The following is a 288,358-nucleotide window of genomic DNA, read 5'->3' as shown; positions in this document are numbered from 1 at the left end:
ATAATTAGACCAAACAGCTGAACAATCTTATGGATGTCTTTTTGAACAACCTTCTGGATGAAGCCAGAGCTGAGAGGGCTGGCCGGAGCTGCAAGGACCAAGCCCCTTACATGAATTTTGTGCATTGGGCCTCTAGTATTCAATAAATTACATGAGATATTCAACACTTTCTTATTAAATAGGTTCTGTGATAGATTATTTTGTCCAACTATAGGCTAATATAATTGTTCTGAGCATGTTTAAGGTAGGTTAGCTTAAACTATGATGTTCAGTAGGCTGGGAGAGTATTCAAGTTGCATTTTCAACTGACAATGGGCTGATTGGGACACAATAACTCGAGGAGCAACTATATTTTTGCCTGACTCAGAAATGCTTAACCATATCAGAGAAATGCTTTTCTATATGATGTCTAGTTCCCATGGCTGGCTAACCCTCCCCTTTTCCCCAGGGTCATATGAGAATAAACTTTGTAGAGTTGAAATGTTTTTTATCATTTACAGGACTGTCACTTCCAAGGATGTCCATCAAGTTCTCCCAGGTAGAGAGTGAGTGCTGGAACCCTACTCAGAGGGATGTAACTATGAAGATGTGATATTGGATCCTGGTTTGGCCAATTAACAATATTTTACCTCATTGATAATCTTCCTGCTGAAAGTATTTTCCTTTATTATGAATCTCTCAAGAGTCTTTCAAGAACTGATTGGACATTTGTATAACTGGAAACGAAGAACTGCATTTTGTTATTACTGTGAACCCTGAGGAGGGTAAAAAGACCTACTAAGAAGGGATGGTGGTGGCTAACTGGGCTCTATATATATGCTTTTTATTGATTTTTTTAGAAAGGGAGGAAGGGAGAGAGAAACATCAATGTGAGTGAGAAATATCAGTGGTTGCTTTCTATATGCACCCCAACTAGACTGAACCCACAGCCTAGGTATGTACCCTGACTGGGAATCAAAACCACAATCTTTTAGTGTACAGGCTGATGCTCCAACCAGCTGAACTAAACCACAACCTTTTTGGTATACAGGATGACACTCCAACCGAGTCACCTGTCCAGACCTTGGCTCAAATTTTTTAAAACAGAGCCTAGCAGCCATTTCTGCACAGGGCCTCTCATGCAAACTGCACTTCATAGAGAAACTTCTGCACTAAACTGCCTACACCTGCTGTTGGACTGTCTGCTTGCACAGTGTTTCTGCCATCTGAGCTAACTTTTAGAAAGGAGTTCCTGGAGTCCTATTTCAAACAATAGGACAGAGGGTTTCCACATCCAATCAAGTTGCGCTGCTCCTATCAATTAGAGTGGTTCTATTCTGACCAATTAGTACAGTGCCTTTGGACCAGTCAAACTGTGAAATTTGTAGTCCTCATTTGCATGAGGACAGACCAACAGGGACTTCTGCCCAGCTAGCTTCTCTCTGAATGAATGAAGACTGAATTCCCCTGGCTGAGCTGAGTCACCAAAGATGTCTCACTAGAACAAAGTGGAGCAGAATGAAGCAGACCATCATGAATGAAGCAGACCATCATGAACGGAGCAGACCAGTATAGCAGATTGTCATGGAGCAGAGCTGAGCAGACCATGGAGGAGCAGAGCTAAGCTGGCCCCAGAGCTGTTCTACAGCTGTGCTGTTTGCACAGCCATACTATATCACAATTAAGCTGCTTTGCACTGAATAAAGTTTCCTTCTTTGTCACACCCCTTGTTGACTTTGAATTAGTGCCAATATTTTGACATTACTGAGGCTTCTTTTGCTTGACACCTAAGGTGACCTGGTCTTCCTCTGGCTCTTTTATTCCTCTTCCGCGATAGACATCATCACAGCAGAGCCCAGTCCCATTTATTTTGCTGACCCTCTTGGATCAGGGACACAATCCAAGGTCCTTCTGCAAAGCACCATTCATGCTAATAATAGAAAGAGACCAAGTTCAATAAAGCAGAGAAAAAACGTTTTTCTTTGGTTAAGGAATGGAGCAGAATGAGCTCATGTTGGAAAAGTATCTTCTCTATGGTAAAGGTAGAAGCGGGTTGGTTAGGCAGTACAAGGAGAGGTAGGCTATGTGTCCCTTATACAATGGACTGATTGTGCCTAGCAATGTCCATTTCTTCTCCCTGGGTGTGATTTTTAATATGCATATGAGGACAAGTTCACTGGAGGTCAGTGGAGCTTGTGGGGCTAGCAGGTTCTGAACACCATCTTCATTGATCTGGATCTGGCTGGCTCTGGGTCTGAGCTGTTTGTAGGTGTTGTGGTTAACTATCAGAAGTTCACCTGTAAGCAAGCACAGCTTACGATATATAGTTTCAATATTCAGAAAGAGCAGGGTTTTCTAAAAGTTAGCCGGGTGACAATTTCTTCTATATACAGGAGTTTATATCTCTAAGTCATGTGATTTCCTCATTGCAGGAGACAGCTCTGAATAGTGGCAAGAGCAATGACTAATCAAGCTCCAAGAAGAGGAAAGCCATTGCAATTCAGCTGGTATGGAGAGTCAAAAGATGTTTATGCAGCTTTCTTCCCAGAGACTAGAATAGAGAACTGAGATCCCTTGAGCCTGAATTCCCAAAAACTGGTCTCCATTCTGAACAGAATCATCTGAAAATGGAATCAGCGGTGTCAATGGGCCCTAAATTGGACTCAGACATCATTAGAAAAGTCAGGTTCAGACACATCTACACCCAGATGAGGTTTGGACTTTTGTGCTTGCCATAAAAGCTCATCCTGGAACTCGCCTCCCTATCATGCAGAGGCTTACCTCAGAGTCTCACACAGTGACCTGATCAATCCTTTTTGAACTAGTCATCATATCCAGCTAAATAGCCAATAGGAAAAATTGGTTTTTGCCTTTATAAACTCAGGCTTTCTCTTTTTCAGGTCTTCCCCTGAAGCTGGGTAGTTTAAAACAATAGATTTTTTAAAAATAATTTTTTTAAAATATATATTTTATTGATTTTTTACAGAGAGGAAGGAGAGGGATAGAGAGTTAGAAACATGAGAGAGAAACATCGATCAGCTGCCTCTTGCACACCCCCTACTGAGGATGTGCCCGCAACCAAGGTACATGCCCTTGACCGGAATCAAACCTGGGACCTTTCAGTCCGCAGACCAATGCTCTACCACTGAGCCAAACCGGTTTTGGCTAAAATAAATTTTTATTGTTCATATTTTTACAAATGTTCCTTCCCCCCACCACCACCATTGCTCTCCTCCACCAGATTCACACCCCACCCTCTGCCCTTTCCCCACTCCCCATTGTCCTCATCCATAGTTGCACAGTTTATGTTCAGTCTCTTCCCACATCCCCCTCTCTCCTTTTCCCCAAGAATCATCAGTTCACTCCCCTTCCATACCTCTGATTCTATTATATTCAACAGTTAATATTGTTAATCAGATTTTTTTTTTAATTTCCTTGGTTTTTAGATTCACTTGTTGACAGTTACGTATTTGTTGTTCATAATTTTTATCTTTATTTACTTTCTCTTCTGAAAGAACCCCCTTCAGCAATTCATTTAATTCTGGTTTGGTGTTGATGAACTCCTTTAGCTTTTTTTTATTAGTGAAGCTCTTTATCTGACCTTCGATTCTGAGTGATAGCTTTGCTGGATAGATTATCTTTGGCTGTAGGTTCTTACTATTCATCACCTTGAATATTTTTTGCCATTCCCATCTGGCCTGCATGGTTTCTGTTGAGAAATCAGCTGACAATCGTATAGGTGCTCCTTTATAGGTAAATACTTTCTTTTCTCTTACTGCTTTTAATATTCTTTCTTTGTCTTTTGCTCTTGGAATTTTAATTATGATTTGTCTTGGTGTGGCCCTCTTTGGATTCCTTTTGTTTGGAGTTCTGTGCGCTTCCTGAACTTGTAAGTCTAATTCTTTCACCAGGTGGGGGAAGTTTTCTGTCACTCCTTCAGTATGTTTTCAGTATCTTGCTCTCTCTCATCTTCTGGGACCCCCATAATTCTGATGTTGGTTCGCTTGAAGTTGTCCCAGAGGTTTCTTACATTATCTTCAATTTTCTGGATTCTCTTGCCTTCTAGCTTCTGTGGAGGAGTGTCTTCTGGCTCTTTATGTTCCAAATCTTTGACTTGATTCTTGTGATCTTCCATTCTGTTTTTAGGAATCTGTATAATATTTTTTATTTCAGACAACGTATTCTTTATTTCTTGTTGATCCCTTATCATTTCTTGTTGATCCCTTATCATTTCTTGTTGATTCCTTATTAATTCTAGTTGATCTCTTTTCATATCCTCATAGGTCTTATCGATCTTTTCTAAGAAATTCTTGAAAAACCTTATAAGCATAGATTTGAACTCTATATCCAGTCGCTTTTTGTCCTCCATTTCTTTCGTTTGTGATCTATTTCGTTGTCGCATTTCGCAGCTACAGATGGGGCAGGGTTTCAGGGTGGAGCCTACAGCCTTGGCTTCCGTCAGCCCTGCCCTATGCGGTTCCTGGGTCTCAGGGTCCTTCAGTACTCGCTGCAAGCGCCTCTGAGAAAAAGGTGCCCTCGATTTTCACCTGTTACCAAACAGTCTAGGCTTTCCCTCAATGAGCCCAGTATTGGGGTTCAGTTCAGTTGGAAGTGGAGTTGGAGGTGGCGTTCAGAGCAGCCTGGAGCCCCTGTCTCCTTCCTGCCAGGGCAATTCCGCGGCACAGCCAACCGTCCCTTCTCTGCACGCAATGTGCGCGCTGCTGGGACCTCTGTTCACCGCTTCCCCAGGGTTCTGCCTTACAGCCCAGCTCCCTATGGATGAGCCTGGGTCCCCGGGGTCTGGCCTAGAACTGGGGTTCAGAGCAGTCAGAACTGGGGCCCAACACAGTCAGAGCTTTTATCTCCTTCCTTCTAGGGAACGCCAGCCAGGCACTCAGCCGCCCTCCTCTCCGGCTCCGTCCTCTCTGAGTGTGCCGCGTGTCTCCATACCTTAGGCTTTTACAGTTCCTCTGATTTTCCTTCTGGTTTTCTCCTTGCTTCTCGTTGTAGAATTTCCAGTCAGTCAACTTTCTTGTAGTTCTGGGTAATGTCCATTTTATATTTTAGTTGTATTTTATTGAAATTGTTGTGTGCGGCTGCGGCTAGGTGTTTACCTGGGCAGCCATCTTGGATTCTCCTAAAACAATAGATATTTATTATCTCTTCAGTTCTGGGGCCAGCAGTCCAAAATCAAGATGTCAGCAGGATAAAATAAAATAAAATAAATAAATAAAATAATAATAAAAAAAAAAGAAAAGAAAAACAACAGGAAATAACAAGTGTTTGTAAGAATGTAGAGAAATTGGAACCCTTATGCACTGTTAGTGAGATTGTAAAATTTGCAGCTGCTATGGCCAACAATATAGAGGATCTCAAGAAATTTAATAAAAGAATTACCATATGATCCAGCAAAAAAAAAAAAAAAAAAAAAAAAAAAAAAAAAAGATGTCAGCAGGGCCTCATTCCCTTGAGAGACTCTAGGGGAGAATCTCTTCCAGCTCCTCATATTCCTTGACCTGTGGCCCCATAATTCCAATGTTTTTAAATCATGTTTTAGCATAGAAGTTAACCTTTTTAAAAAAAAAATTTGAAGCTTAGAGAGAGAAAGAGGAAGAGAGACAAAGACATCAATTTGTTCCACCCTCTCATGCATACATTGGTTGATAATTGTATGTGCCCTGATCAAGGATCGAACCCACAACCTTAGTGAAATAGGACAATGCTCTAACCCAGTGGTCAGCAAATTGCGGCTCATGAGCCACATGCAGCTCGCAAGCTGTAATTTGCCATTCCATTGACTGAGTTTGCCAACCACTGACCTAGATTCTCGATTCCAATAATTATAGGTTGGTATTCCTTGTGATTAAGCCCCTATCCCAGTGGTAGGCAAACTTATTAATAAACAGAGTGGCAAACCACAGCTCGTGAGCCACAGTTTGCCAACCACTGCTCTAACCAACTGAACTACCTGGCCAGGGCCCATAACTCCAATTTCAGCCTCCATGATCACATTGCTTCTTTTTGTCAAATCTCTCTCTGCCTCACTCTTACAAGGACACCTGTCATTGGATTTAGGTCCACCCAGTCAATCCAGGTTGAATTCCTCACCTCAGGATCCTTAAGTACATTCATAGAGACCATTTTCTCAAATAAAGTACCATTCACAAGTTCCAGCAATTAGGATATGGACATATCTTTTTTGAAGTTGCCGTTCTGCCCTTTATACCATCTTACCAACAGAATGTTTTAATTTTTAATTAATTTTAATGTTCAACTTTTTAATTTTTGACATTGTAATAAGTATAAACAGTTTCAGGATCATATTAATATACATTTCTCTTTTCATACATTTTAAGGGCCACTTTTATATATTATTTTGTGAATTGCCTTTTATCCATTTTTTTCTGTCGAGGTTTTTTTGTTTGTTTGTTTTTTATCTTTCCATCAATTTTAAGAGGATTTTTTATTTTAATCCTACCTAATAAAAGAGCAATATGCAAATTAACCAACACTCTGCTACACCCCAAGCCACACCCACCAGCCAATCAGAGTGAATGTCCAAATAAACCCAACCAAGATGGCTACAGCCACAGAGAGTAGGAGGGAGGCTTGAGTTTCCCAGACAACGGAAGAAGCAAAGCTTTCTGCACACCCTGGCTGGCCTAAGCCTCCACTCAAGGCTACAAAGTTTCAATTATAGAAGGTAAACAAATTCAAACAGAAATGGCTGCTAGCCACACAGCAAGCAGGAGGCTTGGCTCCGCTCCAGGCTACAAAGTTTCAATTGTGGAAGGTAAATAAATTCCAGATACCAGGGCCTCAGCTTGGATCACCAGGGGGCGTGGCTGGCCTGCAAACCACCACAGACCCCTCCTTCAGGTTGCCCCACACCCCAAGGAAACCCCCATCCTTATCAGGGACACCTTCAGGGCAAACCAGCTGGCCCCCACCCGTGCACCAAGCTTTTATCCTATCTAATAAAAGAGTGGTATGCAGATTGACCATCACTCCACACACAATATAGCTGCCCCCATGTGGACACAAGATGGCCACCACAAGATGGCCAGCAGGGGAGGGCAGCTAGGAGGGACCAGGCCTGCAAGGAAGGGCAGTTGGAGACGATCAACCCTGCAGGGGAGGGCAGTTAGGGGTGACCAGGTGGCAGAGGAGGGAATTTGGGGGCAAATGGGCTAGCAGGGGAGCAGTTAGACATCAGTCAGGCTGGCATGGGAGTGGTTAGGGAGTGATCAGGCAGGCAGACAGAAGTGGTTAGGGGCAATCAGAAAGGCAGGCAGGCGAGCAGTTGGGAGCCAATAGTCCTGGATTGTGAGAGGGATGTCCAACTGCCAGTTTAACGGGCAGTCAGACATCTCTGGAGGGGTCCCAGATTGGAGAGAGTGCAGGCTGGGCTGAGAGACAACCCCCCCAGCCCCATGCATGAATTTCTTCACTGGGCCTCTAGTTGAGGTATAATTGACATGACATTATATTAGTTTCATATGTACGACATAATGATTCAATATTTGTATATATGGTGAAACAAAGAGGTTCTTTTGATATTAGAAATTTGATGTACTAAATTATGTCCCCCACTTTCCAAGTTCATATGTTGAGGCTCTAATCTCAGTACCTTAGATTGACTATACCTAGAGATAAGGCCTTTTGAGGGGTAATGAAGTTAAAATGAGGTTGTTAGGGAAAGCCTTTTCCAATCTAAGTATTGTCTTTCTAAGAGGAGATTAGGACATACAGGGAGAGATACACCCGGGATTCCTTTAAATAATAAAAAGCCATATGAGGACACAGAAAACAGCTATTTCAAGTAAAGGAGATAAGACCTCAGGAGATGCCAAACCTATCGATGCCTTCATCTTGGACTTCCAGCCTCTGAGACTTAAGAAAATTAATTTCTGTTGTTTAAACCACCTAGTCTATGTTATTTTTGTTATGGCAGCCCTAGGAAACTAATACTGAAATATTAGCCCTTTATCTATGATATATTTAACAAATATTTTCTCCCAATATGTAACTTATCTTTTGACTTTAGTTTATCAATGTAGTAAAACTTTTGAATATTTCAGATTTTTCAATATTCTCTTTTATGGTGTCCATTTTTTGGGTCATAGTTAGGGAGTTCTAACTATGTTAAACTGAAGTTAAAACAGAAATTCACCCATGATTTCCTATATGATTTCATTTTTTATGTTTATATACCTGATCTATTTGGAATTTATTCTTTTAGTGTGATGTGAGTTCTGGATTTAATTTTATATTTTTCCAAATGCCAAACCACTTTTTCAATTTTTCTGCTTATATTTTAACTTCTTATTTTGATATCATTGTAAATCTATATGCCGTTGAAAGAAATAATATAGAGCCCTGGCCAGCTTGCTCAGTGGTTAGAGCATCGGCTTGTAGACCAAAAGGTTGCAGGTTCAATTCCCAATCAAGGGTACGTACTTTGTTTGCAGGTTCGACACCTGGCATGCAGGAGGCAACAAATCAATGTTTCTCTCTCCCTTTCTTGCAAACACGCTCTCGCTCTCCCCTTCCTCCCTCCCTTCTATTCTCTATAAAAATTAATGGAAAAAATATCCTTGTGTGAGAATTTTTTTAATTGAATAAAAAAGGAATAATCTAGAGAGTCCCACATCACCTTCATCCACTTTCCTTCATGCTAATTTCTTGTAAAACTATAGTACAATGTCATAATCCAAGACAGTGATATTGATACAATCTACAGACCTTATTCACATTTTCCCAGTTTTACATGCACCCATTTTTGTATGTCTGTGTATATTTAATTTTATGCAGTTTTATTACATGTGTAGAATCACATGACCACCTCCATCACTTCAGAGCATGATTCACAAGGATCCCTTGTGCTACCCTTTTATAGTCATACCATCTCCTCTTCATTCCCGTTCTCCATCTCTGTATTTTTGTCATATTAAGAACATAATATAAATGAAATCATTAAGTTTGTAATTTTATGAGATTTGCTTTCTTACACAGCATAATTCACTTGATATCCATTTAAGTTGTGGTTCAATGGCTCACCCCTTTTTACTGATGAGTGTTTTTCCATGGTATAAATATGCCCTACTTCATTTAACCAGTTACCTATTAAAGGATACTTGGGTTGTTTCCAGTTTTTTGGTTATTATAAATAAAGCTGCTATGAACACTCATTTATAGGCATTTCTAGAAACACAAGTTTTCACTTCTCTGGGATAAACTGCCAAGACTGCACTTGCTGGGTTACATGTGAAATGTCACTTATTTCCATTTTGTTCATTCCAGCTCTGTGGCTAAAATAATTATTCAATGCCGAAACCGGTTTGGCTCAGTGGATAGAGCTTCAGCCTGCGGACTGATAGGTCCCAGGATCGCTTCCTGTCAAGGGCATGTACCTTGGTTGCAGGCACATCCCCAGTAGGGGGTGTGGAAGAGGCAGCTGATCGATGTTTTTCTCTCATCGATGTTTCTGGCTCTCTATCCCTCTCCTTTCCTCTCTGTAAAAAATCAATACAATATATTTTTTAAAAATTCAAAAGACTGATAATAATAATGCCAATTATGTGGAACAACTGGAATTCTCATATATTGGAATTCCTGGAGTATCTATCCCTGTATGTCCCACATTGTAGGTCGGAATATAAAATGGAACAATTACCTTCAAATACTAATAGTATCTATTAAAGATAAATATATGTGTACTCTCCACCAAGAAATTCTGATTTCATATGTATACCAAAAGACTGGTACAAGAATGCTCATAGCAGCTTTCCTCACATTGGCCAAAAACTGAAAACACCCAAATATCCCATCAACAGGAGAATGGATATAGTATATTCAGACAAAGATATACTATATAACGATGTCAAACTATAAACTTCTGCTAAGTACAGCAATATGGATGACTCTTATAGGTGGGACTTAGGACTGATGTGGATATGCAGAAATTCAGACCATTCCCTTGGTCGCAGGCAGGAAAGAAAGTTGAAAAAGTAATATGAAGGATTGGGATGGTGACATCCTATATAATAAAAGGGTAATATGCAAATTTACCCTAATGGCACAATAACCAGAACGACCACTTACCAGTCACTATGAGGCACACTGACTATCTCTCAGTTCCTTTCCCTGGCTGGCAGGCTCTCATCGTCCGAATGGGGAACCAGAGGTGGGTGGCAGGGGCCATGTTCAGTGGCAGGCCAAGGCTCCTATTGTGGGTCACCCTCTTTGTGTGGGACCAGTGAGTGGGTGGGAACAGCCAACCTCTTGGTTCCTCCCCTCAGCCAGCAGGCTCCGATTGCCCAAAAGCAAATGGGGAACTAGAGGTGGGTGGCTGTGGGTGGTGGGGCCAGTTACCAGCAGCCAGGGAAGATGATCCTGATGGCAGGCCAGGCCTAGGGACCGTACCCATGCACAAATTTCGTGCACCAGGCTTCTAGTTTAGAAATAACACAGTAGAGATGCTCATTTCCACCTCTGGGAATTTTAAACCAATCCTTCAGAAAGTTACCTAAGCATTCTAAAGAGTTGCATTCTCCAATGAGTCCAGTAAAGAAAGTAAGATGCCTCCAGAATGCAGATTTTGAGTTGGAAAAGGAAAAAGTTATTGTAATCAGGGAGACCCAATTGATCAGTTAAAAAAATGTGCATAGGTCCTATATCACACGACATTGAACAAATTCCTTTGAGTGGGTAAGTCATCTAATATTCCACTCAGCAGAAGTCAATGCCACACTCTGAAGTCTACAGACCCCTATAATGACAGGAACCCATCACACACGCACACACACACACACACACACACCCAGTAACGTCCTGGAAGAAAATGTAAAGTTTGGTGAAGACATTGGAGCTGAACAACAAAGAGGAAGAGTTGCCCACGAAAGTTATTGGTTAAATAAATTATAAAATAACTTTGTAATATGCAAATGCAAAGTTGTAGAAAATAATGAAGGATATAGAATATTTTAAAAATACAATATCTGCAAAAAAGTCACTTTACAAAACAGGTTGACCAATATAATTATATCAATATAAGGTGATTTAAAAAAGACTACAGAGTTAAACACCTATTTCAGTTACCTATTGCTGTGTAACCACCGCAAAAGTTTGTGGATGCAAACAAAGAGACATTGATTACCTCATTATTCTGGGAGAAGTGGGAGAAAAGGAAGCAGCAGGAAACCCGGAAGTGCAGATCCTAACGAAGGACAGAAGCTAAAATTGGCCCCTGGTAGGGACACTCCATTCTCTCTCTCTCTTGTCCCTCTCTCTCTCTCTCTCTCTCTCTCTCTCTCTCTCTCTCTCTCTCTCTCTCTCTCACACACACACACACACACACACACACACACACACACACCCTCCCTCCACATTTTCAGGGGCAGATATACTCTCAGAGATGTTAACGGGGGGGGGGGGGGGGGGACACGACACACATTGAAACCTGTAAAGGATTTTGTGAGTTTATTTGAGCCAAACTGTCGACATATGCCAGGAAGCAGAACCTCAGTGAACTCAGATAATGCTCTGAAGAATGGCGGGTTACATTTCTATTTATACATTGCCATCAAAGGAGGGACATAGGTGGGTTACATGAAATTCATTGGTGATGGATTAAGGAGGCGGGAGAAAGCAAACGGTGGGAAACCCCTGGGATTGGATAAAAAGTAAAATGATGGATACATACTTAGGTGGCTACAGGAACAATCAACATGATAATGAAGAAATTTGGGGGATCTGTCCTGGCACCCACCACATCTGGTTGTGCCAAAAAGGCTCCAGAAAAAGGGAAGTTACAAGTTAAGCAGACATCTCACAGATATGTTATCTTAGAGGCGAAAAGGCAAATGGGCTCAGGAAAGATCTAAGTTGATCTTTGTCAGGGAAAATATCAGCCTAGAACATGACTATCCATTATAACCTGTTTGTAGTTAAATATTTAATTTACAGACAATCTTTTGTGGTTATTTTAGGTCTCTGAGTTTGCAAGACTGCCACCCAGGCCTCCCCTGAGCTTGTCAGGCTAGCACACATGTGTCAAACACAAGGCCCGCGGGACAAATCCAGCCCGCCAGGCCTTGCAATGTGGCCCGCACCGCGCTGTCATCACTGCACTCCGCTGTCAGTTTATGACATTGTCAGTTTATGACTGTTCAGTAAACCATTCGGCCCGCGATTTAGGCTGGATTTTAGATTTTGGCCCCTTCTCTGATTGAGTTCGACACCCCTAGGCTAGCATGTGGCTCATTTCCTCCACAGAGAGATCTTCAGCAGAACTTCTCAGTCCCAACTGTTAAAGCCAGAAGTGCAGGAATGAAGCTCCATTCCGGTGACAGAAGCGAAATGAACGGATCAAGGTCAAAAGCCTCTCGCAGGACACGAAGTAAGGGCAGCCCTGTCTTATGATAAATGGTCTCAAACCCCACCTTGCCACATACTCCACATGACAGCCAACTACGGCCATCCCAAAAGTCCCGCTTTTTGGGGGGCGGGGGGGGAGAGAAGGGGGAGACAGACACAAAGACACAAACCAATCCCGCACCCTTCCCGACCCTCGTACTGCGCGCGCACACCGTGAGCGTCTGGAGGGTCAGATTCCTAGGTTACCACTAGGAGAAGGAGGGATTTGAGGACTCCTGGAGGGACACCAGTATTGAACCGAGATCAAAGTTCTTTTCCAAAGCATCCTGCGGGGCCGGTGGGAAATGTAGTTCAAAGCTGTAAAGGCCCCACGGGGCAGGAGGCGCGCTGAGGCGGGAGCGCGCCGCTCCGCAGGGCGCTAGGGGGCAGAGTGCGCAGGCGCAGACTGGCGGTCGGAGGTGACGGCGGCGCCCGCGGGCCGGAGGCGGCGGGTGGTGGCTGGCACGGTAACGCCAGGAGGGGGGTGGGAACCTGGGCTGGGGAAAGCGGGAAAGGAAAAGGGAACCTAGGTTAAGAAAGCCGGGAAGGAAAGCGCGAGTCCTGGCCCTTGAGAGAGCGAGAGTGGAAGCGAGAATCTAGGCAGAGGAAGGAACCGGGAGCCCAGGCCAGGAACGCCGAGGAGGGAACCGGGAGCCCGCCCGGCCGCGGTCCAGGCGGGAGAGGGCCGAAGAGGGAACTGGAAGCCCAGGCGGGTCTGAGCTCAGCGTGGGCGGGAACCGTGTTTGTCCGTCACCCCCCACGCCTCACCCGGGTCTGAGGAAACCCCAGAGAGCGCGCGGCCCGGCACACGCGGGGGTTCCGTTTGTGTAGTTTTTTGTTCCCGTCCGTGTGTGTATTTGGGCAAGTGTTACTTCGGTGACGTTGTGACACCGATTGGTTGCGAAAGTGAGAGGTTCTCTAATTTTTAAAATAGGTGCGAGTCGATTTGTGTTTTAAGACTGTATGCGATTTTGGAGAGACGACAGTAAAGGGCTTGTGAGATTTTGCTACTTTGTGAATAACCCTGAGATTATGCATGACGTGTCTGTGATATTGTAGTGAGTGCTATAACTGTAAGTATGTCTACTTTTTGAAGTATTTTGTGTGCACAGATCGCGGCTAATATGAATGTGGCTTATAGTGTAACTAGATGGAACGCTTGAGAATTGGGTGCATGATTATAGTTAAATATGTATTGTTTAGATTATCCGAATATTGGTTATTTTATATGCCTGTAGACTTTGACTCTGGAATTTAAACAAGTGAAAAAAAATAGAGATTTTTTAAATGGAGAGATGAGATAAAATTAAAATAATTTTCAGATGGCAGGATAGTATATTGGGAAACCCTGTATTGACTGATGACTAATATGTTGAAACCAGAGGCTGGTTACACCAATTAGTGCACCAGTGGGGTCCCTGGGCCTGGCCTGCACCCTCTCACAATCCCGAATTCCACCACCCCTCCTCATCATCTGGGGAGTAAGGACCAGGGAGTGTCTGGCTGAGTCCCAATCCTCAGGACCCCAGCAGCAAGCTAACTTACCCTTCCCAGCCTCTACCCCCTAGTGGTCAGTGTGCGCCATAGCTACCGATGGAGATGTAGCTTGGTGGCTTAGACTTTTATATATGTAGATAGATGAGTAGACCCAGAACTGACACTCTCAGAATTTCCATTTGGGTGTTTTTTGTTTTTTTTTTCCCCTTCCTGCTGTTGCTGCTGCTGGATGAATTCCTGGGAAGATTTAATAATTTCTTCAGTCATTCTGAAGACAATAAAAAATCTGTTTAAGCATCAGTCCCATCTTACAATAGTCATTTAGCTAAGTAAAACATTCATTGCAGAAATTAATACTTCAAAACTTGTTTTAAAAGCAGAAAACTGTCCCTCCTGCTGGAAACCTGCAATCTTCTCTAATTCCTCAACCTCTATTTTGTCTCCTCTTTACTCCTTCTAGGTGGTTAGTCTCCAGTTAGAATGGATTGGAAGCTGGAAAAGGGAAGCGAAGTCAGAAGTAGGGACAGGAAGAAGCTGGTACCTGTTATGCTATACTGTATTTTCCGGTGTATAAGATGACACTGTGTTCTAGTAAAAAGCCTGCTCAGATTGGCCAGAGTCAGAGAGGCAGTCTATTAAAAAAAAGAACTGGTGTTGCCTCGGAAGTGGGGGGTAGTCTTATACAGCGAATATAGGCCTAAACCTATGTTTTAACTGTAAAATTAGGGGGTCGTCTTATACGCTGGAAAATACGGTAATTTAGTGTAAGTCATCTCTTACCTTCTGGGAGAACCCACTGCTGGGAACTTCCAGATATACTTTTATTCTCATGTGCACAGCCACTTCTTCAGCTGCCTCCCCATTACTCTCCTCTGGATATGCAGTGGCCCATCTGCTCTGGTGGGGCTTGTCTCTCCAGTCAGTCCTCTTGGATACGAGGATCCAAACCAACACAGGCAGGCTCATGCATGGGTTCCTTACCTAGAGCTCAGGTGAGAATTAGCTACGTAAGTCACTTTGCCCTCCTAAATCCTGGAAACATGAACAAGTTCCCTGCACATTTTCTCATCACTTTGGTTCCCAGTAGCATCAGGATGTGAGAGGCCCCTTTGTATGTTATCAGGAAGGGAGAAACACCCACTTTTCTTACCCCTGGAAAACTGTTCTAAAAATAATTTACTCCCTTATCCCAGCTTTTCCAGCCAGTTGAAGTCGGGTTAAATTAATGGTAGAAAAACTATAGTCAGCTGCTTTACAAGACAGTATTTTAGAATGAGGGATACTTGTTTCACTCACCATCTTGGGGGCATCCGCTGAAACTGAGGAAGAAGATTTCTGAGTTACCATCCTGTTAAAAATTAACACTGACAACAATTAGAAAACTCGGAGGCTTACTGTGGGGAAGAAACATTAGCAAGGCATAGATGTGTGTGTGTGTGTGTGTGTGTGTGTGTGTGTGCGCGCGCGCACGCGCGTGTAGCTGCATAGACATATAATAGATATAGATATATCTGAAAACATGAAAGTGACAAGTGGCTATCAAAAATATGAGATATAAAGGATTGCATGAGGTGTTCAAATTTTTAAAAAATATTCCTAAGAGACTTAAAAATAAGACAAGTAAAAGCACAGGAAGACACATATGATAAAATGTCCAAACTCCCAAACATTTCATGCAGCTCCATTAAAATTTCAGTAAAATTTTGAACTTTCTAAACAAGCCAGAAATTCTAAAAGAGAAAAATAATGAAGAGGGAAGTATTTAAATGTGTTTTAAAATTGTAATAACTGCAAAGTGATCTTGGCAATTATGAACACATCAGTGGAACTAAATATAAACTCCAGATCTAGTCACATACATAAAAGCAATAAAGTATATGATAAAGATAGCAGTTTTCAGTGAGTGGAGGAAATACAGGTTATTATATAACCAGATGGTCCATAGTCTTTTTTTTTTTTTTAAGTTATTTTTGTGTGGGGAAAACACAAAGTCGAGTGAGAAAGTATAAAAAATTACTTTAATTGCAGGATTAATTTCCATCTTTTAAAAGAGATCTAATATCAATCTAGAAAATAAAAATGACCTAATAGAAAAGTGAAAGAATTTTAAGAAAGAAGAAACTAAAGATGGTTTTAAACTTATGAAAAGAATTTTAACCTTCTCTCATAGTAAGAAAAATAAAAACTAGAAGCACAATTTATATCTGTTAGATAGGCAAGCATTAAGAAGTTTGTATCAGCAGTATTTATCAGGAGTAACATATTCTCATATATTGCTGGTGACAGTAAATGGTAGAGCCTTAATGGAGAGCAGCTTGGAAGTAGTTAATATACAGTAGGCTACTTAGGCAAGAAAAGAAGGTGCTGGAGGGGAGGGGAGCTTTCCCAAAATTTAGCCTATTGCCCCAATAGCCTGTATCTCTGACTTTGGGGGTAAAATAAGAGTTGTCTAGCTCATCTCTCCGCCCCCATACTGTTTATGTGGGATGTTCTCAGTTGACAAGGGCCAAACAAGGGAAATGGAGGCAATTTTAATTTAGCTGTAAGTATGTATGTGGTGAAATATGGCATCTTTTCATCTTGGCTTTGCCTTCTTAGGAACCACCCCTTTTCCAAAGAGGATCCCAAAGGAAGACAGGTTTCTCTTGCAAATCTGAAAACCATGGCTCAGGTGAGATGATGGTTTCTCTCTGAAGTAGTTTTTTTTGTTTTGTGTTTGAAGGATATTTGAGCCTTTGTGGGATTTTTTGTTTGTTTTGTTTTAAATCCTTCTGCCTGTTTCTCCCTTAAGAGAAGTGTTTCTCATTTCTTTCCATATTGGCCAGATAAACATTTATCTTCTACAAGTGCTTCTTCTAATTTTAACCAGTGATTATACATTAAGAGGGTATATCATTCAACATCTTTCTCAGTCTTCACCCAGAAGCATTGCTGGGATTAAAATGCAATTCCTCAAATTAAATGAGAATAACCCTTGCAGGGGTTGCTAAATGGATAGAGTATTGCCCACATGCCAAAGGGTCATGTGTTTGATTCCTGGTCAAGGACACATATCTGGGTTGTAGGTTCTATCCAGGCCCAGGTCAGAGAGCACCTGGGCTAGAGAGCATGCAGAAGGCAGCCAATCTGTATATCTCACATTGATGTTTCTCTCTCCCTCTCCCGCTCCCTCTCCCTATCTCCCTTCCTCTCTTCCTCTTTTCCTCCCACCCTTCCATTCTCTCTAAAAAGCAATGGACAAAATATACTTGGGTATATTATACTCAGACAGAGGGGGGCACATGGAGGCCTGAGGGCTCAGAGGTCAACTGGGACCTGCCCTTCCATGCCAGACACTCCCGCTTCGATTGCCATCCAGGCCTAGGGACTGCACCCATACATGAATTTTATGCACTGGGCCTTCAGTAAATAAATAAATGAGAATATATTACTGCACAACCTGTCTTGCTTAGATAAGACAGTCAAGATGGATATGGAATTGATTGTGATTATTAAATGACAGGAAATCCTATCTTGAGGCTTTGAGAATCTGTGCTTGACAAATTATACACAGAATTGAGATTCCTGTATTTCTGCTCTTTGATCCTTGAAGTTTGCTTATGGGTGCTAACAATTCCTAAAATGTGTGGCCTGCCAAAAATACTCCCCAGGATGTTAATGATGTTATAGATTTATTTCTATTTTAAAATTTCTTCTATTTCTATATGCAGATGAAGGAGAGGTAATTGTATGTGATTAGGTCACCTACTGAACTGGAATTGTAACTCTTGACATATTCTGCCCTTAATTTCAAAGAGAATAGTCTTGTTGTTTTCTTTCAGAACATTTATCTTTTTATGTGGATCTAGTAAATACTGGTGTTGCCCAGATTCTGTATTGGTTCGCTTTTCTTTACAGTTCTCTGTCCCTAGTCACAATCCACTACTGTTACTCTAATGATGCTTAATTAATTTCAATTGAAAACTGCTATTCTGAGTGTCAAAACTATATTCAATCTCCAAATAGATATCACCATTACCTGCATGTGCCACATATACTTTAGGCACATACCCAAGATTTATTTATTAACTCCTGCCCATTCTATTTTGTTTCTCGCCTAGTCTGCTTATGGCACCAGCCCACCTACTAATACAGCTAACTTGAATTAGATGTATCACTTCTACTGCAAAACCATTTAATGTTGAATCTTATTCCTTCACTAGAGGCCCGGTGCACGAATTCATGCACCAATGGGGTCCCTTATCCTGGCCTGCAGGATCAGGCTGAAACCAGCTCTCTCACATCCTCTGAGGGCTCCTGGATTGCGAGAGGGCACAGGCCAGGCCAAGGGACCCCACCGGTGCATGGTGCATAATTGGACCCAGGGAGGGATGCAGGAGGTTGGCCAGCTGGGGAGGGGCAGAGGGTTGGTTCCAGGGCATGTCCAGCCCATCTCACTCAGTCCTGATTGGCTGGACCCTAGCAGCAAGCTAACCTACAGGTCAGAGCATCTGCCCCCTGGTGGTCAGGGCACATAATAGCGACTGGTTGATGGGTCAGCTGTCTGCCCCCTGGTGGTCAATGCACATCACAGCAAGTGGTTGAGCAGCCTTAGCATATCATTAGCATAGTATGCTTTGATTGGTTGAACTGGACAACTGGACACTTAGCATATTTGGCTTTTATTATATAGGATAGGATTACCATTGATGTATATTTATTTGGGTGCCTCTTTCATAGCAGTCACTTGTCTTTCCATTTAACACCTTTGCTCCTTCTCCAGTCTTTTAAGCTCTCATTACAGTACTCACAAATCTTTGTGTTTAACTTTTTTTTTCATTGTGACAAACCATAAAATTACCATTTTAAATGTATAACTCAGTGCCATTAATTCACATTGATGTATAGCCAGCACCACTATATCCAGAACTTTTTAAAATTTTTATTTTATTAATTACAATTGATGTTCAATATTATTTTATATTAGTTTTAGGTGTACAGCATAATGCTTAGGAAATTATATAATTTTGAGTTCATTCTTAATATTGTGTAAGAAGGTGATATTTCTTTTTTTTTGCAGGTATTTGTCCAATTTCCCAAAACTGATTACTAAAGAGACTGTCTTTATTACCCCATTGTATAGTCTAGACTTCTTTGTCATAGCTTAACCGACTATATACATATGGATTTATTTCTGAGCTCTTTATTCTTTCCATTGATCTATTTATCTGGTTTTATAGCAGTACCATGCCATTTTGATTACTATAGTCTTGTAGAATAGTTTATATTAGGTAGCCTGATATACCCAAATTTGTTCTTCTTTCTTAAGATTACTGAGGTGTCATTTTTGGTTCCATATGAATTTGTTCTAGTTCTTTAAAAAATGCATTGGCATTTTTATAGTCTTTGCATTGAATGTATAGATTGCTTTGGATAATATGGACATTTAACCCATGTTACTTTTTCTTTCCATGAGCAGAGTAGATGTATATCTTCAGTTTCTTCCTTCAATGTCTTATAATTTTATGCATATAGGTCTTTTATCGCCTTGGTTAAATGTATTGCTAGGTATTTTATGTTTTGATGCAATTGTAAATGGAATTGTTTTTCATTTTTCTTTTTGATAGTTTATTATTGGCATATAAAATTCAACTGATTTCTGAATAATAATTTTGTATCCTGCTACTTTACTGAATTCATTTATCAGTTCTAGTAGTTTTATAGTGGAATCCTTAAGATCCTCTCTCTATAGTATCTTATTGGCAAATAATGACCTTTATGTCTTTCTTTCTCATTTGATGCCTTTTATTTATTTTTTCTGGCCTGATTGCTGTGGCTAGGATTTCTAACACTATGTTGAATAACAGTGGTAAACTGGACATTCCTGTCTTGTTCTTGATCTTAAGGAAAATACTTTTAGCTTTTCCCTGTTGAGAATAATGTTAGCTGTGGATTTGTCATATGTGGCATTTATTATGTTGAGCTACATTCCCTCTATTCCCCCTTTGCTGAGAGTTTTTATCCAGAAATGGATGCTGGATTTTGTCTAATGCTTTTTCTGCATCTATTCATATTAATATGATTTTTGTTTATGTGTTTTATTATGTTAACTGAGTTTGTTTATGTGGCTAATCACGTTGACTGATTTGCAGATTTTGAACCATCCCTGCATCCCCAGAATATATCCCACTTAATCATGCTGTATTATCTTCTTAATGTATTGTTAATATTTTGTTGAAGATTTTTGCATCTATGTTCATCAGTATATTGGCCTATAACTTTCTTTTTTTTGTAATGTCTTTGTCTGGTTTTAGAATCAGGGTGATGCTAGCCTCATAAAATGAGTTTAGGTGCCTTTTCTCCTCTTGAATTTTTTTGATTACCTTGGGAACAATAGGTGTTAATTATTCTTTGAATGTTTGGTAAAAGCCAATCCAGGGCTTTGTTTGTTGAGACTTTTTTTTTATTGCTAATTTGATTTTGTTGGTCATAATCAGTCTGTTCAGATTTTCTGTTTCTTCAGTCTTAAAAGATTCTATGTTTCTAGGAACTTATTCATAGCTTCCAGATTGTCCAGTTTGTTGGCATATAATTATGTTGGCTAGGATTTTCTTATAATCCTTTGTATTCCTGTGTTTTAAGCTGTCACTTTTCTTTCATTTCTGACTATATGTATTGGGATCCTCTTCTTTTTGTTTTGATGAGTCTAGTTAAAGGTTTATTAGTCTTGTGGATCTTTTCAAACTGGAATTGTTAACTCTTGAAATATGTTTTCAAAGAACCAGCTCTTGGTTTCTTTGATCTTTGTATTGTTTGTTTTTTAAACTACATGCTTCATTTTATTTCCATTCTGATCTTTATTATTTCCTTCTTTCTACTCACTTTGAGCCTTATTTGTTACAGTTTTTTCCTAGTTCTTTTAGGTGTAAGGTTAGATTATTTACTTGAGATGTTTCTTGTTTCTTGAGGTAGGCCTGACTTACTAGGAAATTCCCTCTTAGGATTGCTTTTGCTGTGTCCCAGAGATTTGGGGTTTTTGTGTTTTCATTTCACTTGTCTAAAGGTATCTTTTAATTTCTTCCAGGATCTCATTGTTATTTGTTGCTTAGTAGCATGTTATTTAACCATCACGTGTTTGTGTGTGTGTGTGTGTTGTTGTTGTTGTTGTTGTTGTTTTCCTGAAATTAATTTCTAGTTTCATACCATTGTCATCATAAAAGATGCTTTAGCCCTGACTAGTTTGGCTCAGTGGATAGAGCATCAGCCTGCAGACTGAAGAGTCCCAGGTTCGATTCCAGTCAGGGATATGTACCTTGGTTGTGGGCATATCCCCAATAGGGGGTGTGTAAGAGGCAGCTGATTGATGTTTCTAACTCTTTATCCCTCTCTCTGTAAAGAATCAATAAGATATATATATATATATATATATATATATATATATATATATATATACACATATACATATATATATATATATATATTAAAGATGCTTTATATTATTTCAGTCTTCTTAAATTTGTTGAATCTTGTTTTGTGGCATAGTATGTTCCAAGTGCACTTAAAAAGAATGTATATTTTGCTGCTTTGGGGTGAAATATTTAAATATCAATTAAATCTACCTGGTCTAACGTGTCATTTAAGGCAGCTTGTTGGTAGTCTGTCTGGAAGATCTATTTATTGATGTTGATATGGTGTTAAAGTTTTTCATTTTTTAACTTGGAGTTTGAGTTTATCTTCAATAACAGTCAAATAAGAGCTATTTTGTGCTTCTCCGAGCAGACCTGGAAACCAACCCTTATTTTTTTATTCAACTTTATTGAGATATAATTTACATACAATGAAAATCACCATTTTAAGTGTAGAGTTCGTGAACTTAGAAAAATATATAGATCAATATAATCACTACAACAGTCAAGATTACAACATTCCCATTACTCCAAAAAGTTCCCTCATGCACCAATACATCCAGTTGCTCCACTGCCACTCCAAGGCTTCAGTAATCCTATATCTGCTTCTGCCATAAATTAGTTTTGTCTCTTCTCAAATTTCATATAATTGGAATAATAGATTATGTGCTTTTCGAGGGATTGACCTATTTAACTCAACATAATGTTTTTCAAATTCATTCATTTGTTGTGTATATGAGAATATTCCTTGTATTGCTGAATTCCAGTATATGAATGAATAATATACCACAATTTGTTTATTCCACTCACTTTTTTTTTTTTTTTTTTTTTTATTGATTTTGTACAGAGAGGAAGGGAGAGAGATAGAGAGTTAGAAACATCGATGAGAGAGAGTCATCGATCGGCTGCCTCTTGCACACCCCCCACTGGGGATATGCCCGAAACCAAGGTACATGCCCTTGACCGGAATCGAACCCGGGTCCCTTCAGTCCCCAAGCTGACGCTCTATCCATTGAGCCAAACCGGTTTCGGCTCCACTCACTTTTTGGTAGACATATTTTCCCCACTTTTTTACTATAATGAATGACACTTCTATGAACATTTCCAAAGATATTCTTTGCATGGACTATATTTCCATTTCTTTTGGGTAAATACCTAGTTGTGGAATTAGTGAGTTGTATGACAAATGTATGCTTATCTTTATAAGAAACTGTTAAATTGTTATGCAAGGTTGTGATACTTCACATTCCCACCAGTGTTGTATGAGATTTACAGTAGCTTCATAGCCTCACCAACACATGGCATGGCCACTTCATAACTTTATTAGTCATCCTTGTAAATGTGTAATGGTGTTTCATTATTGTTTTAATTTTCATTTCCCTGATATGAAAATGGTGAGCATTTTTCTGTTATTTATATAATCTGAGTTCAGAACTTTTGCAACTTTTGAGTGGATTGGTTGTTTTCTTATTCTTCTGTTTTCAGAGTTCTTTATACAAGTCTTTTGTCTGATAAAAGAACTCTGAATATCTTTTCTTAGTCTATGATTTGATTTTTTATTTTCTTAGTGGTGTCTTTCAGAGCTGAAGTTTTTAATTTTAACGAAGCCCAGTGTAACAGGTGTTTTTGTTTTTGTTTTTAATTTTATGATTCATGCTTTTAGATTTTTCTTTTAAGTGTATAATCTATTTCAACTTAATCCTTTTGGGCCGAAACCGGTTTGGCTCAATGGATAGAGCAGTGATTCCCAAAGTGGTCTATATCGACCCCCAGGGGTCTATGACAACCTGCAAGGGGTCTACGTCAGCGAAAAAAAAATTTGGGGGTCCATGAAATGAAAATGGGGGTCCACGATAGTGGATCTCAACATACACTGATAGTACCTATTTACTTACATCATATTATCTTATAATATAAAAACATATAAATTATTTATAAAAGTACCTATGAAGTAAAAAATTTATTATATATGTTTATAAAATTGTGTAAGTTCTAGGATAAAAACCTGCACATAATGATATACCAGTATCATCTTGTTACAAGCATACGCGCAGTAAACATTCTTGCCAATTTTTGTCTCAAAGCTTCGCGAACTTGCACCGACTTGTTCAATTCGTCACTCTATAAATATGAATGTGAGCAAAATACGTTCATTCGTTTCCTGAATCTTGAATAGGAAAGTGCTAAGAAAATATTTAAAAAAATATAAACTGGTAGTTTATCATACAAATTATAGTGAATCAGTGTTATTTTGTTTGAGAATGCCGGAGAAAAGTAGGTACATTATTTTTTATTAAATTTTAACACTAAACTTCACTACAGTTAGAAATTTACAAAAAAATCAATATCAGGTAAGTAGGGGGTCTACCCAAAACTGAAAAACATGGCAAGGGGTCTACGGCACAAACAAGTTTGGGAACCTCTGGGATAGAGCATCGGCTTGGGGACTGAAAGGTCCCAGGTTCGATTCCGGTCAAGGGCATGTACCTTGGTTGTGGTCATGTACCTTGGTTGTGGGCATATCCCCAGTAGGGAGTGTGCAAGAGGCAGCTGATCGATGATTCTCTCATCGATGTTTCTAACTCTCTTTCTCTCTCCCTTTACAAAATCAATAAAATATATTAAAAAAAAACTCAACTTAATCCTTTTGTATGCTTGTAAGGTAGAATTGAAGTTCCTCATTTTTAATGTATTTTTTAATTAATTTCAGAGAGAAAGGGACAGGGACAGGGAGAGAATCATTGATCAGCTGTCTCCTGCACACCTCACACTGTGGATCAAGCCCACAACCTGGGAATATGCTGAGACCAGAAATCGAGCTGTGACCTCCCACAGAGCCATGCTGGTGGTCTGATTTATCTAGTTACTAGAGGCCCGGTGCACAAAATTCATACATGGGGGGGTGTCCCTCAGCCTAGCCTGCACCCTCTCCAATCTGGGACCCCTCGAGGGATGTCCGACTAAACTGGCTGTTGGACATCCCTCTCACAATCCAGGACTGCTGGCTCCCAACTGCTCGCCTGACTGCTTTCCTGATTGCCCCTAACCGCTTCTGCCTGCCAGCCTGATCATCCCCTAACCACTCCCCTACCAGCCTGATTGATGCATAACTGCTCCCCTGCCTGCCTGTTTGCCCCTAATTGCCCTCCCCTGCAGGCCTGGTCACCCCTAACTGCCCTCCCCTGCAGGCCTGATCGCCCACAACTGCCCTCCCTTACAGGCCTAGTCCCTCCCAACTGCCCTCTCCTGCTGGCCATCTTGTGGTGGCCAGTTTGTGTCCACATGGGAGCAGGATCTTTGACCACATGGGGGCAGCCATATTGTGTGTTGGAGTGATGGTCAATCTGCATATTACTCTTTTATTAAATAGGATAGGATAGAGGCCTGGTGCACAGGTGGGGACCAATTGGTTTTCCCTGAAGGGTGTCCTGGATCAGATTGGGGGTTCCCTTGGGGAATGGGGTGGCCTGGGCAAGAGGCCTGTGGTGGTGCAGGCCAGCAATGCCCCCTATTGACCCAAGCAGAGGCCCTGGTATCTGGGGTTTATTTATCTTCTACAATTGAAACTTTGTAGCCTGGAGCGGAGCCAAGCCTTCTGCTTGCTCCGTGGCGGCAGCCATTTCTATTGGGACTTATGTGCCTTCTATAATTGAAACTTTGTAGTCTTGAGTGGACACCTAGGCCAGCAAGGGCAGGCGGAAAGCTTGGCTCCTCTGTTGCCAGGGAAACGCCTCCCTCATGCTTTCTGTGGCTGTAGCCATTTTGGTTGGGTTTATTTGCATACTTGCTCTGATTGGTTGGTGGGTGTGGTTGGTGGGCCTGACTTGTGGAGCAGAGTGATGGCTAATTTACATATTACTCTTTTATAATGTAGAATACTTATTTATTGCCATTTTTATCATTAAAAAATTTTTTTATTGATTTCAGAGAGGAAGGAAAAGAGAGAGAGAGAGACAAACATCAGTGATGAAAGAGAGTCATTGACTGGCTGTCTCCTGCATACCCTCTACTGGAGATCAAGCCTGAGACTCCAACATGTGCCCTGACTGATAATTGAACTGTGACCTCTGTTATGCCTAGATTTCAAGATCCCCAAGGACCACCGGGGAGCAGAGTCCGATGTAAAAACAAAAGAGCCTTTATTCAAACTCAAGTCTGGTCTCCCTGTCTCTACCGACGCAGCGGCACAATGCAAAGAGCCCCGGGCTCTGAAAGTGTGGTCTTTTTATAGGTTTTAGGGTTGGGTGGTGGGGTGATGTTTGGACCACTGAGTTGGCTAGTTCTGATTGGTGGGGTGAGGGCCAGGGTCCAGTTACACTGGGTTACTTCCCTCTGTATTTCTATTGGCTGATTTAAGGGTGGTTTGGGTAATTGATACATTTTGTGGTCTTTCTCAGAAAGGGGTTATGTCAGAGACATAGTTATACCAGACAATTATACAGTACAAAACGGAGTCAGTCCTGCTCTGCCCTTGAAAGAAGGCCTACCTGCTGGGAAGGGGCCATGAGAGTGTATCTCAAGGCCTGGACTGGTAACTCTATATAGTCCATGGCCTCTCTGGAAGCATGCTCCAACATTCTCACTCTCTTACAACCTCCTGGTTCATAGGTTGACACTCAACCACTGAGCCACGCTGGCTGAGTGCCATTTTTATTCTTTGTGCCTATGTTTCTATATATATTCTTCTTTCCGAAGTCCCTTTAACATTTCTTAGAATGCTGGTTTGGTGGTACATGACTACTTTAGTCCCTATTTTGGTCTTGGAAGCTCTTTATTTCACCTATTTTTAATGATAGCCTTGCTAACCTTTACCATGTTGGGGACATTTTCTGCCATTATTTCTTCAAATAGGTTTTGTCACTTTCTTATCCTTCTGGTTTTCCTATGATACAGATTTTGTTATATTTGGTATTGTCCCAAAGTTCCCGTACATTGTGGTCCAGCTTTTTAATTATTTATTTCACTTTGCTTCTCTGATTGAGTGAATTTTCTATACACTTTCTTTTAATTCATTGATTTGATTTTCAATTTCCTCTACTGTTTAATCTTCTCAGTGTATTCTTTATTTCTGCTATGTCATTCTTCATTTCCAACTGGTTGGATTTCATAGTTTCTATGTCTTCTTTCATGGTGTTGAGCATCCTTATAACCATTACTGTTAATTCTATATCTGTTAAAATGCTTATCTCCCTTTCATTTAACTTTTCTTCTGAAGAATTCTCTTGCTCTTTCATATAGGGCCTATTTCTTTGTCTCCCCTTTTTGGTTGCCTTTTCATGCCTTTTTTTTTTTTTTTTTTTCTATTTATTAAGCAGGTTATCTATGACTTGCACTACTGTTAGTGTGGTCTTCTGTAGTGGGTGTCTTGGGTGTTAGTTTCCTTGATCTTCTGAGCTGGGTGCTCTAGAAATATCCCTTCTGCTGAAACTGGTTTGGCTCAGTGGAGAGAGCGTCGGCCTGCGGACTGAGGGGTCCTGGGTTCGATTCCGGTCAAGGGCATATACATTGGTTGCGGGCACATTCCCAGTGGTGGGTGTGCAGGAGGCAGCTGGTCGATGTTTCTCTCTCATCGATGTTTCTAGCTTTCTATCCCTCTCCCTTCCTCTCTGTAAAAAATCAATAAAATACCGGATCCAGCTGGCATCACAGGTCCTGGAGGTAGGGCTAGGAGGTTTTAAGAGAAATAAAGACAAAGAGAAAGCGGGACTTCAGGAGGACTGCTAGTCCATGATGAGACTGCAGTAACTATATTAGTTGCAAGCGTACATTTATGAGGCTTTTCTGGGCATTTCTCCAAGTGCCCCTTTCCCAGGACAAGGCCGCTCATCAGCCTCTCAAGACATTCTTGGAAAAGATACATAGAGCAAGTGTCTGGTTAGATATTATTGAGAACAGCCTAGCTGAGAACATCCAGATAAGTCTTGCATCACGCACACTCTCTAACAATGGGGCTATGGTCTGCCCTGTCCTTGGTTGATCCTGAAGGCTTAGGGGAGAGCAGGTAGGTGTCCCTACCCTGCGCTCAATCCCCTGTAGGAGAGCAGGTAGGCGTCCCTACCCTATGCTCCATCCTTGCCCTCGGACCCCACGGAACACGGCTTCCCACAGCTCCCCCTTTTTAATTTATTACAACTCAAGCGGGATGCTGTCCTTCTCTCGATGCAGCTGAAGCAGGCGGATGTCCATGGCTAACTTGTACATTTGCTTACAGATTAATCTTATACAGAAAGGCAACAACATGCATAAAAGTATCAGGAAACTTGCTACTGCAATTATTGCAGGCGAGGCTGGTTATTCCAGTTTCATTATCTAGGCTAATACTAAAATTACCCAGTAACAAAGCATAAGGTTCAGGTACACATGCAGACACGCTCACATTCCAACTGCTCCCCGAGCCACTAATGACTCCCCTTTGTGGCTGCACTGTCACATTCTCCTTCCCGACAGTGATATAGTCCATGGCAGCCACCATTTTCCACAAATCTCTTTGGTAAGTAATATTGTCCATTGTCCAAAGTCCAGTCACCAGGTTCTGGGGGCGAAAGTTGTTATCAGTGTCCGCCCAGTCGCACAGCTTTCCCTGGTACACTGTCACATTACTGTGGCAGGTCCGCTACATTAGTCCCATTTCATTTCTAGATGGCACCAGCCGCAGGCGGTCCAGTTGATCCCTCAGCTGACTTCTAGGCATGGCGCACACACCGCTCGGGTAGCCACCGAGGATTCTCGTCTCCTGTTGGGAAAACACAAACACAGCCTCTCCCCCACATTAGTACTGGATCTGGCCCATGCAATTCCCTCGTCAGTGGATCACTCCAGTATACATCTGGAAAGCGTTTTGGTGTGGGCTCCCAAAACTGCTGAGCCGCTGTCTGGCCATCTTTGTCCATTTGCAAAAAGTTTAAAATAAAGATTATATGATTAAGTAAATTCCTGGGGGTGTGGGTATAATACTCCCCCTTTTTAATTTTAAAAAGCTGATTTTTGAGTTCTTGATGAGCTCGCTCCACAATGCCTTGCCCCTGTGGGTTGTAAGGAATGCCATGTTTAAGGGAGATTCTAAAAGTTGTGCAAAACTGCTGAAATTTTTACTGCAGTAGGTAGGTGCATTATCAGTCTTAATCTGCTGTGGAATACCCAAAATGGAAAAGCAATATAATAAATGATCTATACAATGTTTGGCTCCCTCACCTGTCTGAGGTGATGCTAGGATAAAGTGAGAGAAGGTATCTTTAATTTTAAAAAAATGGCAAAGAAACTTATTCAGTAAAACTTATAGGTTTGATACTTTATCGGTCTGATCTAAAAGCATGGCTTTTGGGAGGAGGTAAGATGGCGGAAGAATAGATGGGCGGATTCTGAGCCCTCTCCCGAAGCAGAAAGAGAGAGCAACTGAGGGTCTTGTGCTGTGAGTGTTTATTGGCAAGCTGGGAGACAGCGAACACCAGAAGAAACTGCTGGGGGGCTGCTGACAGAGGTGCCCCTCACAGGGAAGCACCCACGCGGGCTGTGTCCCTGCCCGGAGCTACCTACTGGCTTGGACGGGGAAACCTCGCCATCTTGAGAGGAAGATAGGATCGTGTCAGAGGCCTGAATATCCACAGCCGCAGCGACCACCAAGCATCTGTGACCCCCAGAACGCGGATCCCAAGCGGCGCGAACACTTGCCCTCACAGGATTGCCCCACTGCTCAGCGAAAAGGTCAGATTTCGCGGGGAGAGGGTGGAGAGCGCTCGCGGCGAAAACAAAAAGCCTGTGCGCACAGAGCGCGCTCCCGGAAGCTGGAGGACAGGGGTGGTGATTACAAGTAGAAGCCCCCGCTGTTGGGCGGTTGTCACCCTTGAAAGTGGACGGGGCTCCTAACAGGGGAGATATCTAAAGAGCAACACATTTGGATCCGGCTCGGAGGGATATCGGAGAGTTGCGGGAGATTGCAGTTGCTCGGACCTGCCCCCTCCCCCCCTCCATAGTTCCAGCTTCAGAGAGGACGGAAAAAAAAAAAAAGCTGGAGAGGCTTTAGAGTCTGGGAAGTCAACCTAGAAACACTGCCCCCAGAGGCTAATTCACAAATTGACTCTAGTGTAATAAAAACAAAGCAAAACCTGCCTAAAAATCAGGACTGGATCATAACAATAGAGGAAGCGAATGACCTTCATTACTGCTAATTTTAATTAAATTTTTAAAATTTTATTATTATTTTTTTTTAATTTTTAAATTTTTGTTTTTTACTTTTGTTTTCATTATTTGCAACGTTTACTCAAGAAACTATTTTTTTTCTTTTTCCTCACTTGATTTTATCTTGATAATTATTACATTGTATATGTAATCAACATTATTACTACTACTAATTTACCTTTTTCATCTTATTTTCTTTTGTTTATTTTTATTATTTTTATTCCATTTGATTATATATATATATATATATATATATATATATATATATTCTTTTTTTAATTTCAGGATTACTGTTCTACAGTCTTTATCTATCCTTCTTTCTCCAACGCTTTATTCTATCTCAACCCTACCTTTATGCCCTCACCCTCTTTCCAATCTTTTCCTTTGATACCCTGTTTATCTTAACCCTTTCCTGCTCTAGATTTCCCCCATTCCATCTGTCTACCCCCTCCTAAAATTTCACCCTACTTGTATATATCTAATTTCCAACTACCTGCTCCAAACCCATTCACACCTCCCTCGCAGTTGTCCTAAAAACAAAAAAACAAAACAAACAAAAAAAAACAGTCTTACTCTCTAACTCTGAAGTTGTATGTTGAATGTTAACTTTACTGAAGTTGTATGCTTTTCTTTTATAAGATTGATTTGCCTATGCTTTTTGTTTGATTGCATGTTTTTGTTAGCTGGGTTCTAGTCACCCTTATTGGTGGTTATTAATATCGCAAACACATTTCGATTCAGTGCCTTGTGTGTTGTACCTGGTTGTGTTGTATTTTGTGCCTTTAAATCAAAGCAGGAGAGAGAGAACTACACAACCAGACATCATAGATCATGGGGAGACCAAAAAACAGCCCGCATATGAAAGAAAAGCAGGCTTCACCAGAAAAGGAAGTAAACGATATAGAGGCAAGCAACCTACCAGAGCAAGAATTCAGAGTAACGATCTTAAGATGGCTAAAAAGAATGGAAGACAAATTTGACAATTTGAGTAAGACCCAAGAGGAAATGAAAAAAACCCAAGAGGAAATGAAGATGACTCAAGATGAAATGAAAAATGACATCGCTACTATGAAGAACTCAATAGATAGCATCAAGAGCAGACTAGAAGAAGCAGAGGATCGCATCAGTGAGCTAGAAGACAAGATGGAAAAAAATACCCAATTAGAGCAGCTTCTAGAAAAAAAAATTAAAAAGCAGGAGGAGAGCCTACGGGAGCTTTGGGACAATGCAAAACAAAACAATATTCGAATAATAGGGGTTCCGGAAGGAAATAAAACCGAGGTAGACATGGAAAATGTATTTCAAGAAATAATGACAGAAAATTTTCCTGAGATAGAGAAGAAAAAACCCACACAAATCCAAGATGCTCGCAGAGTCCCAAGCAAAATGGATCCCAGAAGACCGACGCCAAGACATATTATAATTAAATTGGCAAACACCAATGACAAAGTTAGAATCTTAAAAGCAGCCAGAGAGAGACAGAAAGTTACATATAAAGGAACCCCCATCAGACTAACAACTGATTTCTCAACAGAAACTTATCAGGCCAGAAGGGAATGGGATGAAATATACAAAGTCATGCAAAGAAAGGGTCTGAATCCAAGAATACTGTACCCAGCAAGACTATCAATCAAAATTGAAGGGGAAATCAGGAGCTTCACAGACAAAAAAAAGACTAAAGGAATTTATCTCCACCAAACCAGCAATGCAAGAAATGCTCAAAGGTCTACTGTAAAAATAAATAAATAGGAAGCGAAGAAGGAACACAGGGGTATAGAATAAAAATGGCATCAAATGAGTACCTATCATTAATAACATTAAATGTAAATGGTTTAAATGCTCCAATCAAAAGACATAGGGTAACAGATTGGATAAGAAAACAAGACCCATACATCTGCTGTCTACAAGAAACCCACCTCAGAAAAAGAGATGCACACAGACTGAGGGTGAAGGGATGGAAAAAGGTTTTCCAGGCAAATGGAAATGAAAAGAAAGCTGGGGTAGCAATACTTATATCTGACAAATTAGATCTCAGAGTGAAGGACATAACAAGAGACAATGAAGGCCACTTCATAATACTAAAGGGAGCAATCAAACAAGAAGAAATAACCCTGGTAAATATATATGCACCCAATACGGGAGCACCCAAATACATAAAAAAACTGCTGGAGGACATTAAGGGAGAGATTAACAGCAATACAATCATAGTAGGAGATTTTAATACCCCACTGTCACCCTTCGACAAATCATCCAAACAAAAAATCAGCAAAGAAATATCAATCCTAAATGACTCACTAGACCAGATGGAATTAATTGACATCTTCAGAACATTCCACCCCAAAGCCACAGAATATACATTCTTCTCAAATGCACATGGGACATTCTCAAAGATAGACCACATGTTGGGACATAGGCAAAGTCTCTTCAAATTCAAGAAGATAGAAATCATATCAAGCATCTTCTCAGACCATAATGGCATAAAACTGGAAATTAACTACAATAAAAATAATCCAAAGAAATCAAACACATGGAGACTAAACAGCATGCTATTAAACAAGGACTGGGTTACCAGAGAAATCAAGGAAGAAATTAAAAACATCCTGGAAACAAATGACAATGAAAACACAACAATCCAAAATCTATGGGACACAGCAAAAGCAGTTTTGAGAGGGAAGTTCATATCCTTACAAGCCTATTGCAAAAAACTAGAAAAAAGTGTAACAAATGATCTAACACTACAACTCAAAGAGTTAGAAAAAGAGCAACAAGAAAAGCCCAGTGTAAGTAGAAGGAAGGAAATAACAAAAATCAGAGCACAGATAAACGACATAGAGACCAAAGAAACAATACATAAGATCAACAAAACCAAGAGCTGGTTCTTTGAAAGGATAAACAAGATAGATGGACCTCTAGCCAGACTAACCAAGAAACAAAGAGAGAGGACCCAAATAAACAAAATCAGAAATGAAAGAGGTGAAATAACAACAGACCCCACCGAAATACAACGGATTGTTACAAAATACTATGAACAACTCTACTCCAACAAACTGAACAACCTGGAGGAAATGGACATATTCCTAGAAAAATATAATCTTCCAAAACTCAATCAGGAAGAATCTAAAAATCTCAATAAACCAGTGACTTGGGAAGAAATTGAAACAGTCATCAAAAAGCTTCCAGCAAACAAAAGCCCAGGGCCAGATGGCTTCACAGGCGAGTTTTACCAAACATTCAAGGAAGAACTAAAAACTATCCTCCTCAGACTATTCCAAAAAATCCAAGAGGAAGGAACACTTCCAAATTCCTTCTATGAAGCCAGCATCACCCTAATACCAAAACCAGATAAAGACAACTCAATGAAAGAGAATTACAGACCAATATCCCTCATGAACATAGATGCTAAAATCCTCAACAAAATTCTAGCAAATCGACTCCAGAAGAGCATCACAAAGATCATACACCACGACCAAGTAGGATTTATTCCAGGAATGCAAGGATGGTACAATATCCGCAAATCAATAAACGTGATACATCACATAAACAAATTGAAAGATAAAAATCATATAGTCATATCAATTGATGCAGAAAAAGCATTCGATAAAATCCAACACCCTTTTCTGATAAAAACTCTTAACAAGGTGGGAGTACAAGGATCATACCTCAACATAATAAAAGCTATATATGATAAACCCACAGCCAACATTATACTCAATGGGCAAAAACTAAAACCATTCCCTCTAAGAACAGGAACAAGACAGGGATGCCCACTCTCGCCACTCCTGTTTGACATAGTACTGGAAGTACTAGCCATTGCAATTAGACAAGAGGAGGAAATAAAAGGCATCCAAATTGGAAAAGAAGAAGTAAAGTTATCCTTATTTGCCGATGACATGATATTGTACATAAAAAACCCAAAAGACTCCATTAAAAAACTAATTGACTTAATAAATGAATTTGGTAATGTAGCAGGATACAAAATTAATGCCAAGAAATCCATGGCTTTTCTATACACCAACAGAGAAACTGCAGAAACAGAGACTAAAAAAGCAATTCCATTTACCATCGCACCAAAAAAATTAAGATACCTAGGAATAACTTTAACTAAGGAAGTAAAGGACCTATATGGGGAAAACTACACGACACTGAAAAAAGAGATAGAGGAAGATGTAAGGAGATGGAAGAACATACCATGTTCATGGATTGGTAGGATCAACATCATCAAAATGTCCATACTTCCTAAAGCAATCTATAGGTTCAATGCACTCCCCATTAAAATACCAACGACATATTTCACCGACCTAGAAAGAACTCTCCAAAAGTTCATTTGGAACAATAAAAGACCCCGAATAGCCACAGCAATCCTGAGAAAGAAGAGTAAAGTAGGAGGGATCTCAATACCAGACTTCAAACTATATTACAAAGCCACTGTTCTCAAAACAGCCTGGTACTGGCACAAGAACAGACATATAGATCAATGGAATCGAATTGAGAACCCAGATATCAACCCAAATCACTATGCTCAACTAATATTTGACAAAGGAGGCACGAATATACAATGGAGTCAAGACAGTTTCTTCAATAAATGGTGTTGGGAAAATTGGACAGACACATGCAAAAGAATGAAACTAGATCACCAACTTACACCATTCACAAAAATAAACTCAAAATGGATACAGGACTTAAACATCAGACGGGAAACCATAAAAATACTAGAAGCATCCACAGGCAGCAAAATCTCAGACGTATGCCAAAAGAACTTCTTCACTGATACTACCCCTAGGGCAATGGAAGCTAAAGAGAAAATAAACAAATGGGACTACATCAAAATAAAAAGCTTTTTTACAGCAAAAGAAACCATCAACAAAACAACAAGAAAGCCCACAGTGTGGGAGAACATATTTGCAAATGATACCACTGATAAAGGTTTAATCTCCAACATCTACAAACAGCTTATACAACTAAATAAAAGGAAGATAAATAATCCAATTAAAAAATGGGCAATGGACCTAAATAGAACATTTTCAAAAGAAGACAGAAGGAAGGCCAAAAGGCACATGAAAACATGCTCAAAGTCACTAATTGTCCGAGAGATGCAAATCAAAACAACAATGCGGTACCATCTCACACCTGTCAGAATGGCCAACATCAACAAATCAACAAACGACAAGTGTTGGCGAGGTTGCGGAGAAAAAGGAACCCTCGTGCACTGCTGGTGGGAATGTAGACTGGTGCAACCACTGTGGAGAACAGTGTGGAGTTTCCTCAAAAAACTGAAAATGGAACTCCCATTTGACCCAGTAATCCCACTTCTAGGAATATATCCCAAGAAACTAGAAACACCAATCAGAAAGGATATATGCACCCCTATGTTCATAGCAGCACAATCTACAATAGCCAGAATTTGGAAACAGCCTAAGTGTCCATCAGCAGATGATTGGATCCAAAAACTTTGGTACATCTACACAATGGAATACTATGCGGCCATAAAAAATAAGGAATTCTCATCATTTGCAGCAAACTGGATGGAACTGGAGAACATCATGCTGAGTGAAATAGGCCAATCAATGAAGGAGAAACACCACATGACCTCACTCATTTGTGGATAACGAAGAGCATTATAAACTGATGAACCAAAAGATAGATATAGAGACAGTAAATCAACAAGTAGACTGTCAAATTACAGCGGGGAGGGGAGGAAGATCTGGGGGAGATAATAGATCAACCGAAGGACTTTTATACATGCATATAAGTATAACCAATGGACACAAAACTCTGGGGAGGGAGGGGATGTGTGGGAGGGAGGGTGGGGGGCAAAAAAAAAATCAATAAAATATATTAAAAAAAAAATAAAAAAAATAAAAAAATAAAAGCATGGCTTTTGTCTTTCTTGAAATTCTACTGCTGTTGAAAATTTTGGCTATATTTAAGAAATATATTGTTTTTGCCTTTCTTACAGGTGAAAACTTTTATAATATTTAATATATACCTTTTAATTTTTATTTGATAAGGCTTTCCATGCAATTTCAAGTATATTAGATCTGTTTTAAAAAGTTTTCCTATAAGAAGAGAGAATAAATTTCTTGTATTACTCCGGAGCTTTCCAAGAATCATCTCTGTTAATGCCTTGAAATTTTAACATGGAAAAAACCATCAAATAAATATCTATATATGATTTAAATACTTTAATATTTGTTATTATTATCTATTACTATCTTAAGATATCAATTAGATTTAGACTAGTTTTTGTATAGAAAATTTTTGGCTGAGTTCATAGAATTAATCCTCTTTTTAATTAGATCAATAATAAGTAACTTATTTTGAATTCCTAATTATTAGAGGAAATGTAACATTTTATTTTCTTAAAAATAAGTTTTTATGCTTTAAGTATTTAATTACTACAACTCTATAATTTCTCCTAATTTAATTTGTACTTTGAACTTTTAAAGCTGGCAAGTTAAATATATTTAGCAGTTCTTAGATTAATAACACTTTATATTTCTAAGAAAAATACAAGACATAATCAATTGATAGATTCAATTCTGTCCTCTAGGTTTTTTATGAGGCAAATTTAAACTTTAATTTTTATTTGCCAGTGGCTCTGGGAAACTAGGTTTTGTTTATTCGACTATAAATTATCACATTCTTTAAGATGGCTACTGGCAGGACACTATATTAACTGTCTGCTGGGGGAAGGGCCTCTACCCTTTCCTCCCTCAACAAAGGATGTAGCCAGTTACCTGGACTACTTAGATCTTTAGTATTAATGCATTATTTATTCATCTATATTTTAATAATTTCTTTGAGATTCTAGAATCAATTATAATTATTTTAAAGTATTTACTTTGGATAAATTCTATGACAGAGACAAATTTATTTATTTTCTTGAAGGCCTTAAAAGTTAACTTTTCAATAAGGTTCACTAGCATTTTGAAAACTACTCTTTATTATGGAAATGCAAATCTTGTTGCTGGAATCAGCTTGAATTTCTTTCAAGAAGATTTTTTTGCTGTTTTTCTCAGGAAAAAGAATCAGTTCTGGGTTTTTCATTTCTGTAGCTCTTGTAAAGAGTTAAGGCTAGTTCAAGACTTATCTAATATCCGAAATCGGACGTGCGCGCATTCTGTCTTATACTAGCTTTCTCTTTACACGTGTACAGATATCCCAGACGCATTTCTAAATTTTTAAAACTTTTTTATGGCGAGAAAGGAAACTTTTAATTTATTATACTAGGAGAGTAGCTTCTATATTGGATCGCCTCATGTCTCTCCCTTCCCCCACATCATGCTTACTTCAGGGGAAGCATCAGTAATAGATCTGGCTGAATTTCTTTTCATGCTTAAAAGATAGACAGATCTCAATTTTTTTTCTCTTCCTTTTTGGCTTTCTGAAATAATAACTAATACCCAATTTGGCCAAGATTTGCATTTCCCTGTGAGTTCTCTTATAATTTTTAAACAAGGCATTAAGCAGTCTTATTGCAAGTAATCTTAATGTGGGAGAGCAGATAGCCCCACCCTTTCCAGCTGCCTTTGAATTTATCCACATCAGAGGCAGTTTCAGCAGTGGAGTTCCACTTATTACAGATTTTAAATTCCATACATATACTAAGATTCTAATTTCAACAATAAACAACATTATTTTGTGATCACATAGACTTCAACATTCACTCTAAAGAGCACTTTTACTTTGTCCCATCCTCAGGGAACCACTGACAAACTGTATGTACAAACTGTATAAATTTTACTAGCTGAGACTTCTCTACTCGCTCTCCGCGAGACACAAGCATGCTGTGCAGGACTTGTATAAAAAGATCCCTGCTCTGTACTTGCCCCATTTTATTACTCCTGAATGTAAAAAAAAACTCAATCCGCCGTTACTCACTGTTTCGTCGCGACCTTTACCAACGGCGACCTTCCTACTTCTACCCAGTGTCTCCAGGTCCCTGTTCACGGGCGCCAGTTACCTGATCCAGCCGGCATCACAGGTCCTGGAGGTAGGGCTAGGAGGTTTTAAGAGAAATAAAGACAAAGAGAAAGCGGGACTTCAGGAGGACTGCTAGTCCATGATGAGACTGCAGTAACTATATTAGTTGCAAGCGTACATTTATGAGGCTTTTCTGGGCATTTCTCCAAGTGCCCCTTTCCCAGGACAAGGCCGCTCATCAGCCTCTCAAGACATTCTTGGAAAAGATACATAGAGCAAGCGTCTGGTTAGATATTATTGAGAACAGCCTAGCTGAGAACATCCAGATAAGTCGTGCATCACGCACACTCTCTAACAATGGGGCTATGGTCTGCCCTGTCCCTAGTTGACCCTGAAGGCTTAGGGGAGAGCAGGTAGGCGTCCCTACCCTGCGCTCAATCCCCTGTAGGAGAGCAGGTAGGCGTCCCTACCCTATGCTCCATCCTTGCCCTCAGACCCCACGGAACACGGCTTCCCACAATAAAATATATTTTTAAAAAAAGAAATATCCCTTCTGTGGGTTATGTGGACCCTTCTATTATAATTGGCTCTTGATTGCCGTTGTCCCTTTCATGGGTGGACTTGCTGGCTGACTGAGGCTCAATCACAATCACGTCATGGCAGCTGATATACAGGTGTTGACAGAACAAAGTGAAAAGAACACATATACAGCCTTGGCTGACATTGCTTAGTGGTTAGAATGTCAGCCTGCATACTCCCTTCCACTCTCTCAATAAAAATCAATAAAAACTGATAACAAGAACAAAAACAACCTCTCCAACTACAAGAAATAAGAAAAGAGAAGGGGGGAAGGAATACTATAATACAAGAGACCAGAAGAATTAGCATAAAAAAATGAAAGAAGTGAATGTGAAAGGAAAGAAGATGAAGAAAAAGAAAGGGAAAAAAGAATACAAAAGAGAAAGCAAAATATACATATGTATATGGACTAATAATAAAGAAATGTAATAAAAGTGAATAAAAGAATACAGGAAATAGGAAGAGAAAAAAACAAGAAAAAAATTAAAGAAAAAAACTAGATAGAGAAAAGGAAAGAGAAATAGGGATATAAGAGAGAGAGAAAGAGAAGCAAAAACAAGTGAAAAATAAAAAATACAAAGAAGATTATATAAAAAACAATAAAGAAAAAAAAGTGGAGTTCAGCTTCCCAGATTTCAGTGCCTACTGTTTATTGCATTCATTCTTTGGATCAGCTATTTGTGGAGCTTGCTGAATGTTTCTCTGCTGTGGTCCAAGACTGGCCCCTTGGTGTGTCTGTCACAGGCTCCTGGTAGGGTCTGTGATTAAATCAATGTGAATCACTATCTCTGCCTGGTTTTCGGCCAACAGTCTGACACTTGTCAAGGCAGAGCCCCAACAGTCCTGTGGATGGGTCCTCTGATGCCCAGAGACTGGATCTGCCTATGTCTTGCTCCTTGAATGTTGCTGCTCTGAGTTGCTCTCCCTTCCCCCATGGATTTTTGCTCTGTGAGACTGTCAGGAGTTGGCCCTAGTGGTTTCAACAGATTAATGTTGGAGGTAGTGCTTATAATCTGTAGTGGGGAGGGTGGGCATTTCCTCTTTCATAGGGCTGGGCTGGCTGTACTCTCATGGGGGCTTGGATCTCCTTCCCTGTAATGCTGCTGACTGGCCCAGCACATGCCTCTCTGTCTCCCAGACAGAAATCCACTGGGCAGACACTGTTGGTTCCACCTGGTTCCATGGCACTCCCTTGATGCCATTCAAAGTAGGGGAGGATAGCTGAAACCGGTTTGGCTCAGTGGATAGAATGTCAGCCTGCAGATTGAAAGGTCCCGGGTTCGAGTCCGGTCAAGGGCAACCTTGGTTGTGGGCACATCCCCAGTAGGGGGTGTACAAGAGGCAGCTGATTGATGATTCTCTCTCATTGATGTTTCTAACTCTCTATCCCTCTCTCTTCCTCTCTGTAAAAAATCAATAAAAAAAAAAAAAAAATATATATATATATATATATATTTATATATATATTTATATATATATTTATATATATATATATATATATATATATATATATATATATATATTTTTTTTTTTTTTAAACAAAACAAAACAACAACAACAAAAAAAGGTAGGGGAGGATAAAAAGCAAACAAATAAAAATCAGCCCTTCTTGGCACTTCAGTCTTTCTGCACTGCTGGCAGTCCTTGGGCAGAGCCTCTACCTGCGATCCAACCGGTGAAATGTCCATGTCCCTTGTATTGTCAGACTAAGCCCTACACTGTTTCTAGCTCTGCACTGTTTCCTTTGGCTCAGATCACAGCAAAACATAGCATATTTACCAAATTCCCAGTTATGGGCAGGATGCTGTCAGTGCACTTGCAGTTGAAGTGAATTTCTCTCTAGGCACATAGATCAGCCCTCTGACTCTATTCCCAATATTCTATGAGGAGATGGAGGTCCTCAGAGTCACTGCCGAGTGTACGTCACAGACAAGTTCTGCATGTGGAGCTTTTTAGCATGTCCCCTACCTCATTCCAGGTCAAATGGATTATCCCTAAAGCTACAACAAAGGGAATGCTCTTTACCTGGATGTTGTGGTTTGAACTTCCAAAGAGTACTAAATCTCCACTGCTTCCTTCCACCCAGGTCAACACCAATTCCCCTTCCCTTCTCTATTTTTCTGAATTAGTAATCTGGGTGGTGCTGAGACCCAGCATTACCAGGCAGGCAGGGCCTCCGCTGCCACAATCTCTCTCCGTTTTCCCACCTGCCCACCTGTGCGAGTTGACTGATCTTCGCATCTGAGTCTTTTCTCTGCATTCCCTCTTCATAGTATTTCAGATCAGCTTTACCTGAAATGATTTTTCATACCTCTTTCTCTGAACTTCAGCCACATATCCATCAGTGTTGGGAGTAAGCAGTTGGAGATTCCTTTTATTCTGCAGTCATCTTGGCCCCCTATACCACAGTATTTTTATCAACTCATCTACTGATAGGGAATTTGTGCTCTTTCCAGATCTTCACTGTTGTAAATAACTCTTCTATGAACATAGGGGTACATATATTCTCTCTGATTGGTGTTCAGGACTCTAAGACAGTGTGAGAAATGCTCACATGTCTGAATTCAAATAACAGACTCAGAGACAAAAGTATGGCAAAAATGAGACTTTTTAAAAGGTATATTTTATTGATTTTTTACAGAGAGGAAGACATAGGGATAGAGAGTTAGAAACATTGATGAGAGAGAAACATTCATCAGCTGCCTTCTGCACACCTCCTACTGGGAATGTGCCTGCAACCCAGGTACATGCCCTTGACCAGAATCAAACCTGGGACCTTTCAGTCCGCAGGCCAACGCTTTATCCACTGAGCTAAACCAGATAGGGTGAAAACAAGACTTTTTAAACATCTTTGAGAGTGGGTGTCCAACTGGTTGTGCAGGCATAACGTGGGGCAGCGAACACAGTCCATTTATTCAGTCCTCCCTCTGGTTCATCATTGGCTGAGTACTGTTTCCTCATACGTCACCTAAGTCTTATTGTCTTCCATAGGGCTATTTTAAAAAGTTAGACTAAGTCCTTTTCTAGTTGCCTCCACCTCCCGCAGTCTAGTTGAGACAGGCACCTCAGATGTTTTCACCATGATGCTAGCCCACACCCACACCTCATTGCTCTTACATTTTCTTCCTTCCTCCCTACATTCTGTTTCCATAATGTCAGGAAATTAGAAAACAACCATTTCCATTAAAAGTTGACTATGCTGGTTCTGGGGGAGAAACCAAGATGGAGGCATAGGTAAATGCCTAACTGCAGCCTCACATAAAAATTTCAAAAAAATACAACTAAAATACAAAATGGACATTATCCAGAACTACAGGAAAGTTGACTGACTGGAAATTCTACACCTAGAAGGAAATTGAAAACCAGAAGGAAAATCAAAGGAGCTGTAAAAGCCTAAGGTACGGAGACAAGGTGCGTGCTCGAGGAGAAGATGGAGCCGGAGAGGAGGGGGAGGCTGAGTGCCTGGCTGGTGTTCCCTAGGGGGAAGGAGGTAAAAGCTCCGGGCTGTGCTGAACCCCAGTTCTGACAGCACTGAACCCCAGTTCTGGGTGAGACCCTGGGGACCCAGGTCCATATGGAGGGAGTCTGGGCTGTAAGGTGGAAACTCAGGGGAGCAGCAAAAGGCAGTCCCGGAGGCGCACACATTACACGTGGAGGACAGACTGTTGACTCTGCTGCTGGATTGCCCTAGTGGGAAGGAGACAAAAGCTCTGTACTGTGCTGAGCTCCAGTTCCAACTGCACTGAACCCCAGTTCTAGGCCAGCCCCTGGGGACCCAGGCTCATATAGAGGGAATCTGGGCTAAAAGGCAGAGCGGTGAAAAGCAGTCCCAGAGGCGTGTTCGCTAGGGGGAAGGAGACAAAAGCTCCAGACTGCTCTGAACCCCACTTTCAACCCCACTTCAAACTGCACTGAACCCCAGTTCTGGGCTCATTGGGGGAGAGCCTAGACTGTTTGGTAGGGGGCGAAACTCGAGGGCACCTTTCTCTCAGAGGTGCTTGCAGCGAGTACCAAAGGACACTGAGGAACACTGATACTCAGGAACCTCATAGGGCGGGGCTGACGGAAGCCAAGGCTGTAGGCTCCACCCGGAAATTCCACCCTATCATAGCTGAGCACAGAGGCTTTTGCAAATTTCCAAGTCTAGTCAAATAAGGCTGTCTCCTGGCATAGACACAGCTGATCCTCACAGCCAATTGGCCTGGAGGTCAGTTCCTCCCAGTGATACCAACAACAATCAAGACTTAACTACAACAGGCTGTACACACAATCCACAAAAGGGGGCACCAAGAGTGTCCACCTCAGGTAACTGGGAGGATGACCCACTCAACCATATAGGACACCTTAGCACACAAAGCCACCCTACCAACTCAGGGAAGCTGCGAAATGCCGAGACAAGGAAACAGATCACAAACAAAAGAAATGGAGGACAAAAAGTGACTGGATATATTATAGAGTTCAAAACCACGGTTATAAGGTTTTTCAAGAATATCCTAGAAAAGGCCAATAAAATAAACAAGACCTATGAGGATATGAAAGAGGATCAACTAGAAATAAAAAGGGATCAACTAGAAATAAAGAATACATTGTCTGAAATAAAAAATATTATACAGAGTCCTAAAAACAGAATGGAAGATCATAAGAATCAAGTCAAAGATTTGGAACATAAAGTGCCAGAAGACACTCCGCAGAAGCAAGAAGACAAGAGAATCCAGAAAGTTGAAGATAATGTAAAAAACCTCTGGGACAACTTCAAGTGAACCAACATCAGAATTATGGGGGTCCCAGAAGAAGAGAGAGAGCAAGATACCAAAAACATACTGGAAGAAATAGTGACAGAAAACTTCCCCCACCTGGTGAAAGAATTAGACTTACAAGTCCAGGAAGCACACAGAACCCCAAACAAAAGGAATCCAAAGAGGACCACATTAAGACACATCATAATTAAAATGCCAAGAGCAAAAGAAAGAGAGAATATTAAAAGCAGCAAGAAAAAAGCAGGTAGTTACCTATAAAGGAGCACCCATACAATTGTCAGCTGATTTCTCAACAGAAACCATGCAGTCCAGACGGGAATAACAAGAAATATTCAAGGTGATGAATAGCAAGAACCTATAGCCAAAAATACTCTACCCAGCAAAGCTATCACTCAGAATCGAAGGCCAGATAAAGAGCTTCACTAATAAAAAAAAAAAAAAAAAGCTAAAGGAGTTTATTACCGCCAAACCAGAATTATATGAATTGCTGAAGGGGGTTCTTTAGGAAGAGGAAGAAAATAAAAATTATGAACAACAAATACGTAACTAACAACAAGTGAATCTAAAAACCAAGGGAATTAAAAAATCTGGTGAACAATATTAACTGGTGAATATAATAGAATCAGAGGTATGGAAGGGGAGTGAACTGACGATTCTCAGGGAAAAGGGGAAGGGGGGTGCGTGGGAAGAACCTGAACATAACTGTGCACCTATGGATGAGGACAATGGGAGGTGGGGAAAGGGCAGAGGGTGGGGTGGGAACCTGGTGGACGGGAGCAATGGGGGTTAGGGGGGAATGAGGAACATTTGTAATAATATGAACAATAAAGATTTTTTTTTAAGTTGACTATGCTGAAGTTGTATCACAGAGGCCTATTTCCTACAGACTATACCCAGAAGTAGGATCACTGGGTCAAAAGACAGTTCCATTTTTAATGTTTTGAGGAAACTCCACAGTGTATACCACAGTAGCTTCTTCAGTCTCTATTCCCATCAAAAGTACAGTTCCATTTTCTACACATCTTCGCCATCACTTGTTGTTTATTGATTTATTGGTAGTTATTCTGACAGATGTGAGGTGATATATCATTTTAGTTTTAATTTGCATTTCCCTGATGACTAAGGTCCTTGAGTATTTTTTTTTATATGTCTATTTGCTATATGTCCTCCTTGGAGAAGTGTTTATTCAAGTCCTTTGTCCATTTTTTAATTGGATTGTTTGCCTTTCTGGTTTTTATTTGTATAATTTCTTTATATTTATATATTTGAAAATTAACCTCTTTACAGATGAATCATTGGCAAATATGTTCTCCCATAAGTTGGGTTCCTTTTTGTTTGTTGATGGTTTCTTTTGCTTTTTAGTTTGGTATAGTACCATTTCTTTATTTTTTTCTGTGTTTCCCTCACCCTCAGAGACATATTGGCAAAAATATGTCTAAGATTTTACTGCCGAAGTTTTCTTTTAGGATTCTTATGGTTTCATTACTTACATTTAAGTCTTTTTTTTATTCTTATATATGGTGCAAATTGGTGGTCTAGTTTCATTTTTTTGCATGTACCTGTCCAATTTCCCAACACCATTTGTTGAGACTGTCTTTACTCCATTGTATGTTGTTGCCTCCTTTGTCAAATATCAATTGACCATAAAGGCATGAGTTCACTTATGGGCTCTTTGTATTGTTCCATTGATCTATCCACCTGTTCTTGTGCCAGTATCAGGCTATTTTAATTACAGTGGCATTGTAGTATAGTTTTATATCAGGTATTGTGATCCCTCCAATTTTGTTCTTCTTTCTTAAAATTACTGCAGCTACTTGAGATCATTTTTGTTTTCATATAAATTTTTGTTATAGGCCTTTGAAATATGCCATTAGTATTGTACTAGGGATTTCATTCAATCTATAGATTGCTTTTGGTAGTATGGACATTTTAATTATGCTAATTCCTCCAACCCCTTGAACATGGTATATTCTTCCACATGTTTGTATCTTCCTCTCATTCTTCAGTGTCGTATCGTTTTCTGAAGTACAGGCCATTTATCTCCTTGATTATGTAAATGTCTATTACCTTATTTTTGTTGTTGTTGCAATTTTAAAATGTGATCCTTTTCTTAGTTTCTCTTTCTTAAGAGTTTATTATTGGTGTATAAAAATGCCATTAATTTCTATGTGTTGATTTTTGTATCCTAATTTGTCAGATTCGTTTTTTAAATCTAGTAGTTTTTTGGTGGACTCTTAGGGTTTTCTATGTTCAATATGTTATCTGCAAATATTGGAAGTTTTACTTGTCTTTCCAATTTGGAAGTCTTTTATTCTCATCTGATTACTGTGGCTAGGACTTCCACTGCTATGTTGAATAAGAATGCTGTAAGTGGATATCCTTCTCTTATTTATTCTGATCTTCAGGAATATGTTTTTAGTTTTAGCCCATTGAGTATGATGTTGACTCTAGGTTTGTTATATATGGCCTTCATTATGTTGAGGTATGGTTCTTCTATTTCCACTTTGCTGAGAGGTTTTATCATAAATGGGTGCTGGATTTTATTGAATGCTTTTTCTGCATGTATTGATGATTATATAATTTTTATCTTTCATTTTGTTTATGGATCTATTTAATTTTTTGATTTGCAAATATTACACTATCTTTGCATTCCTAGCATACATCCTATTTTGTAATGGTGTATGATGTTTTTAATGTAATGCTGGTTTCGATTTACTAACATTTTGTTGAGGGTGCTAGCATCTATGTTCACTAGGGATATTGTCCTATAATTTTCTTTGTTTGTAGTGTCTTCATCTGGTTTTGGAAATAGAATAATGCTGGCTTTGTACAAACAACTTGGAAGGCATCTGTCCAATTGAAAATTTTGCAGTAGTTTTGAGGATAGGTATTCGTTTTTCTTTGAATGTTAGTTTTTCTTGGAATGTTTGGTAAATTTCATTAGTGGTTATCTGTTTATTCGTGTCTTCCTGATTCTGTTTTAGAAGATGTTTCTAGGAATTTTTTCATTTCTCCCAGGTTGTCCAATTTGTTGGCACAATAGTTGTTCATAATATTTTCTTATAATCCTTTTGTATTTCTGTCATATAAGTTTTTACTTCATCTTTTCACTTCTGATTTTATGATTTGGATGTTCTTTCTTTGTTTTTCAATAAGTTTTGTTAAATATTCATCAATCTTATATATCTTTTCAAAGAACCAGCTCTTGGTTTTATTCATTTTTGTATTTTTTTCTGTCATTTATTAAATTTCTTATCTTTATTATTTAATTGCTTCTATTTACCCTGGCCTCATATTGCCTTTTCTTTCCTAGGTGTTTTTTCTAATGTGTAGTGTTAGAATACTTACTTTATTTTTATTTTTCTTCTTGTGGTAGGCTTATATGATAATTCCCTCTCATAACTGCCTTCGCTGTATGTACAGATTTGGGGTTATTGTGTGTTCATTTTCATTTGTTTCCAGGTTATTTTTTTGTTATTTTTAAAAATAGATTTTATTTTATTGATTTTTTACAGAGAGGAGGGGAGACAGAGTTAGAAACATCAAAGAGAGAGAAACATCCATCAGCTGCCTCCTGCATACTCCCAACTGGGGATGTGCCCACAACCAAGGTACATACTCCTGACCGGAATTGAACAAGGGACCCTTCAGTCTGCAGGCCAATGCTCTATCCACTGAGCCAAACTGGTTAGGGCTAGGTTATTTTTTCTTTCTTTCTTGATCTTATTAGTAACCTATTATTGTTTAACTAGAGGCCTGGTGCATGAAATTCATGCACAGGATAAGGTCCTCAGCCTGGCTGGCAATCAGGGCTAATTGGGGCCTTCCAGCTTCCAGCTTCCAGCTGCCAGCTGGGGCCTTCCTTCCTTGGCTGCTGGCTGGGGCCTGCCTTTGTTCTGTGCCACCCCCTGGTGGTCAGCATACATCATAATGAGCGATCGAATTTCTGGTTTCCCAGTCGAACTCCCGAGGGGGCACTTTGCATGTTAGCCTTTTATATATATAGATAACATGCTACTTAGGTTTCATGTGTTTGAATGTTATTATGTCTATTTTAGTTGTTTTCTAATTTCATACCATTATGTTTAGAGAATTTGCTTGATAGATTTTTTTTTTTTTTTTTTTTTTAACTTAAGGCATTTTAGTAATTATCTTAACATCTGTTTACCATGCTAAAATCAGCCCAAGTAAGTCTGGAGTCCTGTCCCAAAATTTAAATATATGGAGTGTGAGCTAAAGGAGATTCCATTTCTAATGTAATGTTACATTGTACAGACTACCAATGTATGTCCACTCTATATAATTCTCGTTTGAGATATATTTGTTTAAATTTTATTGGTGATATTAAAATAGCTGTTGCATTAAATAAATTTCCATAAAAGATTAAAGAAAAAAAACCAACAGGTAATTCATGTGTCTGTTAAACACACATTACATGACTTTATGCTTTTTAATCCTTTAGATTAGTCAAATAAGTTAACAATGATAGTAATCTAGCATTATTTTATAACGTTTGAGTATGAAGAGGTTATAAATTATTGTACTGTTTAATACTTTTACAACAGCAAGTTTATGTGCATCCAAACATTTGAAGACATTTAAATAGTTGTACTTTGAAATTATGAAAATGGAGAATAATTATTCAACATTGTTTTCCTGGTTACACTTTATATGATTGACATTTAAAATCATTATTCAGCCTTATGTACTTTAAACATCCTTCCCCCAGTGCTTTAAATTTTCTGGGTGTGTTTTTGTTGCATTAAAAACTGCAGAAACTGCCGGGACCGGTTTGGCTCAATGGATAGAGCATCGGCTTGGGGACTGAAGGGTCCCGGGTTCGATTCTGGTCAAGGGCATGTAGCTTGGTTGCGGGCAGATCCCCAGTAGGAGGTGTGCAAGAGGCAGCTGATCGATGACTCTCTCTCATCGATGTTTCTAACTCTCTATCTCTCTCCCTCCCTCTCTGTACAAAATCAATAAAATATATATTTAAAAAAAAAAAAAAAAAAAAAACTGCAGAAACAGATCTTAATAGCATGTGGCCAGAGCAAGAGGGTGTCACTATATATGCTGTTTGAAAAACGAACTTGAAGCTACGTTAGAAATGATTTTATCCCTCTGTGTGATTCTTCTTGAGGTAATTGGGGCATTGAAGTTACATAACGTAAAAGTTTGCCCTTAAATGGTAAAGTCAAGACTAAAATTTGGTCCAAGTTCTGGAGCATCATTTCTTCTCTAGCATTCTGTCTTAATGAGATAAGTCGTTACAATACAAACACACCATTTAATCTGTGGGAGATCATTTTATCCCCTACGAGATGCATGTCTAAACCTCAGTACTCTAGTCACTCATATCTAAGGAAACAGCAATACTCAGTGAGTCATATTCAGTTTATTTTCTACTCCATGTTCCCTACACAAGATAATATTTTATCTACTTTACTGGACTCAAGCCAATGTTTTCTTTTCTACCTTAAAAGCTTTAGAATAACAACATGCACTTCTTTTTACGTGTATCAGAGACTCTGCTGGGTATCCAGATGCATTATTTCACTTACTCTTCACATCATTAGGAAGAAGGTGAAGTTCAGAGAATTTAGGTGACTTTCTCAAAGTCGCACAGCAGTTGAGAAGCAGAGCCAGGATTCTGATCTAGTTCTTTTGAACTCCAACATGATAATCTATCCTCAGCATGAAAGGAGCAGTTGAATCAGTAAGGAATTTAAGGTTTTTCTTCCTTTTTAAAAAGTTTTATTTTGCATTTTATTTCCTTTTATTTTCTTCTTCATCTGAAAAGTATTAAGGAATGCTGGTCTAGATTTTCATAGTGTAATGGAGAGAAAGTCACCTGGAACAGAAATAGAACTTCTATAATATTAGTTCTGAAACTGCTGTCACGAATGTGTTCAGTAGGATGTTAGCCTCTATATATGTACATACTGGTTCATTTCCTTTTTTTTTTTTCATTTTCATTTTTTATTAAGGTATTATATGTGCCGAAACCGGTTTGGCTCAGTGGAGAGAGCATCGGCCTGTGGACTGAAGGGTCCCAGGTTCGATTCCAGTCAAGGGCATGTACGTTGGTTGTGGGCATATCCCTTGTGGGGGTTATGCAGGAGGCAGCTAGTCGATGTATCTCTCTCATCGATGTTTCTAGCTCTCTGTCCCTCTGCTTTCCTCTCTGTAAAAGATCAATTATATATATATATATATATATATATATATATATATATATATATAGAGAGAGAGAGAGAGAGAGAGAGAGAGAGAGGAGAGAGAGAGAGAGAGAGAGAAGGTACTATATGTGTACATATCTTACCATTGCCCCCCCTCCACTCCCATACATGCCCTCATCCCCCAGAATTTTGTGTCCATTGGTTATATTTTTTTAATAAATTTTTATTGTTCATATTATTACAAATGTTCCTCATTCCCCCCCACCCCTCCATTGCTTCCCTCCACCAGGTTTCCACCCCACCCTCTGCCCTTTCCACATACCCCATTATCCTCATCCATAGGTGCACAGTTTTTGTTCAGGCTCTTCTCGCATCCCCCCACTCCCCTTTTCCCCCGAGAATCGTCAGTTAACTCCCCTTCCATACCTCTAATTCTATTATATTCCCCGTTAATATTGTTCATCAGGTTTTTTAATTCCCTTGGCTTTTAGTTTCACTTGTTGATAGTTATGTATTTGTTGATCATAATTTTTATCTATATCTTCTTCCTCTTCCTAAAGAACCCCTTTCAGCAATTCATATAATTCTGGTTTGGTGGTGATGAACTCCTTTAGCTTTTTTTTATTTGTGAAGCTCTTTATCTGGCCTTCGATTCTGAGTTATAGCTTTGCTGGGTAGAGTATTTTTGGCTGTAGGTTCTTGCTATTCATCACCTTGAATATTTCTTGCCATTCCCATCTGGCCTGCATGGTTTCTGTTGAGAAATTGTCTGACAATCATATGGGTGTTCCTTCATAGGTAACTACCTGCTTTTTTCTTGCTGCTTTTAATATTCTCTCTTTGTCTTTTGCTCTTGGAATTTTAATTATGATGTGTCTTGATGTGGTCCTCTTTGGATTCCTTTTGTTTGGGGTTCTGTGCACTTCCTGGACTTGTAAGTCTAATTCTTTCACCAGGTGGGGGAAGTTTTCTGTAACAATTTCATTTTCTTTTTCTTTTTTTAAATATATTTTATTGATTTTGTACAGAGAGGAAGGGAGAGAGATACAGAGTTAGAAACATCGATGAGAGAGAGTCATCGATCAGCTACCTCTTGTACACCACCTACTGGTGATATGCCCGCAACCAAGGTATGCCCTTGACCAGAATCGAACCCGGGACTCTTCAGTCCCCAAGCTGACATTCTATCCATTGAGCCAAACCGGTTTTGGCTGTAACTATTTCTTCCAGTATTCTTTTGGTATCTTGCTCTCTCTCTTCCTCTGGGGCCCCCATTATTCTGATGTTGGTTCGTTTGAAATTGTCCCAGAGGTTTCTTACACTATCTTCAACTTTCTGGATTCTCTTGTCTTCTTGCTTCTGTGGAGGAGTGTCCTCTGGCTCTTTGTGTTCCAAATCTTTGATTTGATTCTTGCGATCTTCCATTTTGTTTTCAGGACTCTGTATAATATTTTTTATTTCAGACAATGTATTCTTTATTTCTAGTTGATCCCTTTTCATATCCTCATAAGTCTCATTTATTTTATCGGCCTTTTCTAGGAAACTCTTGAAAAACGTTATAAGTGTGGTTTTGAACTCTATATCCAGTCGCTTCTTGTCCTCCATTTCTTTTGTTTGTGATTTGTTTCCTTGTCTCAGCATTTTCACAGCTTCCCTGAGTTGGTAGGGTGGCTTTCTGTGCTATGGTGTCCTATATGGTTGAGTGGGTCAGCCTCCCAGTTACCTGAGGTGGACAGTCTTGGTGTAGCCTTTTCTGGGTTGTGTGTGCAGTCTTGTTGTTAAGCCTTGCTTGTTGTTGGTATCACTGGGAAGCGTTGATCGCCAAGCCAATTGGCCATGAGGATCAGAAGTGTCTCAGCTAGGAGGGTTTCTGTATTCCACTTGGATGGGGTGGAGTCTCGGGGTGGCACAGCCAAGCTTTGGTGAATCCCGAAGATTGGTTGCAGGCACGCAGACCTCTTTGGTATAGGCACAGACAAGCTTTAGATTCCTGTCTGCCTCTCCCTAGGAGAGTCCTATTCCCGTGAACGAGAAAGCTAGCCACTGGAAGGGCTTCTATGCTTCGCTTGGATGGGGTGGAGTCTCGGGGTGGTGCAGACAAGCTTTAGTCAGCTTCTCCCTACGAGGGTCTGGTTTTTGAGTCCTGCAGTAATGGCCACTGGCTTCACATACCTCTGAGAGATCTCTGCCCACTACCTGACAGTCTGGCCTCTCCCTGTCTGGGGCCATCTATCAGAGCAATAGCGTGGTTCTGTTTTCCTCCCGCACAAGAAAGCCAGCTTTGCATTAGCTGTCCGCCCTCTCCGCGTGCAGGGAGTAAGCCAGCAGTGAATTCAGCCCGCCCTCTCCACACTCTGCAAGCAAGCCAACAGCAAAGTCTGGCAGCCGCCTTTTAGTGGGCACAGTTCTCCGCACCTTCACAGTTCCTGAGGTTCAGCGTGCCTTCTCTCTCCTTTCCAGATGTTAGAGCCTCCTCTCGGCCAGCCATCCAGCACTTCAGGGCGATGTTTCCCCTGTTTTCCAGTTCTAAATTCAAATTTGTTGTGATAGGCTGCATTTAGGTGTCTACCTTATGTAGCCATCTTGGTTTCTCCCATTGGTTATGCTTATATGCATGCATACAAGTCCTTCGGTTGATCTCTTATCTCCCCCACCTCTCCCTAACCTTCCCTCTGTAATTTGACAATCTGTTTGATGCTTTACTGTCTTTGTACCTATCATTTTGTTCAGCAGTTCATAATTTTCTTTATTATCCATAAATGAGTGAGATCATGTGGTATTTTTCTTTCATTGACTGGCTTATTTTACTCAGCATGATGCTCTCCAATTCCATCCAGGTTGCTGCAAATGGTGAGAATTCCTTCTTTTTTATGGCAACATAGTATTCCATTGTGTAGATGTACCATAGTTTTCTGATCCAGTCATCTGCTGATGGACACCTAGGCTGTTTCCAAATGTTGGCTATTATAAATTGTGCTGCTATGAACATAGGGGTGCATATATCCTTTCTTATTGGTGTTTCTAGTTTCTTAGGATATATTCCTAGGAGTGAGATTACTAGGTCAAATGGGAGTTCCATTATCAGTTTTTTGAGGAAACTCCATACTGTTCTCCACAATGGCTGCACCAGTCTAAATTTCCACCAGCAGTGCACACTCCTTTTTCTTCGCATCCTCGCCAACACTTGTCGTTTGTTGATTTGTTGATGATAGCCATTCTGGCCGATGTGAGATGATACTGCATTGTGGTTTTGATTTGCATCTCTCAGATAATTAGTGATAATTGAGCATGTTTTCATGTGCCTTTTGGCCTTCCTTCTGTCTTCTTTTGAAAAGATTCTATTTAGGTCTGTTACCCATTTCTTTATTGGATCATTTATCTTCTTTTAACTTAGTTGCATAAGCTGCCTGTACATGTTTGGGATTAAACCTTTATCATTGTTAACATTACAATATGTTCTCCCATACAGTGGGAATTCTTGTTGTTTTGTTGATAGTTTCTTTTGCTGTGAAAAAGTTTTTTACTTTGATGTAGTCCCATTTGTTTATTTTCTCTTTAGCTTTCATTGCCCTAGGGGCAGTATCAGTGAAGAAGTATTTAAGTCCTGTATCCATTTTGAGTTTATTTTTGTGTATGGTGTAAGTTGGTGATCTAGTTTCATTGTTTTGTATGTATCTATCCAATTTTTCCAACACCATTTATTGAAGAGACTGTCTTGAATCCATTGTATGTTCATGCCTCCTTTGTCAAATATTAATTGAGCATAGTGATTTGGGTTGATATTTGGATTCTCTATTCTATTCCATTGATCTATATGTCTGTTCTTGTGCAGGTACCATGCTGTTTTGAGGACAGTTGTTTTGTAATACAGATTGAAGTCTGTTATTGAGATCCCTCCTACTTTGTTCTTTCTCAGGATTGCTGTGGTTATTCGGGGTCTTTTTTTATTCCAGATGAATTTTTAGAGAGTTCTTTCTAGGTCTGTGAAGTATGCCATTGGTATTTTTATGGGGAGTGCTTTGAATCTATATATTGTTTTGGATACTATGGACATTTTAATGACATTGATTCTACCAAACCACGAACATGGTATATTCTTCATCTTTTTACGTCATCTTCTATCTCTTTTTTCAGTGTCCTGTAGTTTTCTGCATATAGGTCTTTTACCTCCTTAGTTAAGTTTATTCCTAGGTATCTTAATTTTTTTTGGTGCAATGGTAAATGAGATTGCTTTTTTAGTCTCTCTTTTTGTAAGTTCACAATTGGTGCATAGAAAGGCTATAGATTTATTGGCCTTAATTTTGTATCCTGCTACATTGCTGAATTCATTTTTTTAAATATATTTTATTGATTTTTTACAGAGAGGAAGAGAGAGGGATAGAGAGTTAGAAACATCAATGAGAGAATCATCGATCAGCTGCCTCTTGCACACCCCCTACTGGGGATGTGCCCGCAACTAAGGTACATGCCCTTAACTGGAATTGAACCTGGGACCTTTCATTTCGCAGGCCGAAGCTCTATCCACTGAGCCAAACCGGTTTCGACCCAAATTCGTTTATTAAGTCTATTAGTTTTTTGATGGAGTCTTTTTGTTTTTTTTTATGTATAATATCATGTCATCTGCAAATAAGGACAGTTTTACTTTTTTTCCAATTTGGATGCCTTTTATTTCTTCTTCTTGTCCAATTGCAATGGCTAATACTTCCAGTACTATGTCAAACAGGAGTGGTAAGAGTGGGCATCCCTGTCTTGTTTCAGTTTTTAGGGGAAATGGTTTTAGTTTTTGCCCATTGAGTATGATGTTTGCTGTGGGTTTATCATATGTACCTTTTATTATGTTGAGGTATGTTCCTTCCATTCCCACCTTGTTGAGAGGTTTTATCAAGAAGGGGTGTTGGATTTTGTCAACTGCTTTTTCTGCATCAATTGATATGACTATTTGGTTTTTATCTCTGTTTATGTGATGTATCATGTTTATTGATTTGCAGATATTGTACCATCCTTGCATTCCTGGGATAAATCCTACTTGATCATGATGTTTGATCTTTCTGATGTACTGCTGGAGCCCATTTGGTAGAATTTTGTTGATGATTTTGGCATTTATATTCATGAGGGATATTGGCCTGTAATTCTCTTTCATTGTGTTGTCTTTATCTGGTTTTGATATTAGGGTGATGCTAGCTTCAGAGAAGGAGCTTGGAAGTGTTCCTTTCTCGTCAATTTTCTGGAATGGTCTGAGGAGGATAGGTTTTAGTTCTTCCTTGAATGTTTGGTAAAACTCGCCTGTGAAGCCATCTGTCCCCGGGCTTTTGTTTGCCGGAAGCTTTTTGATGACTGCTTCAATCTCTTCCATAGTTACTAGCCTATTGAGCTGTTTGGATTCTTCCTTATTGAGTTTTGGAAGGTTATATTTTTCTAGGAATCTATCCATTTCCTCCAGGTTGTTCAGTTTGTTGGAATAGAGTTGTTCATAGTATTTTGTAACAATCCTTTGTATTTCAGCAGGGTCTGTTGTTATTTCACCTCTTTCATTTCTGATTTTATTTAGTTGGGTCCTCTTTGCTTCTTGGTGAGCCTGGCTAGAGGTTCATCAATCTTATTTATCCTTTCAAAGAACCAGCTCTTGGTTTTGTTGATCTTTTGTATTGTTTCTTTGTTTGTTTTTTTTTTTTTAATATATTTTATTGATTTTGTACAGAGAGGAAGGGAGAGAGATACAGAGTTTGAAACATCAATGAGAGAGTCATCGATCAACTGCCTCTTGCACACCCCCTACTAGGGATATACCCGCAACCAAGGTACATGCCCTTGACCGGAATCGAACCTGGGACCTTTCAGTCCCCAAGCCAACGCTCTATCCATTGAGCCAAACCAGTTTCGGCTGTATTGTTTCTTTGGTCTCTATCTCCTTTATTTCTGCTCTGGTCTTAATTATTTCCTTCTGTTTACACTGGGCTTTTCTTGTTGCTCTCTTTCTAACTCTTTGGTTGTAGGGTTAGGTAATTTATTACCATTGTTTCTTGTTTTTTGCAGTAGGCTTCTAGAGCTATGAACTTCTCTCTGAAGATTCCTTTGCTGTGTCCCATAGATTTTGGATTGTTGTGTTTTCATTGTTATTTGTTTCCATGATGTTTTTTATTTCTTCCTTGATCTCTATGGTAACCCAGTCATTGTTTAATAGCATGCTATTTAGTGTCCATGTGTTTGATTTCTTTGGATTGTTTTTATTGTAGTTGATTTCCAGTTTTATGCTACTTTGATCTGAGAAGATGCTTGATATGATTTCTATCTTCTTAAATTTGAAGAGAGTTTGCCTGTCCCAACATGTGGTTTATCTTTGAAAATGACCCATGTGCACTTGAGAAGAATGTATATTCTGTGGCTTTGGTGTGAAATGTTCTGAAGATGTCAATTAATTCTATCTGATCTAGTGAGTCATTTAGGATTGATGTTTCTTTGCTGATTTTTTGTTTAGAGGATTTGTCCTTTGATGATAGTGGGGTATTAAAGTCTCCTATTATGATTATATTGCTGCTAATCTCTCCCTTGATATCCTCCAGGAGTTTTTTTGTTTTGTTTTGTTTTCTTTTTTTTTTTTTTTTTATGTATTTGGATGCTCCTGTATTGGGTGCATATATGTTTACCAGAGTTATTTCTTCTTGTTGGATTGCTTCCTTTAGTATTATGGAGTGGTCTTCCTTATCTCTTGTTATGTCCTTCACTTTGATATCTAATTTGTCAGATATAAGTATTGCCACCCCAGCTTTTTTTTTTTTTTTTTTTCATTGTCATTTGCCTGGGAAACCATTTTCCATTTCTTCACCCTCAGTCTGTGTGCGTCTTTTTTTCTGAGATGGGTTTCTTGTAGACAGCAGATATATGGGTCTTGTTTTCTTATCCAATCTGTTAACCTGTGTCTTTTGATTGGGGCATTTAATCCATTTACATTTAAAATTATTATTATTATTTTAAATATATTTCATTCATTTTTCATAGAGAGGAAGAGAGAGGGATAGAGTGTCAGAAACATTGATGAGAGAGAATCATCAATCAGCTGCCTCTTGCACACCCCCTACTGGGGATGTGACCACAGCCAAGGTACATGCCCTTGACCGGAATCAAACCTGGGGCCCTTCAGTCTGCAGGCTGCCGCTCTATCCACTGAGCCAAACCGGTTTCAGCTTAAAATTATTATTGATGCCGTGTTTCCCCGAAAATAAGATATCGTCCAAAAATAAGACCTACTTACAGGTTTCCTTCTGAGTGAAATATAAGGCATCCCCCCAAAAATAAGGCCCCTCTAGGCTAAACATGAGAGATTTGGTCCACTGATTCTGAAAGAAATGGAGTCACAAGAAATTCACCAGGAAATTCAGGAATTGGATTGTTATGATGATGTTCCAGAAGATTATGACATGATTGTCATTGAATAAATGAGTAAATTCTTGATACTGTAGGATTCACAGTTTGTCTGGTTTGTGTTGACAACTATCATACTTCCGTACCGTATACAGGTAATAAATTTCTTTTATTTTCATTTAACAATAAATGTGTACCATATTCTTCTTCATGGAAAAATAAGACATCCCCTGAAAATAAGGCCTAGCACATCTTTGGGAGCAAAAATTAATAAAAGACACTGTCTTGTTTTCGGGGAAACAGGGTAGGTACTTATTTTGGCCATTTTTACTCTATAACCCTGTGTTCCTTTTTTGCTTCCTATTTCTTTTTCTTTTTTTCTTTTTTTTCCTTTTTTTTTTTTAATTTATAGCAGACTTTTTAGCATTTCTTGCATTGCTGGTTTGGTGGTGATAAATTAATTCCCTTAGTCCTTTTTTGTCTGAGAAGCTCCTAATTTCACCTTTAGTTTTGAATGATTTTTTTCCATTGATGGTGACTTGATCTCGAAGCCCGGGCATGTGGCCGCCACCAGGGGTCGAACTGGTGACCCGCTGGTACATGGGACGGAAGCCAACCCGCGGTGCCACACCGGCCCAGGCAGAGCGCTCCCTCACCTTTAATTTTGATTGATAGCCTTGTTGGTTACAGAATTCTTGGATTCAGACCCTTCTTTTGCATGAATTTGTATATTTCATTCCATTCCCTCTGGTCTGATGAGTTTCTGTTGAGAAATCAGTTGCTAGTCTGATGGGGGTTCCTTTGTATGTAACTTTCTGTCTCGCTCTGGCTGCTTTTAAGATTCTTACTTCGTCGTTGGTTTTTGCCAATTTAATTATAATGTGCCTTGGTGTCAGTCTTTTGGGATTCATTATGCTTGGAACCCTATGAGCTTCTTAAATTTGTGTGGGGTTTTTCTTCCCTAAGTCAGGAAAGTTTTCTGTCATTATTTCTTGAAACAGGTTTTCTATCCCTTAGTTTTCTTTCCTTCTGGAACCTCTATTATGCAGATGTTATTTTGTTTTGTGTTGTCCCAAAGTTCCCATAGTCTCTCCTCTGTTTTTTTATTTTTTTCTAGAAGCTGCTCTATTTGGGTATTTTTTCCCATCTTGTCTTCTAGCTCACTGATGTGGTCCTTATTTTAGTCTACTCTTGATGTTTTCTATTGAATTCTTTACAGCAGTGATGTCATTTTTCATTTCTTCTTGGCTCTTGCTCATTTCCTTTTGGTTCTTACTCATATTGTCAAATTTGTCTTCCATTCTTTTTAGCCATGTTATGATCATTACTCTGAATTCAAGCTCTGGTAGGTTGCTTGCTTCTAACTCGTATACTTCTTTTTCTGGTGATGCCTGCTTTTCTTTCATATTTAGGCTGTTTCTTTGTCTCCCCATGATCTCTCTTTTCAGGATGTCTGGTTATGTAGTTCTCTCTCTCCTGCATTGATTTAAAGGCACAAAATACAACACAACCAGGTACAACACACAAGGCACTGAACAGAAATGTGTTTGCAATATTAATGACCTCCAATAAAGGTAACGATTTGAGAAAGGCAAATCGGGGGGTAGGAGAGATAGGAGAGAAAAAGAAACAAACAAACAAAAAAAAGAGTGGCAAAATGAAATTGGGAGAAGGAGAAAGAAAAAAAGAGAGAGAGAGAGAGAAACTAGAACGATACTAAGAGAGAAACGAGGAACTAACTATATATATGGGAAGGAAACTCCAATAGAACAACCCTTAATCACAACAAATGCCAGCAACAAGTATCTGGAGATTAATACAACTTACAACACCAACTAATATCAAGCGAGTAAAGGGAAAGCAGAAGGAAAAACTAACTAAAACACAGCTAACAAAAACATACAAACAAAAAGAATAAGGAAAACAATCTCACCAAAAAAAGCATAAAACTTCAATATAGTTAACATTCAACAAACAACTTCAGAAGGTCAGAGAAAACCTTTTTTTTTTTTTTTTTAGGACAGCAAAAAGGGAGGTGTGGAGCAGGGGGTTGGAAGTTAGATATATATAAGTAGGGTGAAATTTTAGCAGGGAGTAAACCAAAAGAATACAGAAAATCTAGAGCAGGAAAGGTTAAGATAAACAGGACACCAAAAGGGAAAAGGTTAGGAAGAGAGTGATGGCATAAAGGTAGAGTTGAGGTAGAATAAAGCAATGGTGAAGGAAAGGTGAAAATAGACTGTAGAACACTAATCCCAAAGTAAAATAAAGAGCAACTTATATGACACTTTAAAATAATAATAATGAAAAAAACAAAAGAAATAAAATAAAAAAGATAAAATGGAAGTAGTGATAATGCTGATTACAAATAAAAATGTAATAATTAAAAAGGTAAAATCAAGTGAGGAAAATGAAAAAAAAGTGTCTTGAGTAAATGATGCAAATAATGAAAATAAAAAAAAATTTAAATTTAAAAAAAGTAAAATAAAATGTGCAGTAGTAAAGATCATCCACTTCCTCTATTGTTCTGTTTGGCACGCCTGTTTCCCAGTCCAGACAGTATTATAGTTCCCTGCGTTTCACTGGTCCTCAGTGTTGTAATCCAGTCCTGATTTTTAAGCAGGCGTTGCCTTAATTTCTGGTGTTCTTTTATTTTTTATTACATTAGGGTCAATTTGTGATTCAGCCTCTGGGTGGCAGTGTTTCTGGGTTGACTTCCAGGGCTCTAAGGCCTCTCTAGCTTTTTTTTTCTTTGTGACACTCAACTGGTTTGTGGAGGCTGGTGGACAAGTCCAAACAAACTGCACTCCCCTGAAACTCGCCGGCTATCCCTCCACATCAGATAAAAACGGGTTGCTCTGTAGAGATTCCCCCTATTAGGAGCCCCTTTCACAATCATGGGTCACACCAGCCCAATAGCTCGGGGCTTCTCCTTGTAAACAAACACCTCCCCGCTCCTCCAGCTTCTGTGCGCCCTGCACACGCTTCTATCTTCCGCCAGGACTCACCCTATCCCCGTGAAATCTGACCTTTCCGTGGTGCAGTGGAGAGCTCCTTTGAGTCCAAGCGTTCGCACCACCTGGGACCAGCATTATGGGACTCACAGCTGCTCAGTTTCCAACTCATGGTGTTGCCATGAGGGCCAAATACTCTAGCAGTTCTTGACACAAGGCCACCCATTTGAGGGAGGTGCTGGGGGACCCCCACCAGTTCTGATCACCCTATTTCTCCCTTTCCCGGACAAGGTGGGCAGCAGGGCTAAACCCATACAAGTGGAACAGGCTGGTGGTGATGCTTGGGATCCATCTCCCTTCCCTCCCGCCCATCTCCCTTCCCTCCCTGCTAGGGATGGCTGCCCTGGGACCTACCTTGCTTGTCTCCTGTGAGTACCACACTTTGATGTTTCCTTGCTTGAGACACTGGATGGTTTCAAGGATGCCGTCCTGGAGCCTTCGGACCAGTGGAGTGCTCTCCTTGGTCTCCTGAGCTGAGTTCTCTAGGAATGTCCCTTTTGTGGATTATGTGGGCTCTCCTGGTATAATTGGGTCTTGACTACTATTGACCCATTCATAAGTGGGAACAATAGTCGGGCTTAACTTTGACCATGTATACAGGCTGCTGTGCCACTGCAATCTCAAGATGTCTTATTGGTCTCTGTGGCATCATCTTCCAGACGACCTGAGCACTGTACTCCAGCAATGTTTCTTGTGAGTTATGTGTACCCCCTGTTTAGTTGAGGCTTGATTGCTATTAACCTTTTTGTGGTTGGAGTTAACCTTTCAGAGGCTGGGTGAATATAAGGGTAAACAAATCATCGTGTAGCCGAAACCGGTTTGGCTCAGTGAATAGAGCGTTGGCCTGTGAACTGAAAGGTCCCAGGTTCGATTCCGGCCAATGGCATGTACCTTGGTTGGGGGCACATCTCCAGTGGGGAGTGTGCAGGAGGCAGCTGATCGATGTTTCTCTTTCATCGATGTTTCTAACTCTCTATCCTTCTCCCTTCCTCTCTGTAAAAAATCAATAAAATATATTTATATTTTTTAAAAATAAATAAATAAACCACCGTGTATGAGATGCTATACAGGGGTTGCCCCCTGAAGCAGGTTTGTTTCCAGCAGGGTCTGATACCTATCAGGATCCCCTTTAGAGTGTGCCACTCATGTAGATAGTTGGATTTAGCTCTTGGGTGGGCTTCAGGTGCGGGTTGCTGTCAGACGTGCTGTGTAACTGGCCTTGGGCTGCCTGTCTCTATCACACTGTTCATTGTGTCTGCATCTACTATATCTGCATTTACATGGGTGGGGTCAATCTGTGTAAACGGGTCAGTTTCTTCCAGCTTGTGGCAGATTTTGACAGGATTGAGGCTCACTGAGGGCCTTCTCCACCTGTTAGCTACTCCACCTCACCCATGAGTTTCCTGGTCTTCCTCCAAAGCCTTCCAACAAGGAAGTGTAAAATGAAGTAAGGTTATCCACATATAGGTAGTGGGCATCTTACTTGGGGATCATGCATTCAGGCACTCAATGAGGGGAAAGTAGTCTCCAACTATAATCCGCCTTTGGAAGGATCACTGCAGTTTAGGGTTGTGTATAGCCAACATTCTCTGCAGGAGCAAGTTCAGCCACCCTGGGCTAAATCAAAAGTCTCCTGTTGGGGATGTTGCTGGCCCAGCCCACAGGAAGGGGCAGTCACTTTCCTCAGATCTGAAACAATAGCCACGGAGAGTCTCACACTTCACTCTGAGCCATTTTCCCATTCCCCCACTGAACTGTACCCAGTGGAGTATCTGGTATTGGCAGGGCTCATCCAAACAGTCAACCTTTGGGGATGGTTATGTATGCCAGATAGAAGGGTTATGGCACTCCTTCTTCCCATGCTGGCATGGGCTAAACTCACAGGAGAATCTGAACTTGCCCTCCTCCCAACAAAGCAGCCTCAGAGGCCACCACTTACCTATCTGACTCCTAGGCAGAAGCTTCCTCATGAGACACAGTCTGAAAATCCCAGCTCTGGTATCACTCTCCTGCACCCCATGCTCTTAGGAAGCGGAAGCTATGTAACAGTGATATATCCCTTCAGCTTTTCAGCTCCCCCTGCACCTGCATGAGGGCAAACTCCCCTTCCCCATCTCTGTCCTTTTTAACAGTTTCTATGGCTTTTTCTGTACTCCTTTGTTATAATATTCCAGATCAGCTATACTTTAAGTGGTTTTTCAAGTTAATTGTAATTTAGCTATAAATCTGATTTGGGGCTGGGAGCAAGTGGATGCCATTTCCAGACTCTCTGCAACCATCTTGGAATCTCATTTGGGACTTTTTAAAGTCTCATTTTACTTTGCCAATTTTTATTTCATGTATTTTGAAACTGCACTCATACGTATACATTTGTAATTGTTATATTTTACTACATAATGGTTTATTTACTTTTATCATGGACTTTTTGCTTTTACTATAGCCAAATCAATTTTTCCATGGTTATTGTTTATATGTTTTCCATCCTTTTTCTCATAGTTTATTTGTGACTATGTTATTTAAAATGTCTCTTATAGACTGAACCTATTTGGATGTTGATTTTTAAACATTCTAATAATTTTTGCCTTTTCATTGCAATGTTTAGTCCATTTATATTTAACACACTTAAAAGTATTGTTGGATTTTGGGCTGCCATTTTGGTATTTGTTTTCTGTGTGCCTAATCTGTTGAGGTTTTTTTAAAATTTAATAGGCTTTATATTATAGGGGAGTTTTAGGTTCACAGTACAAATGAGGAGAGAGTCGCAATTTACCCCCTACTCCACACATGCATAATATCTCCCACTATTAACATCTTCCACCAAAGTGATACCTTTGTTACAGTCAAGAAACCCACACTGATACATCATTATCTCCCAAAGTTCATAGTTTACATTAGTGTTCATTCTTGCTGTTGTGTGTTCTATACATATTGAAAAGTGTATGATGGCATACATCCACCGTTATTATCCACCAATATAGTATTATACAGAACAGTTTTACTGCCCTAAAAATCTTCTATACGTACTCATCACTTCCTCTCCTCTAATCTCGGGCATCCTCTAATCTTTTTACTGTCTCAATAAATTTGCTTTTGCCTTGTATAGTTGAAATGATAAAGTATGTAGCCTTTGATTGATGTCTTACACTTCATAATATTCATTAAGGTTCCTTCTAACATGTTTTTGTTCATCTTTTTCTAATTCTCTTTTATTTTGTGTCAAATACATTTTAATAATATATTTTTATTTATCTATTGGCATTTTAGTTACCGCTGCATTATTTTGTTATTACTTTAAGGAATACAAAATGCATCTTTTTTTTTAAAAAAAAAAAAAATTTATTTCAGAGAGGAAAGGAGAGAGAAAGATAGAAACATCAGTGATGAGAGAGAATCATTGATTAGCTGCCTCTTGCACATCCCTTGCTGGAGATTGAGCCCACAACCCAATGGTTCATAGATCGATGCTCACCCACTTAGCCACACCGGCCAGGCACAGCATGCATCTTTAACTCATTATGATTTACTTAGAGATAATACTGAATTACTAAAGGAATATAAATCAATCTTATAACATTATAGATATGTTCCCTGACATCCCCATCTTTTGTTTTTGGGGTTTGTTTTGGTCTTGGTTTTGCCATGTATGGAATATTTATGTTTGTAAAATAAATAAAAAAATTCGAAAAAAATAAGTTTCGAATGCTTATTTTAAATCGAAGACCTACAACCCACAAGCCAAATACAAACTGATATCTGCCTTTGTACAAACTGTAAGTTAGGAATGGTTTTTATAGTTCACAAATGTTTGAAAAGTGCAAAAGTAAAATATTTCTGTACTATGAAAGTTTTATGAAATTCAGATTTAGTGTCCATACATGAAATTTTATTGAAACACAACTTTGCTCATTCATTTTATATACTGTTATGGTTGCCTTTATACTAAAAGAACAGAAAATGTTCACCAACACCTGCTTAACATAGTCATATCTTTTAAAGAAGGAAAGAAATTTTAATATTTATAGCTCTCTTTCTCCGCCATCGAGGTGCGCGCTCGCCTCTCCCTCACCATGTCTTTCCACAAGACTTTCAGGATCAAGAGCTTCCTGGCCAAGAAACAAAAGCAGAATCGGCCCATTCCCCAATGGATTCGGATGAAAACTGGTAATAAAATCAGGTACAACTCGAAGAGGAGACATTGGAGAAGAACCAAACTGGGCCTATGAGAACTCACTAATGACAGATGACTCACATATTTATGCTATATCCAGGTTGCCTACACCTTTAAATGATTGAAAAGATGCTACCATCTGAACAGTTGGAGCATTTTAATTGGAGAATTAATGGACTTGTGATTTTGCTCTATTGATTTTTTTCCCCCTTCTGTTCAGTAATAAATGTGTGAGATCTTTTAAAAGATATAAAATAAAAAAAATTAATATTTATAGTCTTGCTTATATAAATTTTTTTATCCTCTTCATTCCTTCCTAAAGATCTTAGTTAACATTGGGTGACATTTTTTATCTTTAATCTGAAAAACTTCCTTTACGTGGTTCAGTAATGTTATTGATGAATTCTCTCAGAATTTATTTGACAAGAGCTTTATGTTGTCTTTTTTTTAATAGATAATTTTGCTGAAAATATCATTGGTTGACGTTATCTTTGACTTTTAACAATTTGATTAGGGTTTTCCAGGGTGTGGTTTTTTATTTTTGTCCTTTTGAGATTCATTATGCTTTACTGGTACGCAAGCTAAAGTTTTTGCTAACAATGAATGTGCTAGGCATTATTACTTAAATTTTTTTCAAGCTCTTTTTTTTTTTCTCTCTCTCTCTCATTGTGGCACACTAATTACATCTGTGTTGGGTTATTTTGAAATTGACTCACAGATCTCTGATTCTATTAATTTTTCCTTATTCTTTGTTATTTCTATTCAGATTGCTTACTTTCTATTGACCTGTTTACAAAGTTGCTGATTCTTTTTTTCTATTTCTGACCTGCTATTGAATCTATGTGGTGAATTTTTCATATGAGTTATTATACTTTTAATTCTAGTATTTTATTTGGTACTTTTTTAATAGTTTATATTCTGGCACTCCATGCCAATTTTTCCATTATTTCTTTGAAACATTTCGGACAAATACGAAGTCTTTTTGGGCAAAATACCACATAATAGCACACTAATGACTTAGTCACTCTGACTGTCTTTTTCTGAATATGGGTCATTTTCTTCCTTCTTTATTTTTGTTTTGTTTTCTTTGTATGTCCAGTAATTTTTGCTAAAAACTTCAGCTTTGTGAATATTTATAGTAATTAAAAATCAGTTATATCTATTATTCTAATGATTATTGTGTGTTTTTTCTAGCAGACGATTCACTTAGTTAGATTCAAGCTTCATATTCTGCCCTACTGTGCCCCCCGACCCCCACCCTCAATTTCCACTTCAAATATGAAGCAGTTTATATATTAGCTTAGTTTTTTAAACTCCAGCTACTGCTTTTTACCCTGGCCCCCTAAGGAGAGGTAGGTTCTCCTTCTTCTCATGTTTTTTTAGCTCTCAGGCAATGAATTGATGAGTGCTTCTACATAGATTTGGGGGCTTACTTTCTACTATTTTCTTTTTCCCAGGGATTTACCCTTTATACTATCCTACTGTTTTGTCAGCCTCAATTTGTAAAACCTGAGCCTGTAAGAATTACTTTTTCTTCTCTTTGAGCTATCAACAAGTTGTGAAATTCTGATATAAAAAATACAGAAATCTCAATCTCATTAGGAACACTTTATTTTTTAAAACTCTTTTCTGATATCTTTATGTCTGCTATTCCTAAGCCCTCTGTGATCTATACAACAATTGCTTAGTTTAACTCAATCTGGAATTCTGGCAGGATTTAGACTCAGATTTTAGTTCTCATCTGTTCTACAGTTCTCTTACTTTCAGAATTTATCCCTAATCTCCAGCTCGTTTGCCATCCAGTTCTATTCTGTACAACCTTTGAAGAAGTACTCTTGGATTTTCTACCTTAAGAGAAGGCCAGGGAGGGACCTCAGGAGGTTGGCTGGCTGGGGAGGGACCGCAGGAGGGCTCCAGGGCATGTCCAGCCTGTCTCCCCCAATCCCAATTGGCTGGACCCCAGCAGCAAGCTGACCTACTGGCCGGGCCATCTGCCCCCAGGTAGTCAATGCGCATCATAGCAAATGGTTGAACAAACAGTCTTTTATTATATAATACCTGAGAGATTGTTTTCCTGCCCATTTCACTTATCCCTTCATGCCAGAAGTCACTCCCATACATTTCAAAACTGTATTTTTCTTGCTCATTATAGTAATCTTGAAGGGTGGAGAATTAACCTCTTCATTGAAGGCTGAGAAATTTTCTGCTGTTATGACATATTGTGTCTTATACATACTTTTGTTGTACTATTTGTAATACCTTGCAGGTTTCTGTTTACATATACTTTTTTGAAGGTATATATTACAAGTTTTGAGACTGTAACATCTTGTAAGCAGGGACAGTGTTTTGTATGTCTTCTTTTTAGTATGTTCTTATTGATTTTTAGAGAGAGATGAAAGGAAAGAGATAGATAGAAATATTAGTAAGAGAGAAACATCATCAATTGGGGGGAAAGCCCACAACCTAGGCATGTTCCCTGACCAGGAATCGAAACAGTGTCCTATTGGTTCATGGGTCAATGCTCAACCACTGAGCCATACTGGCTGAGCTGTTTTGTATGTCTTAGCATCCCAGTGAGCAAATGTATCCCAGTGAAGTACAAAGTAACTTCACAGTAAATAGTTTAAAATTAGTTATTAAATAAATTTGGTGGCAGGTACTTATACTTTGATTTTGTTTTCTTCACAATAGGCTTTCTTACAAGTTTTCTTATGAATGCCACAAAGAGAAACAGGATCAAAACTGGTACCTAATATCTAGTCAACTTGTGATAACAGTTTCTATCCATTGCAGGAATTAGTATCATTCAATGATGTGACTGTGGACTTCACACAGGAGGAATGGCAGCACCTGGATCCTGCTCAGAAGATGCTATACATGGATGTGATGTTGGAAAACTATTGCCACCTCATTTCTGTGGGTAAGAAAACCTTTCTGACACTTTAAGTAGCATGTGTTTTCTTTCAAAGTGCCTAAAGTATGTGTGATCTTGAATTTCAGAGATAACAGATGATGATTCCTTTGTGGTCAATAGAAAGGATGATTGTATCTTTCACTTGCACAGTACAAGGTGTTAAGTTTACTGTTACACAAAGGTGTATCTTAATATGCAGTATTAAAAAAAAAAAAAAAAAGAAAGAAAACACCTTACTAGTTTTTCCAAGTATATTGAACCTTGAGCAACTTAATCCAAATCTTTCCTTATCAGGGTGTCACATAACCAAGCCTGATGTGATCCTGAAGTTGGAACAAGGAGAAGAGCCATGGACATCGTTGACAGGTCAGACCTACTTAGGTGAATTTCTGACTCTCAGGCAGATGAAACTAGTGGAAAAGAAATGTTTAATGGTTATGAAGTTAGTGACAAGATATCTATCACTTGTTATTATTTGTTTTTTATATGAAATTGAAATTCTTAATTATTCAAGGACTAACATAATAAGTCTTAATCTGTTCTTTTCAAATTTATTTCTCTCTTGGAAACTCTTTCTAATTTCCACTTATTCCAGTCTATTAACTTTTTTCCAACAATGTAGGATTTGTCATATCTGTGTTTTTCATTGTATTCTCACTTTCACAAACTGTGTATCTTATGGTTCAGTCATGAGATTTCTTCTCCATGAATTATTGCTTGACCACTCCTCATATCCACTGTTGTGTTTTTTTTCAGTGAATTCCCTTGCTACTTAAGAATTATGACATATATAGTAGTTGTATATGATTATATAGTGTAATATCTGATTGTACTTGGTTGATGCTTAAGAATTCTTTCCCTCAAAGATAAGATCCCTTGTTTCAGAATTTGCTGTAGTATATAACATGTTAGGTATTTAGTATTTGCCTCATGAACTGTTTGTGGAGCTGTACAGGGGAGATATCTTGTTTCCCTCATTCAGAAAGCATGTACATTAGGCCCTCGGGTTATTCAGATCTGTTCCTACAGTGCAACCTAACGCGATTTTTGTTGTAAGTTGGAACCTAACTACATAAGCACCTGTGTCATTCACATGGAGCACATACATAGCAGTAATGAACTGAAACAGTAAAAAATTTTAAAGAAAGATAACAATTCCTGACCTTTACTTGTGGTAAATAAATAATAAAAAACATAAAGCACACATGTATATACATCAAAATGATGGAACTTTCTCTTTTTTATAAATAAATAGGAGATGGCTATGTAACCATGAAACAACGTACATTGAGTCCGACATAACCTGAGGACTACTTGTACTTATAAGTTCCTTTCAGGATATACCTGTTTAGGCCATGGCAGTATACATTCTAACTGAAATGTTTTATTTTTACTAAACACTACCTATGACACATAAAATCAATGTAAACTTTTTATGGCTGAGATTTGTCAGATATAGGAACAACTCTTAAAATTTGAATATAAAGAGTGATTATAGGGATGTAAAGTTTTATTTATAGAAAAATTCCTTGTATGTTAGTATTGATGGTAATGGACTCAAGGCAGAAAAATATTTTTGAGCCTAGGTTTAGCATTGCCCCACTAGATTTGGATGATAGCAAAGTAGCAGAAGTCAAATATAGCTCTAACCTTATAAAAGAAATGAAGGTAAAAATTAAAGAACAAACTAGAATCAGAATAAACAATCTCATCTGGAGTTGGGAATGTTACTGTAAATTGGAGAAAGACTTGAACACTTTCTTTACATCTGAAAAAGTAAGTCGGCTATTAAAAAAGGATTTTTTTTTATAATTTATGGTTATGAGAGGGTTTTTTTTATTATTGTACAGCAATCTGAATACACCAGTGAGTATAACCCTAGTCTGTTTTAAATTTCCTGTTGTATTCTCTTAATTTTGTTTTGTTTTGTTTTTTTGTTTGTTTGTTTGTTTAAATATATTTTATTGATTTTTCACAAAAAGGAAGAGAGAGATAAAGAGTTAGAAACATCAATGAGAGAGAATCATCCATCAGCTGCCTCTTGCACACCTCCTACTGGGGATGTGCCCGCAACCAAGGTACATGCCCTTGCCCGGATTTGAGCCCGGGACCTTTCAGTCCGCAGGCCGACGCTCTATCCACTGAGCCAAACCGGTCCCGGCTTAATTTTGTTTTGTTTTGTTTTGTTTTGTTTTGTGTGTGTGTGTGTGTGTGTGTGTGTGTGTGTGTTTCAGAAAAGAATATGATTCTCAGCTATATGGAGAATTAGACCTAGATTATAGGCTAGTTTTTCTAAACACTAGGAAATTAATTGATGCTTAGAATTCTTAATTATTGATGGCTACAAGGACAGGAGTGGTAGAACAACTGGAAGTGTTTTACCTTGCAATCCAAAAGTGATAAATAAAAGTATAGCCTCTGATCTGAGTCCTCCCGAAGTAATCCTTTTTCTAATAGTTTCCCTAAATAAGCTTTTCTACTAATCTTGTCCATCCTACTAAAAGCTCAATGCCCTTGATAGTTTCACTTTGTTGCCTATGAACCTACCTATCAAAACATCAATTCCTCTTCCGCCATTTTTGTTTCCTCTTCACTGCTTCTTTTGTTTGGTCAACAATGTATGATGTTCTAGTGAAAATGGGAAGAGTTTTTGGCATTCACTGCTTATTTTTTTTATTCTTTTTCACACTGAAGCAGATGTTTTATTTAGCTTTTGTGTCCCATGCAGTGAGTAATTTGTCTGAGGTATTCTTTTGCCTTACATAATAGACCCTAGTTCAATTCCTTTTCATAGCAAATGTGTGAATATTCACAAGTTATTATTAATTATATTCTTTTCTAGAAAAAAACTGGAAAGCTGAAGACATTTTAGTGAAATTCAAGAAACACCAACAGAAGTATTCTAGATCAGCTGTATTCATCAGTCATAAAAAACTGATTAAGGAGAACAATAATGCATATGACAACACAGTTACATTAAGCAAAAACACTATAGATTCAAAAAATCTAATTCCTGAATATAACCATCATGGAAATATTTTTAAAAATGTATCAGAATTAGTCATCAGTAATATAAGTCCTGCAAGAAAGAGGCATAGTGAGTATGATGGATATGAGAAGTCACTCTTTAGTGCTAAATCAGAGACAGCTCACTATGGAGTCAAATCTCATAATCAAAATGGTAGGGCTGTCAGTCATAATGAAGTTTGTATGCAATATCATAAGATGGAAACTCCAGCTCAGTCATTTGGATATAATGACTGCGAGAAATTATTGCTTAAAAAGGAAAGCTTACTTACATATCAGAGAACATACATAAGAGAAAACACATCTGAATATAATAAAAGGAGAAGAGCAACTAATATTGAAAAAGAACATATTTGCACTGAATGTGGAAAGTCCTTCTGCAGGAAGTCAGTATTGATTCTGCATCAGGGAATTCACACAGAGGAAAAACCCTATCAATGTCATCAGTGTGGAAGTTCATTTAGAAGAAAGTCATATCTCACTGATCATCAGAGAACACACACAGGAGAGAAACCCTTTGTTTGTAATGAATGTGGTAAGTCCTTTCGTTTAAAGACAGCTCTCACTGATCATCAAAGAACACATACAGGGGAGAAATCATATGAGTGTCTACAGTGTAGGAATGCCTTCAGATTGAAGTCACATCTCATCCGTCATCAGAGAACTCATACAGGAGAGAAACCATATGAGTGTAATGACTGTGGGAAGTCTTTCCGCCAGAAGACAACCCTCTCTCTACATCAGAGAATTCATACAGGTGAGAAGCCTTATATTTGTGTTGAATGTGGGAAGTCATTTCACCAGAAGGCAAACCTTTCTGTACATCAGAGAACTCATACAGGGGAAAAGCCTTATATTTGTAATGAATGTGGGAAATCCTTTTCCCAGAAGACAACTCTTGCTCTTCATGAGAAAACTCATAATAAGGAGAAACCCTATATTTGTAATGAATGTGAAAAGTCCTTCCGCCAGAAGACAACCCTTGTATTACATCAGAGAACTCATACTGGGGAAAAATCTTATGAATGCCCTCACTGTGGGAAGGCCTTTAGAATGAAGTCATACCTCATTGATCATCACAGAACTCATACAGGAGAGAAACCATTTGAATGTAATGAATGTGGTAAATCCTTCAGTCAGAAGACAAATCTCAATCTACATCAGAGAATCCATACAGGGGAAAAACCCTATGTTTGTAATGAATGTGGGAAGTCCTTTCGCCAGAAAGCAACCCTCACTGTACATCACAAAATACATACAGGTCAGAAATCATATGAATGTTCTCAGTGTGGGAAAGCCTTTAGCAGGAAGTCATATCTCGTTCATCATCAAAGAACTCATACAGGAGAGAAACCATACAAGTGCAATGAATGTGAAAAGTGCTTTCGCCAAAAGACAAATCTCATTGTACATCAGAGAACTCACTCAGGGGAGAAACCCTATATTTGTAATGAGTGTGGTAAGTCCTTTAGTTATAAGAGAAACCTCATTGTCCACCAGAGAACTCACAAGGGAGAAAAAATGGACATGCAATAAAATGTTATTTCTTTGGGAAGCCTTCCCAAGTTATTGTAAAACTTTAGTTTTTAAAATCATGCTAATGTCATTTTAATCACATGTGTTTAATTTCAAGTATCATACAGCATAACTTTTGTACTGTTTAGTAGCATAAAAATAGGTATGATCATTGTTACTGAACTCTATCAGCAGTAAATCTAATTTTTGTTTTCAAGTTCTGACTCAATTTACTTTTTAAAAACTTATACATGGAGGGCAAGGTTTTTAAATGGCTATAAGCATTAGTCTCCATAAGAGAAATGAAATATGAACTATATTTCTCATTGCATTTGGTGGAAAAAGAAAACCATAGTTATTACTTCCCCAAAGATTATCACTTCCCTGGCTTATAACATCATGAAATAGTTTTTGCATGTCTTTACCTAATTTTATCATGCATCACGAATTCTTTTGTGTCTTTTTTCACTCAACATTCTGAAGATTCATACATTATTGTATGTGGCAGAAGTGTTTTCATATTCATTTTGTATAGTATTCCACTTTAAGAATATCCTGCTGTTTATCCTTTTGATGGTTATTTGTATTTTTTATAATTTTGTGTTATAATAAAGATGCTATAATAAGTATTATTGTATATTTCTTTGTGCATGTGTGTAGGTATTTCTGTTGGTTTTATATTAAGACTGGAATTACTCCATCCAAAGGGAGATGTAAGCTTTTTCAATTTATGATAGACATTGTCAAATATCTCAGACCTTTCTCAACATGAAATGATGCACTTTGAAAAGTAGCAGCTCTGATTGTAATCAATGTGGAGGAAGGTCTTTATCAATCATTCAACTGGAGAATTCCTATTAAATCAAATTCTTATGTCATAATTGTGAGAACATTAGTCATGCATATATGAATATCATTAATGTAGAAAGATCTTTAGTTGTGTCTGAAACCTTACACAATGTTTTTGGAGGGAATCCTATAATTGTCATGATTAAAAGAGTAATTTTAGGCATAGTTTACACCTAATCCAACATCAGAGAATTCATACAAGAGACAGAAAGGTTAAGAAGGAACATAGGTGAGTAAAATTTGGGAGTATAGTTATTACAGAAGACATAGTTACAGTAAATATGTATAAGTAATGCTATATATAATTCCTATCCTATCTAATAAAAGAGTAATATGCAAATTGACCATCACTCAAATATAAGATGGCTGTCCCCATGTGGACACAACGTGGCCAGCAGAGGAGAACAGTTGGGAGGGACCAGGCCTGCAAGGGAGGTCAGTTGAGGGCAATCAAGCCTGCAGGGGAGGGCAGTTAGGGGTGATCAGGATGGCAGAGGAGGGAAGTTGGGGGCAACCAGGCCTGCAGGGAAGGGCAGCTGGGAGGAGGGGGAGGAACCAGGCCTGCAGGGGAGGGCAGATGCAATCAGGCTGGCAGGGGAGCAGTTAAGTATTAATCACACTGGAGTGGTTAGAGATTGATCAGGCTAGCAGGCAGAAGCAGTTATGGGCAATCAGGCAGGCAGGCCAACAGGCCAATATCCCTCATGAACATAAGTGCCAAAATCCTCAACAAAATTCTAGCAAATCAGATCCAGCAGCACATCAGAAAGATCATACACCATGACCAAGTAGGATTTATCCCAGGGATGCAAGAATGGTACAATATCTTCAAATCAAAAAACGTGATACATCATATAAACAAATTGAGAAATAAACATCACAGTCATTACCAAAACCAATTTGGATCAATGGATAGAGCCTCGGCCTGCAGACTGAAAGGTCCCAGGTTCGATTCCAGTCAAGGGCATGTACCTTGATTGCAGGAACATCCCCTGATTGATTCTCTCTCATCAATTTTTCTAACTTTCTATCCCTCTCTCTCTCTCTCTGTAAAAAAAAATTAATAAAATATATTTTTAAAGAAATCACAGTCATATCAATTGATGCATAAAATGCTTCTGAAAAAAAATCCATTACTCTTTCTTGATAAAAACTCTCAGCAAGGTGGGAATAGAAGGATCATACCTCAACATAATAAAAGTCATATATGACAAATCCACAGCCAACATCATACTTAATGGGTAAAAACTAAAACAATTTATCCTAACAACAGGATGAAGACAGGGATGCCCACTCTCACCACTCATGTTCAACATAGTGCTGAAAGTACTAACCATTGCAATCAGACAAGAAGAAGAAATAAAAGGCATCCAAATTGGAAAAGAAGTAAAACTGTCCTTATTCACATATGACATGATATTGTACATTAAAAAAAAAACCTAAAAATTCCATCAAAAAACTATTAGACTTAATAAATGAATTTAGCAATGTAGAAGAATACAAAATTGACACCAAGAAATCTATGACATTTCTATACATCAATAGTGAACTTACAGAAAGAGAGACCTAGAAATTAAGATACTTAGAAATAGAATTAACTAAGTAGGTAAAAGACCTACCTATTCATGGAAAAATACAGGACACTGAAAAAAAAAATGGGGGAAGATGTAAACAAATGGAAGAACATACCATGTTCATGGATTGGTAGAATCAACATCATTAAAATGTCCATACTACCCAAAGCAATCTATAGATTCAACACAATCCCCATTAAAATACCAATGACATATTTCATAGACCTAGAAATAACTCTCCAAAAATTCATATGGGGAAGGGAAAAAAAAAAAGACCCCCCAATAGCCAAAGCAATCTTGAGAAAGAAGTATAAAATAGGTGGGTCTCAATACCAGATTTCAAGCTGTATTACAAAGCCACTCTTCTCAAACAACCTGGTACTGGCACAAGAACAGACATAGAGACCAATGGAATAGAATAGAGAACCCAGATAACAACCCAAACCACTATGTTCAATTGATATTTGACAAAGGAGGCATGAACATACAATGGAGTCAAGACATTCTCTTCAATAAATGGTGTTGGGAAAATTGGACAGATACATGCAAAAAAAAAAATGGAACTAGACCACCAACTTACACTATACCCAAAAATAAACACAAAATGGATAAAGAACTTAAACATAAGACGGGAAACCATAAAAATACTAGAGGAATCCACAAGCAGCAAAATCTCAGACATACGTCAAAGCAATTTCTTCACCTATACCGCTCCTAGGGCAATGGAAACTAAAGAGAAAAGTAACAAATGGGACTACATTAAAACAAAAAGCTTTTTCACAGCAAAAGAAACCATCAACAAAACAACAAGAAAACCCACTGAATGGGAGAACATATTTGCCAGTATTATCACTGATAAATCTTTAACATTTACAGGGAACTCATATAACTTAATAAAAGAAAGATAAATGTCCTATAAAAAGGGGGGGGGGGGCACAGACCTTTTTTTAAATAGGTACTTTTCAAAATAAGACAGATGGAAGGCCAAGAGACATATGAAAACATGCTCAAAGTCACTAGTTATCCAAGAGATGCAAATCAAAATGACACTTCTCACACCTCTCAGAGTGGCTATCATCAACAAATCAAACAACAAGGGCTGGAGAGGATGCGGAGAAGGAACCCTTGTGCACTGCTGCTGGTAATGCAGACTGGTGCAGCTACTGTGGAGAACAGTATGGAATTTCCTCAAAATTTTAAAAATGGAACTCCCATTTTACCCAGTAATCCCACTTCTAGGAATATATCCCAAGAAAACTAAAAACACCAATCAGAAAGGATATATGTACCCCTATGTTCATAGCAGCACAATTCACTATAGCTAGGATTTGGAAACAGCCTATGATTGGATTAGAGAACTATGGTACATCTATACAATGGAATATTATGCTGCTATAAAAAAGAAAGAATTCTTACCATTTGCAGCAGCATAAATTGAACTGGAGAATATTTAGTGAAATAAGCTAGGCAATGAAAGAAAAATACCACATGGTCTCACTCATTTATGGAAAATGAAGAACATTATAACCTCATTAACAAAAAGATAGATACAAATGCAGTAAAGCATTGAACAGACTGTAAAATTACAGCAGAAAGGCTGGGGAGGGGAAGAGATCAACCAAAGGACTTGTATGCATGCATATAAGTGCAACCAATGGACACAGACACTGGGGGTGGGGGTGAGGAAGATATGCGACAGGCTTGAGGAAAGTCAAAGGGGAAAAATAAATTAACAAATATAATAAATAAAAGTAACCACAATGGATATTCTGAAATTAAACTTTAACTGAAAGCTATTATGGTGAGTAGTTACATCCTAGGCCTGTATCTTCACTGACAAGGGCTTTTTTTTTAAATTATGTTGCTGAATCCAGTGGCATTGGCAGAGCCATGTCCTGGAAATACACTTTGCCAGCTTCAGACCAGGTACCACCAGGGAGTGGGTTTCATTATCTAAATCCATCCAAGCACCAGGAATGAATACAACTTGGGCCTACCGAAGAATGCACATAATCTCCTTTGACTTGACCTTTAGTAAAATTTCCTGGGTTTTGCTGTATAAAATAAACACGGTGCATTGGGTCTGGGTCCCTGTCACTCCTTCAGAGAACAGTGGTCCCACCTGACCCCATCTTTTTCCTTCCATCTCTGTAGCTGTCTTTTTTCTTTCATTTTCTCAATCCCCAGCCTCCCCTATCCAGGAACCAGTCCAATCTCTAACTGCACTGGATGTGGAAAAGAGATATTTACAGTCAACCTTTACCTTAACTGAGCGTATCTGTTTTTTTGCATCTATGATAACACTAGAGGCCTGGTGCATGAAATTCCTGCACTCAGGGTGGGTCCCTCAGCCCAGTCTATGCCCTTCCACAGTACAGGAGCCCTCAGGGGATGTACAAGTCCTGTAGAGTGGGCCTTATCCGGTAGTCGAACATCCTTAGGGCTGCAGAGGCAGGAGAGGCTCCCACCACTGCCTCTATGCTCACCAGCCATGAGCTTGGCTTCTGGATGAGCAGCACTCCCCCTGTGGGAGTGCACTGACCATCAGGGGGCAGCTCCTCCATTGAGTATCAGCCTGCTGGTGGTCAGTACTCATCATAGTAAACTGTTGTCCTGCCATTTACTTGATTTTCATATTAGGCTTCTATTTTTTTTTAATCAATCTTTATTGTTCATATTATTACAAAAGTTCTTCATTTCTTCCCCCCTCCACTAGGTTCCCACCCCACCCTCTGCCCTTTCCCCACCTCCCATTGTCCTCATCCATAGTTGCACAGTTTATGTTCAGTCTCTTCCCACATCCACCACTCCTCTTTTCGCCGAGAATTGTCAGTCCACTCTCCTCCCTTATCTCTGATTCCATTATATTCAACAGTTAATATTGTTCATCAGTTTTTTTAATTTCCTTGTTTTTTGTTTTTGTTTTTGTTTTGTGTGTGAGTGTTTTTTAATTAATAAACTTTTATATTTCCAAGAACAAACCCTGAAATCTAATAATTTTAAACCTTGTTTTTTCTGCCCTGGGAACTAAGAAACAAACTTGTTTACATGTAAACTTGCCCTCAGGCTATCAAAAGGCGTAGCCATTCAAATGTAAATGAACACATTGTTTAAAGATAGCTGCTGGCTAGAATTGGATTACCTGTTCTGGGTGGGAAGGGCTTGTCCTCCCCTTCATTAAAATTAAGGTGTTAGCTTTAAAACCTCTTTTTGGCAAGAGACCTTAAACTTTAAGAACTTTAAATTTTTCAGATAGTAAATCAGTTACTTAGCATTTTCTCAAATCAATAATACCTCCACATGCCCAAGGATACACTTCACACAAAAGACACTTCCAAATAGATCAACCAACCTCATCCAGACCCCACACAAGGCACCCACAGATCAACACCCCAGCACCACAACAACTCAACACATCCAGATCTAAGCCTTCATCACCCGATCCAGCAGACCCTCCAGTTCCCCCAAAAGTTTCCAGCCATGTCCAAGAAGCAGCCCTGGGGCATGGGCAGGCGAGGAGTGAGCTGTTCCGGGCTCGGCTGCTCCGGGCCTGGCCTCTGTTGCTCTGGTCTGCACCATAACCAGCTGCTCCGGGTCTGGATGCTGCTGCTCCTGGCCTGGACGCTCCCGGCCTGGCTGCTTTGGGCCTGGCCGCTGCTGCTCCAAGCCCGGCTGCTCCGAGCCCGGCTGCTCTGGGCCCAGCTGTTGCCACTCTGGGCCTGGCTGCTACTGCTCCGGGCCTGGCTGCTCCCAGCCTGGCTGCTCTGGGCCTGGCTGCTGCTGCTCTGCACCTGGCTGCTCCCGACCCAGCTGCTCTGGGCCCGGCCGCTCCAGGCCCGGCCGCTCAGGGCCTGGCTGCTGCTGCTCCGGGCCTGGCTGCTGCTGCTCTGGGCCTGGTGTCTCCCAACCCAGCTGTTCTGGGCCCGGCTGCTCCAGTCTGGCCACTCCCTGCCTGGCTGCTCATATTAGGCTTCTATTATATAGGATATCCTTGAAATGTCTGGGTAACTTGTAATTTCCCTTTTTCTGGACCCCTGGGATCCTTCATTATTATTGTTATCATGTAAATTGTTGACTATCCTGCATCCACCTATGTGTCTATCATTTTACTTTTTATCCAATCCCCCTTTGCTTTCTTCTGCCTATCTAATCTATCACCAGTGGATTTCATGTAACCCACCTACATCTGCCTGAGTGATGGATGAACAGATTGCTCTAACACACATTTCTGTGAAAGAGAGGGCTAAAGCACTACTTGGCTAGCATCACCAAGTAGCCCTGTTCACCTTCCTCCTTTGGCCTTTATTGGTCAACAACTTGAGCTAAATTTAACTATTAGATACTATTAGCAGGGTAAGCATTCTTGAGAAAATGCATGCATCCTTTAAGCAAGAATGGGTTTTTAAAGACTAAACATAGAGATTCTAGCTAAACACCCCGGGGGATTGCAATTGTTTGGAAAAGTCAAGGTAGGAGCTACTGCCTTCGACAAGGTCTCCTCAGACACCCCCAGCTTTTCAGAGAATCCTCCCTACAAACATTCCAAGCAAGTCCTGTACTTTCCCACATACATTCCCTCCTTTGATCGTCATGCATAAAAATAGATGAGAAACTGTGTGCCATTCTCTGGAGTACTATTCCAATCTGTTGAGATACTGCTTCCCAGCAATTGTTGACAGTTTTGCTTACATAAACTCACAAAAATTCTTTAGAGATTTCAGTGTTTTTACATCAACACTGTGAAGGATTTTTAATAGTTTTTTAGTGGTGATTATATATGCCTATACATAGATTTCAAAGTCTTTGGTGACTTAAAAAATTGAAGCATTGCTGGGTTAAATAATAAAACTTATTGAACATTTAAATATTTTAAAATAAAACACTAATTGTTATATAACTTTAAGTTCACCTGCTTTTTATTACAAAAAGTCTATAAAGTGGATTTGTAACTTTTGATGTAATGTCTTGTGCTTTATTTAAGGTGTATTTTATTGAAAGTAAGAGTGTGTTTAAAATCTACACTAATAAAAGAGAAACATGCAAATTTACCATACCTCTGCTCTGCCCACCAGCCAATCAGGAGCAAGTATGCAAATTCACCCAACCAAGATGGTTGAAGTCACAGAGCCAGCAGGAGGCTTGGGTTTCCCTGGCAATGGAGGAAGCAATCTGGCCCGCCCTGGCTGGCTCTGGCCTCCCCTCAAAGCTACAAAATTTCAATTATAGAGGATAAATAAATCCCAACAAAAATGACAGAAGCCACAGTGCTGGAGAGAGAGGAGGCTAGGGTTGCCTCTGGTGATGGAGGAAGCCAAGCTCCCACAGCCCTGGCCTGCCTTGGTCTCCACTCAAGGCTACAAAGTTTCAATTATAGATTATAAATAAATCCCAGATACCAGGGCCTCTGCTTGTGTCGCTGGGTGGTGTGACCAGCCTGCAAACTACCACAGGCCACTCACCCAGGCTGCCACATGCCCCAAGGGAACCCCAACCCTGATCCGAGGCACCCTTCAAGGAAAACCAGCCGGAGCCCACCTGTGCACCAGGCCTCTATCTTATCTAATAAAAGAGTAATATGCAAACTGATCATCACTCCAACACACAGGATGGCTTCCCCGATGCAGTCAAAGATGGCTGCCCCAATGTGGACATAAGACAGCCACCACAAGATGACCAACAGGGAGGGCAGTTAGGGGTGACCAGGTTGGCAAAGGAGGGGTGTTGGGTGTGACCAGGCCTGCAGGGAAGGGTAGTTGGGGGGACCCAGGCCTTCAGGGAAAAGCAATTGGGGGTGACCAGGCCTGCAGGGATGGCAGTTAGGGGCAATCAGGTTGGCAGGGGAGCAATTAAGCATCAATTAGGCTGACATGGAAGTGGTTAGGGAGTGATCAGGCTGACAGGCAGCAGTGGTTAAGGGCAAGCAGGAAGGCAAGCAGGTGACTAGTTGGGAGCTAGCAGTCCTGGATTGTGAGGGGGATGTCCCAGATTGGAGAGGATGCAGGCTGGGCTGAGGGACACACACACACACACACACACGCACAAATTTCATGCACTGGACCTCTAGTCCTGTATAATAAAAGGCTAATATGCAAATAGACTGAACGGTGGAACTGAACAACCAAACAACCAGTCGCTATGACATATGTAGAGACATCAGGGGGTGCACGTGGAACATGGCAGGTGTTCAGTCATGGTAGTATGGTGGAGCAGGTGAGTAGGGGCACCAGACCAAGGTGGAGCACCAGTTGTCATCAGGGCTAGCCTCTGGTGGTTACTGAAAATTATTTTCTCTCATGAGCCATGGTCCCACCCAGTACTTGCACCTGCTGCCAACACTGGCCCCGCTCACACCCGCTGCCAGTGCCCAGCCCCAGTCACCCCTCAGTGCTTCACCTTCCCCTGCTCCTGAGGAGTGATTGGGGCCAGCAGCCACCTCTTGCACCTGCTTCCAGTGACAGCCCCATTAGCACCTACTGCTGGCACAGGAGTCACCACTTGCACCCACAGCCAGTGCTGGAGCCCAGTGCTTTTAAGATTCTCTCTTTGGCTTTAACCTTGGCATTTTAATTATGATGTGCCTTGGTGTGAGACTCTTTGTGTTCCTCTTGTTTGGGACTCTACACTTCTTGTACTTGTAAGTCTATTTGTTTCACCAATAGGGGAGGCTTTCTGTCATTATTTCTTCAAATAGGTTTTCAATATCTTGTTCTCTCTCTTGAGCAAGGTACCCTTGAAGTTGTCCCAGAGGCTCCTTACACTATATTCATGTTTTTGTTTTTTTTATTCATTTTGCTCTTCTAATTGTGTTTTGCTTCCTCATATTCATTCCAAATCCTCTACTCTACCATTGAATCCCTGTAAATTATTCTTTATTTCAATTAGTGTATGCTTAATTTCTGACTGGTCCTTTTTCATGTCTTTGGCATTCTCACTATGATCCTTGAAAGTCTCATGAAGACCCTTGAGTAACTTATAACCATGGTTTTGAACTCTGTATCCACTAGTTTGCTTGCTTCCATTCCTTTCATTTGTGGCAGGTTTCTTTGTCTCTGCAATTTGGATGATCTCTGTGTTTGTTTCTATGTATTGGGTAGAGCTTCTATGTCTCCTGGAATTGGTAGAGTGGCCTTGTGTAGTAGGTGTCCTATAGGGCCCAGTGATTCAGCCTCTCCAATCTCTAGATGTGCCCCTGTGTGTACAGCCTTGTTGAAATTGAGCCTTAATTGCTGTTGGCATCACTTGGAGGAGTTGACCTCACAACCAATTAGCTGTGAGGACTAGCTGAAACTACAGTGGGAGAGTTCCTATGTAGGAAACACCTCTATAGAGCAGTATTTGTTTCAGTGGGGTTTTCATGCTCACTGAAGTCTGCCTCTTAAGTAGATTGTTTGTGGATGTGTAGAGTTGTAATCTGTTATGGCCTGAAGCTTTTCACTGGATGCTCTGGCTCTAGGGCCTCTAGAAAGGTACAATGTCAGACACTGCCTGTGGCCACCCACAGGAGATACAGAGAGATCTGCAGATGACTATTGTTGCTATTTGTTTTGGGCTTGGAGGTCTCAGGTGAGACCCAGCTGTGAAGGAAAAAGCCTGGTGCTAGTGCTGATCTTGGGCCTTTTATTCATAGACTGGAGGCCTCGTACATGAAATTCGAGGGGGGGGGAGGGGTGTCCTCAGCCTGGCCGTGCCCTCTCCCTGTCCAGGAGCCCTCAGAGCGAGCCTAAGCCGGTGGTCTGACATCCTTAGCAGTGCTGTGGAGGCGAGAGAGGTTCCTGCCACTGCCGCTGCACTTCCCAGTCATGAGCCCAGCTTCTGGCTGAGAGGTGTTTCCCCTATGGGAGCACACTGACCACGAGGGGTCAGCTCCTGTGTTGGGTGTCTACTCCCTGGTGGTCAGTGTGCATCATAGCAACCAATTGTTCTGCGTTGGGCCAAAAGCGGTTCTCCGACATCTCACGAGGGAACCCAGATTGTGAGAGCATGCAGGCCAGCCCAAGGGACCCCACCAGTGCACAATCAGGGACAGGGAGAGACATTGCAGATTGGCCAGCCAGGGAGGGACACAGGAGGGTTTTAGGGCATGTCCAGTTCCTCTCATTCAGTCCCAATCAGCCAGACCCCAGCAGCAAGCTAGCCACCAGTCAGAGTGTCTGTCCCCTGGTGGCCATTTCATGTCATAGTGAGCAGTTGAGTGGCCTTAGCATATCACTATCATAATTCGCTTTGATTGGTTGGATGACCAACTGGACACTGAGTATATTGAGCTTTTATTATATAGGATTTGGGGCATGCTGTCATGAGCTTCAGCTTGTTTGAGAGATTTTAGCAAAGTTTGAAGCATGAGCCAGAACAAGCCATTCATATGGAAAAGCTGCTGCAAACTGCTTGGGTGGGGCTGCAAATTGGATCTCAGGGACTCTCCAGGGTGGGGCAAACAGTGTGCTTCAGGCTGATGGAAAGTCAGATATGGCTGCCAGTCAGGTCTGGAATGTGGGAGGTCCCAACACAGGAACAAGACCCCTAAGAACACCCCCCTCTGGAAGAAAGCCACCCCTGAGTTCCAGCCTCTATGCCAAACAATCACGTTCTTTAAGTATGTGTCTGGTTCCCCAAAGCAACCTGGTGCTGGGAGCCCAAGTTAATACATATGTTGGCCCATTAGATGAAAGACCTGGGTCTCCAGCAGCCTCCATATCACTCAGCCATAATCCCCACTGGTTTTTACAGTCTGTAGTTGCAAGGACTTCTCTTCCCAACTCTGGAATCCTGGACTGGGGGGTCTGGTGTGAGACTGGGATCCCTTGCTCCTCATTGGTGGCCTCCACAAAAACAATCTTCTTCCAAATTAAAAAAAAAACAAACAAAAAAACACAGCCCTAACTGGTTTGACTCAGTGGATAGAGCATCAGCCTGTGGACTAAGAAGTCCCAGGTTTGATTCCTGTCAAGGGCATGTACCTTGGTTGCAGGTACATTCCTGGTGGGAGGTGTGTGGGAGGCAGCTGGTCGATGTTTCTCTCTCATTGATATTTCTGACTATCTCCATTCCTCTCTGTAAAAAAAAATCAATAAAATATTTTTTTAAAAAAAGATTAAAAAAACAAACAAACAGCACACATTGGTATAAGACCATCCCATTCCACCCCTCTACCTCTTCTACCAGTCTCAGTGTGCTTTCTTCTTTACTTGTCTTGTCATAGGACTTTCATTCAGACAGCTTTCAGGAAGTTCTGGGTTGAAATGTTTTATAAATGAAAATTAAATCCATCTAATCCAGCGTGTTTTTAAATTCACTGTTTCCTTGTTGATTATTTGTCTCACTACCATAACTGTATTGCTGTCAATCTCTCCATGAAAGTCATCTAGAAGTTTTTACATATTTAGGTACTCCTATTTTGGGTGTTTATATGTTTAATAGGTTTATATCCTCTTGTTGGCTTCCTCCATTTAGTATTGTGTAGTGGCCTTTGTTGTCTCTTGTGATGGCCTTCATTATAAAGTGCATTTTGTCACATGAGTATTTCTACTCCAGCTTTTTTGTTTGTTTCCATTTGCATAGAAAACTTTTTCCCATCCCTTCACTATTTTCCTATGTGAGTCTTTTGTTCATAGATTTGTTTCTTTTTTTTAATCATTTGTCTCTTTTTTTATATATGTATTTTATTGATTTTTCACAGAGAGGAAGGAAGAGAAATAGATAGTTAGAAACATCGATGAGAGAGAATCATCGACCAGCTGCCTCCTGCACACCCCCTACTGGGGATGTGCCCGCAACCAATGTACATGCCCTTGACCAGAATCAAACCTGGGACCTTTCTGACGCTCTATTCACTGAGCCAAACCAGTTTGGCTGAGATTTGTTTCTTGTAGACAGCATGTAATTGGGTCATGTTAATCTATTTAGGTATCTGTGTCTTTTGATTGGAGAATTTAATCCATTTACATTTAATGTTATTATTGATAGGTACTTATTTTTGCCATTTTAGGTCTTTTTTTTTTTTCTTTTTCATTTTTTTTTTTCATTTTAGGTCTTTATGCCTATGTTTCTATTTCTTTTCCTTGCAGCAATCCCTCTAGCATTTCTTGTAATGCTGTTTTGGTGGTGATAAACAGCTTTAGCCCTTTTTTGTCTGGGAAGATCTATTTTACCATTTTGAATGCTAACCTTATTGGATATAGTAAACTTGGTTTTAAAACCTTACTTTTTATTACCATGAATATTTCATACTTTTTTTCTACCTTGTCTTATCATTCACTTATGCAATCCTCAGCTTCCCCTAATCTGCTGTGTATTCTGTATTCCTTCCAATGTGTTCTTTACTTGTGCTGTCATTCTTTATTTCTGTTTTCATTATTATTATATCTTTTCTCATGCTGTTGAGAATCTTTACCATCATTATTCTAAACTCAATATTACATAAATTTCTTATATCCATTTCATTTATCTCTTCTTCTGGATAATTCTCTTGTTCTTTCATTTTGGGGTTGGTTTTTTGTCTCCCCATTTTGGCTGCCTGTTTGAGTTTGTGCCTACCGTGTTTCCCTGAAAATAACACATCCTCCGAAAATAAGACCTAGCATATGGAAAGATGAGACATCCCCTGAAAATAAGACCTAGCGCAACTTTGGGAGAAAAAATTAATATAAGACACTGTCTTATTTTCGGGGAAGCAGGGTATGTATTAAGTAACTCTGCTACACCTCTCAATCTCTAGTGCAGGACAGTGACAAACACTTTTTTACTAATTAGATCAGAGAAGTACTCAGAGTCTCCAAAGACCACCTCAACCTGCAGACTGGTTGGGTTCAGTCTTGAATAGTCCTCAGACAACCAACAAGGTGTGATGAGAGTTTTTCAACAGGGTGGGGCCATTGCCTTTGCCAAAGGCTGTTATTCCCAGTCTCTCTCTCTCTCTCTCTCTCTCTCTCTCTCTCTCTCTCTCTCTCTCTCTCTCTCTCTCTCTCTCTCTCTTTTTAATAAATCTTTATTGTTCATTATTACAAATTTTTCTCATTTTTTCCCTCCATTGCTCCCCTCCATTAGATTCCCACCACACCCTCTGCCCTTTCCCCACCCCCCATTGACCTTATCCATAGGTGCACAGCTTATGTTCAGTCTCTTCCCCCACTCCCCACTCCCCTTTTCCCCGAGAATCGTCAGTTCACTCCCCTTCCATACCTCTGATTCTATTATATTCACCAGTTAATATTGTTCATCAGGTTTTTTAATTCCCTTGGTTTTTAGATTCATTTGTTGATAGTTATGTATTTGTTGTTCATAATTTTTATTTTATCTTCTTCCTCTTCCTAAAGAACCCCCTTCAGCAATTCATATAATTCTGGTTTGGCGGTGATGAATTCCTTTAGCTTTTTTTTTTATTAGTGAAGCTCTTTATCTGGCCTTCGATTCTGAGTGATAGCTTTGCTAGGTAGAGTATTTTTGGCTGTGGGTTCTTGCTATTCATCACCTTGAATATTTCTTGCCATTCCCGTCTGGCCTGCATGGTTTCTGTTGAGAAATCAGCTGACAATCCTATGGGTGCTCCTTTATAGGTAACTACCTGCTTTTCGCTTGCTGCTTTTAATACTCTCTTTGTCTTTTGCTCTTGGAATTTTAATTATGATGTGTCTTAATGTGGTCCTCTTTGGATTCCTTTTGTTTGGGGTTCTGTGCACTTCCTGGACTTCCAAGTCTATTTCTTTTACCAGGTGGGGAATGTTTTCCATCACTATTTCTTTCAATATATTTTCGGTATCTTGCTCTCTCTCTTCTTCTGGGACCCCCATAATTCTGATGTTGGTTAGCTTGAAGTTGTCCCAGAGGTTTCTTACACTATCTTCAACTTTCTGGATTCTCTTGCCTTCTTGCTTCTGTGGAGGGGTGTCGTCTGGCTCTTTGTGTTCCAAATCTTTGACTTGATTCTTGTGATCTACCATTCTGTTTTTAGGACTCTGTATAATATTTTTTATTTCAGACAATGTATTTTTTATTTCTAGTTGATCCCTTTTCATATACTCATAGGTCTCATTTATTTTATCAGCCTTTTCTAGGAAATTCTTGAAAAACCTTGTAACCGTGGTTTTGAATTCTATATCCAGTCTCTCTTTGTCCTCCATTTCTTTTGTTTGTAATCTGTTTCCTTGTCTCAGCATTTTCACAGCTTCCCTGAGTTGGTAGGGTGGCTTTGTGTGTTAAGATATCCTATATGGTTCAATGGGTCAGCCTCCCAGTTTCCTGAGGTGGGCACTCTTGGTGCACCCCTTTGTGGACTGTGTACAGCCTTATTGTAGTTAAGTCTTGATTATTGTTGGTATCACTGGGAGGAACTGACCTCCAGGCCAAGTGGTTGTATGGATCAGCTGTGTCTATGCTGGGAGAAAGCCTTATTCCACTAGACTTAGAAGATTGCAAAAGCCTCTGTGTTCAGCTTGGATGGGGCAGAGTTTCAGGGTGGAGCCTACAGCCTTGGCTTCCTGTCAGCCCCGTCCAATGAGGTTCCTGTGTCTCAGGGTTTTTCAGTGTCCTTCGGTACTCACTGCTTTGGTACTCACTGCAAGCACCTCTGAGAGAAAGGAGCCCTCGATTTTCACCTGCTACCAGACAGTCTAGTCTTTCCCCCAGTGAGCCCGGAACTGGGGTTCAGTGCAGTTGTAAGTGGGGTTGGAAGTGGAGTTCAGTGCAGTCTGGAGCTTTTGTCTTCTTCTTGCTAGGGAAATCCAGCGGCACAGTCTACAGTCCATCCTCTGGATGCAACGTGTGCAACTCCGGGGCTGTGCCTTTCACCGCTCTCCTGAGTTTCCACCTTATAGCCCAGATTCCCTCTGTATGAGCCTGGGTCCCCAGGGTCTCGCCCAGAACTGGGGTTCAGTGCAGTCGGAACTGAGGTTCAGCTCAGTTTGGAGCTTTTATCTCCTTCCCACTAGGGAACGCCAGCCAGGCACTCAGCTGCCCCCTCCTCTCCAGCTCCATCCTCTCCCCATGGGTGCACCTTGTCTCCGTACCTTAGGCTTTTACAGCTTCTCTGATTTCCCTTCTGGTTTTCTCTTTTCTTCTCGTTGTAGAATTTCCAGACAGTCAACTTTCCTGTAGTTCTAGATAATGTCCATTTTGTAATTATTTGTATTTTTTTTAACTTGTTGTGCAAGGCTGTGGTTAGACGTTTACCTATGCCACCATCTTGGTTTCTCTCCTCAATAATCCTTTTTTTTTTTTTTCATTTTAAAAGTTTTATGTTTATTTTCTATAAACATCCAGAATTTGTATTTAGCATGAGTTTGAGAGGGCAGGACCAGGCGAGGCTAACTCCTGACTCCATTTTGTACTGTGGGGCAGGGCGGAGCTATCCTCCATTTTGTAACTGGACCCTAGCCCTCAGCCAACCAATCAGGATCAGCCAAAGTAGTGACATCACCACCCCTATAAAACCTTTTGACCTGTTGAAGCTTGTCCTCTCTTCTGCCATGCTGTCGGTGAGATTGGGACAGAGCCCATGCTAGCATGGAATTCAGGCTTTCTGCTATTGCATTGAACTCGGCTCCCCGGTGGGCCTTAGGGATCACAAATCTGGGTGTAACATTTGGGGGTTCGTCTGGGATCCCCAAGACCCTGAGGGACCCCGATCCGGAGAGCATGACTGGCCGCGGTAAGTGTGTGTGTGTCTGTGTGCTTGTGTGAGAGCTCTGTAGGGATGAGGAAACACCTCGTGTCGGTAGATGGGCGCATTGCTGGAAGACCATGGGCCGGAGGGTTCAGAAGACGTTCCGACCTTCTAGGACAAGGCAAGCGGCATGAGGCCGAAGTCTCACCGGCAGGAGAGGGGTGGAAACCTCTCCCAGGTCTAGTTTTGAGTTGGGGCGTTGATGTTGGGCGCCCTTTTCTTGTTGGTTGTTGTGTTAGTGTGAAGGTCCAGAAAAGCCAATGGCAGACTTGTTGTTCTAGTGAGTGGCCAGCTTTCACTGTCAGAGGGCCACCGGTAGGCATGAGGCTGTCGTAAAACTGTTCTTAGGGGCCCTCAGTCTGTTTGTGTTCCCTGTTTATATGTTTGTATAAGTAAGAGTTTGAGTTTGCTTTTGTTTGTAATTTGCTGACTCTTTCCCCCAGAGCAGGTAGGAGGTGGGGAAGGGGAGAAGAGGCCTCATACTCACCATCTTTTAGGCATCGGGGATTTCTGTACTCATGTAAGGCAGAAAGGCCGGTTCAAAACAAGTGTGCATAGTTTTGGGCTGGGCTTAACTCTTCTGTATACAGAATGAGCTTTAAGGATGGTGGAGATGAACTGGGAGATAAATTAAAGCTAGTTTCCAAAGAAGTTCTTTAGAAATTGCCCGCCCTGACGCAAGTAACCAGCAGGAAGTAGATAGAAGGTTTATTGAAGTGTTGATCTACCCTGTTTCCCCAAAAAATAAGACAGTGTCTTATATAAATTTTTGCTCCCAAAGATGCACTAGGTCTTATTTTCAGGGAATGACTTATTTTTCCATGAAGAAGAATATGGTACACATTTATTGTTAAATGAAAATCAAGGAAATTTATTACCTGTATATGGTACAGTAGTACGGTAGTTGTCAACATAAACCAGACAAACTGTGAATCCTACAGTATCAAGAATTTACTCATTTATTCAATAACAATCGTGTCATCATTTGGAACATCATCATAACAATCCTGGTGAATTTCGTGTGACTCCATTTCTTTCAGAATCAGTGGATCAAATCTCTCATGTTTAGCCTAGGGGGGCCTTATTTTTGGGGGGATGCCTTATATTTCACTCAGAAGGAAACCTGTAAGTAGGTCTTATTTTCGGAGGATGTCTTATTTTTGGGGAAACATAGTAAGTATGCCTTGCATGAAGTCTAGAAAATTGCTTTAAAAATGTAAAAGTACTAAATGCTAAGTTATTTGATTTGCTACCTGAAAAATTTAAAGTTCTGAAAGTTTAAGGTCTCTTGCCATGAAGAGGTTTTAAAGCTACACCTTATTTTTAATGAAGGAAGGGGTGTACACGCCCTTCCTCCCAGAACAGGTAATCCAATTCCAGCCAGCAGCTATCTTTAAAGAATGTATTCAGGGGAGAAACCAAGATGGCGGCATAGGTAAAGGCCTAATTTGCAGCCTCACATAACAATTTCAAAAACTGCAACTAAAATACAAATTGGACATTATCCAGAACTACAGGAAAGTTGACTGACTGGAAAATCTACACCTATAATAGAAGGAAAGAGAAAATCAGAAGGAAAATCAGAGAAGCTGTAAAAGCCCAAGGTAAAGAGATACAGTGCGCACGTAGGGAGAGGATGGAGTTAGAGAGGAGGGGCGGCTGAATGCCTGGCTGGGAAGGAGATAAAAGCTCCGAACTGAGCTGAACCTCAATTCTGACTGCACTGAACCCCAGTTCTGGGCGAGACCCTGGGGACCCAGGCTCATACAGAGGGAATCTGGGCTATAAGGTAGAAACAGTGGGAGCAGGGTTGCTGACAGGGCACCGGGGGCGCAGAGGAATGGCTGAGATTCACCCAACCCTGGGCCCACTGCAACCTCATATCCCAGTTTAAGGTGCATGAATTCATGCGCTGGGCTGACTATAACTTTCCCACCCTATTCTACCCATGCCTCTTGGCACTCCTGAATTGAGACACGGTTCTCTAAAAAGGTGTGAACCTTCCAACTTACACATAGCCCTATGAGGCCAGCCTGGTTATTCATAACTGTTGAAAGAAAAGATCTAGGTCAAGCCGAGACCGGTTTGGCGCAATGGATAGAGCGTCGGCTTGGGGACTGAAGGAACCCGGGTTCGATTCCGGTCAAGGGCATGCACCTTGGTTGCGGGCACATCCCCAGTAGGGGGTGTGCAAGAGGCAGATGATCAATGACTCTCTCTCATCGATGTTTCTAGCTCTGTATCTCTCTCCCTTCCTCTCTGTACAAAATCAATAAAATATATTAAAAAAAAAAAAAAAAAAAAAAAAGATCTAGGTCAAGACCATGAAAAAATTTGGGAGTCAGTTCTCATCTATCAAGAACTCCATCTCCCATCTTTTTAGGCATCCAAGTATAAGAAATTTTAAAATGATAGGAATTTATTTAGAATTGTCTTTGCTCGTTTTAAAATATTGGAAAATTTGTTTTTATTCTTTGCTATGTGAATATCCTCAGGCTATATTATTTAGGAACATACAAGACCAGTCATTACTTCTTCCTGGTGAATTAAAATTTTTACCATTCTCTAGAGACTTTAACAGCATATTTGCATTAAAAACTATTTTGTTTGGTATTTAAATACAACAGCTTTTTCTTAGATACTATTTGCCTTGTACATCTTCTGTATTTTGTCACGAGTCATTATTATTTACTTATTTCATAGAGGGATAGAAACATCGATGAGATAATCATTGATTGGCTGCCTTCTGCATGCCTCACACTCCAGGAATGTACCCTAGACTGGAATCAAACCCAGGACCTTTTGGTCTGCAGGCCAACTTCTATCCACTGGGCCAAACCGACTAGAACCATATCTTTTTAGATATATCCCTTATAAATACCTTATAGGTACTTTAAAAATAAAACTTCTATTTCACAATCTTTAATTTGAACTGAATAGTTGAGTCCATTTCCATGTTTTAGGATTACTTATATAGATTTATATTATGTTGTTTCTACTTATGTTTTTCTTAACTCACTTTTCTGCCTTTCTTGGTTTTTCTCTCCATCCTTTTCCTTTAGTTTGAAAGTTCTACCTGCCACCAATCCTTCCCATCCTCTTAGTGGCTGCCCTGGTTATTTTAACATGCAATGTACACTTAAGTCAAGTCTGACAACCATCTGAAAGAAAAGAACCTTAGAATGCTTTATCCAGCAATTTTAAAATATATATATATTTTATTGATTTTTCACAGAGGGAGAGGGATAGCTAGAAACATAGATGAGAGAGAAACATCGACCTGCTACCTCCTGCACGGCCTCTACTGGGGACATGCCCACAACCAATGTACATGCCCTTTGACCGGAATCAAACCTGGGACCTTCCAGTCCGCAGACCGACGCTCTATCCCCTGCCAGCCTGATAGACACTTAACCCTCCCCTGCTGGCCCGATTGCATCCAACTGCCCTCCCCTGCCGGCCCAGTCACCCCCAACTGCCCTCCCTTGTGACCATATGAGTACAGCCATCTTTTGCAAGAGTATGACAGTCAATTTGCATATTACTTCTTTATTATATAGGATTCTATCCATTAGGATGGAGTAAGACAGATGTACTTAAAAGGGTTCAGCTCATCTGCCTCCTGACATGCTGAGTAAAAATGATTCTGAGAGAAGAAACCAAGATGGCAGCGTAGGTGAGCAACTGGTCTGCCACTCCCACAATTATTTAAAAATTAAAACTAATATAAAGGACATCTATCATCCAAAACCACGGGAAGGTTGGCTGAAAGAGAAAGGAGCGCAAGCGCTGAAAAGCTGAGTAGCCTAGGTACGGAGGCACGTGAATCGGGCTGGTGGCGGGCGACTAGGCGTGTGGCTTTTCTTTTCAACCCGAAAGGAAACAAGCTCCTGATCACTTTGAAATCAAGTTTCTGGGGTTTCGTGGGGGATCCAGACACCTACGGGGAGAAGCTGGTCTGTTGGCCATCGGTCCGAAGTGAGGGTGACTCTTACAGAGGTGCGCACAGCAATCAGTTTACTGCGCTGGATTGCAGGGAAGCAGAGACTTGGAAACGCAGGGGGCTGGGACAGCCATTGCTGTAAGCCCCGCCCCAACCTAGTGATGTCCAAGACCCCACCCCACCCTGAGGCCCCACCCCTCCCTAAGACCCTGCCCGCAGATTCTACAGACCCGCCCAGGCACCACACAGCTGCTTTTGCATATAAATGGCTGGTATTGTGGCAGCTTAACTAAATAAACTGCAGCTCCAGGGACAAAACCGGCAAGTCCCAAGCAAATGAACTGATGATCCAGAAGCCAGTGTTCCTAGTGGTCAGTTTCAACCCCTCACACCCATAAGTGACACATTCAGGAGACGGCTCAGTGAGCACCAAAGCCGCACTGAAACAAACCGTGTCTCCAGTGCAGCAGTTCTTCCTTTATAGACACAGCAGGTCCTCATAGACAATTGGCCTGGAGATCAATTCATCCCAGTGTACCAACAGCAATCAAGGCTAAATTACACCAAGACTTTGCACTCAGCCCACAAAGGGATATACCAAAAGCGACCACCTCAGGTGATTGGGGAAGCTGAATTACTGGACCCTATAGGTCACCTACCACACAAAGCACCTCCATCAGCCAAAATGAGGAGACACAGAAACATGTCACGAATGGGAAAGATGAAGGAAAATAAACTACTGGACGACACAGAGTTCAGAATCACATTTATAAGATTACTCAAGAATCTTCTAAAAACCTTTGAGAAACTTGATGAGACCTCCAAGAAGCTTGGTGAGACCTTCAAGGACCTTAAAGAGAATACCAAAAAAAATGGAAAAGGACCAGCCAGAAATTAAGCATACAATGTCTGAAATAAAGAATATACAGAAACTCAACTATAGATCAACGTACCCCAAGAATCAAACCAAAGATCTGGAATATAAGGAAGAAAAAATCACCCGACCAGAGAGGCAGAAAGAAAGAATCCAAAAGTGTGAGGACAGTGTAAGGAGCCTCCTGGACGGCTTAAAGCGTACCAACATCTGGATTTTTGGGGTGCAAGAGGAGAGCGAGCAGGATATTGAAGGCTTATTGGAAGAAATAATGATAGAAAACCTTCCCTACCTGGTAAAAGAAATAGACTTACAAGTTCAGGAAGCATACAGAGCCCCAAACAAGAGAAATCCAAGGACTCATCAAGAAACGTCATAATTAAAATGCCAAGGGCAAAAGACAAAGAGAATCTTATAAGCAGGAAGAGAAAAACAGCTAGTTATCTACAAGGGAGTACCCATACTACTGTTAGCTGATTTCTCAATATAAACTATGCAGGCCAGAAGGGATTGGCAAGAAATATTCAAAATGATGAACAACAAGAACCAACAACCAAGATTACTCTACCTAGCAAAGCTATCATTCAGAATTGAAGGGCAGATAAAGAGCTTCACAGACAAGAAAAAGTTAAAGGAGTTCATCAACACTAAACCGAATTACATGAAATGCTGAAGGGTATACTTTAATGAAATATAGTGGCAACCATACTTTGGTAAAAACTGCTGTTTGAATTTTAGCCTTGCTATCTGACTTCGGCCTTTGATTACTTGCTGAGGAGTGGAAAATTACTGACCTTGCATGGAGGGTAGAAAGTTACTCCTCCCTCCCCCTCCTGGACCTGAAGGCCAAATCAACAGTCTGGGTTAGTCAAGGCTAAAAGAACAGAATGAACCAAGAAGGGAGATTAGGCCATCTGGCCGATACATACAACCGCAAGGTTAAGCAATATAGAAACCAGTCAGCTCCAGCCCCGTGGACCTCCACCCCCCTTTTTTTGAAATGTATATAAAAAGCTGGATTTGTAACTGCTGGCTGCTGTTTGTCGCCTGCTCCATCCTGGCGGCGGCAGCCCAGATTCGAATCTGTAATAAAATTTGTTATTTGACTCCGCAATTGGCTAGTTGGAGTTGTTTCCCGGGTAGGGGTCTCTGCCTCTTGGGTGGTCTCTTCTCCATTCAACATTTAAGGAGAGGGAAGAAGAAAAAAGTTAAAAATTATGATAAAAAAAGACATAAAATACATACCTACCAATAAGCGAACCTAAAAATCAAGTCAATAAAAAATCTGAAGAACAAAATGGACCAGTGAATATAATAGAATCAGGGACATAGAAAGGGATTGGACTAACAATTCTCAGGGGATGAAGGAAGAGATTGGACAAGTCTTACACCTATGGATGAAGACAGGTGCAGGGAGTAAGGGCATGGGGTGGAGTTGGGGATCAGGTGGAGGTGAGCTATGGGGGAAGAGGGGGAAAGATGAACACCTGTAATAATCTGAACAATAAATATTTATTATAAAAAAATGATTCTGAATTTCAGATTCAACTTTCCTCTATAGGTCAACACAACCAGTCTTGCTAGGACAGCAGCCCTAGGCCATGGCCCATAAATACATTATTAAGGTATTCCCTGGTTTTGTCTTTGGTCATGATTTGTTCTGTTGACTACAAAGTTACAATAACACATGAGCAGAGTTCAGAGCTAAGTGAAGCACAAGAGATTAAGGAGAGAAAAATCATAGGAAAACCTATCTTTTGGCTAAAATCTTTGTTTTTCCTTCTTTGGGTGACAAATGCAGGCGATTTTTAAATGGTGCACAAATATCTGGTTCAATTTCTTAGTTTTAGTATAAAACATTCTTTTTAAAAAGGTAGTAGAGGGGCTCAATATTAGAAAGGACTAAGTTTCATTTAGATAATTAAGTATATAATTCATGGTCATTCCTCCATAAAAGCTTAACAACAACAACAACAAAATACACAGTAATGAGGTGGTATTAAGATGTGTAAAAGCTTTTTTAAAAGCAGCTTTTGAAATCAAGCTTAAAATGCTGTATTGCTGATGGTCACCATTATGTAAGAAAACTTAATAATATTTACATCAAATTATACTATAAATATAGACCAAAGAAAAAACATTTTCAGGAAGGATTGGTTTACATAATAGAATTCTATTCAGGGTGTGGACAGCTTTTCTCATATACATCCTATCCTCTACAAACAGTAACTTGATGGGGAGGGACTGTTGGGGGCATTCCCTTCACAATGCCTAGGTATATAAAATCATCACATTATACACTTTAAATATCTTACAACTTTATTTGTTGATTACTATTACATCTCAATAAAGCTGGATGGGGGTCAGATGGACCCAAAAGGATGTATTTGTCTAAGTACTGGGAGGAATGAAAGTCTGAAGGTTGTAACCGAGATCCAGGTGTTAGCATTTAACTCAAACTGTGGAAGTTGTGGGAAGTTAAATGCATTTCTTTTTAAAATAAAACAATCACAAACTTATTTTTAATGCACACACTGTTCCCATGATAATTTACAGGACAGGAAATATGACATTCCAAAAAGTTAATCTAAAAAGACAAGTTACACAAAGGCTGTGTAAATTTTAACTAAAAGTTATCAAAATTTTCTAAGCTCAAAGGATGTTGTAAAATGTGTAGACAAACATATACACTGACATGTAAAAATAAATTAAACAGATTTGGATTATGCTATCATTTTTAATTTTAATAAAATAGATACTTTCATACTACATAGAGAACAAGTCCATCTACTCATCAATGATAAAATTTTAGAAATATTTTCTATAAAAAGTTTACATTTGATTGGGAATAAATCCATTGGAACATGATTTCTATAGGTATTGATCCCATCCTCACCCTCATGATTTTGAGAAACTTTAAAAATACAGAAAAAGTACAAAAAAATAAGACAAGGTATCCATATTCCACAATCCAGAACTATCCAGTATTTATATATATTTATCCGCAGTCTCTTCTGCTTTTTAGAGAAGTGGATGTTTACATACAAAAAAAATGAAGTCCTCTTTAACCAGTTTCCCACTCTACCCCTCCTACACTCATCCTCTTCCTTTTTCAACTCTTCACAGACAGCCACTATCATGAGTTTGATCTTTATCCTTGCAATCCATTTAAAAAACATACATACATATATGTATCTGTTACCAATATATAGTACTGAATTTTTGTAAGGGAAGTTTTAAACATATTTTATTATTTTTTTACAGGGAGGAAGAGAGAGGAACAGAGTTAGAAACATCGATGAGAGAGAATTATCGATCAGCTGCCTCTTGCACACCCCCTACTGGGCATGTGCCCATAACCAAGGTACATGTCCTTGACCGGAATCGAACCCGGGACCTTTTAGTCCGCAAGCTGACGCTCTATCCACTGAGCCAAACCGGTTTCGGCGTAAGGGAAGTTTTAATTCAAATTTACAAAAATGTCGTGGTATCAAAATTGTCATTCTGTGTCTTCATTTTCCTCAACGTTTTTGATACAATTCTCTGTAATACATATAGATCTCATTTGTTACATATCCCATAATAAGTACTTTCTACTTTTTTACTGACGGGCATTTGTTTCCAACTTATTGGCTACCACAAATCGTGCCACAGTAAATAGCCTGGTACATATTTCCTGAGCATACAAACTCAAGAGTAGAAAAGCTACATACTTTTAATTCATTATAAGGAATGTTTTCCTACTCCTAGGGTCATAATCATTTCAGTATGCAGCTTTTCAACAGTCCTGTTTGCTTGTTTTTTAAGTGTGTTTTTATTGATTTCAGAGAGCGAGAGAAACATCAAAACTGACTGTCTTCTGCACACTCCCTATTGGGGATCAAGCCTGCAACCCAGGTATGTGCCCTGAGTGGGAATGGAATAATTGACCTCTTGGTTCATGGTTTGAGGCTCACCCACTGAGCAACATTTGCTGGGCCATAGTCCTCTTTTTAATCTCCACGGATTTTATCTTTATGTATAGTTCATGATTTTTTCTTCCTTGGAGAATCAACCACCTCCAAATCATTTTTTAAACAGTCCCATTATCTTCTCCAATTTTAAATTCTAATAAATGCATAGGGTATTTCAGAATCTCTTCTCTTCTGTTAAAATAATAAAGTATTTGCCTTTCTAACACGTATAACTTATTGTTATTACTATGGTGAAGATCTCCAGATCAAGGCAGATAAGACAGTAATAAACATGTTTTCCCATTCCCAATTTTAGCAGAAAAGTGTCTTAAGTTTCATCATTATTTTACCTGTAGGTTTTTTTTTTTTGCTGGGCATAGAATTTTTATGACTTTATCTTCAGTATGAATTTTATGGTATTCCATATGGTTTTAGTTTTTGCTTATTTGTGACACTTTTCTTCAGAATGATTACTTTGACGTGCTTGCCACAAGCTGTAAATTCCTGATGAATTACTTTCCAATTTTTAAGATATTTACAGAGGTTTTAATGAGTATGAATTTTCTGGTGTCTAATGTGGTGTGACTTTTGGCTGAAAGCTTTCCCACACTCACTACATTGATAAGGTTTCTTACCTGTGTGAATTCTCAAATGCAGAGCAAGGGTTGAGAATTGAGAGAAAGCTTTCCCACATTCATTACATCCATAGGGCTTCTCACCTGTATGGCTTCTCGCATGCACAGTAAGAGATGAACTTTGAGAGAAAGCTTTCCCACATACATTGCATTCATAAGGCTTATCACCTGAATGAATTCTCACATGTACAATAAGTGATGTTCGTTGAGAGAAGGCTTTTCCACATTCATTACATTCATAAGGTTTTTCTCCAGTGTGAATGTTTTGGTGCTTTATGAGATACTTCTTTTGCCCAAAAGCTGTTCCACATTCACTGCATTTAAAGGGTTTCTCACCAATATGAATTTTCTCATGCTCAGTAAGGTTTGATTTGCCACTGAAGGTTTTCCCACATTCCTTACATACAAAGGGCTTCTCTCCTGTGTGAGTTCTCTGGTGTCTGATGAGGTTTGACTTCTGAATGAAAGCTTTCCCACAATCTTTACACTCAAAAGGTTTCTCACCAGTGTGAATTTTCTGATGGGTAAGAAGGTTTTCCTTCTGGCTGAACGATTTTCCACATTCATTACATTCAAAAAGCTTCTCTCCAGTATGGGTGTTCTGATGTTTAATAACATACTGCTTTTGGCTGAAGGCTTTTCCACATTCATTACATTCAAAAGGTTTCTCTCTATTATGAAAATGTTCATGCTCAGTGAGATTTGATTTGTGGCTGAAGACTTTCCCACATACCTTACAAGCAAAGGGGTTTTCCCCACTACAAATTCTCTGCTGACTGTGCTGTGACATCTGAAAAGAAGCTTTCCAACATTCACAAGTTCTCTTTCCTGTATGAATTTTTTGATAAATGAGGATTTACTTTTGGCTGAAGGTATTTCCACATTTCTTACATTAGTAGATATTCTCTGTGTGTGACTTTCAAAGTAAAGGATAGATGTGAGATAAAACTTTATTGTACCGAGTTCAAAGCTTTCTCTCAAAGAATAAATATTCTAATACTCAGTGAATTGCTATATTTAGTGGTTTCTCTTCAGTATCAATTTTTTTTCTGCTCAGTGAAATGTCATCTCCCTAAAGACTTTTCAATATTCCTTAGAAGCGCAAGGTTTTTCTCCAGCCTGAATTCTAAAATTCATAAGGTGTGACACAAGTGAAAGTATTCTCACATTCAGTAAGTTCACAGGGTATGAATCTAGTACGAATGTTCTGGTATCTGATGAGGTTCAATCTTTTTAACTGATTTACATTTAAACAGGGTTATTACCATAAGGAGAAAAGTGTGGCAAGATTTTCAAATCAATAAAATTGACGATTTGTTCCTACACAATGCCCTCATGATTAAGTCTAATTGTGTTTCAAATTTTTTCTATGTAAGAAAGAATGTTGCCTTTAAAAGATAAAAGGTCTGAAATCAGAGGAAGTATTTTTCCAATTTTCTTATATTTCCCTCAGTCTGTACTTTACTGAAGACGGATGCAACGTGACCAAAGTCTTGCTGCCCCTCTAGCTGCTCTTCATCTTCTCAGGCTTTTTCTAAAATGAAATACAAAAGAAACATCATTAAAGTGCTTAGAACTGCAGGTGGCACCAGGTAAGCACTCAATAAATGTTAGCATTATGTTATCATTATTTATGAATTTACCATTACTAGTAATAAGATTTCAGATTATACTTTTTGTGATTAACTCTGCTAGCCCATTTCAAAATATTAAAGAAGCCTCATGTCTAATGTCTTCAACTAAGTTTTGAGAAGGAAACCATTGGGAAGGATATCTAGGTAGAAAATTAATATTCAATGGTTCACAAAATTTAGATAACTCTTGCAAAACATTTCTCATTTCATAATTCAAGCAGTGAATGTAACAAACAATGAAGAATTAAACTGAGAAAGTCTAGCTATGATATCAAAGAAAGGGGAAGGATTATTCCCTAATAATTTCATTAAATGACAAAAGGCAAAATGGTTCAAACTCAAGAAAAAAGGATATATAATATGACAAAAGACATCAACATACACAGATATTAGCAATTTTAAAAATATATTTTTTATTGATTTTAGAGAAGAAGGGAGTGGGAGAGATAGAAACATCAATGATGAGAAGAATTGTTGCTCGGCTACCTACTACATACCCCTTACTAGGGATTGAGCCCACAATCCTGGCATGTGCCCTTGATTGGAATCAAACCTGGGATCCTTCAGTCCGCAGGCAAACCCTCTACCCATTGAGCAAAACCAGCTAGGGCTTAGCAATTTTTTAATAGCATAAATCAAATGAAAGATTTTCAACACATAGATCTCAGCAAGTCAAAATAACAAAGATATTGCAGAAGAGGATGCCAAGGTCAGCAAGCCAATATGTACCACAAATTATCAAAGACTCAAAAATTGGAGGGAAATCAAGTACCTCGAATAAGAAATAAAGGATGGTGGATGAAAAAAAATGTTGTAGGAGGAGCAGTTGGACCGCTACACTCCCAGTGAGAACACAGGAACAATCCTTTATATGAAATGAAAGTTATACTCTGCATAAATTTAATCAGAGAAGCTTCAGACTCAGGGGACACTCAATAAATGGAATGTCATGGAAGAGGTGCTACACTGAAACCAATGTGATTACATCTGTATATACAATAATATGGAGAGACCATCACCATCTTTCTGGAAATGATGCAAAAATAAATGTTGGCAACTAGGTATATGTAAATATGTGAGCAGAACGTGAAAAGATCTTTCTCTGAACAAACTGAAAGTGCCATGAAAAGCCTCAGGAGAATGCCCCTCTAAGACAATAACTGTTGAATGTATTCATTTCTTTTGCTAAAACAAAGGATCTGGCTAAACCTAAGTTCTTGAGAATAAAAACAGTATAATTCTTCTTGAAGGAGACCCTGGATCCATAAGGCATTTTTCTTTCCATCTATTGAAACCTACCAGAGGATTAGAAGCACCCAGGCATAAGAGTTTACCTATTAGTGAATAATTCTTAAATATGACGGTATAGCCAATATTCCACAGACATTTGAGGAATACCACTAACATGAAAGATCAACATCAAGAGAAAAAAAAAATCCTCTAAGGAAATAAAAGGCTAAATAAACAACAGAAACTTAAAACCAATCACTGCTATCCTACAATATATAATAACACCTAATATGCTAAGTATCAACCATTCAACCAATCAAAGCATAACATGTTAATGACTAGAGGCCCAGTGCACAAAATTTATGCATGGGGGGTGTGTCCCTCAGTCCAGCACTCTCTCTAATCTGGGACACTTCGAGGGATGTCCGACTAAACGGAGAGTCGGACATCCCTCTCACAATTGAGGACTAATGCTTGCCTGCCTGCCTGATCACCCCCTAAACACTCCCCTGCCTGATCAATGCCTAACTGCTCTCTTGCAGGCCTGCCCTCCCCCCAACTGTCCTCCCCTGCTAGTCTAGTTACCCCTAACTGCCCTCCCCTGCTGGAGTGATCACCCACAACTGCCCTCCCCTACCGGCAGTCTTGTGTCCACATGGGGGTGGCCATGTTGTGTGTTGGAGTGATGGTCAATTTGCATATTGCTCTTTTATTAGATAGGATATGCTAAAGCTGATCAACTGTTCACTATGATGTGCACTGATCAACAGGGTGCAGTTGACTGGTCGACAGTCGCTATGACGTGCACTGACTGACCACCAGGGGCAGATCCTACAACTGGTAGGTTAGCTTGCTGCTGGGGTCCGACCATTTGGCACTGAGTGAGATGGGCCAGAGTTGCCCTGGGGCCCTTCCATTGTCTCTCCCCAGCTAGCCAATTTCCCACGTCCCTCCCGGCACCAATTGTGCACTGGTGGGGTCCCTTGGCCTGGTCTGTGCTCTCTTGCAATCTGGACCCCCTCGGAGGATGCTGGAAAGCTGGTTTCGGCCCAATCCCACAGGCCAGGTCAAGCAACCCCACTGTTGCACGAATTCATGCACCAGGCCTCTAGTAAAAATATATTTCATCAGTGAAACAAACAGAATTTTGTAAGCAAGAAACATAAAGAAAAAATACCTTAGAAATTAAAGTGGAGAGAGAAGGGGAAATTGAGGTAAACAGTATTACCATCCTATTCTATATAATAAGAGGCTAATATGCAAATAGACTGAACATGAACAACCGGTCGCTATGACATATGCTGACCACCGGTGTGTGTGTGTGTGTGTGTGTGTGTGTGTGTGTGTGTGTGTGAGAGGAACATGGTGGGCATTGGCCACGGTGGGATGGTGGATCAGGTGAGCAGGGGTGATAGACCAAGATGGGGTGACAGACCAAGATGGGGCAGCAGCCCCACTTGCATCTGCTGCCAGTGTCAGAGCTGCTGCTCACACCTGCTGCCAGGACTACGCCATCAGCAAGTGCAAGCAGCAGTTATAGGCCCCAATCACCCCTCAGGGCTTCTCCACCTTCCCCGGCTCCTGATGTGCCATCAGGGCAGCAGCCACCATTTACACCTGCTGACAGTGCCAGCCCCAATCACTCCACTTCATCAGCCGGGCCGGCACTGTCAGCACATGGGAGTGGCAGCAGCGGGAGCAGGGATGCTGTCACACAGGGGACCAGGGGCCGCGGCGGGAGGGGCAGGGCATGGAGATGGGCTAAGACCCGCCTCTGTGCCCACTGCTACCTTGCAGCCCAAAGTTCCTTACAAGGTGCACAAATTAGTGCACTGGATCCCTAGTTCATTAATAACAGGATCTCCTAAATGAAGAATTACAATGAAGAACTCAGACATGGCAGGTACCTTGTTTGGCCAATGAAATATAAATGTAAGTGATAAGTATTTCCTAGTAGAAGTTTTAAGAAGACAAATTCAGAGGATAAACCAAGGTAATATATAGAAAAACTGAGTAAATATCTAAGATAACTAGAGTCCCGATCGAACTCCCTTGCTCCCTCAGCATCCTGCTGGTCTCCTGCCATGTTATACACCACCCCCTGATGGTCAGTGGATGTCACAGCGAGTGATAGAACTCCTGGTCTCCTAGTGGAACTCCCAAGGGGACACTTTGCATATTAGCCTTTTATTATATAGGACTAGAGGCCCAGTAAATGAAATTTGTGCACGCAGGGAGAATTGGTCCTCAACCCAGCCTACACCCTCTCCAATATGGGACCCCTTGAGGGCTATCTCACTGCCCACTGGGATCGGGCCTAAATGGGCAGTCAGACATCCCTCTCACAATTCAAGACTGCTGGCTCCCAACTGCTGGCCTGCCTGCCTTCCTGATTGCCCCTAACTGCTTCTGCCTGTCAGCCTGATCACCCCCTAACCATTCCCCTGCCAGACTGATTGAGGTCCAACTGCTCCCCTGCCAGCCTGTTTGCCCCTAACTGCTGCCCCCTGCAGGCCTGGTCACTCCTAACTGCCCTCCCCTGCAGGCCTGGTCGCCCCCAACAGCTCTCCACTGCAGGCCTGGGTCCCCCCAACAGCCCTTCCCTGCAGGCCCCATCACCCCCAACTTCCCTCCTCTGCTGGCCTAGTCACCCCTAACTGCCCTCACTTACAGACCTGGTCCCTCTCAACTGCCATCCTTTGCTGGCCATCTTGTGGTGGCCATCTCGTGTCCACATGGAGGCAGCCATCTTGTGTATTGGAGTGACGGTCAATCTGCATATTACTTTTATTAGCTAGGATAGAGGCCTAGTGCACAGGTGGGGGCCAGCTAGTTTGCCCTGAAGGATGTCCTGGATCATTGTGGGGGTTCCCTTAGGAGGTAGGGTGGCCTGGGCGAGGGGCCTGTGGTTTGCAGGCTGGCCATGCCCCCTGGAGACCCAAGTGGAGGTCCTGGTATCTGGGATTTATCTATCTTCCACAATTGAAACTTAGCTTGGAGTGGAGCCAAGCTCCCTGCTTGCTCCATGGTGGCAGCCATTTCTATTGGAATTTATGTATCTTCTATAATTGAAACTTTGTAGCCTGGAGTGGAGGCCAAGGCAGGCTAGGGCTTCAGAAGCTTGGCTTCCTTCATCACCGGGGGAAACCCTAGCCTCCTGCTCTTTCCAGCTCTGTGGCTGCTGCCATTTTTATTTGGATTTATTTATCTTCAATCATTGAAACTTTGTAGCCTTGAGTGGAGGCCAGAGCCAGCCAGGGCAGGCCAGACGGCTTTCTCCATTGCCTCCTGCTGGCTCTGTGACTTCAACCATCTTGGTTGGGTGAATTTGCATACTCACTCCCGATTGGCTGGTGGGCATAGCAGAGGTATGGTAATTATATGCATATACACATACCGTTTTTTCCGGCGTATAAGATGACTTTTGAAACGAAAAAATGTCAACCGAGAATCGGGGGCAAAAGACCAAAATTACACAAAAATTACCTGCAGATCTTGACGGCAAAGTAAGTCTTTTCTTTGAAGTGGGGGGTAGTCTTATACAGTGAATATAGGCCTAAACCTATGTTTTAACTGTAAAACTAGGGGGTCGTCTTATACACCGGAAAATAAGGTACTTCTGTTGTACACCCGGGAAAATCATTTAGTTTTAAGCTAAAGTAGCAACTTTTTCACAGATACCATTAATTGACTTAAATAAATTAATGAGTGCCTTAAAAGCTATAATTATTCAGATTTGGGTATGGTTTATTAGGTACTATCTTCAGGAAAAACAAAATAAGACAATCCTTTAAAGGAAAAAACTGACAATATACATATATGTTGCCAATGATAAAATTTGAGTTTTCAAGAAAAAAAATTAGAATTTTGGAAAATTGGTATCCTCCACAAGACTGATAGCTTCCAAATTCTTAAAAGACTTTTATAATGAGATTGGTGGTGATGCTAATAAAATGTGATGTTTTGATGCCATATAATGAGATACATCTATATTTAAAAGATTGGCATAATTCAATTAACCAATACATGATGTTACATGCACTCCAAGTTTAAGATAGATCACAAGTTTAAGACATGGATTTCTTGTAAAAGGATGAAGAAATCTGTTATAATTTCAAATTCCACATTGAGACTAATCTTGCCAAGTGTTGATGGAATACAAAAAAATTCCACAAATTATTTGAAAAGGCTATTTTAAAATACTTCTCCCGGAATGAAGTCAGAGGAATGGCAGCATGGGAGAACCCCTTGGCCTCCCCTTCTGAAATTTCAATAAGTTAACCAATTATAATTCAACAAAAAAATTCCCTGCTAAATAAAGAGGCACACACGAGAGACCAAGGCATTGAAACATCTAAAAGTGGGCAACCAGGAATAAACAGAGAGACAAGAAGGGTTTAGAAAAGCACAGATGCCCAAAGACACAACCCTGAAGCTGGGATTTCCTGGCTTGGTCTGGAGAGGAGGAAGTTGGTGATAATAGACGCTTCATTTGGTCAGGAGAAAAGAGAGCTGGGAGGGATTGGGGGAGAGCAGGCCAGCAGGACAAGCAGCAAAAGGAGTGAACCTTATCGAAAAAGTCAGCAGATGGAAAACAGTCTAAAAAATTAAATTAGGAATACAGCTTCCATATGACCCATCAATCCCTTTCCTGAATATATACCCAAAATCTCAAAATCATCTATTAGCAAAAATACATGCACTATTATGTTCATGGTGGCCAAGACATGGAAACAACCGAAGTATCCTGCAATAGAGGATTGGATAAAGACGTTGTGGTAGCCCAGCCTGTGGCTCAGTGGTGGAACATCATCCTATGAACCTGGAGGCCTTAGTTTGATTCCTGGTCAGGGCACATGCCCAGTAAGGAACATGCAGGAGATAGGCCGAGCAATGATTTTCTCTCATCACTGATGTTTCAATCTCTCTCCCTCTCCTTTTCTCATAAAATAAATAAAATAAAATAAAATAAAATAAAATAAAAGATGTAGAATATACATACAATGGAATACTACCGAGCCAAAAGATAAAATACTACCATTTACAACATGGATGGACCTTGAGAATATTATGCTAAGTGAAATAAGTCAGTCAGAAAAACTCATGAACACAAAACAGCAATGTGGTGGTTCCCAGAGGGAAGGAGGTGGGGGGAGAAGATAGTCCTAATATATGGTGACAAGAGAACATGTGATTTTTTTTTTGGTGGGTAGGGAGGTGTGCATGGTGTAATACACAGATCTTATAACAAAGAAACCCACACCTGAAACCTGTATGATCATGTTGACCAAAGTCACCTCAATAAATTTAATTTAAAAAAACTCAACTTAAAAATAAATAATACTTCTCCCACCCAGCTGATGTGACTCAATGATTGAGTGTCAACAATTTTGATTCCTGGCCAGGACCATGTGCAGTTGCGGGCTTGATCCCCTGTGAAGGCTGCTGATCAATGTTTCTCTCTCATTGATGTTTTAATCTCTCTCCCTTCCCTTCTTCTCTAAAATCAATGGAAACATATTAAAATATATACACATACGCACATATATACTTATCCCTTTTCTAACTATATCTGTATGAAGCCACAATTTTTAAAAATACTTCAACTAAAACAGGTTATAATAGAAGAAATGAGGTAACAACAGTCTTCTATTACAGTGTTTTTCAACCTTTTTTGGGCAAAGGCACACTTGTTTCATGAAAAAAAATCACGAAGCACACCACCATTAGAAAATGTTAAAAAATTTAACTCTGTGCCTATAGTGACTATATATAAAGTAATTCTCTTGAATAGGAATCAAATAAACACAAAGAAAGTATTTTATAATTACTTTATTATGAAATATTAAGTAAACAAAATAGTGAAAAATTATAAAATTCTTGTCTTGTCTGCACCTACGGCACACCAGGCAACATCTCGCGGCACACTAGTGTGCCGCGGAACAGCGGTTGAAAAACGCTGTACTAGAGGTCCAGTGCATGAAATTTGTGCATGGGGGATCATGATGGTGGTGGTGTATGTCCCTCAGCCGAGTCTGCACCCTCTCTAACCTGGGATCTCTTCACAATCCCGGACGGCTGGCTCCCAACTGCTTGCTTGCCTGCCTTCCTGATTACCCTTAAATACTTCTGCCTGCCAGCCTGATTACCCCTAACTACTCCCCTGCCAGCCTGATTATTGCCTACCTGTTCCCCTGCCAACCTGAATGCCCCTAAGTGCCCTTCCCTGCCGACCTGGTCACCCCTAATTTCCTCCCCTGCAGGCCTGGTTGCCCCCAACTACCTTCCCCTGCTGGCCAAGTAACCCCTAAATGCCCTACCCTGCAGGCCTGGTTGCCTCCAACTGCCCTCCCCTACTGACCATCTTATGGTGGCCATCTTGTCCATATGGGGGTGGCCATCTTTGACCACATAGTGGCGGGCTTCTTGTGTGTAGTGATGGTCAATTTGCATATTCATTCTTTATTATATAGGATTATGTATAACAGGATATTATAAAAATTAAGTTGTAAAAGACATTTCTTACACCATTATATTGGCTGGGCAGCAAAAATATTCATTGTGGTCTACATGTGGCTCGTGGGTTGTGAGTTTGACATGCTTGCTCTACAAATTCAAGAAAATTGAAGTTATATTAAGCATTTTCTCAGATTACAATGGAATGAAATTAGAAATCTAAACTATAATAAAAACACTAAAAAAAACATTCAAATACATAAGAGACTATTAAAGAATGAGTTACCAATGAGATCAAGAAAGAAACAAACATCCTGGAAACAAATGAAAATGAACACAAAACAATGCAAAATCTCTGGAACAGTAAAAGCAGCGCTGAGAAGTAAGTTAATAGCAATACTGGCTTACCTCAAAAAGTAAGAAAATCCTATCTAATAAAGAGTAATATGCAAATCAACCATCACTCTGCTATACCCACAAGCCACACCCACCAGCCAATCATAGTGAGTATGCAAATTAACCCAAATCAAGATGGCTGCAGCCACAGAGAGGAGGGATGCTTGGGTTTCCCTGGCAATGGAGGAAGCCAAGCTTTCTGCACACCCTGGCAAGCCCAGGCCTCCACTCATGGGTACAAGTTTCAATGATAGAAGATAAATAAATTCCAACAGAAATGGCAACAGCCACAGAGCTGAAAAAGCAGGAGGCTAAGGTTGCCCAGGGTGATGGAGGAAGCCAAGCTTCTGAAGCCCTGGCCGGCTCAGGGCTTCACTCCAGGCTACAAAGTTTCAATTATAAAAGATACATAGATTCTAATAGAAATAGCTGCCACCACAGAGCTAGCAGGAGGCTTGGCTCTGCTCCAGGCTACAAAGTTTCAATTGTAGAAGATAAATATATTCCAGATACTAGGGCCTCCACTCAGGTCGCCAGGGGGCATGGCTGGCCTGCAAACCACCACAGGCCCCTTGCCCAGTCCACCCCACGCCCCAAGGGAACCCCCATCCTGATCTGAAACACCCTTCAGGGCAAACCAGCTGGCTCCCACCCATGCACCAGGCCTCTATCCTATCTAATAAAAGGGTAACACGCAGATTGTCCATCACTCCAACACACAAGATGGCTGCCTCCATGTGGTCAAAGATCCTCCCCCGATGTGGACACAAGATAGCCATCATAAGATGGCCAGCAGGGTAGGGACAGTTGGGAGGCACCAAGCCTGCAAGGGAGGGCAGTTGAAAGGAAGCAGGCCTGCAAGGGAGGGCAATTGGGGGCGATCAACCCTGCAGGGGAGGGCAGTTAGGGGTGACTAGGCCAGCAGAGGAGAGAAGTTGGGGGCAAACAGGCTGGAGGGGAGCAGTTAGATATTTATCAGGCTGGCAGGGGAGTGGTTAGGGATGGTCAGGCTGGCAGGCAGAAGTGATTAGGAGCAATCAGGAAGGCAGGCAGGCAAGCAGTTGGGAGCCAGCAGTCCTGGATTGTGAGAGGGATGTCCAACTGCCCATTTAGGCCCAATCCCACCAGACATCCCTTTAGGGGTTCCAGATTGGAGAGGGTGCAGGCTGGGCTGAGGGACACATCCCCCCTCCCATGCATGAATTTCGTGCACCGGGCCTCTAATAACAAACTTCTTAACCATAACTTAAAAACAAGAAAAGCCCAAAGTAGAATGAAAAAAGTAATAAAGACTAAAGCCAAAATTAATGACATAGAGGGTAAAAACAACAACAAAGTCAATGAAACCAATCTGGTTCTTTGAAAATAGAGACTAAATTGATGAACCATTAGTCAGATTCATGAAGAAAAAAAGAGAAAGGACCCAAATGAATAAAAAGAATCAGTGTAGTAATAATGACACCACAGAAATACAAAGGATTGTAAGAAAATACTACGAACAACTATGTGCCAATAAGCTGGACCATGAGGATGAAATGGCCAAATGACTAGATAAATACAATCATCTAAAAGTCAATAGGAAGAATCAGAAAACCTGATAGGCCAAAGACATAGAGGCAGTAATCAAGAAACTCCGAGCAGAAAAAAGCCCCGATCCAGATGGCTTCACAGGGGAGTTTTACCAAACCTTCAAAAACACAACTAACACCTATCCTCCTCAAACTATTCCAAAAAATTCAAGAGGAAGGAACACTTCCAAGCTCTTTTTATGAAGCCAGCATTATTCTAATTCGAAAACCAGATAAAGACACCACAATTACAGGCCAATATCCCTGATGAACACAGATGCTAATATCCTAGAAAATATTAGCAAATCAGGTCCAGCGGCATTTTAAAAAGATCATACACCATGACAAAGTAGGATCAATTCCAGGGATGCAAGGCTGGCACAATATTTGAAAATCAATAAATGTGATATATCACATAAACAAATTGAAAGACAAAAATCCTATGATCACATCATAGACCCAGAAAAAACACTCAACAAAATTCAACACCATTTTTGATAAAAACTCTCAGCAAAGTGGAAATAGAGGGACCATATTTTAACATAATTAAGACCATATATGATAGACCAACAGACAATATCATACTCAATAGGCAAAAACTAAAACCATTTCCCCTAAGAACAGGAACAAATCTCATCACTTTTATTCAACACTAGAGGCCCAGTGCACAAAATTCGTCCCTCAGCCCAGCCTGCACCCTCTCCAATCTGGGACCCCCTAAAGGGATGTCTGGTGGGATCGGGCCTAAACGGGCAGTTGGACATCCCTCTCACAATCTAGGACTATTGGCTCCCAACTGCTTGCCTGCCTGCCTTCCTGATTGCCCCTAACCGCTTCTGCCTGCCAGCCTGATCACCCCCTAACCACTCCCCTGCCAGCCTGATTGATATTCCTATTAAAATAACAACAGCATATTTCACTCCAACAATTTATATGGAATTTAAAAAGACCCAAATAGCCACAGCAATCTTGAGAACAACAATGTTGGAGGAATCACAATACCAAATTTCAAGGTATACTACAAACCCATGTAATCAAAACAGCCTGGTACTGGCACAAGAACAGGCATATAAATCAATGGAACAGAACAGAGACCCCAGAAATCAATCCAAGGCATTATACTGAATTAATATTTGACAAAGGAGGAAACAGCATGCCCTAGCCCGTTTGGCTAAATGGCTAGAGCATCAGCCTGGGGACTGAAAGGTCCTGGTTTGGTTCCAGTCAAGGGCACATGCCCGGGTTGTGGGCTTGATACCCAGTAGGGGGCATACAGTAGGCAGCCAATCAACGATTTTCTCTTATGACTAATGTTTCTATCTCTCTCTCCCTTTCTCTCTGAAATCAATAAAAAATATCTTACCTAATAATAGAGAAACATGTAAACTGACTGTACCTTCACTATGCCCACAGACACCTGGGTCCAGGGAAACTCCCAGCCAGGTCACTCAGCATCCAGGTCACTCCCAGCCAGCCATCAGGCAGAGGCTTAGGCTAGGGAAGGAGCTGAGCCTTCGATCAGAGGTTGTGTGTATGTGTGTAAACGGGACAACCCTTCCCAAGCCTAAACCTGGGCAGAGGCTTTATGCTTGGGAGAGGGGCTGAGCCTGCGATCAGACCTGGCGGGGGGGGTGAGGGGGGAGACACGACGACACCCCTTCTCAAGCTTAAACCTGGAGTTTACTAAAAAGTATTAAATATGGAACTGCCATTTGACCCAGTGGTCCCATTTCTAGGAATATATCCTAAGAAACCCCAAACACCAATCTGAAAGAATGTATGCAATCCTATGTTCATAGCAGGACAATTGTAAATTGTCCTGGAAACAGTCCAAGTGCCCATCAGTAGATGGGTGAATAAAAAGAGCTGTGGTACAGTTATACCATAGAATACCATGCAGCAGTTAAAAAAAAAAAAGATCTCTTACCCTTTGTGACAAAGGGGTCCTGGAGAGTTATTATGCTAAGCAAAATAACTCAGAGAAAGATAAGCATCACATGATCACAATGAACAAAATAAACTGATGAACAGAGTGGATACAGAGACACAGAAACAAGGCACAGACTGTGGAATCTCAGAGGGAAGGTGGACACAGGGGGGGTATGTAGGAAGAGATCAGCCTAGACCTTGTATGCATATATGCACAACCCATGAACAAAGTCTCAGGTGGGTCACAGGGGCAGATTATAAGGGATCAATAGGGGAATAGGGGGAACATAGTAATACTTTCAACAATAAAGAATTCATTAAAAAAAGAAAATTATCACTTTCCAATCCCTAAAGAAAGTACTCTATAAGACAAATTATTTGTTACTAGAAACCAGGTGCATAGATTTGTGCACCGGTGGGGTCCCTCAGACTGGCCTGCACCTTTTCACAATCTGGAACCCCTCATGGGATGTCAGACTTCCAGTTTTGGCCCAATCTGAAGTCTGACATCCCTGAGGGGTGTAGTACTGTGCAAAGCAGTAGGCGGCCAGGGCACCACTCCTACTCATTGCAGCCCTGCTGTGCCTACTGCCACTCGGTAGCACTGCCATGGAGGCGGAAGAGGCTCACATTGCCACAGCTGTGCTTGCCAGCCGTCAGTTGGCTGAGCCACCAGGGGGCAGCTCCTGCATTGAGTGTCTAACCCCTGGTGGGTCAGTGTCATAGCTACCTGCCAGTCATTTGGTCAACTGGTCATTTAGGCTTTTATATATACACCAGAGGCCCATTGAACAAAGATTCGTGCAATAGACCTTTCCCTGGCTGCCGGCACAGGTTTTCCACCGGCATGAAGGACCCAGGCCTTTGCTTTAGCGGCCACCTTCAGTCTTCGCTCCAGCCAGAGCAGCTCCTGTAGCACCCTCTGCCCCCTGCCCTTACCCTCAAAGCAGGCGTCCTGCCCTGTGCGCCTCCCATGTGTGCTGTCCAGAGGCCCAGAGCAGCTGAGAGGCAGGGCCACAACCATCTTTGTTGGGTTAATTTGCATGATTGATTTGCAGCCACTCATGATTGGCTGGTGGGCGACACAAAGTGACAATCAATTTGCATGTTTCTTTTATTAGTATGGACTAGAGGCCTGATGTACAAAGTTTGTGCACTGGGAAGAGGGCCCTCATAGCACGCCCCCAGCCCAGCAGTCTTGCATTGTGTCCCCAGCCCTCCCTGCCTGATCCTACCCTGGCACTATGGGCGCTGTCATCTTTTTGTGGAATGACAGTTAATTTGCATATTACCCTTTTATTAGATTAGATATATACACCAGAAGCCCAGTGCACAAAATTCGTGCATGGAGTGGGGGGGTTGCTCAGCCAAACCTGCACCCTCTTCAATCTGGGACCCCATAGGGGATGTCCAACTCACAATCCAGGACCACTGGCTCCTAACCACTCGCCTGATTGCCCCTAACTGCTTCTGCCTGCCAGCCTGATTGCCCTTTAACTGCTCCCCTGCCGGCCTGATTGACCACAACTCCCCTCTTCTGCTTTGAGTTGCCTCTTCTGCCAGGCCCCGCCTCCACTGTGCAAGTGGCCATCTGTGACAGCCATCTTGTGACAACCTTAGGGCATGATGATCCCCTAGGCAATTATTAGACAGATTTATTAGTGTTAAAAGCATTCATTGAATGATGGGAAATTGACAACTGGATGGTAATAAAGTAAAACCACACATTATACTCTTGTCAAAAAGGGAAAAATATAATCATTAATGATGGCTCTGTTATATTATGCAATTTGAAGATCATCACCTACTTATTCTGGCTCAGAAGTGTCACAATTGAAATTCTTTTTTTTTTTCTTTTTTTTAAATATGGATGTTATTTATTTATTTATTTATTTATTTAAATATATTTTATTGATTTTGTACAGAGAGGAAGGGAGAGAGATAGAGAGTTAGAAACATCGATGAGAGAGTGTCATCGATCAGCTGCCTCTTGCACACCCCCTGCTGGGGATATGCCCGCAACCAAGGTACATGCCCTTGACCGGAATCGAACCCAGGACCCTTCAGTCCCCAAGCCAACGCTCTATCCATTGAGCCAAACCGGTCTTGGCCACAATTGAAATTCTTAAAAAATATCAGAGGTTCTGAATTAGGACCATGAGAAAGTAACCGCCATAGAAATCAAAGAACAAAGTTCCTAAAGGTGGTGGTGATGAATTTCTAAGACAAATGTAATTTAAACACAGTTATAAATTCCTCATTTCAGTTATAAAAAGAGATGCCCCCATCCAAAAAATGTTTACAGGTGGAAATAAGAAAGCAGCATGTACACATCTGAATCTTTCAGAAATTTCTACCAGAAATAGTACAAATAACTATACTATTTCTGAGGAAGTATTATTTTGCACATAGTAATTAACAGTACTATTTAACATTTATCCAGTACTTACTATATCAGGAACTATTCTACAGAATTCAGAACTTCATAATCTATATAACCACCCTGTGAATCAAATACTATTATTTTCTCTATATTACTAGATGAGTAATTGAGGCACAAGGTTTAAGTACTACTTAAGATATCAAGGTGCAAAGTGGCAAGAGGAGTTAACAGAAGTAGTCTGACTCCATGACCTGTTTCCTCCTTTAAAAACAAACACTTTAACTTTTGAATATGTACTAAATTCATAGTTAGAATATCTACTAAATTCATAGCTAGAAACATAAGAAGGTATTTGCCTTTGCCCCATCTATCCTTGTTCCACAACCCCCAACAGAAATAGCCACTTTTAACAGTGTCTTATGTATCTTGAGTTTTTTAATGGAAACAAATATATATATTTCTCCAGCTTCTTACCCCAGATGAAGCATATCATACATTCTGCATCTTGCTTTCACTTAATTTATTTTTTGAGTTATTTCATACAGAAAGCTTCCTTTTCATTCTTTTGTACAGCTGCATATTATTCTGTTCTGTAGATATACCATAATTTTATTCAACCAGTCTCCAAATGATGGGCAAGAATTGTTTCTAATCTTTCCCTATGCCAAACATAAATGAAATGAACCTCTTACCTGTATAATTCAATGCAAATGCAGGTACCTTTCTAGGAGTAATTTCCAGATATGAAACAGCTGGCTAAAAAAACAAAAGAAAAATATTTGCAATTATAAATATTGCTGAATTATCTTTCCCAGGCCAGCTCATACTAATACTATTTAAATTTCCAAGAATTTATATTTTCAAATATGTTACCAGTGGGTTCTCACATCCCCATGCAATTGCTTTTCTTTTTGTTTTATTGGCTATTTTAGCTTGTCTATTTTTCCATATGAAGTGTAGAATCAGCTTATCTAGTTACAAAGGGGCAGGGACTATAGATAATTTTATTAGGATCACTTTAAATTAATAAACTTAATTAAGTTTGCACACACTTCCTTATATATCCCTATTGAAAAACATGGTATATCTATTTGTTCACATCTAATGTTATAACCCTTGCTATTTTAAAATTCTTTTCTCAAGTTTACTCTTCAATCTTTGATTGCTCTTATAAATAGTGGTTTTCTTCTGTTATGTCCTCTAACTACTGTTGTTTGTCTATTTTAATTTAGTGCCCAGTAACTTTAATTCTCGTTACTAAAAATTATGTAAGAGATAACTGTGGGTGGATTCCTTACAAAAAGCATCTTTACAAGTAAAAGTAATTTTCTTCATTACTTCACAAAATCTATACAATCTAATAACATCTCAACTCATTTAGGAGTTAGGTCACTAGAATCTAGTCCAGACTCACAGATAAAGACTGCAACTAAATTGTCTTCAAAGAAGGAAGTAGTAACTGTCTAACCTAGGACCGCAAAACCTTGACTCCCTAATTCTGGGCTTTCTGCGCTGTACGGCACTGCTTCTCAAAGTGCAACTATTTAAAAGCAGCTCTATTTAAGTACCCCCAAACCAGTGGAATCTGATACCGTCTGAAGCAGGCGCTATAAAACTAAAAATTCCTTTGACACATTCTTGGTTGCTTAACATATTAAGCGCCCAGTCAGTCACCTGACACTATACTTTCCATCCGGGAGACAAAACAGGCTGGGCGCTTAACCTGTTAAAAACAAACAAACAAGACAAAAAAATAGTGAGTTGCATTCTACCCCAATTAAAAAGAAATTCGGTTTTGTGTAAAAATCAAATCTACCTATAAAGTATTTACCACTTGGCTCCTGCCCCCCTTCAAATCGTCAAGGAAAACTGATGCTACAGGAAGATGGCACCGTTACCATCAGCACTTTCGACAAAGGGAAGTGCTTCTCAAATGTTATTACCTCAATGCTAGTTTCCCATAGCTCCCTCTCAAACTCATCCATATACAATTCTGCAACCAGTTTCTCACTCAACAACCTCAATCATCCGGTCAAACTGAGTTCACACACGCTCGAATCCGCCTCAGAGCCCCCCACCCCCACCCCCACCCCACAGGCAGGCCAGAAGTTCTTAAATCCACTCTCTCTGCCCCGCGCCGTACCCCAATACACCCGAAATCTCCCCTTTAACCTCCCGGACCCGACCGGCCCAAGACCCCCACATCCCACCTCCTACTTTCACGCCACGTGGACCCAGGGGCCGGCTGACCAAAAGACAAAGACCAAAATGTCCACTCGGTGCGCCGCGCCTGCGCATCCGAGGGGAGGGGATAGGGGAGGGGTTTACGGAGCACTCCCACAATTCTCCGCGAAGCAGCACGCACAGTTACCACAGCCAGGCCCAGGGTGGTATCAGATTACCTTCTAACAGCAATGCCGCTTTTCCAGCTTTGGACTACATTTCCCTTAAGGCTTTGCTGGTCGACACTCTGCCTCTGTCCTGTGGGAACTTGACTGCCTCTTTCTATCGTTATGGCGCTCTCGAGGTGAGTAGACTTGCCTTGGAAGAAGATCAGCTCAATCCTGGTGTTAGGTTTGGATCAGGGACTCCCTCTTTGAAGTCTCCCGAGTGCTGTGTCTAATGAGCCAAAGTCAAACTCAAATTCTGAAATACGAGGACTCCATCTTGTTTGGCTGGTCTGGACCTGGACTACATTTCCCAGAGACCTCAGCGGCCCGACGTTAAGTCTCTCAACGGGGTGGCCAGATCGTTCAGATAAGTTAGTTCCGCTCGGACCCGGACGCTACCAAGGGGAGGCCGAAGGTGAGGGGTCTGGGAATCCGGGGCGGGATGGGGCGTGTCCAGAGTTTCAGGTCTTTGCGCGCTGGCAGTAGTGGGCTGAGAATGCCAGATTCGGAGTGAGTGAATGTAGCTGTGTTTGGCTGACTGTGAGGGTCCGGTTGTGTTCACTTGTCTAGTTGTGTTTTTGTAACCAAGTGTGATGCTGTGTTGGAGTGTGGTTTGGTCCTTGTGACTGTGTCCCCGTTGGGTACGTAGGACCGCACGCCTTGTTCTTGGAGGTCTGAGTGTGATGCGTTCGAGTATCTGGGTTATGATTGCATGTCTCCAAGGTGGATGTATGGTTGCGTGATGTTGTGACCATGTGTGATAGCATGTGTAATTGTATTTCTGTGACACTGTGATCACACTGTATCCCTTGGATACACTTCCAGCTGTATCCCTTGGGGTGTAGTGTGCGGGTGTGGTTTATCTTTACCTGTGTAAGTGTGACTGTGTCTCCAGAGTAAATGTTGGATTGTGACTGGTTAACATGGTGTTAGACTGAGTAGAGTGCCAGTAATTGTCTGTATCCCCTAAGTGGGTATGTCCTTGTGGCTGCTGGGAATTTGTGGGTTTTGGTTTAGGAAGTCTGTGTCTATATGAGAGTGACTGTGTGTCATGGTGATTAGATTGTGTGACTTTGTGTCTTCTTAGTAGGTGTGAGATTATGACTGTGTCTATGATTGTGTGGTTGTGTCCTGTGTGTCTCAAGAGTGGATATGTGGTTATGTTTTTGTTTCACTGACAATTTATGCAGCACCAAGTGTATGGGAGTGAGGTGCCTGTGACTCCAGTGCTCTGATCACTGCAGAACCTGCGAAGTTAGGGCAGACTGTGGCCATAGAGAGTGAGAACCTTAGCCACAACTGCAACACTGCATGCGATTGGGCAGGATGGCAAGTCTTCCCTGATTTCCTTCCCTAGTGTGGGAGAATAGGGAGATGACCCTTCAAAAATGTCTTGCTCTCTCATGATTCCTTTTTCTTGACTCTTCTCTAAGAGAGATGTTGAGAGGAGGAGAATTGCTACTGATTATAGATTTCCCATATACTCTTAACCCAGCTTCTTTTTATGTTAACATTTTACATAATCACAGTACCTGATCAAAACCAGATTAACAATGAGACACTATTAATAGCTAATCTACATACCATATTCAAATTTTATCAATGTCCCTCAGTGTCTTTTTCTGGACAAGGATCCAATCCATGGTCATATATTGCAGTTAGTTGGAAAGTCTCCTTAGTCTTCTTCATCTGGCACAATTCCTCATTCTTTGTCTTTCGTGACCTTAACACTTGAAGAGAACTGGCCATTTATTTTGTAAAGTATGCAATATAGAATGTTCCTCAAATTGAGGTAGTCTGCTGCTTCCTCATTATTAAATTTAAATTATGTATTTGAGGAAAGAATATCCCAAAAGTGTTAGGTTCTCAGTGCATTTCATCAAGAGACCCATGAAGTCAATTTGTTTCATTACTAGTGGTGTAAACTTTAATCACTTGATTACAGTGGTGTCCCCACAATTTTTCCCATTATAATTAAAGTGTCTAATGGAGAAAAACTTTATATAAATATCCTGTTTCTCACCCCTACTTTCACCTACTAATCTTTTTTTTAATATATTTTATTGATTTTTTACAGAGAGGAAGAGAGAGGGATATAGAGTTAGAAACATCAATGAGAGAGAATCATTGATCAGCTGCCTCTTGCACACCCCCTACTGGGGATGTGCCTGCAACCAAGGTACATGCTCTTAACCGGAATTGAACCTTGGACCTTTCAGTCTGCAGGCCGAAGCTCTATCCACTGAGCCAAACCAGTTTCGGCATCGCCTACTAATCTTAATCCATTGATAATTCTTACCTGAATATGTTATTGCCAGCTATTTGCCAAATGGTGATTTTTGTTTTGTTTTGTTTCCATCATTCCTTATTAACTAGAGGCTCAGTGCACAAAATTTGTGCGTGGGGGTGTGTGTCCCTCAGATCAGCGTGCACCCTCTCCAATCTGGGACCCCTCAAGGGATGTCCAACTGCCCATTTAGGCCCAATAAATAGAAAGTTGGGCATGTCTCTCACAGTCCAGGACTGTTGGCTGCCAACTGCTTGCCTGCCTGCCTTCCTGATTGCCCCTAACTGCTTCTGCCTGCCAGCCTGATCACCCCCTAACCACTCCCCTGCCAGCCTGATTGATGCCTAACTGCTCCCCTGCCGGCCCAATAGCTTCTAACTGCCCTCCCCTGCTGGCCTTGTCAACCCTAAATGCCCTCCCCTGCCTGCCAAGTTGGCCCTAACTGTCCTCCCCTTCAGGCCTGGTTGCTCCCAACTGTCCTCCCCTGTAGGCCCGGTCCCCCTCAGTTGCCCTCCCCTGCAGGCCTGGTCCCCCCAACTGCCTTTCTCTGCTTGGCATGGTCACCCTTAATTGCCCTCCCCTGCATGATTGGTCCCTCCCAAATGACCCCCCCTGCTGGCCATCTTTTGGTGGCCATCTTGTGTCCACATCAGGGAGGCCATCTTTGACCACCTATGGGCAGCCATCTTGTGTGTTGGAGTGATGATCAATTTGCATATTACCCTTTTATTATATAGGATTGGAATCCTACTGTTAGAGGTTTTCCTTCTCTCCCATTTACTATCTTCCTAATAGAAAAGTAACATGCTAATTGACTGTACCTTCACAATGCCCACTAGCCAATTAGGAGTGAGTATGTAAATTAGCCCAACAAAGATGGTGGGTTAATTTGCATATGCAGTCACTGAGCGGCCAGGGGCTGGGCAGGACTCTTCATCATCACCATGGTGATGACTCAGGCCTTTTGCAGTACCCCAGCCACTCCGGGCCTCTGGGCAGCTTGGGAAGGCAGAAAGGCTGCTCCCGGCTGGAGCAGAAAGGTGGCTCTGGCCCAAGCAAAGGCAGTGCCGGCAGCCAGGTGAAGGATGGCCCATTCTTGCATGAATCTTGTGCATCGGGCCTCTAGTATTATATAAATATATACTGGTTAATTGTTATTCTATAGGTTATAATCCATTACTATCACTATTTTGTTGCTCAAATTATTCCAAATGTGGCCACTGGGAGCCCCTTTGAGTTGGCTCCTGTGTCATTTCAATGTGTTCTCCTTTCTCTTTCCCTTTCTCTCTCCTTCTCTCACCTCTCTCTTGATTTTTTTAGTACTTATTTTCATGCACCACAATATATGTTCCAAGCTGATACGTACTGTACTTTCTCAGCCCCAGCCCTGGAATCAGATTCCCAAGGAGCACTAGCTCCTTTAATCAGAAAACTAGAGGCCTAGGTGCTCTGCCCTCGTAGCCACAATGGCTTGCCTCACCCTTGCAACCCTAGCTTTGTAGGGAAGGACATCCAAAAGGTCATTTGGCTGTCCAGTCTAATTAGCACATTACACTTTTATTATTATAGACTAGAGGTGCATGAATTCGTGCAGCAGTGGAGTACCTTGACCTGGCCGCAGGATCGGGCTGAAACCAGCTCTATAACATCCCCTGAGGGGTCCTGGATTGCTAGAGGATGCAAGCCAGGCTGAGGGACCTCACTAGTGCATGATTGGGGCTAGGAGGGATGCAAGAGGTTGGCCAGCTGGGGAGGGAGCACAGGAGGACTCCAGGGCATGTCTGGTCCATCTTGCTCAGTCCCAATTGGCCAGACCCCAGTTGAAGCTAATCTACCGTTTGGAGTATCTATCCCCTGGTGGTCAGTGCAGATCATAGCAAACAGTTGAGCGGCCTTAGCATATAATTAGCATATTATGCTTTGATTGGTTGAACAACCAACCAATTGACCAGACACTTAGCATATTAGGTTTTTATTATGTAAGATAATGTGCTTAAATAAAACTTATTAGAGACTTCCAATAATTGTTATGTAACTTAACATATAATGCAAAAATATTACAACTGGATACTTCCATTTCCATTTTTGTTACAGTCATATATTTTATTTCTAAATATGTTTAAACCACTCCCTGCCAGCCTGCTCGCCCCCCTGCTGGCCTGTTTATCCCCTACTGCTCCCCACCAGCCTGATTGCCCCCAACTGACCCCCACTGATGGCCTACTCTCCCCTAAGTGGCTCCACCTGCCAGTCTGCTCACCCCTAACTGCCCCCCCTCCGCCGGCCTGACTGTCCCCAACAGCCAACCCTACCAGCCTGATCACCCACAACTGCTGTCCCATCCTGGGTTGATCCCCCACAACTTCACTCCCCTCTTGGCCACTAACTGCCTCTACCTCAGCCCTGCCATCATGGCTTTGTCCAGAAGAACATCCAGAAGGTCTCCTGGAAGGTCTCCCAGTCTAATTAGCATATTACCCTTTATTAGTATAGATAGAGGCCTGATGCATGGGTGGGGGTCGGCTGGTTTGCTCTGAAGGGTGTCCCAGATTAGGGTGGGGGTTCCCTTGGGGGGTGGGGCAGCCTGGGAAAGGGGCCTGTGGTGGTTTGCAGGCTGGCCACACCCCCATTGGGGTGGAGGTCCCCACAGGGGACAGTGCCAGCCTGGGCAAGGGGCTGGGGAGTTTGCAGGCCAGCCACACCCCCATGGGGTTAGGATCCCCGCTGGGGGGCATAGCCATCCTGGGTGAGGAGATAAGGGCTGTTTTCAGGCTGGTCACACCACCTTCAGGATGGAGGGTTCCCCGCTGGGGTGCCTGTCCAGCCTGGATGAGGGGCTAATGGCCGTTTGCTGGCTGACCCTGCCCCCCCAGTGAGGACCCTCACCCCATGGGGACATGGCCAGCCTGGGTGAGGGGCTGAGGGTCATTTACAGGCCCCTCCCTCAGCGGCTGGCCTGGGTAAACCAAGCCTCCTGTGCGCTCAGGCCAGTTGCGTGACCACCTTCCACAGGCCCTTCCTTCAGCCATCGGCCCAGGTGGGCAGAAAGCATAGCTTCCTCCATCGCCAGGGATAACCCAAGCCTCCCGCCCGCTCTGGCTGGCTCTGTGGCAGCCTCCATCTTTGTCCCACTAATTGGCATATTCCCTCCTGATTGGCTGTAGGCATCACAGTGTTCCCAGCACCACTTATTAAAAACTTTGTCTTTGCCCCAGCGATTTGAGAAGCAACCATCTCTATGATCATAAACTAAATTTCCATATATAGTTGGTTGATTTCCAAGCCTTTTGTTTTATTCCATTGGTTGTTTATCTATGTACTACTACCACACATATTTGTCCCACGTTCCGCGGCGTTTAAAAAGAATTCTTTCCAAAAATCGGGACTTTTTAATAAGGCTGCAGGATGCGGGACAGATTGTTAAAAATCGGGACTGTCCCGCCAAAAGTGGAATGTCTGGTAACCTTAACACAGTTTAATTATAGAATCTTTACAGTATATTTTAATGTTTGGTACAACCAAGGTCCTAAAATTCATTTTTTGTCAAATTGTGCAGTTTATTATTATCACTATTTCTGCAGCCAAGAGTTTTAATGGCGTAGATCTACATCTTTTGGAGAGTTGTGATTTGTTGATTTATAAACACTGGCCCCTGCATAATTGTTTTTAGATAGCCTGGGTCATTATAGCACTCATTATTGATATCTCTAATTTTCACCGTATGGTTTAACAAAAAAGGTCTTCTGCTATTCCTATCTTTTAGGAGAAAGAATGTGAGGACCTATTACAGAAGTCTGGATTCACAAATCTGGGATAAAAGTTTGTCTCAGTGACCAGATCGAAAGATGCGGGTTGGGCCAGGATCACATATAATGGACTCAAGGCTCAGTGTAATCAAAATGATATTTATTCATGTCACCTGGGTGTAGGTTGTCTGACTCGAGAAAGAGCCAGTGATAAATTGGGGAGGGAGCAGGCTTTTTATGCTCTCAGGGAGAGCTGCAGACCAGGCTTTGGCTTGACATATGTATCAGTGAAGCATAGTAATCCCTCCTTTGGAAAACTGCTGTTTGAACTACTCTGTTATTCTTAGTCTCTTATTCTGTAGGTCAATTCTGTTCATTTTAGACTGTAAAATAACTTTGTTTTTGCTTAACTAGAAAAGATAAACTTAACTGTCTGACCTTGCAAGCTAGCCATCTAACATAAGGGACCGATGTGCTGATATTGATGCCAGGTGCCTATATAGATATGATACTCAAGGTTATAGGTGTCTGTATAACTATGATATGATACTCAGGGTTACAAGTTGTCTGTATAGATATGGCAGGTGTTTGCTAGATATGATATGTATTCAAGGTTATAAGCTGTCTATAAAAATAACTTACACAAGGACCTAAAAAAGATGCAAAAAGAATGCTTCCTCCTTTGGGTGTTTAGAATTTGACAAAGGTAATATGCTCTGAATCTGTGCGTAATAAAGATGACTCGTAACTAATTGGCTCATTAAGACGTCTTGTCCAGCTTGCTGATTTGTGATGCAACATCAGGACCGCAGTTTTACAGCCTTGCCCTTTGTCCTTTTGCTGGCGCCAGACGCCCTTCTTCCTGGGGGCTGTGCAGGAGTTATGGTCTTCGGGCATTTCTGTAAAATGCCTAAAGGGGAGCAAGTTTGTGCAAGGTTTAGGCTGCAGAACGAGCTTTCCCTTTGACATTTGTTAGATTTTGTAAGGCTCAAGCCTTGTGTTCTCCAGTTAACCCAATCACAGATCTAATTTGATTTTGGTCATTTTGATTTTGGAATAGTTTTAATTTCAGGCCAAATTCCTTGTTTTTCTTTTGATAACTTAAATGAAAATAGATGAATGTAGTCGTAGTACTTGGTTACAACAGGTTTTAAAGAATGTCTTGATTTCCTTTAATTTTAGGGTGTGGCAAATTCTATGAAATTTTATACACAGTTTTTGCATACATTTATTCATTTTATTTTTTCTTAAAAGAAGGTTCATGATTTCATAAGATTTTATTTCTTTCTTTTTAAATTGGCTTTTTCTTTTTTTTTTTTAAATATATTTTATTGATTTTATACAGAGAGGAAGGGAGAGAGATAGAGAGTTAGAAACATCAATGAGAGAGAGTCATCGATCAGCTGCCTCTTGCACACCCCCCACTGGGGATATGCCCGCAACCAAGGTACATGCCCTTGACCGGAATCGAACCCGGGACCTTTCAGTCCCCAAGCCGACGCTCTATCCATTGAGCCAAACCGGTCCCGGCTAAACTGGCTTTTTCTTTAAGCCAATTATTTTTCTTCTTTAAAAAAAATGTTACTGATTGATTGATTTTAGGGAGAAAGAGAAAAAACACATTAATTTGTTCTTCTACCTATTCATGCCCTCATTGGTTTATTCCCATATGTGCCCTGACTGGGGATTGAACTTGTAACCTTCGTATATTGGGAGGATACTCCAACCATCAGAGCTACCCAAGCAAGAACTTCATAAGATTTTCAAGGAGACTCCTGACCCATGAAAATTTAGAACCAAAGATGCAAAATCAAAGACAGTAAGGCTTTTAAAATGTCCAAAATTTGTGCCTAACAATAAGGAAACAGAAGAGGAGTGTTTTACATTTATATGATGGAATATTATATAGCTAATAAAAAACATGCTTTAAAGAATTAACCAGAACAATGAAATTGCTATAATGATACAGCATTTCAAATAATTAATAAAATGGTGTTAAAATTGTACAAAGATTTCATCCAAAATTTTTTTTAAAAAAAATATATTTTTATTGATATTTTACAGAGAGGAGGAATGGAGAGAGATAGAGAGCTAGAAACGTCGATGAGACAGAAACATCGACCAGCTGCCTCTTGCACACCCCCTATTGGGGATGTGCCCGCAACCAATGTACATGCCCTTGACCGGAATCGAACCTGGGACCCCTCAGTCCGCAGACCGACGCTCTACCACTGAGCCAAACCGGTTTTGGCCATCCAAAATTTTTTAAATTAATAATTGAATGAATAAGTAACTTACCATGTATCTGAAATCATGCTTTTTGCTTTGTATACACTTTTATTTAATCTGGAAATAGTCCTTTCTTGGACATTGGTCATTCACAAAATGAAGCTATCTCATGTACCAGAGGACATGAGTCAACATTTAAAGGACTGTTAAAGAACTTGTTATTTGTTTGAATCACACTAATTTCCTTTTTTTTTTTTTAATCAATCTTTATTGTTCATATTATTACATGAATCTTTATTGTTCATGCCCTCATTTCTTCCCCCCTCCACCAGGTTCCCACCCCACCCTCCGCCCCCTCCCCATCCCCCATTGTCCTCATCCATAGGTGCAGTTTATGTTCAGTCTCTTCCTCCCTCCCTTTCCCCAATAGTAAATCCCTTTTCAGATAGTAAATCAGTTACTTAGCATTTTCTCATATCAATAATACCTCCACATGCCCAATGATACATTTCACACAAAAGACATTTCCAAATGGGTCAGCCAGCCTCATCCAGGCCCCACCCAAGGCACTCCCAGATCAACACCCCAGCCCTATACTAACTCAACACATCCAGATCTAAGCCTTCATCACTTGATTCAGCAGACCCTCAAGTTCCCACAAAAGTTTCCAGCCATGTCTGAGAGGCAGCCGTGGGGTAGGGGCAAGCGAGGAGTGAGCTGTTCCGGGCCTGGCTGCTCCGGGCCTGGCCTCTGTTGCTCTGGTTCGTTCGACAACCAGCTGCTCCGGGTCTGGACACTGCCGCTCCCGACCTAGCTGCTCTGGACTTGGCTGCTGCTGTTCCGGGCCTGGCCGCACCCGACCCGGCTGCTCTGGGCCCGGCTGCCCCGAGTCTGGCCGCTCCCAGCCTGGATGCTCCGGGCTTGGCTACTGCTGTTCTGGGCCTGGCTGCTCCCAACCCGGCTGCTGGTTCTGGGCCTGGCTGCTCCCAACCCGGCTGCTCTGGGTGTTCCTGGACTGGCCACCCTGGGCTTGGCTGCCTCCGCCTCAGGCCTGGCTGCCACTGCCCCAGGTCTGGCTGCTCCAGTGTTGTTGCTCTGGTTCTGGCTACTGCTGCTCTGGGGCCTGGCCGTTGCTGCTCCGGGCCCGGTTGCCACTGCCTTGTGCCTGGGCACTCTAGGCCTGGCCGCCGCTGTTCCAACATTCTGTCCTTTTTTCTTTTTTTTTTCTTTTTAAACGCATATATGTTGCAATGTTGGCTGGTGAGTTGAGTTCTGACTTAGTCTTTGATTTTTCAAGATCTTCTTTGTATTCTTTCTTAAGTAATTTTACTATCTTTTGCTCTCACTTGATTTCTTCACATTGAGAACTTCTTTGGTTTCTTCCTCCTTGTCCTAGGAGCTCAGCAGGTTGTCCTGTGGCACCCCTTTGTTCTCCGCGGGCTCCCGCGCTGCTCCAGCCTGTTGCCGGGGTCGGCTCCACCCAGGAAGCAGCCCCCGGCTTTGGCTCCGTTGCCCACACTCAGAGGTCGAAGGCTCAGGGGCACCCCCACCCCCTGGGGGCCCCGTCGCCCCACTCCCTGCCGGCGCCTGGCTGGCCGGTGTCCGGCAGGGGCTCCTGCTCCCTGTCGCATTCCTCCAGTCTGGAGCTTTTTTTTCTCCTTCCCGCTAGAGGAGTCTAGGATCAGAGTCAACAGACTGTCCTCTGCGTGCAGTGCGCGCGACTCTGGGTGCTCCGCTTTTCGCCACTCCCCTGGGATTCCGCCTCACAGCCTCGTCTCCCCCTGCTCGAGCCTGGGTCCCTAGGGATTGGCACAGAACCGGGGGTCAGAGCAGTCCGGACTGAGGCTCAGCGCCGCCGGAGGCCCTGTTCCTTCCGGCTAGGGTAATCCAGCATCAGAGTCAACATTCAGTCCTCTGCGCGCAATGTGCGCGCGACTCCGGGGGGACCCTGCTTTTCGCTGCTTGCCTTGGATTCCGCCTCACAGCCCCGTCTCCCCCTGCTGGAGCCTGGGTCCCCAGGGTCTGGCCCATAACTGGGGCTCAGCGCTGCCGGTTCGGGGGTTCAGGCCAGGCTGGGGGTTTTATTTCCTTCCTGCTAGGGAACACCAGGCAGCACCCAGCCCTCTCCTCCTCTCCGGCTGCAACCTCTCCGCGCACGTGCGTGCCAGCGCGCAGCATGTCTCCGTACCTTAGGCTTTTTTTTCAGCTCCTCTGATTTTCCTTCTGGTTTTCTCTTTCCTTCTTGTTGTAGAATTTTCAGTCAGTCAACTACCTGTAGCTCTGGGCGATGTCCACTCTACATTTTAGTTGTATTCCATTGAAATTGTTGTGTGCTGCTGCAGTTAGGTGTCTACCCGAGCAGCCATCTTGGATCCCGTCTCTAATTTCCTTTTTTGTCCCCATTCTTGGAATAGACATTGGCTCAATTGCTCTTAATAAATACAGCTACAACTCTGGTTATTCATTTTTGTATAAATGGCAGTAATGTTATAACCTACACTAATAAAAAAGAAACATTCAAATCACACTACTCCGCTATGCACAACAACCAATCAGAGTGAGTATGCAAATTGACCAAAAACATGGCGGCAGCCCCGCCCCACAGCCGCTCCCAGCCTATGGGAGTCAGAGACGTCAGGTGCCAGCGCCTGAGGCTGGCTACAGCCGCAGAGACCAAGAAGCTGCCTGCCCCGTGATTCCAGGCCACAGCCAGCCTCAGAAGCCTCACGGCCTCCTGCCCCACTTCCTGGGGAAGACTCAGAAACCCGGCCCCAGTGCCTGAGGCTAGAGAAGATGAAGCCGCCTGCCCTGTGATCCCAGGCCACAGCCAGCAGCAGAAACCTCAGGTCCGCCTGCCACAGCCAGCAGCAGAAACCTCAGGTCCGCCTGCCCCGCGTCCTGGGGGAGACAGAGAAACCGGGCCCCAGCTCCTGAGGCTGGATGCGACCTAGGAGACGAAGAAGCTGCCTGCCCATGATCCCAGGCCACAGCCAGCGGGAGAAATCGCCCACCTCACATCCTGGGGGACACAAGAAACCCGCTGCCAGTGCCTGAGGCTGACAGCAGCGCCGGAGATGAAGAAGCCACCTGCCCTGTGATCCCAGGCCACAGCCAGCCGGAGAAGTTGCCCCCACTGCATCAGAGGGAAGATGGAGAAGCAGATGCGGAGAAGCCGACGCCTGCAGTCCAGGAGCCAGCACCTGCAGTTGGCTACAGCTGCTACAAGGAGAAGCCGCCCACCCCACAGTCCTGGGCACCAGCACCTGCGCCTGGCCGTGACCTGGGAGATGGAGAAGCTGCCCACCCTGCGTCCCGGGTGCCAGCACTTGCAGCTGCAGCATAGGCAAAGCCACCTGCCCACCATCCTCTAAGTCTGCAGCCAGCCTGGGCGCCTATGGCTGACCAAAGGGAGGGAAGCCCGTATCCCTGGTGCCTGTGGTTGGCTGGAGGAGGAATCCTGGGTTCCAGGTGCAGGGCCGAGGTAGAGGTGATTAGGGGCAGTCAAGTCAGCAGGGTACCAGTTAGAGATGATCAGGTTGGCAGGCAGAAGTAGTTAGGGGCAATCAAGCAGGCAGGGGAGCGGTTAGGAGCCAGCAGTTCTGAATTGTGAGAGGGATATCTGACTGCCAGTTATCTGAGGGGTCCCAGATTGGAGAGGGTGCAGGCCAGGGACACCCTCCCCCCCACAACCCCCCCCTCCCCCCCCGTGCATGAATTTCATGCACCAGGCCTCTAGTTTTATTATAAAATGTATAAGCTTAATGCAAAAATCTAAAAAAATTGCTAAAAATGTAATTCCTTAATTTAGTGATATTATTGGGATGTATATTTAAATATTTTTCTTTGGGATTTTATAGAATGGTACCACTTTTTAAATTTTATTAAATTCATTGGAGTTAACATTGTCCAATAAGATTATATGTTTAAATTGCACAATTCTAAAATATATCATCTGGCCGAAACCAGTTTGGCTCAGTGGATAGAGTATTGCCTGCAGACTGAAGGGTCCCAGGTTCAATTCCGGTCAAGGGCATGTACCTTGGTTTCAGGCATATCCCCAGTGGGAGGTGTGCAGGAAGCAGCTGATCGTTTCTAACTCTATTCCTCTCCCTTCCTCTCTGTAAGAAATCATTAAAATATATTTTTAAAAATAAAATAAAATACATCATCTGTATATTGCATTGTGTACTCATCAACAAAGTCAAGTCTCCTTGCATTATTATAAATTTGACCCCTTTACTCTCTTCAATACCCACCCCCCCTTCTCCACTACGGTAACCACCATACTATTGCCTGTGTCTATGAATTTGTCTTATATGTAGGTTTCTTGGTTTCTGTTTAATATCCCACATATGAGTAAGATTATATGGTTTTCATACTTTTTTGTCTGACTTATTTTGCCTAACATGATATTCTCAAAATCCATCCATGTTGTCACAAATGGCAGCATTTCATCTTTTCTTATGGCTTAGAGTAGCAGTCTGTTATGAAAATGTACCACATCTCTATCCAATCATCCATTGAAGAATACTTAGATTGTTTCTATGTCTTGGCCACCATGAATAAAACATAAGAGTACATATATATTTACAAATAAATGTTTTTAAAGTTTTTGGGTAGAGACCCAGAAGGGAGAATACTAGGTCATATGGTAGCTCTATTATTAATTTTTTTAGGAACATCCATACCATTTTCCAATGAGGCTGTACCAATTTGCATTCCCACCAATAGTGTATAAGGGTTCCTTTTTCTCCATGACCTCCACAAAACTTGTTATATCTTGTTTTGTTGATAATAGCCATTCTAACAGGTCTGAGGATTGTGGTTTTGATTTGCATTTCCCTTGTGAAGTTGAGCATATTTTCATATATTTGTAGGGAATTTGTATGTCTTTTTGGAAGAAATGTCTTTTTAAGTCCTCTCTTCATTTTTTAATTGGATTGTTTGTTTTTTGTTGTTGAGTTGTATGAGTTCTTTGTATATTTGGATATTAGCCCCTTAGCAGAGGTATTGTTTGCAAATATCTTCTCTCATTTGGTTGGTTGCCTTTTTGTTTTGTTAATAGTTTCTTTTGCTGTGCAAAAAACTTTCAGGCCTAGCTGGTTTGGTTCAGTGGATACAGCGTTGGCCTGCAGACTGAAAGGTCCCAGGTTCAATTCCAGTTTGGGGCACACAGGTTCTGGGCTCAATCTCCAGGGGGGAGCATGCAGGAGGCGGCCAATCAATGATTCTCTTTCATCATTGATGTTTCTATCTTTCTTTTCCTCTCTGAAAAAAGCTTTTTAGTTTGATATAACCCCATTCATTTATTTTTGCTTTTACTTCCCTTTACTTTGGGGTCAAATTCATAAAATCATCTCTGAGACCGTGTTTTCTTCTATGTATTTTACTGTTTCATATCTTATATTTAGATCTTTATTCCATTTTGATTTAATTTTTATATACGGCAACAAATACGGTAGTCTCTAATTTCATTCTTTTGTATGTGGCTTTCCAATTTTTCCAACACCATTTATTGAAAAGGCTTTTTTTCCCCTCCATTATGTTTTGGGTTTCTTTATAAAAAATCATTTGCCATATATGTGGATTTATTTCTGGGCTCTCAATTCTATTAGTCTTGGTGTATTTTTCTGCCAAAACTATGCAGTTTTGATTGTAGCTTTGTAGTACAATTTTTTTTTTTATCCTCACCCAAGGATATTTTTTCCATTGATTTTTAGAGAGAGTAGAAGGAAGAGGAAAAGACAGAGAGAAATATCAATGTGAGAGAAACACATCAATTGGTTGTCTCCTGCACAGGCCCTGACCCAGGCTGGGGAGGAGCCTGCAACTGGTTACGTGCCCTTGACAAGATTCCAACCCAGGACCCTTTGGTCCACAGGCCAATACTCTATCCATTAAGCCACATTTGCTAGGGTTATAGTATAATTTGAAGACAGGCAGTAATATTTGCCTTTGTTCTTTTTCCTTAGGATTGTTTGGCTATTCAGGATCTTTTGTGATTCCATACACATTTAATTTTTTTCTTGTATTTCTTTTAAAAATGTCATTGGGCTTGGCCAGCATGGCTCAATGGTTGAGCATGGACCTATGAACCAGGAGGTCATAGTTCAGTTCCTGGTCAGGACACAATGCCAGGGTTGTGGGTATTTAGGAGACAGCCGATCAATAATTCTCATCACTGATGTTTCTATCTCTCTCTGCCTTTTCCTTCCTCTCTGAAATATATTTTTTTAATGTCTTTGGGATTTTAACAGGGATTGCTTTAAATCTATATATTGCTTTGGGTAATATGGCCCTTTTAATTATATTGATTCTTCCAATCCATGAAATAGAATATCTTCAATTTCTTTAATTTTTTAAAAATAATGTAGTTTTCAGTGTATAGGTCCTTCATATTCTTTGTTAAGTTTATTCCTAAGTATTTTATTATTTTTGTTGCAATTGTAAATAGAATTGTTTTCTATTTCTTTTTTTTTTTAATTTCATTGTTAATATATATTAGCACAATGGATTTTTATACACTAATTTTGCATTCTGCAACTCTACTGTATTTCTTTATTGTTTCTAGTAATTTTTTGGTGGAATCTTTTGGGTTTTCTACATAAAGAATCATGTCATCTGCAAAAAAAAACCACCTTTTTACTTCTTCATTCCCAGTTTGTATACCTTTTATTTATTTATCTCGCCTGATTGCTCTGGCTAGAATTTTCAGTACTCTGTTGAATAAGAGTAATGAGAGTGGGCATCCATTCTTATTTCTGATTTTAGAGGAAATGCTTTCAGTTTTTCACCACTGAACGTGATATTTACTGAGGATTTGTCATATATGATCTTTATTATGTTCAGATACCTTCCTTCTATACCTATTTTATTGAGCATTTTAATCATAAATGGATCTTGTATCTTGTCCAAAGCTTTTGCTGCATATGAAGTTTATAATTTATTTTGTTAAGGTTGTGTATCACATTGATCAATTAGCATATATTGAACCATTCTTGCCCTTCTGGAACGTATCCCACCTGGTTCTTTTTAATGTATTGTTATAGTCCAGTGGTTGGCAAACTCATTAGTCAACAGAGCCAAATATCAACAGTATAACAATTGAAATTTCTTTTAAGAGCCAAATTTTTTAAACTTAAACTTCTTCTAACACCACTTCTTCAAAATAGACTTGCCCGGACTATGGTCGTTTGTGAAAGAGCCACACTTAAGGGGACAAAGAGCCGCATGTGGCTTGCAAGCTGCAGTTTGCCGACCACAGTTATAGTCAGTTTGCTAGTATTATGTTTAGGATTTTTGCATCTATATTAATCAGAGGCTTGGTCTGTAATGTGGGTGTGTGTGTGTGGGTGTGTGTGTGTGTTGCCAGGTTTTGGTGTTATGGTAATGTCCTCAAAAAATAAATTAGATAGTATTGCTTCTTCTTCATTTTTTGGTAGAGTTTAAGAAAGATGTGTATTAAGTCCTCTTTGAATGTTAGGTAGAATTCACTAGTGAAGTCCTGGACTTTTACTTTGGGAGGTTTCTTTATTGTTTCAATATTCTTACTGTTGGATTTTCCAATTCTTCATGATTCAGTCTAGAAAGGCTATATATTTCTAAACATTTGTCCATTTCTTCCAGGTTATTGAATTTGGTGGTGTATACTATCATATGCTATTTTACAGTCCTTTGTATTTCTGTGGTGTCTGTTGTAACGTCTCCACTTTCATTTCTGATTTTGTTTGAGTATTTTCTTGTGTTTTTTTGCTTTTTCTAGCCAGTGGTTGCCATGGTTCTTATTCTGGCATTAAGAAGGGTTCAGCAGCTCTGATCAGTTTGGCTCAGTGGATAGAGTGTCTGCCTGTGGACTCAAGGGTTCCAGGTTCGATTCCGGTCAAGGGCATGTACCTTGGTTGCGGGCACGTCCCCGGGGGGGCGGGTGCAGGAGGCAGCTTATCAATGTTTCTCTCTCACTGATGTTTCTAATTCTCTATCCCTTTCTCTTCCACTCTGTTAAAAACACAATAAAATAAAAATTTTTAAAAAAAAGAAGAAGAAGAAGAAGAAGGGTTCAGTGATCTTGAGAAAGGCTGTGTATAACTGAAGTAAGAGTCCAGAGATGAAAGATAATTTTGAAAGGCATTGGTAGTCAGAGGAGCCTAGCTAAAGAAACTAAGTTCTCCTTGTCTCAGGACCCCTTGCTTTTTATTAACACAAATTGTCCTAAGGGTAGGGTTTCCTACAGAAGCATTGTCAGATTGGGGAATAGCCTAGAACTGTTCAGGTGTTTGTCCAGTAGGAGGCAACAACATATTAAGAAGACCTGAGCTGTCTTTCAGCAAATAATCATCCTTTTCAGGTTTAGGGAAAATGCCTTTAGCCATTACAGCAGGTGACAACAAATGTGACAGCCCTTGTTTAGTCCCCAAGTTCCATCAACTTTTTGATGAAACTCTTACAATTATGATATGCTGGAATTGGCTTCTGGTAGAGGTTTGTTAATGTTGTCAAACTTTTTAAAAAGCAAGCTTTGTTGTGTTAATTTTTTCTATTGTCTTGTTCTCTACTTTGTTTAATTCTTATCTGATTTCTATTATTTCCTTCCTTCTACTGACCTTAGGCTTTGTTCTTAAAGGTAAATGTTACATTGTTTATTTAAGATTTTTCTTGTTTCTTTTTTTTAAAAATATATTTTACTGATTTTTTACAGAGAGGAAGAGAGAGGGATAGAAAGTTAGAAACATCGATGAGAGAGAAACATCGATCAGCTGCCTCTTGCATACCCCCTACTGGGGATGTGCCTGCAACCAAGGTACATGTCCTTGACCAGAATCGAACCTGGGACCTTTCAGTCTGCAGGCTGACGCTCTATCCACTGAGCCAAACCGGTTTCAGCTTTTTTTGTTTCTTGAGGCATGCCTACAGTGCTATAAACTTTCCTCTTATTACTGCTTTTGTTATATCCCCAAAATTTTGATATGTCATATTGTCATTCTCATTTGTCTCTGTGTATCTTTTTATCTATTTTCTTCTTTTATGACCCTGCTATTGTTTAATAGCATATTATTTAATCTTCACATATTTGTGAGTTTTCCTGCTTTCTTTTTGCAGTTGATTTTCAATTTTGAAGCACAGGGACTAGATAATATGCTTGGTATGATTTCAGTTTAAATTTATTAAGGCTAGTTGTATTTACCAACATATGGTCTATCCTTGGGAATATTCCAGGTGCATTAGAGAAGAATATATAATCTGGTGTTCTGGGATACAAAGCTCTGTAAATATCAATTATGTCTATTTAGTTTAATGTGTCATTTAAGCATGATATTGTCTTATTGATTTTTGTTTGGATGATCTTTCCATAGCTGCCAATGGGGTATTTAGGTCCCTTACTATGATTGTTTTTGTCAGTTTCTCCCTTTAGTTCTGTTAGTAATTGCTTTATATATACTGTATATATTGGTGCTCCCAGGTTGGGTGCATATCCTATATAATAAAGCCTAATATGCTAAGTGTCTGGTTGTCCAGTCAGTCATTCAATGAATCAAAGCATAATAGGCTAATGAGTGCTAGAGCCACTCAACTGCTCACTATGATGTGTATTAACCACCAGGGAACAGACACTCCAACTGGTAGGTTAGCTTGCTGCTGGGGTCCGGCCAATCGGGACTGAGTGAGATGGGCTGGACACACCCTGGAGCCCTCCCGTGGGCCCTCTCTGGCGGGACAACCTCCCACATCCCATCCCTGCCCTGATCATGCATGTGTGGGGTCCCTTGGCCTAGCCTGCACCCTCTTGCAGTCCAGGCTGAGGATCTCTCCCAAGTGTATGAATTTCATGTACCAAGCCTCTAGTGTAGTAATAAGTATTATGTCTTTTTTATGTATTTTCCCTGTTATCGTTATAAAATATCCATCTTTCCCCTGGCCAGTATTGCCCTGTGGCTAGAGTGTCTGCCTGTGCACTGTGGGGTTTAGGGTTTGGTTCCTTGACAAGGGCAAATGCCTGGGTTGCAGGTTCAATCCCTGGACCCAGTCGGGGTGCATGCAGGAGGCAAACAATCAAGGTGACTCTCTCACTTTGATGTTTCTCTCTCCTTCTCTCCCTCACCCCATCCTTTCCACTCACTAAAAATGAATGGGAAAATATTCTCTAATGAGGATTAAATTCACACACACACATACACACACACACAGAGAGCTTTGTCTCTTGTTACCTTTTTTATCTTGAAATCTATTTTGTCTGATATAAGTAAATGGTTACACCCACATTGCCCTGGTTATTATTTGCTTGGAATATCATTCCAACCCTTTTACTTTTTTTGTCTTTGTAACTGAGGTGTATCTCCTGAAGGGAGCATATAGTTTTCCTGTTGTTGTTTTATTTATCAGGTACTCTGTGCCTTTTTATTGGTGAGCTCAGTCCATTTACATTTAGGGTGATTACAGATATGCCAGAGGCCAGATGCATGGATTTGTGCACATTGAAAGGAAATTAATTAGGAGGTGGCCAGTGGGGCAGGACTGGGTAAGACAGGCCAGACACGCCCTGGAGCCAACCTCGTTCCACCATAATGGTCACTTAGGCTTTTATTATACAGACTAGGGACTCATTGCATGAATTCGTGCACCTTGAAAGGAACTGTTGGCTGCAAAGCTGTAGTGGGCACAGGGGCAGGTCTTGGCCCATCCTCTGCATGCCCTCCAGGCCTCTCCTGCCATGGCTCCCAGTCTCCTGTCTGCCAGCAGCCAAGCTCCTGCCTCTACCACTCCCACACGCTGACAGTGCCAGCCATGCTTGCACCCACTGGTGGCACTGAGTAATTGGGACCAGTGCCAGCAGTGGGTACAAGCAGCGGATCTAGCAACAGCAGCAGGTGTGAGCAGGACCATCACTGGCAGTGGGTGAGAGAGCTGGCTGTTGACCCCGATTGCCCCTCAGGAGCAGGGGAGGTGGAGAAGCCCTGAAGGGTAATCAGGGCTGGCAGCCACCACTCACACCTGCTGACAACACCAAGTGATTGGGGCCAGCACCAAGTGCTGGCAGTGGGTGTGAGCGGCAACTCTAGTGCCGGCAACAGATGCAAGTGCCCATTGGGACTGCGGCATGTGAGAGCAAATAATTTTCAGTAACCACCAGAGGCTAGCCTTGATGACAGGAACCAGCCCCCTACTTTCTTCTTGTGCCCTCTCTCACCTGCTCCACCACCCTGAAGTGGCCAATGCCCACCATGTTCTGCCCTCTACCACCTGCTGCCAATGTCTTCCATGTTATGTGCGCTCCCCCTCATGGTCAGCACACATCATAGCAACCAGTAGTTCGGTTGTTCGGCTGTTTGGTCTATTTGCATATTAGGGTTTTATATAGATAGATAGATAGATAGATAGATAGATAGATCCTATTCTGAACAAGAGTTGCAATTTTCTACTTCCTTCTGTCTGCTGGTCATCTTATTCATAGTTTTATATCCATTTGTCTTTTTTATCTCAGGTTGAAGTACACCCTTCAGTGTTTTCTATAATTTAGGTCTTGTGGTAAATTTTCTCAGCCTCTGGATGTCTGGAAAGCCTTTATTTCTCCTTTATATTTGAAGGATAACTTTGCTGGACAAATAAATCTTGGCTGAGGAAAACTAAGATGGTAGCGTAGGTGAGCAACTAGTCTGCCATCTCGCACAACAATTTCAAAACTACAACTAAAAGACAAAACGTCTATTTTCCAAAACCATGGGAAAGCTGGCTGAAAGAGAAAGGAGCACAAACGCCGAAAAGCTGAAAAGCCTAGGTACAGAGGCATGCAAAGCGGGCTAGTGACGGGTGACAGGGCGCATGGCTTTTTTTTTTTTTTTAATTGATTTTTTACAGAAAGAAAGGAAGAGGGATAGAGTGTTAGAAACATCTATGGGAGAGAAACATTGATCAGCTGCCTCCTGCACACCACCCCCCACTGGGCATGTACCCGCAACCAAGGTACATGCCCTTGACTGAAATCGAACTCAGGACCTTTCAGTCTGCAGGCCGACACTCTATCCACTGAGCCAAACCAATTAGGTCTGCTTGGCTTTTTTTTCAACCTGAAAGGAAACAAGCTTCTGATCACTTTGAAATCCAGTTTCTGGGGTTATGTAGGGAACCCAGACTCCTACAGGGAGAAGCTGGTCTGTCGGCCATCGGTCCAAAAGTGAGGGTGACTTTTTTGCAGAGGTGTGAGCAGCAATCATTGTTTACTGCACTGGAGTATGGAAACTTGGAAATGTTGAAAGGCAGAGACGGCTGACGGCAGCCATCACTGTTTGCCACGCCTCAGCCTAGTGACATCCTGAGATCCTGCCCTGCCCTGAGGCCACGCCCCACCCTGAGGCCCCACCTTGCACATTCTAGAAACCCACCCACACTCCACACAGCTGCTTTTGCATAAGCAGCAAAAATGCCAAGAAAAGGAAGGAGATCTCAACAAAAGAAATGGAGAACAAAAGACTGAATATAGAGTTCAAAACCACGGGTATAAGGTTTTTTAAGAATTTCCTAGAAAAGGCCGATAAATTTAACGAGATCCTTGAGGATATGAAAAAGAAATTAAACCAACTAGAAATTAAACATACATTGACTGAAATAAAAAATATTATACAGAGACCCAACAGCAGACTAGAAGAACTCAAGAATCAAGTCAAAGATTTGGAATACAAAGAGGCAAAGAACACTCCTCCGGAGAAGCAAGAAGAGAAGAGAATCCAGAAAGTTGAAGATAGTGTAAGGAGCCTCTGGGACAACTTCAGGTGTACCAACATCAGAATTATGGGAGTGCCAGAAGAAAAAAGAGAGCAAGACACTGAAAACCTATTTGAAGAAATAACGACCAAAAGCTTCCCCCACCTGGTGAAAGAAATAGACTTACAAGTCCAGGAGGTGCAGAGAACCCCAAATAAAAAGAATCCAAAGAGGACCATATCAAGACACATCATAATTAAAATGCCAAGAGCAAAAGACAGAGAATATTAAAAGCAGCAAGAGAAAAACAGTTAGTTATTTACAAGGGAGAACCAATACTGATTTCTCAACAGAAACTATGCAGGCCAGAAGGGAGTGGCAAGAAATATTCAAAGTGATGAATAGCAATAATCTACAACCAAGATTACTCTACCCAGCAAAGTTATCATTCAGAATTAAAGGGCCGATAAAGAGCTTCACAGATCAAAAAAGCTAAAGGAGTGCATCACCACCAAACCAGTATTATATGAAATGCTAACAGGTGTTCTTTAAAAATAGGAAAAAGAAGAAAAAAGTAAAGATAAAAATCATGAACAACAAATATTGATACATATCTATCAACAAGTGAATCTAAAAGTCAAGTGAAGGAGAAACCAAAATGGCAGCATAGGGTAGACACCCGAATGCAGCCTACCACAACAAATTTAAATTTAGAACTGGAAAACGGGAGGCATTGTCCTGAAGCACCGGATGGCTAGCTAAGAGGAGGCTCTGCCATCTGGGAAGGAGAGAGAAGGCACGCTGAACCTCAGGAACTGTGAAGGTTCGGAGAACTGTGCACGCGAAAGGCGCTGCCTTACTCCCGGCGTGCGGAGAGGGCGGACCAGCCCGAGTTCACTACTGGCTTACTCCTGGCGCAGAGGGCAGATAGCTAACACGTGGCTGGATTTCTTGTTTGAGAAGCAAACAGAATCACCCTATTGCTCTGATAGATGGCCCCAGACAGGGAGAGGCCAGACTGTCAGGCAGCGGGCAGAGATCTCGGAGGTGTGTGAAGCCACAGGCCATTACTGTGGGACTTGGGGAGGAGCTGAAGGGAAAACAAAGCTTGTCTGCACCAACCCGAGACTCCGCCCCATCCAAGCTGAGCACAGAAGCTCTCCCAGAGGCTGGCTTTCTCTAAGGAGGGACTGGCCGGAATCGAAAGCTTGTCTGCGCCTTTACCAAAGAGGTGCGCACACCTGCAACCAACCTTCCGAAACTCACTGTGAACAGGACTTTTCTAAAGCGACACTGACAGGGAACCAAAGATTGTCTGTGCCACCCTGAGACCCCGCCCCTTCCAAGTGGAGTACAGAAGCCCTCCTAGCTGAGATACTGCTGATCCTCACAGCCAATTGGCTTGGAGATCAACGCTTCCCAGTGATACCAACAATAAGCAAGGCTTAACAACAAGACTGCACACACAGCCCACAAAGGGCTACACCAAGACTGTCCACCACAGGTAACTGGGAAGGCTGTGCTACTGGGCTCTACCAGAACACCTAGCACACAAAACTATTCCATCAAGTCAGGGAAACAACTAAAATGCAGACAAGAGGAAGGACACAAAGGAAGGAGATGGAGGAAAAGAAAAGATTGGACATTGAGTTCAAAACTACAGTTATAAGGTTATTCAAGAATATCCTAAAAAAGGCTGATAAAATAAATGAGACCTGTGAGGATATGAAAAGGGATCAACTAGAAATGAAGAAAACATTGTCTGAAATAAAAAATATTACACAGTGCCGGGACTGGTTTGGCTCAGTGGATAGAGCGTCGGCCTGCGGACTGAAAGGTCCCTGGTTCGATTCCAGTCAAGGGCATGTACCTTGGTTGCGGGCACATCCCCTGTGGGGGGTGTGCAAGAGGCGGCTGGTCGATGTTTCTCTCTCATTGACATTTCTAACTCTCTGTCCCTTTCAATTCCTCTCTGGGTAAAATCAATAAAATATATTTTTTTAAAAATATTACACAGAGTCCTAAAAATAGACTGGAAGATCGCAAGAATCGAGACTAAGATTTAGAATACAAAGAGCCAGAGGATACTCCTCCACAGAAGCAAGACGACAAGAGAATCCAGAAAGTTGAAGATAGTGTAAGAAACCTCTGGGACAACTTCAAACGATCCAACATCAGAATTATGGGTATGCCAGAAGAAGAGAGAGAGCAAGATACAGAAAGAATACTGGAAGAAATAGTGACAGAAAACTTTCCCCACCTGGGGAAAGAAATAGACTTACAAGTCCAGGAAGCTCGCAGAACCTCAAACAAAAGGAATCCAAGGAGGACCACACCAAGACAAATCATAATTAAAATGCCAAGAGCAAAAGACAAAGAGAGAATATTAAAAGCAGCTAGAGAAAAGCAGGTAGTTACCTATAAAGGAGCACCCATACAATTGTCAGCTGATTTCTCAACAGAAACCATGCAGGCCAGACGGGAATGGCAAGAAATATTCAAGGTGATGAACAGCAAGAACCTACAGCCAAAAATACTCTACCCAGCAAAGCTATCACTCAGAATCAAAGGCCAGATAAAGAGCTTCACAAATAAAAAAAAGCTAAAAGAGTTCATCACCACCAAACCAGAATTATATGAATTGCTGAAGGGGGTTATTTAAGAAGAGAAAGAAGATAAAGATAAAAATTATGAACAACAAATACGTAACTATCAACAAGTGAAACTAAAAGCCAAGGGAATTTAAAAACCTGATGAACAATATTAACTGGTGAATATAATAGAATCAGAGGTATGGAAGGGGAGTGAACTGAAGATTCTCAGGGAAAAGGGGAGTGGGGGGTGCGGGAAGAGCCTGAACAAAAACTGTGCACCTATGGATGAGGGCAATGGGGAATGAGGAAAGGACAGATGGTATGGTGGGAACCTGGTGGAGGGGAGCAATTTGAAGGGGGGGAGGGGAGAGGAACACATTTGTGATAATCTGAACAATAAAGATTTATTAAAAAATAAAAGAAAACTATGGTACATCTACATAATGGAATACTGTGCTGCCTTAAAAAAGAAGGAATTCTTAACATTTGCAGCAACCTGGATGGAACTGGAGAACATTATGCTAAGTGAAATAAGCCAGTCAATGAAAGAAAAAATTCCACATGATCTCACTCATTTATGGATAATAAAGAACATTATAAACTGAGGAACAAAAAGATAGGTACAGAGGCAGTAAAGCATCAGACTATCAAATTACAGCGTGAACGTTAGGGAGAGGTGAGGGAGATAAGATATCAACCGAAGGACTTGTATGTATGCATATAAGCATAACCAATGGACACAAAACACTGGGGGGGGTGAGGGCATGTATGGAAGTATGGTGGGAGGCAATGTTAAGATATGTACACACATCATACCTTAATTTGAAAAATGGAAAAAAATAAAATAGCATGAAAAAAATAAAAGTCAAGTGAATTAAAAATCCGAGGAACATAATAAACTGGTAAATATAATAAAATCGGGGCATAGAATGGGAAGGAATTGATAATTCTCAGGGGTGTCTGTGTGGGGGGTACAGGAAGAGACAAAAATCATATACCTATGAATGAGAATAGCGGGGGGTGGGGCGGAGGGGAGGTAAGGGCAGAGGGTGGAGTGGGGACCAGGTGGAGGGGAGCTATGGGGGAGGGCACAATTGTAATAATCTGAACAATAAAGATTTATTTTAAAAATTAAAAATAAATAAATCTTGGCTGGTGACTTCTGTCTTTCAGTAATTTGAATATTTAAATCTCTAATTTTTGTAGAGTTTCTGCAGGAAAACCCTATAATGATCTAATGGCATTTCCTCCTTAGGTTACCATCTTATTCCCCCTGGCTGCCTTGATTATTCTTCCTTTGTCATTAATTTTTTATGGTTTTAATACAATATGCCTTGGAGAAATTTGGATTGAGATGCTTGGGTGTTCTGTTAGCCTCTTGGTTTCAAGAATCTAGTTCTTGCCCTACCTGGTTTGGTTCAGTGGATAGTGCATCAGCCTGCAGACTGAAGGGTCCCAGGTTTGATTCCAGCCAAGGGCACAGCTGTACGCAGAGGCTTTTGCATATAAATAGCCTCATCCTTTGAAATTTAAACTTACCTAACAAACTGCAACTGAGTCAGAGAGACCCAGAACATCTAAAAGAAGGCTCAAGGCCCCACAGCAGGAACATTGCTTTACAGCTAGGCTTCATCTGGGTACCTCCAAAACCCAATCAAAGAAAAGAAATCTGCATATTTCTCCATACAGGCTGAGGCTAAATTAGCACCTCCTTGGAGATCCAAGAGCCAGTGTACCCAGTGGTCAGAGAGAGATCATCCAGATTACAACTCCTCATATCCATAAGGGACACACTAAGAGCAGACACAGTGAGCACCAAAGCCCCTCTGAAGCAAGTCTTGCCTCGTAAGGGTGTTTCCAGCACAGAAGTTCTCCCATCGAAGATACAGCTGATCCTCACAGCCAGTTGGCCTATAGGTAAATTCCTCCCACTGATACCAACAACAATCAAGGCTTAACTACAGTAAGACTGTGCACACAGCAAACAAAGGGGTGCACAAAGAGTGTCCACCTCAGGTAACTGGGGAAGCTGAGCCACTGGGCCCTATAGGACACCTAGCACACAAAGCCACTCTATCAATTCAGGGAAGCAGCCAAACTGCAGAGACAAAGAAACAGGTCACAAATGAAAGAAATGAAAGAAAGTAAACCACTGGATATAGAGGATTTGAAATACAAAGAAACAAAAAACACCCATCCAAAAATTTGGAGATAGTGTAAGGAACCTCCGGGACAACTTCAAGGTACCAACATCCGAATTGTGAGGGTGACAGAAAAAGAGAGAGAGTAAGATGCTGAAAATCTATTTGAAGAAATAGTAACAGAAAACTTCCCCACTTGGTGAAAGAAATAGTCTTACAAGTACGGAAACCACACAGAACCCCAAACAAAAGGAATCCAAAGAGGACCACACCAAGACATATCATAATTAAAATGCCAAGAGCTGCAGAAGCAGAGTGGTGCAGCAGAAGCGTGCTAGGCCCATAAAATGCTAAGAGCAAAAGACAAAGAGAGACTATTAAAAGCAGCAAGAGAAAAACAGTTACCTACAAGGGAGCTCCCATATAATTGTCAGCTGATTTCTCAACAGAAACTATGCAGAACAGAAAGGAGTGGCAAGAAATATTCAAATGATGAATAGCAAGAACCTACAACCAAGATTATTCTCCCCAGCAAAGCTATCATTTAGAATTGAAGGTCAGATAAAGAGCTTCACAGACAAGAAAAAGCTAAAGGAGTTCATCACCACCAAACCAGTATTATATGAAATGCTGAAAGGTATTCTTGAAGAAGAGGAAAAAGAGGCCGAAACTGGTTTGGCTCAGTGGATAGAGCGTCGGTCTGCGGACTGAAGGGTCCCAGGTTCGATTCCGGTCTGGGGCATGTATATTGGTTGCGGGCATATCCCTGGTGGGGGGTGTGCAGGGGGTGGCTGGTCGATGTTTCTCTCTCATCGACGCTTCTAGCTCTCTATCCCTCTTCCTTCCTCTCTGTGGAAAATCAATAAATCAATCAATCAATAAATAAATAAATACATAAATAAATAAAGAAGAGGAACAAGAAGCCAAAACTGGTTTGACTCAGTGGATAGAGTGTCAGCCTGCAGACTGAAAGGTCTCGGGTTCTATTTCAGTCAAGGGCATGGCATGTACCTTGGTTGCGGGCACGTCCCCAGTGCTGCGCGTGCAGGAGGCAGCTGATCAATGATTCTCTCATCATGGATGTTTCCATCTCTCTCTCTCCCTCTCCCTTCCTCTCTAACATCAATAAAGATACTATATAAAGAAGAGGAAGAAGCCGAAACCAGTTTGGCTTAGTGGTAGAGCGTCGGTCTGTGGACTGAAGGGTTCGGGGTTTGATTTCGGTCAAGGGCATGTACCTTGGTTGCAGGCACATCCCCAGTAGGAGGCGTGCAAGAGGCAGCTGATCAATGATCCTCTCTTATCGATGTTTCTGACTCTCTATCCCTCTCTCTTCCTCTCTGTAAAAAAATCAATAAAATATATTAATAAAAAAAAAGAAGAGGAATAAGAAAACGTTAAAGATTAAAATTATGAACAACAAATACATATCTATCAACAAGTGAATATAAAAACCAAGCATATAAAAAATCTGATGGCCGAAACCAGTTTGGCTCAGTGGATAGAGAGTTGGCCTGCAGACTGAAAGGTCCCGGGTTCGATTCTGGTCAAGGGCATATACCTTGGTTGCAGGCACATCCCCAGTAGGGGGTGTGCAAGAGGCAGCTGATCGATGATTCTCTCTCATCGATGTTTCTAACTCTCTTTCCCTCTCTCTTCCTCTCTGTGAAAAATCAATAAAATATATTTTTACAAAAATAAAAATAAAATAAAAAATCTGATGAACAGAATCAACTGGTGAATATAGTAGAATCAGGGGCATAGAAAGGAGTGGACTGACTATCTTCCGGGGGAAAGGGGTGTGAGGGGTGCGGGAAGAGACTGGACAAAAATCATATACCTATGGATGAGACAGTGGGGAATATAAGGGCATGGGTTGGGGTGGGAACCAAGTGGAATGGAACTATGGGGGTGGGGGTGGGAGACGAGGGACAACTGTAATAATCTGAAAAATAAAGATTAAAAAAGCTGTGGTTCATTTACACCATGGAATGCTATGCAGCTGTAAAAAAGAGAGAATCATTGATCAGCTGCCTCCTGCAAGCCACCACTGGGGATTGAGCCCACAACCCAGGCATGTGCCGTTGGTGGGAATTGAACCAGGGACTCTTGAGCCAAATTGGCTAGGGCTGCTCTGTTTCTGAAGCCTTCCTAGTTCATTCTTCATCTCTTTTATTGAGCTCTTTCAGCTCTAGAATTTTTATTTATTTATTTTTATTTTTTTTGGAAATAAAGTACTCATTCTTTTTGTTGATTTTATTTCTGAGTTCATTAAAAGGTCTTTCTGAATTTTCTTGTATCACATGGAGTTTTTTCATAAACTTCAGTCTCAAATTGTCATTTAAATTACATTTCATGTCTTTAAGCTTATTTTTCTGGAGATTACTCATGGTATCTGATGAATTATGTCTCTGCTTTTATGGGAATGAAACTGCTTTTTTTTTTAATGTATTTGACACTACTATTTTAAGAGATGGGTAAGTAAGTTTCTTTTGTTTTTTAGTAGAGGGTGCAAGTTTTTATTTTTCTCTTGCTTGCACTGCTGGGGCTTCCTGGATCTTTTAGGATGGTGTTTCCTCCACTGTGGAAAATTCCCTTTATTCCCTGGGGAGATGGGCATCCCCTCTGTCACCTTAGTCTCAGGGCTCTACCCTGGTGAGGAAATGTGGTGGGTGATGGGACCTCTGAGATCCCAGTACTGCCTACAACAGATGCTGCCAGTAATGCTGTACTATCTGAGGTGTCCCAGCTGCCTCCACTGGGCTCCACTGCTATGGATGGGGGCAGGTTGGGCTTATTCTTACATTTGTGGCCTTGTACTCCTTCCAATAATGGTGGCTGCCGAACTTCAGTTGGCACACCTCTATGTCTTGACCCCTGTTCATGCGTTTAGCAGCACTATGCATCTGCTGCTCAGGGAGAAATATTTCTTCTCTCTGGTCCTCAGGGCTGTCAAGAGTGTGTGCTGTAATCCGACACTGAGCAGTTACAAGGTCTGTTGGGGCTACTTACTTCTCTGGGAGATGAAGGCAGGCAGTTACTTGTCTGGGACTTGGTTTTCTGCATGGTAATGACGGCTGCTAGACCACAGCTGCCATGCCTTTATGTTCCTCTCTATTTCTGTCACTGGGTTCAGCTGCAGAATGTGCTGACTACTCAGGCAGGAATGTCCATTAGGCCTGCCTTATTTAATAATGCATTGACTATGGCATTGTTACATTTTAAAATCATTGTATATATTTCATTATTGAGATGCACCTTAATGTATTCCTTTTACTGCCTACTAAAGATTATTTATACTTATATATTTTAATTGTGAAATAGCCCCAAAAATATTCCTATGATTACAACTTCTTGTGTTTTTATAATGAACTAGTAGCCCTGCGCTCCAATCTGTGTGCCAGTAGCTCTCTGCTGCCCTCCAGTGTCTCTCCATCCGCTGTCCCGCCCACCTTTAGCTCTCCCAACCCCTTCCCATAGCTAGCTTCCCTGCCCCCTCCTGTAGCTCTCCACCGCCCTCTTGTAGCTCGCTGCCCCATCCTCCTGTTGATCCATGATCCCATCGTTACAAGGTCGGTCATACGCTTCATGGTGTAACGACTGTTTGCATATTACATCTTTATTATATAGGATTTCATGGGGTTAGGCATTAAATATTTATTAAGAATTTGCAAATATGCAGAATCTACTAGAATTCAAGGAGAAAAAAATACTTTTAAAAAGTTACAGTCACTTTTAAAATTGCAAATGATTTTGTAAGGGAGATACTGTATACAAAAGAGATTTATATAAACTTGCATACAAATATCCAAAGTAAAGGTTGATAAACAGCACTAGCTTAGCCTGGTAATATGCTGTGAGATTTAATAAGAGGGAGATATTTGTATAACCAGAGTAGCTATTTTCATGTCATATTATATCTAAGTTGACTGACCCCATAAGAATTTTGTGGAGATACATCCATTTTCTTGAATTGCCTATATTCCCTGCAGTTTTCATTCACATTACCAGAAATCCAAAGTATGACCAGTGGATGGAGCATGATGATTCTGTGGCTGTTTGGAGAACACTGCAGGACATAAGAAACATAATAAACCCATCTGTCAGGAAGGGCTGAAAAGAAGCATCATTTATACAGAGGACATATCTATGTGACTTTTAGTCCTTTTCCAGGTAAGACTTTGGTACACATGAATATAGTTACCAAATCAAGTTTTCAACTATTGGAAACTGACTAAGCAAAAATACAACTGTGTGTGTGGTGTTTTTTTGTGGGTTTTTTTTTGTTTGTTTTTTTGGTTTTTTGTTTTTTTTTAGAATAGTATCCTGAGCTATTGTTTGTTTAAGAAGCTTATTAAAAAAAAAAAAAAAAAAAAAAAAAAAAAAGTAAATATTTTCTTGTTCCTCTGCTATAATATTTGGGAATAAGCCTACATTTACAGAATTTAAAAATACACATTTAGCTCTGGCTGGTATGGTTCAGAGACCTATGTATCAGTAGGTTACTGGTTTGATTCCTAGTCAGAGCGAACGCCCGGATTATGGGCTCAATCCCCGGTAAGGGCTGATCCATATTCCTCTCTCTCTGTCTCTCTCTCTCTCTCTCTCTCTCTCTCTCTCCCCCTTCTTCTCTCTCTAAAATCAATAAAAACATTTTTAAAAAATTTTAATAAGAAAGTACACATTTTAAAATTATACATTGTTCGCAGCAAAGGGTTTGGTTTTGTATGTTTCTCCTCTCCAGAAGAAGCCACTAAATCAGTTACAGAAATGAATGGTAGAATTGTGGCTATCAAACTATTGTATGTAGCTTTAGCTCAGCGCAAAGAAGAGCGCCAGGCTCACCTCACTAACCAGTATATGCAGAGAATGGCAAGTGTGAGAGCTGTGCCCAACCCCATAATCAACCCCTACCAGCCAGCACCTCCTTCAGGTTACTTCATGGCAGCTATCCCGCAGACTCAGAACTGTGCTGCATACTATCCTCTTAGCCAAATTGCTCAACTAAGACCAGGTTCTCGCTGGATTACTCAGGGTGCCAGACCTCATCCATTCCAAAATATGCCCGGAGCTATCCGCCCAGCTGCTCCTAGACCACCATTTAGTACTATGAGACCAGCTTCTTCACAGGTTCCACGAGTCATGTCCACACAACGTGTTGCTAACACGTCAACTCAGACAATGGGTCCTCGTCCTGCAGCGGCTGCTGCTGCAGCTAATCCTGCTGTCCGCACCATTCTATAGTATAAATATGCTGCAGGAGTTCGCAATCCTCAACAACATCTTAATGCACAGTCACAAGTCACCATGCAGCAGCCTGCTGTTCATGTACAAGGTCAGGAGCCTTTGACTGCTTCCATGTTGGCATCTGCCCCTCCTCAAGAGCAAAAGCAAATGTTAGGTGAACAGCTGTTTCCTCTCATTCAAGCCATGCACCCTACTCTTGCTGGTAAAATCACTGGCATGCTGTTGGAGATCGATAATTCAGAACTTCTTCATATGCTTGAGTCTCCAGAATCTCTTCGTTCTAAAGTTGAAGTTGTAGTTGTACTGCAAGCCAACCAAGCTAAAGAGGCTGCCCAGAAAGCAGTTAACAGTGCCACCAGAGTTCCAACTGTTTAAAATTGATCAGGGACACGAAAAGAAACTCATGCTTCACCGAAGAAAAATATCTAAACATCGAAAAACAATATTACAGAAAAAAAAAAAAAAACATTGCAAAAATATAAAATAAATAAAAAAAGGAAAGGAAACTTTGGACCTTATGTACCATGCAAATGCCAGATCTAGCAAAAATAATGCTAGTCCTAGATTACTTATTGATTTAAAACAAACAAAAAAAAAACACCAAAAAATCGTAAAATATAAAAACATTAATGTTTTATAGACCCTGGGAAAAAGAATTTTCAGTAAAGTACAAAAATTTAAAACATTCCTTTCTTTAATTTTGTAATTCTTTACTGTGGAATAGCTCAGAATGTCACTTCTGTTTTAAATAATTTGGATTATAAAATTCTTTGCTTTAATAAAAATTCCTTAAACAGTAAGTAAGTAAATAAATAAATAATTATACATTGTTATTGAAAAAATATGCTCTTAAGTAAATTGAAGATCATAAAACTTCCCAGACATGCCTGGCCAGTGTCGCTCAGTGATCGAGCATTGGCCTGGTCAGGGCACATGCCCAGTTTCCGGGCTCACTTCCCAGTAGTGGACATGTGGGAGGCAGCAGATCAATGTTCCCTCTCTCTCTCTCTCTCTCTCTCTCTCTCTCTTTCTTTTTTCCCCCAACTCCTTCCTCACTCTAAAATCAATAAACCTATACTTGGTTGAGGATTTAAGAAAAAAGAAAGAAAATACAGAAAAAAAAAAACCACAAAGATGCCCCATAATTATACACTTAGAGACAAAAGTTGTGAAAATTTGATTGAAAAGCCTTTCAGTCCATCTTCAATACATACACATATGCGTATATAGTATATATACATATGTATATTTTTTCTCTTTTAAAAAAATATATTTTATTTAATTTTTACAGAGAGGAAGGAAGAGGATTAAAACATTGATGAGAGGGAAACATCGATCAGCTGCCTCTTACACATACTGGGGATGTGACCAAACCAAGGCACATGCCCCTGACCAGAATCAAACCTGGGACCCTTCAGTCCATAGGCCGACACTCTATCCACCGAGCCAAGCTGGCCAGAGCATGAAACACAGAGTTTTATTACCTACCTTATTCACCCGACATTGTTTAACATCTTAGCATGAGCAAAGATATGTATCATTGAGAAAGGGAGAAAGAAAACATCAATGGGAGAGAGAACATCTATTGGTTGCCTTTTGTACACGCCCTGACTGGGGATTGAACCCGTGCCCTGATCAGAAATCGAACTCACAACCTTTAGGTATATGCTCCAACCAACTGAGCCACACTGGCCAAGGCTAATGAGTCTTTTTTTGTAGGACATGAAAGCTCTCTCCGGATTGTTTCCATTTTTAACAGGATCTTCATCATACATCTTTAGATAGTCTCATATATGAAATTGCTTCATCAAAGCACATTGGAGGTTTAATTTCTGCTGACATTGCTTTGTTGGAAGTATATATTAGCCTGTGTGTCCATTTTTTTTTTATGTTATGCTATTGTGGAGTCTCATCAATTTCTTATTTTATTATTTTTTATTAGTTTTTTTCATCACCATTTACCCACTCTATGCCCTCTTTCACCTCTACCCACTCCCCCTCAGCAATCTTTTAAATTTTTGCCAAATTGATAACTATAAAATGACATTTTCTTGTTACTGTATGCACTCCCTTCGTTACTAAAGTTTAAAAACTTTTGATAGGTGGTGCCATTTTATTATTTAGTGAATTGCCCATGCATAACCTTTGCTCATTTGCCTAAAATCACTGCTTTTTTTTCTGAACATTTAATTTTAAAAGTATGAAGGGTTTTTGTTGTTTTTCATTTGCCTTTTCATTTTGACTTTAGTACTTGGGGGTAGAACTTTTTAATCTTTTCAAGAATATGTCGGGGGGGGGGGTCTGCCTTTATGTCATGGGTTCATAAAACCTATACATAGAGGTAATATGCTAATTTGTCCGTGATGATGTCCCCAGTAACTACCTATTTGCATATTGATGCGCATGCAGCAGGGGGCGGGGTCTGAGGAGTCTGCCTGACAGGAGCCCAGACTGCAAAGAAGGAAGAGGAAGCGGCCACAGGGAGCTCTTCCAAACCCCCTCCATGGACACTTTACCCCAGCCCCCACACCCCCGGGGAGGGGGGGGGGGCGGGAAGGGAAAGACAAATACCCTATCCCAGCCCCCGCACCCACGGGGGCACGGGGAGGCTGATCGGAAGGACAGAAGACCCAGCCTCGGGGGGAGGGGGGTAGCTGCAGCCCTCACCTCCAACTCCCAGTTTCTTCCCCCGCACCCCTGCTTGGGGTGCCCACGGCCCTGACCACCCATCAGCGCCCCCAGGCCTGCAGCCCGCCACTGCTGGGCACGCCTCTCCTCCCTACAACTCCAGACCTGGGTGGAGGCAGGCCTGAGCGGCCCCCCAGGGTCAAACCCTTCCCCCTGACAGCTGCAGTGCCAGCTCCACAGCTGAAGCGCAGCTAAACCCGCCCACCTGGCCCGGCCCCCACTCCGCTCCAGGAGCCTGGAGCCCCGCCCTGAGCACGCACAGCTGCGGTACAGCCCTGCACAATTTAACGCCGAGCGGGAGGTTTGACAGTTACTCCCCCTCGGGCCTCGCCGCCCCACTAGCGACCCCCACCCCCAGCGCCTCCAGGGAGGACGGTCGCTACTGGGCTGCTGGCCAGACCCCGGCCCTCCGAGGCCTGCAGAACTCTCTGCAAAGCTTCCATAGCTGCAGTCTTGGGGGAGGGGGGGGGGGGGGGGGAATCACGCCCTCCTCCCCTAATCAGCACCTGCTACCTGTGAGGGTACCTGTGAGCTTAAAAATAACAATCCCTTCCCGTTTAGACATCACTTACTTGATGAAACATTTCTAGGTTTATTAGCTGAGAACCTCCTCATGACAACCCAGTGAGGTAGGCGGGGGAGAGCTTACAATTCCCATGGTATATGCGTATGTATTCAGAAAGAAGCTCAGAGAGCAAAAGTGTCAAGCCCAGTGGTTCCCAAGGTGCAGCACATGCCCCACAGGGGGGCAATTCGAGAATGAGTTAACAGTGAATTTTTGCATTATGGTTCTAGGGGGCCTCATATACAGTGTATCCTACATAATAAAAGGCTAATATGCAAATGACCAAATGGTGGCATGACCGGTCACTATGATGCGCGCTGACCACCAGGAGACAGACACTCAACACAGGAGCTGCCCCCTGGTGGTCAGTGTGCTCCCATAGGGGGAGCTCCACTCAGCGAGAAGCAGGGCTTACAGCTGGCGAGCAAGGCAGTAGTAGTGGGAACCTCTCCCGCCTGCATGGCAATGCTAGGGATGTCCGACTGACTGCTTAGGCCTACTAAGTGGTCAGTCAGACATCTCCCCAGGGCTCCAGGACTGTAAGAAGGCACAGGCCAGGCTGAGGGACACTTCACCCCCCCCCCCCCCCAAGTGCATGAATTTCATGCACTGGGCCTCTAGTATATTATATTTATCTTAAATTTTTTATTTTATTTTTTAAAATATATTTTATTGATTTTTTACAGTAAGGAAGAGAGAGGAATAGAGAGTTAGAAACATTGATGAGAGAGAATCATCGATCATCTGCCTCCTGCACACCCCCTACTGGGGATGTGCCCCCAACCAAGGTACATGTCCTTGACCGGAATCGAACCTGGGACCCTTCAGTCTGCAGGCTGACGCTCTATCCACTGAGCCAAACCGATTTCAGCTATCTTAAATATTTTTAAAGTATTTAATTTTGTACAGTAAATATTTTATCAAACTAGAACTTCTTTTTGGCTGACAAAAGATAGGCTGAGAAATTTCTACTTTGATAAATGTTTAAGGTTTTCATTGTGATCTTATGCATTCATTGCACTGCTTGAGTGTCTCCCATGCAGTATGTCTTGACGAATTAATAATGAACCAAACCAACAAGATCCCTGCATTTTAGTTTAGTGGAGGAGTCAAATAATTGACAGGCAAATATATAATACAATATTTAGTAGCACTGAGAGCTATAAAAAAAATAAAGCAGAGAAGGATAGAGAGAATGGCAATGGGTAATACTTCCATAGTTTGATTGCAGAGGTAAAGTTTAAGCAGAAACCTTCTCGAAGAGGAAATGTAAGCTCTATGACTGTCTAGTGGAAGAGGATTCCAGAAAGAGCATACAAAGCTTCCAAGGGAACATGCCTGGTGAGTTCTAAATAGTTCATGGGCATTTAAGATTAATAAATATCCTAATGGTAGGTACAATTTTAGAATTTTACCAGGATGCAGCTAGATGTGGCTGGCTGTTTATGAATTTTGATAAGCTCTCAAAAATTCTTTTTAAAGATTCAAGTATTTCATTTCCTCCAGAAAATATTTTATTTATTATTTCTCCAGCTGTTCTATTAGTCACTTTTATTCTATTTTAGGTCTGGATTTCTCTCTTCCATATCTCTGATCTTTATTTTCAGAATTCATTCTTCTGTGTATTTTTCCTCTGAATTCTGAGATGTTCTCTTAGGCTCCCAATCATCTCCACTATCCCAATTTCTAACACATCTGGTACCTTCTCTAATAATTCTTAGAAGAAACTATTGTCACAAAACCACTGTCTTCTGTGGCAAAGCACTTACAGAGGTTCTAGTTTCCTTCTCCTATTAACCCCTAACTCTTTCAGTTGCCCCTTTCTACTCTGGGATTTATTGTTTATTATTAATGGCAGTAATCACAGGGAACCAATTCACTCTGATAGAAACTTACATTAGGCAGTAAAATTAAGATGGATTTTTATCCATCTCAGATTTTACTAGCACTGGCTTTGGGTGAATCTCATAACCTCTCAGGCATTCTAGCTTATCTTCTGTATAATGTGGAAAATACAATCAACTTTAACTCACAAGGTGGTTGTAAAAATAAGAGCAATTGAAAAGTATATATGAGTGGCACCAAATCACCTCGCCCTGGAATCCTGGGAATCATTTCTATAACTATGTATTCTACCTTCCCCATGGATAAACTATATGTGATCTGTAATTCAATCCCCAACACTTGAGTGCTAGTTCCCATCCTACTCAAGATCATTGCTCTAGCAGTTGTCTCCTATATTCCTGTCATATCAATTTCTCTCTATATATTATTCCCATTACTATAAAACATGCTGGAATTTCTCCCACATTCAAAACAAAGAATTCTGCCTGGACCCCATATCCACTGCTACCTCTGTTTTCCTGTTCTTTTCAGCACAGATCCTTGAAAAAGATGGCTCTTCTTCCTGTCCTTCCATTATCTCTTGAACCCTGCTCCAGCCAAGCTTTTGTGTCCTCCACTCCAGAGAATCAGCTTTTCTCAAGACTTCTAATGATCTCCATAATGCCAAGTGGACAGTTCTCATTTTTCATTTGGCCACTGTTCTTACCTTCCCTTAAAAAAAAAAAAAAAAAATACATTTTATTGAGAGGAAGGGAGAGGGATATTGAGTAAGAAACATCAATGAAAGAGAAACATCAATCAGCTGCCTCCTGCACACCCCCTACTGGGGATGTGCCCGCAACCAATGTACATGCCCTTGACTGGAATCAAACACGGAACCCTTGAGTCTGCAGGCTGAGGTTCTATCCACTGAGCCAAATGGGTTAGGGCTCTCATCTGTACATCAGTAATTTCCAATTTTATATTTCTACATTTGGACTCTATCCTGAACTCCAGAACCAAATGTCTAATGGACACTTGACATTTCCACTTGGTATGTAATAATCATCTCAAGTATTAAGATCTAAAACAGAACTCATAATGGTTTCACCAAACCTGCTCCTCTCACAGTCCTTTGTGTTAAAAAGTAGCAAAACCACACTCTAATTTCTCAAGCCAAAAATCTTAGTGTCATCTTGCCTTTATTTTCTTAAATACCTAAAATTAGCTAATCCTGTCAGCTCTGCCTTCAGAGAATATGTAGAATCTGATTTGATCAGTTCTCATCAGTTCTCATCACCTCCACCACCCTAATGCAAATCACACTCTCCACTTGCCTGGATTACTACAGTGGCCTCACTGGTGTCCTTGCTTCCCCCACCCCTTTATCCTTTTTAGTTCATTCTCCGTGAGTAAGTCTTTCAAGTGTAAATCAGATTATGCCATTCCTTGGCTTAAAAACATCTCAGTATCTTCCTGTTTTACTCAAGAGTAAAAACCTAAATTCTTATAATCTACTTCTCTGACCCTCTTTTTCTCATATACTTTTTCATTACAGCCACTCTAGTCTCCTCTGTTGATCAAAGAAAGCCTGCTCCTGCCTTGAGGCCTTTGCAATTGCAGTACCCTTGCTAGGAATGTACCTCTCATAGTTATCTGAATTGCTCTCTCACTTCATTCTTATATGTCACCTTCTCAATAAAAAGTCTCAGGCCCAAACTCCCTGTCAACTTCCTCTATTTTTCTCCATAAAACTTTGGCCACTAGGCATATAAAAAGAAACATTCGTATATTTGCTACTTCCTCTTTCAATTAGAATGTAATAGATTTACTGAAACAGTAAATCTCACATTTTTTTAATTTTCATCGCAGATAAGAAAATGCCAGTTGAGGTAAGAACTTAGTAAATAAGAGAGAATTCCTGACTTTTATTTTCTCTCTGCCAGCATGTCCAATTAGATGCCAGAGCCTATTAATTTTACTTCTTTTCTTTTTTAAAAAATACGTTCTTATTGATTTTAGAGAGAGAAAAACATCAAACATCTATTAATTGCCTTCCATATGCACCCCAACAAGGGTCTGAACCCAAAATTGGGCATATGCCCTGACCAAGAAACAAACCAGCAACCTTTTGGGGTGCATGAGATGACATGCAATCAACTGAGCCATACTGGCCAGGGCTGATTTTACTTCTTCTCTATACCCTTCAAGAATGTATTCCCTTCCTTCTTGTTCCCACTAACTACTCTAGGACAGATTCTTAGTTTGTTTGGGAAAGTACAAGCACCTTTCAGTTGATATTCCTAACATTAGTTTTACTCCTCTCCAATAAAATCTGGTCATATTGTCCTTATCACTTCCTTCTTTAAATTCTTCACTGGCCTTCTATTTATTAATGAATGAAAACCAAACTTATATATATTCAATCAGTGTTCATTGGTCACCCGTAGCCTTCAGACACAATGGCAAGTGCCAGTCACAGTAATGATGAGACCTGGTTCTTGCTCTTATAGTTCTTTTATTTCATTCATACACCTTCATTTTCCAACCCCTAGATGTCATCTCCAGCATTGTCATCCTCTAAGTTCTAGAGCTCATTGAGTTTAAATTTGGATTCATTTAAATGAAGGAGGGAGAATCCAAGATGGCTGCTCGGGTAGGCACCTAGCCGCAGCCGCACGCAACAATTTCAATAAAATACAACTAAAATATAAAATGGACATTACCCAGAACTACAGGAAAGTCAACTGACTGGAAATTCTACAACGAGAAGCAAGGAGAAAACCAGAAGGAAGCGCGGAGGAGCTGTAAAAGCCCAAGGTACGGAGACACGCGGCGCGCGGAGAGTACAGAGCCGGAGAGGAGGGAGGCCGAGTGCCTGGCTGGCGTTCCCTAGCGGGAAGGAGATAAACACTCCAACTGTGCTGGGCCCCCAACTGCTCTGAACCCCCGTTCTAGGCCAGACCCTGGGGACCCAGGCTCATCCAGAGGGAGCTGGGCTGTAAGGCGGTACCCGGGGAAGCAGCGAAAGGAGGTCCCAGAGGCGCGCACACAGCGCGCAGAGAAGGGCCGGCCGGCTGTGCCGTAGGACTGCCCTGGCGGGAAGGAGACAGGCTCCAGACTGCTCTGAACGCCACCTCCAACTCCACTTCCAACTGAACTGAACCCCAGTTTCGGGCCCATTGCGGGAGAGCTTACACTGTTTGGTAGCAGGCGAAAATCGAGGGCACCTTTCTCTCAGAGGCGCTTGCAACAAGTACTGAAGGACCCTGAGTCTCAGGAGTCGCATAGGGCGGGGCTGACGGAAGCCAAGGCTGTAGGCTCCACCCTGAAACTCCGCCCCCATCAGGAAAGCTGCCTGCGAAAATGCCTAAACCAAATAGATCACAAACGAAAGAAATGGAGGACAAAAAGCGACTGGATATAGAGTTCAAAACCACACTTATAGGGTTTTTCAAGAGACTCCTAGAAAAGGCCGATAAAATAAATGAGACCTATGAGGATATGAAAAGGGATCAACAAGAAATGCTAAGGGATCAACTAGAAATAAAGAATACATTGTCTGAAATAAAAAATATTCTACAGGGTCCTAAAAACAGAATAGAAGATCGCAAGAATCAAGTCAAAGATTTGGAACATAAAGAGCCAGAAGACACTCCTCTGCAGAAGCTAGAAGGCAAGAGGATCCAGAAAATTGAAGATAATGTAAGAAACCTCTGGGACAACTTCAAACGATCCAACATCAGAATTATGGGGGTCCCAGAAGATGAGAGAGAGCAAGATATCGAAAACATACTGAAAGAAATAGTGACAGAAAACTTCCCCCACCTGGGGAAAGAATTGGACTTACAAGTCCAGGAAGCACACAGAACTCCAAATAAGAGGAATCCAAAGAGGACCACACCAAGACAAATCATAATTAAGATTCCAAGAGCAAAGGACAAAGAGAGAATATTAAAAGCAGCAAGAGCTAAGCAGGTGGTTACCTATAAAGGAGCACCTATACGATTGTCAGCTGATTTCTCAACAGAAACCATGCAGGCCAGACGGGAATGGCAAGAAATATTCAAGGTGATGAATAGCAAGAACCTACAGCCAAAAATACTCTACCCAGCAAAGCTATCACTCAGAATCGAAGGTCAGATAAAGAGCTTCACTAATAAAAAAAAAGCTAAAAGAGTTCATCACCACCAAACCAGAATTATATGAATTGCTGAAGGGGGTTCTTTCAGAAGAGAATGTAAATAAAGATAAAAATTATGAACAACAAATACGTAACTATCAACAAGTGAATCTAAAAACCAAGGAAATTAAAAAGAAAAATCTGATGAACAATATTAACTGTTGAATATAATAGAATCAGAGGTATGGAAGGGGAGTGAACTGATGATTCTTGGGGAAAAGGAAAGAGGGGAATGTGGGAAGAGACTGAACATAAACTGTGCACCTATGGATGAGGACAATGGGGAATGGGGAAAGGGCAGAGGGTGGGGTGGGAAGGGGGGGGGGGAAGGAACACTTGTAATAATATGAACAATAAAAATTTATTAAAAATAAATAAAATAAAAAAATAAGAACAAGAAAAAAAAAATGAAGGAAAAATTTTAGTTATTCATTCATATTAGCTACATGGGGCTAATGGCTACATTATTGACGATACAGATTTCCATCATCACAGAAAGTTTGTTGGACAGCACACACTGATCTAGACCTTTTCCAAACTATATACATCATTCCAAATGCTCCTCAAAAAACACCATATAGTTGGTCCACCGTTTTACCACTGCTTTCCACTCTGCTCATAATGCTCTTCTGTGCCTTTCCTAGCTATTAAATTTTCTGATTTTTAGGTCCCAAATCATGTTCTGTATCTTACAGGAAATTTTCCTCAACACCACCCCCATTGGTTACATGAGTCTTCCTTCTGACACCCCACCATGCTTCTTACTCCTCTAATTAAAACCAACCTTGCTACCTTCCTTAAAACCCCTGAGATCTCATTACTTGGGGGCACAGGCCATTCTCCACAGAACTTCAGCTGTGGTAACTGCTAGTCAGGGAGGAAGCCATGTTCTGAAGGAAAGCGATGGGGAGGGTTTAAATGGAAAATAAGTGCTGGGCCAAGAGGCTGCTACAAATTGAATTGCCACTCAGGTCAGCTTGTAAGATGCCTGTATTACTGTGGTTTTCCTGCTCCTGTCCAGCTGGGATGGAGTCTTTGATGAAGTCTCTGGTGGTATAAACAGCATGGCACCCTTTTGGACTTTGAAAGAAAAAGTAAACCAAGGAGGTACCCAAAAAATTCTGCCTATAGAGCCTACAGAAGTTGGAAGACATTGTCTAAGAATTTTATTTTTTTTTCACAAGATGGTACTGTCCTCAGCTTTAGAGGGTAAAGTGCCTATGAATTATGATCTTCCTTGCTGTAGCTGCAAAGTAAGATCTGCTTGATCCAGGTTGGGAGCTATCTAGGCCCTATCTAGGGTATATAGACTATAAGAAACAAGATAAGGGACTCTTCAGGCCAGAATCCCTCCTGCTAGGTGCATGGGTTCTGTGTCAGTGCTGGAGCACGTCTGCATGAGTCCATCTTTTGGTTTAAGGAGGGGCTGGGTTTTGTTAACTCTGTAGTTCTTTGCATTAGGATTGTGTGGCAAGACCAGGGGAGGGGAGAGAAAGCAGAGCAGGAACAGCTCATCTATTTAGGATTGCTGAAGCAAGCTCAATTTATAAGAGATTTGCTCTGCTTTTTCAGGATTCTACTTGTCCAAGAGAAGAACCTAGAGAAATCTGAACAGATCAGGTAGTTCTAAAAGCAATGGCCCAGGTAAGTTGAAATTTCCTTCATCCTTTTTTGTGTTGTTTTTTTTTTGTGTGTGTGTGTGTTTTGTGTGTGAGGGGGGGGGGGGGTTCCTTTGTTTGTTTGTTAATCCTCACCAGAGGATATTTTTCCATTTTAGGGAGAGTAAAAGAGAGAGACAGAGAGAAACATTGATGTGAGAGAAACACATCATTTGGTTGCCTCCTGCACAAGCCCTGACCAGGGCCCAGGTCTGGGAGGAGCCTGCAATCAAGATACGTGCTCTTGACCAGAATCAAACCCAGGACCTTTCAGTCTGCAGTCCATTGAGCCAAACTGGCTAGGGCCCCTTATCCTTGGATAACCTGTCTTCCCTTCATATTATATGAACATTTGTCTTTATCCTGAAACTTCTCTGTGTTAGTTGAGTTCTATTCAGTAATCTATTTCCAATTCTTCCATTCCAGGAAATGAGTAATGGTGCCTCATGTCCCTTAGTGGCTCTCTCTAATAGTGTTCACATGTGTGCACAGTACTTCTACCAGAGCACCAATGGAGCAAAAATATATTCTCTTGAGAGCCTCTCTTATTTTTTAATTTTTTTTAAATCCTCACCCAAGGATATTTCCCTTTGATTTTTAGAGTCAGTGGAAGAGAGTAATTTTAATGTAAAAAAAAACACATCAATTGGTTGCCTCCTGCATGCACCCTAATCAGAGCCTGAGTCAGGGAGGAGCCTGCCACCGAGGTACGAGCCTTGACTGGAATCAAAACCTGGACTCTTTGGTCCGCAGCCCTAAGTTCTATCCACTGAGCCAAACCGGCTAGGCAGAGCCTCTCTCATTAACACCTCTAGAGGCCAGCTGCACGATATTCGTACAAGAGTAGGCTTCCTTCCCCTGGCTTCACTCCCTTTTGCCCACCTGGGAGCCAGCAAGTCCTCGCTTCTGTCCAGAGTACTGTGCCTGTAGCTCCCTCCACCACCTCCTCCCCCTCATAGCAGGCATCCAGCTCCTCTTGGCTGCTCTGTGCCTGCATATGCAAATTAACCCACCATCTTTGTTGGGTTGATTTGCATACTCATTTTGATTGGCTATGGGCATAGCAGAGGTACAGTCAATTTACATGTTTGTCTATTATTAGGTAAGATGTTGAAAGCGGCCAAAGATCAGATAGCTTTGATCTTTTTAAAAAATATATATTTTATTGATTTTTTACAGAGAGGAAGAGAGAGGGATAGAGAGTTAGAAACATCAATGAGAGAGAAACATTGATCAGCTGCCTCTTGCACACCCCCTACTGGGGATGTGCCCGCAGCCAAGGTACATGCCCTTGACCTGAATCGAACCCGGGACCTTTCAGTCCACAGGCCCACTATTTATCCACTGAGCCAAAACAGTTTTGGCTGCTTTGATCTTTTTTTTATTAAACTGGGTAATTTCCTTTTTTTTTTTCTATTTTTAAATGTCATCCCCTCTTTAAAAGTCATAAAATATTCACACTATCAAAACTTTATTTTTGCAAAGTGATTTATGAGAGATGAATAACTTTAGAATGGTCCATTTTGAGGTTGAACAATATGCATTGGTTATGGGCTACATTTATGTGACTAAGAGATACTCTCTGTCAGTTTTTAAATATATATATATATATATATATTATTGTTTTCAGAAAGGAAGGAAAAAGGAGAGAGAGAGAGAGAGAGAGAGAGAGAGAGAGAGAGAGAGAAACATCAATGATGAGAATCATTGATTGGCTGCCTCCTGCACACACACACACCCTCCCCCGCTCCTCCCTGCTATAGCCTTATTTGCTTCTAGGAATCCAGCCCACAACCCCAGCATATACCCTGACCCAGAATTGAACCAGACTTCCTGGTTTATAGGTGGATGCTCAACTGTTGAGCATGGCTCCATCAGCTTTCTTATTTCAGGAACAAGGAAAAGTAGACAGTGAAAGATGATAACTATTCACAGTATATAATTAACTTGAATATTTCACAAATCTCATTTAAGCTAAATGCCCTCAAAATAATGGAATGGTTATATCTTATAAGACATAAAGTATAATATTATGTAGCAGATAAAATCCCTATGTTTACTATAAAATTTGCCATAACCAAAATTTTTTTATGATGTTTGGCAAAAAGAAGCAGTGGGAACACTGCTGTCATTTTCAACAGTATATTCTTTGTTGTATGGGACTGTCCTGGGTCCATAGCCCAGATAATTCAGGACACATCATTCCTGATGCCAGCCAGCACTAATGTCAGTAGCATACTGCTCCCCTCCCAGCCCAATCCCCCTCATTATGACAACTAGACTGCCCTCTGCATGGTCCCAAGTGCATTCTGAAGAGGAAAATAAAATCTATGTTGAGATCCAAAGGCTATGACTCTGAGTCTTCAGGATAGATTTAAAACTTCTCTAAATGCTATATTTTAGAATAGAGATTTATAAGACATTTTTTATCTCAAGGAAGAAAAATGGTAAAAAAAAAAAAAAAAAAATGCTTTTTTAAAGACTTTATTATTTGCTAGGCCCATGTTTGCTGTGTGTTTTGTATATGTTATTTTGTTGATTTATAAGATCCCATTTAGCTAGATTTTGCTCATTCATAAACCTTGTGGACAATAGAAGAGAGTCTGGCTATATGAAGGAGATCTTTTTTATTTGTAGTCACCAGAATATTCAAAAGCATGTAAGCCTTTAGTCATATAAATTTGCTTCTTGTACTCCCTTCATGGCATAGGCATTCATCCCTAGCTTGCTTAATCTCCTCCTTCCTACAACACCCTTTTTATCTTAAAGACATTTACCTGGATGGATAAGATTGTTAAAACCTGAACCTACCTATCAATTTTAACCTTACTAAAATTGGGACAACTAGCTCTCAGTCCCATGTTGAACTCAAGTTGGAAGAGGCAAGTCCGGTCTCAAAATGGAGGACCATGATCCTAAGGAACCAGAACAGTTGAGAAAACTGTTTATTGGTAGTCTGAGCTTTGAAACTACAGATGACAGTTTAAGAGAACATTTTGAGAAATGGGGCACAGATTGTGTGGTGATGAGAGACCCCCAAACAAAACCTTCCCGGGGCTTTGGTTTTGTGACTTACTCTTGTGTTGAAGAGGTGAATGCAGCAATGTGTGCTCCATCAACACACAAGGTTGATGGACGTGTAGTGGAACCAAAGAGAGCTGTTTCTAGAGAGGATTCTGTAAAACCTGGTGACCATCTAACAGTGAAGAAAATTTTTGTTGGTGGTATTAAAGAAGATACAGAAGAATACAATTTGAGAGACTACTTTGAAAAGTATGGTCTACGGCCATACCACCCTGAACGCGCCCGATCTCGTCTGAAAAGTATGGCAAGATTGAAACCATAGAAGTTATGGAAGACAGGCAGAGTGGGGAAAAAAGAGGACTTGCTTTTGTAACTTTTGATGATCATGATACAGTTGATAAAATTATTGTTCAGAAATACCACACTTAATGGGCATAATTGTGAAGTGATAAAAGCCCTTTCCAAACAAGAAATACAGTCTGCTGGATCACAAAGAGGAGGCTATGTTGGTGGAGGTGGCAGCAGAGGTAGTTATGGAGGAGGTGATGGTGGATATAATGGATTTGGAGGTGATGGTGGCAACTATGGCAGTGGTCCTGGTTATAGTAGTAGAGGAGGCTATGGTGGTGGTGGTAGACCAGGATATGGAAACCAAGGTGGTGGATATGGTGGTGGTGGTGGAGGATACGATGGTTATAATGAAGGGGAAAATTTTGGTGGTAACTATGGTGGAGGCAGAAACTATAATGATTTTGGAAATTACAGTGGATAACAGCAATCAAATTATGGACCCATGAAGTTTTGGTGGAAGAAGCTCAGGCAGCCCCTATGGTGGTGGTTATGGATCTGGTGGTGGAAGTGGTGGATGTGGTAGCAGAAGGTTCTAAAAACTCAGCAGAAAAGGGCTACAGTTCTTAGCAGGAGAGAGAGCGAGGAGTTGTTAGGAAAGATGCAGGTTACTTTGTCAGGAAAGCTGCAGGTTACTTTTTACAGTTCCTCCATTTGGGACGACTGCATTAGAGGAACTGTAAAAATCTGCCATAGGAGGAACGATGATCCATAGTCAGAAAAGTTACTGCAGCTTAAACAGGAAATCCTTCTTGTTCAGGGCTGTTATAGCCACAGTTTGCAAAAAGTGCAGCTATTGATTAATGCAAATGTATTGTCAATTAGATGTACATTCCTGAGGTCTTTTATCTGTTGTAGCAGTGTCTTTTTCTTTTCATTCCATCAGGTATATTGCCCTGTAAATTGTGGTAGTGGTACCAGGAATAAAAAATTAAGTAAATAAATAAAATTGGGACAACTAGCCATAATGTGCCTCCTATCGGGACACTACAGGAAGTATACAGTACCACCTCTAAGATATTCATGTCCCCTCAAAAAAATACATCAATTAGGCCTCCAGATCTAACAACATTCCACAGAAAATATATATGTAAGTAGAACATTATGAAGGTGCAGTTGGTTAAATCCAAAATGTGGGAAATTCTACTGATCAGATATTTCTTTAATAAATAGTGACCTGGCTGGTTTGGCTCAATGGATAGAGCATTAGCCTGCAGGCTGAAGGGTCCCAGGTTTGATTCCAGTCAAAGCCATGTACCTCGGTTGCACCTTGGTTGTAGGCTCAATCCCTGGATCCCTGACCCTCATTGGGGCTCAGGTGAGAGGCAACCAATCAATGTGTCTCTCTCACTTCAATGTTTCTCTCTGTCTTCCTCCCTGCCTTCCACTCTTCTAAAAATCAATGGAAAAATATCCTCAGGTGAGCATTAACAATAAATAAACAAACAAACAAACAATAAAGATTTTAAAGGTCTTTGGGACCTGTAAAACATTTGGGAAACTTTAGGAAACCTATACATAAACACAATCTGTGGATCCTGTTTGAATCCTGATTTGAGTAAACCAACAGTAAAATACTTTTGAGAAAAGTTGGGACAATTTGAAACTTGATCTAATTATTAGAAAATTATTGTTGCCCTTATCAGTTTGGCTCAGTAATGTGGGCCTGAAGACCGAAGAAAATTATTATTAATGTTACTAATGTTATTCTGGTTATGCTTTAAAAAAAAAAAAAAAAAACTAGTCTGTTAGATACTAAAGTATTTGTGGGTGAAATACTATGGTGTTAGGTATGTGGAATTTGCCTTAAAATACTCCAGGGGTAGAAAATGAAAGGGAAAAGATGAAACAAGATTTGCAAACTCTTGTTAATTGTTTTAAAAGAAGGATGGATTTATGGGATCATTACACTATTCTCTATAATTTTGTGTAATTTTGAAAATGTTTGTAATAAATTTAAAAATTAAAAAGTCCTTTCATTTACTAGTAATACATGTTTCAGGGATTGGTGACATTCAGGGATGTGGAAATAGAGTTCTCTCAGGAAGAATGGAAGTATCTGGAACCTGCCCAGAGGGACTTGTACAGGGATGTGACTTTGGAGAACTTTGGTAACTTGGTCTCACTAGGTAAGGGTATCCTGTATAATAAAAACCTAATATGCTAAGTTCCAATCAACCAGTTGGCCATTAAACCAATCAAAGTGTAATATGTTAATGATATGCTAAGATCGCTCAACTGCTTGCTATGACGTGCACTGACCACTAGAGGACAGACAGTTGACCAGTTGCTTTGGTAATGTGCACTGACAACCAGGTTAGCTTTCTGCTGTGGTCTGGCCAGTTGGGACTGGGTGAGATGGGCCGAAAATACCTTGGATCTCTTTCACGGTCCCTCCCCAGCTGGCCAACCTCCTGTGTTTCTCCCCTGCCCCGATCATGCACTGGTGGGGTCCTTTGGCCTGGCCTGCACCCTCTCACAATCCAGGACCTCTCAGGGGATGTCGGAGGGCCAATTTCAGCTTGATCCCACAGTGAGAGTGCCACTCAGCCAGAAGGCGAAGAATTGTTAGGGAATTGAGAAATTTTAGGAAACCTATAAGTAAACAATCTGTGGGTCCTGTTTGAATCCTGATTTGAGTAAACCAACAGTAAATTATTTTTGAGAAAGTTGGGGCAATTTGAAACTTGATCTGGCAAGCATAGTGGCAGTGGCAGGAGCTTCTCCTGCCTCCGCAGAAGCGCCAAGGATGTATGTCTGATGGCTTAGACCTGCTTGGGAATCAGTCGGACATCCCCCAAGGGCTCCCAGACCTCGAGAGAGTGCAGGCCAGGCTGAGAGAGCCCCCTCCCCCAGTGCATAAATTTGATGTGCCGGGCCTATAGTTGTGTAATAAATGTACAGGCAGACCGAAACAAGGCTCCCAGGGACTGCAACAGTGGGAGGCTGTTACCACCTCTGGCCAGAAGGGGTAAAGGGAGGAAACACTGCCACTGGAAGATTGTGAGAGCTAAAATCATGGAAAAGGGCCTGGCTAGCAGCAACTAAAGCTACTTCCAGAACTCTTGGGTCAAAGGAGGGAGGGAGAGATATAAGAAATACCCTGAAGTCTGTCTCCTCCTGCCTGCTTATCTCCTGCTGATGCTTTCCATTTGCTAAACCCAGTAAAAAATGGCCACTATAATTCAGTCCTTTATAGGTAAGCTGTCTAGAGCACAGAGCATGGTCAGAAACAGTAAGGAATAGATTGGAGAGGGGACAGAAATTAAGTACCATAATTATCAATTCCAAATACTTCAACTAGCCTTCTGGAATTTCTAGTTTCTTTGGGATGAATATCTAGAGACACAGATTTCTAGCTGAATTTCTGCTCTGTGTTCCCAAAGGAATTGTTTTGTGCTTTGTGGAAGTGGAATTGGGTAATTCCATTGGCACTTCCATCTTCACGTTCTTTGGACAACCTTCATACCTTCCTTTATGTAATTGCCTCTCTTTCTTGATGACCAAGAGACTAGGTTTGAATTTTAAAACAGAATGATCACTCCCCATTTCTCTTCCTATAAACAGGACTTTCCATTTCTAAGCCTGATATCATCTCCTTATTGGAGCAAGGGAAAGAACCCTGGATAATGGCAAATGATATAACAGGACCATGGTGCCCAGGTGAGCAAGGGTTAATCCAGTGGGGAAGGTTATATATATATAACCATATATATATATATTTTATATATATATATATATATATATATATATATATATATATATATAGGATATATATATATATATATATATATATATATATATATATATATATATATAAAAGCCCAGTGACCGGAATGGTGGAATGACCAGAACAACCAGAACGACTGGTGGCTATTATGGGTAAAGGGAGGAAACACTGCCACTGGAAGATTGTGAGAGCTAAAATATGGAAAAAGGCCTGGCTAGCAGCAACTAAAGCTACTTCCAGAACTCTTGGGTCAAAGGAGGGAAGTAGAGAGATAAGAAATACTCTGAAGTCTGTCTCCTTCTGCCTGCTGATCTCCTGCTGATGCTTTCCATCTTCCAAACCCAGTGATTAGTCCCCAGCCCCCCGGGCAGCACATCCCCTGATGGGCCCCCAATACCTTGATCAGGGGCAAGGCTGGCCGCCAGCCAACCATCCGCGGCCCCTTCTTACAACTGGCCCTACCGCTGATCAGCCCCCAACACCTCGATCGGGGGTGGGGCCAACTGACCAACTGCCTGCAGCCTCTCCCCCCCCCCCCCAGGCCCGCCCTGATGGGCCACCATGCATGAATTTGTGCACAAGGCCTCTAGTCTACTCTAATAAAAGAGAAACTTTCAAATTGACTATCACTCTGCTATACCCACCACCAATCAGAGCAAGTATGCAAATTAACCCAACTAAGATGGTGGCTGCCACAAAGCTGGAGCCAACCGGAGGCTTGGGTTGCCCCCAGTGATGGAGGAAGGCAAGCTTCCCACTCGCCCTGGCCAGCTCTGGCGTCTGCTCAAGGCTACAAAGTTTCAAATATAGAATATAAATAAATCCCAGATACCTGCTTCCAGCTAGTCCTGGCCTATGCTTGGGTCACCAGGGGGCATGGCCAGCCTGCAAACCACCACAGGCCCCTCACCCAGGCTGCCCCACTCCCCAAGGGAACCCCCACCCTGATCCAGGATACCCTTCAGGGCAAACCAGCCAGCCCCCACCTGTGCACTAGGCCTCTATCCTATCTAATAGAGTAATATGCAAATTGAATGTCACTCCAACACACAAGATGGCTTCCCCCATGTGGACACAAGATGGCCACCACAAGATGGCCAGCAAGGGAGGGCAGTTGTGGGCAATCAGACCATCGGGGGAGGGCAGATGGGGGCAATCAAGCATGCAGGGGAGGGCAGATAGGGGTGACCAGGCCATCAGAGGAGGAAAGTTGGGGGCAACTGGGCCTGCAGGGCAAGGCAGTTGTTGGGGGGACCCAGGCCTGTAAGGGAGAGCAGTTGGGGGAGGGGAGGACCAGGCTGGCAGGGGAGCAGTTAGGCATCAATAGCAGTTAGGGGAGGACCAGGCCTGCAGGGGAGGGCAGTTGGAAGTGACCCAGGCAAGCTGGGGAGGGCAGTTGGGGGTGACCCAGGCATGTAGGGGAGTAAAGTTGGGGGTGACCCAGGCTTGTAGGGGAGTAAAGTTGGGGAGACTAGGCCTACAGGGGATGACCAGTAGGGGAGGGGAATTAGAGGCAACAAGGCCTGCAGGGGATTGAAATTGGTGGGGACCAGGCCTTCAGGGGACGGTAGTTAGGGGGAAACCAGATCTGCAGGAGAGAGAAGTTGGAGGGGACCAGTACTGCAGGGGAGGGCAGTTGTGGGGGATCAGGCCTGCAGGGGAGGGGATTTAGTGGGGACCAGGCCTGCAGGGGAATGAAGTTGGTGGGACCAGACATGTAGGGGAGGGTAGTTGGGGGGAACCCAAGGCCTGCAGAGGAGGGCAGTAGGGGGACCAGGCCAGCTGGGCAGGGGAGTAGGGGAGGATCAGGCCTGCAGGGGAGGACAGTTATGGGTGACCATGCTGGCAAGAGAGGGCAGTTAGGGGCAACCAGGCCTGCAGGGGAGGACAGTTAGAAGCAATCAGGCTGGGAGGGAGCAGTTAGGTATCAATCAGGCTAGCAGGGGAGTGGTTAGGGGGTGATCAGGCTGGCAGGCAAAAGCGGTTAGGGGCAATCAGGCAGGAAGGCAGGTGAGCAGTTGGGAGCCAGCAATCCTGGATTGTGAGAGGGATGTCCGACTGCCTGTTTAGATCCTATCCTGGTTGGGCCTAAACAGGCAGTCAAACATCCCTTGAGGGGTCCCAGATTGGAGAGGGTGCAGGCTGGGGTGAGGGACACAACTTACCTAACCTCCGTGCACAAATTTTGTGCATTGGGCCTCTAGTCCTATAAAATAAAAAGGGAATATGCAAATTGACCATCACGTTGCCACAAAGATGGCAGTGTCTACAGCGAAGGCAGGGGGTTGGTTTAGGTAACTACACAAGATGGCTGCATCCACAGCAGATGTGGGTGGGGTTTCCATAACACAAGATGACTACACCCACAGTGGAGGCAGGGTTTCTGTAACACAAGATGGCTGTAAGCAGAGGCCAAGTTCCTATAATGAGCCTTAATGAGCAATCAGCAGAGATCTGAGGCTGTGCCCCCACCACCTCTATGGGGCTTGACAGGGGACCTTAGGCTGCTCCCTGCACCCTGGTACTAGGCTGGGGAACCACAGGTCATGCCCCCCAACCAGCAGGGCTTGACAGGGGACCTGAGGTTGTGCCCCCCTCCTGGCATCAGGACAGAGAACCTGAGGCTGCACCTTCTCACCGCCCCCCCCCCCCCCCCCCCCGCCACAAGGCTTGACAACGGTGGAACCAGCCAGGACTGAATCTCACCCAATGGGGGGACTGGTTGGGTCTGGGTCTTGCAAGATTTTGAAGCACATGTGGGTGGGTAGGTGGGTGGGACTAGACTCTGGGTCCCGTGGTGCACCTCAGCCTCTGACAGGAGGAAGATTTTCATGAACATTTTACTAATTTTCTTTCGTCTCTGACACTTCTATTATAGAGAAAGGGAAATAGCAATATTAAAATATTTCCTCCAATTAATCCTCTTTTAATGTGTACAAATTTCATGCACCACGCCACTAGTCTATATATAAAAGCCTAAGTGACTGTGACAACCAGCTGGTAGCTATGACCTGCACTAATCACTAGGGGGTAGACGCTCAATGCAGGAACTGCCCCCTGGTGGTCAGTGTGCTCCCACTCCCAACCTCCCATGGCTGGCCAATCTCCCATGGTCCCTCCTCCCCAGCCAGCCTCACTCATGTATGAATTCATGCACCAGGCCTCTAGTTGGAAATAATAGACCAGAGGATGAGTTATCAAATAGTAATTTGATATCTTGTCAGGAAATTCCCCTCAAAGCTCTACCAAACACTGAGGAAAATAAAACCAGAGATATGAAGAACAAAGGCCTTGTCAGTATCAGTTCCCAAGGGAACTTTGTCCTTACCCCCATTAATCTTTTTTCAGAGGTATCGTTGCCAAATACGTTCTCCCATACAGTGGGCCTTTGTTTGTTTTGTTGATGGTTTCTTTAGCTGTGCAGAAGCTTTTTATTTTGATGTAGTCCCATTTATTTATTTTCTCCTTAGCTTCCTTTGCTCTAGACGATGTATCCATAAACATATTGCTATGAGAGATGTCTAAGATTTTGCTGCCTATGGTTTCTGCTAGAATTTTTATGGTTTCACAACTTACATTTAAATCTTTTATCCACTTTTAGTTTATTCTTGTGTATGGTATAAGTTGATGGTCCTTTTTCTTTCTTTCTTTTTTTTTTTTTTTTTTTGCACATGTATCTGTCTAAGCTTGCCTGTGCCTCAGGCCAGCTCTAGGTGACTGGGCAGCCGACATCTGAGGCTTGCCTGTGTCTTGGGCTAGCCCTGGGCAGCTGGGGGCCTGAGGGTGTGTGCCTGCTGTCTCCTGGCTGGGCTGAAAGACTGTGGGACTCCAGCAGCAGACGCAAGGAGTGGCCAGACCGGGCACCTGACACTCGCCCATCTACACAAAACTGAAAAGACTGGGGGACTCTGGTGGAGCTGAGGGGACTGGGCACCGCCATCTTTGTGGCAGCGTAATGGTCAATTTGCATAGCCCTCATTATTAGATAGAACTAGAGGCTGGGTGCACAAAATTCATGCATGGGGGTTCCTCAGTCCAGCCTGCACCCTCTCCAATCTGGGACCCCTCACAATTCAGGACTGCTGGCTCCAAATTGCTCACCTGCCTGCCTTCCTGATTACACCTAACAGCTTCTGCCTGCCAGCCTGATAACCCCCTAAACCACTCCCCTTCCAGCCTGATTGATGCCTAAATGTTCCCCTGCCAGCCTGATTTCCCCTAACTGACATCCCCTGCAGGCCTGGTCACCCCTAACTGCCCTTCCCTGCAGGCCTGGTCCCTCCCAACTACTCTCCCCTGCAGGCCTGGGTCCTCCCCAACTGTCCTTCCCTGCAGGACCAGTTGCCCCCAATTTCCCTCCTCTGCCAGCCTGGTCACCCCTAACTGCTCTCTGCAGGCTTGATTGCCCCCAACTGCCTTCCCTTTCAGGCCTATTCCCTCCCAACTACTCTTCCCTGCTGGCCTGATCAGGTGGTTTTTTCCCTTCCTAATATTCCAAGTCATTGATTTATTCTCGGTATCCTCTATTCTACCCCGTTTCCCCAAAAATAAGACAGTGTCATATTAATTTTTGCTCCCAACGATGCGCTAGGTCTTATTTTCAGGGGATGTCTTATTTTTCCATGAAGAAAATACAGTACACATTTATTGTTAAATGAAAATAAAGGAAATTTATTACCTGTATACGGTATGGTAGTACGGTAGTTGTCAACACAAACCAGACAAACTGTGAATCCTACAGTATCAAGAATTTACACATTTATTCAATGACAATCATGTCATAATCTTCTGGAACATCATCATAACAATCCAATTCCTGAATTTCCTGGTGAATTTCTTGTGACTCCAATTCTTTCAGAATCAGTGGACCAAATCTCTCATGTTTAGCCTAGGGGAGCCTTATTTTTGGGGGGGATGCCTTATATTTCACTCAGAAGGAAACCTGAAAGTAGGTCTTATTTTCAGAGGATGTCTTATTTTCGGGAAAACATGGTACTATTGAATCTCTGTAAATTATTCTTTATTTCATTAGTGTATGCTTAATTTCTGACTGATCCTTTTTCATGTCCTTGACATTCTCAGTAAGATCCTTTAAGTTCCTTGAAACTCTCATTAAGACGTTTGAACATCCTTATAACCATGGTTTTGAACTCTGTTTCTATTAATTCATTTGCTTCCATTTCATTTCTTTTTCTGGAGATTTCTTCTGTCCTTTCACTTGTGACATGTTTCTTTATCTCCATATTTTGGCTGTTTCCCTGTGTTTGTTTCCATGTATTAAATATAGCTGCTATGTTTCCTGAAATTGATAGAGTGGCCTTGTGTAGTAGATGTCCTGTAGGACCCAGAGACTCAGCTTTCCCAGTTACTTGAATGGGGAACTCTGCGTATGCTCTTGTGTGGGTTGTGTGCCCAGTCTTGTAGTTGAGCCTTGATTGCTGTTTCTATCACTGAGAGGAATTGACCTCCAGGCCAATTGGCTGTGGGGACCAGCTGCAACTACAGTAGAATAGCTGCTGTTGTGGGTTGAAGGTTCAGTCCCCAGCCCCAGATTGGGCACATGCAGGAGGCAACCAGTCAAAATGTCTCTCTCGCATTGATGTTTCCCTTTCTCTCTCTCCCCTCTATTCTATACTCCCTTCCTACATTTTCTCTTAAAAAAAAAAAATCAATGGAAAATATATCCTGATGAAGATTAACAAAAGAAGAATAAGTTCAGGTGAAATCTCATTGAAAATTAAAGCAAGTTTTATTCAAGTAGAAATAAAGATCCCTAGCTGGTTTGGCTCAGTGGATAGAGCACTGGCTTGCAGACTAAAGGGTCCCATGTTTGACTAGTCAAGACTACATGCCTGGGTTGTGGGCGCAGTTTCCAGTATCGGGCATGCAGGAGACAGCCAATTAGTGATTCTCATCATTGATGTTTCTATTTCTCTCCCCCTCTCTTTTCCTCTCTGAAATAAATATACTGTATATATATTAGCCTTTTATTATATATATCAAGTGGCCAGATTATTATGATCTCTGAGGGAGGCGTGGGTTTCCCAGGCAATGGAGGAAGCCAAGATTTCTGCCTGCCCTTGCCGGCCTAGGCCTCCACTCAAGGATACAAAGTTTCAATTATAAAAGGTAAACAAATCCAAACAGAAATGGTGGCAGCCACAGAGCTGGAAAGAGCGGGAGGCTAGGGTTGTCCCTGGCAATGGAAGAAGCAAAGCTTTCTGCACATCCTGGCCGGCCCAGGCCTCTACTCCAGGCTACAAAGTTTCAATTATATAAGATACATAAATTCCAACAGAAATGGCTGCCAGCCATGGAGCAAGCAAGAGGCTTAGCTCCACTCCAGGCTACAAAGTTTCAATTGTAGAAGATAAATAAATTCCAGATACCAGGGCCTCTGTTTAGGTCACCAGGGGTCGTGGCTGGCCTGCAAACCACCACAGGCCCCTCACTCGGGCCACCCCAAGCCCCAAGGGAACCCCCACACTGATGCAGGAACCCTTCAGGGCAAACCAGCTGCCGCCCTCCCCCCCTCCCCATGCACCAGGCCTCTATCCTATCTAATAAAAGAGTAATATGCAGATTGACCATCACTCCAACACACAATATGGCTGCTCCCATGTGATCAAAGATCCTGCCCTCATGTGGACACAAGATGGCCACAACAAGATGGCCAGCAGGGGAGGGCAGTTGGGAGGAACCAGGCCTGAAAGGGAGGGCAGTTGGAGGCAATCAACCCTACAGGGGAGGGCAGTTAGGGGTGACCAGGCCGGCAGAGGAGGGAAGTTGGGGACAAACAGGCTGGCAGAGGAGCAGTTAGACATCAATCAGGCTGGCATGGGAATGGTTAGGGCAGGGGTCTTCAAACTACGGCCCTCGGGCCACATGCGGCCCGCAGAGGAGTCTGATCCTGCCCGCCAGGTTTTTTGGGCAGTGAGCGCAGCCGAGGTGTTACAGTAGGAATTAGTAGTTCATATAGTCCGGCCCTCCAACTCTCTGAGGGACCGTGATCTGGCCCCCACTTTAAAAAGTTTGAGGACCCCTGGGTTAGGGGGTGATCAGGTTGGCAGGCAGAAGCAGTTATGGGCAATCAGGAAGGCAGGCAGGCAAGCAGTTGGGAGCCAGCAGTCCTGATTGTGAGAGGGATGTCTGACTGCCCATTTAGCCCCAATCTCACGATGATCAGGTCTAAACGGGCAGTCAGATATCCCTCAAGCGGTCCCAGATTGGAGAGGGTGCAGGCTGGGCTTAGGTACATCTCTCCTCCCAGTGCAAAAATTTTGTGCACTGGGCCTCTAGTTCTATATAATAAAAGGCTAATATGCAAATTGCCCCCTTGATCAGGAGTTTTACCAGCAGGCAGGCCAGCCAACTGCCCATGTTCCCTCCCCCTGGCCAGGCTGGCCAGACCCCAACCATGCACGAAATTCATTCATCGGGCCTCATACACACACACACACACACACAGACACACACACACACTGCCCTTTAAATTCTGGCCTCATGCATCGGGCCTCATACACACACACACACACACACACACACACACACACACACACTGCCCTTTAAACATTGATCCTTTAAATTCTCAAATTCTCACTAAGTTCCTTGAAACTCTCATTAAGACCTTTGAACATCCTTATAACCATGGTTTTGAACTCTGTTTCTATTAATTCATTTGCTTCCATTTCATTTCTTTTTCTGGAGATTTCTTTTGTCCTTTCACTTGTGACACACACACACACACACACACACACACTGAGTGGCCCAATTATTATGCATTCAGAGATCATAATAATCCTGCCATTCAGTGTATATGTAAAAGAGATAGATAGATATAGATAAAGATATAGATACAGATACAGATACAGATACAGATACAGATACAGATATAGATATAGATATAGATATAGATATAGATATAGATATAGATATAGATATAGATTTTTTTAAGAGGCTAGGATGTGGATAACTGGAGATAGGATCAGGGTGGTGCTGCCTGCTGCTCCCCTTGTTGCAAGTCTCACAGGGCACCACCATGAAAGAAGCAAAAGTACACAACTGAATGTACTGTGTTGAACTCGCAAGTGAGTTGCACAGTGGGTCAGTCAATTCTTTGTATTTTATATGTTTTCAAGGATAGGTTGTTTCTGAACTTTATGGTGCTAAATTCTGACCCAAATTCTGGTTGTGAGGGGCCTTGTCCCTAATATGGTTAATTTAGGAAGTGTCATGTTGTTCATTCCCCTCAGCCTACCTTCTACTTGTGGTGTCAGTTTTCATTATAATAATGGCATAATGAGCTTTGGGGTCTTTCTCTGGTCAGTTTTTCCTCAATCTCAGATTTAAGTGGTTTTAGCCAGTCCTTGCTATTGCTGACTTCTGTACCAGTGTAGGACTTTCCTGCCATAAACTATTTTTCATGATCATGTGTGGAGGCTGGGGATCTGATGAGAGGATCTAATACTATGGTCCTGTGATGTCCACTCCTACTTCCTCATTCCACTTAGGGAGTTTCCCTAATTTCTTTTTTTTTATATATATATATTTTATTGATTTTTTACAGAGAGGAAGGGAGAGGGATAGAGAATTAGAAATATCGATGAGAGAGAATCATCAATTAGCTGCCTCTTGCACCCCCCCTACTGGGGATGTGCCTGAAACCAAGGTACATACCCTTGCCCGGAATCGAACCTGGGACCCTTCAGTCCCCAGGCTGACGCTCTATCCACTGAGCCAAACTGGCTTCGGCCCTAATTTCTTTCTTTCTTTTTTTTTTTTTTTTAATAGATTTTTTATTGATTTTATACAGAGAGTAAGGGATAGAGATAGAGAGTTAGAAACATCGATGAGAGAGTCATCGATCATCTGCCTCTTGCACACCCCCTACTGGGGATATGCCTGCAACCAAGGTATATGCCCCTGACCGGAATCGAACCCGGGACCCTTCAGTCCCCAAGCCGATGCTCTATCCATTGAGCCAAACTGGTCCCGGCCTAATTTCTTTCTATCCTGACTCAATATAAGCTATTCACCTTTTATGGTTATTTCATTTATGTCTGTAGTCTACTGTGGAACATTTTTATTTCTTTTAGACCAGGAGAACAATTTATATTCATATATATATTTATTTATTTTATTATTTTTTTTTTTTCCAGACCTGGAGTCCAGATGTGAGAAATTTCCACAAAAAGATATTTTTGAAGTAGAGACATTCAATTGGGAGCTAATGAAAAGCCTTAAATGCTGTAGTTTTGAGAGCTCTAGTTTTAGAAAAGACTGGGAATACAAACACCAATTTGAAATACAACAAGTAAACCAGGAATGCTATTTCAAGCAAGTAAAAATCACATATGAAAACATACCCATTTTTGAACATCATGTATCCCTCACTGACGATCAGAGCAATGAGACTGGAAAGAAACTGATTGAATGTAATGAATGTGGGAAAGCATTTAGCCGTGGCTCACACCTTATTCAACATCAGAAAACTCATTCTGGTGAAAAGCCCTTTGAATGTAAGGAATGTGGAAAGGCCTTTAGTCGAGTCTCACACCTTGTTCAGCATCAAATAATTCATACAGGTGAGAAACCTTATGACTGTAAGGAATGTGGGAAGGCCTTTGGTCGTACCTCAGAACTTACTCTGCACCAGAGACTTCATACTGATGTCAAAACTTATGAATGTAAACAGTGTGGAAAGACCTTTAGACAGCATTCACAACTTATTCTGCATCAAAGAACCCATACAGGTGAGAAACCTTATGTATGTAAAGACTGTGGGAAGGCTTTTATTCGTGGCTCACAACTTACTGTTCACTGGAGAATTCATACAGGGGCTAGACCCTATCAGTGTAAAGAATGTGGAAAGGCCTTTAGACAGCATTCACAACTTACTGTACATCAGAGAATTCACACGGGGGAGAAACCCTATGTATGTAAGGAATGTGGAAAGGGTTTTATTCATAGCTCAGAAGTTACTCGACATCAAAGAATTCATTCTGGGGAGAAACCTTATGAATGTAAAGAATGTGGAAAGACCTTTAGACAGCATGCACAGCTTACTCGACATCAGAGAGTTCATACTGGTGACAGACCCTATAATTGTAAGGACTGTGGGAAGGCCTTTAGTCGTAGTTCATACCTTATTCAACATCAAAGAATTCATACTGGTGACAAACCCTACAAATGTAAGGAATGCGGGAAAGCCTTTATTCGTGTTTCACAATTGACTCATCATCAGCGAATCCATACTTGTGAGAAACCCTATCAATGTAGGGAATGTGGAATGGCCTTTATTCGTAGCTCACAACTTACTGAACATCAAAGAATTCATCCTGGTATCAAACCTTATGAATGTAGAGAATGTGGACAGGCCTTTATTCTTGGTGCACAGCTCATTGAACACTATAGAATCCATACTGGTTAGAAAGCTTTTAATATTAGGGATGCAGGAAAGCCTTTAATGGAGTTCACACCTGAGTTAATATTAGGTATTGCCTAATGTAGTGTAATATCAGAAAACCTTCATTTGTCACTTCCATTGTGGAACATCAGACAACTCATATAAGAAATAAAGTTAATAAACATGAGGATTCTTTTTGCCTGAAAATCACTGTTTACTATGTATCAGAGAACTTATGGTGAAAAAATATTAATGTGAATGTAAAGTCTTCTCTGACCACTCAAAATGTATCAACCTCCTGACAACTCCTAATAGAAAATAACCCTATTAAAATGTTTTGTGAATGTGCCTTTTGCCGTAGCATATACCTTACTTAGCATTATCCCATTTCTACCAGTTACTGATGGTATATCATTGGGCAAATTATGCAATCTCTCTGTTCCTCAGTTTACTTATTTTTAAGCAATAGTAATTATACCTACCTGATAGAGATTTTGTGAAGACTGACAGATATTTTTTAAAAAGCCTGTGTTGAATAAATATTAGTTATTAGTTAACAGTAACTGAACTGTCTAGCAGCAAGTGAAACTCAGGGGCAGCTTTCTCTAAAAGGTGCTTGCAGCGATTACCAAGGGACAATTAGACCCCGGGGCCTCATAAGGCAGGGCTGGTGGAAAGCCCGGAGACTCCGCCCCATCCAAGCTGAGCACAGAGGCTTTTGCAATTTTGCAAGTCTTGTCTCATAAGGCTGACTCCAGACAGAAGTTCTCCCGGTGTAAACAAAGCTGATCCTCACAGCCAATTGGCCTGGAAGTCAATTCCTCCCATTGGTATTAACAACAATCAAGACTTATCTACAACAAGGCTGTACACACAGTCCACAAAGGGTGTACCAAGAGTGTCCACCTCAGGTAACTGGGGAGGCCGACCCAGTGGACCATATAGGACACCTAGCACACAAAGCAACCCTACCAACTCAGGGAAGCAGCAAAAATGCAGAGACAAAGAAACAGATCACAAACAAAACAAATGGAGGCAAACAAACAACTGGATATAGAGTTTAAAACCACAGTTATAAAGTTTTTCACGAATTTCCTAGAAAAGACCAGTAAACTTAGTGAGACCCTTCAGGATATGAAAAAGGATCAACTAGAAGTTAAACATGTAGAGGGCCAAATGGGAAGACACTTGGACATTCTATAGATTGTTGCTGACTGGGCCCGGGATATGGGCAGAATTATGTCAGTTGCACTTCTGCCCTGGGAGTGCGGAGATGTTCTTAGTTCCTGGCTTGTGTTTGTTTGTCCAGGAGGACGGAGTGGGTGGAACCTGGGCTCTCCCAGGCTCCTTGTTTTCCTGTTAAACCCCCTTGTTGGATTGGAGTATAAATAGATGTACTGCATGGCTCAGAAGGTCATCAGTCAGTCTCTCCAGCAGAGGAGGTCAGCGGCCCTCCGAGCTCCCAACTTAAAATCTATCTCTGTGTTTTCTCTCTTTATTTCTAATATTTCTCAATCCCTGGGCACCTCCACTTAGAACTGGTTCATTCATCTCTCTTTCCATGTGGGACATGGAAAAGGGAGATCCCCACCATCAGGCACCTGCATAAATATACACTGACTGGAGTAAAAAAATATTATACAGAGATCCAACAGCAGACTAGAGGATCCCAAGAATCAAGTCAAAAGATTTGAGATACAAAGAAGCAAAAAAACAAAACAAAACAAACAAACAAAAACGCTCAACCAGAAAAGCAAAAAAGAAAAAAGAATCCAAAAATTTGAAAATAGTGTAAGAAGCCTCTGGGACAACTTCAAGTGTACCAACATCAGAATTATGGGGCTGCCAGAAGAAGACAGAGAGCAAGATACTGAAAACCTATTTGAAGAAATAATGATTGAAAAGTTCCCCCACCTGGTGAAATAAATAGACTTACAAGTTCAGGAAGAGCACAAAACCCTGAACAAAAGGAATCCAAAGAGGACCACACCAAGACACATCCTAATTAAAATGCCAAGAGCAAAAGACAAAGAAAGAATATTTAAAGCAACAAGAGAAAAACAGTTACCTATAAGGGAACACCCATACAAGTGTCAGCTGATTTCTTCACAGAAACTATGCAGGCCAGACGGGAGTGGCAAGAAATATTCAGAGTGATGAATAACAAGAACCTACAGCCAAGACTACTCTACCCAGCAAAGCTATCATTTAGAATTGAAGGGCAGATAAAGAGCTTCTCAGATAAGAAAAAGCTAAAGGAGTCCATCAACACCAAACCAGTATTATATGAAATGTTGAAAGGTATTCTTTAAGAAAAGGAAGAAGAAGAAGAAGAAGAAGAAGAAGAAGAAGAAGAAGAAGAAGAAGAAGAAGAAGAAGAAGAAGAAGAAGAAGAAGAAGAAGAAGAAAAAGGTAAAAGTAAAAATTATGAACAACAAATACATGTCTATCAACAAGTGAATCTAAAAACCAAGTGAATAAAAAATCTGATGAACAGAATAAACTGGTGAATATAAATGGAATCGGAGACATAGAAAGGGAGTGGACTGACAATTCTCAGGGAGAAAGGGGTGTGGGGGTGCGGGAAGAAACTAAACAAAAATCATACACCTATGGATGAGGACAGTGCAGGGGAGGTAAGGGCAGAAGGTGGGAATCGGGTGGAGGGAAGCTATGGGGGGGGGATTATTGTAATAATCTGAAAGATAAAGATTTATTAAATTAAAAAAATTCATTAGTCCTAGGTGCCTATAGCTACCTGTTCATAAAAGCAAAGTCAATAGAGCATTGTCTCCCATCTTTTTCAGGGGGGAAAAAAATCAGAAAATTGGAAGGTAACACAAAAGTAGCCAAAAGCAAGTTGTGATTTAGAAATCTAAAACCACAAGTACTATATATCTTTATTTCAAGAAAAATAAAAACTAAAAAACAAACTGGAAATGAATGACAGTGAATTCTGTGTATCAAAACCAGATCATTGTAGCCAAAGCTGTACTTTTGTCAGAAGAAAGAATTGAAGGTAGTGGTTTTGTTCTCCTAATGTCGATCTTCAACACCTAGTCATTGCAGGTCACATACCAAGCACTCTGAATGAATGGATGGTCAACTCTACAAGTAAGGAGAAAATTAACACATAAACCCAAGTCAACAGTAAGAATTATTAGCCCTAGCCAGTTTGGCTCAGTGGATAGAGCATTGGGCTGCAAACTGAAAGGTCCCAGGTTCGATTCCGGTCAAGGGCACATGCCCGGGTTGTGGGCTTGATCCCCAGTGGGGGACTTGCAGGAGGCATCTGATCCATGATTCTCTCTCCTCATGGGTGTTTCTATCTCTCCCTCTTCCTTCCTCTCTGAAGTCAGCAAAAATAATAACAACAACAATAATAATAATAATATATGTATTTATAAAAGAATGAGTATTAAAAAGGAAAAAACATTTTAATAAAGTAGAAAACAGTAGACTTAAACTGGATGTAGTTTATTCAACAAGATATAAGGTGATTTACAAGTATGATCTAGAAAAAACACATTTACTATTATGAATGAGGAAGGGGTAGATATTTTGAAGTAGCTCCTATGCATTACTTTAATATATCTGAAATCTAGAGAGAATGTATTTTCTAAAATATCAAAATTGGTTCAAGAAGATGTAGAATACCTGGATAAATCAAAGATTATAAAAAGAGGTAAAAGTCATCAAGTCCCTAGCTGATTTGGCTTGGTGGATAGAGGATTGGCCTGCGGACTAAAGGGTACCAGGTTCCATGCTGGTCAAGGGCACATGTTCAGGTTGTGGGCTCTGTCCCCAGTGGGGAGTGAAGGGGGGTGGCATGCAGGAGGCAGCCAATCAATGATTCTCTCTCATCATTAGTGTTTCTATCTCTCCCCCTTACTTCCTCTCTGAAATCAATAAATATATATATATTTTGAAAGTCATCAAAGCTCTGTCTCTTCAGAGAAAGTAGTTTTCCTACAAAAACTTCAAGGAACCAATTATCCCTGAGAGAAGGGGTTATCTGCCAGTTCATTCTCAAGGCTAAATAAAATTATGATTTAAAAAATCTCAACAAGGATAGCTCCCAAAAAATAAATTGTAAGTAGTTATTATTTGTGAAGATAAATATAAGTAAAATTTATTCTAATGTAATCCAATCTATTAAAATTAAGATCACTTTAAGTGGAATATTTGGGATTTCACAAGTTCTGGGATAATTATATTGTTAGAACTCCGGTGTTATAACTTTAGGAGATGACAATGATGAAGAGAAGAGCCTTGGTCCAGTCCCATTGACCTTTGGGTCTGGACTTGTGAATCTGAGAAATCTCAAGAAATAGATCCTCAGCCCTTGTGGTAGCTAAGCAGAGTCTGGGCAGAGTAGCCTGTCTTGAAGCCCCAAATATCATCCATCTTCTCAGATACCCTGAGTGTTTCATAACAGCACCTGCATTTTCATGTGCCACTGCCTACAAATGATTAGAAAGCAATGTTCTGTATGTCCTTTTTCTTTAAGTGGTTTAACCTATGACATTAAAAAATGTCATTTGAATAGTTAATACACAAGCACAAGATAGCTTTATTTTTTAAAGTTATATAATTTGGTATACAAACAAAGTTTCCACACTATCTCTGCCCCCTCTTCACACTGTTAATTATTATTTAGCAATCACTGGTATCAAGGTCCTGTATATATTCCCTGAGTTTTGCATTACATAGTTATACATAATTTACTCTTTATTTTAAAAATTGACACAAATGGTAGCAAATCTCTATACATTACTATTTTTACTTACCCATACACCATGAAAATTGGACCATATCAATACATATATAGCTCCCTTATTTTTAACAGCTGCATAGTATTCCATCATGTGTATGTTTCATAATTTTATTTAAACCTTTTTTTATTATTTCTTGTTCCTTCAAACAATTCTATAATAAATATCCTTACACATAAATCTCTAGAAGTGGAAGTGAAAGATCAAAATGTATATACTTTAACTTTATTGTGAAAAATGTGAACATATATAAAAATACACAGAATGTTATAATGTAGGCCAATAATTATCAGCTCATGGCAAGTCTTGTTTTATCTGTAATCTCACTCTCCCACACCTCCATATTATTGAAGTAAATCCCAAATATAGTATTTCATCCATAAATATCTCATATTTATCTCTAAAATATATCACAACTAAGGCTTTTTAGTTCTTAAAATTGACAATACTGCTTTAAAGCCATTACATACAGTATATGATAGTGCTTTCTAATGATTTTATAAATGTCACTTTAAAAAAAAACACCAACAAATAATATTCACAAACTGCAGTTGATAGTCATGTCTCTTAAATCTCAGTCCTTCCCCCCACCCCCTCTCTCTCTCTCTTGCAATGTATTTTTTGAAGAAACAAGGTTGTTTGACTTGGAGACCTTCCAGAGCCTGCTTTTTGTTGGCTGCATCCTTGTTTAACATGCTCCTCTACCCTGGTGTTTCTCTTAATTGATAGTTGGGTATCTAGAAGCTTAATCAGATTGAGATTTAATTTTCTTCATTAGATCACTTATGGAGGTTAATATTAAGAGATAATATTTAGGTCGAAACCGGTTTGGCTCAATGGATAGAGCATCGGCTTGGGGACTGAAAGGTCCTGGGTTCAATTCCAGTCAAGGGCATGTACCTTGGTTGTGGGCATATCTCCAATAGGGGGTGTGCAAGAGACAGCTGATCATGACTCTCTCTCATTGATGTTTCTAACTCTCTATCTACCTTCCTCTCTGTACAAAGTCAATAAAATATATTTTAAAAAAAGAGAGAGATAATATTTAGGTATCTTCCTTTTTATGATTTAGCAGCCACTGATATTTCATTGATAAATCTATTAATTCATTAGGGATTACAAAATGATACCCTATTATTTATCCTTTGTTAGCTAGAATATTTTAATGAAGAAAAACTTCCCTTCAACTACCGCTTGGTTACCCATGTCACGGTAAAGAAAGGCAAGGTAAATGCTTCTTTCTTTCTTACTCTTTATTGGTTTTCAAATTAATGAGTTGGTTCCCAAGCATTATGCCATGTAACCAATGAGTTGAGAGGAGGGAGGTGAAATATATTTATTAGTTTAAATCCATTTAATCCTATTGATTTAGCATTGTTCCATGTTTGGTCTTATGAATGGCTCTTCTCTTTGGCTTTTGAGATAACCACAGTAGTTTCTAATCACTTGCTTGCTCTCTGCCACACACAAGATATGCCAGGCTCATCTTGTTCATTTCCTGCCTCCCACCTTGAAGTAGCCATTACCAAGGAGTTTTCATTTTTATATATATATTTTGTTACTTTCCCAAATAGTATTTGGAAACCTCAATTGGGTTGCTAGGAGTGAAATCTCACTCTGCTGGTTGGACATTTTTTAGAAATATATACATTTTAAATTTTACACACATTGCCTAAGAGCCTTCAGGTACCTATGGATGAGGACAAAGGGGAGGGCAGTTAGGGCAGAGAGTGGGGTGGAAACTGGGTGGAAGGGAGTTATGGGGTGGAAAGGAGAAACAATTGTAATAAATCTGAGCAATAAAAGAATTATTAAATTAAAAAAATAAAATTAGGCAAATGATAGAATATTTTTGTGGCAAGAAGATATAGACGAGGAGCCTTCCCTTTATTTAAAAAAATTAGATATTGGGAAGAAACCAAGATGGTGGCATAAGTAAACACCTAACTGCAGCCTCACACAAAAATTTCAAAAAAATACAACTAAAATACAAAATGGACATTACCCAGAACTACAGGAAAGTCGACTGACTGGAAATTCTACAACTAGAAGGAGAGAGAAAACCAGAAGGAAAAGCAGAGGAGCTGTAAAAGCCTAAGGCACGGAGACACACAGCGTGCGGAGAGGACGGAGCCGGAGAGGAGGGAGGCTGAGTGCCTGGCTGGCATTCCCTAGCAGGAAGGAGATAAAGGCACCGGATTGTGCTGAACCCCAGTTGCGAAAGCACTGAACCCCAGTTTTGGAAAAGACCCTGGGGACCCAGGCACATAAGAAGGGAGTCTGGGCGGAAACTCAGGGGAGAGGCGAAAGGCAGTCCTGGTGGCGCGCACATTGCACGCAGAGAACGGAAGGTTGATTGTGCCGCTGGATTGCCCTAGCAGGAAGGAGACAAAAGCTCCAGACTGCTCTGAACCCCACTTCCAACCCCATTTCCAACTGAACTGAACCCCAGTTCTGGGCTCATAGACTGTTTGGTAGCGGGCGAAACTCGAGGGCACCTTTCTCTCAGAGGTGCTTGCAGCGAGTACTGAAGGACACTGAGGAACACTGACACTCAGGAGCTTCATAGGGCAGGGCTGACGGAAGCCAAGGCTGTAAGCTCCACCCTGAAACTCCGCCCCATCCAACTGAACACAGAGACTTTTAAGGCTACCAACTCAGGGAAGCTGCAAAATGCCAAGACAAGGAAACAGATCACAAACAAAAGAAATGGAGGACAAAATGCGACTGGAAATAGAGTGAAGCACCTAACAGAGATTGCATCACACAGTAATTCTAAAGTCAGAAAAGAAAGTTTTCTATTACATAGAATTCAAAGTTACTTAAATAATCTCATTAATAAAGTCCTCTCTGTCCTCACTTAACAAATACTATACCCCTGAATAACATAAGGAAGAACGGTACTTTGGAATAATATGTCCTGTCCCCTGAGTTAAAATCCAAGTGCTGCTATTTTGTTTGCTGTGTGACCTTGAACTAGTTTCATAATTTGTTTCTAGGTGATAGTTTTGTTGTAAGAATATAAATAATATATGCTTAGAAATGCCTGGAACATGGTAAAACATTTATTTCAACTCTCAGTCCAACAATATTTATTGAGCACCTTCTATGTGATAGGCACAATTCCAGCACTGGGGTTACAGCAGTGAACTAAACAAATAAAAAGCCCACTTTCATGGAAGTTGTATATTAATATGGAAAGAATGGCCAACATATTGAGTAAACTTGGCAGTGTGTTAAGGTTTTATAGACTAAGGTGAAAAAAAAGGGCAAAGTAAAGGAGATCACAAATGTGAGGGGAATCATTACTATTTAATATCATTACCAACTTATTTAATAATTACTTATATTCTTTATGTAATATTTATATAATACTTATTACTATATGTTTAATAGTTATGGATATTATTACCAAGAATTTAATAATTATATTCATTAATACTTAATTTATAAATGTATTCTTTATTAACTTGTATTATTTATATAATCAATAATACTTTATCATTGTTATAATTTTTAATATTGTCTTAATTCAGCCCTCATCATCTCTTATTTGCCACTAGAGAAAATTGGGTCTAAAACCAAACATCAGTATGTCATACCAACAGTCTTCTCTCACTAACTAGAGGCCAAGCTCAGCATAAGCCTCCTCCCTCCCCCTCAATCTTGGCTCTATACGCTGCTGAGGTCACTAGCTCCATCTCACTGGAACTATTGAAGCCACTTGCAACCCATGCTCACAGTACAGTATTTCCTGTGATGTGATTAAATGAGAGAAGGACAAGGTCACTCTGTGATCTCGTCTAAAATGACAGAGAAGGATGCTTTGCAATCGCAAAAAAAGCTAAATATCAAGGTATAGGGTAATGATTGTTCTAGCATCAGACACCCAAGATAAAAAGAACTGTTTTACTGCTATTAAACATAATATATTACTTTTCAAAAATAAAGGTTTCATTAGATCCCTCCCAGTTCACTAAACTGTTTTTGATAATGTTCAGTGTGAAAATTAATCATGGTTTTATATGTGTTTCTCCTGACAGAAAAGATCCAGGAGTAGGCTTAACTAAGATGGAGTGTCAAGGTCATCAATTTACTGGGTCATTTTCCTATTTCAACAGAAATAAAAGTGATTCTGGAAGTTTAAAAATATCACTGGCTTAACTGACTTTGATAAAATAAGAATCTGAAGGAAAAAGGGTACCAAGAAAGACAAAAGGTTTTCCTGGGCAGTTCTCCACCCTCTATCAGAGGCCCAAGGGCCTGGGGTGGGGCCTGGAACAAAAGATGCTCCCTCCAGACCTTGGCAAGCAAACATATTCACCTTCAAGGGACATGCTGGCCTGTAACTAAGGACAGAGCCATTGAAAGTCAGAGGGCATCCCACCTCAGGCTCTCTCTTGGGGACAGTCAGGGTCTTGACAGCTGGGGAAGGACAGAGAAGAGGTTCCCAGGCCTAACTGTGCATGCCCTCCCCCCAAATCTGGAGGGTCAGTCCTCACTCTTTGACACCCATATACCCCTTCTGACACCCACATGAACCTGTGTCCCTTTCCCCTCATACCATACCAGCTGGGAATCAGCCCTTTCTCCCTCTCTCCTATACATTGCCTGGGATATAGTAATAGCCTCATTTTAAAAATGAAACCGACTTAGGGTGGCTAAAGCTAAGCAAGCAGCAGAACCAGGATCTGAATTCACATTATGGCTATTAGCCCAATAAGACAACTCAGAGAGACAGAAAAAGCCACAATATTAATAGATGATGGGGGAGGGGGGGGAGAAACAACCCAAGCTGGTTTCGTTCAGTGGATAGGGCATCGCCCTGTGCACTGAAGGGTCCCAGATTCGATTCTGGTCAAGGATACATGCCTGGGTTGTGGGCCCAGTAGTGGGTGTGCAGGAGACAGCCAATTAATGATTCTCTCTCATCATTGATGTTCTATCTCTTTCCCTCTCCTTCCTCTCTAAAATCAATTTTTAAAAAGGGGAAAAAATGAAGTTGCTTAAAAGCCTAGATAGTCCAGCCAGTGTGGCTCAATGGTTGACCCATCAATCAGAAGATGGCAGTTCAATTCCCAGGCAAGGTACACACTGGGATTGTGGGCTCGATCCCCAATGGGGGGTGTGCAGGAGACAGCTGATCGATGTTTTCCTCTCATCCTTTATTGATGTTTCTATTTATCTCTCCCTCTCCCTTCTTCTCGGAAATCAATGAAAATATGTTTTAAAAAGTATATGTTTTTATTAATTTCAGAGAGGAAGGAAGAGGGAGAGAAAGAGAGAAACATCTATGATGTGAGAGAACCATTGCATGTCCCACAGTGGGGACCAAACCCACAACCAGGGCATGTGCCCTTGACCAGAATCAAGCCTAGGACCCCTGCCTCATCCTCTCTCTGGATCTTAAGAGTGTGCGCCTTGGACAGCGGGCCTAGGACCTGACCAACCACCTGTGTCGCTTTGATACCAACACACGCAGCTTCCTGGCATCCTGCAGCTTCTCTGGGCGGCACCACTGGGAGGTGGAGGTGGGCTCCCAAGATGGCTGGGCCTTTGGAATGGCCCATGAGAGTGTGTGCCGCAAGGGACTTACACCCTTCACTCCCAAGGAGAGTGTCTTGGCACTGCAGCTCAACAGTGGGCAGTACTGGGCCGTGACCAGCTAGCTCTGAGCGGACACCCCTCAGCTGTGGCCACTTGTCCCTTGTGAGGGTGGCACTGAACCTGGAGATGGGAACTGTGTCCTTCTACGCTGTGGAGGACATGCGCCACCTCTACACCTTCCGTGTCAACTTCCAAGAGCATGTGTTCCCCCTATTCTCTATCTACCCCACAGGCACCTACTTGCAAATCTGGCCTTGTGAGACATTGCCTGGCCCCCAGAGGGAGGGGGCCCGTCCAGAATGAAGCCTTCTCCTGGCTGCCCGTGGGGAGGGATGAGAGCTCAGTTGGGGCTTCCTGCTCACTTTGGGTCTGCCCTTCACCCTTCCCGACCCTGGCTGCCTTAGAGAGGTTTTAGAAGACCAAGCTGCCAAGGCAGAAAGGCCTTGGCCCCAGGGATGTGGATTTGGTACCAACTGCTGGGAGGTGGGGGGAGGACAGGAGCCTAGCTGTTGACAGGGATGCTTCCTGTTCCTGGGTCTCACTGCCCGGACTCAGCAAGACCTCTGGCTCCCTGAAGCAACACCAAGCCTCGGGCTGTGTGGTACTCAGTTGCAAGGAACACATTTGGGGCCAGGCCAGCCAGGTTCATGACCACTTCTGTTTTGCCTTCTTGTCAGCTGCCAGCTGCCTTCAGAGACCTAAATCCAGCTGGCCTAACCAAATTGTCCACTCAGGGAGGAGCACTGTGCTCTCAGCTCAAAGGACAGTCTGGGCCAGAACTGGAAGCAGAGCCTTGACCTATACCCTGTACGTGAGGGAAAGCCCCAAGCTACCCTCTCACACCCAGAAACTGATGATCAGAGTGATAAGTACATCCTCTGCCACAGCGACAGCTACGTGTCCTCACAGATGCCTAAACCCCTCTCAAATGCCAAAGTACAGTCTCCCTGGGTAAGGAGACAAAAGGTTCTGGAATTTTAAAATACCGGGAAGCACTTGCAATTTTACAGATGCAACTCACACCAGTGTGGAAATGCAGAGCAGAAGCATGCCCCCAATAGATTCTTTCTGGAACTTGCCAAGTGAATGCCAGCAGAGGACCCTGGTGGCTGTTACCACCCCAGCTAATGGCTCCCCACCTTCTGTGAGGCTGGGCTTCTGGGAGGGGGATGGTGGAGTATTCCTTGCTTAATGCTCATAGAGATGGAAATACAGACTATGAATTTGTTTCTAAAAAAAAAAAGAGGGGGGCGGAGTGGACTGGCAATCCTTGGGGTAAAGGGTTGCAGGAAAAGACTGGACAAAAACATACCTATGGATGAGGATGAGGGTGAGGGGGGTAAGGGCATGGGGGTGGAGAGGAACTATGGGAGGAAAAAAAAGGAACAATTGTAATAATCTAAACAATAAAGATTTATTAAATTAAAAAAATAAGATGTATTATTTAAAAAATAATTTCCAGACCAAAAAAGGTTAAAGGAGTACATTACCACCAACTCAGCAATGCAAGAAATGTTAAAGGGACTACTTTAAGAGGAAGAAGAAGAGAGAGTAGGTCATAAGTATAAAGAAACTAAAAATAGCAATAAATAAATACCTGTCAATAATAATCTTAAGTGTAAATGGAATAAATACTTCAGTCAAAAGACACAGGGTGACTGAGTGGTTAGGAAAACATGAACCATATATATACTCTCTCAAGAGATCCCACTCAGAACAAAAGATACAGATTGAGAGTGAAGGAATGGAAAAATATATTCCATGCAAATGGAAAAGGAAAAAAAAAAAAAAAAAAAAAAAAAAAGCTGGGCCCAACTGGAGGCTCGACCAACCAGAAGTCAGTCCTGCAGTCAACCCTGGGTTTCTCACTGCTGCAGCTGAAGGACAATGACCCAGCACTGACTACTGAGAGGACTGCGAATCAGGCTGGGAGAGAGGCCTGAAGAGAGAAGCAGGGTTTGCCAAAACTGGTTTGGCTCAATGGATAGAGCGTCGGCTTGGGAACTGAAAGGTCCCGGGTTCGATTCTGGTCAAGGGCATGTACCTTGGTTGCGGGCATGTCCCCAGTAGGGGGTGTGCAAGAGGCAGCTGATTGATGACTCTCTCTCATCGATGTTTCTAACTCTCTATCTCTCTCCCTTCCTCTCTGTACAAAATCAATAAAATATACTCTTAAAAAAAAAGAGAGAGAGAGAAGCACGGTTTGATCCTTAGCCTGTGTGGCAGCTGTTGATCAGTACTTGCCTCTATCTTTCTCTCCAGGCCAGGCCAGCAGCCATGCCTCCATTTCTCTCTGGGCCTCCACCAGGTCTGCTGATCAGCCCCGCCTTTCTGATCAGGCCCCATTGATAGGCCCAGAGATGCTGACTGCCATTGAAACCAACCAATCAGAACCAAATCTAGGTGAACTGTGAGGAGCCAATGGCTGCCTAGGATGCAGAGCTTTTGATGGTGACTGGCATAGAAACTGACCAATCAGAACCAAATTGGCCGGCAGAGGAGGGCAGTTGGGGGCAAGATCAGGCTGGCAGGGTAGGGCAGTTAGGGTGATCAGGCAGGTAGAGGCAGTTAGGGGCCATCAGGCTGGTAGGAAAGGACAGTTGGGGCAAAATAAGGCCAGAAGGGGAGGGAGTTGGGGGCAAGATCAGACTGGTAGGGGAGGGCCACTGGGGGAGAGATCAGGCTGGCAGAAGAGGGGCAATCAGGCAGGCAGGCAGATGAGCAGTTAGGAGCCAGCAGTCCCAGATTGCAAGAGGGATGTCCCCGATTGGAGAGGGTGAAGGCTGGGCTGAAGGAACCCCACCCCCACTGTGCATGAATTTCATGCACTGGGCCACTAGTCTATATATATAAAAGGCTAATGCATTAACTATGCCTCATACTCTCTGACCGGTCACTATGATGTGCACTGACCATGAGGGGGAAGACACTCAATGCAGGAGCTGCCAAGCTGCAGTGATTTAGCAATGGTGGTTCTTCAGTGATGTACCCCAAAATCAGAGAGGAAGGAGCCCAATTCATTGTGGGGCTGCATGATTCCACCATCGGCCATGGGTTATGTTGTTGCTGGGGCACTGTCTGCCCCAAATCTGTTTACTGCACACTTGCATTTGCATTCCACATCCTGTACAATAGCAACTTTCAAAGTGCTCTTTCACACTCCAGAACCCCTCAGGGGATGTAGGGGAGCCAGTTTCAACCTGATCCCCACAGGTCAGGCTCACTCCACAGATGCCAGGGAGAGACCATAGAAGGTTGGCTCCAGTGCATATCTGGCCCTTCTCACCCAGACCCGCCCCACTGGCCACCTCCTAATTAATTTCCTTTCAATATGCACTAATCCATGCACCAAATCACTAGTACTCATATAAGACAAAATAGATTTTATTTTATTTTATTTTTAAATATATTTTATTGATTTTTTTTACAGATAGAAAGAGAGAGGGATAGAGAGTTAGAAACATCAATCAGCTGCCTCTTGCACCACCACCACCACCACCACCCCACCACTGGAGATGTGCCCACAATCAAGGTACATGCCCTTGACTGGAATTGAACTTGGGACCCTTCAGTCTGCAGGCTGATGCTCTATCCACTGAGCCAAACCGGTTTCGGCAGGACAAAATAATTTTTAAACAAAGTCCATAACCAGAGATAAAGAAGGCCACTTCATAATATTAAAGGTAATGATTCAATAAAAAATATATCCCTTGTAAACATATATTCACCCAATAGAGGAGCACCCAAGTACATAAAAAAAACTCTTGATGGACTTTAAGGGAGAGATTGAGAACAAAACAGTCATACTAGAGGTCTTTAACATCTAACTAACATCAATGGATATATCTTCCAGACAAAAAAAAATCAATAAAGAAACAGAGGCCTCAAATGACACACTAGATCAGATGGATCTGATATTTACAGAACATTTCACCTCAAAGCAACAGAATATACATTCTTCTCAAGCACACAAGGAACATTCTCAAAAATAGACCACATGTTTGGACACAAAACAAGCCTATACAAATTCAAGAAGATTGGATTACAATGGCATGAAGTTAGAAATCAATTACAATAATAAAAAGAAAAAACCCACACTCAAATACATGAGTCTAAATAGCTTCTTACTAAACAATGAATGGGTTATCAATGAGATCAAACAAGAAATTAAAACCTTCCTGAAAACAAAAGAAAATGAACACACAACTACCCAAAACCTATGCAAAAGGAGTCCTGAGAGGGAAATTCATAGCACTACAGGCCTACCTAAAATAAATAAATAAATAAATAAATAAATAAATAAATAAATAAATAAATAAATAACTAATGAACTGTCAAACCCGACAACTAAATGAACTAGAAAGAACTTCTAATGGAAATGAAAGGAAGAAAATAAAAAATATTATTTATTATAAAATAATAAATAATAAATAAATGACATAGAAACAAACAAACAAAAAAGAAAAACAGTTGAAAAGACCAAGACACAAAAAGAGAGGACCCAAATAAATAAAATCAGAGGTGAAAGAGATGATATAACAATGGACATCCCAGAATACAGTGGATTGTAATAAAATACTATGAATATACCAACAAACTGTACAACCTGGGTGAAATTAACAAACTTCTTGAAACATACAATCTTCCAAAAAATCAGGAAAAATCAGAAAACATGAGTATGACAATAACAACTGATAAAATTGAAGCAGTAATTTAAAAACTTCCAGAAAACAAAAGTCCTGGACTGAATGGATTTATAGGTGAATTTTACCAAACATTCAAAGAAGAGCTAACATCTATCTTCCTCAATCTATTCCAAAAAAATTCAAGAGGAAGGAACACTTCCAAGCTCCAATTTCAAAACCAGATAAAGACACTACAAAAAAAGAAAATTGCAGATCAAAATACTTGATGAGCACAGATAATAAAATCCTCAACAAAATATTAGCAAATCAGCACTATCTGGCTTGGCTTAGTGGATAGAGCATCAGCCTACAGATGGAAGGGTTCCAGGTTCGATTCCTGTTGAGAGCACATGCTAGGGTTGTGGGTTCGGTCCCCAGTAGGAGATGTACAGGAGACAGCCATTCAATGATTCTCTCTCATCATTGGTGTTTCTATCTTTCCTCTGTGAATTCAATTAAAAAATATTTTTAAAATGTTAGCAAATTAGAACCAGCAATATATTTAAAAGATCATACACCGTGATCTAATGGGATTTATTCCAGGAATGTAAGGCTGATACAATATTCACAAATCAATAAATATTATACAGATCAACCAATGGGAGAAACCAAGATGGCAACATAAGTAAACGCCTAACTGCAGCCTCACACAACAATTTCAAAAAAATAAAACTAAAATACAAAATGGACATTATCCAGAACTACAGGAAAGTTGACTGGAAATTCTACAACTAGAAGGAAAGAGAAAACCAGAAGGAAAATCAGAGGAGCTGTAAAAGCCTATGGTACAGAGACACGGTGCTCGTGTAGGGAGAGGACGGAGCAGGAGATGAGGGAAAGGCTGAGTGCCTGGCTGGGGTTCCCAAGCGGGAAGGAGATAAAAGCTCTGGACTGTGCTGAGCCCCAGCTCTGACTGTACTGAACCCCAGTTCTAGGCCAGATGCTAGGGACCCAGGCTCATATGGAGGGAATCTGGGCTGTAAGGCGGAAACTCAGGGGAACGGCAAAAGGAAGTCCCGGAGGCGCGCACATTGCACGCACAGACTATACCGCTGGATTGCCCTAGCGGGAAGGAGACAAAAGCTCCAGACTGCTCTGAACCCCACTTTCAACCCCACTTCCGACTGCACAGAACCCCAGTTCCGGGCTCTTTGGGGGAGAGCCTAGACTGTTTGGTAGCAGGTGAAACTCGAGGGCACCTTTCTCTCAGCGGTACTTGCAGCGAGTATCGAAGGACCCTGAGGAACACTGAGACTCAGGAACCTCATAGGGCGGGGCTGATGGAAGCCAAGGCTGTAGGTTCCACCCTGAAACTCCACCCCATCAAAGCTGAGCAAAGGCTTTTGCAATTTTCCAAGTCTAGTAGAATAAGGTTGTCTCCTGGCATAGACACAGCTGATCCTCACAGCCAATTGGCCTGGAGGTCAGTTCCTCCCAGTGATACCAACAACAATCAAGACTTAACTACAACAAGGCTATACACACAGTCCACAAAAGGGGGCACCAAGAGTGTCCACCTCAGGTAACTGGGAGACTGACCCACTGAACCATATAGGACACCTTAGCACACAAAGCCACCCTACTAACTCAGGAAAGCAGTGAGAATGCCGAGACAAGGAAACACATCACAAACGAAAGAAATGGAGGACAAAAAGCGACTGGATATAGAGTTCAAAACCACGCTTATAAGGTTTTTCAAGAATTTCCTGGAAAAGACCGATAAAATAAACAAGACTTAAGAGAATATGAAAAGGACTCAACTAGAAATAAAAGGGGATCAACTAGAATAAAGAATACATTGTCTGAAATAAAAAATATTATACAGAGTCCTAAAACCAGAATGGCAGATCGCAAGAATCAAGTCAAAGATTTGGAACATAAAGAGCCAGAAGACACTCCTCTGCAGGAGCAAGAAGACAAGAGAATCCAGAAAGTTGACGATAGTGTAAGAAACCTCTGGGACAACTTCGAGTGAACCAACATCAGAATTATGGGGGTCCCAGAAGAAGAGAGAGAACAAGATACCAAAAACATATTGAAAGAAATAGTAATGGAAAACTTTCCCCACCTGGTAAAAGAAATAGACTTGAAAGTCCAGGAAGCACACAGAACCCCAAACAAAAGGAATCCAAAGAAGACCACACCAAGACAAATCATAATTAAAATGCCAAGAGCAAAAGACAAAGAGAGAATAAAAGCAGCAAGAGAAAAGCAGGTAGTTACCTATAAAGGAGCACCCATCGATTGTCAGCTAATTTCTCAACAGAAACCATGCAGGCCAGATGGGAATGGCAAGAAATATTCAAGGTGATGAATAGCAAGAACCTACAGCCAAAAATACTGTACCCGGCAAAGCTATCACTCAGAATCAAAGGCCAGATAAAGAACTTCACTAATAAAAAAAAAAAGAAGAAGAAGCTGAAGGAGTTCATCACCACCAAACCAGAATTATATGAATTGCTGAAAGGGGTTCTCTATGAAGAGGAAGAAAATAAAGATAAAAATTATGAACAACAAATACATAACTATCAACAAGTGAATCTAAAAACCAAGGGAATTTTAGAAAATCTGATGAACAATATTAACTGGTGAATATAATAGAATCAGAGGTGGAGAAGGGGAGTGAACTGATGATTCTCAGGAGAAAGGGGAGTGGGGGGTGTGGGAAGAGACTGACCATAAACTGTGCACCTATGGATGAGGACAATGGGGGGTGGGGAAAGGCAGAGGGTGGGGTGGGAACCTGGTGGAGGGGAGCAATGGAGGGGGGGGAAATGAGAAACATTTGTAATAATATGAACAATAAAGATTTATTTTTAAAAAATCAACCAAATGAATGAATAAATAAGTGGAACAACAACAAAAAGTTAAAAAATAATAAATAAATAAATAAATAAATAAATAAATAAAATCACATAAACAAATTGAAAGATAAAAACCACATGATCTGGGGATGGAGGGGATGTGTGGGAGGGAGGGAGGGGGGCAAAAAAATCAATAAAATATGTAAAAATAAATAAATAAATAAATAAATAAATAAATAAATGGTTAATAAATAAATAAATAAAAGCAAAAAACAAAAAACAAAAAAACCACATGATCATTTCAAAAGATGCAGAAAAAAGCATTCGATAAGCTGAAACCAGTTTGGCTCAGTGGATGGAGCGTTGGTCTGTGGACTGAAAGGTTCCAGGTTCAATTCCGGTCAAGGGCATGTACATTGGTTGCGGGCACATCACTGATGGTGGGTGTGCAGGAGGCAGCTGGTCAATGTATATCTCTCATTGATGTTTCTGGCTCTCTATTCCTCTCTTTTCCTTTCTGTGAAAAATCAATAAAATATATATATTTGTTTTTTAAAAACATTCGACGAAATCTAGCACCCTTTTTTGATAAAAACTCTCACTAAAGTAGGAATACTGTAAAAAGATCATACCTCATGATAATAAAGGCCAAAAAAATACATTCAACATAATACTCAATGGGCAAAAACTAAACGTGTTACCCTTAAGAACAAAAACAAGACAAGGATGTCCGTTTTCACCATTCTTATTCAACATAGTACTGGAAGTCCTAGCCACAGCAACCAGACAAGAAGAAATAATAGCCCAAACCGGTTTGGTTCAGTGGATAGAGCATCAGCCTGTTCACTGAAAGGTCCCAGGTTCGATTCCGGTCAAGGCATGTACATTGGTTGCGGGCACATCCCCAGTGGGGGTTGTGCAGGAGGCAGCTGGTCGGTGTTTCTCTCTCATTGATGTTTTTAACTCTCTATCCCTCTCTCTTCCTCTCTGTAAAAAATCAATAAAATATATTTTTTTTAAAAGCCGAAACCAGTTTGGCTCAGTGGATAGAGTGTCAGTCTGTGGACTGAAGGATCCCAGATTTGATTCCGGTCAAGGGCATGTACCTTGGTTGTGGGCACATCCCCAGTAGGTGGTGTGCAGGAGGCAGCTGGTCGATGGTTCTCTCTCATCGTGGTTTCTAGCTCTCTATCCCTCTCCCTTCCTCTCTGTACAAAAAAATCAATAAACTATATTTTAAATTTTTTTAAAAAAGAAAACCTGGGAGAATCCAAGATGGCGGCATAGGTAAACACCTAACTGCAGCCTCACGCAACAATTTCAATAAAATACAACCAAAATACAAAATGGACATTACCCAGAACTACAGGAAAGTCAACTGAATAGAATTTCTACAATGAGAAGGAAAGAGAAAACCAGAAGGAAAATCAGAGGAGCTGTAAAAGCCTACGGTACGGAGACACATTGTGCACGTGGAGAGGATGGAGCAGGAGAGGAGGGGGAGGCTGAGTGCCTGGCTGGCATTTCCTAGCGGGAAGGAGATAAAAGCTCTGGACTGTGCTGAACCCCATATCTGACAGCACTGAACCCCAGTTCTAGGCCAGACCCTGGGGACCCAGGCTCATTCAGAGGGAGCCTGGGCTGTTAGGTGGAATCTCAGGGGAGCCGCAAAAAGTAGAGCCCCTGGAGGCGCGCACATTACGCGCAGAGAAGGGGTGGTTTACTGTGCCGCTAAATTGCCCTAGATGGAAGGATACAAAAGCTCCAGACTGCTCTGAACCCCACTTCCAACCCCACTTCCAACTGAACTGAACCCCAGTTCCGGGCTCATTGGGGGAGAGCCTAGACTGTTTGGTAGCGCGCGAAACTCAAGGGCACCTTACTCTCAGAGGTGCTTGCAACAAGTACTGAAGGATCCTGAGGAATACTGAGACTCAGGAGCCTCATAGGGTGTGGCTGATGGAAGCCAAGACTGTAGGCTCCACCCTGAAACTCCACCCCATTCAAGCTGAACACTGAGACTTTTAAGGCTACCAACTCAGGGAAGCTGCAAAAATGCCGAGACAAGGAAACAGATCACAAACGAAAGAAATGGAGGACAAAAAGCGACTGGATATAGAGTTCAAAACTATGCTTATAAGGTTTTTCTAGAATTTCCTTGAAAAGGCCAATAAAATAAACGAGACCTATGAGGATATGAAAAGGGATCAACTAGAAATAATAGGGAATCAACAAGAAATAATAAGGGATCAACAAGAAAAAATAAGGGATCAACTAGAAATAAAGAACACATTGTCTGAAATAAAATATATATATATATATTATACAGAGTCCTAAAAACAGAATGGAAGATCACAAGAATCAAGTCAAAGATTTGGAACATAAAGAGCCAGGAGACACTCCTCTGCAGAAGCAAGAAGACAAGAGAATCCAGAAAGTTGAAGATAATGTAAGAAACCTCTGGGACAACTTCGAGCGAACCAACATCAGAATTATGGGGATCCCAGAAGAAGAGAGAGAGCAAAATACGGAAAACATATTGAAAGAAATAGTGACAGCCGGGACCGGTCTGGCTCAATGGCTAGAGCGTCGGCTTGGGGACTGAAGGGTCCCGGGTTCGATTCCGGTCAAGGGCATGTATCTTGGTTGCGGGCATATCCCCAGTAGGGGGTGTGTAAGAGGCAGCTGATCGATGACTCTCTCTCATCGATGTTTCTAGCTCTCTATCTCTCTCCCTTTCTCTCTGTATAAAAATCAATAAAAATATATATTTAAAAAAAAGAGGAGTTTCAACGAATTAAGTTAATAAAAATTCACATTAAAAAAAAAAAAGAAAAAAAAAAGAAAAAGAAATAGTGACAGAAAACTTCCCCCACCTGGTGAAAGAATTAGACCTACAAGTCCAGGAAGCGCACAGAATGACAAACAAAAGGAACCCAAAGAGGACCACACCAAGACACATCATAATTAAAATGCCAAGAGCAAAAGACAAAGAGAGAATATTAAAAGCAGCAAGAGTAAAGCAGGTAGTTACCTATAAAGGACCACCCATACGATTGTCAGCTGATTTCTCAACAGAAACCATGCAGGCCAGATGGGAATGGCAATAAATATTCAAGGTGATGAATAGCAAGAACCTACAGCCAAAAATAATCTACCCAACAAAACTATCACTCAGAATCAAAGGCCAGATAAAGATAAATAATAATAATAAAAAAAAAAAAAAGGTAAAGGAGTTCATCACCGCCAAACCAGAATTTTATGAATTGCTGAAGGGGGTTCTTTCGGAAGAGAAAGGAAGTAAAGTTAAAAATTATGAACAATAAATATGTAACTATCAACAAGTGAAACTAAAAACCAAGGGAATTAAAAAAAATCTGATGAACAATATTAACTGGTGAATATAATAGAATCAGAGGTATGGAAGGGGAGTGAACTGACGATTCTTGGGAAAAAGGGGAGTGGGGGGTGTGGGAAGAGAATGAACACAAACTGTGCACCTATGGATGAGGACAATGGGGAATGGGGAAAGGGCAGAGGGTTGGGTGGGAACCGGGTGGAGGGTAGCAATGGAGGGAGAAATAAAATTTTAATAAATGAGGAACATTTGTAATAATCTGAACAATAAAGATTTATTAAAAAAAAAAAAAGAAAGAAAGAAAGAAAGAAAGAAAGAAAGAAAGAGAAAGAAAGAAAGGAAACCTGAATAGGCTGATAACTGCTTAGAAATTGTAGCAGTAATCAAAAAACTTCCAGCAAACAAAAGCCCTATCCTGATGGCTTCACAAACATTCAAAGAAGAACTTACACTTATCCTCCTCAGAGTATTCCAAAAATTTCAAGAGGAAGGAACACTTCCAAACACTTTCTATGAAACCAGCATTACCCTAATTCCAAAACCAGATAAAGACACTACAAAGAAAGAACTACTGACCAATATTCTTGATGAATATAAATGCTAAAATCCTCAACAAAATATTAGCAAATCGCATCCAGGAATACATTAAAAAGATCATACACCATGACCAAGTGGGGTTTATAACAAGGATGCAAGGCTGGTACAATATTCACAAATTAATAAATGTGAGCTGAAACCGGTTTGGCTCAGTGGACAGAGCATCAGCCTGAGGACTGAAAGGTCCCAAGTTCGGTTCCGGTCAAGGGCATGTACCTTGGTTGTGGGCACATCCCCAGTGGGGAGTATGCAGGAGGCGGCTGATTGATTTTTCTCTCTCATTGATGTTTTTAACTCTCTATCCATCTCTCTTCCTCTCTGTAAAAAATCAATAAAATATATTTTAAAAATAATAAATGTGATACAGCACATTAACTGACTGTAAGACAAAAATCACATGAAATCATATCAATTGAGGCAGATAAAAGCATTTCACAAAAGCCAACATCCTTTTTTGATAAAACTCTCAGCAAAGTGGAAGTAGATGGATAATACCTCAACATAATAAAAGCCCTATATGACAAACCTACAGCCAACATCATACTCAATGGGCAAAAACTAAATCTATTTCTCCTAAGAACAGGAACAAGACAGGGATGCCCACTCTCACCACTCCTGTTCCACATAGTACTGGAAGTGCTAGCTTAATGATCCACAAGAAGAAGAAATAAAAAGCATTCAAATTGGAAAAGAGGAAGTAAAACTGTCACTATTCACATATGACATAATACTGTACATAAAAAACCCTAAGACTCCATCAAAAAAACTACTATGTTTAACCCTAACTGGTTTGGCTCAGTGGATAGAGTGTTGTTCTATGGACAGAAGGGTCCCAGGTTTGATTTCAATCAAGGGCATGTACCTTTGTTGTGGGCACATCTCATCAATGTTTCTAACTCTCTATCCCTTGCCCTTCATAGACACAACTGATCCTCATAGCCAATTGGCCTGGAGGTCAATTCCTCCCAGTGATACCAATAACAATAAAGGCTTAACTACAACAAGACTATGCATACACCCCACAAAGGGGTGCACCAAGAGTGTCCACCTCAGGTAATGAGGGAGTCTTAGCCATGGGCCCTATAGGACACCTAGCACACAAAGCCACATTATCAACACAGGGAAGCAGCCAAAATGCAGATACAAAGAAACAGGTTACAAATGACAGAAATGGAGGAAAGCAAACTACTGGATATAGAGTTCAAAATCAGTGTTATAAGTTTGCTCAAGAATCTTCTAGCCCTAACTGGTTTGGCTCAGTGGATAGAGCATTAGCCTGTGGACTGAAAGGTCCCAAGTTTGATTCCAGTCAAGGGCAGGTACCCTGGTTGTGGACACATCCCCAGTAGGCGGTGTGCAGGATGGAGCTGATTCAATGTTTCTCTCTCATCAATGTTTCTAACTCTCTATCCCTCTCCCTTCCTTTCTGTAAAAAAAAATCAATAAAAATATATTTTAAGAAAGAATCTTCTAGAAACCACTGATAAATTTAGTGAGAGCCTCGAGGATCTAAAATTAAATATACGCTGACTGAAATAAAAATAATATACAGAGATCCAACAATAGGCTAGAGCACATGTGTCAAACACAAGGCCCGCGGGCCAAATCCAGCCCGCCAGGCCTTGCAATGTGGCCCGCACCGCGCTGTCATCACTGCACTCCGCTGTCAGTTTATGACATTGTCAGTTTATGACTGTTCAGTAAACCATTCGGCCCGCAATTTAGGCTGGATTTTAGATTTTGGCCCCTTCTCTGATTGAGTTCGACACCCCTAGGCTAGAGGATCCCAAGAATCAAGTCAAAGATTTGAAATACAAAGAAGCAAAAAACACCCAACTGGAAAAGCAAAAAGAAAAAAGAATTCAAAAAAATTGAAGATAGTGTAAAGAGCCACTGGGACAATTGCAAGCAAACAACATCTGAATTAAGGGGGTGCCAGAAGAAGAGAGCAAGATATGAAATTCTATTTGAAGAAATAATGACAGAAAACTTCCTCTATCTGGTGAAAGAAATAGACTTACAAGTCCAGGAAGCTCAGAAAACCCAAAACAAAAGGAATCCAGAGAAGACCACACCAAGATACATCATAATTAAAATTCCAAGGGCAAAAGACAAAGAGAATATTAAAAGCAGCTAGAGAAAAACAGTTAGTTACTTACAAGGGAGTATCCATACGACTGTCAGCTGATTTCTCCACAGAAACTATGCAGGCCAGACGGGAGTGGCAAGAAATATTCAAAATGATGAATACAGTGATGCCTCACACAACGAACTTAATTCGTTCCAGGAGCAAGTTTGTTATGCGAAAAGTTCGTTATGTGAAACGCGTTTTCCCATAACAATACATGTTAAAAAAAATAATTCGTTCTGTAGCATAAAATATGCTAAGATGACATAAAAAAGATAAATTTTTTGTTATTATTTTTATTTAGATACATCTAAAAACATAATTTAAAAAAAAAAACACACATTTTTTTAATTTTAAGACAGACTAAGTAGAGTCTACTGAATCTTGCACATCTTCATCCATTTTCTGCTTTTTGGCCGATGGTTTCATGAAAAACCTGTCCAAAGTCGTTTGTTTTTCTCTTTTCTCCAACATCTGCCGGAAATAACAGACAAGAGTATCGGAGTAAAGATGGTTGATCCTGTTTGCTTCAGCTGAATCCGGATAGTGGGCACTGGTAAACTCCTGAACTGCTTTCCATTTGACCAGGATGTTCTTGATGTCAGCAGTTGGGATTGGTTGATTGTTTGATTGTTGCTTCTCGTTATCCGATATGCAATACATCGGCAGCGATCGTGGAAGCTCGGGCGAAGCAGTCGTGGAAGCTCGGGCAAAGCGGTCGTGGAAGCTCGGGCGACTTCGTTGTGTGAAACGAAGTTCGTTGTATGAATTATGAATCATGAAATGAAGTTCGTTGTGTGCAGCGTTCGCTGTGCGAGGCGTTCTTTATGCGAGGCACCACTGTATAAGAACCTACAACCAAGATTACTCTATCCAGCAAAGCTATCATTTAGAATTGAAGGCCAGATAAAAAGCTTCACAGATAGGAAAAAGCTAAAGGAGTTCATCATCGCCAAATCAGTATTATATGAAATGTTGAATGGTAGTCTTTAAGAAGAGGAGGAAGAAGAAAAAGGTCAAGATAAAAATTATGAACAACAAAGTGACAACAAATGCATATCTATCAACACGTGAATCTAAAAATCAAGTGAATAGCCAAAACCAGTTTGGCTCAGTGGATAGAGCATCGGCCTGCAGACTGAAAGGTCCCAGGTTTGATTCCGGTCAAGGGCATGTACCTTGGTTACAGGCACATCTCTGGTGGGGGGGGGGGGGGGGGCGGGGTGTGCAGGAGGCAGCTGATCGATGTCTCTCTCATTGATGTTTCTGACTCTATTCCTCTCCCTTCCTCTCTGTAAAAAAAATCAATAAAATATATTTTTTAAATAAAATAAATAAAAATCAAATGAATAAAAAGTCTGATAAACAGAATAAACTGGTGAATATAATAGGATCAGGGGCAAGATCAACCAAAGGACTTGTATATATGCATATAAGCACAACCAATGCACACAAGACACTGTGGGGAGGAGGGTGGAATGAGGGCATCCGGCAGGGGATAGGAGAGGCTGGGGGAAGGTCAATGAGGGTGGGGGGGAAGGGAGATATATGTACTACTATGTGTAATACTTTAAACAATAAAATAAAATTTAGAAAATAATAATAGAATCAGGGGCATATAAAGATAATGTACTGACAATTCTAGGGGGGAAATGGGGGTGGGTATGTGGAAAAAGACTGGACAAAAATTGTACACCTATGGCTGGGACCGGTTTGGCTCAGTGGATAGAGCGTCAGCCTGCGGACTGAAGGGTCCCGGGGTATGCAAGAGGCAGCTGATCGATGATTCTCTCTCATCAATGTTTCTAACTCTCTATCCCTCTCTCTTTCTCTCTGTGAAAAGTCAATAAAATATATATTAAATAAATAAATAAATAAATAATAAATTTTAAAAATCATACACCTATGGGTGAGGTAAGGGCAGAGAGCGGGGTGGGAACCAGGTGGAAGGGAGCTATGGGAGGAAAAAGAGGAACAACTGTAATAATTTGAACAATTAATATTTATTAGGGGGAAAAAAGAAAAAAAAGACCCCAAATAGCTGTAACAATCCTGAGAAAGAACAAAGTTGGAGGAATCACAATTCTAGATATCAAATTATATTACAAATTATATTCTCAAAACAGCCTGATACTGGCACAAGAACAGGCATATAGACCAATGGAACAGAACAGGGAACCCAGAAATTGATCCAAGGCATTATGCTCAATTAATATTTGACAAAGGAGGAAAGAACATATAATGGATTCAAGACAATCTATTCAATAAATGGTGCTAGGAAAATTGGACAGACACATGCCAAAAAAAAAAAATGAAACTAGACCACCAATTTACACTATACACAAAAATAAACTTAGAATGGATAAAATACTTAAATATACAATGGGAAACAATAAACGTATTAGAAGAATTCATAAGCAGGAAAATATCAGACATATCTCGTAGTAAAATGTTTACCAATACATCGCTTAGGTCAATGGAAACTAAGAAGAATATAAACAAATGGGACTATATCAAAATAAAAAGCTTCTGCACAGCAAAAGAAACCATCAACAAAATAACAAGAGAACCCACTGCACATATTTGCCGATAAGGGGTTAATCTCCAAAATTTATAAAGTACTCATACAACTTAACAAAAGGAAGATAAACAATCTAATTAAAAAATGGGCAAAGGACCTAAATAGACACTTTTTGAAAGAGGACATAAGGAAGCCCAAAAGACATATAAAAAAAATGCTCAAAGTCACTGATCATCTGAGAAATGCCAATCAAAATGATAATGAGGTACCACCTCACACCTATCAGAATGGCTATCATCAACAAATCAATAAATGACAAGTGCTGGCAAGGATGTGTAGAAAAAGAACCCTTGTGCCCCTAGGGCAATGGAAGCTAAAGAGAAAATAAACAAATGGGACTACATCAAAATAAAAAGCTTTATTTTACAGCAAAAGAAACCATCAACAAAACAACAAGAAAGCCCACTGTGTGGAAGAACATATTTGCAAATGTTACCACTGATAAAGGTTTAATCTCCAACATCTACAGACAGCTTATACAACTACGTAAATAAAAGGAAGATGAATGATCCAATTAAAAAATGGGCAATGGACCTAAATAGAATATTTTCAAAAGAAAACAGAAGGAAGGCCAAAAGGCACATGAAAACATGCTCAAAGTCACTAATTATCTGAGAGATGCAAATCAAAACAACAATGCGGTACCATCTCACACCTGTCAGAATGGCCAACAACAACAAATCAACAAACCACAAGTGTTGGCGAGGTTGCGGAGAAAAAGGAACCCTCGTGCACTGCTGGTGGGAATGCAGACTGGTGCAACCACTGTGGAGAACAGTGTGGAGTTTCCTCAAAAAACTGAAAATGGAACTCCCATTTGACCCAGTAATCCCACTCCTAGGAATATAGCCCAAGAAACTAGAAACACCAATCAGAAAGGATATATGCACCTCTATGTTCATAGCAGCACAATCTACAATAGCCAGAATTTGGAAACAGCCTAGGTGCCCGTCAGCAGATGATTGGATCAGCAAACTATGGTACATCTACACAATGGAATACTATATTCTTGGGTGAGGATTAAAAAAGAAAAAGTAGGAATTTTTAAAATAAAAAAGAAGGAATTCTCATCATTTGCAGCAACCTGGATGGAATTGGAGAACATCATGCTGAGTGAAATAAGCCAGTCAATGAAAGAGAAACACCACATGACCTCACTCATTTATGGATAATAAAGAACATTATAAACTGATGAACCAAAAGATAGATATAGAGACAGTAAAGCAACAAGCAGACTGTCAAATTACAGCAGGTAGGGTAGGGAGATCTGGGGGAGACAATAGAAGTACAACCAATGGACATAAAACTCTGGAGAGGGAGGGTATGTATGGGGGGGGGCAATGTTAAAATATGTACACAGATAATAATTTAATAAAAAATGTTAAAAATAAAATAAAATAAAATAAAAAATAAAAATAAAAAAAGAAAGAAAAGGAACCCTCGTACACTGCTGAAGAGAAAGCAAAATGTGCAGCCAATATTAAAAACAGTATGGAGTTTTCTTAAAAAATTAAAAATCGAACTCCCATTTGACCCAATAATCACACTGCTAGAAATATATCCCAAGAAATTAGAATCACCAATCAGAAAGAATATATATACCCCTTTGTTTATAGCAGCTCATTTTACAATAGCTAAGATTTTGAAACAGCCTGAGTGCCCATCAGCAGATGAGTGGATTTATATCTACACAATGGAATATTACACAGCTGTAAAAAAGAAAGAACTCCTGAGCAGAGTTCTCTCTTGCCTCTTGTCATTTTTAAAGAATTGGTTTCTTTCCACCCTCCCCTTTCTAATCAATTTGGTCTAGTTAATGAATGAGAGTTAGGGCTCTTTTCGATGTCACTTCCTCCAGGAAGCCTTCCTTAACTATCTAAGGTTGGATTAGACATCTCTTCTATGTGCTCTGAAACTCCCTGCATCATGGCACTTAGCATACTTTTTCTTTTTTAATCCTCACCCAAGAATATTTTTTCCATTGACTTTTTTAGAGAGAGGGAAGGAGGGAGACAGAGAGAAAGAGATGTAAGACACAAGAATTGATTGCCTTCCTCACATGCCCCAACCTGAGCCAGGGATCAAACCTGCAATCCAGGTATGTGCCCTTGACTGGGATTTGAACCCATCACCCTCCAGTTCTCAGACTAGTGAGAGCTTAACATCTAAATATATAAAACCCTAATATGCAAGTAGACCGAACGGCAGAACAATTAAACAACCAGTCACTATGATGTGCACTCATCACCAGGGGGCATGCGAGGAACATGGCCAACATCGGTAGCAGGCAGCAGAGTGCAGAACATGGCAGCATTGTCTGCAGTGGGATAGTGGAGCATGTGAGCAGGGGCACCAGACCAGGGTGAGATGTCAGTCGCTGTCATCAGGGCAAGCCTCCGGTGGTTTCTGAAAATTCTTTGTTCTTGCGCATCATGGTCCCGCCTGGCACTCACACCTGCAGCCAGCGCCAGAGCTGCAGCTTGCACTAGCTGCCAGCACTCAGCTCCGGTCCTGATCGCTCGTTGCCATCAACTGGTATGAGCGGCAGCTGCTAGCCCTGATCCATGAGGGCTTCTCCACTGCCGGAACCTGCTGGCAACGAACAGTACCTGATTGAGGGGGTGAGGATGAGAAAGAAGACAGACAAGAAAAGATGGGGTCGGGAGGACTGAGACCCAAGTCTGCAGTCCCGAGTTTATTCCAAACAGTATATTTAACCACTGCAGCAATTTAGGCAAAAGCAGTAAGTTCCTTGTTTACGCAAAATATTTTTGCGCCGCTAAGTCTACTGACTGTTTTTTAACCAAGTCAAGTAAATGTCAAAGCTAGCAATGCACACAGTCCTTGTGCTGCAAGTCAAAACAATTCCTGATAACTGCAAACAGCAGTAGTTTTCCATCAGCGAGGGAGGAAAAGAGAGCTATGTCTCAACAAGTGAGACCCTTGCTTTCAAGGGCAGCTCCCCTTTTCTTTTAATTAAACAGGAGATTGTTTGTGAGCCTGTAGCTGTAAATGAATACTGTGAAGTGCTGCTTTAATTCCAAATAGATTCTTAACCAGTAAGCGAAGTGACAAAGGAGCAAGGCATAACATGAGTAATAACAGAGCCAGCGTCCCTAATACCAGCATGACTAGATGCTGAAAGGTACCAAGGGATGGCACTTGTCCCATAAGCCAATGAACAAAGTCCTTAGCACTCTCAGCTATGCTATTCAATAGTATCTAATTGAGGTGCATTCTTTATCCCCAGTATCTCTCTATGTAATTGTAGCAAGTCCAATGAAACATTTTCTGTATGCCATTTGCTGAATAAATATCTCTGAATCTGTTCCCAAGTATATTGGCTCTCATTATACTGCTTAGAAGTAGCACAAATCCATTGATATTCAGCATGGCATCAAAGCTGATTCCTAACTTTTAAACCTTGAACTTGTTCACCTAGGACCTGAACCACATCATACAGGGCATTTAACTTCTCTTCAAATTTTCTATCTATGTTTTCTTGCGTTCCTAATGCTTGGGAGACTTTTCTCAACAGATCATTAACATAATGTGCTGTCTGAATAGTCTGTCAAAGAGACAGCAGCCGCTGTTGCCGAGGCAACAAGAGTAATAAGGGCCATAATGCCAGCAATCAGGAGTCCCACAAATCTTTTAGCACGAGTTAACGCCGTGTTGACCTCTTTCCATACTTGTCTGCTCTTTTCATCATACCAAGGCTCTGTGATATTAATTAGTGTCATTATAAAAGCTGGTTGATATAATACTAAAATTTTGGTATCATCCTCAACTGAGGTAACGCAGTTAGTGAGATTACATTTGATACAAGAAACATTATATACAGAGTCATGGACAATAATATGAATTCTCCACAAGTAATGCATAAGGTTCAGGAACATGTGCAGTAATTTCCGTGATCTTTATATTGGAGCTGCCCCTAGCTATGGCCAAAAAGGGTCCCATACTAGCACTTAGTTTCCACAAGTCAGTCTGATAAGTCTTATGGTCTAATGTCCATAGCCCTTCTACAAATCCTTGCAAGTTGTAAACAAGGGTTGGACTTGTTTACCGGTATCTACTGTGTTTCCCCGAAAATAAGACATCCTCCGAAAATAAGACCTACTTACAGGTTTCCTTCTGAGTGAAATATAAGGCATCCCCCGAAAATAAGACACCCCCCCAGGCTCTGTCTCAGAATGCTATTGCTAAACATGAGAAATTTGGTCCACTGATTCTGAAAGAAATGGAGTCACAAGAAATTCACCAGGAAATTCAGGAATTGGGTTGTTATGATGATGTTCCAGAAGATGATGACATGATTGTCATTGAATAAATGAGTAAATTCTTGATACTGTAGGATTCAGTTTGTCTGGTTTGTGTTGACAACTACCGTACTACCATACCATATACAGGTAATAAATTTCCTTTATTTTCATTTAACAATAAATGTGTACCGTATTCTTCTTCATGGAGAAATAAGACATCCCCTGAAAATAAGACCTAGTGCATCTTTGGGAGCAAAAATTAATATAAGACACTGTCTTATTTTCGGGGAAACAGGGTAATCATAAATGCTGAGATTAAGTCCTATTATCGGTATTTGAGTCACATTGTCCCCATAGTGCTGTCTCCAGGGAAGATGTCGTTGGGTTGCAGGAGACTCTGGGTGCTTAGATTCACTCAGACTAGCCTCTTCATTTTTTCCTCTAAGCTCTGGTCCTGCTTGGTGTACCAGCCTCTCCGGGAGCTAGTGCGGACTTTCGGCATCCTATGGGAAAACACAAACATGCCCTCGCCCCCAAATTAGCACCGGATCTGGTCCAGACCATTGCCCAGTAATAGGGTCCTTCCAGCGCACTTGTACATAGGTTCACCAGAATCTGGATGTACACCAGAATCTCTGAGCCGAAGATTTCCCATTAGAATCCAAATTTAAAAATTTTAAAATAAATAAGGCATGGTTAAGATAATTTTGCAGTGTCAGGGGTATAGTTCCACCTTTTTTATTTTTTGTAATTGTTGTTTTAGAGTGCTATTAGCTCTTTCTACTATACCTTACCCTTGAGGGTTATAGGGGATTCCAGTTTTATGAACTATACCTAATTGTGTATAAAATACTTGAAATTTTTTCCCAGTATAACCAGGCCCATTATCAGTTTTAAGACTTTTGGGTTGTCCTATAGTGGTAAAGCATTTTAAACAAAGGGCGATACAGTGTTTACTCACCTCTCCGGATTGCAAAGTGGCCATTAGAAATCCGGAAAATGTGTCAATAGTAACATGTACATACTTTAATTTTCCAAAACTAGGGACATGAGTCACATCCATTTGCCACAAATGATTGGGCAATAAACCTCGGGGATTTACCCCCAACTGTGGCACAGAGAGTAATTCCAGGCAGGACTGACACTGTTTGACTATTTGTCTAGCTGCTTCTCTGGTAATTTTAAACTGGAGTCAGAGGCTGTTATTATTCTGATGATGGATGGCATGAGATTGCTCTGCTAATTGTTCTTGGGTAAACAAAATTCTTATGGCCTGATCAATTATCTCATTGCCTTGAGCCAAAAGTCCAGGTAGGCCAATGTGAGCTCGGATATGGCCAAAATAGCATTTTTCAGTCCTTTGCTGAAGTTCTTTTTGGGTGGCTCTAAATAGACTCTGAACATTGCTGTTAGAGATTCCTATAAAAGGAACGGTTTCTATAATTGTAGTGCCCTAACTATATACTGACTATCGGAGTATAGATTAAATCTTTGATCGGACACCTTTTGAATAGCGGCAAGGACAGCTTGCAGCTCGACCTCCTGAGCTGAATGGCATCCAGTTTTCCAAGTTATAGTTTTTCCTAGTATAGTATAAGCTGCAGTTCCATTAGAGGAACCATCAGTGAAAATCAATAATGCACCTGTTAATGGCACAGCAGATATTTTTCCAGGGAAAACAAACTGATGTAAGCTAACAAATTGCAACAATTTATCATGGGGGTAGTGGTTATCCAACTTCCCCGTATAGTTGGCAAGGGAGATGGCCCAAGTATCACTGTGCTGAAATAACCAATCCTGCTGCTGCTTGGAAAAGGAAGGACATATAAAATGAGGTTTTCTTCCTAATAACTGACAAGACTCTGTCCTAATCATATGAATCAAGGTTGCCACCAGCTCATGATAAGGAGTAAGAACTTTAGAAGGAGAAACAGCTAAGTGTAGCCACATTAGTGGTCCCTTTTGGTATAAAACTGCAGTAGGAGTGTGTTGTGTTGGTAAAATATATGCACCCCACTCCTGGTTATAATCACAATAAGATATATGCTGAGCAGTTATTGCCTCTTCTACCCTAGCGAGGGCAGCACGCCCCTCATCAGTTAATACTCTGGGCGAGATGGGATCAGAATCTCCTCTTAATATATCAAATAGTGGTTAAGTTCTCCAGTAGTAATTTTAAGATAAGGCCTAATCCAATTGATATCTCCTAAAAGTTTCTGAAAGTCATTCAGCATTTTCAAGTTATCTTTTCTTAATTAAATCTTTTGAGAAGTAAAATAATACTTTTGTAGTTGATAACCAAGGTATGAGTAAGGTGGACTTCGCTGTACCTTTTTTAGGGGCTATTATTAGGCCCTGTTTTTTAAGCCTTTCTTGTATACAGGAGAAAGTAGTAAGTAAATATCCTTCATTGGTGTGAGCCAATAGTATATCATCCATATAATGTACTAAGTATACTGTTGGATATTGCTTCCTCGTAGCTCTAAGAGCTTGAGCCACATACTTTTGGCATAGAGTGGGATTATTAGCCATACCTTGGGGAACACAAGCCAATGATATCTTCTCATAGGTTCTCTAAAATTAGTAGATGGCACGCTAAATGCAAATCTTTTACAATCTTGTGGAGCCAAGGGTATGGTATAGAAACAATCTTTCAAATCTATTATAATTTTATAAGTATTGTCAGGGATGGCCATAGGAGACGGTAGCCCTGGTTGGAGAGCTCCCATCAATTCCATAGTTTCATTAACTCCTGAGATCCTGTAATAATCTCTATTCACCTGGTTTCTTTTTAATTACAAATATGGGCGAGTTCCAGGGTGAATTTGAGGGGGCTATGTGGCCGCTATCTAATTGTTCCTGTACTGAACCAAAGTTCAGCAGCCTGAATTTTCTCTTCATTTAAGGGCCATTGATTAACCCAGACTGGCATATCACTTTTCCATGTAATAGGGTCAGCATGAGTTGCAGGAAAATCAAAGGCCCCTCCTAAAAATACCCTAACCCTGCTCTAGGTGGTCGAGGCCTGTAAAGGTTCTGTGATCCCTTGGCCTGATACCCGTAGGCCTTGCTGAGGTAACAACCCTTGATCAAACATCTGCTGTGTGACTGCAGCACTAGGGCTGTAAATTTACACTCCCATTTCTTGCATAACATCCCTTCCCCATAAATTCACTGGCAGTCCTGGTAACACGTATGGCTGGAAACTCCCGCTATGACCCTCCTCATCTGTCCAAGATAATAATCTACTACTCTGCTCAGGGCTATGAGCTTGACCAATTCCCTGAAAAGATGTAACAGCCGCCTGTTTTGGCCACTGGGGAGGCCAGTGCTGTTCTGATATCACAGACACATCTGCTCCAGTGTCTAGTATTCTTTTAAATTTTTTTCCATTGATATTTAAAATTAACTTTGGTGTTTCTTGTTTGATAACTTATACCCAGTAAGCATCTGAAGAACCAAAACCTTGTTCTCTTTCTTATCACATGTATAACCTTCATAAAAATTTTTACTATTTTATATTAGCCTTTAAACTTTCTTTCTATGTCCTTCAAAAATGTATAACCATGTCTTAAACCTCCTATTATTTTAAAATGTTTAGAAAAGGCAGAGGGAAGAGGGAGCAGGCCCAGGCTCCAGCCGCTTGAAATTTAAAATGCCACATTTTTCCTACAGATAAGAATCTCAGATTCTGATAGGCCTGAAAAGGGGAATGGGAGAATTTCTAACTGTGTCTTTAAGCCCCCTAACAGAACATGGTGAAAAGTGTCCCAGTAGTCACCAGGGGTTTTGGGGTCTCGTTGGGGTGCAGGGGGTCACAAAGGAATTTCTCTCCTCGCTGTAGCCACCACCTCCAGCTACTCTAAACAACCCCTGGAGGGAATAGACACCAGGTGGGCGGAGGCAGGGCTCCCATGGAGGCGTTTTCATCTAGCAGTCCACTCTGTTCCCACTGGGAAAACGCTTGCCTCCTGCTAAGGTGGCATGGGGGAACTGGTGACCCCTCCACTGCAATCAGACTCCCTGACCTTTCTGAAAAGCTCTTACTGATTTTAAAATTATAACTTAAGAGTTGACACACACAAGGACCAAGCGGCCCACAAAATATTTTCTTTTTCAGCTAAAGAGAAAATAAACAAATGGGACTACATCAAAATAAAAAGCTTTTTTACAGCAAAAGAAACCACCAACAAAACAACAAGAAAGCCCACTGTGTGGGAGAACATATTTGCAAATGTTACCACTGATAAAGGTTTGATCTCCAACATCTACAGACAGCCTATACAACTAAATAAAAGGAAGATGAATGATCCAATTAAAAAATGGGCAATGGACCTAAATAGAATATTTTCAAAAGAAGACAGAAGGAAGGCCAAAAGGCACATGAAAACATGCTCAAAGTCACTAATTATCCGAGAGATGCAAATCAAAACAACAATGCGGTACCATCTCACACCTGTCAGAATGGCCAACATCAACAAATCAACAAACGACAAGTGTTGGCGAGGTTGCGGAGAAAAAGGAACCCTCGTGCACTGCTGGTGGGAATGCAGACTGGTGCAACCACTGTGGAGAACAGTGTGGAGTTTCCTCAAAAAACTGAAAATGGAACTCCCATTTGACCCAGTAATCCCACTCCTAGGAATATAGCCCAAGAAACTAGAAACACCAATCAGAAAGGATATATGCACCCCTATGTTCATAGCAGCACAATCTACAATAGCCAGAATTTGGAAACAGCCTAGGTGCCCATCAGCAGATGACTGGATCAAAAAACTATGTTACATCTACACAATGGAATACTATGCTGCCATAAAAAAGAAGGAATTCTCATCATTTGCAGCAACCTGGATGGAATTGGAGAACATCATGCTGAGTGAAATAAGCCAGTCAATGAAAGAGAAACACCACATGACCTCACTCATTTGTGGATAATAAAGAACATTATAAACTGCTGAACCAAAAGATAGATATAGAGACAGTATATCAACAAGCAGACTGTCAAATTACAGCGGGGAGGGGAGGAAGATCTGGGGGAGATAATAGATCAACCAAAGGACTTTTATACATGCATATAAGTACAACCAATGGACATAAAACTCTGGGGAGGGAGGGGATGTGTGTGAGGGAGGGAGGGGGACCAAAAAAAAAATCAATAAAATATATTTAAAAAAAAAAAAAGAACTGGCTAATATCGTGGAAAGATTGACAACCTTGTTGCCCAAACAATGGAGTCCCACTCCAGCCCTCATTGCCTCCTTCTCAAGGCCTATAATTCCTACTCCCCCATGCAATGTTTGCTCTACCAATATAAGCTTATGTGGGTAGGGGGTAGAGAGAAGATTTTTGTGGATGACCCGCTGCTCTCCCATACTGCCATCAGTATGGGAATAAATGCTCATATAATTCAACCCTGTCTCTGCTTAACTGGCTCAAGTAGTGACAGGCAGCCCAGACCCATTGGTTGTGCAGTTCCAAGAAAGTCTAAGCAACCGGCTGATGGGCCACCAGGCAGGTAGCTATGATGCACACTGACCAGGGGGGGGGGCGGGGGAGGGGGCGGGACGCTCAACACAGGAGTGGAAACCACAGGCATGGAAAAAGGAAAACAGACTGATGAATCAGAGGGGAGGGGTGGGAGGTGAGAGTGGGAAGAAATTCACCAAATGTCTTATATGCATACCAGAGGCCCAGGCCCGGTGCACAGATTCATGCACAGGTGGGATCCCTTAGCCTGGCATGCAGGGTCGGGTTGAAACCCGCTCTCTGACATCCTCTGAGAGGTCCCAGATTGTGAGAGGGTGCAGGCCAGGCTGAGGTACCCCCTCAGTGCACAAATCTATGCAACCGGAATCTAGTAGTTTATAAATGGAAAAAATCTAACATATTCCATTTACAAGCATAGTTTGAAAGTGTTAAGGGATTTTGTTTCCTTTAATTTTTATTGATTGATTGCTTTTAGAGGGAAAGCAAAGGAGAAAGGGAGAAAAAAAAAACACATCAATTTGTTGTTCCATTTATTTATGCCTTTGTTGCAGGAAAGCCCCAAAAGTCTAAATTCAGGATGGATTCAGAAAACCTGACATATAACCTTATGCAAATTCCTTACAGCTTAAAAGGAGAAACACATAAACAGGCAAAGCAGCTGCTTGCTTCCAGCAGTGGCCAATCAGTAATATAGCCACACCATCCCAGGACAGGATCTCTGTTTCATAGGAGGGCTCATATTAAAAGCATGCGGTGGGTAGTCACATGGGACAACAGAAAGTACAATGCAAGTCTAAATTAACAGATAACATCAGGCAGTTATCCACACCCTATACATTCATTAACCGTCTTCTTGGAGCGTTGATGTTTACCCTCAGGCGGTAATCTGGCTTTCTGGGTAGTTGGCCAAACCTGCAGCTACAGAGTTAAACAGTCACAGAAAGTTAAACAGAGTCCAACATTTCCCCCACGCCTTTACTGCTGGAGACACACTGCATCTCTATTCTTGCATGGGCCTGCGCCATCAAGGGAACCCACAACCTTGGTGTATTGGGACAATGCTCTAAACAACTGAGTTTCTGGCCAGGGCAGAAAGTGTTAAAGGAATTTAATTATTATAAAAGCCCTCTTTAAGAGTTTGTTAAAATATTTTAGACTAGGCCAGGATTATTACTGGTTGATAAAACTATGCTTAACCCTGGCTGCACATCAGAATCAGAGAAAAGTAGAATCGAACAGAATATGAATATATATCTTGTTTCTTAATCATTTTACAGTAAGTTACAGATACGATACCCTTTTACTCCCCAATACTAAAAACATTATTACATAACCATATACAATCATCAAAATAGGGACATTAAGGTACTGATATGTTACTACCTAATTCACAATTTTTAATTCATCCCGCCCTGGTCGGTGTGGCTCACTCGCTCTGCAGTACCAGTCAGGGTAGATCCAGAAGACCTGAAGAAAATGCACTTACCCCAGGAGCATTACCTCAGCAGAAACAAACAAAATATGTATTCCCTGCTACCGCTTTCCTCCCCCTTGGACCAATGGAAATTCCGAGATGAGTAATAGATGGATGCCCCAACCATTCGGCGCGCAGGGGTGGGGTTGGAGTGTCTCCCCCGAGGGCCTGTTGGGCGAATCCGCATCTGGCCGCAGGCTCTTTCCGGCTCCACCCCTTTGCAGAGGCGGGGGCGTGGCCTGGGACCCACCAAGAGGGGAGGCACTGTGTCCTTGCCGGAGAAGGGAGGTGACTCCAGCCGAAGAGGAGGACGCAGAATGAGGGCCATGCGGGTGAGGGCCCCCGCGGGCCGGGCCCCCCATTCCGGAAACCTTCGTCCCGGGATCTGGGGCGCTGGAACGTGAGCCCATTCAGGGTTCGAGTCTCCCGTCTAACAGCCTGGGACCCCAACCCCTCACCTCCTAATCCAAGAGCTTCTCAGATAGCCAGGGACACTAACATGGCCCAGAGTCCCGGTTTGACCCTCCCTTTGTCCAGAGCTCCTAACACCTCGGGACCCAGGCACTGGGAACTGAACGCCCCTTCCCTTCCCGGACCTCTTAGGCTGTCTGGAAACTCCGTTGGGTATATTTCCGGGACCTGGGCTTCTACCATTAATTCAGGGGACTGTGCCTCTCTTATGGGTCTGCTCCTCTTCCAGGACCGTACAATGGTCGCCAACCTTCTGGACCTCACGGACCATCAGTGAGGTCACCGTAACCTCCAAGTCAGACCTTTCAGGCGCCAGTCCCTTCTGGGTCTTTCTTGACAGTCCACCCTCTCCCACTCGTGCTGGCAACTCTGATCTTGTCTTTGGGAAGCTTTCAAGTCATAGGGTCGTCCCCGTAAACCCCGCTGGACCCACTTCCTTCGAGACACCCCTCCCGGTGTCTCTAAGACCCATCCACCGCCTTCCCCCAGGCTTCCCAAGCGTTGATTCGCTCCTTCAGCTCAACAGCTCGGAACCGCTTGGAGAACCGAGTGGCGGAGAAACAGAAACTCTTCCAGGTAGGCGGGGCGGGGGCTGCAAGCTGATCCAGAGGGAGGCGGGGGGGGGGATAGTCTTCGCAACACCAGCACCCTTTTCTTATTGGATGCCCCCAACATCAGGCGGACAATGACCTTCCGGTGCACTTGAAGGGCGGGGGAACTGACAACATTCTTTACCGACTGACCATGGGACTGTGTCTGGGAGGTGAGTGCAGGGCCTGTTCGGCCTGAACTGCAGGTGAACTCAAGCTGGAGTGAGGAAGGGGGCTGATTCTTGGGCTAGAATTTAGGGAAGGGATTCGGTTCTAGGCTGGCCAGGTCTGGGGATGGTACTGGAAGCATATTGAGGAGAGCTCCCTAGGATATGGGCTTCTGTCCCAGGAGGGGGTCTGGGACCCTGGTAGGAGCTGAGTAGAAAGCTCAGGGCCTGGTCTGGATCAAGGACCAGGGATTCCCCACCTGAAGTACAGTTTGAGGAGGGAGTTTGAACCATGAACTGGGGCTGGGATCCAGACCGGTGATTAGAGAGTCTGCATTGGGGCTTAAAAACCCAAGATGGGGTTCAGGGAAGCGATTAAGAGTCTCATTCTGTATCCCCCATACTCCCTTTCCAGGTACCGTCTACAGTCTGTATTGCCTTGGCTGGGCTTCCTTCCCCCACCAGAAGTGAGACCAAGAAACCTGCATGACCTGAAGAACTTGAATAAGCATCAATAAATGTGCTGGCTTCTTGGGGAACCCAGCCCCCTCTGGCCTCTGTGTGCACCCTCAGACCATCCTCCCACTAGCAAGTAATCTCTGTCCTATGGACAGCCCATTGCCCCAGCTTTGAGTCCCCTCATTCTAGACCGGGACTGTTCCTAGGATGTCACTGGCTCTTGGCCTTCCCAGAAGGGTTGGGGGCCCCAAAGAGTACCCCTGGGCTATCCCTACCCCTCAGGCTTTGGTGATCCAAGGTGGTGTCCTCGATTGGGACAGGGATATGTATCCTGGGATAGCAGCTCTTTTCTCCCTCCAGAGGCTCTGGGGGGTGGGAAGGAAGATGCTGTGGTCATGGTGAAATAGTTAAGAGGCACAGATGAGAGTGGGACAAACATGACCTTGGGAGACAGAACCAGGGGTGACACTGATCCTTCCCACCAGCCCTGCTCTTTCAGCAGGAGCAGGAATGCCAAGGCCTCTGTGTTCCACTTTCAACTTGCACAGAATCTCTGAAGTATCAGCAAGAATGAGGCTACAACTCGACTGGGATCCACTGTGAGAAAGACATGCAGATCCAGCTTTTGGGATAGACACAAAGACCCACAAAACCACCCCCACTCCACCACCAGCACCAAGACTCCCTCTGCCGCAGACAGAGCCTGAGCCATCCCTCAACTCTCAGAACAGGAGGCAGATATCAGAGCAGCAACTGGGGTGCATTTATTCCCTCCAGGGTCTAGCAGGCTGGGGGGAGAATACAAAGGCACTGGGGCATATATGGGCCTGTTATGACCTGGCTGGGTGGTTAACTGAACAGGTGTGCCAGGGTGCATAGGGTCTAGGGTGATTCTCCCAGAACTTAGAGAAGGGCGCTTGGGGTGTGGAAGTGACACAACTTGGCATAGATGCATGAGAAGGGTTGTGGAGTGGGTGTGCCGAGGGTGGAGTGGCCCATGGGTCAGGGTGTGTTAGAGTGTCCTAGAGCCAGAGGTAACTTGGGGCATGGCATGTTGGAACATGTTGAGCCCTAGCTGTTGTCTGACACTAGTTGCCAACAGCTGGGAAAATGGAAAAGTTGATGCATCAGCAGGACCTACAAAGTCATGACTGCAGACAGGATCAGCCCTGGAAGAGACCAAATGTCCAAGGTGACACCTAATGTGAGGTGATGAGGAGAGAGGTCTGGGATTCCCACTCAGGAATACATAGTCAGCTGCAGCCACTGGGGAGAAAAAGGCACAGAGTGAGGAGGAGAATACCAGGAGCCCTTCTCTGCCCTCACCCAGGGACTGTTGGGAAAACAGGAGGGAGGGAACCCAGTTCAGAGCTAAGGGGAGGGGTCCCCTCCTAAGAACCTACATCCTAGGATGGGAGTTCTTACCTCCTGGATGTTCACCTGAATTTGTCCAGTGCCATCTTTATCAAGAGATTTGAAAGCACCTAGAGAAGAGAAGGGTTGGGGAAGAAGGGGTGGCTTTTAGGATAAAAATATACTAATATATGGGATGATGATAATAGTAGCTAGTACTTGATTTAGCACCTGTGCCAAGCACTATATAAAGTGCTTTCCATGTATTAACTCATTTAATCCAATTCTGAGATGTGTCATTTTAAAATTTGGCACAGAGAAGTGATTTGTTCCAGGTCATTCAGTGAGAAAGTGAGGAAATTGGGATTGAAACCCAGGTTGTCACCCACCTCAATAATGGCCTCCATATACCATCATCCTCTGCCCAAGCTTCCCACTGACCTCTGAGCTCTAGCTTAAATAGACTATTGAAAGAGACTCTGCAGGCTTCACTTCCTGCTTTAGTGTCTGGCATGGTTCCCACTCCGGCCCTGAAACTCCCCTCCATGTTCTCCACCCACAGCTAAACCTGGGCAAACAAGTGCCCACATGGCCTTCGCTTCTCTCTCATTCTACATTGTTACCGCCCTCAGATGTCCACATACTGCCTGGTGTCCTAGACGCTGCACTCACAGCAGTTACTACTGACCCTCGTGCTGGTAAATCCAGTGGACATTTCTTGGGCCTTCTCACGTGTGGCTTTTGGCATTGTCTGCCCTATTATCCACTCCCGCTTTCCCTTCATAGCCCTGACATACCTGTCCCTTTTCCTCTACCCATGGCTCTTAATGTATGGTCCTCCCTGGTCTCTTGGGAGCCAAATTTGACTGTCCCTCCCCTGCCTAGAACCTATTATAGTTCTCCATTGCCCCCACTGTCTAAATACCCCGAAAAATTGGCATTCACAGCCCTACATGCCCATTGTTCTTGCATCCTTTCACTCAACTCTCTCAAACAGGTCGAAGTTCAAATTCTGGCTTTGGAATTAATTTCCTTGCTGAGTGGCTGTGAGCAAGCAATTTTGTCTCCTTGAGCCCTAGTCTCCTACTCCATAAAATGGGGGCAATAATTCCCATTTCTCAGGGTGATCTTAAAGATTCAGTGCATTCATGTTCAAAAGAGCTTCATGATCCAGTCCCTGCTGTCCCCTCCTTGCAGCCTTTTGTTTCACCATCCCACCGCCTCTTCAGCATGCTGAACTAAGTTCAACAAAAACACCAAAACTACCATCTTCTCTCTCCTTTTTGGCCTTCACACTGGCTGTTTCCACTGCAATAATCATCCCCTCTCTCTCATGGGATCATTCCTCCTCACCCCTCAGTCTCAGCTCAAATGTGCCTTCCTCTAGGAAGCCCTCCTTAACTTCTCCGGCTGCCTCTTAAGTTTGAAGTCCTCAGAGCTTCCACAATCACAAATCTAAATACATTCTGCCCCAAGCTTCCCCTCAGAGCCCCCATCACTCTACCCTGGACTTCCTCTAGCCCAGCAGCAACCATTGAGCTGTCACTGTCTGATGATTTGCCTTTCCTCCACTGGAGTGTGAGTGATGTGAGGGCAGGATCTGGGGCTGTTTTGATCACTGCAGTGCCCCTACCATTGCCCACCTCAAGGTTAGGCTCAAAGGCCTTGGCTAATTTTTTGAATGTTGAATAAAATCCACCCCACCCCCACCCCCAAGAGAGCTGCAGTGTCACTCACGGAACATGGCATCCAGCCTAACCAGGCAGCTGATGAAGTTGTCAAAATCCATGTTCCCTTCCTCATCTGAGTAGCGTCGGATGATCATGTTGTAGAGATGCTCGTTTAGATGGAACCCTGAAAATGATTTAGTCTCTCAGGTGTGGGGGTCATGTAGCCCAACCCACTCCCAGCCCGATTCAGACTTAGACCAGCTCAGTGGGGCTGTCTCACCAATCCTACCCCCAGCCCCACTATGTGCCCACCAGCCATACCTGCTGCCTCAAAGGCCCCCGGAAGTTCACTGCTGCCAATAGTTCCTGAACGGTCAACATCAAACTGTTTATATATGGCCTGTGTGGACAGGGAGGTCAGGGACCAAATGAGCATCATGGGGCACAACATCTCCATGGCTTAGAAGTCTTCATGCTAAGTTTCAGAGGTCACACACACCTGCCATTTTTTTATGTTGGTCCACAGATACTTGAATTCCTCGAAACCCAGCTTGCCTGTTGTGTCACTCTGGCAGAAGGGTGTTAAGAATAGCTGTACCAAATCTGTGCACTGTACACCCTCTATACATCATGATATAACTGCCAAGCAGGGAAACATGGGGCTAAAACCCCAGTTCCTATCTAACCCTAGTCATGTTACCTTGGATGTTGTGCTATTTTTTGTTTTATCCATACAAATTTTACTTTGTTTCTTTTCATTTTATTTATTGATTTTAGAGAAAGAGGAAAGGAGGGAAGGAGAGAGAGAAACATCAATTTTGTTGTTCCACTTATTTATTCATTGGTTGCTTTATGTGATCAAACCCACAACCTTGGCCTATCAGGATGATGCTCTAACCAACTGAGCTACCTGGCCAGGGCCACTTTATGTTTCTAAATGGTTAGGACTCTCTTTAAACATAACCATGTGGAATTAAAATGAACTTTTCCAAACTATAAATTTCTCACCTGAATAGTTGCTAATTCCTCATTTATTAAATCCTTGATAGTAATTTGATTTCCTAAATGTTAGAACATGTAGGGGAGAAACCAAGATGGCGGCATAGGTAAACACCTAACTGCAGCCTCACACAACAATTTCAATAAAATACAACCAAAATACAAAATGGACATTACCCAGAACTACAGGAAAGTCAACTGACTGGAAATTCTACAAGAAGGAAAGAGAAAACCAGAAGGGAAATCGGAGGAGCAGTAAAAGCCTAAGGTACGGAGACAAGGTGCTCGTGTGGGGAGAGGACGGAGCCAGAGAGGAGGGGCGGCTGAGTGCCTGGCTGGCGTTCCCTAGCGGGAAGGAGATAAAAGCTCCGGACTATGCTGAACCCCAGTTCTGACAGCACTGAACCCCAGTTCTAGGCCAGACCCTGGGGACCCAGACATAAGGAGGAAGCCTGGGCTCTAAGGCGGAAACCCAGGGGAGCGGCGAAAAGCAGTCCCAGAGGCGCACACATTACGTGCAGAGGACGGACCGTTGACTCTGCTGCTAGATTGTCCTAGCATAAAGAAGACAAAAGCTCCGGACTGTGCTGAGCCCCAGTTCCAACTACACTGAACCCCAGTTCTAGGCCAGACTCTGGGGACCCAGGCTCATATGGAGGGAGCCTGGGCTATAAGGCGGAAACTCAGGGGAGCGGAGAAAGGAAGTCCCAGGGGCACGCACATTGTGCGCAGAGAACAGACGGTTGATTTGCCGCTGAATTGCCCTAGTGGGAAGGAGACAAAAGCTCCAGACTGCTCTGAACCCCACTTCCAACCTCACTTCCAACTGAACTGAGTCCCAGTTCCGGGCTCATTGGGGGAGAGCCTAAACTGTTTGGTAGCGCGCGAAACTCGAGGGCACCTTTCTCTCAGACTCAGGAGCCTCATAGGGCGGGGCTGACGGAAGCCAAGGCTGTAGGCTCCACCCTGAAACTCCGCCCCATCCAAGCTGCCAACTCAGGGAAGCTGCGAAAATGCCGAGACAAGGAAATAAATCACAAACGAAAGAAATGGAGGACAAAAAGAGACTGGATATAGAATTCAAAACCACACTTATAAGGTTTTTCAAGAACTTCCTAGAAAATGCCGATAAAATAAATGAGACCTATGAGGATATGAAGAATACATTGTCCGAAATAAAAAATATTATACAGAGTCCTAAAAACAGAATGGAAGATCGCAAGAATCAAGTCAAAGATTTGGAACATAAAGAGCCAGAAGACACTCCTCCGCAGAAGCAAGAAGACAAGAGAATCCAGAAAGTTGAAGATAATGTAAGAAACCTCTGGGACAACTTCAAGCAAACCAACATCAGAATTATGGGGGTCTTGGAAGAAGAGAGAGAGCAAGATACCGAAACATACTGAAAGAAATAGTGACAGAAAACTTCCCCCACCTGGTGAAAGAATTAGACCTACAAGTCCAGGAAGCGCACAGAACCCCAAACAAAAGGAATCCAAAGAGGACCACACCAAGACAAATCATAATTAAAATGCCAAGAGCAAAAAACAAAGAAAGAATATTAAAACCAGCAAGAGAAAAGCAGGTAGTTACCTATAAAGGAGCACCCATACGATTGTCAGCTGATTTCTCAACAGAAACCATGCAGGCCAGAAGGGAATGGCAAGAAATATTCAAGGTGATGAATAGCAAGAACCTACAGCCAAAAATGCTCTACCCAGCAAAGCTATCACTCAGAATCGAAGGCCAGATAAAGAGCTTCACTAATAAAAAAAAAAAAGCTAAAGGAGTTCATCACCGCCAAACCAGAATTATATGAATTGCTGAAGGGGGTACTTTAGGAAGAGAAAGAAAATAAAGATAAAAACTATGAACAACAAATATGTAACTATCAACAAGTGAATCTAAAAACCAAGGGAATTATATATATACATTTTATTGATTTTTTTACAGAGAGTAATATAGAGAGATAGAGAGCTAGAAACATTGATCAGCTGCCTCTTGCACGCCCCCTACCGATGATGTGCCCGCAACCAAGGTACATGCCCTTGAACAGAATCGAACCTGGGACCTTTCAGTCCGCAGACCGACGCTCTATCCACTGAGCCAAACTGGTTTTGGAAAACCAAGGGAATTAAAAAAATATGATGAACAATATTAACTGGTGAATATAATAGAATCAGAGGTATGGAAGGGAAGTGAACTGATGATTCTTGTGGAAAAGGTGAGGAGGGGGTGTGGGAAGAGACTGAACATAAACTGTGCATCTATGCATGAGGACAATGGGGGGTGGAGAAAGGGCAGAGGATGGGTTGGGAACCTGGTGGAGGGAAGCAATGGAGGGGAAGGGGGGAATGAGGAACATTTGTAGTAATATGAACAATAAAGATTAAAAAAAAAAAAAAAAAAAAGAACATGTAAAAAAACAAGAGCAACTTAGAGCTCTAAGAAAATGAAGGGACAGTAGTGAATATCTGATGGGTTTGTGATCAGAGCAGAATGAGATATTGGCAGAAAGCTCTTAGCTCCAGTGCTGGCACTTGAGAAATTCTCAATAACAACCTACCAAGACTTACCAGATTACCTAGTTCACACACCAGTTTTAAGCTTCTTAGACCATAACTTTGCTCACTAAATCCTCAAGACACCAACCCCACATGTAGTATTCCCCAGTCACAGAGATGGAAATAGATTTAGAACTGAAAAATCTACCTGTATCCCTGGCTGACAACACTCAGTGGTCAGAGCATCAGCCCTTATACTGAAGGGTTGTAGGTTCAATTCCCAGACAAGGGCACATACCTGAGTTGCAGATTCACTCCCCATCTCCCAATCGTGCAGACAACCATCTGATGATATGTGTCTCTCATATTGACATGTCTCTCTCTCTCTCCCTTCTACTCTCTCTGAAAAGCAATGGAAAAATATCCTCTGATGAGGATAACAACAACAAAATCTACCTGCATAAGATCATAGTAACACCTAATGTTCAGACCACTCTTTATCATTACAAACTATACTAAACCTTTTGCATGTAACTCTTATATAATCACATGTGATCACACAACATGTGTCTGCACTGATCTATGTGCCGAGTGTGCATGTATCCAAGATCAGCTAATGACTGACCACATGCAAATAGACAAGTGTTCCTGTGCATATGACATCACATATCGTAGTGTATATGGGTGTGCCTTATGTGTGCATGTATATATGTGCATGTAGGCATACATATGGCAATTATAAACTTAGGCTCTTAAGCCCAAAAGACATGGAGTCCAAATTCCTATCCTGCTACTTACTCTTTATAACTTCAGACAAATGACTGTCTCTCTCCAAGTCTGTTTCTTTACCTATAGAATGGAATATAATAATTGTATGTGTCTAAAAGAATGGTTCTGATGTACATATAAGTGCCAGCTATGACAGCTGATATTATAATTGATTGCCACATGTCCTGTCAACATCTGTGGGTATGCAAGTTATACCCTGGTTCCCACCCATGCTCTCAGAAAATTCCTCTTCACTCAAGGCCTCTTCCAGAGTGCCCTCAAGGATACATCCATCACGGCCACCATGCTGCGACATGTATCAATGCCAAAACCATCAGTCTTCAGATCAGGGTCTATGGAGGACAGGTTGAAGGTCAGAGGCCAGAGGTCATTACTACCCCAAATGCCATACCTTTAAACCTGCCCAATGTGTGGACCCCAGTCACTCACGTCGGGTCACCACTTTGTTGAGAATGTTCATGAGTTCTGTTGCGCTGACTTCCATGTCCTACAGTGAAGTTTAGGGTGGATCAGGGGTGACTGAAAAGGATCTGGGCGTGTTATGAAGGAGGATAGGAACTTTGGGATAGCCATGGTTGAGTGTGTGTACAAGAGCCACCCAAGGGAAATTATAGAAGAATTAGGACAGGGTTACTTACATCTCCAGCCAGCTGGGCAAAGAGCCTCCGGAACTGTCGGACCTCCTCACTCTCATTGGCCTCGATGTTGGAGTAATGGGTGCGTGGGGGCTGCAGAGGGAGAAGATCTCATAGAAGGTAGAGTGAGAGGTGGGGAGGGTAGCCCTGGCCAGTACAGCCCTAGGTTGCCACCCAGAGTTGACTGAGTAGTTGAGTGATCAAATGAGAGGTAGTCAGTGAATAAGGATTGGGTAACAGCTGTTGTGGCCATGACAAGGGAGAGACTGTGAGAGGGATGTGGAAAGGGTGGGGCTTCTCCAAAGGGACAAGGAGAAGTGCTGGAAAAGGCCTCGGAGTGGAAAAAAGGTCTCAGGCTGTGGAGGGCAGCTTACCGGAGGCTCTGGGTTATACTGCGCAGCCGCCTCACTGGAGGGAAACAGGGGAGTTAGTGCTACTACACCCCAACCCCTCCAAACCCAGACTGCCACCCTCCCTACCTGCTCCCTCCGCCTGCCTCATCTCTCCTTGTCCTCACCTGTCCCTATCCTTGCTGCCCTGTTTGCACCCGCAAGGAAACTCAGAGGCCTGACCTTAAGGTAGGCTCCATTCACCAGAGCACACCTGCCCAATGGCAGCTCCAATAGACTCAGCCCCTCTCAGGACTCATTTTGTAAAATTTCTGCCCCTGATTCTCAGGGCCCAAAACTCCTCTGATCCCATCTGTCTAGGAACTTAATTCATCGCTAGGGCTTCCTTAACTCTTGTGTCTTCCCAGCATTCTGCCCCAACTCCTTGGAGGGATCACTGCTCAGTGGCCAAGGCTAATTAGGCCTCTAATTAGGCTAACTAGAAATTCTATCTGCCCTACCTTCACCAGGACATTTTTTTTTTTTTAACCCAGCCAGGCTGGGCATCTTCAAGACCATTTCTCTTATTCCAGGAGGTTTGGCCTCTTCTGGGAGGACCTTCTCCTGGACACACCTAGGACGGCGCGCCCGGCGCATAAAACAAGCCTTGCCCCCATGAAGTGACACCCAGCCTCGCTGGCTCCGCCCCCTTAACGTTCATATTCAGGTAAGCGGAGGCCGGCGGGTAAGCCCCATCTCCCAAAACCCGGCCCGGCCCGGACCCTTCAAAGATCCAACAGAGGGCAACCCCCCAGGTGTGGCCTTGCCCCCACGAGCTGCAGTCGCCTCTTTAGGACCCGCCCCTCAAGGCCGGCTTCCCAGCCCTAATGGAGGCTCCAGGTCAATCTCCAGGTTACCCCATTCTATTCAGGCCGGACCAGTCTCCAACGTGAGGCCCCGCCCCCTCAAGCCCCGCCCTACCTGATGGCGCTAATGACCCCGCCCAGGATGCGCATGGCAGTTCCGCCTCCGCCGCCGCCGCCGCCGCCGCCGCCGCCTCCGCCGCCGCCGGCTCCGCTGATTAGGCCTCCGAGCACATTCCCCAGGCCCCCGCCCAGGCCCCCGCCTCCCCCGCCGCCGCCGCCGCCGCCCTTCAAGAACGAGTTAACCAGGAACATGGCTGTGACTCTAGATTCCTAAAGAGAAATTAGGAATAGTGGTTAGGTGGTCGCCGAGCCCCGAACCCACCCAACCCGTAAAAATGAGAAATTCAGGCAACTGGACGTGGGGGAATGAGGCCTCTGGCTGGGCTCGAAGAGACTGTTCAGAATGGTGTCCGGGCTGCTGGGGGTGGCAGTGCTCGGATGGGTGCGGAAGGGATGGTCACACTTGAAACCCCTTCCGAATTCAAAGGGTCTTGTCAGCCGAATAACCCCGCGTGAGTCTGCAGGAGGCATCGCTAAGCGTGGGGTTCGGGGAGCGCCCAGTTGGCATGAGGCATCCTGGAAGTCCCTGGGAGCTCGGTCAGAGCCCCAGACTGGACTAGAGGTCTTGGGCGGGTCAGGAACGCGGATCAGGTTCTCGGCCTGGAGGCCCCAGAGACAGGGTTTTGGAAATTCAGAATGTGGGATCACAGTGTCACCACTGGGTCTGTGGGCTCGGGTGTGAAATCGTGGGGGTTAGAACCGGGCCAGGGATAACGGGGTTCCCGTTAGAATAAGGGGCACGAGAGCATAATTTACGGGGTACCTCTCAAATCCAAGGGCGGAAGATGGAAGTGTGTCCGGGGCGAGATAACGCGGGTCTGCAGGTTCGAATCTCAGATCATCGCCCTGGGGACCTCTACAGACGGGACTTTAGGATCTGGTCGGGTCTGCGGCCGTAAGGGCCGGGATTACGAAGTACAAGGGAAGTGGGTGCTCACCGCCTCTCGCGGGTCCGCGGGTCCGCTGGTCTGCGCTGCTCCCCGGCCTCTGGCGGAGGCCGGCTCTGTAGGGCGGGGCGCGTGACTCAGGCGGCGCCTCCGGGTGAGCCCCGCCGGGCGCCCCGCCCGCTTCCGCGCGGCCGCTGCCGTCTCTACTGCGCCTGCGCGCGTCCGGCCTCGGTAATCGGTCGTAGCAGCTGGACTCGGCCGAATCCCCGCTCTGATTTCATAGCTCTGCGGTCTTCCTAACACCTCCAACCCGGCTCGGATATGGTTTTCGCCGAAACGGGACTTTTGGCTTTCGGCTCCTATCCTGGTCTTGTCGCGACAGCATCTGGAAACCCCGAATTTTATTTAGCTCGCGATCGGGGCCCAAGCGCCCACATCCTTGCGGGGACTAGCGCTAGTCTAGATTTCCCGGGACCTTGCAGCAGCAGGATGGCGGTCAAACTGGGTAGGATTTTGCCGCCTACGAAAACCGCCTTGTCAGACGCGTCCTCCACCCGCATTCCTTTACCCTCAGTCAGGGTCACCAGCATCATTTTTCCAGGATGGGCCCAAAGTGTCACCTCAGACTTCCCATCTCTAAAGAGGGGGCCTGGGCACAGAAGAGTCCACTGGCCAAAGCCTGGTTGGGTGGTGGGCGGGGAATGCCAAAACTGGGAGAAAAAGTGGCGACTCCAGCTGCCTTCGGAGGCCTTTCCCTTGCTCTCTGTTTCCAATCTCCAACCTGTGCACACCCAGCACTTTTTCGGGTTTTTTATAAGGAGCTGAATCTACCTAGCTACCAGGCTGTTTGACTTGTTTGGCCCTTAGCCTCTCCCCTGGAGGCTGGCTTGGTTTGAGTTTGAATCTGGGCTCTGCCCCTTAATAACTGTGACATTCCAAAAACAGGGACTTGAAATCTCTGAGCAATTATCTACTTTGTAAAATGGACACAAAGACTTCTGTGCCCCCCTCTCTAAGCCCCTATTATAATTAAGCTACTAGCCCTGCGCTCGAATCTGTGGGCCAGTAGCTCTCTGCTCCCGCCTGCTGCCCAGAGGCTCTCCATGGCCCAGAGGCCCATCCTGGCCTGATGAAGCAAGCACTCTGCCCGGCAGCAAGCCTGCTCTCAGAACCCCCCTGCCACTGGGGTACTTAGAGGGGCTGAGAGAACTGGTTGCCGCCATTTTGTGACAGTGATGGTTAATTTGCATATTATTTTTTTAAAAATATTTTTATTGATTATTTTACAGAGAGGAAGAAAGAAGGATAGTCAGAAACACCCATGAGAGAGAATCATCAATCAGCTGCCTCTTGCACACTCCCCATTGGGGATGTGCCCGCAACCAAGGTGCATGCCCTTGAACAGAATCGAACCTGGGACCTTTCAGTCCACAGGCCGACGCTCTATCCACTGAGCCAAACCGGTTTTCACTGCATATTATATTTTTATTTGATAGGACCATTAGCCCAGTCTGCATGGTGGAGTGGTTGAACATCAACCTATGAACCAGGAGGTGGTTTAATTCCTGGTAGGGGCACAAGCTGGGTCCCAGTGGGGGACAGGTAGGAGGCAGCCAAAGATAACTCTCACTCATCATTGATGTTTCTGTCTCTCTCCCTTGCTCTCTGAAATTAATAAAAAATATATTTTTTAAAAAGAATAAGTGATTAGAGCTTAGTAGCTAGTATTCTGTGTCTGTACCCATGCTGTTCCCTCCTCCTGGAGCCCACCTAGATTCCTCACGTGGCTGACTCTTGCCCATTCTTAGGTAATACTAATAAAAACAACTCCTAAACACTTGACATATATCAGCTCATAAGTCTTCATAACAGTCTTTCTCTCCATTTTAGAAATAAGTAAAGTGACTATGAGGTCAAGCTCTCTAGCTTATACTCTTAACCATTAACCTGATCCACTGATCATATCTAATAAAATTTACTGTCATTCTACTACACCCACAAGCCATGCCCACCAGCCAATCAGGAACAAGTATGCAAATTATCCCAACCAAGATGGCTACAGCCATGGAGAGAGCAGGAGTCTTGGGTTTCCCCGGCAATGGAGGAAGCCAAGCGTTCCACCCACCCTGGCCAGCCCAGGCCTCCACTCAAGGCTACAAGTTTTAGTTATAGAAGATACATAAATCCCAACAAAAATGGCAGCAGCCACAGAGCTGGAGAGAGCAAGAGGCTTGAGTTGCCTCTGGCTATGGAGAAAACCAAGCTTCCACAGCCCTGGCCTGCCTTGGCCTTGCTCAAGGCTACAAAGTTTCAATTATAGAAGATAAATAAGTCCCAGATACCAGGGCCTCTGCTTGGGTCACTAGGGGACGTGGCCAGCCTGCAAACCACCACAGGCCCCTCGCCCAGGCTACCCCACATCCCAAGGGAACCCCCACCCTGATCCGGGACACCCTTTAGGGCAAGCCAGCTGGCCCCCTGTGAACCAGGCCTCTATCCTATCTAATAAAAGAATAATAGCTGGGACCGGTTTGGCTCAGTGGATAGAGCATAGACCTGCAGACTGAAAGGTCCCGGGTTCGATTCCGGTCAAGGTTGTGGGCATGTCCCCAGTAGGGGGTGTGCAAGAGGCAGCTGATCGATGATTCTCTCTCATTGATGTTTCTGACTCTCTATCCCTCTGTCTTCCTCTCTGTGAAAAATCAATAAAATAAAAAATTTTTAAAAAAAGAATATGCAATTTGACTATCACTCCAACACACAAAATGGCTGTCCCCATGTAGTAAAAGATGGATGCCCCTATGTGGACACAAGATGGCCACCACAAGACGTCAGCAGGGGAGGGCTGTTGGGAGGGACCAGGTCTGCAGGGGAGGGCAGTTGGGGGGAAGGGAGGGACCAGGTCTGCAGGGGAAGGGCATTTAGGGGGAACTAGACCTGCAGGGGAGAGCAGTTAGGGGCAAACAGGCTGGCAGGGGAGTAGTTAGGCATCAATCAGGCTGGCTGGGGAGTGGTTAGGGGGTGATCAGGCTGGCAGGCAGAAGCAGTTAGGGGCAATCATGAATGCAGGAAGGTAAGCAGTTGGGAGCCAGCAGTCCTGCATTGTGAGAGGGATGTCGCATATTGGAGAGGGTGCAGGGTGGGCTGAGGGACATCCTCTCCCCTCCCCTCCTGTGCATGAATGTTGTGCACCAGGCCTCTAGTACTTAATATAATATGATAATACTTCACATAAAAAGATCAAAACAGCCAAAACCGGTTTGGCTCAGTTGATAGAGCGTTGGCCTGTGGACTGAAAGATCCCGGGTTCGATTCCAGTCTAGGGCATGTACCCTGGTTGCGGGCACATCCCCAGTATGTGCAAAAGGCAGCTGATCGATGATTCTTTCTCATCGATGTTTCTAACTATCTCTCTCTGTTCCTCTCTATAAAAAATCAATAAAAATATATTTAAAAAAAAGATCAAAACAGATGAAACCCATAGTCAAGGCTAATGCTACCTGAAGGCTTTTTGGGGCCAGGGCAAGGAACTGCTTCCCAAGCCTTGTCTATGGAACAGGAACTAACGAGAGAAAATAGAGGCTCTAAAGGCAGGGTCACTTACCTGAGGTCACAGACGGTGTCAGGACCAAATCAGAGCCTGGGTTTGGCTATCCCAAAACTTTTGGAGATGACTAATTCAGATTCCCTTCTCAACACCCCCCACTCCAGACTGAGCAGTTTGTTTTCTGCCCTCTCCAGGGTTCACTTGCTGCCAGGCTTTCACATGGGCTGTGCCCTCTACCTAGAATACGTCATCTCTTCTTGTTCATTTGCTTGCTGATTTGCTTGCTTGTTTTTGCTTTCCCGGTTTTGTAGTTACTCAGGCTTTGGGTGTCAGGAATCACTTCTTCAGGGAAGCCCTTCCTGTCTGCACCTCATCTGAGACTAGGTGCAGTTTACAGTTAACATGCTTGTAACTTGCATTTTCTCCAGCACTCACTGCCAATTACAATCTTATTGTTAACCTTGAGATTTCCTTCACATGCATTGCTTAAATTCAATTTCTAGGTTATCAATACCCAAATTTCTCTCTTCAGTCCAGTTATTTCCAGGATCCTGCATCCTATTCACCATTTCCATAGGGGATCCCTTAAGCTGTCCTCCTGTTTTTTTTAATTGTTTTTTTATTTGTTTGTTTGTTTTGGTTCCCTGATTGATTTTTCTATCAGTGTGTTATCTTTATTTTTTTTAAATTTCTTTATTGATTAAGGATTACATATGTGTCCTTATTCCCCCATTATCCCTAAAACCCCCTCCCCCCCACAGTGTGTTCTTTTTTTTTTTTTAAGTTTTTATTGATTTTAGAGAGAAAGGGAGATGGAGAGAGCAATAGAAACATCAATGATGAGAGTCATTGATAGGTTAATCCTGAATGCCCCCTCCTGGGGATTGAGCCTGCAACCCCAGCATGTGCCCTTAACTGGAATCGAACCCGGAACCCTTTAGTCTGCAAGCTGACACTCTATCCACTGAGATAAATCAGCTAGGGCCAGTGTGTTCTTTTTTTTTTTTTTTTTTTTTACAGAGAGGAAAGGAGAGGGATAGAGAGTTAGAAACATTGATGAGAGAGAAACATCGATCAGCTGCCTCCTGCACACTCCCTACCGGGTATGTGCCTGCAACCAAGGTACATGCCCTTGATTGGAATCGAACCTGGGACCGTTCAGTCCACAGGCCAACGCTCTATCTACTGAGCCAAACCGGCAAGGGCTAGTGTGTTCTTTATTAGTGCTATGTCACTTTATTTCTGACTGTAATTTTTTTTTTTTTTTTAGTTACTGTATCTTTTCTCATGCTGTTGGGCATCTTTACCATCATTATTCTGAACTCTATATCAGATAAATTTCTTATCTCCATTTTATCTCTTCTGGAGAATTCTCTTGTTCTTTCATTTGGGGGTTGTTTGTCTCCCTATTTTGGCTGCTTATTTGAGGTTGTGTGTACAGATTAGGTAGATCTGCTACACCTCCCAATCTCTAGTGCAGGACCATGTCAGACCCTATTTCTGATTGGCCCCGAGTATGCTGTTTAGGTCTATCAGCAATAGACCGGGGCCGGATACTTTTGGAGAGGACCAAGATATACACCAGGGTCTGCTTTTCCTACCCCCAGGCCCAGAAGGAGATCAAGCAGTCTCAAAGTCTCCAGAGATCCGCCTCTGCTAGCAGTCAGATTATTATCAGCCTTGATTGGCTCACAGAATGGGGTGAGGTTTCTTCCAACAGGGTGTGGTGACTGCCTTTGCATCAGGTCAAAACCACCTGGATAAATAAGGGCTGTAGGAGAAAGGTGTCCTCTGCAGTGTGAGGGAATGACTCAGCACAGGAAACTGGGGTGGCTGCCTTCCAAGCTCTAATCCTAGAGTCCCCAACTATGGACTCTCCTCACACAGCTTCAGTACACTCTGCCCTCCCTCTGCTGAAGACTAAGATAGGTGGCTGCACAGGAAATTTTGGGTTAGCCCTTTAAGAGGGTGCCTGCATTTCTAGTCTCTCCCTGGCAGACAGCAACCCTGCTGCTTTTCACAGCCAGGTATTATATGGGCACCTTTCTCAGTTCTAGTGCTCTGGGCTAGGAGGCCAAGCTTGGGTATTAGACTCCCCAGAGTTATCAGTGGGAACCCTCCACAGCTGAGATATCCTTCCAGACTTTCAGCTGCTGTCTGTGGGAGCTTGGCCACCACCTACCAGTCTCTAGTGGTCTCCACTTTCCATCCTTGGTTATCAGGGTGCAAGGGTTCTCTCCAGCTAGTCTTCTGTTGATTTCTCAGGGTAGTTTTTCTGCATTTTATGTTATTTTTCTTTTCATTTACACACACACACACACACACACACACACACACACACATATATATATATATATATATATATATATATCCTATATAATAAAGAGATGCAAATTGATCATCACTCCAACACACAAGATGGCTGCCCCCATGTGGTCAAAGATGGCTGGCCCCATGTGGACACAAGATGGCCATCATGAGATGGCCAGCAGGGGAGGGCAGTTGGGGGCGATCAGGCCTGTAGGGGAGGGTAGTTAGGGGTGACTGGGCCAGCAGGGGAGGGCAGTTAAGGATGACCAGGCCATCAGGGGAGGGCAGTTAGAGGCAATCAGAATGGTATGGGAGGTGGGGCCACAGCCGCCGAGTGCGCATCCAACCTGAAGAAAATCTACACGGTACAGACGGTACAGATATTCTGGAGTGTGTACAATAACATCCCTCCTGTGGCTAACCTGCCTCTGAGATGTAGTTACCATTTAATGAGAGGAGAGAGGCGACCACTTTGGGAAGAGGAGAGCAATGCCAAGGGCGGCGTATGGAAGATGAAAGTGCCCAAGGACAGCACGTCCACAGTTTGGAAAGAGTTGTTGTTAGCGACTATCGGGGAACATTTCGCAGGCTGTGCCGCAGCAGATGACGAAGTCATAGGCGTCAGCGTCAGCGTCCGGGACCGCGACGACGTGGTCCAAGTCTGGAACGTCAATGCCTCCTTAGTGGGCGAAGCGACCGTTTTAGAGAAGATCCATCAGCTCCTGCCCCACATAGCTTTTAAAGCAGTATTTTATAAACCCCATGAAGAGCATCATGCTTTTGAAGGTGGACGTGGAAAGCACTAATTGCACTCTGTAAAGAATGCTTTGTCCTTTGCTGATTGGTTTTGGAAACGGTCTTAACAGGAGGGAGAGTGAAGAGAAGATTGCCGAAGTCCGATGCTGCTCACTTAGTGAGCTTCGGGCCCGCAGATGGGCAACTAGGACTCCAAGTGGCAGGTGGGGTGGGGAGACCGGGTTTCGACCGTCACATTGCTGGTTTTGTTTTTTGTTTTTTGCTTTTTTGCTTTCTGTGTTACTTTCACTCCAATTCTTTTGCCCTTTTGAATTCCGCGTTTGGTCTAATGACTGTTTTGTGCACTCTCCTTTCGTGGAGGCGCGGAAAACCAGTTCCCCTTTAAGGGCGGGCTGTGCCTGGTCATAGGTCATGCGTCCTCATGCCAGGACTGCTTCGGACGCCGCGCTGCCCTCACAGGAAGCCGCTGGGGAGACTGTCCTCGGCACTCCTGGTGGGACACACCCTGCGTGCCATGCACTGGCCTGGTTCTTCTGTGTTTGGGAGAAGCACAACCACACTTACCAGATGTTGCACTGTCAGCGCGCACATCTTTTATCTTTCCCTTTTAAACTCTTTCTATGGCTCTGAAAGGAAGATGATAGCTGGCTTCACTCACATGAAAGCTGCAGTGACCTTGAGCATCAGGGTACAACTCAAACCGAGTTTGGACTCGGACATCTTTCTCACGGAGGGCCCGTCGGCCTTTCCGCAGGAAGGTGGCTGGTGCCGGGCGCCCTCTGGTCTCAGAGGAGAGAACCAGCTAGCTGCCGCGAAGCTCTCCCACATGTTGGGCCTGTGCACACCCAGGCTCCACATCGATCGACACGTTTTGTGAAATGACCCTTTTCCTGCTCAGATTGTGTCATTTCCGGTAATCAGTAGTCCCCCAAATTGGGCAACTTTGCCTGTTGTTCGTTTCAGGGCAGGAAGCTAAATCTCATTTCCAAAATAAATGTGAACATTCATAGAGTTGAACTTGGAGTACATATTTGTTCATATTAATTTTTGGAATTATTCATCTATATTGTACTATGTCACCAAAGAAATGCTGGTTTTACTGGAAGGAAACGCCACGCTGTGGAACACTGAGCCCTGCTCAGCCTTGACTGCGGCTCTGCTTTGGCTGAGGGGTCGCTTGAAGCTGCTTGTCCTGGTGGCCTTGGCTCCAGGTTGCTCGCACACGCTCACACATCACACAGAGGGCATTGGACCCACGGTTTTTACTCTCCAGCAGAGCCCGGGGCCTGCAGGCCCGGCCAGTGTTTGTAAGTAAAGGTCTCCAGACATGTGCGTGGACTTCCTGCAGCTCTGCTTAGGGAAGCTGTGCCCTTCGTTGGCATCACTGACCACGACAGCCATAATCATGATGGTCATCATTTTTAAAAATGCTTTGTTTTTAAACTTGAGTTCTTCAGTGATTTTATGAGGTATAAGGATATCAAATCCATTTTTTAAAAGCCTGAAACTTGTTGCTTTAAATATTATACTAACATCCAGCTTGTTTTCATTATTCATCAAGAATTAAAAAATTATTCTGGACATGAATTAAAATTATTTTTATAATATAAGTATTTTTCTGATAGATTAGAAAAGATATTGACTTATCTTCATTATAATTGTCATATACATTTCCATAAGTAAATGGATTTTGAAGTATTTTTATTTTTGAACTTTATTTAAAGGCATTGTGATATGTTCAACCTTTGCATGTAAATAGCTTTTAAAGTAATAAAATAAAATAAAAATAGGAATGTTAGAATGGTATGGGAGGGCAGTTAAGGGTGACCAGCCCAACAAAGGAGGGCAGTTAGGGGCAATCAGGCTGGCAGGGGAGCAGTTAGGTGTTGATCATGCTGGAAGGGGAGTGGTTAGGGGGTGATCAAGCTGGCAGGCAGAAGCAATTAGGAACAATCAGGCAGGTGAACTGTTGGGAGCAAGCAGTCCTGGATTGTGAGAGGGATGTCCAACTTCCCATTTAGGCCCAATCCTGGGCAGTTGGGCATCCTTTGAGGGGTCCCAGATTGGAAAGGGTGCAGACTGGGCTGAGGGAACCCACTCCCCCACCAGTGCATGAATATATATATATATATATATATATATATATATATATATATATATCCATATTAAGGTGACCAGACGTCCCACTTTTGTTGGGACAGTCCTGATTTTTAACAATTTGTCCCGTGTCTCAAAAATCTTTCCAAATATCGGGACTTTTTTTTAAAACGCCGCGGGACGTGGGACAAATTGTTAAAAAGCGGGACGTCTGGTCATCTTAAAATATATATATATATATATTAGGAGTCAGGAGGGGGGTGTCCTTCAGCCTGGCCTATGCCCTCTCACAGTCTCCGGGACCCCATGCTCCTTACCACCTGTCTGCTTGCTGCTCCCTACAGCTTGGCTCACTGCTCCTTAGTGCTGCTGCGGAGGTTCCCACCACCTCTGCTGCACTCGCCAGCTGTGAGCCTGGCTTCTCGCTGAGAGGCACTCCCCCTGTGGGAGCGCACTGACCACCAGGGGCAGATGCCCATGGTGGTCAGTTCATAGCAACTAGTCATTCCACCATTCTGTCAATTTGCATATTAAGGTTTTATTATATAGGATAGGATATTGAATGTGAACTATAAATGAAAAATAAAATTTAAAAAAGAACCAAATAAAATTTTAGATCTGAAAAATGTTTAATATATATATATTTTTAATTCTCACCTGAGGATGTTTTTAAAATTGATTTTTAGAGAGAGGAATATCCATGTGATAGAGAATACCAGCAGGCTGCCTCTTCACCTGCTGACCCAGCGGGATCTATACCTAGAATGTGCACTAACCTAGAATCCAACAGGAAATCCTTTGGTGTACAGGTTGAGACTCCAACCAATTGAGCCACCTGGCCAGGGAAAATCTGGAAAAAAAATTTTATTTTTTTTTTATTTTTTTTTTAAATATATTTTATTGATATTTCACAGAGAGGAGGAAGGGAGAGAGATAGAGAGCTAGAAACGTCGATGAGAGAGAAACATCGACCAGCTGCCTCTTGCACACCCCCTACCGGGGATGTGCCCGCAACCAATGTACATGCCCTTGACCGGAATCGAACCTGGGACCTTTCAGTCCGCAGACCAATGCTCTACCACTGAGCCAAACCGGCTTCGGCTGGAAAAAAAATTTTAATGTACTACCAGTCGATGTGGATCAGAAGTTAGAGTGTCCACCCACACAATAAAGGGTCAAGGATTCAATTCCAGGTGAGGGCACATACAGAGATTGTGGGTTCCATTCCTGTCAGATTGCTTGGGCAATTGATCGATGTTTCTCTTTCCTTCTCCCTTCCTCTCTCTCTAGAATGAATGGGGCGGGGGGGGGACACACATCCTTAGAGGAGGACTTAAAAAATATATATTGGTTTGGTTCAATAGATAGTTCTTCTGCAGGCAGACTGAAGGGTTCTGGGTTGGATTCTGATCAAGGACACATACCTGGGTTGCAGGCTCAAACTGGGGCCCTGGTCGGGGATTCAGCAAGAGGCAACCAATTGATGTCTCTCACATTAGTTTCTGTCTTTCTCCCTCCCTTCCACTCTGTAAAAAAAAAAAAAAAAAAAAAAATCAATGCAAAAACCTCTTCAGGTAAAGATTATCCAAAACAAACACCCATTCCCAGTGTGATTATTGAAGGAGCATATGAAGTATTTGTTGAATGAATGGAGGGATGGGACTTTGCTTTCTGTTTTTAACAACTCTGCAAGAGAGAGGGTTTGCTTTTATTTTTTTTTTAATATATTTTATTGATTTTTTTTTTTTAACAGAGAAGAGAGAGGGATAGAGAATTAGAAACATCGATCAGCTGCCTCCTGCATATTGGGGATGTGCCCGCAATCAAGGTACATGCCCTTGCCTGGAATTGAACCCAGGACCCCTCAGTACACAAGGCCAACGCTCTATCCACTGAGCCAAACCGGTCAGGGCCAGAGGGTTTATTTTTTATTTTAATTTTTATTGATTGATTATTTTAGAGAGAGGAAGGGAGCGAGAGAAACACCAGTATGTTGTTCCACTTGTGCTCTCTTTGGTGCTTCTTGTCTGTGCACTGATCAGGGATCCAACCCGCAGTCTTGCTGTACCAGGAGGAGGTTCTAACCCACTGTGCTGCAGGCTGCCTGTCAGGGCCCCTCAACAAAACTTCTCTGGGTGCCCTGGTCCCTCTGCGGGCCGGAGCTCCTCTGCCACAGCAAAGGTTTGCGTTCCATTCTGTCAGGGCACCTACTTCGCTCCACCTCCCTTCAGGGCTCCCGGGCTGAGGGGAGCGCCTGTCCTGCTCAGGGCTCAGAGGGGAGAGCTGCCCCAGGGAGTCCTCCTAGCTGGGTGTGAGAAATGAAACTGGAGCCCTTCCTCCTTGAACCCTGTCGTTTTGGGGCATGTGAACGCATTTTATTTTATTTGGCACAGCCTCACGTGCCAGGCCTTGTGCGGCATGCAACCACCCCCACCCGCTCCTGCAGGACGTTACCCATGAGGGTGTCCCAGCTAATTAGCATATTTCTCTCTTATTATATAGGATGTATATATAGGTGCGACCAGGCCTGCAGGGGAGTGCAGTTGGGAGCAATTAGGCTGGCAGGGAGGGCAATTGGAGGCCATCGGGCTGGCAGAGGAACAGTTAGGTGTCAATCAGGCCAGAAGGGTGGTTAGGGTGATCAGGTTGGCAGGCAGGATTGAGCCTAAACCAGCAGTTGGACATCCCTCTCACAATCCAGGACTGTTGGCTCCTAATCGCTCACCTGCCTGCCTGCCTGGTTGCTCCTAACTATCCCCCTTCTGCTGGCCTGGTCACTCCCAACTGCCCTCCCTGCTGGCCTAGTTTAGTATAAGTCACCCTGGAAACTAATACAGCAGGAAGGAAGGGGGAAGGAAAAAAGAGGGAGACAGTTTTATTTCATCTTATTATTTAAACAGTGAAGCCAGCAGTATTGGGTTTGTCAACATAAAGTTACCAGAATTTATGGTTCTCATAAATTATGGGAGACCCATAACAAAGAAAAGGAGAGAGTTCATCTTTACCAGGGTATCTAGCAGAGGAATTTTTTTTAAACTTACAGATATAAATCCTCAAATCCCCACTGAACTGGCTTTTCCAGGCTAATTAGGAAAGCCCATATGGCTCTGGCTCAGATGCAGATTTGCTTGCCTTGCTTCTTTAATAAATTTGTTTGCTTTAATATCCTATATAATAGACAAAACCTGTTTGGCTCAGTGGATAGAGTGTTGGTTTGCGGACTGAAAGGTCCCAGGTTCAATTCTGGTCAAGGTCATGTACATTGGTTGCGGGCACATCCCCGGTGGGGAGTATGTGGGAGGCAGCTGGTCAATGTTTCTCTCTCTCTCATTGACGTTTCTAGCTCTCTATCCCTCTTCCTTCCTCTCTGTAAAAAAATCAATAAAATATATATTTTTAAAAATCCTATATAATAAAGAGGTGTTATGCAAATTGACCCTCATGCCCTCACAAGATGGCTGCCTATGACCAGGCTGGCAGGGGGGTTAGTGAGGGACAACCAAATGACTGAACAAGCAGGCTGCATGGGGTGATCAGACCGGTAGGGGGGTTGTTGGAAGCCAACCATTGACTTCACTAACAGAAGTAGACAAGGAACCTAGAAGGCTGGTCAACTTTGAAGCTCTGAAAGGTCAGAGCCAAGCACCCACTGTTTAGTTGAAACAATGGTAGCTGAAGCAACTTCCACCTTTTAGTCTTATGAAAATCCTTGCTGATTGGCTATTATTGGAATTGCCTGCCTAAGGGCTATGGGTGTATCCCAAAACCGGAATAAAAGAGATGGCAAGGCCAGCGCAAAGCGGAGTTCTTCCTCTTGAATTGGGCTCCCACCTGGCCCCCAATATTTACAAATTAATATTTTCTAGTCTCTTTCATTTGTGTTCAGCCTCCTCCAGAGCCTGAACCCTGAGCCTGAACCCCATGTGGGATGTGGGGGGAGGGGAGGACTCACAGGGGGTTAGTGAGGGATGACCAAACAACTAAACAGCAGCCTGCATGGTGTGACCAGACTGGCGGAGCGGAGCGGGTCATGAGGGGCAACCAAGCCAGTTGGGGGCCACCAGGCCAGCAGGGGGGACAGTTGGAGGTGATCAGGATGGCAGGGGGGGACAGTTGGGAGTTATCGGGCCAGCAGTGGGGGGGGGGGGAGTAAGAGCAACCAGGCTGGTGGGGGGCAGTTAGGGGTGACCAGGCCGGTGGGGGAGTATAGTTGGGGGGTGACAGGCTGGGGGGGGGGGCAGTTGTGGGCAATTAGGCTGGCAGGGGGGCAGTTGGAAGTGACCAGGCAGGTGGGCAGGTGAACAATTTGGCATCAGCAGTCCGGGATTGTAAGAGGGATGTCTGACTTCCAATTTAGGCCAAATCCCAGCATTGGGCCTAAACTGGCAGTTGGATATCCCTCAAGGGGTCCCATATTGGAGAGAGTGCAGGCTGGGCTGAGGGGAGCTCCCCCACCCCCCCCTCCCTGTGCGAGAATTTCATGCACCAGGCCTCTAGTCTTTAATAAATTGGCTTTATCACAATGCAATCAGAGTCACTCCTTTGAATTTGTTCCTATGAGAATAGAGATGGGAACAGCCCTCTCCCACTGACTCAGGGGGCTGTCCAATAACACCTGTCTGGAGTCTATGAGAGGTTCCTGTAACAATTTTAATTTTAAATTCTGTCAATATGTTAATTTTTTTTAAATTGTAGTCCTGGCTGGGTACGTTCTTTGGTTAGAGTGTTGTCTCCATACTTCAAGATTCCATCTCTATTTAGGGCACATACAAGAAGCAACCAAGGGTCCTCGCCAGTTTGGCTCAGTGGATAGAGCGTCAGCATGTGGACTGAAGGGTCCTGAGTTTGATTCTGGTCAGGAGCACATGCCACGGTTGTATGTTAGATCCCCAGTGGGAGGCATGCAGGAGAACGCTGATCAATGATTCTCTCTCATTATCAATGCTTCTATCTCTCTTTCCCTCTCTCTTCTTCTCTGAAATCAATATAAATATATTTAAAACAACAAAAACTCCCCATGAGCCGAAGCCGGTTTGGCTCAGTGGTAGAGCGTCGGTCTGCGGACTGAAAGGTCCCGGGTTCGATTCCGGTCAAGGGCATGTACCTGGGTTGCGGGCACATCCCCAGTAGGAGGTGTGCAAGAGGCAGCTGGTCAATGTTTCTCTCTCATCGACGTTTCTAGCTCTCTATCTCTCTCCTTAACTCTCTGTAAAAAAATCAATAAAATATATTAACATAAAAATCAATAAAATATATTAATATAAAATATATTAAAAAACAAACAAACAAACAAACAAAAACTCTCCATGAATCAATAAGAAGATGGCCTGATAAAAAAAATGAAACAAAAACAATTTAAGAAGCAACCAAGTAATGCATAAATAAGTGGAACAACAAATCAATGCCCTATACCAAAAAAAAATCAATAAAAATTTTTTTTTTTTTTTTTCATTTGTAGCAGTACTTAGTGTCCAACAGAAACCACTCCGTCTGTCAAACAATATCTCGACTGCAAAGCTTCTCTTACTGTTGGTGGATAAATAATGACACGGACAGTCACTATCACCGTGGCAACAGTGCCCAGGAACTATCAGAGGAAATTTGCACATGGAAGGCTGGTTCTAGAGCAGTCATGCCTCAGCTTCCTCCGGGGTATGCTTTTCCTGCAAGTCTGGTGTGCCCTCGGGTACCACCAACCCAGTGCGGCTCCAAGACTGCAGACTCAATAAATTTTTTAAAAATTATATATATATATATATGGCCGAAACCGGTTTGGCTCAATGGGTAGAGCGTCGGCTTGGGGACTGAAGGGTCCCGGGTTTGATTCCGGTCAAGGGCATGTACCTTGGTTGCGGGCATATCCCCAGTAGGGGGTGTGCAAGAGGCAGCTGATCGATGACTCTCTCTCACCGATGTTTCTAACTCTCTATTTCTCTCCCTTCCTCTCAGTACAAAATCAATAAAATATATTTAAAAAAAAAAAAAAAATTATATATATATATATGGTTAAGAAGAGAGAAAAGAGAAAGGGACATTTCCTCCTTTAAGATGGGAGTGCTGCCAAAGCCGGTTTGGCTCAGTGGTAGAGTGTTGGTCTGCGGACTGAAAGGTCCCAGGTTCGATTCTGGTCAAGGGCATGTACCTTGGTTGCGGACACATCCCCGGTGGGGGGTATGCAGGAAGCAGCTGGTCGATGTTTCTCTCTCATCGACGTTTCTAGCTCTCTAGCTCTCTCCCTTTCTCTCTGTTAAAAATCAATAAAATATATTAAAAAAAAAAAAGATGGGCCAAAACCAGTTTGGCTCAATGGATAGAGCGTCGGCCTGCGGACTGAAAGGTCCCGGGTTCAATTCCGGTCAAGGGTATGTACCTTGGTTGCGGGCACATCCCCAGTAGGGAGTGTGTAAGAGGCAGCTGATCGATGATTCTCTCTCATCGATGTTTCTAGCTCTCTATCCCTCTACCTTCCTCTCTGTGAAAAATCAATCAATATATATATAAAGATGGGAGTGCTTTGCTCTCTTGGAAAGTGGCCAGAGGTCATGACCTCTGAAAATGGTTTCACTGGACCCCAAAAATTCCACAAAATCATGCCAATCAAGAGGTTCAAATCACATGGAAAACCAAGATGGCGGCATAGGGTAGACACCAGAATGCAGCCTACCACAACAAATTTGAATTTAGAACTGAAAAACAGGGGAGGCATTGCCCTGAAGTGCCAGACGGCTGGCTGAGAGGAGGCTCTGCCATCTGGGAAGGAGAGAGAAGGCATGCTGAACCTCAGGAACTGTGAAGGTACGGAGAACTGTGTGCGCGAAAAGGCGCTGGTTTACTCCTGGCCCGGGGAGAGGAAGGGCCAGACCGAAATTGCTGCTGGCTTACTCCCGGCACGGAGAGGGTGGGCCGGGCTGAGTTTGCTACTGGCGTACTCCTGGCTCGCGGAGAGGGCGGACAGTTAATGCACTGCTGGCTTTCTTGTTCAAGAGGAAAACAGAATCAGCCTATTGCTCTGATAGATGGCCCCAGACAGGGAGAGGCCAGACTGTCAGGCAGTGGGCAGAGATCTCTCCAAGGTGTGTGAAGCCAGAAGCCATTACTGCGGGATTTGGGGAGGAGCCCAAGGGAAAACAAAGTTTGTCTGCACCAACCCAAGACTCCGCCCCATCTCTGGCTGAGCACAGAAGCTCTCCCAGAGGATGGCTTTCTCTAAGGAGGAACTGGCAGGAATGTCTGTGCCTTTACCAAAGAGGTGCATGCGCCTGCAACCAATCTTCCAAAACTCTTCGAGAACAGGTCTTTTCTAAGGTGAGACTGACAGGGAACCAAAGATTGTCTGTGCCACCCCGAGACCCCACCCTATCCAAGCGGAGTTCAGAAGCCCTCCTAGCTGAGATTCTGCTGATCCTCACAGCCAATTGGCTTGGAGATCAACGCTTCCCAGTGATACCAACAATAAGCAAGGCTTAACAACAAGACTGCACACACAGCCCACAAAGGGCTACACCAAGACTGTCCACCACAGGTCACTGGGAAGGCTGTGCTACTGGGCTCTACCAAAACACCTAGAACACAAAGCTATTCCATCAAATCAGGGAAACAACTAAAATGCAGACAAGAGGAAGGAGACAAAGGAAGGAGATGGAGGAAAAGAAAAGATTGGACATTGAGTTCAAAACTACAGTTATAAGGTTATTCAACAATATCCTAAAAAAGGTTGATAAAACAAACGAGACCTATGAGGATATGAAAATGGAGCAACTAGAAATAATAAGGGATCAACAAGAAATGAAGAAAAAATTGTCTGAAATAAAAAATATTATACAAAGTCCTAAAAACAGACTGGAAGATCACAAGAATCAAGACAAAGATTTAGAACATGAAGAGCCAGAGGACACTCCTCTGCAGAAGGGAGAAGATAAGAGAATCCAGAAAGTTGAAGATAGTGTAAGAAACCTCTGGGACAATTTCAAGCAAACCAACATCAGAATTATGGGGATGCCAGAAGAAGAGAGAGAGCAAGATACCGAAAGAATACTGGAAGAAATAGTGACAGAAAACTTCCCCCACCTGGGGAAATAAATAGACTTATAAGTCCAGGAAGCCCGCAGAACCCCAAACAAAAGGGATCCAAGGAGGACCACACCAAGACACATCATAATTAAAATTCCAAGAGCAAAAGATAAAGAGAGAATATTAAAAGCAGCAAGAGAAAAGCAGGTAGTTACCTATAAAGGAACACCCATATGATTGTCAGCTGATTTCTCAACAAAAACCATGCAGGCCAGACGGGAATGGCAAGAAATATTCAAGGTGATGAATAGCAAGAACCTACAACCAAAAATACTCTACCCAGCAAAGCTATCACTTAGAATTGAAGGCCAGATAAAGAGCTTCGCTAATAAATAAAAAAAAAAGCTAAAGGAGTTCATCACCGCCAAACCAGAATTATATGAATTGCTGAAGGGGGTTCTTTCAGAAGAGAAAGTAAATAAAGATAAAAACTATGAGCAACAAATATGTAACTATCAACAAGTAAATCTAAAAACCAAGGGAATTAAAAAAATCTGATGAACAATATTAACTGGTGAATATAATAGAATCAGAGGTATGGAAGGGGAGTGGACTGACGATTCTTGGGGAAAAGGGGAGTGGGGGTGTGGGAAGAGACTGAACAAAAACTGTGCACCTATGGATGAGGACAATGAGGGATGGGGAAAGGACAGAGGGTGGGGTGAGAACCTGTTGGAGGGGAGCAATTGAGGGGGGGAAGAGGATCACATTTGTAATAATCTGAACAACAAAGATTTATTTAAAAAAGAGGTTCAAATCTTAGTATTCATTTTAAAAACACCCATAAGGAAGAAAAAAAAAAAAAAACACCACTCATGAAACTGCTTTGGCTAGGTAGCTCAGTTGGTTGCGTCAAGATTGTGGCCTGGATTCCTGGTCAGGGCCATACAAGAAGCAATCAGTGAGTGTTTAATTGTGTGCAGTCTGTGGTGTGTGTGTGTGTGTGTGTGTTTCTAAAACCAACCTTTTAAAATGTAAAAGAAAAAAAAGAAAAAGAAAAAAAAGATGGGAGCTTTTCAACCCTGCTTGAGAACTGACCAGGACCCGAGCAGAGGGAACAGTTGAGATGCAGGAAAGCATGAGGGAGGGCAGGCAGGCCAGCTTCTACTTTGGGCAGAAAAGTCAACCCTGGCTCCCCAGCCAGGACATTGGTTCCCCCTCTCTGATTAATTCACGGACTGGCGGCATCTGAGTAGTACCAACCTTGTATAGACCCCCTCCCCACTCCCTTTCTCACCTGAGGAAACCAAATCCCTTCACCCCACAATTTCCAGAGCCTCAGGGAGGGAAGCAAGACCTCTGCTTCTAAACTTGAACCAGGTGAGGCTGAGAGTATTCCATAGTTTCCTAGAAAACTCAGTTCCCCTGCCAAGCTGGAGCCACAGCCCAATGCAAGACAATGCATCCAAGTAGGGTGCTGTTGCCCTCGTGTGGCCACTGAGACTGTTGCAAAGGCTAAGAATGCTGAGGTTGCAGAGACTTGGGAGGCTAGTGTCCCCCATGGAAAATATGGAAATCTGCTCTAGCCTCTTTGTTCAGTGGTTAGAGCACCAGCCCATGGATTGAAGGGTCTCGGGTTTGTTTATGGTCAAGGGCATGTACCTCAGTTGCAGGTTCTATCAGTGGCTCCCATCAGGGCGCATGAGGGAGGCAACCAAACTATGTGTCTCTTGTACATCAATGTTTCTCTCTGCCTCTCCCCCTCCCTTCCACTCTCTCTAAAAATAAAAATAAAAAATCAATGGGAAAAGTTTTAGGCCTGCTGAAGGAGGAACGCATGATGCTGAAAAGGGTAAAGAATTATAAATTTACATCTTTTTTAATTTAATAAATCTTTATTGCTCAGATTATTACAATTATTTCTCCTTTTTCCCCCCTTAGCTCCCTTCCATCCGGTTCCCACCCCAGCCATAAATTTACATCTGCTAGCAGAAGGGCTGAGACCAAAATGGCACCAGCGGGCAGAGTAGGGGGAGCAGTATTTATATCTCTTGTACACACGTCAGTCAGAGTAACCGGTCAGACCAGGTGCAGGTGGGAGCCAGGTGTAGTGGTCCACTGGAAACAGTGAGGCTGTTTACTGGAAACTGAAGGCTGTTAATCATAAAACTTATCCTATCTAATAAAGAGGGAATATGCTAATTGGCCATCACTCCATCACAAAGATGGCTGCACCCACAGTTGAGGCCAAGTTCCCATAAGGAGCCTTAAGGAGCAATCAGCAGGAACCTGAGGCTATGCCCTGCCCTGTGCCCATAGGGATTGACAGAGGATCTTAAGGTGCGCTTCCTGTCCTGGTGCTGGGCTAGGGGACCTCAGGCTGCTCCCTACGCCCCAGGGCCAGGCCAGGGGACCTCAGGCCACACTCCCCACCAGGTGGGGCTTGACAGGGGACTTCAGGCTGGCACCAGGCTGGGAGACCTTAGGCCTCACCCCCCACCCCAGTACCAGGCTAGGGGACCTGAGGCTGTGCCCCTATCCCGGTGCCAGGCTGGGGGACCTGAGGCTGTGGGCCCCCTGCCCCTGCTTGGCGGGGTTTGACAGGGTATCTCAGGCCATACCCCCCACCCAGCAGGGCTTGACAGGGGATATTAGGCCATGTACCCCACCTGGTGGGGCTTGATGGGGGACCTCAAGGCATGCCCCCCACCCCATCTGGGAGACCTCAGGCCACATCCCCCGTGCTGGCCCCAGGCCAGGCTACGTGAGGCTAAGCACCTTGTTGGGTGGGGCTTGACAAGGGTGGGACTGGCCGGGTCTGGACCTAGCCCAATGGGGGGTGGGGGGGCACGCATGCACAGCTGGGTCTGGGTCTCACGTGATTTTGAGGTGCATGTGGGGGGGGCGGGGACTTGACTCTGGGTCCCCCTTTTAATGTGCACAAATTTCGTGCACTGGTCCACTAGTAATGAGAACAAGAAAATCGCCAGGTGGGCAACAGCTTCACACAGGGCATAATGGAGTTCAAGAATGGGCCTAACATTCCAACCTCTGTCTCTTTTTCCCCGCTGTAAGCTGGGGTTCCTGCAAGCTGGGGTTGAGGAGAGAGGACAATCTCATTCTTCTGTAGCTTCTTCATGCTTAGGTGTGGTGTAGGGACGTCCCAAATTGGTCAGTAATTGAGGGAGGGGATGATATCTCAAAAAAAAAAAAAAAAATGCCTCTGGGCTGTCTCCTCCAACCTTTCCACGGAGGTCCAGCCAAAGTGCTTTATCCATAATATAAATTAGACAATGATTCACACTGGCCAGAGCATGGGACTTAATTTCAGTTACTGCAATGGGAAAGGGTCAGAGGTCCTCTACTGAAATCAGACAGCCAATGGGTCCAGGCTGCCTGTCACTACCTGAGCCAATTAAGCCAGTTAGGAGACAGGGTTGAATCATATATGAGTGTTTATTCCAATAATATTGACAGTAAGAGAGAGCAGCAGGTCATCCGCAAAAATCTGCCTCTCCCCATAAACCAGCCACTTATATTGGATAGAAGGGCAGAGATTATGTGGTGAAATAGGAATTACAGGCATGGAAAGTAGGCACAGACAATCATTACATGTTACAAGTCATGTGGACTGGGGGGTGGCAGAGGGTGGGTGCCTCTGGGTACCCCTGGACCAGATTACAGGCAATAGGGGCTGCAGGTTGTAAAGAGCTGGTGCCTCTGGGACTAGATAGTTTCAGCCATGAGGTTGTAAATCTTTCCATATGAGAGGCAGTTCTTGGAACAAGAGGATGGCCTGCATTCCGATGTGAGCTCCCGTGTCCCAGCCAGGTGAGAATGCACTTTGTTTCATCAGAACAAAACCATCAAGGTTAACAGCATAATTAATATTTCTTATTTTATTTCTCATATAGCTAGTCTCCAATATTATATTTCTGCCCCTAACACTACTTCCAGGCCTTTTCCTTCTCCATAGTCACCCTTCTGTCAGGACTGCATCACTTACCAAATTCTTCCTCATTCTAAACCTTCCTGCGTGTAGTCCCTTCCTAATGAACTCTTTGACCAAACTGACATTTGGTCCCAAGAACCTACTGCTCCTCTCATAACTATAGCACCATTCCTATACTCTCCTCTCTTCTCTTTCAAATAGAAAACCACGAAGTTTCGTCTCTTAAGTAATTAGAAAAATCTGAGCCTCAAACTTCATTTTTAAAATATATTTTATTGATTTTTTACACAGAGGAAGGGGGAGTTAGAAACATCGATGAAAGAGTTATCGATCAGCTGCCTCCTGCATGCCCCCTACTGGGGATATGCCCGCAACCAAGGTACATGCCCTTGACTGGAATCGAACCCGGGACCCTTCAATCCACAGGCCGACGCTCTATCCACTGAGCCAAACCGGTTTCGGCTGAGCCTCAAACTTAAAAAAGAGATTTATTTTCTTCCCCAATATCAGCTCGGGGACAGGAAAGTCTATCCTGGAAATGAATCTCTAAATTGTAGCACTGTTCTCCAATTAAATTTGTTTTACTAATACTTATAGCCCTTTTACCAAGAAAGGGATTTAAGGAAAACTTTTCTCGAAGCCCCAGCAAACTGCCTGCCTCTCACAAAGGCAGAACAGCTGCTTTCCTCCATCCTCCACTTGGCTCTTTCCCAGGAAGCGGCAGCTGTTCAACCCTTTCTTTGCTACAAGACTCAGACACTGCCAAAACCGGTTTAGCTCAGTGGATAGAGTGTCGGCCTGCGGACTGAAAGGTCCCGGGTTCGATTCCAGTCAAGGGCATGTACATTGGTTGTGGGCACATCCCCAGTAGGAGGTGTGCAAGAGGCAGCTGGTCGATGATTCTCTCTCATCGATATTTCTAACTCTCTATCCCTCTCTCTTCCTCTCTGTAAAAAATCAATAAAAAAAATTTAAAAAAAAGAAACAGAAGTGAAGCTTGAGGTTTATTCTTAAAAAAAAAAAAAAAAGACTCAGACACTTGTTTGAAGAACTGCAGGCACTTGCCTAACAGTCCTACCACTATCAGGAGCGGAACTCATTATCACCCAAACCCTAGCATGTTATCGCTAAGGGAAGTCATACATAAAATACATATTAAAGAAATTATTTGGGTCTGTTAAGGGCCAAGAATTTTGGGGATACTTTTTATCCAATAGACAGCCTCAGGCATTAAAAAAATTACCAAAACTAGCCTTAGGACCTTAGACCCCCCCACTGAGCAACTATCATAGGTAACTTTCAGTGTTTTTAACACCTTAGGGCAGAAGAAAAGCAAGAAAGCCATCCCATAAAAACAAATAATTCAGTTTTTAAATATATTTTTAATTGTTTTTTTTACAGAGAGAAAGGGGGAGGGATAGAATCAGAAACATCAATCAGCTGCCTCAGTTTTTTAAAAATATATATTTTATTGATTTTTTTACAGAGAGAAAGGGAGAGGGACCAGGTGGAGATGGGGGCCAGGTGTAGCTGGTTCACTGGAAACTAAAGGCCATTCATCATGAAACCTATAATGAGGACAACAGGAAAATTGCCAGGAGGGGCAAGAGCCCCAAGCAGGGCATTATGGAGCGCAAGAATGTGCCTAATAAAAAGTATCCTCAGGGGAGGATTACAAAAAAGATGAAAAAGAAAATAAGGGGATCCCTCTCTGAGTGGGTGATCCAGACTTGGGCCAGGAAAGGTGTGATAGGAGGAGAAACGGTGAAGAAATTGGGTGCAGAGTTCACTGTGAGGATTAAATGAAAGCCAACATGGTAATTGTTTATTGTAATATATATTGTTTTTATTTAAACATTTTTATTGATTTCAGAAAGGTCAGGAGAGGGAGAGACAGAAACATCAATGATGAGAATCATTGATTGGCTGCCTCCTGCACATCCCCCACTGGAGATCGGACCTGCATCCCTTGATCAGAATGGAACCTGGGACCCTTCAGTCTGCAGGTCGATGCTCTATCCACTGAGCAAAACTGGCTAGAGCTATGTAGTCGTTTATATACAGCTAATCTGAGGAAACATTTACCTATGTGCCTGGTTCTGAATTTAAGCACTTTACATTTATTAGCTCATTTAAAGCTTACAACAATCACTGGTGGTCGGTACTATTATCGGCCCTACTTTACAGGAATGAAGCTGAAACCCAAAGGAAAGGAATAGTTACTATTCCGCCTGCCAGCTGGTGCGTGATAGCTGGGGTCTGACCTAAGTAAGCTGTCCAGTTTCAGAGTCTGTGCTCTTCTTCACGAAGACCACAGCACCTCTTAACCTTGTGAATTAACCCAAGTGTGTAAATTGGTACAGGAATCAACTTACATGGACCGTTAACTTGTCTGAGTTGGTGATTTAGCCCTGCTACAGGGCAAAGGTTGCATTCAGCCTAAGTTTGTGTTTAGCTCGGGGATCAAGTTTCTGATCAGCAGGAATCAAAGGGGTTACTTCAGACCTACAAAGCCCTTTTGTTCCAGGGACTCCTACTCAAGTGTTTCTCATCCTTTCCTTAGTACCAGCACCACCCTGCAGATTTAGTGGTTTGTTCTCTCTCCCCCACTACCAGCAAACTTACTCATAATTAAATATAACAGCCAAAAGTAGATAAAAGGCAATGTTTGGTAATTAGGTTTGTCTGCCTTCAACTCTCCAGCAAGTTCTATGTCCAATTCATGAATGTGTTCCCAGCATCAGGCCTGCCACACAACAGGGGCTCAAAAACTGTAGGGAGAGTTAGACATTCACTATCTTTTATCTCCACTGACCCGAGGACTAAGAGGGTGCTGGAGGGCGCAAATTAGGCAAGGGCAGTTGTCCGGGGGCGGGAGGCTTTAATGGGTTTGGTGGAAGGAAATCCCTCCTGTTCCTGATGCTTCCCCTGAAGTTACAGATGTGGTAATAGGCAGAGGGTGGTCAATGCTTCAATGCTGGGCCCACCAAAATCCATGGTTCCTTCTTCTTCTTCTTTTTTTAAAATATATTTTTATTGATTTCAGAGAGGAAGAGAGGGGAAGAGAAACATCAATGATGAGAGAATCATTGATAAGCTGCCTCTTGCACATCCCCCACTGGGGATGGAGCCCACAACCCAGGCACATGCCTTTGACTGGAATTGAACCTGGAACCCTTCAGTCCACAGGCTGATGCTCTATCCACTGAAGCAACCGTAGAGGCCCCATGTTTCTTTTTCATAGTAGTGGCTAGGAGGGAGCTGCTCAGCACAGGAGTATGTCCAATTGCATCTAGGGGCGCTGCACTGGCTGGCATGGCTCAGTGATTTTTTTTTTTTTTTTTTTTTATTGATTTTACACAGAGAAGAATTGAGAGGGACAGAGAGTTAGAAACGTCGATGAGAGAGAAACATCTATCAGCTGCCTCCTGCACACCCCCCACTGGGGACGTGCCCACAACCAAGGTACATGCCCTTGACCGGAATCGAACACGGGACCATTCAGTCCGCAGGCCGACACTCTATCCACTGAGCCAAACCGGTCCCAGCATGGCTCGGTGATTGAGCATCGACCTATGAACCAAGAGGTCACAGATCAATTCCCAGTCAGGGCACATGCCCAGGTTGAGGGCTCGATCTCCAGTGTGGGGCATGCAGGAGGCAGGAACATTGTTGATGTTCCTATCTCTCTCTCCCTCTCTGAAATCAATAAATATTTGTGGTTGTTTTTTTTTTTTTTAAATATGAGAAGTGAAATTTGTACAACAGGTTATTAAAGAATATGGTGAACTTCCTCCACACTGTGTTCTCCTATTTGCTAGCTGGCAGCATATAATTTTGAGCCCATAGAAATGATGGAGCCACAAGATGGAGACTGGGTATATAAATCACCACATGGAGGTTGCTGCCAATTACGTAGAATCCCTATTTCAGACTGTGGGGGAGGGGTGTTTGTTATAGCAGCCCAAATAAAAATGAAATTTCTTCATTTGTGTAGATAAAATGCCAGCACTACCCCCGCCCTGAGGCAGCATAATGTTGGAATGGTCTAGAAAGCTATGCATTTTTGAAGTAAATTCATAATGTTTCATATTGTTAATATCCTGAAATTTTATTAAATGTTGTTGAAAGCCTTATTACTATTTTCAGATTCTTTCAATAAACAGACTTCTTTAAAAATGTGCTGATCCAGACTTGGGCCAGGAAAGGTGTGATAGGAGGAGAAACAGTGAAGAAATTGTGTGCAGGGTAATTACTGTAATATATATTAGGGCAGAGGAAAAAAGAAAAAGTTAAAAAAAGAAAGAATTTCTCAACCCCTTTGCAGTTATAAATGGCCACAAGACAGAATTCTAGCCAACAAAATAGGAACTATTAGGACTACTGAAAAAGGTACATACAAGGCTGAAAGTGGTAAAGAATTATGAATTTATTAGGTCATCTGGAAATCCAGATGAGCTGAGCCCCCAAATGGCACCAGCAGCCAGGATGGGGAATAAGAGGTTTTAAAGGACTCTAAGTGGGCTTTTTCTGGGTGGAGAATTCTCTGGATGGTCCAAATCCTGGGAAGGTCAGGAGGGGAAGGTTAATGGTCTTAGCAAATGGAATGTGGTCTAAGCAAAAGGGTATGTCAGTTGTGAAGTGATCTAAAGCAACATCCGCCAACCTTTCAGACCTCATGAACCACCAGTGGTCCGAGGACCACCAATTGGCAACTGCTGGACAAAATTATTTGATCAGACCTAACAGGATCAAGTTTTGAGTTATATATTCCTAAAGACAAGTTATATATTCCTCCTCCCTGCTCCGGGTGCCTGGAACAGATAAGACAGGAATCAGGAGGAGGAGATGGGAGAGCAATAAGATATATGGAGATGAAGACTGGCATCTGACATGGAGGGGGCACATTAGTTCTTATGATTGCATAAGTCTTTACATGGAGAGAAATGAACTTCAATCTTGCAAAAACTACTATTATTGTGGGACTATCTGTCATAGCAGCAGAATATTATATTAACCAATAAAGAACACAAAAGAGTCTCATGAGCCTCCAGTTACTGGCGAGGGGATAAAGCCTCACCTTGACCTACATCTACTTTGCTCAGCCTCCTATTTCACCCTTACCTACCCAGCTTCCCAGCCCTTCCTATATCACCAAGTCTTCTAAAGCTTCCCATGTCTGGCAATTAAAAATAATAATTTTAATTTATTAATTTTAGAGAGAGAGGGAAAGAGGGGGTGGGAGGAGAAAGAGAAAGGGAGGGAGGGAGGGAGGGAGGGAGGGAGGAAGGGAGAGAGAGAGAGAGAGAGAGAGAGAGAGAGAGAAAGAGAGAGAGAGAAAGAGAGAGAGAGAGAGAGAGAGAGACATTGATTTGTTGTTCCATTTCCTTATGCATTCATTGGTTGACCCTTGTATGGGATTTTAACCCACAACCTTGGCATATAGGAACGACACTCTAGCCAACTGAGCTACATGGCCAGGGCTAGGTCCAGCAAATTTAATACACAAGTCTCAAAAGTCAAAGGCAAGAACAAAGTGAATAAAATAAAAACAGGGTCAGGGGAAGAGTCATGGGCACACAAAAGGAAGGGCAGTAAGTGGGCAAGGTAGCTAGAGCAAGAGGATGCCCTTCCTTGGGCATTACATCTCATCCAACCCGTAGTCCTCCTCAGGGAAATCCCCCACGGTCACAACTGATGGCTTGAAGAAGGCACCGTACTTGGCCTGGCATTCAAAGTAGCGTTTCCCGTTCACACTGCCGGGCATGATGGAAAAGTTGGTGGTCAGGCAGCTCCCAACATGGTTCCCTCCCCAGATGCTAGGATGGATAGGCTCGCCCAGGAGTATATGCATGCACTTACACATATATGCTCACATAGGCAAGCACAGACACACACACAGACGCCTGAGTGGGAATACTTATTACCTGCCATCGTTTTTCCCTAGTGGCTCATCGAAGCGTACGCCAACCCAGTAGCCAGGCTTGAAATCTGTGAGTCCTGCCCAGAGGAAAAATCCCAATAAACTCCAGACACCGCGCATCCCAGATCTGTGCCTGCCCACAGAGGAAAACTATCCTTACTGGGAACACCACCATCTCCTGCCCAGACTAATGTGGTAGCCCCTTGCACTGGTTGCTCTACTCCTACTCCTTACTCCCTACTAGTTCGACATTCCCAGCCAGAAGGGTCTTTGTAAAAATCAAAGAGAAATAGCACCACTATCTTGATCCAAATTCCTCAAAGGCTGCCAATTCCACTCAGCATAAAGTCCACACTGCTTATAGTCAAATGTTTTCTGACAAGGTAGCAAGACAATTCAATGAGAAAATAATAGTCTTTCCAACAAATAATGCTGGGACACCCTAGCCGGTTTGGCTCAGTGGAGAGAGCGTCGGCCTACGGACTGAAAGGTCCTAGGTTCGATACTGGTCAAGGGCACAATCCCAGGTTTCGGGGTCTATCCCCAGTAGGGGATGTGCAGGAGGTATCCAATCAATGATTCTATCTCTCCCTCTCCCTGAATCTCTCTGAAATCAATAATAAAAAATAATAATAATATCTGGGACATGCCAGGACCGGTTTGGCTCAATGCATAGAGCATCGGCTTGGGGACTGAAGGGTCCCGGGTTCGATTCCGGTCAAGGGCATGTACCTTGGTTGAGGGCATATCCCCAGTAGGGGGTGTGCAAGAGGCAGCTGATCGATGACTCTCTCATCGATGTTTCTAACTCTCTCTCTCCCTTCCTCTCTGTATAAAATCAATAAAATATATTTTAAAAAAATAATAAAATATCTGGGACAACAAGATATATATATATGCATGCAAGAGAATGAAGCTGGACTCATACCTCATACTATACACAAAAAATAACACAAAATAGGGTTATCAAACCCCTAATGTAAGATGTAACACTATAAAAGTCTTAGAAAGAGGAGAGGGGGGTGGGTGAAGGTAGATGAAGGTAAGGGGGAATAAATGGTGATGGGGAAAAGAGGGGAAAAAAGTCAGCTGAGATTTGAAATATATATATCTACTATAATAAAGTGTAGTATGCTAATTAAACCGGATAGCTGGACGACCTTCCAGACAAAGCTGGGGCTGCGAGGGCCAAGCCCCTTCCATGAATTTCGTGCATCAGGCCTCTAGTATATATATATATATAAAACTTCTTAGAAAAAAATACAGACATAACTCTTTGTGACCTTGTATTAGGCACTGGTTTCTTGGTTATTATACCTAAAGCACAAGCAACAAAAGAAAAACAAAACAAAAAACTGAACTTCATAAAAATAAAAAAAAACCTTTGTGCTTCAAAAGACAAAGGACACTATCAGGAAAGTAAAAGCAACCAACCCAGAGGTGGGGAGGAGGGAAAGAGAACATAAGTAATATTTTCAACAATAAAGATTAAATAAATAATTAACAAACAAAAACCAACCCACAGAATAGGAGGAAACCTTTGCAAATCATATATTTAATAAGGGAATTATATCTAGAATACATAAAGAGCTTTTGATTAAGTTAATGTGTGATTAAAACTGACTGGTGTCCTTTATGGGAAGAAATTTGGAGATACCAGTAATGAGCCGATGCACAAAAAGGGAAAGACCATGTTAAGATACAGAGAAGAGGTGGCCTTCTACAAACCAACGACAGGCAGAAGAAACCAAACATGCCAAGGCCTTGATCTTGGACTTCTAGCCTCCAGTACTATGAGAAATAAGTTTCTGTTGTTTAAGCCATCCAGTGTGTGATATTTTGTTATAGCAGTTCTAGCAAACTAATTCACAACTCAACAACAAAAAGACAAAAAATTCAATTTAAAAATAGGCAAAAGGATCTGAATAGACATTTCTCTAAAGAAAATATATAGATTGCCATTAAGTACATGAAAAGATGCTCAATATCATTGGCCATCAAAGAACTGAAAATCAAACCTATATGCTTTTCCACTTCACACCCATTAGAATAACTATCATGTGGAGAAATTGCAGCTACTCTAGGAAATAATCGGCAGTTCCTCAAAAGGTTAAATATAGAGTTACCATATAACCCAGCAATCCTACTCTTAGGTATAAAGGAAAATATATACCCTCACAAAAACTTATATAAGAATGTACATAGCAACGTTATTTTAATACATGCTGCATGAATGAAACTTGAAAATACACTAGGTGAAAGAAGGCAGTCACAAAAGACCACATACTATAGCATTATTCTATTTATATAAAACATCCAGAACAGATAAATCTGTATGACTTCCTAGGACTAGGAGACACAGGGTTTCAGAAATGAGGAGTGACAGCTAGTGATTATGGGGTTTCTTTTTGGGGTGATAAAAATGTTCTAAAATTGATTGTGGTGTTGGTTGAACAATTCTGTGAACAAACAAAAAAACCAATGAATGAATAATGTACACTTTAAATCGGTGAGTTTTAGTTTTATGATATATTAATTAATTATATATATATATATATATATATATATATATATATATATATATCTCCTATCTAATAAAAGAGTGATATGCAAATTAACTATCACCCTGCTACAAGCCATGCCCATCAGCTGATCAGGAGTGAGTATGCAAATTAACCCAACCAAGATGGCTACGGCCAGAGAGAAAGCAGGAGGGAGGCTTGGGTTTCCCCAGTGATGGAGGAAGCCAAGCTTTCCACCTACCCTGGCTGGCCCAGGCCTCCACTTAAGGCTACAAAGTTTCAATTATAGAAGATACATAAATCCCAACAGAAATGGCTGCCACCATGAAGCAAGCAGAAGGCTTGGTTCTGCTCCAGGCTACAAAATTTCAATTGTAGAAGATAAATAAATCCCAGATACCAGGGCCTTTGCTTGGGTCACCAGGGGGGTGGCCAGCCTGCAAACCACCACAGGCCCCTCACTCAGGCCACCCCAAACCCAAGGGAACCCCCACCCTAATCCTTCAGGGCAAACCAGTTGGCCCCCACCCATGTACCAGGCCTCTATCCTATCTAATAAAAGAGTAATATGCAGATTGACCATCACTCCAACACACAAGATGGATGCCCCCATGTGGTCAAAGATCCTGCCCCCATATGGACACAAGATGGCCACCACAGATGGCCAGAAGGGGAGGGCAGTTGAAAAGGACTAGGCCTGCAAGGGAGGGCAGTTGGGAGGGACCAGGCCTGCAAGGGAGGGCAGTTGTGGCAAACAGGCTGGCAGAGGAGCAGTTAGACATCAATCAGGCTGGCAGGGGAGTGGTTAGGGGTGATCAGGCTGGCAGACAGAAAAGGTTAGGGGCAATCAGGAAGGCAGCAAGTGAGCAGTTTAGAGCCAGAAGTCCTGCATTGTGAGAGGGATCCCAGATTGGAGAGGGTGCAGGCTGGGCTGAGGGACACCTCTCCCTCCGTGCACGAATTTTGTATACTGGGCCTCTACCGTGTTTCCCCGAAAATAAGACATCCCCTGAAAATAAGACCTAGAGCAACTTTGGGAGAAAAAATTAATATAAGACACTGTCTTATTTTCGGGGAAACAGGGTAGTTATATGGGCCTCTAGTGTGTGTATGTATGTGTGTGTGTGTGCATATATAAAAATAAAAGACTAATATGCAAAGTGTCCCCTCAGAAGTTCAACCAGGAGTTCGATTGCTCCCTATGATGTGTGCTGACCACCAGGGGGCAGCATGGAACAAAGGAAGGCATGGGCTGGCAGAAGAAAGGCCCAGATTGGCCCTGATTGCCAGCCAGGCCTAGAGACCATACCCATGCACAAATTTTATGAACCAGTCTCTAGTATCTCAATAAAGTTGTTATAAGAAATAAAACCCACACTCCTCTCTACTATCTCCAAAGTCATGCATGGTTCAGCCCTACCCATGCTCCCCTTCACTCACTCCCCACTAGCCATGCTGACTTCCTTTCTCTGCCTCCAACTGGACAAGTTTGTTCCTGCTCACAGCCCTTGCACTCATTATTCCCTCTGGCTGGAACACTCAGCCCTCTTTGCACCTGGCTCACTTCTCCCTTTCCTTCAAATAGTTCTTGCCCCAAAGAAGTACTCTGGATTCCTCTCAGCTTATACAGCTTCCTACGCTTTCCTCATCACTGCCCTATCAATTCAGCCTGTGCTTTACCCATCACAGCTCTAAAAGTTCTGCCTATTTCCCCATCTTAGCTCTAACCACTTTTGCCTCAAAACTAACCACTCTGGTCTCCACTTCTTCTATCACAACCCAGACATTCTGCCTCTGCTTCCCAGTTCCCTTCCCTGAACATTCTGGGTTGTCCCTGTTAGCTGCTTTGTCTGTCTCTCCTACTAAATTGGGATCTCCTTGAGGGCTGGGTCCCCTGCACTGCCCACATCAGGCAGGGCAGGGCATAAGGCCTCAGTGGCCACATACCTACATACATGACGGTGCCCCGGCGAGGGGGCTGCCCAGGTGCCCGCACCTCACAGCGACTACCCACAAGGATGGCACTGGCCTGGGCCTTTTCCTCCGTGAGGCGCTGGGTGGTCTCAGCTTCTTGTTGTGCCCGCTCCTCTTCATTGTATCGCCCTAACTTGCTGCGCTTCAGGAAGGAGCGAACTGAGTCTGTGGGTGGGGTAGGGGATGGGGGTCAGATGCAGTCTACCTATTGGGGCTCTGGTCTAATGAGATAACCTTCCACTCACCCAGGGCTAACATTCACAGAGAAACTCTTCTGTTCTAGTTGTCAAAGGGCTATCATTGAAGTCCCCAAGTCTCTCACCACAGCCCTGGCCTCTCCCCAGGCTTCCTGGGGCCTCCCCACAATCCAGAAACTAAAGGACAGATTCCTGTCTCTAGTCTTTCACATCACCCCATCTTCCCACATCCTTTCAGCATCACATTCACCTCCATCTGTCCCCTGAACCCCTCATCTTCCCCACAGTGCACTGATCACCACACTGCCCTGTCCATTCCACATTCTACCATGCTCTGCCCTCATGTGACCCTGACCACGCTCCCCACACCTGACTCCTCAACATCCGATCCCTCTCATGTCCCCTCTGCTTTCCCATGTACCTATGTGCCTCCTGCAGTCCCTCACACCTCCCAGCCATCTGCCCCCTCACCACCAGTTTCCCCTCAATGTCCTTGTCTGTTGCCTGTCCCCCAACACCACCACCTACCTACACACACTCCTTCTGGCCCCCACACACCCCATTTATCCCCAAGTGCCCCATACCTTGCCTCTGGTCGTAGGCTTCCTGTGAGATCTTGTATTTCTCCACCTTGGACACATCCTCATATTCCCCAAGGCTGGCACCGCTGTGGTCAATGACCTAAGTAATAGGAGGGGTCAGAGGGGATCAGGGTCTGGTCAGAGAGGCTTGGGGTGCTGGGAGGAGTGGTACAGTTGCACAGTGGAGCATTTCATAGACTTAAGTCTCTCCTGTCTAAGAAAAACTATATTCTACCCTCACTTTATCCCAGCCTTCTCCCATCTCCTGTGCCGAACAGAAGGATGAGACCAGGTGTCTGCACTAGTCATCTCCCTTTCCTCAACCCTATATGAACCCTGAACGCTGGTGTCAACATCACTGCTGGCCCCCAAGTCACAAGAACCAAAGGGTGTAGCTCGGGTCTTACACATGAACCCTCTAGGCAGCACATCTGTCCTCTCTACTCTCTGGGCTTCTGAGAGCCTCTTACGAAGCCTCAACATCCCTACCCTGGGGCATCTCTTCCTGTATCACCCTCAAGGTTCATTAACTCACTGCTTGCTGAGCTCTTCCAAAGCGCCCAGCTGGACCCTGTGCTGGGTACTAGGGATGCAGTGCAAAAACAGATAAATGCCTGCTGGAAGACCTACCATATACAAATATGCAGGTGTACTTATTAAACACCAAAAGAGCCAAAACTGGTTTGGCTCAGTGGATAGAGCGTCGGCCTGCAGACTGAAGGGTCCCAGGTTCGATTCCGGTCAAGGGCATGTACATTGGTTGCGGGCACATCCCCGGTAGGGGGTCTGCAGGAGGCAGCTGGTCGGTGTTTCTCTCTCATCGATGTTTCTAGCTCTCTATCCCTCTCCCTTCCTTTCTGTAAAAAAAATCAATAAAATATATTTAAAAAATAAAATAAAATAAAATAAACACCAAAAGATAACAAAGTTTGATGTAAAAAAAAAAAAAATACCGCAAAGAAGCTTAAGGAGCCTGGGAATATAGTCAGGGAAGGCTTCTAAATGGAGGGAATGTCTGACCCAAAACCTGAAGGATGAAAAGGAGCAGGCACAAAGTCCCAGCTGTAGAACTGTCCTTAGTCCTTTTGAGGAACATCAGGGAGACCAGCATGGCTTGTGTGAATAAGCCAGGGACATGGGAGACACAACAGACTTTGCTTTTACCTGGAATGAGGTGCAGCCAGGGAGGCTATGAGCCAGGAGAGTTCATAGGTTTCCTCTGACTGTGTGTGGAGAACACATCTGGGGGCAAGAGGGGTGATGAGAGCAGGAGATAGAGGTGGCTGTATGTCCAGGAGGGAGAGGATGGAGGCTGGGCCAGGGAGGAGCACTGGAGGGGGAGAAGAGTTTAGATTCTGAACAGATTTTGTAGGTGGAGCCCGCAGGGTTTGGGGACAGACTGGATGTGGGTGTGAGGAAAATAGAGGGCTCAGGAAACACTCTGAGGTGTTTGTCCTGAACCACTGGGCTAACATACCAAACAAAAAATGGCTCTTACCTCTGGTCAAGGGTCACTAAGAATTTCTACTTCTATATTAGGGATTTTTGTAAGTTTGAGGTTGCTGTTACTTTAAATATTTTACAGGTAATATTTATAAACAGAAAAAGTTTTAGAAATAATAAAAATTCCCCAGGGATTCCACCTCTGGGAAATCTTCCTTGAATGGCCTCAGAAGTCAGTCTGTTATACCCAAATTCATGTGTGAAATTTTTTAATATATTTTATTAAAAAATCAATAAAATATATTTTTTTTAAGTTTGTTTTTTTAAAATATATTTTATTGATTTCTTACAGAGAGGAAGGGAGAGAGATAGAGAGCTAAAAACGTCGATGAGAGAGAAACATCGACCAGCTGCCTCTTGCACACCCCCTATCGGGGATGTGCCCACAACCAACGTACATGCCCTTGACCGGAATCAAACCCGGGACTCTTCAGTCCACAGACCAACGCTCTACCACTGAGCCAAACCGGTTTCGGCTGATATTAAAAAGTTTTAAAAAAAGAAAAGAAAAAAGTACCAGTTCTCTGGGCACACTGACTTCTAGAGTCATGCAGACTGAGTAAAACATGTAGCTATAGTTCACCTTTACGACAGTATTTTCCATCTTAAAACTAAGTTGTTCTTTGTTTTTATTTTTTAATATATTTCTATTGATTTTAGAAAGGAAGGGAGGAGAAAGTGATAGAAGCATCAATGATGAGAGAGAATCATTGATTAGCTGCTTCCTACACACCCCCAATGGGGATCAAACCCACAACCTGGGCATGTGCCCTAACTCAGAATCGAACTGTGATTTCCTGGTTCTTAAGTCAATGCTCAACCACTGAGCTACACTGGCTGAGTAAAGCTAAGTTTTCTCTTCTGCAAAATAAGGTTAATTATGCCATCTTCCAAGTCTTATTTTATGAACTCAACTCTCATCCGACAGTGATTCACTGAGCATCCTCTCTGTGCCAGGCATTGTTCCAGGTGCTAAGGAAAAATGCACAGTATGTCACAGGAAGATAAGAGCCATGGACAAAAATCAAATAAAGGAGGTTTAAGTTTTACACTGAAGCCAATGAAGGCCTCACACTCAAAAGTTGACATTTAATTAAAGACTGGAAGGAAAGAGTAAGCCATGTGAGCATAGAAAAAGAGCCATTCAGGCACAGGTTACATTCAATGTGTAGCATATTTGAAGGTAACCTCACCTGGGATGCTGAGATGCCTGAAGAATATGGCAGAGGGTCGGGGTGGGTGTGAGGACAGAGAAGATTATATGAGCTGATGCATGCAGAGGTCCTTTGTGTTCCAGCTTCTCCCAACACATCTCATTGCTCACCCTGACCCACCTCACACTATAGGCCTCTGTATACTGCTTCCTCCAGCTGGCATCCCTTCCCAGCTCTTCTCCTAAACCGTCCTTTCCTCATTCTTCAAGTCTCAGCTTAGGCATCTCTTTCTTCAGAAATCCCCTTCTGATAATCCCAGATGGAGTCAAGCACCTCTTCTGTGTGTCCCCAGTTACCTGGGCTTGCCCCAGCCCAAACAACTCTCTCCATACTGGACTACAGGCTTCATGGGGGCCTATCTTGGTTATCACACAGGACAAAGCATTTGTTAAATAAATGAATGGAAAATAAATAAATGAATAATGAATGGAGCCCAGCCAACGACCCATAAACCAAGAGATCTGGGTTTGATTCCCAGGGCACAGGCCTGCTTGCAGGCTGGAGGCAATCCATCGATGTTTCTCTCTCATATCCCTCTCCTTTCCCCTCTCTCTAAAATCAATACAAGCATATAATGGAGAAGAGGAATCCCAGGTAGGGAGGACTCACATGGATGCGGCAGCCGTCATCTACGGGGTAGGAGCCCAGTAGCGCATCCTCCTGATCCAGCTTGCAGCAGAACTTCTCGTCAGCTCCGTAAAGTTCCAGTTCCATGCAAGACGCAGGGCTGCCCACCACCAGCTCTAGTTTACACTGCGAGGAGAAAGGGATGTGGAGAAGTTGGAGAGGAGGAAGTCTGTCAGTGGCTCGACCCTCTACCCAGACTCTCTGCCCCTTGTATCAATAACCATCACCCCATCCTTACTCCTCCAAGAGACCCATCATTTTAGGACCCAAGTGGTTATCACTGGCCTTGCCCGCTCTGCTCTTGTCCCCGCCCCCTGAAACCTCTGATTTTCCCAGGCCCTGCCCACTTCTCTGGCACCTCCGGTTCCTTCTGGCCTCGCCCCACTGAGGCCCGGTCCCGAATCCTAGCAACCTCGGTTTATTTCTGGCCCCTCCCTGCGATCGGGAAGCCCATCCATTTTTCCTGTGCCCATCCGCTCCGGACCCCGCCCCTCGGCCACACCTTGAATTCAGCTATCGTGAGGCTGCGACTGTACCGCTTCTCGGAGCGAAAGCTGTTGAGAGAGCTGCTGATGAAAACGGTCACGGTGGGCGCCGATAACCCCGTCACCTCCATCTTGCGCTCTGGGGGTGGTGTTGGGGAGTTTGCAGCCCCGTCAGCCGCCGCACGCCAGCTCCGCCGAGGCCACTACGGGGATATCAACCTCTCCCCGCTCCCGACCGGCCAATCCGCGCGCTCCTGCAGGGGAGGTCCGCCAATCGCCGCGGTCTCCTCAGCCCCGGAAGCGCTCCCGTTTTCCTAGCAGGTCCAGCCAATCCTGAGAGGCCGGGCTGGGTGCAGGTCTTCCAATAGCAGCCCGGGAAAAGGCCGGGCGGCGCGGGTGAAGCCGGGAGAAGGACTGGCAGGCGTTTCCTCACCCCGCCCGGAGGGTAACTCGCGCATGTGCTCTCGGCTCCCCGAGAGCAATGGCTTCTGGAAGTATTGCTAAGTGCTTTTCGCGTTACGTGACGCGTCGTATTCCCGGCTCTCGTCCCATACTCTATAAACTGGGGAAGCGAGGCCCACATTCAGAACCAATTACTTTAGGATATCAAAAGATTGAAGCATGTAATTAATAAAATCTAAACGCAGAGAGCCGAGCACAAAGCCGCTAGCAGCCAGTGCTTGTGTGCAGCTCCGCCCCTCTCTCGGAGAAGCCAGTAAGACTGACCCTTCCCGCGACCTGTCGTGAGGCGGAGCGAGCGCGGAAGGCTTGGCAGGCAGTGCTGCGCTATGGAACCGGACGGGACCTACGAGCCGGGTTTCGTGGGTATTCGATTCTGCCAGGAATGGTGAGACGGGGCAACAGGTGTGGAAGGGGAGCAAGTAATGGCCCCAGACTGACTTCTGGCCTCCCGTCCCCACAGTAACAACATGCTTTACCCCAAGGAGGACAAGGAGAACCGCATTTTGCTGTACGCGGTGAGCACGAGTCCGCGGTCTTCCCCGGGTCCACCCGTTCCCATCGTGGCCTCGCCCCACTCCCCATGACCGCTACTCTCTGCCGCCCGACTGTCCTGGTTTCTTCTGTCCCAAAATGAATCCGAATCCCCGCCTTTCCCTATCTCGAGGTGATTCTCGATACACCCCATTATCCCAACCTTGAGACCCCTAATCATCCTCTCCGGGGAAGACCCTGCCCTCCCTTTCAATGGCCTCCTTCGGGCCACACTCGCCCTCCCGCAGTGCCGGAATTGTGATTACCAGCAAGAAGCCGACAACAGCTGCATCTACGTCAACAAAATCACGCACGAAGTGGAGTGAGTGCAGGACTGGACTTTAGGGACGGGGTTCTTAGAGCCACTGTCAGAGCATAATTATCCACCCTCTTCTCCCTCAGCGAATTGACCCAGATCATCGCTGACGTGTCCCAGGACCCCACATTGCCGCGAACCGAGGACCACCCGTGCCAGAAGTGAGCGCGCAGCTGTCTATCCCGGAGGGAGAGGGGCTCGGCCTCACCCGACGGAAAGGGGAGGAGGAAGGAAGGAAGAGTTTGGTAACTGAGTGGCTAATTGTCCCCTCAGGTGCGGCCACAAGGAGGCGGTATTTTTCCAGTCCCACAGTGCCCGTGCGGAGGTGAGTGGCATGAAGGCTTTCTGGTTATCCTGTGTCCTTGGTCCTTCCTGGGAGTGGGAATACCAATACTGAGGGGAGCCTGCCCTTCCTGGCATCTGAGCTGGGCCCTTACCAGCCCCTTGTCTTTTTTTGGGAGGTGAGGCTCTGCTGAATGGACGTTTTATGTTGTGCCCTCCCCTGGGTCCAGAACCTTCCTAACCTTGCATCCTTTTTGCCAGGACGCTATGCGCTTGTACTATGTGTGCACTGCCCCTCACTGCGGCCACCGCTGGACGGAGTGAACATGTGTAATAAATACTCTTCCCCATGTGTAATAAATACTCTGTTCTGTGAATGCATAGCCTGTGTTTTATTTGCCTCGCATGGGTTGGACACCGGGTGTACAGTCTCAAGCAGCACAGTGCAGGGCCTGGTGCTGCGTGAAAGCTTTGGGTTCGAGCTAGTGAAGCTGCAGTCCTTGCACACATGTAACTTCTTACGGAGCTCACAGTAAGCAGTAAGTGTAGCTGGCTGGCTGACCGTGCATCTTCCCAAGATGTGTTTCAAGCAAGCATTATTGTGTAAATGGCTTTCCAGCAAGCCCTACAGTGGAAAAGATGGATCCCTGGGTGGATAGGACAGACAGGGCAGTGACCTCTTGACCAAAGCCAACCCACCTTGCCCCCTGAAATCCTAAGTACAGCCTCTACCCCACCATCTGCAGCCTCAGTACAAACACGGGCCAGGCACCTGTGTCCTCCTCACCAGGATGTTCTGCAGCTAGGAGGGTGTAGGGAGGCTTCTCTTTGCACACTTCAATTTGGTATCCTGTAACCAGTACCTGTCTTCACTTCACAACCCACAGCAGACCCCTACTCTGGTACTATCTTTACACCCATCTGATTAAGTATGTAGTGTTCCAAGCTGAGTCTCTCCTCCACAAACACAAACAAAAAAAACTCTACATCCAGGGCACCTCCCTCCATTTTATTTCACCCCCACCCAGGATCCAGTAGCCCCTCTATGACCTTGTTGCTGCTCACTGGTGTGAATCCTCAAGTGGCACTTGAGGTCAAAGTCTTGTGAAAGTCCTTACCACAACAAATCACTACCCACTTGTTGGCTGGAATTCTGCCCCACAGGACAGAGAGATCCCTAAGGCACTGCCCACCCTGGGGAAATTGTGCTTGAGATGAAGCCTAACAGCTCACTACTAAGAAAGGAAAGGTCAGAAACCAAGATGGCAGCACAGGTAAGCACCTGAACTTGCTGCCTCACACAACCACTTCAAAACTACAACTAAAAGACAAAATAGGTATCATCTAGAACCACAGGAAGGCTGACTGAGTGGAAATTATACAACTAGAAGGAAAGAGAAAAACACTAAGACACAGAGGAGGTACAGAGATGCAGAAGTGAAATGCAGAGGGACTGAGGCACACTCAAAAGGGGCTGGCAACTGAGTATGCTGTTGTCTTTTTCAATTGAGAGGGAGATAAAAGCTCTGACTGCTCTGAACTCTAGTTCTAGGCAAGACTCTGGGGACCTAGACTCATATGGGAAGAAACTGGCCTGTGTGGCATGGGGCAGAACTTGAGGGTGGCTTTCTCTCAGAGGTGCTTGCAGCTATCATTGTTCCTACACAGTGCTGTGGGACACAAAGACACAGGATCTCTTCCAGGCAGGGCTGATGGTCAGCCATTGCTGTTTGCTCCACCCTTGTGATTCCCTGAGACCCACCCCACCCAAGCTGTGCACAGAGGCTTTTGCATATGAATGGCGTGCTCCTTTGCAATCTGAAACCTAATTTACTGCTACTGGGTCAAAGAGCCCCAGAGCCTCCAAATGAAGACCCAAGGCTCCACAGCAGCTTGCATTGCTTCACAGCTGGGCCTCATCTGGGCACCTCCAAACCCAAACAGAGAGGAGAAATCTGCAGATCTCTCTGTAGCTCCTGCTGGGTGGCCTCTCTCCTTGGAGAACCAAGACCCAGTGTGCCCAATGGTCAGAGAGAGACATTCAGACTACAACTTTTCAGATCATTAAGAGACACACTCAGGGCAAAACAAGAGGCTGAGGATTGGCTTAGCGATCCACCAGTTCAGGCCGGAGCCCAGCGAGGGAGCGTCTCGTTCGCACCCGGCCGCTTGGCGGGACTCTGAGGAAGACCTACCACCAGGTGGACGCCGTCTGTCACCAAGGGTAAAGGAGACCCCAACAAGCCACGGGGCAAGATGTCCTCGTACGCCTTCTTCGTGCAAACCTGCCGGGAAGAGCACAAGAAGAAACACCCCGACTCTTCCGTCAACTTCTCCGAATTCTCCAAGAAGTGCTCGGAGAGATGGAAGACCATGTCTGCCAAGGAAAAGTCAAAGTTCGAAGATCTGGCAAAGAGTGACAAAGCTCGCTACGACCGGGAGATGAAAAATTATGTTCCCCCCAAAGGTGACAAGAAAGGAAAGAAAAAAGATCCCAATGCTCCCAAAAGGCCTCCATCTGCCTTCTTCCGGTTTTGCTCTGAACATTGCCCAAAGATCAAAAGCAAACACCCTGGTCTATCCATTGGGGATACTGCAAAAAAATTGGGTGAAATGTGGTCTGAACAATCAGCCAAAGATAAGCAACAGTATGAACAAAAAGCAGCTAAACTAAAAGGAGAAATATGAAAAGGATATTGCTGCATACCGTGCCAAGGGCAAAAGTGAAGTGGGTAAGAAGGGCCCAGGCAGGCCAACTGGCTCAAAGAAGAAGAGCGAACCAGAAGATGAGGAGGAGGAGGAAGAGGAAGATGATGATGATGACGAAGAGGATGAAGATGAAGAATAAAGGCTCTTCTGTAATGATGTGTGTGGAGTATGTGTATGCTCTCAGGCAATTGTTTTGCTAAGAATGTGAATTCAAGTGCAGCTCAATATTAGCTTCAGTATAAAAACTGTACAGATTTTTGTATAGCTGATAAGATTCTTTGTAGAGAAAATACTTTTATAAAAAAATGCAGGTTGTAGCTTTTTGAGGGGCTACTACATACAGTTAGATTTTAAGGCTTCTGATGTTAAATGTTTCTAAATATTTAATGGTTTCTTTAATTTCTTGTGTATGGTAGCACAGCAAACTCATAGGAATTAGTATCAATAGTAAATTTTGGGTTTTCTAGACTGTTGCATTTTGTTTTTTAAAAAAATTTTGTAATAAAATTATGTATATTAAAAAAAAAAAAAAAAAAAAAAGAGAGACACACTCAGGGGGCAGACTCAGTGAGTGCCAAAGCCCCACGGAAGCAAGTCTTGTCCCATAAGGTGTCTCCAGCACAGAAGTTTCCCCATCATAGACACAATTGGCCTGGAGGTAAATTCCTCCCAGTGATATCTACAACAATCAAGGCTTAAATATACAAGACTATGCACGCAGCCCACAAAGGGGTGCACCAAGAGTGTCCACCTCAGGTAACTGGGGAGACTCAGCCACGGGGCCCTATAGAACACCTAGCACACAAAGCCACCCTATCAACACAGGGAAGCAGCCAAAATGCGGAGACAGCCGAAACCGGTTTGGTTCAATGGATAGAGCGTTGGCTTGGGGACTAAAAGGTCCCGGGTTCGATTCTGGTCAAGGGCATGTACTTTGGTTGCGGGCATATCCCCAGTAGGGGGTGTGCAAGAGGCAGCTGATCGATGACTCTCTCTCATCGATGTTTCTAACTCTCTATCCCTCTCTTCCTCTCTGTACAAAATCAATAAAATATATATTTTTTAAATGCGGAGACAAACAGGTCACAAATGAAATAAATGGAGGAAAGCAAACTACTGGATATAGAGCTCAAAACCACGGTTATAAGGTTACTCAAGAAAATTCTAGAAACTGCCAGTAAATTTAGTGAGACCCTCAAGGAAATGAAAAAGGACCAACAAGAAATTAAGCATACACTGACTGAAATTAAAAAAATAATATACAGAGATCTAACAGCAGACTAGAGGATCACAAGAATCAAGTCAAATATTTGAAATACAAAGAAGAAAAAAAAAAAAAAAAGAAAAGAAACCCAACTGGAAAAGAAAAAAGAAAAAAGAATCCAAAAATATAAAATAGTGTAAGAAACCTCTGGACAACTTCAAGGATACCAACATCTAAATTATGGGGATGCCAGAAGAAGAGAGCAAAATATTGAAAACCTACCTGAAGAAATAATGACAGAAAACTTCCCCTGGTAAAAGAGATAGACTTACAAGTCCGGTAAGCACAGAGAACTCCAAACAAAAGGAATCCAAAGAGGACCACACAAAGACACATCATAATTAAAATGCCAATGGCAAAAGACAATATTAAAAGCAGCAAGAGAAAAATAGTTACCTACAAGGGTATACCTATATGACTGTAAGCTGATTTCACAACAGAAACTATGCAGGACAGAAGGGAGTAGCAAGAAATATTCAAAGTGATGAATAGCAAGAACCTACAACCAAGATTACTCTACCCAGCAAAACTATTATTTAGAATTGAAGGTCAGATAAAGAGCTTTGCAGATAGGAAAAAGCTAAAGGAATTCATCACCGCCAAATCATTCATATTATATGAAATGCTGAAGGATAGTCTTTAAGAAGAGGAAGAATAAAAAGATAAAGATAAAAATTATGAACAACAAAGTGACAACAATTACATATCTATCAACAAGTAAACCTAAAAATCAGCCGAAACTGGTTTAGCTCAATGGATAGAGCGTCGGCTTGGGGACTGAAGGGACCCGGGTTCAATTCCGGTCAAGGGCATGTACCTTGGTTGCGGGCATATCCCCAGTAGGGGGTATGCAAGAGGCAACTGATCGATGGCTCTCTCTCATCGATGTTTCTAACTCTCTATCTCTCTCCCTTCCTCTCTGTACAAAAATATATTTTAAAAAAACAACAAGTAAAAATATATTAAAAAAATAAATAAAAAATATATTTAAAAAACAACAAGTAAACCTAAAAATCAAGTGAATAAAAAGTCTGATAAACAGAATAAACTGGTGAATATAATAGGATCAGGGGCATAGAAAGGGTGTGGACTGACAATTCTTGGGGGAAAGGGGTGTGGGGAGTGTGGGAAGAGACTGGACAAAAACCGTACACCCATGGATAATGACAGTGTGTGGGGGTATAAGAGCGGAGCGTGGGGTTGGAACCAGTTGGAGGGGAGCTGGGGGGTGGGGGAACAAGAGGAATGACTGTAATAATCTGAACAATAAAGATTTATTAGTAAATGAAAGATGAGAGAGAAGGCCGGAGACCAGGACTACAGACTTTATTAGAGGAGAAGGAACCCTGCTGGGCTGCCTCCCAAAGGAAGAGAGCACATGTGCAGGGGTGAAGGTGCCTTTTGAGGGGAGGAAAGGGAAGGGATGGGGATTAGGTACTCTGCACACACTGATAGGTGGTTTCATATAAGGCACATGATTAGGGACTTAGGAATTGGGGGCTTAGGGTATTTGGCAGGTGCTGATTGGTGGTTCATTATACAGTCCATATAAGGTGCCTGGTTAGGTGCTCAGGAATGTTCGGGCTGCAGGTGGAGTTTACATGATTCTCCATCCATCAGTTGGGGGAAGGGAGGATCTATCATTTCAGGCCTTCTGGTAATATTTTTTTTTTTTAATTGAGAGTCCAGGCAAGGTCAGGGAGTGAAGGTCCATCTTTCGTAGCTACTTCCAGCTGAGAGGGGGTGTTGTTAGGGGCCCAAGGTCTGAAGGATTCTTGTGTTAGGTTCTGAATCCAGGGCCAGAAAGATCTCTCCCACATTCTGGTTGGTGAACACCTGCATTCTGTTCTGTAAGAAACTAGTGAAACAACACATGAGACAGGGGCAAAAGAGCAAAATTAAAAGAATAAATACCAGTGGTCTTAATAATGGGAGGAGCCATTGGAGTAAATGAGTGAAAAACGGGTAGTGTTTTCCATGCTGGTCGAGGGGTGCAGCTGTATGATTTTCCCAAGAGACTGGTTGGTGAAGTCTTTTTTTTTTTTTTTTACTTTTAAAAAAATTATTAAATTATTATCTGTGCACATATACCATTGCCCCCCCCATACATGCCCTCCCTCCCCAGAGTTTTGTGTCCATTGATTGTACTTATACTTATATACATGTATACAAGTCCTTCAGTTGATTTCTTATCTTCCCTTCCCTCCCCGCTGTAATTTGACAGTCTGCTTATTGCTTTACTGTCTCTATATCTATCTTTTGGTGCATCAGTTTATAGTGTTGTTTATTATCCATAAATGAGTGAGGTCATGTGGTATTTCTCTTTCATTGACTGGCTTATTTCACTCAGCATGATGTTCTCCAAATCCATCCAGGTTGCTGCAAATGATGAGAATTTCTTTTTTATGGCAGCATAATATTCCATTGTGTAGATGTACCAAGGTTTTTTGATCCAATCATCTGCTGACAGGCACCTAGGCTGTTTCCAGATTCTAGCTATTGTAGATTGTGCTGCTATGAACATAGGAGTGCATATATCCTTTCTGATTGGTGTTTCTAGTTTCTTGGGATATATTCCTAGGAGTGGGATTACTGGATCAAATGGGAGTTCCATTTTGAGTTTTTTGAGGAAGCTCCATACTGTTCTCCACAGTGTTTGCACCATGCTGCATTCCCAACAGCAGTGCACGAGGGTTCCTTTTTCTCCGCAACCTCGCCAACACTTGTTGTTTGTTGATTTGTTGATGTTAGCCATTCTGACAGGTGTGAGATGATTCCACATTGTTGTTTTGATTTGCGTCTCTTGGATAGTGACTTTGAGCCTGTTTTCAAGTGCCTTTTGGCCTTCCTTCTGTCTTCTTTTGAAAATATTCTATTTAGGTCCATTGCCCATTTTTCAATTGGGTCATTTATCTTCCTTTTATTTAGTTGTATAAGCTGTTTGTAGATGTTGAAGATTAAACCTTTATCAGTGATAACATTTGCAAATATGTTTTCCCATACAGTGGGCTTTCTTGTTGTTTTGTTGATGGTTTCTTTTGCTGTGAAAAAGCTTTTTATTTTGATGTAGTCCCATTTGGTTATTTTCTCTTTAGCTTCCATTGCTCTAGGGGCAGTATCAGTGAAGAAGTTCTTTTGGCATATGTCAGAGATTTTGTACCTGTGGATGTCTCTAGTATTTTTATGGTTTCTCGTCTTATGTTTAAGTCCTGTATCCATTTTGAGTATATTTTTGTGTATGGTGTAAGTTGGTGATCTAGTTTCATTTTTTTTGCAAGTGACTGTCCAATTTTCCCAACACCATTTATTGAAGAGACTATCTTGACTCCATTGTATGTTCATACCTCCTTTGTCAAATATTGAGTATAGAGGTTTGGGTCGATATCCGGATTCTCTATTCTATTCCATTGATCTACCGTGTTTCCCCGAAAATAAGACATCCTCCAAAAATAAGACCTAGCGCATAGAAAAATAAGACATCCCCTGAAAATAAGATCTAGCGCATCTTTGGGAGCAAAAATTAATATAAGACACTGTCTTATTTTGGGGGAAATGGAATATGTCTATTCTTGTGCCAATACCAGGCTGCTTTGAGAACAGTGGCTTTGTAATACAGCTTGAAATCTGGTATTGAGATCCCTCCTACTTTATTCTCCTTTATCAGGATTTCTGTGGCTATTTGGGGTCTTTTTTTGTTCCAGATGAATTTTTGGAGAGTTCTTTCTAGATCTGTGAAGTATGCCATTGGTATTTTAATGGGGAGTGCATTGAACTTATGAATTGCTTTGGGAAGTATGGAAATTTTGATGATGTTAATTCTACCAATCCATGAACATGGTATGTTCTTCTATCTGTTTACATCTTCCTCTATCTCTTTTTTTCAGTGCCATGAAGTTTTCCTCATATATGTCTTTTATCTCCTTAGTTAAGTTTATTCCTAGGTATCTAAGTATTTTTGGTGCAATGGTAAATGGAATTGCTTTTTTAGTCTCTGTTTCTGTAAGTTCACTGTTGGTGTATAGAAATGCCATAGATTTCTTGGTGTTAATTTTGTATCCTGCTATATTGCCAAATTCATTTATTAAGTCAATTAGTTTTTTGATAGTGTCTTTTGGGTTTTGGATGTACAATATCATGTCATCTGCAAATAAGGATAATTTTACTTCTTCTTTTCCAATTTGAATGCCTTTTATTTCTTCTTCTTGTCTAATTTGCAATGGCTAGTACTTCCAGTACTATGTCAAACAGGAGTGGTGAGAGTGGGCATCCCTGTCTTGTTCCTGTTCTTAGAGGAAATGGTTTTAGTTTTTGCCCATTGAGTATGATGTTGGCTGTGGGTTTATCATATATAGCTTTTATTATGTTGAGGTATGATCCTTCTATTCCCACCTTGTTGAGAGTTTTTATCAGGAAAGGGGGTTGGATTTTATCAAATGCTTTTTTTTTTTTTTTTAAATATATTTTATTGATTTTTAACAGAGAGAAAGGGAGAGATAGAGAGCTAGAAACGTCGATGAGAGAGAAACATCGACCAGCTGCCTCTTGCACACCCCCTACCGGGGATGTGCCCGCAACCAAGGTACATGCCCTTGACCGGAATCGAACCTGGGACCTTTCAGTCCGCAGACCGACGCTCTACCGCTGAGCCAAACCGGCTTCGGCCAAATGCTTTTTCTGTGTCAACTGATATGACTATATGATTTTTATTTCTCAGTTTGTTTATGTGATGTATCACCTTTACTGATTTGCAGATATTGTACCATCATTGTATTCCCGGAATAAATCCTACTTGGTCATGGTGTATGATCTTTCTGATGTACTGCTGGAGCCGATTTGCTAGAATTTTGTTGAGAATTTTGGAATCTATGTTCATGAGAGATATTGGCCTATAATTCTCTTTCATTGTGTTGTCTTTATCTGGTTTTGGTATTAGGGTGATGCTGGCTTCATAAAAGGAGTTTGGAAGTGTTCCTTCCCCTTGAATTTTTTTGGAATAGTATGAGGAGGATAGGTTTCTTGAATGTTTGGTAAAACTCTCCTGTGAAGCCATCTGGCCCTGGGCTTTTGTTTGCTGGAAGCTTTTTGATGACTGTTTCAATTTCTTCCAAAGTCACTGGTCTATTGAGATTTTTAGATTCTTTCTGGTTGAGTTTTGGAAGGTTGTATTTTTCTTAAAAATATGTCCATTTCCTCCAGGTTGTTCAGTTTGTTGGAATAGAGTTGTTGATAGTATTTTATAACAATCCTTTGTATTTTGGTGGGGTCTGTTGTTATTTCACCTCTTTCATTTCTGATTTTGTTTATTTGGGTCCTCTGTTTTTGTTTCTTGGTTAGTCTAACTAAAGGTTCATCAATCTTGTTTATCCTTTCAAAGAATCAGCTCTTGGTTTTGTTGATCCTATGTATTGTTTCTTTGGTCTCTATGTTATTTATCTCCGCTCTGATTTTTGTTATTTTCTTCCTTCTGCTTTCACTGGGCTTTTCTTGTTGCTCTTTTTCTAACTATTTGAGTTGTAGAGTTAGATAATTTGTTACCATTTTTTCTTGTTTTTTTGCAATAGGCTTGTAGAGATATGAACTTCCCTCTCAAAACTGCTTTTGCTGTGTCCCATAGATTTTGGATATTTGTGTTTTCATTGTCATTTGTTTCCAGTATGTTTTTAATTTCTTCCTTGATTTCTCTGGTAACCCAGTCCTTGTTCAATAGCATGCTATTTAGTCTCCATGTGTTTGATTTATTTGGATTATTTTTATTGTAGTTGATTTCCAATTTTAAGCCACTATGCTCTGAGAAGATGCTTGATATGATTTCTATCTTCTTGAATTTGAAGAGACTTTGCCTATGTCCCAACATGTGGTCTATCTTTAAAAATGACCCATGTGCACTTGAGAAGAATGTATATTCTGTGGCTTTGGGGTGAAATGTTCTGAAGATGTTGATTAATTCCATCTGGTCTAGTACATCATTTAGGATTGATGTTTCTTTGCTGATTTTTTGTTTAGATGATTTGTCCAAAGGTGACAGTGGGGTATCAAAATCTCCTACTATGATTGTATTGCTATTAATCGCTCCTTTAATGTCCTCCAGCAGTTTTTGGTTTTTCTTTTTTTAATGTATTTGGGTGCTCCTGTATTGGGTGCATATATGTTTACCAGGGTTATTTCTTCTTGTTGGATTGCTCCCTTTAGTATTATGAAGTGGCCTTCATTATCTCTTGTTATGTCCTTCACTTTGAGATCTAATTTGTCAGATATTAGTATTGCTATCCCAGCTTTTTTTTTTTTTTCATTTCCATTCTCCTGGAAAACCTTTTTCCATCCCTTCACCCTCAGTCTGTGTGCGTCTTTTTTTCTGAAATGGGTTTCTTGTAGACAGCAGATATATGGGTCTTGTTTTCTTATCCAATCTGTTACCCTATGTCTTTTGATTGGAGCATTTAATCCATTTACATTTAAAGTTATTATTGATAGGTACTTATTTGACACCATTTTTATTCTATACCCCTGTGTTCCTTCTTTGCTTCCTATTTCTTTATTTTTACAGTAGACCCTTTAGCATTTCTTGCATTGCTGGTTTGGTGGAGATAAATTCCTTTAGTCTTTTTTTGTCTGTGAAGCTCCTGATTTCACTTTCATTTTTGATTGATAGCCTTGCTGGGTACAGTATTCTTGGATTCAGACCCTTCCTTTGCATGACTTTGTATATTTCATACCATTCCTTTCTTGCCTGATGAGTTTCTGTTGAGAAATCAGTTGCTGATCTGATGGGGGTTCCTTTATATGTAACATTCTGTCTCTCTCTGGCTGCTTTTAAGATTCTTACTTTGTCGTTGGTGTTTGCCAGTTTAATTATAATGTGCCTTGGCATTGGTCTTTTGGGATTCATTTTGCTTGTGACTCTGCGAGCATCTTGGATTTATGTGTGTTTTTTCTTCTCTATCTCAGGAAAGTTTTCTGTCATTATTTCTTGAAATATGTTTTCCATGTCTTCCTCAGTTTCCTTTCCTTCTGGAACCCTTATTATTCGAATATTGTTTTGTTTTGATTGTCCCAAAGCTTCCGTAGGCTCACCTCCTGCTTTTTAATGTTGTTTTTTTCTTTTTTCTTTCTAGAAGCTGCTCTAATTGGGTATTTTTTTTTCCATCTTTTTTTATAGTTTAAAGTATCTACATTCTTCATTTATAGGTTTTTTAAAAGCAAACAAACAAACAAACAAACAAACAAAAACATGTTGAGCCCAGGCTGGTGGCTCAGTTGGTTGAACATTGTCCTGTATACCAAAAGGTCAGTGGATTCCTGGTCAGGGTATAGCCCCAGGTTGTTTGATCCCTGGTTGGGATGCTTATAGGAGACAACCAATCGGTGTTTCTCTCTTTCTCCCTTCCTCTCTAAAATTAATAAACATATTATTTAAAAAAAAACAAACAAACAAAAAAAAACTACCTACAAGGATCTTTCAAATGTTTTTGATTCTCAGAATCATCTTGGGAGATAAGCAGGCTTTAGTTATTCATTCTAATGAGGCATTTTCCTCCATAAACATAGAAGACTGCTAAGAAAAGTTTGCTTTTGGATGCTAGTTTTTAAAAAGCTGTTTTTCTGGTAAGTTTGCTTTCAAAAATTGTATTTAAACATTTTTTATTTTCATAAGTCCATCCTTTACAAAGAAGATAAGAAATTTCTGAAGTCCACCTTTGAATTCTTTTTGGATTCACTCTGGCCAAGTAACATTTTCAGTTGAGAGAAGTGTTTCTTTGTTCTGTTTACATTTTTTGAGGAGCAGGTGGATATAGACTGTCCAGATGTAGGTGTTCTGAAAGTCCATGTTGGGCTCTTGCCTTTGGAACCAGACAGCCTGAGATTTAGGTTTGCAGAGCTGAGAGTCTTTCTCTCGGGGGTCTTCAGGCTGAGCTTCCTCGCAGGCGTGGCAGGATTGCTCCTCAGGGCTGACAGAAAGCTTCTACTCTTTTTTTTTTTTTTTAATAAGTTTTTATTGTTCATATTATTACAAATGTTCCTTTTTTTCCCCCCCACCATTGCTCTCCTCCACCAGGTTCCCACCCCACCCTCTGCCCTTTCCCCACTCCCCATTGTCCTCATCCATAGGTGCACAGTTTATGTTCAGTCTCTTCCCACGCCCCCCCTCTCCCCTTTTACCCAAGAATCATCAGTTCACTCCCCTTCCATACCTCTGATTCTATTATATTCAACAGTTACTATTGTTCATCAGATTTTTTTTTAATTTCCTTGGTTTTTAGATTCACTTGTTGATAGCTACGTATTTGTTGTTCATAATTTTTATCTTTGTTTACTCTCTCTTCTGAAAGAACCCCCTTCAGCAATTCATATAATTCTGGTTTGGTGGTGATGAACTCCTTTAGCTTTTTTTTTTATTAGTGAAGCTCTTTATCTGACCTTCGATTCTGAGTGATAGCTTTGCTGGATAGATTATCTTTGGCTGTAGGTTCTTACTATTCATTACCTTGAATATTTCTTGCCATTCCCTTCTGGCCTGCATGGTTTCTGTTGAGAAGTCAGCTGACAATCGTATAGGTGCTCCTTTATAGGTAAGTACCTTCTTTGCTCTTGCTTCTTTTAATATTCTCTCTTTGTCTTTTGCTCTTGGAATTTTAATTATGAGGTGTCTTGGTGTGGTCCTCTTTGGATTCCTTTTGTTTGGAGTTCTGTGCGCTTCCTGGACTTGTAAGTCTAATTCTTTCACCAGGTGGGGGAAATTTTCTGTCACTATTTTTTTCAGTATGTTTTCGATATCTTGCTCTCTCTCATCTTCTGGGACCCCCATAATTCTGATGTTGGTTCGCTTGAAGTTGTCTCAGAGGTTTCTTACATTATTTTCAATTTTCTGGATTCTCTTGCCTTCTAGCTTCTGTGGAGGAGTGTCTTCTGGCTCTTTATGTTCCAAATCTTTGACTTGATTCTTGCGATCTTCCCTTCTGTTTTTAGGACTCTGTAAAATATGTTTTATTTCAGACAATGTATTCTTTATTTCTTGTTGATCCCTTATCATTTCTTGTTGATCCTTTATCATTTCTTGTTGACTCCTTATTAATTCTAGTTGATCTCTTTTCATATCCTCATAGGTCTTATCCATCTTTTCTAGGAAATTCTTGAAAAACCTTATAAGCGTAGATTTGAACTCTATATCCAGACGCTTTTTGTCCTCCATTTCTTTCATTTGTGATCTATTTTGTTGTCGCATTTCGCAGTTACAGATGGGACAGGGTTTCAGGGTGGAGCCTGCAGCTTTGGCTTCCGTCAGCCCCGCCCTATGCGGGTCCTTCAGTGCTCGCTGCCGGGGCCTCTGAGAGAAAGGTGCCCTTGATTTTCGCCTGCTGCCAAACAGTCTATGCTCTCCCCCAATGAGCCTGGTATTGGGTTTCAGTTCAGTTGGAAGTGGAGTTGGAGGTGGCGTTCAGAGCAGTCTGGAGCCCCAGTCTCCTTCCAGCCAGGGCAATCCCGCGGCACAGCCCACCGTCCCTTCTCTGCGCGCAACCTCCTTTCGCGCAACCTCCTTTCGCGGCTTCCCCGGAGTCCCGCCTTACAGCCCGGCTCCCTATGGCTGAGCCTGGGTCCCCCGGGTCTGGGCTAGAACTGGGGTTCAGAGCAGTCGGGGGCCCAGCACAGTCGGAGTTTTATCTCCTTTCCGCTAGGGAACGCCCGCCAGGCACTCCGCCTCCCCCTCCTCTCTGGCTCCGTCCTCTCCCTCCTCTCTGGCTCCGTCCTCTCCGTGCCGCGTCTCCGTACCTTGGTCTTTTCCAGCTCCTCCGAGCCTCCTTCTGGTTTTCTCCTTGCTTCTCGCTGTAAAATTTCCAGTCAGTCAACCTTCCTGTAGTTCTGGGCAATGTCCGTTTTATATTTTAGTTGTATTTTATTGAAATTGTTGTGTGTGGCTGCGGCTAGGTGTTCACCTGGGTGCAGCCATCTTGGATCCTCGAAAGCTTCTACTCTTACCATGATGTTTAACTGTTTTGTTGCATGTTTTACAAGTAACCAACAGTACACTTTTAGAGTCTTGGTACTTTTTCACAAGTTTGCTTCTTTAAAACTGAGTGTACAATTTCTTGCTTCTCGATTAAGAAGTTTCTGTATTCTTTGTGTCAGTTTGGACTTGGGTTTGAGGCGTACTCGAGAATTATCCAGAATCAGCAACTGGAAACAGTATGGGCATGCTCCTTCAAAAGTGCTTTTAGCATCTTGTGACGAACTGAAGGCCCAGAGGAGATAGCGGGCCTGGCCTGGGCAGTGATCCTGCAGTTTGCGCACCGCAGCCTCGAGGTAGTGCTTCTCTTTTTTCCATCTTGTCTTCTAGCTCACTGTTGCAGTCCTCTGCTTCTTCTAGTCTACACTTGATGCTTTCTATTGAGTTCTTCATAGTAGCGATGTCATTTTTCATTTCTTCTTGGTTCATCTTCAATTCCTCTTGGTTCTTCTTCACTTCCTCTTGGTTCTTCTTCATTTCTTCTTGGTTCTTACTCATATTGTCAAATTTCTCTTCCATTCTTTTTAGCCATCTTATGATCATTACTCTGAATTCTTGCTCTGGTAGGTTGCTTGCCTCTAACTTGTTTGCTTCCTTTTCTGGTGATGCCTGCTTTTATTTCATGTGTGGGATATTTCGTTGTCTCCCCATGGTCTCTCTTTTCAGGATGTCTGGTTATATAGTTCTCTTTCTCCTTTCCTTGGGTGATTGAAGAATTCCATTGAATCCACGTGTTTGCGCCGATTGGGGCATCACAGCTGTTTGGTGGTCTCCTCTGTTGTGGGTTTTTCAGGCCTCAAATAAGATCCTCTATTCTTTGTAAGATGGCGTAGTTTTCCCTCTGAGCCTGTAGCTCCGGGAGAGGTCTCCACTGCAGTGCTGGCTGCTTGGTCAGGAAATCCTGTCCAGCGGACCCTTATCTTCTCTTAGAGTTCTGCCACCCCTTAGCTTGCCAAATAATACTCACTGAGTGACTCAGATGCTCCTTCTATCTGCTCTGGGACTGGGCTCAGAATAGGTCCATCTGTTCGGCCGCCATTTTGTCTCCTCTCTGCTTGGTGAAGTCTTGAGAACGATCCTGTTGAGTCACTTGGGAGGTAAAAGCTGGTCCTGAGACTGCCACAGTGTCACTTGTCTGGTTGTGCTGCTTTTCTGGGCCTGGAGCTAAAAGACAACTGAGACCTAGATGTTATTTTTAGGGAATAAAAGAGTAGCAGTCTCAGTTGCCTCATTAGTGATATGAAAGGGGAGAATAGGTTACACTGGGGATGAGGTCCTAAGACAGGGTTTCAAAATAGGTAGAGCAGTGGTTAAGCTCTCTGTGGCAGTTCCAGCACATGCTGTGATGCCGAGGGTTAGGAGGAGAGGGATGATCTGGACTGCCCTTTTGTGTCAGATATGATGGGTTACAGGGACAGGTAAAGATCAATTATTGGGGCTGCATCTACATTGGGTGAGAGATAGATAAGAGTACAGGTTCCTGTCCAGCTGATGGGGAGACATATGTATGTGTTTTCCCACAGAGGAAGAAAAATCCCTGATCACAGAGACAAGCTGATAGATATTAGAAGAGGTGACTAAAGGGTATGAGATTCTTTTTTCTAGTTCCACACTCCAAGCTGAGAGGGTAGTTGTCATGGTGCTACCAATAAGGGAAAACAGATGAGTGATTGAGATTGTATTACAGTGAAAGTGGGAGGGAAAAGGAAGGAAAGGAGTAGTAAAAGCCAGGGACTTGGATGGTTGGATAAGAGGTTAGACACGGAATATTCTGGTTTAGCTTAAGAAGTATCCAGCAACCTTGTGCTGCCAGGCTTGGAGACTGAAGCCTCACTTTCTTGCTCAGAATAACTTCTTTCTTTCTACATTTCCCTTCTTCCTTCCTTCCTTCTCTCTCTCTCTTTCTCTCCTCTCTTTCTTTCTTTTTCTTTTTACCTTTCTCTGTTCCATCTCATCATATGCAAAACCTTTACAATTTCAAATTAGCCTTCAAACTTCCCTTCTATGTCCTTCAAAAATGCATAACCATGCCTCAGACCTTCTATTAAGTATTTCTAAAGGGCAGGGGGCGGTAGACAGGCTCCACAGCCCATGCCCAGGCTAGCCAGGCCTCTAACAGCTTCAATCCCAAACCACCACATTTTTCCTATACATAATGATCATAGAGGAGATAAGGAGATGAGGCATTTACAGTTCAAGGAATGGCTCGGCCTTGTGGGGTAAGAGAGTGAAACTGAGGTAGGTGACTGTGGTTTGGGACAACTGGGTTTTATGAGAGATGCCTGTTAGCCCTGGCTGGGCACCAAGGTAGAATGAGGAAAGAGTGAATGGAGGTATTTAGTAAGATGCAGTGTAGAATTGAGGTGGCTAATGGCTGTGAGATTAACCTGTCAACCCCCATAATAGAGACTGAGGAGGGGAAAAGGGTCCCAGGGAATTCAGAGAGGGCAGAATAAGTGGCCCTAGTATCAATTAAGAAGGAGATCTGCTTACCAGCCATCACAGTCATTACCCGAGGCTCTGCCCTGGTGATGTAAGTCTGTGGGGCCCTGTCAGGGCCTGATAGCTTCTTTGGTGGCCAGTCCCAAGAGGTCTGGGAGCTCCAAACCAGATCCAGAGGGCAGCCATGCTGGACTGGCTGAGACCAGACCCAGAGGGGCTAGACTACAGTCTGGTTTCCAGTGGCCTTCCCTTCCACACCTTGGGCTGGGCCCAGGTGGAGGTCTCAGGTTTGAGCAGGACTTGGCTTAGTGTCTTTCCTTGCTGCATTTGAAGCATGGGCCCGGGGGAGACTTAGACCCTGAGTGTTGGAAACCGAATATTGTCACTAATAGAGAAATGTGTAAAGGGAATCGGGAAGGCTGGTCAACCTTAATGGCTCTGAATGGTCAGAGCAAATCACTCATTGTTTAGTTGAGACATTGGTAGTTAAAGCAACCTCCACCTGTTAATCATATGTAAATTTTTGCTGATTGTCTATTATTGGAATTTCCTGCCTAAAGGATATGAGTGTTTCTCATAGCCTCAATAAAAGGGATAGCAAGGCCAGAGCAGTGGTAGTCCTACCCCTAGAGGGTCCCGTCTGGCCACCCATTTCCCAAATTAACTCTTTTCTAGTCTCTTTCATTTGTGTGCAGCCTCTCCAGAAACGGAACCCTGAATCACAAGGGATGTGAAAGGGGCTTCCATACCTGACTTACCCGTGGTTAGAGGACCGGCACTTCGTTTGGGCTTTGAAAGCAGTGGCTAGGAGCTGGAAGGCCCCCTACTGGGCCTCAGCCTTGGCCTGATCTCGCCTTTGATTTTGGATTTGGGTCTCCTGGTCTCCATGAATAAAGACCTTAAAGGTCAGGTTAATGAGGTCTTTTTGAGGGGTTTGGGGGACCTGAAGTTGTGGCGTATGTCGGGGAGTAAAGGTGGTCAGGTCAGTGGAAAAAGAAACCTGAGATGCCTCTCAATCTGTGAGGCTGGACATAGAGAAAGGACATGGACTCAGAGTACGTCCTCAGTTCCTGTTGCCTCCTTCAGGGGTAGAATGGACGTGGGAATAGAAGAAGTTGTAGAGGAAGGCAGTCTTTGGGCCTGAGAATGATTCTTAGAAGGGAAAGGCTGTTTTGAAGCTCAGGTTCTCAGGATTTGGGCTCTCAGGAAGATCAGAAAGTGAGAAGGAAATGGCTACCTGGATTATGCCCTCCACCCCTGCAACCTCGTGCAAGGGTAACTGGCCAGCCACCTGAGAACTCGGTTGCTGTTGGTCATGGGGGTGGAGATTAGGCAGAGAGCACAGGGGAAGGCTGGCAGTTAGAATTCCCAGAGGTAGAAATGCCCCACCCTACAAGAGCGGGACCAGGAGGGGCTGCACAGGGAGGGGCGTGCAAGCACTGCTGCAATGCCCCTGCTGCAGCCACCACCACAGGTCAGTGGGCAGGACCAGTGTGTGTGAAGGAAAAAAACAGTAAAACTACTCCCAGAGTTCGCCAAGGATTCCTGCACTCTGGCTTTGACCTGGGGAAAAAAAGTACTTAGTCAGGGAGGGCTAAGTTTAGGGTTGTAAAGAGCTGGCAGGAGTGAGACACATGGAGAGAAATGATCCATTGGGTCGAAAGAGTCAGAAGACAAAGAGAGAGGGCAAAGAGTACTTTGCGAGAAGGATCTGAAGGGTGGAACATGAGGAGTAAAGTGAGGAGGGGAGAGCAGGAGGGAGAAAAAGGGGTGGAGGGGGGAAATCTGTTCATAGGAATCTCTGAAGCCTCTTTGTCCATGGCAAAAATTATCTAGATCTTGGAAGATATTGGAATCGAAAGTGCCATTTTCAGGCCACAGGCAAATTGTGGCCAGGTAGAGCTTCTTTGGTTTGATGTAGCCAGAAAGACCAAGGGCCAAGAGCTAGGCGAGAAGACACCCTAAAGTTGTGTAGAGGGGGGTTTGGAATGAGAGGTTCCCATGACCCGAGGGAAGGGCCACCGAGAAGTTGGGGAAGGAACAGAAGCATCCTTATTTTCCCTCAGCCAACCTGTAGAGAGAGACGAGAAAAGATTCCAAGGTCATCATCCCAAGACCTTTCCCGTGGAGTAGAGCAGAGTTTTCCAGGCCAGGTACCTGGGCTTTTGTAGAACATAGAACATGTAGCCGAGTAGATGGGAAAACTCTGAGGCCCTTCCAGGTCAAGGGAACCGGTGTGTGTGTGGGGGGGGGGGGGGGGGGGGCGGGTCGGGAAAGTCCCTGAAGCCTACCAATTAGAAGGAAGCGACAAGATCCCCACATGTCCTGGTACAGCAGGGTTCAAGAAGGGTTCTGAGTGGGCCAATCAACTCAGAACCATACCACCAAGCAGAGCCAGATCAGGAGTCAGAAGTTTGGGGCTAGGTCCAAGGATTGTCCACACTCACCCAGGTTTTCGGCATCAGTTGAAAGATGAGACAGTGGGCCGGAGACCAGGACACAGGCTTTATTAGAGGAGAAGAACCCTGCCAGGCTACCTTGCAAAGGTTAAATAAATAAATAAATAAATAATGAAAGGAAAGGCATTCCCAGCAGAGAGAACAATGGATGGAAAGGTCCAGAGGCTGGAAGGACATATGCAATAGACTTGGAGAATAAGGAGTAGTCAGGTTCTGTTGAGGCTGAGTGGGCAGGGGTGAAACTGAACTAGGAATTTTAGGGGAACATAGGCAGGTTTTTAGAATTGGGGTCCATAAAAAAAAAAAACATAGGGCTACAGAGGGGAAGAAGGTACATTTCCATAAGACAAGGGAGCAGCAACAATTGTTTTTACATAAGACAAGGGAACTGGAAATAGCCCAGAAAGGTCTGCATTTACAAAATAAAGAAAAAGGAAGAAAACCCAGAAGGAATAGGAGAAAAATAAGGGAGGAGAGCCTCAGAAGTCACTATAGTAACCAATCTGAAAGGGAATATTGACCAATCAGAGGGGATGTCAGGACACAAGAACTGCAGCCTTTATAAACCATAGAAACAGGAAGTTGGTAGGACCCTTTCCCCCTCCCCATGTGGGAATCCATTCTGTGGGACCCTCCCTGCAGACTCACTGCCGCCCAAGAATCCCCAAGGTTGGAAGATTGATATGCTGGTGGCCCTTCAGGCTTCCTGAAGCATGGTGGTCCCTGCTTTGGAAAACTGCTGTCTGAAACTGCTGTTTGAACTACTCTTTTGTTCTTAGTCCCTTATTCTGTAGGGCAACTCTGTTATTTTTAGATAATCTCTTATTCTGTAAAATATAACTTTGATTTTTAGCTTGAATAATAGAAAAGATAAACTGTCTGATCTTGCAAGCTAGCCATCTAACATATCAGCTGATATGCTGATACTGATAATACTCCCATGCCAAGGTGTCTGTATAGATATAACTAGAGGCCCAGTGCACAAAATTCGTTCACAGGGAAGGTGTGTGTGTGGGGGGGTGTCTCTCAGCCCAGCCTGCACCCTCTCCAATCTGGGACCCCTCAAGAGATGTCTGACTGCCCACCAGGATTGGGCCAAAATGGGCAGTCAGACATCCTTCTCACAATGCAGGACTGCTGGCTCTCATCCGCCTGCCTGCCTGATCATCCCTAACCACTTCCCTGCCAGCCTGATTGACACCTAACTGCTCCTTTGCTGGCCTAATTGCCCAACCCTACAGGTCTGGTTCTTCCCAACTGCCCTCCCTTACTGACCTTGTCACCCCTAACTGCCTCCCCTGCAGGCCTGGTCCCCCCAACTGCCCTCCCCTGCAGGCCTGGTCCTCCCAACTGTCTTCCCCAGCAACCCAGAATGCCAAGCCTTTCCACCCATCTTCTGCTCAGCTCTCCCATCAGGCTTGATATCCTGCATCGCTAGGACAATCCAAGATGCCAAGCCTTCCAGCCCATCTCCTGCTCTGCTCTCCTGACAGGCTTGTCCTTCCCGCCCATCTCCAGCTCAGCTCTCCCATCAGGCTTGGCATACTGGATCACTGGAGCAATTCAGGATGCCAAGCCTTCCCCCCATCTTCCTCTCTGCTTTCCCATCAGAATCTGGATTGCTGGGGTGACCCAGGACTCCAAGTCTTCCCCACAGGTTCCATGGCTCCAGCTGGTGGCGCCATTTTGGCCTGTCAATTTGCATATTCCCTCATTATTGACTGTGTACATGGCCATTTTTATCACGAAGTGATGTTTAATTTGCATGTTACTCTTTTATTAGATAGGTTACAGGTGTTTGTTAGATATGATATGTACTCAAGGTTACAAGTTGTCTGTATAGATAACTTACACAAGGACCTGAAAAGATATAAAAAGAGAATGCTTCCTTCTTTTGGGGTTCAGAATTTGACAGGTATTCTGCTCTGAACCTGCGTACAATAAAGATGTCTCCTAATTGGCTCATTAAGGCATCTTGTCCAGCTTGTTGATTTTCAATACAACATTAGTAAGGGGCCCACCTAGGACATAGGCATCTCCCCAGAGTTGGTCAGGCAGGTGGTCCCAATTGAGTGTAGATGCCTACTCCTTACCAGGAAGGCAGGGGGCATCATCTCCGGGAATGGTAAGATGGTTGGTTACACACATACATACACACACACTGGGGCTGCCTCTTTCACCTGCTGTCAGATCTCACTAACATGATTATCCCAGGTGGAAAGGGAAGGGTCAGCCATTAAGGAGCTTCATTCTCTCAATGCAAATTTCATAACAGGTCCAGGGAGCAGACTTCCAGTTACCTCTGTCTTGGGGCCTTCCCTTCTAATAACAGATTCCTGAAGGCACTCTCCAGGGGCAGACAAGCTCTAGGACCCCCGCAAGGAGGTCAAGCAAGGGCAAGACTGTAGCCTAGGAAGCTCTTGGGGATAGGAAAAGGAAACAGAGACCCCAGGGATTTTGAGTATCTTCCCATAGTACCAACAGGGCCAAAAACAGAAGTCTGTTTGCCAGGCAAATCAGTCATTCCTGGGCATCCAACATCTTGCTTAGTTATTCAAATCACAGTAGCTGTCTGAGGAAGAAGGGGAGGAGTGACTGATTGCTTGCTCCAGAGGATAGAGGGACAGCAGGATCTAATAAGTAAGGACAGAGTGAGGATCCAGGCTATGCATTTTCAAGCAGGAACTCCACCTTTTTGATCCTCAGATGCCTAAAACTGATGTTCAACCAGGAACACACTATTAAATATAGAAGACATTAAAATATTGGTTTGTTAATAGCCCAGCTCCTAGTGCTTGCCTGGGACAGCTCTCCTTCACTCTCCCCACATTTCAAAAACATTGCCAAGGACCTTACCTCAGCACTCTGGCTAGGCTGTGTTGTAGATTGGCCTCTTAACCAGGGGTTAAGGATTTTGAACATTCCTCATGCCGTTGTTACCAACAATTCCATGAAAGTAATTATAGACCATGTCTAACTCAGCACTGTAAACAAACACATAGCTTAGTATTTGAGGGAGACACACCAATGACTGCCCAGAATGATGTGATGGGCAAAGCATAGGCAGAGTGATCTAAACTGTAATGGGGAGAATCTGGAGGGGGGCACTCCTGATTCAGCCTAAGGGTTGAGGAATAACTTCCTGGGTATAAATCCTGAGGGAATGAAGATTGGGGTGGAAGAGGAGTGTTCCAGGCAGATAAAACAGTGTATATAAAGGCTTGGTGGTGAAAGAAGCAACATTTATTCATTTATTCACACTCCTTATAGTCAGTCTTGCTGATTCATTTGGGGAAGCAAGTGAGGCAATGCTGAGAGTCTGCTAGCCCAGAGTTTTCCACTGTCTCTCTGCAGGATCTTGGACTAGTGAGTCTCCCTCTGGTTTGAAGACCCATGCAGATCATGTGGGGAGAATGCTGGCCATGGGATCTGGCATGTGGCAGACATATAAACAGAAGGGTTATTAGGAAGTCTTGAGAGTGGGTAGCTAGGCAAGCATCTGAGGTTCAATTGAGCTGCTTGTATGTGGAGAGCAGCTACAGTGTTTGGACAGATTCAAACTTCGGACTAATGAGAGGGCACAGTCCTTTCGTGGCAAAGTTTGCTTGGAGGGCAAAGCCCTCCCAGCACAATTATAGCTAAAGGCTATAGATGTAAGCTTGACCTTATGGTCCAAACCTATGGTCCCACGTGGCTAAGTGATATAGGCTGCCAGAGGTGCAGCAAGGAAACAAAATTTGATCAGGTGCATGTAACTGAATAGATTTGAAACCCACAAGGACCTTTGTAAACATTTTGACCACGTCCTTATTTTGCCTCATGGAATCCGGCTATATAATACTTGGCTCCCAGGCTGTGGTACTGTCTCTCCATCAAGAAGCAGGTTCCCACCTGGCCTCAGCTTTATTGTCTTGTCTTGTCCATCCTTCACCACCCCCTCTCAGGTTCACCTATGGCTGTGCTAACACAGCACACCTATAAAATGGGTTTTTAAAAACTGCTGACATGCCCTAATTGGTTTGGCTCAGTGGATAGAGCATTGACCTGTGGACTCAAGGGTCCCAGGTTCGAATCCAGTCAAGGGCATGTGCCTTGGTTGTGGGCACATCCCCAATAGGAGGTGTGGAGGAGGCAGCTGATATCCAGTCCCTCGCCACCAACACGCTATCCCTTTTGAGATCCGTCAGCCATGTCTCTGGTTCTATTATATTATTTTATTTTATTTATTTTTTACAGAGAAAGGGAGAGGGATAGAGTTAGAAACATCGATGAGAGCCTAAATTGGTCTGGCTCAGTGGATAGAGCGTCGGTCTGGAACTGAAAGGTCCCAGGTTCAATTCCGGTCAAGGGCAAGTACATTGGTTGTGGGCACATCTCCAGTAGGGGATGTGCAGAAGGCAGGTGGTCGGTGTTTCTCTTTCATCGATGTTTTTAGCTTTCTATCTCTCTCCCTCTCTGTGAAAAATCAATATAGTATATTTTTTAAAAAACAAAACACATCAATGAGAAACATCCAACAGAAAATTTGTGACCTTTTTAAAAGCAGCTGTGCCAGGCCTATTGGCTGGAAACTTTTAAAAGAACTTGGAAGTCTACTAAATCAAGTGATAAAAACTTAAATCTAAATGTATTGAGTTGTAGCACTGAAATGTTGATCTGTGTATGCCTTGTATGAAGTCTAGATGAGGTTAATCTATTAATTGGATATGTCTTTTATTTGAAATGTATCCTTAAAAATGTACAAGTATTATTGATTTGAGAAAATGCTAAGTATTTGATTTGCTACCTGAAAAATGTTAAAGTTCTGAAAGTTTAAGGTCTCTTGTCATAAAGAGGTTTTAAAGCTACACCTTATTTTTAATGGAGGAAGGGGAGGACATGCCCTTCCCACCCAGAACAGGTAATCCAATTCCAGCCAGCAGCTAGCAAATGTGTTCATTTGCTTTTGAATGGCTACGCCTTTTGATAGCCCAAGGACAAGTTTACATGTGAACAAGTTTGCTTCTCAGTTCCCTGGGCAAAAACAAACAAACAAACAAACAAACAAAAAACCCACAAACAAACAAAAAACAAAACAAAACATGGTTTAAAATTCTTAGATTTTAAAATTTATTCTTAAAAATATAAAAGTTTATAATCTTTTGGTTTGATATAATATTAAAGCTTCTAAGTAGATGTTAGTTTCCTTCCCTAGTGTGTATTATTAGTGTTGGTTTTTCCTGTTTAAAAACAAAACTTTAAGTTATGGCTTCTGCCTGCCTTGCATTGTATTCTATACTAGACTTCATCATTGTCTCCCATGCTCCTTGGATTACTTGGTTTATGCTAGCCATGGAAAGCTCTCAGAAACAATTTCATGCTTCTATCAAAGAATTAAATCTGATCCTTAATATCTGGTATTTTGCCAGTAAGTCTACTGATAAGGGATTATTGGAAACAGTTACACAATTTGAAAATAAACTTTAGTCTCTCCTTAGGCAAATGCCTCACTCATTGCAAAACATTTTTGCAAGGATAAATGCTTAGATTTGATTCATTAACAATACATTTTAGACTGGTTTAGAATTACCAGTAGTTTATTTTAAAGCCATGGATAAACAAATGAGCAGTTTGCTGTCTTTAGAACAGTTTGTGAAAATATGGTATAAAGATGTTTCTTTTTCTTGTTATTTTAAATATTGTACAGCGCTATTAATGCATTTTTTGAGTAAACCTTAAAAATCGCCCCAAGTATTGACATTAAGTACAACAAACCACAACACAGTATTGTTGGTATATTAAACGTTTGTTCTTCATGCATCTGTAATTTCATTTTCTTTTTAAATATAAAATTTTGCTTTTGTTACTAAATTAAAATTCTTCAGTGCTAATGTGTTATATATAAACAAAAGAGTATGCTTTGTTGGAGGAAATTTTTCTTTCTTAGAATGTGGTTGATGTCATCCTTTTTCGGTTTTTAAAGTTTTATTTTTTAAATAAGATTCAACTTAAAATTTCCTTTGCATCAAGGTGTATGCAAAACATTGATGCAGTGCATCACAAAATGAAAGTTTATATTTAATGAGGAGATGCTTTACACTGTACTTTTTAGTGTTTTTTGGAAAAGTTACATTTAGATCTATTCTGAAGCTGTTCATTTTTAACAAATAAAATGTTTCAGGTCTCAAAAAAAATATTAAAAAAATATATAAAAGTTTATTAATAAAGAACTGCTAAATATTTGACTTGCAAGCTCTGAAAGTTAAAAGGTTCAGATTGAATTGAGAGAAGTTAAATAATTGTGATAACTAAATGCCTAAAATATAACTTGTTTTTGAGAAAATAAATTGTGCTTTCTTTTAATTAGTGAAAAATAGTGGCAACCATACTTTGGTAAAAACTGCTGTTTGAATTTTAACCCTTCTATTGAATAGTTTGGCTCTTGCACCTGATTAAACACCAGGTGGGAGGCTATTTACCTTAGCTTTTAGGTGGAGAGGCAATTTTCCCTTGCCTGGGACCAGGACCACAGGAGATTAATTCACATTAGCTCAGTAACCTTCAGAGATAGAAACTGTAGATAACCTCTGAGCTCTGCTACTGTGTTATTGGCTATCCCAAGATAGGGCCACATTCCAATGTCCAGCAGGATGTGACTAGCAACTCTGTGGGCTGACCCCAGTCTTTAGAATGTAGTCTTTAAGATTTAGAATTTAGAAAAAAGGAAAATTCCTGTGGTCTGAACCTTTAAAGGGACTTCCTACCCCTGAAACAGTGAAGTCATGTGGAGACCACCTGCGTGTGGTGCTCTTGCAGCTGTCCTGGCCAGATATTTCAATAAATTTTTGCCTACTTTTTTTAATTAATCATCAGCCTCTGGTGGTCTTATTCTGAACCCAGGGTTCGACCCCACAACAATTAGGAATTCAAAATATTTTACTTCTTGGTCTGATTTAAAAGAAAGAGGATTAATTCATTGATCCAGTTTGAATGTAATTGATATTTCTTTAAAGTAATTTAAGTATATAATCTTTAAATCATAAATATAAATATATATTGTATATTGTATATTTTGATCTTTCCAAGTATATTTCAAGATTCTGAGAATGACTTTTAGACATTTCAAGGGCCCTGAAATGTTAAAAAGTCTGTTCTCTTAAAAGAAATATTTCTTTTAATTAAACAGATTGATACTTGAAATCACATAGGAAGCTGTATCAAAAAATTAATTAATATATTTTACTTATATACATATATATTAAATGTTATAAAAGTTTTCACCAGTAAGAAAAGCAAAAAAAAATATATTTCTTAAATATAGTCAAATTTTCAAAAGCAATAGAATTTCAAGAAAGAAAAGCCTCAAGGAGCCTGCATTTTTTAATCTGCTGGAGGTGTGACACTTTATCCTTTTAGATCAGACCAATAAAGTATCAAACCTTTAAGTTTGTTTTTTTAAAAAATACAATATATTATTTTATTGATTTTTTACAGAGAAGAAGGGAGAGAAATAGAGAGCTAGAAACATCGACCAGCTGCCTCCTGCACACCCCCCACCGGGGATGTGCTCGCAACCAAGGTACATGCCCTTGAGCAGAATCGAACCTGGGACCTTTCAGTCCGCAGGCCGATGCTCTATCCACTGAGCCAAACTGGTCCCGGCTTGACTTTTTTAAATTAATTAATTAATTAAATATATTTTATTGATTTTGTATAGAGAGGAAGGGAGAGAGATAGCGAGTTAGAATCATCGATGAGAGAGTCATCGATCAGCTGTCTCTTGCACACCCCCTACTGGAGATGTGCCCGCAACCAAGGTACATGCCCTTGACCGAAATCGAACCTGGGACCCTTCAGTCCCCAAGCAGACGCTCTAACCATTGAGCCAAACCGGTTTCGGCTTGACTTTCTTTTAAAAGAACAAACTGAGCAGCCGCCATGATGGCCACATAACTTACCACCCACATGGCCTGTGGCTGCCATCTTGAAATAACAAAGGCCAACCTCTTCCTTTGAATAAGCCAATGTCTTTATAAGCAATTTAAATAAGTCTTCTAGGAAAGTTAGTTAAGACTTCCCATGATTCCCCTGTATATGCAAATAAGCCTAAGAGGATACTTTAAAATATAATTTTAATTTTAATAAAAAGAGAAATTTTAAAATTTTGGAATTCTCTTTCACTAATATTTACAGTGTAAACCAAGATTGTTGTTAAAATGTTAAATCTGAAAGTAAATTAATAGTCAGCCTTACTGTAAGAGGATTTGTAATATAACTAGCTAATTTGCTGTAGTGTTTCTTCTTAAGCTGCAGCCTGACAGCTTGCTTGTTGAGAAAAGAAAGACAGATTTTTAAATGAGGCTTTATAGCCTGACATTCAAAGAATATTCCTGCATGATATTATCCTACAATGTCATTATAGATTTTGATATTTTGTTACAGCATATTGTACATTTATCTCAAACTTAAAAATTAAATTTTCAGATGTTTGGCAATAATTTAAAAGGCACATGAAAGGATTTAATCCCTTCCACTGTGTGGAAGGCCCCTTGGGAAGTCACTTAAGCATTCTATATTGGCCCTTCTTGCCTTATTTGCAAAGAGGGATCGGATCCTCTTCTCACAATTCAACTACCCACAAACTGTTGCTTGAGTTTTCAGTTCATGCTGAGGTTGAAGCCTCATGGTGGATGGTACCATGAGTCTGTCTCACAATGATGTGAGCTGGGCCCTCCAGGGAGAAGAAACCTGGGTACCCCAAGATATGTGATCAATGCTGGGGCCCTGCCAGCAGGCGAGGGGATCCCAGGCAGGTACTGGGCATGGAGGGCATAGGGGCATAGGCTACCAAGAAGACAGAACTGAACCTCACATCACCCTGCTTGACCCCAGAGG

At 42.4% G+C, this 288,358-nt stretch overlaps 10 protein-coding genes, 3 long non-coding RNA genes and 2 pseudogenes across 28 annotated transcripts; 10 read left to right on the top strand and 5 right to left on the bottom strand.

Moving 5' to 3' along the window:
• The first annotated feature begins 12,477 nt into the window (after positions 1-12,477).
• On the top strand, positions 12,478-71,525 carry ZNF567 (zinc finger protein 567). 6 transcript variants are annotated; one of them, XM_084905196.1, is made up of 5 exons: positions 12,478-12,863; positions 16,492-16,564; positions 66,226-66,352; positions 66,641-66,727; positions 69,189-71,525. In XM_084905196.1, exons 2-5 carry the CDS (start codon positions 16,556-16,558, stop codon positions 70,907-70,909), a joined length of 1,944 nt encoding a protein of 647 aa, XP_084761322.1. In that variant the 5' UTR covers positions 12,478-12,863; positions 16,492-16,555; the 3' UTR covers positions 70,910-71,525. The 6 variants fall into 6 exon arrangements, with proteins under 6 accessions (XP_084761322.1, XP_084761326.1, XP_084761325.1 ...); XM_084905199.1 differs by having other exon boundaries at positions 12,482-12,863; positions 66,268-66,352; positions 66,641-66,712; XM_084905198.1 differs by having other exon boundaries at positions 12,484-12,863; positions 66,641-66,712.
• LOC311633055 (large ribosomal subunit protein eL39-like) lies at positions 63,290-63,641 on the top strand. Its single transcript, XM_084905241.1, has one exon. It carries the CDS (start codon positions 63,332-63,334, stop codon positions 63,485-63,487), a length of 156 nt encoding a protein of 51 aa, XP_084761367.1. The 5' UTR covers positions 63,290-63,331; the 3' UTR covers positions 63,488-63,641.
• Positions 71,526-92,451: 20,926 nt separating the features above from the next.
• Positions 92,452-114,302, bottom strand: LOC311633057. Its single transcript, XR_014796891.1, has 4 exons — positions 114,180-114,302; positions 112,662-112,725; positions 92,967-97,907; positions 92,452-92,466 (listed from the first exon to the last, which is right to left on the bottom strand). It is a non-coding gene; the product is annotated as an uncharacterized lncRNA (long non-coding RNA).
• A 16-nt stretch (positions 114,303-114,318) lies between these two features.
• On the top strand, positions 114,319-179,575 carry ZNF565 (zinc finger protein 565). Of its 5 annotated transcripts, XM_084905213.1 has the most exons (7): positions 114,378-114,774; positions 144,042-144,222; positions 149,781-149,890; positions 156,129-156,200; positions 161,589-161,715; positions 163,154-163,249; positions 172,475-179,575. In XM_084905213.1, exons 4-7 carry the CDS (start codon positions 156,192-156,194, stop codon positions 173,743-173,745), a joined length of 1,503 nt encoding a protein of 500 aa, XP_084761339.1. In that variant the 5' UTR covers positions 114,378-114,774; positions 144,042-144,222; positions 149,781-149,890; positions 156,129-156,191; the 3' UTR covers positions 173,746-179,575. The 5 variants fall into 5 exon arrangements, with proteins under 5 accessions (XP_084761337.1, XP_084761339.1, XP_084761338.1 ...); XM_084905211.1 differs by lacking the exon at positions 149,781-149,890 and having other exon boundaries at positions 114,319-114,774; XM_084905212.1 differs by lacking the exon at positions 149,781-149,890 and having other exon boundaries at positions 144,061-144,222.
• Positions 143,656-211,506, bottom strand: LOC311633058. 2 transcript variants are annotated; one of them, XR_014796893.1, is made up of 4 exons: positions 211,392-211,503; positions 202,498-202,865; positions 165,482-165,522; positions 143,656-144,118 (listed from the first exon to the last, which is right to left on the bottom strand). It is a non-coding gene; the product is annotated as an uncharacterized lncRNA (long non-coding RNA). The 2 variants fall into 2 exon arrangements; XR_014796892.1 differs by lacking the exon at positions 165,482-165,522 and having other exon boundaries at positions 143,694-144,118; positions 202,498-202,845; positions 211,392-211,506.
• On the top strand, positions 158,686-160,219 carry LOC311633779 (heterogeneous nuclear ribonucleoprotein A3-like; annotated as a pseudogene). Its single transcript has 2 exons — positions 158,686-159,487; positions 159,538-160,219. The product of its transcript is annotated as a heterogeneous nuclear ribonucleoprotein A3-like (transcript).
• Positions 182,305-184,406, top strand: LOC311633778 (E3 ubiquitin-protein ligase TRIM7-like; annotated as a pseudogene). The gene is made up of 2 exons: positions 182,305-182,352; positions 183,875-184,406. The product of its transcript is annotated as an E3 ubiquitin-protein ligase TRIM7-like (transcript).
• COX7A1 (cytochrome c oxidase subunit 7A1) lies at positions 210,473-213,249 on the top strand. Its single transcript, XM_084905237.1, has 4 exons — positions 210,473-211,814; positions 212,443-212,529; positions 212,632-212,716; positions 213,126-213,249. The coding sequence occupies exons 1-4, from the start codon at positions 211,593-211,595 to the stop codon at positions 213,179-213,181; spliced, it is 450 nt and encodes a 149-aa protein (XP_084761363.1). The 5' UTR covers positions 210,473-211,592; the 3' UTR covers positions 213,182-213,249.
• Positions 213,250-213,910: 661 nt separating this feature from the next.
• Positions 213,911-223,522, bottom strand: CAPNS1 (calpain small subunit 1). Of its 2 annotated transcripts, none has more exons than XM_084905233.1 (11): positions 223,373-223,522; positions 222,430-222,644; positions 221,494-221,527; positions 221,123-221,212; positions 220,914-220,971; positions 220,752-220,816; positions 216,692-216,760; positions 216,514-216,592; positions 216,260-216,376; positions 214,595-214,653; positions 213,911-214,435 (listed from the first exon to the last, which is right to left on the bottom strand). In XM_084905233.1, exons 2-11 carry the CDS (start codon positions 222,624-222,626, stop codon positions 214,409-214,411), a joined length of 795 nt encoding a protein of 264 aa, XP_084761359.1. In that variant the 5' UTR covers positions 222,627-222,644; positions 223,373-223,522; the 3' UTR covers positions 213,911-214,408. The 2 variants fall into 2 exon arrangements, with proteins under 2 accessions (XP_084761359.1, XP_084761358.1); XM_084905232.1 differs by having other exon boundaries at positions 223,198-223,421.
• Positions 223,523-229,501: 5,979 nt separating this feature from the next.
• LOC311633054 (eukaryotic translation initiation factor 4E type 3) lies at positions 229,502-231,754 on the top strand. The gene has a single exon (XM_084905240.1). The coding sequence runs from the start codon at positions 229,628-229,630 to the stop codon at positions 229,982-229,984; it is 357 nt and encodes a 118-aa protein (XP_084761366.1). The 5' UTR covers positions 229,502-229,627; the 3' UTR covers positions 229,985-231,754.
• An 11,599-nt stretch (positions 231,755-243,353) lies between these two features.
• LOC311633059 lies at positions 243,354-249,545 on the top strand. Its single transcript, XR_014796894.1, has 2 exons — positions 243,354-249,231; positions 249,276-249,545. It is a non-coding gene; the product is annotated as an uncharacterized lncRNA (long non-coding RNA).
• Positions 249,459-259,350, bottom strand: TBCB (tubulin folding cofactor B). Of its 3 annotated transcripts, none has more exons than XM_084905234.1 (6): positions 259,037-259,350; positions 258,517-258,660; positions 255,194-255,290; positions 254,386-254,577; positions 249,921-249,993; positions 249,459-249,749 (listed from the first exon to the last, which is right to left on the bottom strand). In XM_084905234.1, the coding sequence occupies exons 1-6, from the start codon at positions 259,148-259,150 to the stop codon at positions 249,635-249,637; spliced, it is 735 nt and encodes a 244-aa protein (XP_084761360.1). In that variant the 5' UTR covers positions 259,151-259,350; the 3' UTR covers positions 249,459-249,634. The 3 variants fall into 3 exon arrangements, with proteins under 3 accessions (XP_084761360.1, XP_084761361.1, XP_084761362.1); XM_084905235.1 differs by having other exon boundaries at positions 249,921-250,049; positions 259,037-259,290; XM_084905236.1 differs by lacking the exon at positions 254,386-254,577 and having other exon boundaries at positions 259,037-259,288.
• A 379-nt stretch (positions 259,351-259,729) lies between these two features.
• POLR2I (RNA polymerase II subunit I) lies at positions 259,730-260,991 on the top strand. The gene is made up of 6 exons (XM_084905239.1): positions 259,730-259,866; positions 259,942-259,996; positions 260,261-260,334; positions 260,415-260,489; positions 260,602-260,653; positions 260,872-260,991. The coding sequence occupies exons 1-6, from the start codon at positions 259,808-259,810 to the stop codon at positions 260,932-260,934; spliced, it is 378 nt and encodes a 125-aa protein (XP_084761365.1). The 5' UTR covers positions 259,730-259,807; the 3' UTR covers positions 260,935-260,991.
• Positions 260,992-262,697: 1,706 nt separating this feature from the next.
• Positions 262,698-263,847, top strand: LOC311633011 (high mobility group protein B2-like). The gene is given in 2 exon segments (XM_084905128.1): positions 262,698-263,283; positions 263,285-263,847. Coding segments are annotated over 2 exon segments (591 nt in total). The 5' UTR covers positions 262,698-262,866; the 3' UTR covers positions 263,459-263,847.
• An 8,380-nt stretch (positions 263,848-272,227) lies between these two features.
• Positions 272,228-277,092, bottom strand: LOC311633856 (UPF0711 protein C18orf21 homolog; the record flags this gene model as incomplete). Its single annotated transcript, XM_084906874.1, is given in 4 exon segments — positions 272,228-272,548; positions 274,521-274,639; positions 274,642-274,890; positions 277,077-277,092. Coding segments are annotated over 4 exon segments (690 nt in total). The 3' UTR covers positions 272,228-272,242.
• Positions 277,093-288,358: the final 11,266 nt, after the last annotated feature.

This window comes from Pipistrellus hanaki (assembly GCF_964339955.1).
Source record: "Pipistrellus hanaki genome assembly, chromosome: 15".
NCBI classification, from domain to species: Eukaryota; Metazoa; Chordata; class Mammalia; order Chiroptera; family Vespertilionidae; genus Pipistrellus; species Pipistrellus hanaki.
This window is presented reverse-complemented; position numbering and strand designations above follow the sequence as displayed.

Bases quoted from the DNA above. Each gene is read 5' to 3' on its own strand.
- ZNF567 (XM_084905196.1), top strand. The intron at 66,353-66,640 runs GTAAGAAAACCT...TTTCCTTATCAG, and splicing joins TTGCCACCTCATTTCTGTGG to GGTGTCACATAACCAAGCCT. The intron at 66,728-69,188 runs GTGAATTTCTGA...ATTCTTTTCTAG, and splicing joins GACAGGTCAGACCTACTTAG to AAAAAAACTGGAAAGCTGAA.
- LOC311633055 (XM_084905241.1), top strand. From the start codon at position 63,332: ATGTCTTTCCACAAGACTTTCAGGATCAAGAGCTTCCTGGCCAAGAAA.
- ZNF565 (XM_084905211.1), top strand. The intron at 161,716-163,153 runs GTAAGGGTATCC...TCCTATAAACAG, and splicing joins TGGTAACTTGGTCTCACTAG to GACTTTCCATTTCTAAGCCT. The intron at 163,250-172,474 runs GTGAGCAAGGGT...TTTTTTTTCCAG, and splicing joins AACAGGACCATGGTGCCCAG to ACCTGGAGTCCAGATGTGAG.
- COX7A1 (XM_084905237.1), top strand. From the start codon at position 211,593: ATGGATGCCCCAACCATTCGGCGCGCAGGGGTGGGGTTGGAGTGTCTC. The intron at 212,530-212,631 runs GTAGGCGGGGCG...CCCCAACATCAG, and splicing joins AGAAACAGAAACTCTTCCAG to GCGGACAATGACCTTCCGGT. The intron at 212,717-213,125 runs GTGAGTGCAGGG...CTCCCTTTCCAG, and splicing joins CATGGGACTGTGTCTGGGAG to GTACCGTCTACAGTCTGTAT.
- CAPNS1 (XM_084905233.1), bottom strand. From the start codon at position 222,626: ATGTTCCTGGTTAACTCGTTCTTGAAGGGCGGCGGCGGCGGCGGCGGG. The intron at 221,213-221,493 runs GTAAGCTGCCCT...CTCCCTCTGCAG, and splicing joins AGTATAACCCAGAGCCTCCG to CCCCCACGCACCCATTACTC. The intron at 216,593-216,691 runs GTGTGTGTGACC...CTGTCCACACAG, and splicing joins CCAACATAAAAAAATGGCAG to GCCATATATAAACAGTTTGA.
- LOC311633054 (XM_084905240.1), top strand. From the start codon at position 229,628: ATGAGAGGAGAGAGGCGACCACTTTGGGAAGAGGAGAGCAATGCCAAG.
- TBCB (XM_084905234.1), bottom strand. From the start codon at position 259,150: ATGGAGGTGACGGGGTTATCGGCGCCCACCGTGACCGTTTTCATCAGC. The intron at 258,661-259,036 runs GTGTGGCCGAGG...TTCTCCTCGCAG, and splicing joins TCACGATAGCTGAATTCAAG to TGTAAACTAGAGCTGGTGGT. The intron at 249,994-254,385 runs GTATGTGGCCAC...TCCTCTGGGCAG, and splicing joins GGGCACCGTCATGTATGTAG to GACTCACAGATTTCAAGCCT.
- POLR2I (XM_084905239.1), top strand. From the start codon at position 259,808: ATGGAACCGGACGGGACCTACGAGCCGGGTTTCGTGGGTATTCGATTC. The intron at 259,867-259,941 runs GTGAGACGGGGC...CCGTCCCCACAG, and splicing joins ATTCGATTCTGCCAGGAATG to TAACAACATGCTTTACCCCA. The intron at 260,335-260,414 runs GTGAGTGCAGGA...CTTCTCCCTCAG, and splicing joins AAAATCACGCACGAAGTGGA to CGAATTGACCCAGATCATCG.